Source organism: Eschrichtius robustus, chromosome 11, assembly GCF_028021215.1.
Source record: "Eschrichtius robustus isolate mEscRob2 chromosome 11, mEscRob2.pri, whole genome shotgun sequence".
Classification (NCBI taxonomy): Eukaryota; Metazoa; Chordata; class Mammalia; order Artiodactyla; family Eschrichtiidae; genus Eschrichtius; species Eschrichtius robustus.
In genome coordinates this window covers 61,672,572-61,910,463 of record NC_090834.1, presented here as the reverse complement: position 1 = coordinate 61,910,463, position 237,892 = coordinate 61,672,572, and the positions used below count along the sequence as shown (strand labels likewise).

General features: G+C 40.8%; 1 protein-coding gene and 1 non-coding gene across 3 annotated transcripts; one reads left to right on the top strand and one right to left on the bottom strand.

Moving 5' to 3' along the window:
- Positions 1 to 7,473: 7,473 nt before the first annotated feature.
- Positions 7,474 to 219,785, bottom strand: FAM168A (family with sequence similarity 168 member A). Of its 2 annotated transcripts, XM_068554505.1 has the most exons (9): positions 219,514 to 219,785; positions 72,995 to 73,082; positions 28,178 to 28,258; positions 24,106 to 24,132; positions 18,856 to 18,981; positions 12,014 to 12,156; positions 10,979 to 11,153; positions 9,534 to 9,664; positions 7,474 to 8,798 (listed from the first exon to the last, which is right to left on the bottom strand). In XM_068554505.1, the coding sequence occupies exons 2-8, from the start codon at positions 73,062 to 73,064 to the stop codon at positions 9,552 to 9,554; spliced, it is 735 nt and encodes a 244-aa protein (XP_068410606.1). In that variant the 5' UTR covers positions 73,065 to 73,082; positions 219,514 to 219,785; the 3' UTR covers positions 7,474 to 8,798; positions 9,534 to 9,551. The 2 variants fall into 2 exon arrangements, with proteins under 2 accessions (XP_068410606.1, XP_068410607.1); XM_068554506.1 differs by lacking the exon at positions 24,106 to 24,132 and having other exon boundaries at positions 219,514 to 219,783.
- Positions 143,911 to 143,983, top strand: TRNAR-UCU (transfer RNA arginine (anticodon UCU)). The gene has a single exon. It is a non-coding gene; the product is annotated as a tRNA-Arg (tRNA).
- Positions 219,786 to 237,892: the final 18,107 nt, after the last annotated feature.

The window sequence follows — 237,892 nt, the reverse complement described above, 5'->3', positions numbered from 1 at the left end:
CCTGCATGTGAAGGCCCGCGGCGCTCGAGAGACAGACCTGGGCTACGAGGATACCTGGAAGCACTCAGATGGGCATTTGCACCAGGACTGGACTGGGAGGGAGCACGTTCCAGGGAGAGAGCTCAGGGAAGGCCCAAAAAGGTGGGAAGGAAAGCAAGCAGGAGAGTGCAGCATCCTGGAAGCCAGGGAAGGACGAGAGTGTGGGGAGCAGGGTGGGTCACAAGGCCAGGCGCTGCTGCAAGGTCAGGACTAGCGTCCCCTGGCTAGCCGACACAGGGATGTGGCGAGAGCAGAGCCAAGTCCCAGTGGGCTGAGCTTCCTGCAGAAGCCTGACTGTGCCAGGTAATAGCTGGTGGGCCCTCAGGCTCCAGGGAGAGAGGGTTTTTTAGTTAATTCCAGGTTCTTTTGGTGTTTTTGGTATGGTTTTAAAAGACAGAGGGTCTTCTCTGGTGGTCCAGTGGTTAAGACTCCGCGCATCCACTGCAGGGGGAGCGGGTTCAATCCCTGGTCGAGGAACTAAGATGCCCGTGTGCTGCGTGGTGTGGCCAAAAAAGAAAAAAGAAAAAAAAAAAAAAAAAGATGGAAGGAAAGGACATATTTCAACACTAATGGGAAAGAGGCCCAAAGAGAGGCTGAAGAACCAAAAAGTGACGGTTCATGGAACTTGGGGAGGTGTGGAAAGGGACACCCTGCGGGAGGCCCAGGCTTCACACAGGGCAGAAGCCATGGCAAGGGGCCGGCCTAGCAGCTTCAGAGAAAAATCCCCGCCTGAGGGGAGGCTGAGCTTTGAGATTCGACCTCTCCCTTCCTCTCACCTCTCTTAGGGCACAGGCTTCTCTCTGGGGCTTCTCAGGTGGGCAGGAAAGGGAGGGCACCTCTGAGGACCCAGGAGGCAAAGCATCACCTGCTCTAGGAGAGGGGAGGGAAGGAGGTAGGGGACCAGTGGGCATCACCAGTGCACCCCGGGGAATGTTCCCTGGGGCCACCGTGGTGCGACTGGTGTCCCTACTTGCCAGCTGTTCAGCTGCACCTCAGGGTGTGGCTTCTCAAATTTGGCTGTCCCCTCAGCCAACCCCACTTCACCGAGGACTTGTGTGACACACTGAGATGATGAGGACGAGACAGTGCCCTGGGGGAAAGGGGTGGGAGGCTGAGCCCTCCCACTCTCTGGCCTCCTTTCCCAGGGGGAAGTTTGACTCTGGTCTCTGGATGTCCTCTTGCCTGGGGTGAGGCACATACAGATGCCAGCGATGGTGGAGGCCGAGGCTGGGTCTGGGCTTCCCAGGTTAGGTAACGCACACCCCATCTCAGTGCTGGGCCCTGGGGTAATAAGCACTGCTCCCCTCCAGACCACTCCCACCACCCCAATTTCCTGCTTGCTGGAAGGTAAGAGAAGGGATAGTCTCTTGTCCCTGGAGGATATTGAGGTGAGCTCCCAAAAGAGTGGGATGCGGAGCTGAGGGATCAGGTAGGGGTGTGTCTGATACTCTTGGCTTTTAGGGCCCCTGCCCTCACGTGGAAGCTTTCTTGGCTCTAAATCCTGCTCTTGAGCTCAAGGTAGGCCCAGGCTGTTGGCAGGGCTGGGAGCTGGAGGACACGGTGGGGCCCTGGGCCAACCACTGAGGACAGTTCTCAGAGTGCCCTCTCTCACTCCATAACCCGTCCTCCATGGGCCAGAATGGTGGGTGCTGGGGCCCTGGTCTCTGCCTTCCACCTGCTCCTGGCCCCCAGCCCTGCCACTGACCTGGAGCTGAGTCCCTGGGAAAAATCCCCTTCCTGTGCAGGGGAAGAGAGCCCAGCAATGCCCTCCCCTACCACACCCAACAGAGCTTTCTGCCATCACAAGGGAGGGAGAATGAGTTTCATGTCAGATGAGGACAGGAGAGGAAACTGGGGAAGGTGCTATGGAGGCCCAGGGTACCGTTTGGTAGAAAGGGCTGGAGAGTCAGGAGTCCTGAGTGTTAGCTACAGCCAGGTCACTTAGCCTCTTTGGGCCTCAAGTATTCTCTCCATTTGAGGAAGCTGAATACTTGGAGGCTGGGAGAGCGTGGACTGCAGGGGCCAGGCCCTAGGATGGGATGGTGGCTGTGATAACCAGGGAGAGAAGCCCAGGCCTGGACTAGGGCAGTGGCTTTGCCCAGCAGGGCAACGAGAGAGATGTTTAGGATGTAAATAAAACTGACAGCACTTGATGACCATTTGGATGGAGACCATATGACTGCCTTCAACTGTCCTTCTGGGACTACAAACCACACTAAGCCCTTCCCTTGGTTTCCCACCTGACCAATTTACCCTTGAAGTGAGTACAGGCATTGCCTCCTCCAGGGTGGGCAGGAGAACGTGGGGCGTGGGGCCTGGGGCTTGGTGCCTGGGCTTTGGAGCCAGACCAAGTGTAAGTTCCAACTCCGCCCCTCACTAGCTCTGTAACCTTGGCCGAGGTACTTACTTAACCCTCCTTAGCTGCCCCCTACCAAGGACAGGGCTAACAACAGGGCTCACCTCCCATCCTGCTGTGAGGATTATGAGTTACGAAGCGTAAAGCACAGTGCCGGCCACATGGTGGGTACTCGGTATCACACACCTCAGTCCAGGTGCCGACGGCCACTTGCCAGGCCCCTCAACTGTGAGTCCCAGGGCCGCCCCGGAGATGCAGCGTAGGTGTTACCTGACTGGTGAAAACAAGTTTAGGATCAACTGGGGAGAAGCCCAGGGGACTCTCACTGGCCCAGGAGGTGTCTGTGTCCCCCTCCCCCAAGAACCACCAGTCTGGTCATCCCAGACTTTTTTTGGAAATTTTTTTAATAGTTATTGAATGTTCTACAGCTTACAGTAAATATCATAGTTACAAATTCTTGGCTTCAATCTTTCAGAGTGATCACTATCTGATCTTCAAAACAAAACGAAACAAAAGCCCAAAAGAATCCAAAACAATAAAACAAAACCAGATTTACACTTCATACACACAAGCGAGGCCGTGGGGCTTTCCAATCTTTACACTCCAGGCTGTGTTTTGAAAACACCTATAAGTTCTTTGATCAAACTACTTGGAAGACACTGGTCAAAGGCTTATTATTATTATTTTAAATGTTTTTCTTTTTAAAATGTGAGTTCCAATAAAATTTAAAAATTAGATTCCAACCTGTAGCTTAAAATGAATTAAAAAATACAAAATCATATGCAACGCTCTCTCACAGGGATGGTACATGTCACGAGAACAAGTTTTCTCTGTCGTGTGACATGAACAGGGATGCAGATACCTTTTAGTCAGGAGATGGGAACAGGCCCTTGGGCCTTTAAAGGTCACTACAGACAACTCCACGTTGCTAGAGGCCTGGCCTTACATCCCCTTGGGTAAGGAAGAGCTGGAGTCCCACCACAGATCCAGATAATCTGGCTGACCCAAGAAGGTGGTCTTTGGGCAGTCCCACTCTTTCCCTGACTCTCAGGCATGAGGAGGAAGGCTGGAGCCTGGAGATGCTGGTCTTGCTGGGGTCAGGCCCAAAGATGACTTCACCCATTTGAGTCCTATGGGCTGGTACTTATCAGCAAAGCTGTTGTATCTGTTCTCCTCAGAAAGGAAAATACCCCCTCTACCAGGAGCTGGACTGGGTACAGGGCCTCACTGCCACAGCAAGAATACCCAGGGACTACGCATGCAGCCACAGGGAAGCAAGAGTTCTAGTTTCCCTTTCTGGCTCTGTGACAACCAACCCCAATCACCTGGCCACTGGGCTGGACTCAACAGCACGCAAGATAGAAAATACCCATTGGAGAAAGTGAGGGAGTGAGACCCAAGTCTGGCTCAGGCAAGGTTGGTTATGGAATGTTGAAACTGGCCTGTCAGGAATTTTAAAGGCTGGGCCCTAGAACCATGTAATGCCTAATTTCAGAAACAAGCTGTCTAGGAGAAGGGAACATGGACAGGTAAAGGACAAATCCTGCCACAGCCTGGCACACCCATAGTAGGCTGAGCTCTCAGAGGCTCAGCTGTGGAATTAGATGTTAGCCTGGCTGGGTCTCCTCTGCTGTGATCCTGCTTTTGGAGGTAGGTCTGGCCTGGATTCCCCTGGGGCTGGACACCAGTATGGAGCCTCCTCCTCACCTGCCCCCTCCACTGCCCAACCTGCCCCTTCCGGATTCCCAAGCTTGGCAAGCAGCGGGGGACCACATATCCCATAGTGATGTGGAATACAGGAAAAGCAGAGCTTCCACATACTTTCACTCAACAGCAATTGAGGAGAAAATGCCATGGTGACATCTAAATGACTGCTCCAACCACAGTGCTGGGACCAAGAGCACTCCAAGACCCATGCCCTCTAGGCCCTCCCTCTCTGGCCACAGAGCAGAGCTGAGGATCTGATATGCAGGGCTCCAGGCCTGACTCAGCCAGAGTCCTGTCTGTACAATGAGGACACCAGAACTTGGTGACCAGAGGATCTGCACTACTTTTATGCTCCATGTGATTCATTTCTGAAGCCTACTCAGAACAAAGCCAGCCTCTCCAAAGAAGCACTCCCAGATCTCTGGGAGTGGGATACCTCAAACTTGGAACACTTTGGGTGCGCAAGGGTAAGAGTTGGGATAAGGAGAAAGGACTGCACAGTGTCTCTCTAGATCCTGGTCCTCACCCATGGGAAAAACAAGCCCAGAAACTTGAGTCAGATGTGCTTTTGGCCATTCAGGGCTACACCACGTCCCCTGGAAGTGCCAACTCGCCAGGTCTGGACAGTGGGCAGGCTCTCCAGGGTCAGAAAGTAAGGGTACGCAGGCTTCCCAGGGACATGGGTCTTTCAACAGACAGGTGCCTGGGGCTGCCCTTGAACATGTCTTCAGTCCTGGGCCTCATGACCCCAAAATGTTTTGCTCAAGTTAGGCCTTTTCTTGCAAATTCTCATCCTCTGGGTGCTGCCATCTGGATATGCCTCTGGGTTCCCAGGGCTCCTCATAAAAATCTGCTCAGCTGGGAGGACTGAGCTCCCTAGGTTTCCGTGGGGTCTTCCTCTGTTTGGGGGCAGACAGGTAGCCCATCCCTTCTGCATGCCTGCCACCCAGACCCAGCAGGTGCCAGCAGAAAGAGCAGAGGATTTGAAGAGTTCAAATCTTGGCTCTTTCTCTTATGAGCTGTGTGACCTTTGGCAAGTCTCTTAAGCCTTCTGAGACTTAGTTTTTCCATCTACAAAATGGGGATTTTTGGCAATCAATGTTGAAGTACTTTGTACACAGACAAAAAACTCTGGACAGGTGCGAGTGTCCTTTTTCAAGATATAGGGATGGGATATGTACTTTTGGGTCACTGCCAGGAGAGAAAGAGGAACAGCAGCAACTGTCCTGTCTCATGGGGAAGAAATTAAATACATTTTTCCAAAACATGGCAGAAACATAAATTCCAGGCTCTTAACCACTTGGGGGCACTCCAGCTTCCAGACTCCAGCTTCCTAGGCCCCAGGCTAATGAGAAGGAGCCAGGTAGAAGTGGTGGAAGCCAAGAGGGTTGGCTGGTGACTGGAACCACCTGTACCCCTGACCCTGGCCACCAAGCTTGTGGTACTGGGGAGAGGCAGTGGAGTGGGGTGGAGAGAGGGCTTTGCTGGTGCCACGCTGTAGCTTGCTATGTATGTGGGCACACCCCTTGTCCTTTCTGGCTTGCTGGTCTTCCTACAATGGCAGGGCCCTTCCAGCTCTGACCTCTGTCCAGCTTGACCATTGGGCCATCCAGTATCTTTGGATAACACCCATGGTACCCTCCCAACAGACGCCTGTGATCCTACCAGGTGTACTCATCCTACCACAGGCACACTACTGCCCCTGTTCTCCTGGGCTCAGTCCCTCTGCAATGACTCCCCAAGCTTGGCCAGGCTTGTGGATCTCTGCCAAAGCAAAAGGGTGAGGCCAGCTGAACTGGGACTCCAGTGCTCAGGCTGAAAAAGGGGCGCTGGGCCTGGGCCCTTCCAGACCACAGCCTTTTCACACCTTGTTTTTGCCTTGGGGTCTGTCTTTGATCTTGAATTACATACTAGGGCTAAGAGAGGGTACTGAGCATCGATGTTTCAGTCCATGAGCCTGTGTGTGGATTCAGACTGGAGGGACAGAGGCCACAGGCTGGGATTCAAATGGCTCTGCCACTTATGAGCAAGTCACTTTGCTTTTCCAAGTCTCAGTTTCCTCATGGATCAAATGAGAGAATAATCTATTTCACAGGGTTAAACCAGATGATGGATATGAAACTGCTTTGTGAACTGTGAGGTACTAGATGTTAGTTTTTACTTACTGATATAGAATGAACAAAAGTAAAAAGGTCATTCCTAGATCTCCTCCCTTTTTCCTCCTCTCTGTGGTCCTACCCTAGCCCATCTGGAGGCAGCAGGGTTCAGGGAAGCTTGTCAGGATACCAGCATTCTGCTCACTTTGGGCAAGTTCCCTTTCCTTCTAGAACCAGTTTCCTCATTTGTCAAATGGGTGTAATAACTCTGACCCTTTCTCTCAGGGCCAGTAAATTAAAGGCTGTGAAGTGCTCTGAAGTCTATGAGGCACCTGACAAATGCAAAGGTTTCCTATTATTATTATAATCATTATTATTATTTTGGCATTTTCTAAACATGTATGACATAATCTAAAACAACCTTCACCCACCCTTAGAAAACCAGAGACTAGGAGGAGGTATTTGCAAAAAATGGATTAACACTGGAAAACTTTCTATTGTTTTAAGATGAAACCTCTTCAGCACCCCAGAACAGACCATTTAGGACAGCTGGGCTTCTCCTTACTGGTGCTGCATTTCCCAGGAAAGCCAAGAAGGTGGGCCCCTAACTCCTGGCTCTGGGTTGAGGATGCTGCTGGGCTTTGCCCTCCTGGGAACAGCCAGATAGCCTCTGAGGTCCTTCTGGCCCAAGGGCTTCCTGATTTTCTCCCCTTTAGGGAGACATGGGAGGTAGGGGTAGGGATTACGTCCAAGTATGCATGAATTTAAAATGAAGAGAGTTATTTAAAAGTTATAAATGTTATCAATGATCCCATTCTGTACAGTAAAATGTTCCTCTCCCCGCATCCCCAAAGGGGCTGCTGGCCCAGCCAAGTGCTGGGTGCAGGGGGACAGTGCTAGACAACCGGGCTCCTGGCTGAGACCAGTGCGTCCCTCTTCTCCCAGGAGAGCCCATGTCTCCTTCTCCTCTCCTCTCAGGATGAGGGGCTACTGTCTTAAAAGCATGGACTCCTTTTCAGCCATCCCTAGGGCTGGAGTCAGGTATAGGATGAGAGTTCCACATGTCTTCACAGAATTTCCAAATGCTATTTCTTCATTTGCAATTTCTGTTCCTGCCATCTGCCCACATGTGACCTCTGCCCAGTCTTCAATCCCCGCCTTTGGAATCCATGGAGGGAAAGAGCAGAAACAAAAGCCCAGAGACTGTTCCCGAGCTCACCAGGTGTGGGCACTGCTGACTTCATTTTTACAAAACCAAGCCAATCCATCCCTAGGTAAATTTTCATGGGCAACATGCCCCAGGCAGGAAAGCTGCATTTAATGCTAATTTACGGCAAGGTCTAGGGAAGTCCTTTCCGCTTCACTGGGCCTCAGCTTCCTCATCTGTCAAACAGGGGAATGGATGAGATGGTTGCTAAGGTCCCTTCAGTTCCATGAGTCTATGAAATGTTTATTGCTATTGCTTTTCCTTCACTAGCCTGACCTTCAGAGCCGCCAGCACCCGCCTGGAATGTGGTTCCTTCACTGTGGCCGTGAATGGCACAAGGTAACCAAGAACTTGGCCTGTCTGCCAGCGCCATGGACAGACAGGTGAGCCCTGGCAGTGGGAAGGGCAAAGGGAAGGGAGAGAAATGCCATAGGTTTCCACTCTAATCAGGAGCAAGCTCCTCATCAGAGTGGATCCATGAGGGCCCAGGGGCCAAGGTCTGGATTACACAGGGCACCTGGCCTTCCAAGGCTTTGGGAGGCTGGGATCCCACCACCCTGCAGCTGCTTGGTAGGTCTGAGGTCAAAATCACCTTCTGAGGAAGTGCCAGGTCAGTTAACATCACTGTGCAAGTTAGAGGGTCCAGGCCCAGACAATTTGGCCAGAGACCTTACCGACCAAAGCCAGCAGGCAAGCGCCTCTCGACCCTCTTCCCTCTTCCTTTCCATAGTGCCCTCCCTCCCCCCACCCTCCCCCAAGTTCTCCCAAAGAAAGAATCTGGTTTTCCCAGGTTCTGATCTGGGGTATTATTAAGCTGCTATGAACACTCCTACCTAATCAGGTGGTTTTGTTCTTGGTCTGTTGCGATGGTTCTCAGAAGAGATTTCATGTGTGTCAGGACATGGTAATGTCTTAAACTAATCCTGCTTGAGGAAAATCAAAAAAGAAACAATCCCCCAGAGATGTGGCCTGCTCAACAGCTCTGAGTTCCTACCCTGGACCTGAGGATCACATCTCTTATGCTCTTCAAAGGAAATTGCGCCTTCAGCTGAACCACTGCAACAGACCCCACTCTCTGCCTGCTGCTAGACTAGGCTCCCGGGACTGGATTCTTGGGGAAGAAAAGAAGAGCAGAGAGGATGTGCCTGGTCAGGTAGGAGGAGGGCTAGAGCTGGAAGGGCAGTGGCTAAAAGGGGGACAGTGGGGAGAGGCAGGAGATTAGAAAAAGCAGCTTTTACAAAAACCGAAAATAAAAACCAAAACCGTTAAAGATGCATAAAGTGACCCTTGCACTTCCGTTGTCTCTTCTTGCAAATAGAGGTGGTGCTGCTAGGGAGCTGCTCCAGCACCTGTGTAAGACTTGAGTAGTTGCATACAATGTGTGACTCCAGATCTGCGGGAGGAAGGGGAAGGCCGTTAGTGACAGTGATATCCCTGAGGCCACTTCAGGAAGCTCCTGGACCCCCTCCCCTCACGCTGGGAGCCCTAAATGGAGCCCTCTGTGCCTTCCCAGTGGAGCTGCCTGTTTCCCGTCCAGTGCCAAGAGCTCCTGGAGGAGGAGGGCGGGGGAGATGAGGAAGTAGGGCAGAGGATTTTCAAAGTGACATCCCTGGAGCCCTGCAGTTCACTGGCACTGCCTCAGCAGCTGCGGAGGGCAGCAAGGAATCTGGTGGTGGGGATGGCCCAGGGTTTCTGCCTGGCCCCAGTCAGAGCCAACGTCTGACTGAGGTAAAAGTTCATTGGAAGAATGGGGCCCACAGGTAGAAGACGTCTGAAGACTGTATGGTAAAGAGCACAGAATTTACTACTAGAGGATTGGAGTTCAAGTCCCAGCTTAGTTTTTACTGGTTAAGTGATGTTGGACTATGTATTTACCTGTAAAATAGAGCTAATGATCCTTATTTCACAGAGCTACTGTGAGGATCATGAGAGAGCATACGTTCAGTATCTAGAATATATATAAAGTGACAGCTATTATTAAGAGCGATATTACTGAACCTGGAGCAGGAAAGTAACTGGTAACTGTCACCTGCCCCTTGCTGACACCTGTGCTTCAGACCAAGACAGGGGCTTTGAAACAATTCTGCTTTGTGACCCTCCTACCTCTCCCACCCTGGGCCCCACTCACTTGGATGGGCTGCAGGCTTTACCAGTGCGGGGGCACATAGCTGTACGTAGGGGTCCCTTGGGCCCTGTATGCTGGCATGGAGACAGGGTGTGCCCCGATCGCGGTGTGCTGGGGTGCAGTCAGCAGGGTACCTGAGCATCCAGAGAGAGAAGAGTAAACTTGATGAGGCCGTCCCAGAGCGCTGGGATGAAGAGGATGAAGCCACAGTCTTTCACACAGCTGCTGCCCACCCTTCCGCATCTTGCCAGGGGAAGCTTTCCTCATGCTCCGGGACAGTCACTCACTCATCTTCAGTGGCCTTTCACCCTTCTTTGTATGCTCCTCTCATTGCACTAACATCACACTGAGTGGTGATCGCTGGTTCACGTCGTTGTGTTCCCACTAACCTAGCTGTTCCTACGGGTAGGGTTCTGGTCTGATCTATCAGTATTTGGTCCCCAGGACCCAACCAGCAAGGCTGGCACCCAGCAGACATTCAATAGCTTGCTGACCTGATCTGGGGAGTGAGAGGCCTCAACGACGCCTACATTAGGGGGCAGAATAAAATCCCAACTCCCACCTCCTGCCCACTCAACCCCTCGTACTCTCTTCCCCCAGAAGGTGACCTAGCTGATTCTTTGAAAGTTGGATCTCTAAAGGTTATTCAGAGCCCTCTTTTCTTCTCATGCCTTTCTTTATAATGCCAGTTCATCCAAAGACTTCCCTAAACCTGCTCTTCCTCTGGCATCTCTCCCTGCCCCCATTCTCAAGGTTCCTGAGGGGCAGGGTTTCTGGAGTAAGCCAGAAATGAAGAAGGGGTCCTCTTGGACTCCTGCTTCTCCTAAGCCTCACAATTAATTATTGGACAGGTCCTTAAGCTCCTGCCTGCTAAATAACATTGCCCTATGCCCTCCTTTCTGGAACCCTGCTGCTACCAGAGTCCTAGCATCATCATGTCTCCTCTAAACCAGAGCTTCCCCCTGGCTAAGCCTGCCTCCACCTTGCAGCCAGAGAGAATGATTAAACCAAATTCCATCTCTCCTCTACTTAAACCCCTTTTCTATCTCCCCATTACCTAAAGGTATTCAAGACACTCCACCACTTTATCTCTGACAACTATTCCAGCCACCCTTCCAACTCCATGCCCCTATTTTCTAAGTGATTTAGACCATTTCCATTCTGTGAATGTGCTTTACCCATGTTTTTTTACCCCTGGACTGCCCTTCCCTTTTTTGTCTCTCTGGTTAGCCTCTGTTCACCCTTTAAGGCCTAGCTCAATATGTCCTCCTTGGTGAAATCTTCCCCATCCCTGTGGACAGAGTTAGAGGGTCCTCTTCTGTGTTCCTAGAACCCACAGGCACAGAATTTTTCATGCTATGCTACAATCGATTCCATGACTGTGTTCTCCACTCTGTCATGAGTTCCTGGAGGAAGGGAATGGACACCGACACAGATGCTGCCCTTACCTGCTGACATCGCCATGGTGGTGCCGGCCACCATGCCCATGGCCACGCCATTGGTCCTGGGAGCAGCGACAGGCGCCGGGTAGATGGCAGAGGGAATGCTGTTGGGCTGGACGACCGTGGTGTGGTGGATGACATGGGGCTGGGCAGCATACACCGGCTGTGTGTAGTAGGCTCCCTGGGGGAAAAGAGGCTGAGGTCACACAGGCTTCTGGAGAGGAGGGGAGAGGGGAGGGGAGCCTGTCCCAAACCCTAAGGGATGGGGTCAGAGAAGCTCTGGCCCAGGGACACAAGGTCTGGGGCTCTGCTTCTGTCTTCTACATGGCTGTGGACAGTTCAGTGCTGGGCTCAGCTTCTGGTCTGAAAAATAAGGCTTGAACCCTGTCCTACCTCGCTCCTAGAGCTGCTATGATGATCTACTATGTTTATCTTATTGCAATGTGCTTCTTCTTAGACTGCTTAAAATATAAAGGTAGGGACCACGATCAATGAGTGAAGAGGGCTGTGGACGAGGCTGGTGAACTTCGGAGCACTGTGCATGTGTACACATGAGGGATTACTGGTGGGAGTATCATACTGGTGTGAATGCTGCCATTTTACATACTGGAAAAATGTCATAAATGCAGAGCACTTCCCCAAATGTCTCTTACTATCTATTTCCCTCTAGGCAAAAAGGCTGAGGATGGAGACAATGGTCTGAGGTGACATCCCACTGCCTGGATCACATGACTGCTTTGTGCTGTCACAGCCCACAGGTCTGCTGACCTTTGGGCAGAGTAGACAGGGCATCCTGGATCATCTTAATCCAGAGCTTCTCAAATGTTTTTGCTAAATAATAACAAGAGCCTCAGCCTGTGGATTGAGGTAGACTGGGGGAGTGTGTAGACTGCAAGGTTATTGTTTGAATGACACAACAGCGACAGCTGATCAGAGCCACAAACTCTCTTTTCCTCTCTTCTTCACCTGCCTCCACCCCACCCAGGTTGGTGGCTCCTTTACCTGCAGAAGAAGTGGGCCCGGGCTTCTACATGTACCTACCTGGGCATACAGATTCTGCTGGGGGTAGGCACTTCTGATGGGATACATGGCCGTCTGATAGGGGTTGGGTGATGGGGAGTAGGGGGGCGGAGCAGTATTACTCTGGGTCGGTGGGACCTTGTATGGTGTCCCCGCAGTATATCCTGTACCAAGGCAATAAGAGAGACTTTCAATTAGCTGGCAGAACAGCATTGCTGGAAGGCAGCAGGTCCCAGTCACGACTCCCCAGACAAACATGGGCTGAATCCAGGCTGGAAACACAGATGAGAACAGACAGAGAACAGGGCTCCACCCAGAGAGCCCTGGCCCCAGAGGCAGCTCCCTCAGTGGCTGCATGTGTGGCATCTTTTATTTCTCTGTCTCAGGGCTCTGATCTATAAAATAAGAGGCTGGGACCACATGATCTCTTAAGGGACAGTCTGCAGCTCAGACAGTCTGGGACTCTGAGCCATGTGCCATGAGACAGGCAGGTGTGCACGGACGGGAGACCCTCAACCTGCTCGCTCTATACTGCACTCTCTTCTCGCTTTTCTGTCTCCGTACTCAGCACCTCAGGGCATCCTCTGCTGCTGCTTCTGTCTTGCTTTCTCCTGTACTCTCTCTTTTTCTCCTTGTATCTCTCTCCCTTTTTGGACTGCCCTCCACCATGTTCCCCTTCTTCCCTGCCAAGTTTTAAGGTGGAAACCCCACTGAAAACCCCATTCAGAGACCCTCATCTTCTGGGATGCTGAAAAACTTTGCTCTACACAGCTGGCCTTGCCTCCCCTCCTGGGGTTTGGGGGAGGGCCACCGCTGTCTGAAAAACTGAAGTCAGGGATCAAAAAGGTTCACATCGACCTGGAACCCAGGCCATGTGGGGTCAGCAGGGTGGACTGAAGCTGGGGTAGGGGCTGAGAAGTCAGGCCCCAGGAAGCTCACAATCAGCCATTCAAACAAATTGTGCTGCCTTTGAATTTTCTGGAAAAGAGAGTCAGATCCTAAGTTCGCAGGAAAAACCTGAAATATGAATCACTCAGGAACAAGACTGTGTTCTTAGAGAATCACAAAATGGAATGATTCTTTGGAACCCAAGTGATCATCAAGTAGCCCCCACTCTCTTACTCTGTACTAGGGGATCCTGGGGTTCAGAAAGAGCAAGTCTTTTTAGGAACATCACCTTCTTTCTGAGTTGAAGGGACAATGCCAAGGGACCCTGGCTTTGGATCTCCAATGGGGTGCCGCTGGGGCTTCTTCCCTGTCCCCATCCTGGCTTGGTCTGGCTGACACATCATTGAACCTCTCTTGGCCTCAGGTCTTTCGCCTACAAGATGCTCACCGAGGACCCTTTCAGTAACATGGAGCTGTTTTTACAAGAAGGGACTGGGGCCAGAGTGAAAAGCGTGCTTTACTGGAAGAGAAGAGGTCCAGGCTTCAGGTCAGGATTTCCTCCAATTTGCTGTGACCACTGGCAAGTCTCTAGGCCTTAGTTTCCTATTTTGTAAAATTAGAAGGCTAAAAATGAAGATCTCTTCCTGAACTAAAATCCCATTTTTCTAAAGACGCTGGGTCTCTTCTACCCTAACCCCAAGTTAAAGCAAGCTGCCACACAGTCACAAATCTCTCTCAAGTCACACCACAGCTTTGGCATGGCGACCCCCTGCCCCTGATGAGGTACTCAGGATATGAGAGCTGCTATTTAGTCACCACCCAAGGTACCACCGAAAAGCTGTCCTGCCCTCTCCCCTGGAATCATGTCATTTATCTTTCCACCTGCAGACCCATAGTTTGTTCCATGAGAAACTGGAGAAACTGATTTTGTGGTCAAATATGCTTGGGAAATAAGTAGGAATGGGGCTGGAAAAATACATTAATGAGAAGGTAGCACTGATAAGAACTAGAAACTAACTGGAAGTGGAGGTACGAGTCAGTTGAGAAAGAAGTCTAGAGCAGGTTCCTCCAAGTTTCTAGATTGTGCAGCTAATTATGAAATTTGGTCACAGGAGGAGAAGCAGATACTGTGGGGAAGACAGGGAGTCTAGGTTTGCAGACATCTAGAAGGAGCCATTTGAGGTGTACTTCACCTTGGAAAAACAGTTTACTTGTCTGTAAAACAAAGGGGATTCTCAAGATGGGCATGTCCCAAGAGTATACAATGGACTATGATGCCAAGGGATCCTGTTATTTTGCCATCCCCCCCAAAAAAACATAAGGACAAGGAGAAGGTGGGAGGGAAGGGGGAAGAGGGGGAGAAGGAGGAGAAATATAAAATAAGAGAGAAATAGGTTTTATTCCATGACACTGAGAAGTTTTAAAATGATAGGATGAACTGTGAATCTCCAAGATAGGGATATGCAGGAGACTATTTCCCAATTTGTTTTACCACAGGATCTTTTATTCATCCTGTTCACATTTAAAACATGCAAACTACAATTTTTTGTGTGTGACTGTAGCTTGTTTTGGTAAATCAAGTTTTACTGTAACACAGCCATGCCCATTCATTTACATACTGACTATGGCTGCTTTACTGGTAGAATGGTAGTTATGGCAGAGATCATAAGGCCCAAAAAGCCTAAGATATTTATTATCTGGCCCTTTACAGGAAAAGCCTGCTAACTCCTGATTTAAAGGAATAAAACAGGGTATGAGGAGTCCTGCCAGAGTGGAGAGCACCTCTCTTCCATGCAGGAGGGCAGGACACCCCTGAATCCTAAGATGCCTGTCTCTGAAAGCTACATAGCACAGGGTTGTGATTATGAGTAGTCTGGAGCCAGACTGACTGCCTGGGTCCAAACCCTAGCCCTCCTACTTAACAGCTGTAGAATACATCCGTCTCCTCATCTATAAAATGGGGATAATAATATCACTTACTTCATAGGGTTACTGTGATGAATACATTAACTAATAAGTGCAAAACCCTTAAAAGAATGCCTGACACATTAAAAGCAGTTCATAAAGGTTAGCTATTATTCTTTTCTCTCTCACTGTATAGAGAGATAGTAAGCTTCCTGTTCTAGGGGGTATACAAGCAGAGGCTGGTCTGAAAGATGACAGTACATAGGAGGTTAAACTATTATGACTTCTATGGTGTGATCCAGCTTGGAACACAGACTCCAGGATTCTAAGATTCTAAAATTTTATTAAACTATTAAACTATTAATATTAAGTTAGTAGTTAATATTAATATTAAATTATTAATATTAAGTTAAACTATTAAGGTTAAACTATTATGACTTTCATGGTGATCCAGCTTGGAACATAGACTCCAGGATTCTAAGATTCTAAAATTTTATTCTAAAATTTTAAAATGCCATGATTTTAAGATTCTTCAAAGTTAACAGGCCAACAGTGCTGGTGACTTTCCTTTATGCTCCCGGAGAATGTGTGCTGAAGTTTTATCCCCTGAGGAAGCCTGCACTAACCCTCTCTGTCACAAGGACAACCATCTTACAAAGTGTTAAGATTATCCCTCTGAGGAAAATCAAAAGGTTCCAAGAGACTGCAGTAGAATTTGGTTTCCACATCCAAGAATAACCTTGTCTACAAATGTATCCTTTCTTCATGTTATGAAATGAGACACACACAAACTCAAAATACAAATCAGTAGCCAAAACACACTTGGTGGCCGAAAAGATGATGCTGGAGAAGAAGGCCTTGCCTATTTGTCCAGACAGGTTGAGAAGGGAGAAGCAGAACTGCAGAGCTAGAAAAGACCTTAGAGATCATCAAGATCAACACAAACGTTTCACAGATGAGATGAGAGCAAGTGAGCGACGGCTCACGAGGACCCAGGACTCAGTGCTCCCTCCTCTGACTACAGTGGTCCCAGTCCTGGGCTCTGTCAGTGATTCAGGTCAATTCTTCTCTCAAGGAATACCTTCACTGGACTAGATAATATCAGAGGACCTTTCTAGTGCTGATATTCTAAGTTCTGAGTATTTCAGTGGGACTTTTATTAGAAAATCATTGCAGAGGACACTCCACAACTGACTGATGGTCCTGTCCATACCCTTAAGGATCACTGGAAATTCCCCTGGGGCTGTAGCCTGGGCTACCTTGGGTATCACAAAATTCAGGGTTTATTACTTTATGCACCTAAGTTAAAAAAAAAAAAAAAAAGCCGTTGGATTTGATGGAAACAAAACCAAGTCAAAACAGAAACTCACTGATTTTGCTCAAATGAACCTAGATTCAACTCACTCACTCAGGGCCTGGGTCTCCTGAAAAGAGTTCTACCTCAGTCTGAAGGTTACAGAATTAGGACTTTGGAATGCTATACCTTAAGGACATTAGAGACTTGAATTCAATCCTCTCCAATTCAGATGAAGAACCTAGAGCCCAGGGGAGCAGCAACTTTCCCAAAACTGCACAGCAAATCAGTGCAGGGCTGGGCCCAGAGTTCAGGGCTTACCATGCCCTGGGCAGAGCTCCTTTCTGAAATTATACGTCTCTGCAGTCCAATCTTGGACATTTGGTATATTGGCCTTTGTGTCCTCATTTCATTAAAGGCAATATTGTGAGAGAAAAAAGGAATTTGATCACTAGCAGTCCCAGCCCTGACTTATGAAAGAGGCTTTGTTTATGGTACCCTATTCTTTCTCTCAGGTTGCTAACCATAATTTTAGACTCCATCAAATAGGGTAATAAAGAGAGTGTGTACATTAGCAAGATAAAACTTTTTCAGCCCTCTCTTCAATCCTTCTGCACTGTCATAAATCTTTTTCAGTTGTAGAGCCCCTACCACCTTCAAACACATTGATCCTCACATCAAGGATGCCTTTTAGACTGATCAGTTTATTGACTATCAGATTTATATGTCTGGACAAAGCTCTATGTATGATTCTTGCCTTGACCCCCCAGTCTCCTTGTTGGCAGCTGAACAAGAGAGTGCTGAATAAGTAGGAGGGAGACCTAACTACAAACAGGCTTAGCAAGTGTTAGTGAAATTAAATTGAATTTGTCAAAGTGCCCTGAGTTTTCTGTGGTATTAGAAGCCACAAAATCTGTGTGCTGGGAGGAACTCTGGTGGGACATGGGGGGACCAGTCAATCCCACCTCTACTTACGGATTATAAGAAAGAGGGTACATCTTGGCCCTTTCTAGGGACTGTGATAGCCTGTGAGAGGACAGTGGGATATAGCTACTGGACTTTTCAGTGGAACTTCAGGAAGATGTCAACATAGTGGAAGGCAAGGCCTTCTAATACTCAGACTTTCTCATTGTGGAAAGGGTTGCTTCTGGAGGGAATGAATACTCCATACCTGGAGATGTGTGAGCAAAGGCTAGTTGGCCAACTACTGGTCTGGGCAGCTAGAGAGGAGGCCCCTGAAAGAGTGGAGGATATTGGGTATACAGCACCAAGGTGATAGAATCAGGAGCCTAATAGCTAGAGAGAACCTTAAAGATGACCTAGTCCAACCCACTCATTTTACATTTGGAAAAAACAAGGTCCAAAGCACAGACATGAATTATCCAAGGTTACACAGAACCAAGTCTAGAATCCAACTCTTTTGGTTTTCCACTCCAGGCTTCTTTCTGCTACACTACAGCAGGTGTGTCTATATGCACCTACCTCCATATGTGCAGATATAAGACAGAATATGCATGTATATGCCCATTTACATATATAATATCATAGGTACCTAGAAAAATTCCCTACTGCTATCATCCCTCTCTTAAATAACAGTAAAATTAATCTCAAGAAAAAAAGTCAGTAATAGAAACTTAACTTGGGTGATACACTTTTCTAGTTGTGCTGCTTACCAGTTGGATGGCATTGGGCATATTACCTTTCTGAGCCTCAGCTTTCAAACTGGAATAAAAATCCACCCAAATAGGACTATAGTGTAGATTAAATGAGAGGGTGATCATGAAAACATATTCTGCAAAAGGTGAGAGTTATGCTGTATAAACATAAGTTGATGTTGACCTGAAGGGGCAATGATAGCTAAGGAGAAAATAACATTTTAAAGAAAAAATTTAAATACAATGTATTCTTCTAATTTACTTACTTAATAGATTAACACTTCACTGAACCCCAGACCATCGGGCCTAATCTGCAACATCCCTCCGAGGGCCTGTGCAGCCCTTGCTGGCACAACTTAAGAGACTGGCGCTCACCACATCCAAAGCCAGCCACTCCTCTTTTGGACAACTGCAACACGGCACAAAGCTCTTCCTCATACAGAGTCAAAATGCCACTCAGTCATTTCTAAACACTGGTCCTCATTTTACCCAGTGGAGCCATTTTGTCTTAAAAATCAGATGTGAAGGTGAAACCATCAGTCACTCTACTGAGCCTCAAGTGAACGTGACCAATCTGACGGGCCAGATGGTTTCCAACCTTCACGAGGACTTCCTGCACATACCTTGCTCTCACAGTGTAGCCTTCACGAGGGCAGTGTTTCTCAAGCAGGGGGCAATTTTGCCCCCGGGGATATGCACAGGACAGTGCTCCCCCCCCCAACCAAGAATTATCTGCTCCCAATGTCCACAGTGCTGAGGTTGAAAAACCCTGTGCTAGCTGGAGGAGCCCCCTCTGTCCAAAAGTCCACAAGACTTTAAAGTGCCCTCTGTCCTTCCCTTGAAATGCAGTAACAGTCCTTCCCTCATCAAACTCATTGGCCAGGTGAGTACTTCCTTCTCTCTCCCTCACTGCTTTGTGTCTCCTCAAAGCAGGGTGTGTGATCAAAGAGGATGACCGTTTCTATAGGAGGAGGGCCAATTTTTTGGTGGGTAGGAGAGAGAACCTCTTAAAACAGTGTCCTATAAATGTCAGTTTTAAAAGTTCCCTTTCCTTTCTTCCTAAGAGACAAATCAGTCCCAACCAAGGGGAACAAGGAAAGGAGGAGACAGGCTGTATTTACTGAAAGCCGCAGAGGATGCTTGGTAAGTTCGGTTCTCGGTCCCGGTGTCCACTGGGAGGTGGAAGGTGCCTTCAGTGCCACAGGAAGACGAGTTCTGTGGCCAGGCCTGTTTCATCAGCAGAGTTGCTTAAGGGAAGACACAAGAATGGCATTAGGCAGAAATAAGAAGTGGGCACCACCAATCACAGACACAAAGCAAGGATCTTGTGCTGGACGGAAACATATAACCCAAGGGGCCCTGTTCAGACACACAGGATGGTTCAGCTTTCTGAGATGGGTGAGTGGTTGGGAGGAGTGCTGAAGTGACCTTCTAAACGATTTGAAATTGAGGAAACCTAACCTTATACTAACTAGGAGAGTCAGGATTTTCTACCCACTACCAAACCCATGAAAATGCTTATGAATACTGCCTTCTACTGCCTGACATTCTAGCCTAAGACTCTGGGATACTCCTTAGCCACCTGCTCGTTAACGTGTAGCAACTCGGAGCCTTTGACTATGACTGGGCCAGATCAACTGAGTACCCCTTTTTATGCCTGAAATCTGGAGGTGTATTTAACAAATTGTTTTCAAAGAGTGAGCCCAAAATACTAATAACCACATGACATGAACCTTGCTGGACTGCCATCTCCTCTAAAGGGACTGAGCTTTGGTGACTTAGAAGGCAAATGCTGTCCAGCGGGACACTCCCTGCAAACTTCTTCTCCTGTAGACCTAGCCAGGGCCAGACAAACCTCTTGCACACCTTTTATGTCTCCTGCTGAGGTGCTACTGGCACTCCACCTGAGATATCGCCTCATGATAATTAGAGATGATCTTTTGGGCCACTAAGAAAGCAAATGTCAAACTTGGGGTAGGTGTGAAATAGAGATGAGGCTCAGTTTGAAAGAAATCTGCAGAGACTTCCCAGGCTGACTCAAAGCTCAGCTTGAGAAATTTGAAGGATGATGCTTCCTATGGAATAGAAGTGGGGAGTGACTCAAAAAACTTACCTTCATGTGTCCTGTAGGGAAGGAGAGAGGAAATAGGGTTTCAAAGGGGGGGAGGGGAGGGATTGCCTAACATTTTAGGTATCTCCCTTGATATATTTTCAAACAATAGATGGAAAAAAAAATGTTTTTTTTTGGCCACACCGCGTGGCTTTTGGGATCCAAGTTCCCCGACCAGGGATTGACACGGGCCCTCGGCAGTGAAAGCGGGGAGTCCTAACCACAGGACCGCCAGGGAATTCCCGAGGAGAAATATTCTTGACCCAAATTTCTACTTATGGCTAAAGAATGATTTTAACAGTATCTTTTCCATTCAAATAAGGTCTTGGGAGACATGGATATGGGGTGTTTTAAAGTATATTAGCATTGGCAACAGTTGGATATACGTGAAACATTTTAACAAGGGGCTAGGTAAGACAGGGTGGTATGAGAAGCAAGTTTGCCTGTACCCTCTCATTCCATCAGGACAAGGATAGTCCACCTCCAGAGAGATCTCCATAAACCCCTCTGCCTGTCCAGGTAACAGGAAATGCCTCTGGTTCCTTCAGTCATGGAAGTACTGGGGTCAGAGGAGGAGGTTAAAGACTCTACTGTTTTTGCTGAACCAAGGATAGAAGTATAGCTGTTCTGGGCTGACTCTGCGCTTGCAACAATGGCTCGCAATATATACAGCGGATGCTGAGAAATGAGAAGGAAATCATGGGCAGGGAAGTGACACTAAAAGGAGAATTCTGGTAGAAGAAAATGGAGATCCAGCAGAATTCCAATGCAGAGTCCAGGGCCTTTGCTGGACATTACAACATGACTCTGCAGACAACACAGGAGGAGGGCAGTCAATTTAAACAATTATCATGGGTTTCTTTTCCTGGGGGGCGGGGATGGGTGGAGTGGTGGGAATTAATAAAGGACCCAATTAGTGTTGAAAAATCTTATTAAGATAGCTCCAAATTTAGAATCTGCCACTCCACGTGGCTGGAAAGCCCTGGCCACCTAAAACAACTCCCTAAAAAGTGAAACATGTAGCTCTGAGAAGTCAGATAGAGCAAGCCCAGGCCCTCAAGACCCCACAGGAATCCACCAGGGAGCAGGAGGCCTAAATTTGGCTGCTGAGAATTTGGAGGACCTGTTCTGGTCCAGTTTTTAACCCAAGTGGTGCATCTTTCCCATAATTTTAATCATAAGCCAAAAGTCTGACATTAGCCTAAAGGACCGTGTGACAATTAAAGTAAGTAAATCAAAATTAACCAAAGAGTGACTGAGGCCTACACCGCACTCAGCACTGAGGGGAGCGCCACGGTGGACAGGAGCACACGTGGGTCATGGTCACCGCACACCAGGTATTTATGGTCTCGCTGGGGATGCAACACAGCCACACGCCAACCAGAGAGTGAACAAGACAGCATTACACACAGTAAAATAATGTTCCAGATTAACCAGGAAAGAAGCAAGTGTGACTGTGCGTTTGATTATGTGTTTCCCAACTGAGCAAGTGAACCAACCTATACATGTTACTGAAGAAGTGGGTATTTTCTTCTGGTTTCATTATAAAGAAAACAAATACTAATATTTTCTATATTTTTCTGTATATATGAATACATAATAATTTAAATAACTGGATAAATATGAAGACTGAAAACAAAAAACAACAAATAACAGCTGTCGACTTGACTTCCTCATTAGTTAGCTATACGTCCATATACAATTCTAAAGAAACCCATTCTGCTGCTGGTAGTGATTCAGAGCTCAGCTCTGGGATGAAGACAATCCAACTGAAGCTTTTAGAGGCATGGTAATAGAGGACGCTGCTCTGACAGGTATGCCTGTTCTTGGGTGCCATGAAAGGTACCAACTCCTAGAAATGGTCTATATTTTGAATAAATACAAGTGTGTATACGTCAAATATTATTGAGGTGTACGTTTGAGACTACGTACTTTTGCACTTTATGTAGTACTATATATGTACTATTCCTCAATTTAAAAAAAGAGAGAGAGAGAACCCATGGCAGTGAAGGGCCACGGCCCAGTCACAGCATGCGGCCCACGTCCAAGTGCTGGGTTGTTCACATCCCTGGACACGGGGCCCTCACGCCCTCTGACACTTGAACAATTTGTTAAGCACACTTACAAGGAGGAGAGGCAGCAAGGGACCATCATCCTGAACAATGTATTAAGTCAGGAAATCTGAGTTCTAGCCTGGGCTGTGCCACTTATTAGCTGTGGGACCTTGGGCAAGTCACTATACCTTTCTAAACTTCAGGTCTGTTGTCTCATAAAATGGCAATAATAACCACTCCTTGATTGCTTCATAGTATTGACTGTGAGGATCAAAAATCAAGTGTCAGCCAGTCTTACAGTTTTTAATTCTGGTGTCTGTTCACTCTTCCATCCCCACAGGTGTGGACAGCTACAATGGAAGCTCTCATCACCTCTTACCTGAATTATTGCAACTGCTTCCTCACTGTTCTGTTTGTTTTTAAACCTGCCAACTCCAATCTCCAAGTTGCAGTCAGAGTGATATTTCTAAGACCTAAACCTAATCACAAGAACTTCTTTCTTAAAAACATTCCATGGTTCTCCATTACCTAACTCCTTGTGTGGCACTCAAGGCCCCTTGTGATCTACTCCTATGATCTCTCTAGACTCACTGTTCTCACTCTCAAACCCTACCCGACAGCCACACAAACTGTTCACCATTCTTGACTATGCCAAGAAGCATCGCTTCTCTGTATTTTTGCTCACACTGCTCACTCTTCCTGGCATGTCCTTCCCCAAATGCCACCTGGTAGACATTTATTAATCCATCAACCAGGAGCTGAAGACTCACCTCTACTATGAAGTCCTTTCTTTTCCCCACTTCTTGATCACAGCCCCCTCATGTATCCCACTTGGTTCACTATCCCAGTTCCTGTGATTCTTAGAAGCCCCTGTACTTGCTAGTTTGTCCATCTCCCCCGCTAAATTTTGAGCTCCTTGAAAACAGGAACCCTGTCTTACTGAACTTTGTATCTTCAAAGGGCCAGCTTAGGGTCTGGGACAGACCATTTTGTGAAGAGAAGAGCTCCATACATACACTTTAGTATTTCTATTTCAGATGCTATAACAGGAGGGGTGAGGAAGCAGGAGAGCTTCCCTCACTTTTTATGGAGTCTTCTGTTCAAGTTCATATATCCTGAGGCAAACAAACACGACTCCTCATAAACAATAAGAGAAACGGGTCTGTGACTAGCAAAATTGAAAGAATAAGATAATAAGAGGGCAAGCTGTTAGCATTTAAAGGGACCTCAGAGATCATCTGGAATAAAACACTTTATCTATGGCCTGGAGACATTAGCAAATTGCCCAAGATCACGCAGCCCACAGCAGCAGCAAGAAGAGATTTTCACAGCTCATCTCCTAAAAGACGTGCCACACACAAATTCAATTTTCAACATCCAAATAATTCAAGGTTAAAAGTTGAGAAAGTGTGCAGAGACTTTACAAAAACATTGTCCTGAGCAGCCCAGGTGAGGGTGGTGAAAGCAGCAAGTCCCTCCTATGGTCCCTTCCTGTCTATGACAAAAAAGGACCTAGTCAAGTTACACTGCTGGGACCCTCACAGGTGCCCAGAAGTTCCCGTGGTGCCTTGGGCCTGGAGTCCACACTGCCCAGAGAATCCAGCTCTGGACCCTGGCTTATTAGCACACTTGACCCTCACCTCTCACCATCCAGGAAAATGCCCCCAAAATGAGCCAGAGCTCAAGATCTGGGCTAAGGGAATAGATTGTATCTAAAGTTAACCAGGTCTTCAAACATGTGAGACTGCCAATGGAGATGGAAAATCTGATCGTGGGGCAGACTGGTGTTTGGCATTCTTACAGGCATAATCCAGGTACTCCTCCGCAGGGGCTGCCATAAAGCCAACAGAGGAGCCATAGAGACCCAGGAATTTTTGTTCACTTGTTTGTTTGAATTCAGCAGCCATGTGAGGGTAAAGGTTTCCGACCTAGGTCAGATGGGACCCAGAGGTGAGGAAGGGGAGAGACGCCTTTTAGTGCCATGATCCTTCACTGCTGCCCTAGGGGACGGTTCATGTGTGTCTCCAACCCATGATTTTGCACCATCAGACATGTTCCTGCATGCTTCAGGAACTGCTGCTGAGCCACCTGGGGGAGCCCAAGCCTAGGGGATGGGATTTGGGGAGGGAAGGAGAGGGGATCTACCGTTGTTACGAGATAACACATTCATAGGCCATAATACAGATGAGGAAAAATAGCTCTCCTACCATAAGCTGAATGCAGGAACTGAAACTCTGTTGGATAGAAATGTTAGTTGAAATTACCACTAAGAATCTGTGCAAAGTAGTACATATTGCAGTTACAAAAACAAACTTTGTCTTAAAAAAGCAGTTTCCCCCAGGCTACACAAGAAACAGTGAACGCAGAGGGTGCAAAGTACCTCTACCCTGGAGAGGGTGGCAGACTTGCCATCAGGAAAGCCCATTCATTGAGGAAGGGTACGTCCTTGGATGCCATGACATCTTCCAGGCAGCTGACCCAGAAGCTGCCTGGAAGTATGTCAGTCCAAGTTCCTGCTCTTTGCTTGTCCATGCTAAGAATAAATTTCAAGTCTCCCAAGCATTGCAAAGGGACTTCACACATGACAGAGGCTTTATGTGCTAGAGGAGGTAAAGGTTCAGGGACAAAACCATCATCTTTGGCCTCTGAAGAGCTCTGTTTAAAGTCCTAGAGGGCCAGGACCAATGCAGAGGCACTTAATTCCCTGAGACCTCTGGGAGAGCATGGTGCTGTACAAGGGGCACAGACTGTGGGCAGACAGCTTGGCTTTGAATCTGAGCTCCACTGCTTTTTAGCTGTGCAACTTTGGACACGTTATTTAACCTCTCTGAGCAAAACTGAAGGCAAGAAGCTCTAACTCACAAGATTACAGGAAAAAAATTAACATTTGTGACAAGACTTGCATAGTGTCTGGAACACGGCAGGTGTTCAGAAAACTCAAATTCCTTTTCCCTCCCCTTCCCCAGGTTCATCATATGCAAAATGGGAGTAATTGTGCTTTACAATGCTGCTATGAAATCAAGTGAGACAACAGATGACAATGACTGATAAACAGATTTTTTTTGTGAGGAGGTATTTCATTTTTATCTATATTAGTTATCCTGTTTATCCTTTCCCTTCATTTTCAAGTCAGATTACCATTAATATGACCCATCCTTTGGTCTCCAGATTTTGAAAACAAGTCTCTATTGGCTCTGCCTCCTGTGGGGCCAAACAGTTCTTAAGTAAGATCCCTGAAGTCGCTAAGAGCTTGGAAGAAAGCTTCAAGTACCCACATTGCTTTCAGAACCAATAAAGGAGTGAAATATTTCCCTGCATCCTGGATAGAGGACATCTTTGGGTATTCAGAGCTGCTAAAAAGAGCTCTTTCTGAAGCAACTTCTTGGTCTTCTTGAAAAAGCTGAGAGGAATTTAAACCTGAGAGCCTGGCTCTTTTGCAGGCTTCTATCCCGCAGGCATCTCTCAGCATCACAAACGGCCAGCTCTGGCAGGAAGCTGAGAGTACGTACACTGTCCTCTCTGACCTTGAGTCAGGTCCTCCACTGCAGTCAGGAGACCTGGTAAAAGCAGAGGCCAGCCTCCCAACATATGACACAGACCAGCTGTGTGTATGTGTAACTCCAAAGGGAAAAGGATCTGCCCAAAGTCACATCAAAATCAGTAGCAGAGTTAGTGCTATAACTCCGGTCTTCCAACTCCCAGTTCGGGGCTTTCTGACACAATGTGCTAATACCACCCTGTCTAGTGGACTGTGTGAGAAAATGGTCTGGGTTGGTTTAGCCACAGCTTAGAAATATGTTGACTTTTCAAAATGTAAAATTGGGGAAAATCAAGTTAGATGTGGGTTGATATTTTGTGTGCTTTAAAATTAAAACTTAATCAGTACTTTACACATGCCAGGAGCTTTCCAATCTCTCCCTTCCCCGTGTCCCCACAATCTCAGGATCTTCCTGTCTGCTCTCTCTTTCCTCTCTAATCTGACTGCTCTAGTCTAACACCTCAATTTCTCTCTAGCCGACTTCAACTATAATGTTGTGGTTAAGAATGCATGTGGGGGGGGCTTCCCTGGTGGCGCAGTGGTTAAGAATCCGCCTGCCAATGAAGAGGACACGGGTTCAAGCCCTGGTCTGGGAAGATCCCACATGCCGTGGAGCAACTAAGCCCGTGTGCCACAACTACTGAGCCTGCACTCTAGAGGCCATGAGACACAACTACTGAAGCCCGTGCGCCTAGAGCCCATGCTCCGCAACAAGAGAAGCCACCGCAATGGGAAGCCCGAACACCGCAACGAAGAGTAGTCCCCGCTCACTGCAACTAGAGAAAGCCTGCGTGCAGCAACAAAGACCCAACACAGCCAAAAATAAAAATAAATTAAATAAATTTTTTTAAAAAGACCCAATGCAGCCAAAAATAAATAAGTAAATAAAAAAAAAAAAAGAATGCATGCAGGGACTTCCCTGTTGGCGCAGTGGTTAAGAATCCACCTGCCGATGCAGGGGACATGGGTTCGATACCTGGTGCAGGAAGAACCCACGTGCCGTGGAGCAACTAAGCCCATGTACCACAACTACTGAGCCTGCGCTCTAGAGCCCACGAGCCACAACTACTGAGGCCACGCACCACAACTACTGTAGCCTGCACACCTAGAGCCCGTGCTCCACAACTAGAGAACCCTCCGCAATGAGAAGCACGCGCACGGCAACAAAGAGTAGCCCCCACTTGCTGCAACTACAGAAAGCCTGCGCAGCAACTAAGACCCAAAGCAGCCAAAAATAAATAAGATATAAATAAATTTATTTTAAAAAGTCACAATTGCCAAATAAAACAAATGGTATTTAAAAAAAAATTACTAAACAAGAAAATGAGGGTGTTATCATGACATTCAAGGCCTTTCCAAATCTGGCCCTCGCACATCTGTAGTCCAGATTCCTCTATTACGCTGCCACCCTAGAGCCTATGCTTCAACCATTCTCACTACTTCAAGGTTCTTCAGTGTCATTCCTCACATCTCCATGCCTTTGCCCAGGCTCTACTCTGCCTGGAATGCCCAACTCTTCCTTTGTATGTTTAAAAGAATGCCTCTTAACAGCAACAACAAAAAAACAACCAACCAAACAAAAAAGAATGCCTCTTACTTCTCCCTCAAGTCTCCACTGCTAGGTCCTCTGTGAAGCCTCCCCTACACCCTCAACCCCAGGCAGAGGTTGCTCCCTCCTCCATTTCCTCTCCTCTTGTACGTATTCCTTTTACAATATTCATCACACCGTACAGCCATGAATTTGTTCACACGTCAGCTTCCAAATGGACTGTAAGCTACTTCAGGCAAAGACAGCATCCTTCCTTTTTTCTGTTCTAGTGTGGAGGACATTCAGCAAATAAATACTTGTTGAGTAAATGAAGAGGAACTTACATAAAACCATCTACAACCATGAGGTAGGTAGCACATTTCTCAGAGAGGTGAGGTAACTTGTCTAAGGACTCACAACTAGTGAGTTGAGTAATCAGGATTCAAACCCAGGACTTACTAACTGCAGAGCCCACACTCTTTCTCCTGCCCCTTGAGTATTAAAGCACCAGCTGAGAGTGGCTTGTTTTTTTGAGCGTGGGGGTCAAGATGGTGGTAAAACCTCTGCATTGCTCCCAAACTGAAACAAACTTCGATACTTTCAAATCTATTTCAACCTCTATCCAAGGAGTGTTGGGCCTTTATTATTTTTGAAAAACAAGTTCCTCGCTGCAGCTTGAAAATGTGGCAAGTCTCTCACTCTTTTCCAAATCCACGTCCAGGAAGGGGTGGGTGGGTGGGTGGTGTGTGTGTGTGTGTATATGTGTCAATGGCAGCCTCAGGGGAAACCGAGGATGTGTGTATGTGCGTGTGTGTGTGTGTGTGTGTGTCAATGGCAGCCTCAGGGGAAACTAAGGGTGTGTGTGTGTGTGTGTGTGTGTGTGTGTCAACGGCAGCCTCAGGGGAAACCGAGCAAAAACTGAGTGTGGATACTGGGAGAGGAGAAAAGGTTCTGTGAGGAGGATACACGTCTCAGATATTCCAGCAAAAGATGGGCCAACTTTAAGTCCCAAGGAGAATGGAAGAAATTCTATTCCCGGAGGCTGAACTGTCCCAGTTCCCAGAGGGGACTCCCTGGACAATCAAGCGTGGACAGGCTGAGCCCAGAGCAATTAAGGACATGGAAAGGCCAGCAAGTGTTTAGGGCTTTTTTTTCCCAAATAGAGCCTCACCTCCCACCCCACTCACCACTGCTGTCTTCACTTTCTCCTTACCTGGAGCATAACTGGGGCTATTGGTGGGGTACAGGCTGGGATTGTAGGCAGGGGCTGCAGCTGGATAGGCTGTAGGGTAACCTATGAAGAGACAAGAAAGTTCCATTTAGTTGGGCAAGAAGAAAGCAGATTTCTGAGGAAACGGAATCCAAGTCCCAAGCTTGGCCTTCAGCCTCTTCATGGGCCACTTCAGGTAGTATATGTGACTGGTTTTAGCCTCTCAAGAAAAATCACCAATACCACAGTCCCAACATATACACATTTTTCTGTCTGTTTTTTAAAAGCAGTACAAGAAATATATGTCTATATGCTCACTGTAAAAAACCTTGAAACACTATGGAAGTATATATGGTAGAAAGTGTAAGTTTACTTTCACATTCCTGCCATAATACTACTCTCCTCCGCAGAGATAATAGCAGTTTGGCATCTATGTCTCCAGATAGTTTTCTATGCATTTTTATACACATATATTCAGTGGTGAGCTAGTAAATATTTAACGACTGGCTCAAGGGGATTGGGGTGGAGCCCTATTTGTAGCATTTGCTAAGTTCCATGGTGTAAGCACTCCCAGCCATGGCCAATTTCAAGCTACCAATATCACTGAATAAGTAGTTGAGAAGCTCACAACTGGCTCTAGAGAGCCCACACAAGCCTGATCCAGCCCACCACTGCATATTATACATAGGGATTTAAAAAAATTTTTTAAATTGTGACAAAATATATATAAGATAAAATTTGTGATTTTAACCATTTAAGTGTACAATTCAGTGGTACTAATTACATTCACAATGTTGTGCAACCATCCCCACTATGTATTTCTAAAAGTTTTTAACCACCCCAAACAGAACTCTGTACCCATTAAGCAATAACACTCCATTCCCTCTTCCCATAACCCGTCTTAACTTTTTTTTTTAAAAATATCTTTATTGGAGTATAATTGCTTTACAATGGTGTGTTAGTTTCTGCTTTATAACAAAGTGAATCAGTTCTACATATACATATATCCCCATATCTCTTTCCTCTTGCGTCTCCCTCCCTCCCACCCTCCCTATCCCACCCCTCTAGGTGGTCACAAAGCACCGAGCTGATCTCCCTGTGCTATGTGGCTGCTTCCCACTAGCTATCTATTTTACATTTGGTAGTGTATATATGTCCATGCCATTCTCTCACTTTGTCCCAGCTTACCCTTCCCCCTCCCCGTGTCCTCAAGTCCATTCTCTAGTAGGTCTGCATCTTTATTCCTGTCCTGCCCCTAGGTTCTTCATGATTAACTTCTAATCTATTTTCTGTCTCTATGAATTTGCCTATTCTAGATATTTTATGTATTCTAACACATGGAATCAAACACTATTTATCCTTTTGTGCCTGGCTTCTTAGCATAATTTTTTCAGAGTTCATTCATGTTTTAGCATGTATCAGAACTTCATTCCTTTTTATGACTAATATTCCACTGTATGTATATATATATATATATATATATATATATATATACCACATTTTGTTTATCCATTCATCTGTTGATGGACACTTGGGTTGTTTCCACCTTTTGGATATTGTGAATAATGCTGCTGTGAACACTGATATACAAGTATCAGTTTGAGTCCCTGTTTTCAATTTTGGGGGGTATATACTGAGGAGCAGAATTGCTGGGTTATATGGTAATTTTATCTTTAGCTTTTTGAGGAACCACCAAACTGTTTTTCACAGTGTATACCATTTTACACTCCCACCAGCAATGCACGAGGGTTCCAATTTTTACACATCCTCACCAACACTTGTTATTTTCTATTTTTTTAAAATTATAGCCATCCTAGCAGGTGTGAATCGGTATCTCTTTGTGGTTTTGATGCACATTTCCCTAATGATTAATGATGCTGAACGTCTTTTCATGTGCTTATTGGTCATTTGTACGTTTGTTTGGAGAAATGTCTATTCCAAACATTTGCCCATTTAAAAACTTGGGTTGTTTTGTTGTTGAATTGTAGGACTTTTTAATATATTCTGGATATTAAACCTTTATCAGATTTGTCATACTGAGTGAAGTAAGCCAGACAGAGAAAGACAAATATATGATATCACTTATATGTGGAATCTAAAAAAAAAAAAATGGTACAGAGAGCCTCCCATCAAGCCTCTTAGATAGCCTCAACCACCAGAGGGCAGACAGCAGAAGCAAGAAAAACTACAATCCTGCAGCCTGTGGACCAAAAACCACAGTTACAGAAAGATAGACAAGATGAAAAGGCAGAGGGCTATGTACCAGATGAAGGAACAAGAAAAAACCCCAGAAAAACAACTAAATGAAGTGGAGATAGGCAACCTTCCAGAAAAAGAATTCAGAATAATGATAGTGAAGATGATCCAGGACCTCGGAATAAGAATGGAGGCAAAGATTGAGAAGATGCAAGAAATGATTAACAAAGACGTAGAAGAATTAAAGAACAAACAAACAGAGATGACCAATACAATAACTGAAATGAAAACTACACTAGAAGGAATCAATAGCAGAATAACTGAGGCAGAAGAACGGATAAATGACCTGGAAGACAGAATGGTGGAATTCACTGCTGCGGAACAGACTAAAGAAAAAAGAATGAAAAGAAATGAAGACAGCTTAAGAGACCTCTGGGACAACATTAAACGCAACAACATTCGCATTATAGGGGTCCCAGAAGGTGAAGAGAGAGAGAAAGGACCAGAGAAAATATTTGAAGAGATTATAGTTGAAAACTTCCCTAACATGGGAAAGGAAATTAGCCACCCAAGTCCAGGAAGCGCAGAGAGTTCCATACAGGATAAACCCAAGGAGAAACACGCCGAGACACATAGTAATCAAAGTGGCAAAAATTAAACACAAAGAAAAATTATTGAAAGCAGCAAGGGAAAAACGACAAATAACATACAAGGGAACTCCCATAAGGTTAACAGCTGATTTTTCAGCAGAAACTCTGCAAGCCAGAAGGGAGTGGCATGATATACTTAAAGTGATGGAAGGGAAGAACCTACAACCAAGATTACTCTACCGGCAAGGATCTCATTTAGATTTGATGGAGAAATCAAAAGCTTTACAGACAAGCAAAAGCTAAGAGAATTCAGCACCACCAAACCAGCTCTACAACAAATGCTAAAGGAACTTCTCTAAGTGGGAAACACAAGAGAAGTAAAGGACCTACAAAAACAAACCCAAAACAATTAAGAAAATGGTCATAGGAACATACATATCGATAATTACCTTAAACGTGAATGGATTAAATGCCCCAACCAAAAGACATAGACTGGCTGAATGGATACAAAAACAAGACCCATATATATGCTGTCTACAAGAGACCCACTTTAGACCTAGGGACACATACAGACTGAAAGTGAGGGGATGGAAAAAGATATTCCATGCAAATGGAAATCAAAAGAAAGCTGGAGTAGCTATACTCATATCAGATGAAATAGACTTTAAAATAAAGAATGTTACAAGAGACAAGGAAGGACACTACATAATGATCAAGGGATCAATCCAAGAAGAAGATACAACAATTATAAATATATATGCACCCAACATAGGAGCACCTCAATACATAAGGCAACTGCTAACAGCTATAAAAGAGGAAATTGACAGTAACACAATCATAGTGGGGGACTTTAACACCTCACTTACACCAATGGACAGATCATCCAAAATGAAAATAAATAAGGAAACAGAAGCTTTAAATGACACAATAGACCAGATAGATTTAATTGATATATATAGGACATTCCATCCAAAAACAGCAGATTACACGTTCTTCTCAAGTGCGTACGGAACATTCTCCAGGATAGATCACATCTTGGGTCACAAATCAAGCCTCAGTAAATTTAAGAAAATTGAAATCATATCAAGCATCTTTTCTGACCACAATGCTATGAGATTAGAAATGAATTACAGGGAAAAGAACGTAAAAAAGACAAACACATGGAGGCTAAACAATACGTTACTAAATAACCAAGAGATCACTGAAGAAATCAAAGAGGAAATAAAAAAATACCTAGAGACAAATGACAATGAAAACACGATGACCCAAAACCTATGGGATGCAGCGAAAGCAGTTCTAAGAGGGAAGTTTATAGCTATACAAGCCTACCTAAAGAAACAAGAAAAATCTCAAATAAACAATCTAACCTTACACCTAAAGAAACTAGAGAAAGAAGAACAAACAAAACCCAAAGTTAGCAGAAGGAAAGAAATCATAAAGATCAGAGCAGAAATAAATGAAATAGAAACAAAGAAAACAATAGCAAAGATCAATAAAACTAAAAGTTGGTTATTTGAGAAGATAAACAAAATTGATAAGCCATTAGCCAGACTCATCAAGAAAAAGAGGGAGAGGACTCAAATCAATAAAATCAGAAATGAAAAAGGAGAAGTTACAACAGACACTGCAGAAATACAGAGCATCCTAAGAGACTACTACAGCAACTTTATGCCAATAAAATGGACAACCTGGAAGAAATGGACAAATTTTTAGAAAGGTATAACCTTCCAAGACTGAACCAGGAAGAAACAGAAAATATGAACAGACCAATCACAAGTAATGAAATTGAAACTGTGATTAAAAATCTTCCAACAAACAAAAGTCCAGGACCAGATGGCTTCACAGGTGAATTCTATCAAACATTTAGAGAAGAGCTAACACCTATCCTTCTCAAACTCTTCCAAAAAATTGCAGAGGAAAGAACACTCCCAAACTCATTCTATGAGGCCACCATCACCCTGATACCAAAACCAGACAAAGACACTACAAAAAAAGAAAATTACAGACCAATATCACTGATGAATATAGATGCAAAAATCCTCAACAAAATACTAGCAAACAGAATCCAACAACACATTAAAAGGATCATACACCACGATCAAGTGGGATTTATCCCAGGGATTCAAGGATTCTTCAATATACGCAAATCAATCAATGTGATACACCATATTAACAAATTGAAGAATAAAAACCATATGATCATCTCAATAGATGCAGAAAAAGCTTTCGACAAAATTCAACACCCATTCATGATAAAAACTCTCCAGAAAGTGGGCATAGAGGGAACCTACCTCAACATAATAAAGGCCATATATGACCAGCCCACAGCAAACATCATTCTCAAAGGTGAAAAACTGAAAGCATTTCCTCTAAGATCAGGAACGAGACAAGGATGTCCACTCTCACCACTATTATTCAACATAGTTCTGGAAGTCCTAGCCACGGCAATCAGAGAAGAAAAAGAAATAAAAGGAATACAAATTGGAAAAGAAGAAGTAAAACTGTCACTGTTTGCGGATGACATGATACTATACATAGAGAATCCTAAAAATGTCACCAGAAAACTGCTAGAGCTAATTAATGAATATGGTAAAGTTGCAGGATACAAAATTAATGCACAGAAATCTCTTGCATTCCTATACACTAATGATGAAAAATCTGAAAGAGAAATTATGGAAACACTCCCATTTACCATTGCAACAAAAAGAATAAAATACCTAGGAATAAACCTACCTAGGGAGACAAAAGACCTGTATGCAGAAAACTATAAGACACTGATGAAAGAAATTAAAGATGATACCAACAGATGGAGAGATATACCATGTTCTTGGATTGGAAGAATCAACATTGTGAAAATGAGTATACTACCCAAAGCAATCTACAGATTCAATGCAATCCCTATCAAATTACCAATGGCATTTTTTACGGAGCTAGAACAAATCATCTTAAAATTTGTATGGAGACACAAAAGACCCCGAATAGCCAAAGCAGTCTTGAGGCAAAAAAATGGAGCTGGAGGAATCAGACTCCCTGACTTCAGACTCTACTACAAAGCTACAGTAATCAAGACAATATGGTACTGGCACAAAAACAGAAACATAGATCAATGGAACAAGATAGAAAGCCCAGAGATTAACCCACGCACCTATGGTCAACTAATCTATGACAAAGGAGGCAAAGATATACAATGGAGAAAAGACAGTCTCTTCAATAAGTGGTGCTGGGAAAACTGGATAGCTACATGTAAAAGAATGAAATTAGAATACTCCCTAACACCATACACAAAAATAAACTCAAAATGGATTAGAGACAAAAAAAAAAAAAAATGGTACAAATGAACTTATTTACAAAACAGATATAGAGTCACAGATGTAGAAAACAAACTTATGGCTACTGGGGGGGAAAGTGGGGGGAGGGGGATAAATTGGGAGATTGGGATTGACATATACAACACTACTATATATAAAATAGATAACTAATAAGGACCTACTGTATAGCATAGGTCAGTTCTCTGTAATGAACTATATGGAAGAAGAATCTAAAAATGAGTGGATATATGTATATGTATAACTGATTCACTTTGCTGTTCAGCAGAAACTAACAACATTGTAAATCAACTATACTCCATTAAAAACTAAAAAAAAAAACTATCAGATTTAATTTTGATGAAGTCCAATTTATCTGTTTTTCCTTTGTTGCTCATGTTTTTGGTGTCATATCTTAAAATACACTTGCCAAATCCAAGGTCATGAAGATTTACCCTATATTTTCTTCTAAGAGTTGTAAGGCTTTGACACTCATATTTATATCATTGATCCTTTTTTTTTGGCTGTGCTGCACGGCTTGTGGTGATCTTAGTTCCCTGACCAGGGACTGAACCCGGGCCCTCGGCAGTGAAAGCACGAAGTCCTAACCACTGGACTGCTAGGGAATTCCCATCATTAATTCATTTTTGTATATGGTGTGAGATAAGGGTAAATGTTGTTTTAAATTCTATTTTTTAACTTTAACATTATAAGCATTTTCCCACATAATTTTCTTCAAAACATTTTTTAATATCTTGATAATATTCCATTATGTAGATATATCAAATTATTTAACCATAACTCTGTTTTTATAGGTTTAGGTTGTTTGCAAATTTTCATTATTATAAATAAAGGTATGAGAACAATCCAAATAAATCTTTGGCTGCATTTCTGATTATTTTTTCAGGAATGAGTTCTAGAAGTGAGCTTTCTAGGTCAAAAGATAGTGCTATTTTTAAAGCCCATTCATTCAACAAACATTTCAGTATCTACTCTGTGCCAGACACTGTGATCCCTGCCCTTGTGGAGCTTATATTTTAAGAGGGTTGGAGAAGGCAGTGGATAAATAGTAAATATTAAAAAAACAGTCTTAAGTGCTATGGAAAAGAGAAAAAGGGCAGGGTAAAGGGCATCAAGACGTGCCACGGTGTTGGGACTGCACTATTAAATAGGGTAACCAGTATAAGACACACTGAGAAAGTAAGGTTTCCACAAAGACTTGAAGGAAATAGAGTTAACCAAGCAAGATGGCTGAAGGAAGAGCATTTCACAGGAAGGAAACAGTCAGTTCAAAGGCCCTAAGTTGGGAGTATATGATATGGGACATGTCTGAGGAATAGCAAAGAGGCCAGTGTAGCTGAAGTGGAACAAGCGAGGGGGAAAGTAGTAGTAGAGCAGTCAGAGAGATAAAAGGCTGGTCAGTTCATGTAGGGCCTTCAGGCTACTGTAAGTACTTCAACTTTTACTCTGAGTGAAATGAGAAGCCATGATGGGGTCTTGAGCAGAATAATAACATGGTCTGACTTATGTTTGAAAAGAGTCACTCTGATTGCTGTGTGGAAAACAGACTATAATGGGGGAAGAGTAGAGAAGCGGAGAGACCAGTTAGGAGGCTACTGCAAACTCCTTGCAATAGATGATGGGGCTCAGATCAGGGAAGTAGCAGCAGAAATGATGAGAAGTGACATGCTAAGAGTCTTCACATACTTTGCCACACTGCTTTCTAGTAAGACTATCAATTTGTACTCACACTAGCAGTGTGTAAATGCCTGTCTCATTGCTCCCTGCAGTTTTTAAATGCTCATTGGTATTTTGACTGACAATGGAAAGCTGATTTTAAAAGTCAAAGATTAAATCCCTAAATCCCTAAAAGCTTCTTTGGGATTTATAAATATTGAGCTTTAATAGTGTATCTTTGTTAATATACCTTTCCCTAAATCCTTTCCAATTCCAAAGAAAATTCATCTCTCTTTACTCCCAATCATTTTCTGATTTCAGAACCAAGGCAGCCAACTTGTTGTCACTTAATTAGCAATATGGAGGTCTGCCACTTCTCAAGCAGAAAGTCAAGGGTTTAATCTGGGAAGCGAAGTGACCTGGTCTCATGGCTGAAATCTGTATTCAGCTTCATGTGAGAGATTGTACAGCCAAGGGTAATCATACCCCTATTATGTCATTTCAGATGTCTTTTACTTTAGGGGCAATTACAGGATCTTCCTTCAGTGTTTCTAAGTAGAATTATTTTTCATTCACTTGAATTTGGCAGGTATCAAAGAATGGAAGCATTAGAAAGAGCCCTCTTCATTTCTAGGTGACATCCTTAGGCTGAGAAAAAGGAAGGGATTAGGGTCACAGATTGCAGAGGTTAGAAGCACCTTCAAGGCCATTGGAGGCTAGGGCTACTCTGCAACACACTCACACATCATTCATCCCAGCTCTTACGCCTCTACTGACCATAATAAACTCTGTCCTTTCCTGAGACTCGGCAGCCCCCTCCACTGTGCAACTGCTCTGACTGTCTGAAAGGGACTTCTCATACTTCACCAAACTCTATCTGTACCTTCTACCCTGTAGAACAGAACAAATTTGAAGACACGTGCATCCCCAATGACAGAACTTTTCACAATGTACTTCAATGGTTTGTTTACATTTCCTGTCCTCCCCCTACCCCCATTCCCCAATCTGTAAGCTTCTTGAAGGCATAGCTATGTCTCATTTGCCTGTACACAACAGCTCTTGATCAGTTCCTATTTTCTACTCCCTGAACACACCACCACCTCCTCTTCCCCTCAGCCTGGACAGCAAGCATCCAAGCTTCTCAAACACAGGGTGGTGATGAATAGTCTGTGTGGCCAGTAGAGAGTATCGCTTCCTGACCATCAACTTCCCCTGTCCAAAAAGGGTATCATATGAAAGCTGGGCTTCCTTCCTACAACTTTTCTGGGTTTGTTTTATTTTGTTTCCTTGTCCCCAACTGATATTACTCATCCTGCTGCCTCTGTTGATGATGCTGGCATCTCTAGTGCCTAGCACAGATAACTGCAGAGAATAGGTACTCAATAAAGAGATTACCCAGGGCATTGTATTCTGGAGCTATGAAAGGTTTAAAAACAAAAGAAACAAATCCAAGAGGGTCCCTGGCTTAGAGAGTGTCACCAAGTAATGAGGGAGAAAAACAGTTGAGTGGACAGTTAGAATGCAGCCCTAAAAGTGCCATGACAAGGATGTAAAGTGAGCAGAGAAGGGGCCTTCATCAACCAACATTTATTTAGTACCTATTGTCTGCCAGGGATTATACTGGGCACTAGGTGTCCCTTGATGTGGACAAAAAAAGGGCAGGAAGAACATTCCAGGCAGAAGGATGAAGGGTAGCATTTTGGGGACATCCATAAGTGGCTTGGCTTGTATCTTCCTTGGCTCTACAAAGCAGGACTGATGGGTTAACCACACCTAAAAGGGTGGGTTGCCTTTTAGGTCTTGATCTCATCATTTTGTCTTCTTGTGACCATAGCTCCCTTTACAGTCATTGACCCTAACTTACCTTTTCAGTTTCATCTGTCCACTACCTATGCCCAAGTTTCATATTGCTAGACTGGACTGCTGTCCTGAACTCCAGACTCACAGTATCTAACTACCTACTTAACATCTCCACTTGGATGTTTGCTAGACATCAAGGCTATATGGGTAGAGGGGCTAAGAGTATGGTCTCTGGAGCTAGATCTAAGCTTAGGTTTGAATTCCAGCAACACCACTAATTATTTGTGTGACCTTGGGCCGCTTACTTAACCTCTCTGTGCTTTAGTTTTCCCATTTGTAAAGTGGGAATAATAATATTATTTACTTAATAGGTTGCTATAAGTATTAAATTAGTTAAGACCTCAAAGTATTAGGAGCCAGGCAAACAGTTAAGACTTCAAAAAGTTAGCTATTATTATTTTAAACTTATGACATTCAAAATTAAATATTTACTTTTATCTTCCCAGTCCCTTCCAAATCTGTTCTCTAAGCTTTTTCTCCACACCAGTAAATGACAACTCATTCTTCTAGCTCCTCAGGCCAAAAATCATCCTTGACTCTACTCTTTTTCTCCTATCCACATCTAATCCATCAGCAAATCCTTTCAGTTCCACCTTTAGAATATATTTAAAATCTGACCATATCTCATTGCCTACATACTTTCTATCCTAGTCCAAGTCATCATTATTTCTCACCTAGATTACTGCAATAGCTTCTTAATGGGTCTATTCTTCTACCTTTGATCCTATGCAGTCTATTTACCACAGCAGCCAGAACAGATCCATTAAAACATTAAATCAGATCATGACACTCCTCTCTTTAAGCCCCACAGTAGCTTCCCAAGACAATTATGGTGAAATCCTTTCAGTGACCCACCTGGACTTCAGCTACCTCTCTAACTTCCTCTCCTACTACTTGCCCCCATGCTAATCTACTCCAGCCACAATGACCTCCTTGCTGTTCTTCAAATGTGTCAAGCACTTTCCCATCTCAGAGCCTTTACCCTGTCTCTTTCTTCCCTTCTGGAACTCTGTTCAAAGGTTACCTTACATTCTTTCTAAAATACTACCTTCAACTTTCATTACTCTCTGTGCTCCTAATCATGCTTTGTTTTCCTTCACAGCAGTTAACAACCTGATATACTATATGTTTATGTATTTATGGGAGACTGCCTATCTCCCACTACTAGAATGTAAGCTTCAGGTCATAGTAACACTTGCTAGACTGTGGCTGTTACCTGCTGAAGTCTCCTCTCAGCACACTCCCAAGACTCTGGATAGGCTCTGCCCCACTAAAGTGAGTGGAGCGCACTCCAAGTCCCAGTTCCCCAAGACTGCCTGGATCTGTTGAAGTGCATTGGGGGTAAAGACATGGAGTTCAAATAATACACCATGGATATTTCACCCACCACTCAGACAAAAGATATTTTCATACATGCTATGTCATTCAAGCCTTAAAACAACACTAATGTTATTTTGCCCATTTTGTAGATAAGGAAATCAAGGCTCACAGAGGTAAAGTGATATTTTGGCTGAGATTATTCAGTAAATCAGTGGTGGGAACTGGCCTTTTCCACACTTACCAAATAACTATGACTTGCTCCTTGGAAACAAGTGTGCCCCTCCTGTATTTATATTCTTTGGAGGTCAAGAGTGAAGAGAATAAATGGACACAAATGAGCTTTTCTCCTCTGTACCTCAAAGGCTAGAGTAGTGATCAGGTTTCCTGGGATTCTGATGCATACACTTTAACTGCTTTACAGATGTTAATACAATCTAATCCCTTTTACTTGTTGTTACTAGGATTAGGACTGAAGAAATGTAAAGCTATTTTTTTGATTAATATGGAAATTAGAAATTACTTTCAAGAGAAATCAGAAACTATTTCTGAAACTACTTGATCTTTAGGAAGTAAAAATAGCAGAGTACCAAAAAGGTAGTGGAAGACTAACTCCTTGGGCCAGGAAGACAAAGAGGATTATTCCTTTGTGAGCAGGGGGAACACTTATGCAATGAAGACACTTTAGTTCTGAAGCTCACAATTAAAATGAAGAAAACTGTCCCCCAACCCTGGGGGTGACCAAAAAAACCAAACAAGCAAAACAAAAATATTTGGGGTTTCCCTGGTGGCACAGTGGTTGAGAGTCTGCCTGCCAATGCAGGGGACGCGGGTTCGAGCCCTGGTCTGGGAGGATCCCACATGCCGCGGAGCAACTAGGCCCGTGAGCCACAACTACTGAGCCTGCGTGTCTGGAGCCTGTGCTCCGCAACAAGAGAGGCCGCGATAGTGAGAGGCCCGCGCACCGCAATGAAGAGTGGCCCCCGCTCACCACAACCAGAGAAAGCCCTCGCACAGAAACACAGCCAAAAATAAATAAATGAATAAATAAATAAATAATTTTAAAAAAATCTTTAATTCTCTCAAAATAAAAAAGAAGAGGGCAAGAGGAAGGATATAGTTTTGAATCTGTAACGCGTTCTGAGCACTGTGCCAGGCACTTCTTTATCTGACTTAATTTTTACCCTAACTCCATGAAATACATTATTAGTCCCATTTTATAGATGAGGATATTGAAGCTTAGACTTATCTTACACAACTACTAAAAAGAGAGTGGAGACAGAACTGGGCCTGCTGAATGAGACAAAGTCCATTCTAACAACCTCCCTCAAAACATGAGTCTACTTCACGTAAACCTCTGGATTTGGCTGCCGTTTTCTTTGCCAACATTCTTTTATTTCAGATTCAAAACCTGAGATAACAGGAAATTACTCAGGAGAATCGATTTGGTCAAAGATGGTTCAGTTATTTTAAAAAAAAAAAAAAAAGCTATTCTGTTCCCACTCAGTATCCTAATATAGGTCATGCTCACGTTACTGAAAAGCATCACACAGGCACTGAATTACACAGCTAGAAGAGGAATTAGAGATGATTGAGTCTAATTTGACACTCAGCACTGTAATATCTTCTATAGTGGTCCACATGGCTGGCCACATGGCCTCTGCCAGCACACCTTCTAATGATGGTGTGTTCAGAATCTCTTGAGGCAGTCAAAGCTCCTGTTGGAGAGCTCTGGAGGTTAAGAAATTCTTTACTCTGTGCTAAAAATCAACCTTGTAAGGAATCTAACCCTGAACAGCTTCTAAACTACTGGTCCTAGTTCCACCCTCACAGAACATGTCTGTTTCCTCTGCTCCAGCACAACTGTCCACAGATATGAAGATATCAGTTATTCTTCCTGAATTTTCTCTTGCTCAAATCCAGACTCAATTCCTTCAACTCTTCCCCATCCTGACTGTCCACCTTTGGTCAGACTTCAATTTACAAACCATCTTCCCTTAAAATAATTCCATTTTCTTCCTGCCTTGCTCACTCTTCTTCTTTTCCCTTGATTTAAAAAAAAAAAAAAAAAAAAAGAACTGAATTGACACAACAAGACTGGTAATAAGTGGTCAATGAAGGCCTAAAGTGACTTAATCCAGATTTCTTCATCATTATCCATCAGCATAGTTAGCATCTAGCAGATGCTTACTGTGCCAAGCATCGTGCTAGGTTCTCTACATAGAGCTTACGGTCTAACAGGGAAGTAACATAGGTTATTTATATTAATCTATAGGCAATATATATGATATATAATCAGAGAATGTTGGGGTATTCTTGAAATGCTGAGGAAGGAGTGAAGAACAGGTCTGGGACAGTTGGGAATAGCTTTTCAGAAGAAGAAAGATTTTAGCTGGCCTTGAACAATGAATAAGAGGAGTTTGTCAGAGGTGTGTGAGGGTGGGGACAAAGAAATATATATTCATTTCATGCATGAAGGCATGAAAATGTATTCCATATCAGGCAAATGGCAAATAGTTCAGTGTGGTTGGAGGTTACAGTGAGTAGGGAAGAGTGGCAGGAAATGAAGGTTTAAAAAATACACTGGGGACAGATTGTAAAGAGATCTGAATGCCAGGCTAAGGCATGGAATTTAAGAATCCATTGGAGGATTTTAAACTGGGGAGTTTCAAATTTGTGTTTTATAAAAACGACTACAGTAGCAATGTAGAAAGGGGTTCAGAGTGGGTGAGATCAGAGAAGGAGGGACCAGATGGGAAGTTGGTTCAACAGCCCAAAGGCAAAGCTAAAACAGTAACAATGGGATAAAGAGAGTGGAACTACAAAGATGTTTAGGAGACAGAGCTCACAAAACTTCATCCTGATAGCAAAATCATTTTTATTGCACTGAGCTGAAAGGCTAAAAGTAAAGATGGGAAACATTCTAACGGCAAGGTTTGTGGGCTTTTTTCCCCCTTTTCTTTAAATAGGCAGAAGGAAAGAAAATAAATTAAATGGACCCTTGAATGTGTTCGCTCCAGATAAAAAGCCTAAATCTGAATTCCTCTTACTAGTTGGGAGGCCTGGCTGCTAAGAGTGCTATACTGGTGGGAATGTAGGTCAGCGGAGGCAGGCAGCAGTTCTGCAGTTCTGGCTCTGGACCAGCCCACCAGACCTGAATCTGAGGAAGCCTGTACACTGGATTCAAGGCCCACCCCCCCAGCCTCCCACTAGTGAGCCCCAGGGAAATATAAGGGTGTAAGTGAAGCATTGTTCTTAGTTGGGGCAAGGCAACTCCCCCTGAGGTAACAAGAAAGGGGGCACTATCCTGTAATCAACTGTGCTCTGAGTTATGTTGTTCCATCTTCTGGGAGAACTCATCCATTAGGTGAAAGGCCACCAACCTGCAGGTCATTCACCTTGGCTGGGCCCTAGAAGAGAAAGGCTGCTAAAACCAGAGCAGGCCTAGCTTGGTATGTCTTCAGTGTAAAAACAATATCACAACAAAAAAAGATAAGAAAATAGGCTATGTTAAAGCTGGTAATAAAATTGCTAAGTAAGTGTGTTCTATTCCTCAGGGGGAAACATTAAGGTAAGTGTGTTCTATTCCTCAGGGGGAAACATTCTTTTACAAATCTAAAAATATCGCGAAAGTTCCCTATTTGCCAAAATGGGAGAAATTTTAATGGAAAGCACATGGCCTATTCTGTCTCAATCACCACTCCAGGAGTGTGCTGCTGCTACCCCTCCCGCCCTGCCCCCAGCCCCCCCCCCCATCTATAAGACAGATGGGAGGTACTCAGCACTTTACAGACTGTTCGGTGAATGATTCCTGCCCTCCCTGCATTTATCTTTTGAAAGAGATAAAAAAGCAAGATGAAATTTTGCAAATTGATGATTTGGTCCATGAATCCCTTTCCCTCCCGGATCAATTCACTCTTTCATTTCATTATTCTGTTTAACAAGATTTGGTAAAGGAGAGAATCTTACTCAGATTCAATAAAATATACTGGGATACTTGGTTTTTCATGTGAAGAAAAAAAATTAGATTCCCACCTCTCACTTCTCCAATTCCAGAAAGACCAAAGACCTAAACTAAACAAAGAAACAAAAACTTTAAAACTATTAGAAAAAAAAAAAAAAAGGAGAATATCAGTTTGACCTTGGGATTAGAAAGTATCAATATTTCTTAGATGAGACCAAAAGGTTGATAAATTTAACTTATCAAAATTTAAATCTGTATGACAAGATGCTATAAACAGAGTTAAAAAGCAAGCCCAGAGTAAGAAAAGATATTTATCACACATTTAAAAAAGAACTAGTATCCAGAATAAAGAACTCATATTAATCAGTAAGAAAATGAAAATAAGGCAAGAGAATCTAATCATGCAATTCATGGAAGAAAAAACTCAAATGACTCGGGAGATGGAGGAGAAAAGAAAAAGATGTTCAACGACACTAGTAATCAGCAAAATGCAAGTAGATGGAATACAATATCATTTCACACCTATCAGACTGACAAATATTTTGAAGTCTGACAATATCAAGTGTTAGGAAGGATCTGAAACAATGGGAGTTAGTAAAAGCATTCTGAAAGGCTATTTTGTAATACCAAATAAAGACATACAACCTAGCAGAATCTGTTTCTAAGTATATAAGCTTGGGGAACTGGAATTTGAGCTGGGCCTTGTGGAATAGGCAGGATTCTGACAGGCAAAGATCAAAGAACTGGCATTCCCAAATAAAAAGAACAGTATAAGCAAGGCCATAGACAGGAAACCATTTGAGGAATAGCCAGACTCTTTTCCAAAGTGGCTATACCATTTTTACACTCCTAGCATCAGTATATAAGAGTTTTAATTTCTCCATATCCTTGCCAACACTTGTTATTACCTGCCTTTTTAAATTATAGCCATTCTAAGGGTGTTAAATAGAACCTTACTGTGGTTTTGATCTGCATTTCCCTGATGACTAATTACGTTGAACACCTTCTCATGTGTTTATTAGCCATTTGTATATTTTCTTTGGAGAACTGTCTATTCAGATTTTTTGCATATTTCTTAATTGGGTTGTCTTTTTATTATTGACTTGTAAGAGTTCTTGACATATAAATATTGGTACAAGTCCCTTATCTGCCAGATGATTTGCAAATATTTTATCCCAAATATGTGGGCTGTCTTTTTGTTTTCTTGACGGTGTCCTTTGAAGTACAAAGGTTTTAAATTTTGATTAAGTCCAATTTACCTATTTTTTTTCTTTGGCTTCTTGTGCTACTGGTATCATATGTAAGAAACCCTTGCCAAATCTAAGGTCACACAAAGATTTACCTCCAAGTTTTCTTAAGAGTTTTATAGTTCTAGGTCTTATATTTAGGTCTTTGAACCATTTTGAGTTAATTTTTGCATATGATGTGAAAGAGGGGTCCTATTTCATTCTTTCACATGTAGATATCTAGTTGTCCCAGCACCATATGTTGAAAAGACTGTTCTTTCCCCCAATGAATTGTTTTTGGTACCCTTGTTGAAAATCACTGACTGTAAATACGAGGGTTTATTTCTGGACACTCAATACTATTCCAGTGATCCATATGTCTACCCTTATGCCAAAAACACACTGTCTTGATTCCGTGTAGCTTTCTAATAAGTTTTGGGAAATTGGGAAGTGTGGGTCCTCTGAATTGTTCCTGTTCAAGATTGTTTCGGCTAATATGGGTCCTTTGAATTTCCATGTGAAGTTCAGGAACAGCTTGTCAAAATATGCAAACAAGTCAGCTGGGATTCTGATAGGGACTGTGTTGAATCTGTAGATCAATTTGGGGAGTATTACTATCTTAAAAATATTAAATCTTTCAATCCATGAACATGGGATATTTTTCTAATTATTTGGATCTTTAATTTCTTTCAAGAATGTTTTGTAGTTTTCAGAGTGTATGTTTTATGCTTCTTTTGTTAAATTTATTCTTATTTTTTTGTTTTGATGCTATTGTAAACAGAATTGTTTTCATAATTTCATTTTTGGATTATTTATTACAACTGTACAGAAATATGATTGATTTTTATATATTGATCTTATATCCTGCAACCTTGCTGAACTCATTTACTAGTTCTAATAGTTTCTGCATGGATTCCTCAGAATTTTCTATATGCAAGATCGTGTCATCTGCAAAGACAGATAGTTTACTTCTTCCATTCCAATCTGGATGACTTTTATTTCATTTTCTTGCCCAACTGCCCTGGTTAGAACAGAACCTCCAGCACAATGTTCAATAGAAGTGGTGAGACCTGAAATCCTTGCCTGTTCACAATGTTATGGGAAAAGCATTTAGTCTTTTTCTATTAAGTATGATGACAGCCATGGGTTTTTCATAAATGTCCTTTATCAGGTTGAGGAAGTTCCTTCTATTCCTAGTTTGTTGGAGTTTTTGTTCATTTCTTTGTTTTTATAAATCATGAAAGGGTATTAAAGTTTGTCAAAAGCTTTTTCTGTGTCTATTGAGATGATTATGTGAGTTCTGTCCTTTAATGTTTTAATATGGTGTGTTGCATTGATTGATTTTCCTGTGTTGAATGGATCTTCCCCCCTGGGATAAATCCCACTTGGTCATAGTGTATAATATAATCCTTTCTATACGTTATTGCTCATTTTGCTACTATTTTGTTGAGGACTTTTGCATTTATATTCAAGTGGGATATTAGTCTACAGTTTTCTTATGATGTCTTTGTCTGATTTTGGTATCAGGACAATATTTGCCTTATAGAATAAGTTAGAGAGTATTCCCCCCTCCTCTATTTTTTGGAAGAGTCTGTGGAAGGTGAGTGTTAATTCTTATTTAAATATTTGTTAGAACTCACCAATGAAGCTGTCTGTCCTGGGCTTTTCTTTGTAGAAAGTTTGTTTGTTTTTTTACTAATTCTGTATGTTATAGGTCTATTCAGATTTTCTACTTTCACACCATTGCAAAGTTGAAAAATCCTAAGTTGAATCATCATAAGTTGCGTATCATCTGTAGTTCATCCACTTCGCCTAGATATCTGATTTGTTGGCATACAATTGTTCATAATATGCCCTTATAATCCTTTTTATTTCTGTAAAATCAGTAATAATACCCCCTGTATCATTCCTGATTTTAGTAATTTAAGTCTTCTCTCTTTTATTCTTAATCAGTCTAAATAAAAGTTTGTTAATTTTGTTGCTCTTTTCAAAGAACCAACTTTTGATTTATTGATCTTCTCTATTGTTCTTCTGTTTGTTAATTTCATTGATTTCTACTCTAATCTTTATTATTTCCTTCCCTTTACTTGTTTTAGGTTTAGTTTACTCTTTTTTTCCCCCAGTGTGTTAAGGTGAAAGGTTAGGATACTGAGTTGAGATCATTCTTCATTTTTTATTTTTATTTATTTTTTTATTTTTTATTTATTTTTATTTTTGGCTGCGTTGGATCTTCGTTGCTGCTCCTGGGCTTTCTCTAGTTGCGGCAAGCAGGGGCTATTTATTGCAGTGGCTTCTCTTGCTGTGGAGCACGGGCTCTAGGCGTGCGGGCTTCAGTAGTTGTGGATCGCGGGCTCTAGACTGCAGGCTCAGCAGTTGTGGCGCACGGGCTTAGTTGCTCCGTGGCATGTGGGATCATCCCAGACCAGGGCTTGAACCCATGTCGCCTGCATTGGCAGGTGGATTCTTAACCACTGCACCACCAGGGAAGCCCCATTCTTCATTTTTAATGTTGGCATTTATAGCTATAAATTTCCTTCTAAGTATACTTCAGCTACATCCCATAAATTTTGGTATGGTGTGTTTTACTCATCTCCAAGTATTTTCTAATTTCCCTTGTGATTTCTTCTTTGACCCATTGATTATTCAGGAGTGTGTTATTTAATTTTAACTAAATTGTAAATTTCTCAAATTTCTTTTTATTATTAATTTATAATTTCATTCCATTGTGACTGGAGAACATACTCTGTATGACTTCAATCCTTTAAATGTACTGAGAGTTGTTTTATGGTCCAGCATATTGACTATCCTGGAGAATGTTTCATGTGTACTGGAGAAAACTAAATTCTGTTGTTGGCATGTCCTACAGATATCCCTTAGGTATAGCTGGTATACAGTGCTGTTTAAGTCTTCTGTTCCTTTGCTGATCTTCTGCCTAGTTGTCCAATCCATTATTGAAAGAGGTAATGAAGTCTCCAACTACTACTGTTGAACTGTGTCTTTTGCCCTTCATTTCTGTCAGTTTTTGTTTCACGTATTTTGGGATTCTATTGCTAGGTGTATATATGTTTATAATTGTTATACCTTCATGAATGATTGACTCTTTTATTATTATTATAAAATGTCCCTCTTTAACTCTAGCAACTTTTGTTGTTGTTTTAAAGTCTATTCTGTCTGATAAGAGCATAGCCACCCTAGCTTTCTTAAGGTTGCTGTTACATGATCTTTTCCCATCCTTTTACTTTCAACCTTTTTTAACTTTTATTTTAATTAATTAATTAATTTATTTATTTATTTATTTATTTTGATTTGTATTTGGCTGCTTTGGATCTTCGTTGCTGTGTGCGGGCTTTCTCTACTTGTGGCAAGCAGGGGCTACTCCTCGTTGCAACCTTTTTGTATCTCTGAATCTAAACTGTATCTCCTGTTGATAGTATATAGTTGGATCTTTTTTTAAAAATTGAGCATGACAATATCTGCCTTTTAACTTGATACGGAGCAGATTTAATGAAGGGACTGGAACAGCAGGCTGTGTTAAAACATGAGTAAAAATGTTGATACTAAGGGACTTCCCTGGTGGTGCAGTGGTTAAGAATCCGCCTGCCAACGCAGGGGACACGGGTTTGATCCCTGGTCCAGGAAGATCCCACATGCCGTTCAGCAACTAAACCCGTGCACCACAACTACTGAGCCTGCGCTCTAGAGCCCACAAGCCACAACTACTGAGCCCGCGTGCCACAACTACTGAAGCCTGCGCGCCTAGAGCCCATGCTCCGCAACAAGAGAAGCCACCACAATGAGAAGCCCGCATGCAGCAACGAAGACCCAATGCAGCCAAAAATAAATAAATAAATAAAATTTTTAAAAATGTTGATAGTAAAGGAAAAGAGTGGCTAAGACAGCTTGAGGAAGTAGGAGGATCCAGAGGAATGTTTTTTTTTAAACAACTTTATTGGAGTATAACTGCTTTACAATGGTGTGTTAGTTTCTGCTTTATAACAAAGTGAATCAGTTATACATATACATATGTTCCCAAATCTCTTCCCTCTTGCATCTCCCTCCCTTCCACCCTCCCTATCCCACCCCTCTAGGTGGTCACAAACCACCGAGCTGATCTCCCTGTGCTATGCGGCTGCTTCCAACTAGCTATCTATTTTACGTTTGGTAGTGTATATATGTCCATGCCACTCTCTCACTTTGTCTCAGCTTACCCTTCCCCCTCCCCATATCCTCAAGTCCATTCTCTAGTAGGTCTGTGTCTTTATTCCCGTCTTGCCACTACGTTCTTCATGACCTTTTTTTTTTTTCTTAGATTCCATATATATGTGTTAGCATACGGTATTTGTTTTTCTCTTTCTGACTTACTTCACTCTGTATGACAGACTCTAGGTCCATCCACCTCACTACAAATACCTCCATTTCGTTTCTTTCTATGGCTGAGTCATATTCCATTGTATATATGTGCCACATCTTCTTTATCCATTCATCCGATGATGGACACTTAGGTTGCTTCCATGTCCTGGCTATTGTAAATAGAGCTGCAATGAACATTGTGGTACATGACTCTTTTTGAATTATGGTTTTCTCAGGGTATATGCCCAGTAGTGGGACTGCTGGGTCGTATGGTAGTTCTATTTTTAGTTTTTTAAGGAACCTCCATACTGTTCTCCATAGTGGCTGTATCAATTTACATTCCCACCAACAGTGCAAGAGTGTTCCCTTTTCTCCACACCCTCTCCAGCATTTATTGTTTCTAGATTTTTTGATGAAGGCCATTCTGACTGGTGTGAGATGATATCTCATTGTAGTTTTGATTTGCATTTCTCTAATGATTAATGACGTTGAGCATTCTTTCATGTGATTGTTGGCAATCTGTATATCGTCTTTGAAGAAATGTCTATTTAGGTCTTCTGCCCATTTTTGGATTGGGTTGTTTGTTTTTTTGATATTGAGCTGCATGAACTGCTTATAAATTTTGGAGATTAATCCTTTGTCAGTTGCTTCATTTGCAAATATTTTCTCCCATTCTGAGCGTTGTCTTTTGTTCTTGTTTATGGTTTCCTTTGCTGTGCAAAAGCTTTTAAGTTTCATTAGGTCCCATTTGCTTATTTTTGTTTTTATTTCCATTTCTCTAGGAGGTGGGTCAAAAAGGATCTTGCTGTGATTTATGTCATAGAGTGTCCTGCCTATGTTTTCCTCTAAGAGTTTTATAGTGTCTGGTCTTACATTTAGGTCTTTAATCCATTTTGAGTTTATTTTTGTGTATGGTGTTAGGGAGTGTTCTAATTTCATAGTTTTACATGTACCTGTCCAATTTTCCCAGCATCACTTATTGAACAGTCTGTCTTTTCTCTACTGTATATTCTTGCCTCCTTTATCAAAGATAAGGTGACCATATGTGTGTGGGTTTATCTCTGGGCTTTCTATCCTGTTCCATTGATCTATATTTCTGTTTTTGTGCCAGTACCATACTGTCTTGATTACTGTAGCTTTGTAGGATAGTCTGAAGTCAGGGAGCCTGATTCCTCCAGCTCCATTTTTCGTTTTCAAGATTGCTTTGGCTATTCGGGGTCTTTTGTGTTTCCATACAAGTTGTGAAATTGTTTGTTCTAGTTCTGTGAAAAATGTCAGTGGTAGTTTGATAGGGATTGCACTGAATCTGTAGATTCCTTTGGGTAGTAGAGTCATTTTCACAATGTTGATTCTTCCAATCCAAGAACATGGTATATCTCTCCATCTGTTTGTATCATCTTTAATTTCTTTCATCAGTGTCTTATAATCTTCTGTATACAGGTCTTTTGTTTCCTTAGGTAGCTTTATTCCTAGATATTTTATTCTTTTTGTTGCAATGGTAAATGGGAGTGTTTTCTTTTTTTCTTTCTTTCTTTTTTTTTAATTAATTAATTTATTTATTTTTGGCTGCGTGGGTCTTTGTTGCTGCATGCGGGCTTTCTCTAGTTGTGGCGAGCGGGGGCTACTCTTCGTTGTGGTGTGCGGGCTTCTCATTGTGGTGGCTTCTCTTGTTGCAGAGCATGGGCTCTAGGTGCGCAGGATTCAGTAGTTGTGGCACGTGGGCTCAGTAGTTGTGGCTCAAGGGCTCTAGAGCACAGGTTCAGTAGTTGTGGCGCACGGGCTTAGTTGCTCTGTTGTATGTGGGATCTTCCCAGACCAGGGCTCGAACCCCACAGCCAACAATAAATAAATAAATAAATTTTTTAAAAATGTTGATAGTAAAGGAAAGGAGTGGCTATGACAGCTTGAGGAACTAGGACGATCCAGAGGAATTTTTTGTTTTGAATGAAGGAAAGACATTTTTTTCCCCTTAAAAATGAAGGAAATTAGGGGCATTGATCTAAATGCATCTTTATTTATGCTCAGGCAGTTAACACTCTTACACTCATTTATTTTACCATTCTGAAGCCTGCATCCTTTTAGCCTTTCTCAGCTAGCCCTTCCCCAGTGCTAGAATTAGTTGTGGGCTGGAAGGCCAGAAATTCAACCTTTCTAGAACTGTGTATATATTAAAAATTAATACCTGAGTGACTGTCTTCAAAAGTGAGCTAATACACAAATGGTGGTCAATTCAATTAAATAAATATTTACTTGAACACTTAATATGTTCTAGGTGCTATAATAAATGCAAAATGAAAACACATAATCTTTGCTCTCTATAAATTCACCATCTAATGGGAAAGACAAACAAACACATAAGTAACCCTGGTATTAGGCATCCTGGAACAAAGGCTGTCAAAGAGGGAAATACAAAGTGCTAATAGAACAGGGAAGAAGGACAAAAAGAATTTTAGCATCTAACTGGCTCCCTCTCCCTCCAATCCGGTCTGGCTTCCGGATTATAGAGGCTGCTGCAACTCCAAGTTAGTTACAAGAGAGACTTTAAGTAGAGTGTTACTTTTGCTCAGGCCATGTACCTTCCCCTACTGTTGATTCAAACAAGTAACACTGTTGTCGACATTTAGAGCAGGTGTCAAACTGAGACAAACTGTACAGTGTTATAGAAACAGCAGGAGCTTCATTTACAGGCAGACCTAGATTCAAATCCCAGCTCTTTTACTTCTTAGCTCTGTGACTTTGGGCAAATTTCTTCAACTCTCAGAGCCTCAGTTTTGATGTATTTTTAAAAAATAGACACAATAATTAATTTACTTGTTTGACATATATTTTCTGAGTACCTACTCTATGTCGGGACCAGTGCCTATTTTTCCTTCTCCTGTGTCTGCACATAGGCTGGCTAGGGAAGAAAGCAGGGCAGTCATGAACTTGCTTTGTAGACACCCATCTAAATATTCCTACTGACAGTCAGGAGGAGGAGTTTCCTGCTCTGGCCATCCTATGGGAGCCATCATAGTTCAGTAGGGAGAACAGGGGTTCTGAAGGAGGCAAGTGTGGATTCAAAAGTCAGATGTACAACATACCAGATGTGAAATCTTAGGCAAGTCCCTTTACCTGAGCCTCAGGAGCACAGGAATATCCTACACTATAGATTAGAAAATTAAAGGAGGTAGCATGCAAAATACCTAGCATAAATACTTGGCACAGAGTAGTAAGTGTTTTAATAAATGTTAGTCCCCCACCCCTACCCCTTTCATTAAAAGTTCTCTTTTGGAAATGGTTGTGTTTGCCCATGGATTTTAAGATTATTAAATGAGAATCTTAAATCTTAATTTTAAATCTTTAATCATATCCCTTACTCCTGCTTTTCCCTTCTCCTTACATGGCTCCAGGTGATTAAGCCTATTGCTATTTGGCCAAGCAGAGGCTGGACAAAAGCAATCTCATAGTCAGTGTGGCTTTTTGTAGAAACATCGAACCAGTAATTATGCTTTGAATACAGGTAATTTCTTGTGTACTGTTGTGTGTATAATGTGTATTTACAACCTTTTGTGCATTTAAAAGCATTTTTTGTCCTTTCAAAAATGTGTAAATATCAGTGTCCCACACTTTTGCATTTTTATTTCTCAATCATTTTCAGTCTATTATTTTTGTTTTGTGCTACTCGTTAATAGTGAATGTTAAAGCAACCTCAATGTCTACTAACAGGGCATTATCTGAAACAAATCTAAATGACACAACTCATAATTCCTTAAACAAATTGAAGCGTTAGAGGACAGCACATAGCATATAATCTCATTTTAAAGGATCTAGAAAAAAACAGATACCAAAGTGTTAATAGTGTATTGTCTCTGGATCAGGATTGGGTTTTCAAATAAACTAAAATATAGAACATGTCTTAGGTCAAAGAGCCCCAGAGAATGCTTCCATTTCAACACATTTTTTTTTGACTGCAGTGGGTCTTCGCTGCTGCGCACGGGCTTTCTCTAGTTGCAGCGAGTGGGAGCTACTCTTCGTTGCGGTGCGCGGGCTTCTCACTGTAGTGGCTTCTCTTGTTGAGGAGCACAGGCTCTAGGCGCGCGGGCTTTCAGTAGCTGTAGCACGCGGGCTTGGTAGTTGTGGCTCGGGGGCTCTAGAGCACAGGCTCAGCAGTGTGGCACATGGGCTTAGTTGCTCCGCAGCATGTGGGGTCTTCCTGGACCAGGCCTTGAGAACCCATGTCCCCTGCATCGGCAGGCAGATTCTTAACCACTGCGCCACCAGGGAAGTCCTCTCAACACATTTTTTGTTTAGAGCTGCCACTAAGTTACTATGTGACCTGGGCAAGACCCTTATAATCCTTATCAAATTCTGAATCTCTTATTGCATATGCAAAATAATAATAACAGCAACTATTAAATGAACATCTCCCATATTTTTACAGGTGAGAAAACTGAGGTTCTACAAAAATAACTGATTTGCTCATGGTAATGTTAGTGACAGTGAAGACTGAAACCAGATCTGATAAAGAAGAATAAGGTGGACTCTTTCTATGAGTTATTTTATTTTTTCCTCTTAACACTAAGGAGGCATCAGTAGAACTTTCTTTTTATAATGCAAATGATACTGTACAGTCTATTGGACTGAATTAGAAGGTGCACTGAATTATGATTAACTCATGGCCTCATTGTAACAGCTGAGTAACTAGATCAATCTAATCTTTTAAAATGCTATGGCTTGTTTTATTTTTATTTATTTATTTATTTATTTTTGGCTGCACTGGGTCTTCATTGCTGTGCGTGGGCTTTCTCTAGTTGCGGCGAGTGGAGGCTATTCTTCGTTGCGTGCACGGGCTTCTCATTGCGGTGGTTTCTCTTGTTGCGGAGCACGGGCTCTAGGCATGCAGTCTTCAGTAGTTGTGGCACGTGGCTCAGTAGTTGTGGCTCGTGGGCTCTAGAGCGCAGGCTCAGTAGTTGTGGTGCACAGTCTTAGTTGCTCTGCGGCATGTGGGATCTTCCCGGACCAGGGCTCAAACCCGTGTCCTCTGCACTGGCAGGCGGATTCTTAACTACTGCACCACCAGGGAAGTCCAAGTTATTTTATTACGGCCTATAATCAGTTGAAATTACAACGGGAAGTTCAAGAGCCTTACATGCTGTAGAGGAAAGAACATCTCCTAACTCTGAGTAGCTGAATGATCCCAGGCAAGTTAATTAACTACTCTGCACCTCAGTTTCCAAATCTGTAAAATGGGAATAGCATTATATCGCCACATAATCGCCAAGCTGTATTAAATTTAGAAATCCTAGCACTAAAAAAAAAAGTGGATTCCTCAAGTGTTATGAGAAAATTATCTGAGAAACATCTAAAAGGAAAGCTCCCTGACACACACTGGCCTCAGTACTCCCAAGAACTCAGTGAAAAAGGCATAACCATGCAACCTGTCATGTAAGCCAGAGGAAGCCTGAGATAAGTTCAGATTCCTCCTTCTCCCTTACTCCCCAAATCCAACATGCAGTCCTAACTTACTCATTCATATTCCACAAATACTGAATGTCTACTGAATGTCAGACACTGTTCTCTCTAAAAATGTCTCAAAGATGTTCTCTCCTCTCCATCCCAAATACCACTCCTTGTTCACATCTCTTGACTGAATTATTTTAAGGACCTCCTAACTTATCTTCTGACCTCCTTTTTCTCTCTCTCCAATCCATCCTCCTCCATCCAGAGAGACCTTTCAAAATTGCCACTCTGGTGGCCAAGGATAAAGTGCCAAACAAGTATCCAAACAAGGATAAAGATTATTGCCAAGGAGTAAGTTCCAAATTTCTTAGCGCGACATAAGGACCCTCTGTGTCTGGCTCCCATCCATCTGGATGTCCTATTATTTCCTCTTTTGCCAATCCTGGCCTGGCACTTTACACTACACCAATACCAAACACACAGCTATTCTAGCATACTCCATTCAACTGTTCTGTTTCCATGTCACTGTTCAGGCTATCCCTAATGCTTGGATTGTTCTTCCCTTGCCCTTCACTCATTCCCTTCTTCAGAAAGTTGCCCTTGACCTTACTCTCTCCAGGCCTGATTAGGGGGTCCCTTCTGGCTACTCTTATAACAGGCTATTCTTACAGTTTTTACCAAATTATATTTCCATTTTTCCCAAGCACTCATCCTCAATATGGTGGATCCTAGTATCAGTCCAGTGATGACCCACCCCTTCAGTCATGTTCCTCTTTGTCCTTATATGGCCTGGCCAGGGCTTCTGCTTGTACTCTCACTGTCCAGACCTACTCTTTTCAGTCTCCTTCCCTGCCTAATCACCCAGCCTACGGCTGATGCCATGGGTCTGGCCAACACAGACTCACCAGCTAACCACCATTTCTCTGCTGACTCAACTCCCACTGCAGAAAAAGGAGAATGGACTTTAGGTTCAGATATGGGCTCTAAGCTCAGTTTTGCCATTTCAGAGTATGTGAATTCAGGCAAACTTTTATCTCCACTCACTGAGCTTTGGCTTCCTCTTATGTAAAATGGAATAATAACTTTGCAGAGTTGAGATGATAATGCTAGCAATAAAGACAATATTACTACTTATTATGCATCAAGTATTATGCTAAGTACTTTACATTGATCTCATTTAATCCTCACAACCCGTTCATGAGGTAGGTTCTACTATTATCTTTATTTTATAGATGAGGAATCAACTAGAGAAGCTAATTTACTCACCCAGGTCATTTTGGTAGACCATGGACTGCCTAACCCAATGCTCATTTCCATCCCCCTCTGAGCTGCTGAGGCTGGAAAAGTTAAATACTCGCTTTCTCAGCCTTCCTAGTACTTAGGACTAGCCAGGTGGCCCAGTTCTGACCAATGAAATATACAAAGAAATCTCCTGGGGGAATTTTGGGAAAGCCTTTGCTTTCCTAGTAAAAGGACAAATATTACCGATGTTCCCCCACACCCCCTTTTTCCTTTCTTGATCACAGACGTGATGCCTACAGCTGTAGCAGTCATCTTAGATCAAGCAGGAAAAGCCAAAAGAGTCAGGGGATACTGGTCTTGAAATCACAGACCTAATAAATCAATGCCACCTGCCACTGACCTCCAGACTTCTTTTTTATATGAGAAAAATACACCTCCTATTTGTTTAAACTACCATTAATCAAGCCTTCCAGTAGCATCTTCAGGCATTTATAATTGATACAGAGTAATCAAATGATACAGCTAATAAGATTCAAAATTAAGCAGTCTTAACCGCTAAGCTATATGAGAAACACCCAGCACTGGACTTGGTAGGGAATGGGTACCCAAATGATGAAAATGATTATAATAATATCAATCACTCAGCCTTCCTCCTCAAGGCTCCATGTTCCTCTGGAAACTCAGGATTGTCAGTAACCTAAATCACAACGGAGCTGCTCAGGAATACGCCAACCCTATCGGACACTGCCCAGCCCTCTTGTCTGCACTTCTGAATTCAGTTCTCCCAGCTCAGGGGCCACCCTAAGGAGGGAAAAGGGAAGGAAGGTCTGGAGTCAGGTCTTGGCTGCTCACCCCTGCCTATCTCATGGTACCACAAAGATTCCAGTCCTCCTGCCATGCAGACATAAGACGAAAGAGTTCAAGGAACTCAGCATAAACTTACAATCGTAGCAGCACTTGTCGTGACAGTGATGGCTCAAGCTTCTCTCTCTGGCAGGCAGAGGCCTTTGGAGGTAACAAGAAGTGTGGTTCTGTAGCTTAAACAAGACCAAGGACTACTGATTTTTCTGTCTCTTTTCCTGCTGAGAGCAGTACTGGCAAAAATCTGATTTAGACCCTTAAATTCAAGTACCTTCCCCAACAACTAAGCAATTTTCAAGCAATCACACTTTTGACCTTACCCAACATGAGTCCTTTTAAAGCCAATTTTTTGGGCCAATTATTTAGTTTTCCTAAGATGTAGAGGGAAAAAGGTAGGATTGTTGGCTATCTTCCTAAAAACTGTAGCTTCTACTCCTCTGTCCAGGGTTTAGAACTGCCTGGTCACAGACCTCCCAATCTGTCTGAGAAGGGGCCAGCCACTCCTCTGTCACAGCTGACACGTCTCCAAGCTAACACATGGCCTCTGTTTCTAAAGCCGTTCTGAATCCAAAAGGTATTTCTCAGAGGAATTATGACATTTATGATGGCAAGATTCCTAGACAAGCTCACTGAATTGGGAAAGAAGAAAAACCCTATTTATTGAACATTTATTAAATGGAAGATATGAGCATCAGAATCACCTGGGGAGCTTGTGAAAACACAGATTGCTGGGGAACCACCTCTGGAGTTTGTAATTCAGTAGATCTGGGGTAGGGCCCAAGAATTTGCATTTCTAACAAATTCCTAGGCCTGGGGACTACCCTTAGAAGCCACTGCTATAAGGTATAAATCAATCAGTCATAGAGACTTTGGAAACTCACAATTGGCCACCTTCAGATGTTGGAAAAGTCTCTCCAAGCCTAAGAAGAGATTCACTGTATCAGGATATTCATCTTGCTTATAGCTCCCCACTTCTTTTAAGCAAAAATAAAACAATCCTCCCCACCCCACCCCTAAATCCCCCTAAAAGCAAATACTAACAGGCTTCTACAGGTTTCTCTTTAACTAAGGACCAGATTCCAAATGCTTCAGAACACTGGGCAATGCCTGTGGGTTTTTAGAAGAGAAATTCCTCTAGGAGCTCCAAGCAATACACTCTGGAAGAAAGGATAAGTCAGCAGTGGAGGTTCACCAATCTCCCAAAATATGCACAGACTACTCACTACCAGCTGCTATTAAGACAACAACAATAATTTTAAGACAATGACTCTCAAGCTTTGTCCATAACACACCTGTGCTTGATAGTAATGATCAGGGGTGGATGGGTACATAGAAGGAGAAGAGAGAGACTGTGTGTGTGTGTGTGTGTGTGTGTGTGTGTGTGAGAGAGAGAGAGAGAGAGAGAGAGAGAGAGAGAGAGGGTGTATGGGGGCAGGGGGAGATAAGGAAACAAACAAAAAAACCACATAATTCTGAGATATCCTTCATGGTGGCTTAGGAGCTGTCAGTGAGATACAGGTGAACTGAGGTACCAATTCCTTAAGCTCTGTAGGAATGTCTGGGAAGGAGCTCCTGGGCAACCTTGTTTATCTAGCATTCTCTACAAATATTATTTTCTGTGTAGAAGCATTGGCTTAGCGTTAACTGTGAATCACTGCTTTAGAAGAGAGTCTCAGAACAAAAACACTTATTCCAAACTCTGAGGTCAATCTGCCAGAGACTTATGGATCTCTGAATAGGTTTCATATTGGGACTTGATTAGTCATTTTAGTCATTTATTCATTCAATCAATCAGTATTCACTGAGAGTTTACTTGGTTAGGCACTGTGTTTAACACTGAGGACAGAGTGATTGACTGCAAGAGCAATGAGTGTTACAGAAATATAAACAAGTATAAGGCAGTAAATAATATAGCTCAGTGGTTAAGAGCATGGAGCATCCAAACTTAGACTTGATTCTGGCTCTACCACTTTATGGCTCTGTGACAGGGACAAGTCTTTCCATCTTTCTTGACTTGTATCTACATCTATTAAAACTTAGATAATAAGGATTAAGTAAAATAATGACATAGCTCTCAAACTGGATAAAGGAGCCCCTGTGGGTACCCAACAATACGCTAGAGGGTACATGAAAGCACTGAATAAATCGGATGCACTTTCTTGGAATGTTAATTTTACCAAATACAAAAAAAATACCAAACAATTTAAAGTATTTATTTTAAAGAAAACAAGTATGACTATATAAAGGTGACAAGGTAAAATTCATATGAATTTTGAAGATAAACTTCAAACAGACTTCAAATAAAGTTTAACCTTGGAGTACCTGCTCTGGGTTATCTCCAGGCTGAATTTGCTCCCCTCTGATGTCAGGTACATTAGGAAAGTTTCCAAACACTGTGCGTGGTGGATAATGGCTGCGCAACAAACAGCAACCATTACTGTTAATAAGAGATAGCTGTTATTACTAACCCACCCACAGGAGAAACAACTTAGCTCTATAGTGTTTGAGGCATAAGAGGGTGTCATCTCTACCCAGGTATCTTTTTTCCTAAGCTCTGGACTTCCTCCATTCCTACCCCCAAACCTTATGATTATTTGAGAAGTACAAGTCTGGGAATTAGGCCAATTGTGACCCCAAATGCCAGGGAGCTATCTTCAAAACACACACAAAAGAATGTTTCAGCACTAGTAAAGTTGCTAATCTCATCAATCTCCTGACCTCTCCTGAGGCCTCAGCCTGCCCAAGCAGTTAACCTCCAGGATAAGAACAGTCAGTGCACTCACTGACCCAGCTCCACTCCTGACTAGCTGTCTCCTCATTTGAAAAGTTCTTAGAGATTAATTATCTCCTTAAAGTCTCACAAACAAGTGACAGATAAGGTAGGCGTTATTTTTCCTACTTTACAGAGGAGGAAACTGAGGCCCTCGAAGTAAAATGAGTTGCAGTTTTTAGTTACAGACAGAGCCAGGATTCAAATTCAAGCCTTCTGACTTCAAACAGGGACTCTCCCCACTATATTAAGCAACAGAAATCATTCCAATGAGAATCTATACAGCATAGGAAAAAGTTCTTCCAGTCCTTTATCAAAGTCCACCCATTTTCAGTTGTATTCAGGGTTAATTATAATTTAAGATAAATACTATACTAAATACCATTCAGGGTTAAGTATAATTCAGTATAAGTACTAAATTATATTTCCATTAACTAAGAATCATAACTAATAGAAAATTAAATTAAATTGCATGAGCTTATTTAGCAGGAAAAGGGAACACACTCACTCGAGGTGGCTATGGCTTATCCCTAACTTTTCATAGGAGGATCCTTGTGAAAAGGTTTTCCATGGTTTCCTATTGATCTTGCCCAAGAATATCAGGAGCCCTAGGGCAAGAAGACCTGGGCTGACAGAAGCTACTGTCACTGTAGGAGAGGGTTCTGAATAAGGGTACTGAGTTCACCTCACCTTCCTTGTTTCTGAACTTTTCATCAATACCAGGGGTTCCAAGAAGGGGCACAGAAAATTGTGTTCAAGAAGAGGCAAAAGAAATAGATTAAGGGAATGAGTTAGCCAGTAGTTTTATAATGAAAGAAATCTAATGAAAATGTATAGATTAATGCCCAGAATGTTAGAGCTGGAAGGGAAATTGCTAAATAACTCACGTAAGTCCCTCATAGCCTGGATGGGAAGTGAAGGCAAGACTTGCCCAGTGTCTTGCAGTTATTAGTAGCAGAACCAGACCTGGAACTGAGAACTCCACCTCATGCTTCAAGACCTAGTTCCATGCTTGACTTCTCAGAACCCTTTCCTGATAACAACCTCTGACAGAGTTATGGCCCCTCCCCTACGCCCACTTTGTTTCCACAGCAATGTGTACATCTATTTATTATGTTAGGCTCTTGGAATATAGTGGCACATCCCTCTGAGACAGCATGTCTCACTGTACTGTAACTGTCTCCTTACATGTCTGTGTCTTTCCCCTTCTTACAGATCTGTGCTGGTTAAGGTAGCGAGTCCACGGAGAGGCAACATACACAAAGGACACAGAGTCATTGCATGTATGTGTCTTCACAAAATTGATAATCTTACAATTTGAAGAATAGAGGATATAAGAAACTGGAAGGTGAGAGCTCATCCTGACCAGTTCATTTAGCTCCCCCTTCCTGTGGCAAGAGAACCCTCTTGTCAAACAAAATCTCACCTGGAAGTTTACATATAAAATCGGCCTGAGCAGACATCTACTGGAGGGGAAGGGAGCACCTATGTTGCTTAACCCCGCCCTTTAATAGCTCCTAAGGCATCTTGAGGAGCAACCTCCTCATTTTTAAAAAATTTATTTATTATTCTTTTATTGAAGTATAGTTGGTGTACAATATTATATGTTACAAGTGTACAATATAGTGAGTCATAATTTTTAAAGGTTATAGTCCATTTATAGTTATTATAAAATATTGGTTATATTCCCCATGTTGTATAATATATCCCTAACCTCCTCATTTTTTGAATGAGCAAGCTGAGCCAAAATAAAGGAACCTTTAATTTCTAGGCCTTCCCCTCATTCAGAATGGTATAGAAATCAGAGTAGAGTCTTTGGAGCCCAGCAAAACTGTACTGAAATCCTCTTTGACCTTGGAAAAGTCATTTAACCTCCCTGCATCAGTTTTTTCATCTATAAAACTGAATAATAGCATCTATCTTGTGGAATGTTAGGAAGATTAAATGAGATGAACTATATAAAGCACCCAGCTCATATCTGGTATAACTTCTTACTCAATGAATAGTCACTATAGAACTAATATTATTAGATTCAGGGCTGGAACCTGGTGTTCCCCAGTGCTCTGTTCAGCAAACCTGCTGCCTATCCAAGAAAGTATTTCCAGAGGAAAGACATGAGGGCTAGCACCCTGGAGGGTGGCAAAGCAAGTCTGAAATACCTTAAAGCAAAAAACCTTAAATGAAATCTCTTCAGGCATAAAAGCACCTAAATCTTGATTCAAAGCTCTCAGCATGCTAATGAATAAAGATTTTTTTTCACCAGGGTAGAAGACAGGAAACAAAGTGAGCTATAGGACAGTATTTCCATCATTTAATGGAAATATGCCAATGACTGAATACACTGTTGTTACTTCAGCTAATTCTGAAAATCTGTCTGTCACTGTGAACAAATACATGGAAAGCACATGTTTCCTACCATCAAGCAGGATGATAGCTATTCTTTATTTGCAAAAAATATTGGATGTATTAAAACCTTACCTGGAAAAGAAAAAAAAATCCTTGCATTATATTTTCTTTTATGCAATGGTAACAAACCTTTATTTTATATGACACCATTTTTGTTTGTTTGTTTGTTTTTAGGATACCTATACTGGGAGTGATGTCCTGGAAGATGTCAGAATAGGAAGCTCCAAAAATCCGTCTCTCCACCAAACCCGAACTGGCAGAAACTGTCTGAAGTAACTATTTCAGAACAGGAGTCTAGTCAAAAAACATGCAGCATCCAGAGGGAGCTTGATGTAGAGGCTGGTAAATCTCAGTTAATTTCAGTCTTTTGCCCAGCAGCTACCATGCCCCTTCCCACAGGCAGGCAGCAGTCGGGGTGAAGGCCTGAGTTGCTGGCATGGCCTGCTGGAGCTAGAGCTGGCCATAATGACCTTGTCCTCTAAATACTGGGTTTGTTTATGTGTTTGATTGCTGATTGCTGCTTTTGCTGGCTGAGGGACCAGCACAGAGGCTAACAGCCACGGTTCAACCTCAAAGAGCTAAAGTTTATTCTAGGGGATTTAAGGAGACAAATGTTGAATGGATAAACAAAATGTGGCATAAATGGAATATTAACCAGCCATAAAAAGGAATGAATTTTTATATATGCTACAACATGGATGAAACTTGAAAACATTATGCTAAGTGAAATAAGCCAAATAAAAGGCAAATTGTATGATTCCACTCATGTGAGATATCTAAAGTAGGCAAATTCATAGAGGCAGAAAGTAGATTAGAGGTTACCAGGGGCTGGACGGAGGGGAAATGGAGAATTATTATTTCATGGATACAGAATTTCTGTTTGGGGTGATGAAAAAGTTCTGGAAATAATGAGTATGTTTATACAACATTGTGGTGTACTTAATGCCACTAAATTATACACTTAAAAATGGTTAAAATGGTAAATTTTATGTATATTTTACCACAATAAATAAAGTAAAAAAAAATTTTTTACATATACTTATTTTCCACTTAAGGTAACACAAGCTATAAGACCTTGGGAAAGTTACTTAACATAGTTGAACCTTATTCCCTCATATGTAATAGCTCTTCCTTTGACAGTTATCATGAGAATTCACAACAATGTTTATAAAGTGCCTGGCACTCCATTTGACAGTCATTAATGGTAGTTATTACTATAAAATAATTACCTACAGCAACAGTAATTTATAATTAATATAAATATAATGATAATAACTTAATTCAATGAATATTTAATGAGTAACTAACTGCCTGCTCTCTTCCAGGCACAGGAGGTTCCTGACTTTTATACTTAAGGAGCTCACAGTCTAGAAAGACATGAAATTAATGAACAACTTCTTCAGAGAACAGGAACCAAGAGGAGCAGGGGCATAATAACCCAATGCCAACACTTCTTTCTTTGGGGGAAAACACTGCTTTCTTTCCTACCAAAGTGGGAAATCATTTTGTGATCCAGGCAAGTAAATCAGTCACAAGCAAAGAGCAAATCAGTTTAATGTGCCTGATTCTTGCCCAGACAAGATTTAACCCATTTGCTTTCTGTACTGACATCACACATAATGTATCAGAGGCAGACACACTGCTTGTGTTCCCTTTAAAACCCAGAGAGGCCTTGCCTGACAGCCTGGTGTAGTGGGAAGTACACTGGAATCGGATTTAGATTCCAGTAAACCTAAGCTCTAGTCTTGGCTTTGCCACTTACAAGCAGTAAAAACTTGTACACACTTTTGACCTTTCTTAGTCTTTCTTCATCTGTAAAATGAGTATTTTAATAAAAATTTCTACCTCATACAACTGTTATAAGGATTCAATGAAATTACAAATGGTAAAGTTATAAAGTATTTTACTTCTTATCTATTATTACATGGGGTTCTGCGGACCCTTGTTTTCTAAAGCTTCAGAGAAAATTTGGTATAGGCGAGTCAAATTTTTTTCTTCCGGTTTTATTGAGATATAATTGACATACAGCACTGTATAAGTTTAAGGTGTACAGCATAATGATTTGACTTACATACATCATGAAATGGTTATCACAATAAGTTTAGTGAACATCCATAATCTCATATAGATACAAAATTAAAGAAATAGAAAAAAGTATTTTTTATTTGTGATGAGAACGCAGGATTTTCTCTTAATAAATTTCATATATAAAATACAGCAGTGTTAATTATATTTATCACGTCGTACATTACAGCCCTAGTACTTATTTAACTTGTAACTGAAAGTTAATTTTGTTTTTAGAAGTCAAATCTGGCTTTGTTAGCAAAGAAGCTGAGACCCAAAGTAAGCCAGTCCAAAGCTGACTACATAGGTAATGTAGGAGGTTTGAGGATACCTCTTCCTTTCTAAGAAGCTCGAAGGAATTGTTAGACTTCAACTATCATTGTCCTAAAAAAGAAAATTTGCTATAAACCAAGTAGGCAAGGGGAGAAGATCCCTTTTGTTTTCTCTGAGGATCTCTGTTGTCTCTTCATAACTTATAAGGAGAAAAATCCCCCTGTTCCATCTGGTCCATCCAAAGGGTTGACCAGTCACAACAGATCATCCAAATTAAATTCTCTGAGCCTCTCAGTTCATTCACCCACAAAGCAAGAACAATCTCTCCTGCACTGGCAACCTGTCCCAGACTCTTCCTGCCATGGCAGAGGGCTACTCATTAGAAAGGGCAGCCAGATCAAATGAGTCTTTCCCTCAACCCCATCTTATAATTCTCTGATGTGACCCCGTCCCCTCCCCTCCTCTTCTCTCTCCCTCCCTCCCTCTCTCCTTTCCTTCCTTCCTTTCTTTCTCTTCTCCTTCACTTCTCCCTTTGAAATTTACCGAGAATCTACTCTGTACCCATCTTTGTGCTAGGCTCTGGGGATATAATGATGACTAATAAAACAATGGCTACTAATGTTTTAGTACCTAATGAGAGCCTAACTACATACCAGATGTTTATATATATATATTCATTCTTGGAAATAAAGAAGCAGCATAAAGTAAGTAGAAAGAGAACTAGATTGGCTGCCAAAGTTTTGGTTTCTACTTCCAACTTTGATATTTGTCCATCCATCTATTTACCTAAAAAATATTTATAGACAATATTCATGGTATGCCAGGGGCAAGCTGGGTACTAGTAAATCAGATACTGAATTCACTGTGAACTGTAATAAGTTCTTTCCTTAGGCACTTGTAAGACCTCAGATTCCTCATCTGAGAATAAGATTGTACTTGAGGACCTCTAATGAAATTATAGCTCTAAATGAAAACATAATGACAGCCACCATCTGGACTGAGAATATAGATAGATAAGATGAGCAGAAGACGGGCTGGAGAGATCTGAATGGTCAGGTCATAAAAATCTCCTACTGCAAGCTAAGAAGTTTCGACTTTATCCAAAGGACAGTGAAGAATCATTAAAGGGTTTTAAGCACTTGAGTGATGTGGTCAAATTTTCAAGTTAGAAAAATGATTTTAGTTGATTTGTAAAGAATGCACTGGGGAGAAGGTATGTGATAGGAGTCAGAAGGACCAGTTAGGGGGCAGTGTAAATAATCCAAGAAAGAGTAATAATGGCCTGAATGATAAAGGGTAGGAAGGATGGGGAAGAAAGATCTAATCTGAGAAACATAAAGGTATGTATGTATGTATGTATGTATTTATTTATTTATTCTGAAAGGGAAAACTTGACTATTTAGTACTTTTTTTTTTGGCTGCATTGGGTCTTCGTCGCTGCGTGTGGGCTTTCTCTAGTTGCAGTGAGCGGGGGCTACTCTTCATTGCAGTTGACAGGCTTCTCATTGCGGTGGCTTCTCTTGTTGCGGAGCACGGGCTCTAGGCACGTGGGCTTCAGCAGTTGTGGCACACAGGCTCAGTAGTAGCATAACCTTGGGAAAGCTCATCCCCAGTCATTTTATCTGGAAAATAAGGGCTATCTCCCCAGACTTGTTATAAGAAATAAATAGGGAAAAAACCCACAAAAGTTCTTTGCTAAGAACAAAGTACAAATGTCAGTTAGTCTTAAAACCTCCACCAGGTGTTCCTTAACAGAGAAGGGTGAAAGGTACAGGGCCTGGGTCACTGCAGAGATTTTTTTTTTAAAACTTACTGATATATCAGATTATTCATTGTACTTGCAGGCTGTCAGCTTAATTATTAAGGTCCTCTAGCTGATAAACTGCCGTGTCAAATACAAATCTGCTTTTTTTTAACTTTTTTTTTTAAATTTATTTTTGGCTGCATTGGGTCTTCGTTGCTGCGCGAGGGCTTTCTCTAGTTGTGGCAAGTGGGGGCTACTCTTTGTTGTGGTGCATGGGCTTCTCATTGTGGTGGCTTCTCTTGTTGTGGCGCACGGGCTTCGGTAGTTACAGCACATGGGCTCAGTAGTTGCGGCACACGGGCTCAGTAGTTGCGGCATGTGGGCCCTAGAGCACATGGGCTTCAGTAGTTGTGGTGTGTGGGCTCAGCAGTTGTGGCTCGCAGGCTCAGTAGTTGTGGCGCACGGGCTTAGCTGCTCCGCAGCACGTGGCATCTTCCTGGGCCAGGGATGAAACCTGTGTCCCCTGCATTGGCAGGCGGATTCTTAACCACTGTGCCACCAGGGAAGTCCCCAAATCTGCTTCTTAAATTGACTTTATTTTTTTAAGTAAAGAAAGCATTCTAGGGGAAAACAAACTGGTGAAAAACGCTAGTGAAGTATTTGAACAGATCGATTTCCTAGCTTTGCAAACTTGAGGGTCATGTCTTTTGTGGGGGGTATATGAAGTATTTAACATGTTTGCTGCATGCTGAAGCAAGGAAATGCATTTAGGGCTCAAAACAGGAGTGGGGAGAGCATGTGAGCTGGTCTGGGCCAGCAGAAGATTGGGAAGTGGCCAGGACAGGATGTTGACAAGCAAGGTTTTCAAGGATAAAACCTTGGTTGTTACTTTGTGGTAGAGAGACAATGAATATACCGACCCAGAATGGGAAGACCTCCATACAAGACCTAGCTCCAACACTTTCCTCAAACACTTCTCCATCTTCTCACCTATAAAATGATGGGTTAGTGTAAGGGGGTCCATCTGTTCTCACATTTCAGAATTCTTTTCTAATTGGGTTTTTGAAACTTCACTACAAGTCAATGGTTGGCCCTGTTACATTTATTACTCTCAGCTGTCTTGTAAAGAAGGCATTCCTAGTCCTTTTTCTTTTTGCAAAGGATATACCAAGGCCCAGAAAGTTTAATAATTTATCTGATGTCACATAGTTTTTAAGGGGCAGAATCAGGTCTGTAATCTAAGTCACTAACTCCATATCCCATACTCTTTTCCCTACAGAGGTATACTCATTGCTGTGCATTGTGATAACCATTAACTGAGTGTCAACTATGAGCCTGCTGCCAGAGACTTTATAAACATGGACCCATGAACCAACCATCTGTATAGATCATCATCCCATTTCACAGTTGAGGAAACTGAGATTCAGAAAGGTTAAATAACTCACTCAAGCTCAAGCAGCTAATCAGTGGCAGAGCCTAGATTCTACTCCAGATCTGATAGGTTCCAAAACCTGTCCTCTCTTCAGCACATATACCAGACCTCTGGTGATCCTTGGACACTCTCATTATTAGAATATTTTAAGAAAAGAAGAGAAAAAGAAAGTAAAGAAAAATAGAGAATGTTTTGGTCTTGACTTCATTTCAAACTTCTAGCAGAGAAACATTTCTGAAGCCTTTCAGAAAAAGAAATGTCCAGTCTGTAAAAAGCCCATTGTCATGGTGAATCTATGTGACGCATATTCAAGTGTTCACTGTACTTACTATCTTTATTGTTGTTCACTGTACTTACTATCTTTATTGTCAGCTGGAGCTGCCACAACAAAATACCATAGACTGGGTGGCTTAAACAACAGAAATTTCTTTCTCACAATTCTGGAGGCTGGAAGTATGCGATCCGGGTGCCAGCCTGGTTGAGTTATAGTGAGGGCTCTCTCTTCCTGGTTTGCTGATGGCAGCCTTCTTGCTGTGTCCTCCCACGGCAGAGAGAGAGCTGTGGTGTCTCTTCCTCTTCTTATAAGCATACTAATCCCACTATGAAGGCCCCACCCTCATGATCTCATCTAAACCTAATTATCTCCCGAAGGCCCCGTCTCCAAATACTATGACATTGCGGGTTAGAGCTTCAACATATGAATCTGGGGGGACATAAACATTCAGTCTACAACACTATCTACACGTTCAGTATTTGAAAGTATATGAACAGATTATATTCTCTAAATTCACTTTTCCAAGGTGTTCAAGGAGCTAGTTATAACCACTTCATAGGATTACTGCAAGTATAAAAATAGTCTGTAAAACACTGAGCTCAATTTTTGGCACACAGTAAGTGCTCAGTAAAAGAGCTTTTAAAAGGAGGGAGACAGAGAGAGAGAGAGAGAGAACACTGTCAATTGGCTAGAAGACAGCTGTTCACTGGAATACATTGTATTGCTGTGATATTGTGACATAATAAGTATATATTTGGTTTTCATCCCTGTTCTTGGCACAGGGTTCCTAAAAACCCTTGAAATTTCCTAAGTGATAACAGCAATAAAGATGTCTTTTTGTTGTTGTTTTTTGTCCACGCTGCATGGCATGCAGGATCCTATGGCCTGACCGGGGATCAAACCCCTGCCCCTGCATTGGAAGTGCAGAGTCCTAACCACTGGACTGCCAGGGGATTCCCAAAGGACGTCTTGATATTCATGACAAACCCCTTTCAACCACACCGGAGTTTATGTTAATAAGGTAACTTTTGGAAAGCACCTAAGGATGGGGGCTAGTTGCCAAGGAAACCAAGCATGTTATTGAAGATTTGAAACTTTCAGTCCCACCTCTCCTCTTGACCTCTGGGGAGAGGAGAGGGGCTGCAGGTTGAATGAATCAGCAATGGCCAATCATACCTATGTACTGAAGCCAACATAAACACCAAGAAGGACGAGAGCTTTCTAGGTTGGTGAACATGTGGAGGTGCTGGGAGAGTGGCACCCTCTAGAGCAGCAGTCCCCAACCTTTTTGGCATGAGGGACAAGTTTCCTGGAAGACAATTTTTCCACAGACGGGGGGTGGGGTGCTCAGGCGGTAATGCGAGCTATGGGGAGCGACAGATGAAGCTTTCGCTCGCTGGCCTGCAACTCACCTCCTGCTGTGCGGCCTGGTTCCTAACAGGCCTGGACCTGTAGTTGTCCATGGCCCGGGGGTTGGAGACCCCTGCTCTAGAGGATCCACATTCCTTTCTGCATACATTGCCCTATGCATCTCTTCCATCTGCCTGTTCCTGAGCTATATCCTTTTATAATAAACCAATAATCTAGTGAGTAAACTGGCTTCCTAAGTTCTGTGAGCTGCTCTGGCAAATTAATTGAACCCAAGGAGGGGGGCTATGGGAACCTCTGATTTATAGCCAATCAGTCAGAAGCACAGGTCACAACCTGGACTTGTGATTGGCATCCGAAATGAGGACAGTTTTGCGGGGCAGAGCTCTCAACCTCTGAAATGACATTATCTCCAGGTAGACAGTGTCAGAATTGAGTTGAACTGTAGGACACCCAGCTGGTGTCAAAGAACAGCTTGGTGTGGGGAAAGAACCCGCACACTGGAATTAGTGTCAGAATTATAACTGCAAAGCTGTATTTTATTTCCCTCTTACATTTCAGAGAGAATTTCAAATCAGGAATTTTCCCAACTTCTCTATTCCCTGTGTCCACCACCCCATTACCCCTGAAGCAGATGATAGCACAATGGACTTGACCCTCCACTTCTACTGCCCCCTTCCCAGTCTACCCCAAATTGCCGGCCAGGAGCAGGCTCCTAGCTCCTCAAAGGTGAGGCTCCCTAGTCCTAGAAACTGAAAAGACAACCCTCTCCCCTAGCTTATCACTGGAAGCAGTGAAAGAAGCACATATTTTAAGACAAATCACCTTGCTATAACAGAAAGCATATCACTTTAATATCATAAAGATCCAAGTTCAAATCTTTCCTCATCCTTCAGAAGCTACATATACTGGCCAAGTAATACAACCTGAATTAAACTACCAGTTACTTTGCTAAAAGAAGAGTACTATGGGGTTTATGATTAATAAGATTATAATTAATATATATAAAGTACCTAGTATGTGCTTGCCAAATGGTAATTAACACTCTTTAACATAACCATTATTGTTACTAACAATAATAACAAATGTTTACTCTAAAGCATTGTATTTGGCATTTGTTTACAGATTATCTCACTTGGGTCTTTATTTCTTGCAATGTGGAGGAAAAGATAACCTGAAAATCTGCCTACTCCGTAACACTTAGAAAAGCTGGATAAAAAGTAAAACAAACAGTTTATGTTATATAACAGACACACGCAGACTTGAGATTTTAGGAAAGAAAAAAATCTCCAGGGTCAAAAAATGAAATGAAAAATCAGGAACTCTCACAGTGAGCTGATATTGGGATGCTCTGGGAAGGTTTTTTGGTCTGGGCAATCAAAGGGCTTGCTTTTCATAGCTATGGCGGGGATGGGAGATGAGGCTCTGGGCCTCGGAGAAACCAAGAGCTGGAACTCAAATTCCCCTGCATAAAGCTGAGAATTTAGAGAAGTCATAAGTCAGTTTAAAAGAAAAAAAAATTGTCTGAAAAGTAGAGAGACAACAGGAAGCTACGGGTAAAAAAGAAAGTTTCCCGAAGAATTTGAAACCTTGGCCTGTGTGAAGTTTGAATTTATTCTACTTATGTGGAGTTTATACTATCTGTGTAGTCTTAGAATCCCAGCAGAAAAATTAAATTAAAACATAGTTCCAGGGACTTCCCTGGTGGCACAGTGGTTAAAAATGTGCCTGCCAATGCAGGGGACACAGGTTCAATCCCTGGTCTGGGAAGATCCCACATGCAGCAGAGCAACTAAGCCCGCGAGCCACAACTACTGAGCCCACGTGCTGCAACTACTGAAGGCCGCGCACCTAGAGTCCATACTCCACAACAAGAGAAGCCACTGCAATGAGAAGCCCATGCACCACAACCAAGAGTAGTTCCCGCTCGCCGCAACTAGAGAAAGCCTGAGCGTAGCAACGAAGACCCAACTCAGCCAAAAAACCCCATAGTTCCAGGCTGATAATGATCTTCAGTGATTAGTAGAAACAAAGACAATCCTCCCTCTCTCCCTATGGAGTACTAATTATCTCATTTAATTCTTACAACTATCCTGTGAAATAGATAATATTATCTCAATTTATAAAATAAATTTAAATTTAGGGAGGTTAAGCAACTTGTCCAAAGTCATCTAGCTATTATCTGAAAGAGCTGAGATTTGAACTTGATTGTTGTTCATTCAGTTGAAACACATTTATCAATATATCATACTGCCTAATCTTCTTTGTGCAAATCAATAGATAAATGCAACTGTTTCTTCTCAGGTTTAACAACTCAGTAAGAATGAATGCAGCCAGAATCACAGGAAACCTGAAGGATTCCCCTGGGCTCTGTCTGCCAAAGCAGCTCAGTCTCCTCTGGCAAAGGAACTTAGATTGCTGGATACTCTGAACCAGGAAGAGAAAAAGCAACGGGCTCCCTGAGCTAGTGGGGCATAGGATACTGCCCATGGATCCTGGTTAGTAAAATTAATTGTATTAGAATAAACATATAAACATACAATAGAAGTCCAAAGAGAACATATTTACTATTAGGGTTAAATCAGGACAATAAAGCTGTTGTGATAAACACAAACATATGAAATTGAAAATCAGTGATGACAGCGTAGTCATATCAGGCTCAATCTCCAATATATTTCTGAATGTTATTTGGGTTGCATAGCATTGAGAAAATCCTGATTTACAAGCATAAGTAGCTGCAAATGTTAGCAGTTTTTTTTTTAATAAACACACATTCTTAGAAGCTTAAGCTAACACACTGATCATCTTATGTGTATGCATGCTTTATAAAAATAGTTCTAAATATTTTTCAAAAATCAAATCAAATATTTGAGGATGTTCTGAAGCCACACACCTCCCCCCCCATGCCCCCCAGCCAGTGTTCCTACAGAACAAAATTTGGAACAACCAGACAAAAAGTTCTCTGAGATCCCTCCATTCTCAGTCTAGGAGGCTATTCAGCATACATGGTAAAGAGCAAATTTATAGAAAGGAACCAGTACATTCCACCCCCTGCTCTCTTCCAGGGTGAAACTCTCAACCCCTCCCACCTCTAATCCTGCCACCAAGACCATTACTCTACTTTTTGAGCTCCAATTCCCATTTTTCCCCTTTTTCTACTCTTTACTCCAGCTGTACTGACTGTACCCTGACCATACCTTCTTACCTCCATGTGTTCATTCATACTGTTATCTTCACCTCGGATTTATATTTATTACATTTTTGAAGGCTCATGATACGCTAAACACCATGCTAGACAATTTACATACATTTTCTCACTACCTTCCATTATGATACATCCTACCCATCTTTATTTATTTGTAAATAATAACCATTAAGTACTTACTTTATGCCATATATTATATGATGAGTGCCTTACACTAGCTCATTTAATCCTTGCAGCAGCCCATGAAACAGGGTAATACTATTGCCCTCATTTTATAATGAGAACACCGAGGCTCTGGAAGGTTAAAAAGCTTGGCCAAGGACTTCCCTGGTAATGCAGTGGTTAAGAATCCGCCTGTCAATGCAGGGGACAGGATTGAGCCCTGGTCCGGGAAGATCCCACATGCCCCATAGCAACTAAGTCCATGCGCCACAACTACTGAGCCTGCGCTCTAGAGCCCACAAGCCACAACTACTGAGCCCGCGTGCCTAGAGCCTGTGCTCCGCAACAAGAGAAGCCACCGAATGAGAAGCCTGCGCACCGCAACGAAGAGTAGCGCCCGCTCGCCGCACCTAGAGAAAGCCCGCACGCAGCAACGAAGACCCAACGCAGCCAAAAATCAATCAATCAATAAATTAATTAATTAAAAAAAAAACCTTGCCCAAGGCCAAGTAACGGAGAGAATTCTCCCTGGAAAAGTGCTGCCTGAGCTCAGAGCCGAGATCTTAAAGGATAAGGTGAAGTTGTCAGGGGACAGTGGCATTCTAGACAGAGGGACAACATACACAAAGGCAGTGCAGTAGTAAACAGCACGGTATGCAGTCAGGAAAAAGATCAGCCTTCAGAATCAGCAGACCTGGGTTCAAATACCTATTTTTGTTTGTGGCCTCTTACTGCAACTGTTGTTTCTCATCTGTGCAATGGTGATAATAAACCACACCCTGTACAACTACTTCTAAGATTAAAGTTAAACATGATATGTAAAAGTGCCCAGCGCAGGGCTAGGCCCATGGTAGGTACTCAATAATAAATAAATGTTACCTCCCTTCCTTTCCCCTAGTTGGCAATTCAATAGACCATGATCTTAAGAATGTCATTTTCATCTGCACTAGACCCCAGACATGTCTCCCTTCTACAAGTTCCCAAGCTTTACTAGGGCTTTTGGAGGCGCAGTATACCAAAAGTCATTCACAATGTTATGAGATAACATCCTTAACCACCACTTCTCAAAATGAGAGCCATTCCCACACCACTCACCTGTGTAGGCCATGTTCTTAGGGTTGCCATAAGGAGCCCCAGGCTGCACGGGGCTATAAACAGGGTTCATTGTGGACAACTGAGAATCCTACGGAGACACAAACAAACAAACAAAAAAAACAGCGTTGATTAATGATTGCTCATTCTCCCTGACATCAACTTCCGATCTATAATCTTCAGGTTACACTCATAGAGAAGCAACACGGTATAGTAGAAAAGAGGACTACAAAAAAGGCATTTGTTTGTATTTGGCCCTATGCTAGACACTTTTCCCACTGTACACATGAAGATACTGAGAGGCAAAGAGGTGACACAATTTGCCTAATGTCAACCCCGGCCTTTTGATTCTCAGTTCAGTACTAGTCCCACTATCCCACAGATGCCTCTACCATGAGTGTACTGTGTGGCATTGGCCAAGTCCCGTCCCCTCTCTGGGCTTCAGTGTCCTGATGTAAAATCAATTACTTTAGGCTCTCTGAGGCCCTTTCTAATTCTAAGGATGCTAGCCTAGGAGCTGGGAAAGGATGCAATTCTACTCTTCACCAGGGGAGCCCGAGTACCTGGTGATAAACACACAGACTGCTGGAAGAGCAGCAAGTTTGTCACCCACCTTTTGCACTTACAGAGGACAGGATACTAGTTACTAGCAGTTTTGGGAAAAAATGGGAATTTACCGCCATTGATCATTTTAATGCAAGCAAGGAAACACAGCCAAGATCTCTTTCAAAGCTTATTCAAGGGAAAGAAACTTGGAAATTTGTGTGCAATAAGTATCACCTGCACAAGTGATCTGTTAATTATCTTAACGAAGCACATCCTCCATTCTGATTAATGGAAAATCTGTCATTAAGCTCTATTACCCAGCCAATTTGTCCCACCTTGTTTAGGGAACCAACTCTGACACACAGGCCAACACATGTTTGAAAATGTCTCCAAATATATTATTTACACTTCATAAAAATCAAACAATTCCCTCCTAACTAGGCTCACATGATAGATGGGCAATTTTTTAGGTCATTAACTTCTCCCATAGCACCTCAGGATAGGAAACAAGTCAAATGTTGAAGACAGGCAGCTGGCTTGATGACGATTGCTCTGAGATTAATTACTCTGTCCAGGGTTCTGGAATGAGAGGTGGAAGAAAGATGGGTTCCCAAAGAGAGGAAGGTGGGGCAGTCAAACAGGCAAAAAAGGAAATGACGTTGGTCAAATTCAGAGGATAGAACTTGAAATGTACCCAATGCGCAGCCCTGCCAAATCACCCCAGGGCAAGAGGCTAGATTAAACTACCACCAGTTGACAAACTGAAACTAGAGCAATTTGAGAATAAAAGTTACAGGAGATATACACATTCCAGCACAATTTAAGGAAAAAACACGCAACCAGAGTTGTCCAAGAATACAGCCAAGTACACTCTCTCTAAATATAAGCACTCTCCTGGCAAGGTGCTAAGAAAATTAAGAGAGTTCACAGATGTTAAAATATACTGCAAACTATAAAGTGGCATGCAGATGTAAATGATGACGGTGATTGCCTCGGATCTCTCTTCTACCCGATCGGTTCTCTGCTAAATAAGCCAGAGTAAGGAAGACTGTGCCAAGCAGCACAACGGGCCCTGTAAACATCTGAGCACTCTCCTACGGAGAAGGTACTCTGTGCTGCTGATTGGACAAAGTTAGAAATTGCTTTTCATAACCAAAGAAGCTCATCAGTTTTGAAACTGGTCTCCTGCTGCTCCAAAATGAGGGCCACAGTCTCAGGAGACCATGCCTGAGTAGCACTTCACAACAGCATGGATTCCAGTCTCAACTAATGACTGGCAGAAATGAGATCTGCCAGGGGTTCAGAATTTGGAATAAGAATAAGACAGCCACTTCTGGGGAGTGGCTCACAGGCAGACAGGGTTCCTGGCTTTCACGGGAAGGTCAGCCTTTTACAACAGAATCCACACACTGTTAATAGTTTCAGGGACAGGCTAAAAATGAGTAGGAAGATCACAAGCTCTACAATCAGGCAGATTTAGGTTAAAATCCTAGAACTGCCACATACCGAATGTGGGACCATAGGCAAGTCCACTAACTTTCCTGAGTATCAGTTTCCTCTAGCCTCAAAATGGAAAAGAATAACACATTCTTTGTAGAGTTGTTGTAAGGCTTTTGTGGTTTTTTTTTTAAAGCTAGGTTTACTGAGGCATAATATACATACAGTAAGATTTACTCCTTTTAGGTATACAGTTCTATGAGCCCTGAAAAATGTATATAGTTGTACAAACATCACCACAATTAAGATACAAAGTATCTTCACCACCCCCAAAAGTTCTCTCATCTTTGTGGTCAATACCCTGCCCACAACTCCCAGCTGTGGCAACCACTGATCTGTTTTGTGTTGTTGTTTTGTGTACTCACATATAAACTTTTATTTTAACAGATGAAAAAAGTGAGGCTGAAAAAAGGCAAATGAACAGTCCAAGGTCACAAAGTAAGTAAGGGACAAGGCCAAGACTAGCACCCCAAATGGATCAAAGACCTAAATGAGAGAGCTAAAAACATAAAACTCTTAGAAGAAAGAAGAAAAGATAGCCTAAACCTTTGTGACCTCAGATTTGGCAATGGTAATTATGATATCAAGAGCACAAACAACAAAAGGAAAAAAATAGATAAAATGGACTCATCAAAACTAAAAACTTTTGGGACTTCCCTGGTGGCGCAGTGGTTAAGAATCCACCTGCCAATGCAGGGAACATGGGTTTGAGCCCTGGTCCGGGAAGATCCCACATGCCGTGGTGCAACTAAGCCCGTGCGCCACAACTACTGATCCTGCACTCTAGAGCCCGAGAGCCACAACTACTGAAGCCACGCACCTAGAGCCCATGCTCCGCAACAAGAGAAATGCACCGCAACGAAGATTAGCCCCCGTTCTCCGCAACTAGAGAAAGCCTGCGTGCAGCAACGAAGACCCAACACAGCCAAAAATAAATACATAAATAGATAAATGTATTAAAAAAAACGGCAAGGACAACTAAAAGCTTTCATGTATTAAAGGACACCATCGAGAAAGTGAAAGACAACCCACAGAATGACAGAAGATTTTTGCAGATCATTTACATAAGGGATTTGTATTTAAAATACATAAGGAACTCTTAGCTCAATAATAAAAAGGCCAATAACCCAACTTAAAAAATGGGAAAAGAATCTCAACATACATTTCTTCAAGGAAGTTATATACATGGCCAATAAGCACATGAAAAGATGCAAATTGAAACCACAAGATACCACTTCACATACACTAGGATGGCTATAATCAAAAAGATAATAAAACGTGTTGGCAAGGATGTGGAGAAATCTAGACCCTTATACAAGGCTGGTGGGAATGTAAAACGATATGGCCACTTTGGGAAAACGTCTGACAGTTCCTCAAATAGTTAAACACAGAGTTACCACATGACCCAGCAATGCTGCTTCTAGATATATACCAAAAGAAATGAAAATGTATGAATACAAATGTTCATAGCAGCATTATCCATAATAGTCAAAAGGTGGAAACAATCCAAATGTTCATCTGATGAATGGATAAATGAAATGTGGTATATCCATACAATGGAATATTTGGCAATAAAAAGGAATGAAGTATTGATACATACTACAACATGGATGAACCTTGAAAACATATTAAGTGAAAGAAACCCCTCACAAAAGGCCACATATTCTGTGATTCCATTTTTATGAAATGTCCAGAATAGGCAAATCTACAGAGACAGAAAATAGATTTGTAGTTGTCTAGATTAGTCCATGATATATGAAATTCACATCTCTCTTAAAATAATTATTATAATGCAGTACTCACCCACATCTACTTTCACGCATACCTACTTCCTGAACGTTTCTTCCTGATAACTCCATAAGCAATTCAAACTCACAACGTTTAAAAGTAAACTCAACATTCTTCCCCAAGCCCATTCTTCCATCCAGTATTGGCCGTCTCACAGTTACTGACAATCCATCCACCTGGCACTTTAAGCGAGAAACCCTGAAAGTCATCCTAAATTCCTCCCACTCTTTCACACCCAATCAATCACCAAGTCCTCATAAACTTACCTTTCTCATTGCTACTGCTGTCTGGTTCAAATTTCAATATCTCTTGTCTGAAATATTAAACAGTCCTAAGAGGACTCTTTTCCCCCATTCTAACCAACTCTAATTAATTCTTGATATTCTTTATTAAAGCATAGGTTGGATAAGGGCATTATTCCCCTCAAAAGCCTTGGGAATAAAATCCCTACTTCTTCACACGGTATAGAAGATCCTCTATGCTCTATCTGGCATGGGGCTCAGGAATCTATGTATTTGTGTTTCCAAGGATATTTTGATGCCCAGTTTGAAGACACTGCTTGAGACTTTCTATGTCAAATGCCATTTGTCTTACATAAGCTTGATAGAGGAATTGAGATACAGCAGTGAACGAGACTAATAAAAATTCCTGCTTACATTCCAGTTGGGAGGGGGGAGGAAGACACAAAATTTTTTTAAAAAGTAAAATATACTGTATATCAGATGGCAGTAAATGCTAGAGAAATCCTCTGAAGGTGGATAGGGAGTACCAAGGGGAGGAGGTACAATTTTAAATAAGATGGTTAGAGAAAGTGTTATTGAGTGACATCTAAGCAGAGACCTGAAAAAGCTAAAGGAGCAAGCCATGCAGGTCTCTTGAGGGGAAACCGTCCAAGTAGAGAAAACAGCAAAGGCAAATGCCCTTAAGTGGAACCATGTCTGAGAAATAGCATGAAGGCCAGTTTAGCTGGAGCACACACAGTGAATGAAAGAGAAAAGAGTAGGCAGTGAGATCAGACAGGTGATGAAGGCCAAATCATGTACAGCCTTGTAGGCCAGTATAAGGATGTTGTTTTTTATTCTAAATGAGATTAGGAGTGTTTCAAGCAGAAGAGTGACTTGATTTGACTTCATTTTAAGAAGATTACTTTGACTGTTGAGCTGAGATCAGAGAGCAGGAAGGCAAGAGGAGAATCAGGGAGATGAGTTAGGATGCTATTAAAATGATCCACATGAAAGGTAATGGTGGCTTGAAATAGGGTGGTAGCAGTGGTGGTGGTGGTGGGAAGTAGTCATATTTTGGGTATAATCTGAAGATCAAGCTGATGGGAATTACTAACAGATTGACTATAGAGTATGAGAGGAAGAAAGACATCAAGGATGACTCCAAAGTTAACTTGAGAAACTGGAATAATAAAAATGCCACTTACTGGGATGAGAACTATGAAAGGAGTATGTTTTGGTGTGAAGGACAGAAATTTGGATTTGGACTTAAATTTGAGATGCCTAAGAATTCTGCTTAAAACAATGGTTGGTATACAATGAGCATTCTGTAAAGGTAAACAACCATTACTATTATAAATATTACCTCTACTACCAGCAGCTACTATTTATTGAAGATCTACCAGGTGACAAGTACTGTGCTAGCGACTTACCTTATTAGTCCCTATAAGTCTTATAAGATCACAATGATCTTGCAAAATAGGTATTATTTTCACTGTACTATAGGTGGATAAACTTAAGTCCAGAGAAATGAAGCAACTTGCCCAAAGTCTCATAACTAAGAATTGAGAGAATAACCAGTTCTGATTCCAATGCCCAAGCTACTTCCACTGTGCTAGATGAGTTTGAGTTTCCCAGTCTCCCTGGTCTCCCAACCCAGCACTGGTTTCTCCTCTGGAATAGCAGGCCCCTCCCTAACCCTCCTTTAACTCGGGGCCCCTTGTACTCTGTTTGGACCCTGATAGATCCCACCATGGAGGCAGTTCAAATCTACCTACTGGGTCCCTGCTGGACACACACAGGCAGTTATGAGAGAATAAAAGCACTGTCTGCCTGACTTCTATTCCTGCCAGCTGCCTAGGATCTTAGCTGTCATATGCTCCCGATCCAACCTGATTTTACTTCTTAAGTAAGACAAGTAAGATAAGTGCCTGCTGTGCAAGTCCCGTCTAGCTCCCTCTCCAGAGCCAAGTATGGAATTTCCCCTGTTCCCTGGGGTTGAACCACAGTAAGTCTACATTACTTGTGTCAGCAAACACAACTCTGCAGTAGCTTCCCATCTTATTCAGAATAAAATCCAAAGTCCTTATAAAGGTCTACAGGACCTTATATGATCTGGTCTCACATGCCCACCTCTCTAGTTGCAACTCCTACCACTATCCCTTGCTTTCTCCACTCCACTCACAATGACCTCCTTGTTCCCTGAACACACATGTATGCTTATGCCTCAGGGTCTTTGCACTTGAGCTTTCCCACACCTAAAATGCCCTTCCCCCAGATATTCAAATGGCATACTCCCTCACTTCATTCAGGTCTCTGCACAAATTTCACCTTGCCAGAAATTACTTCCTTAACCAACCTATCTAAAAATAACTCCTACTGTTATTCTCTGTCCCCAATTCCTGCTTTACTTTTCCTATTGACACCAATCACTAACTGATGTATTTTCTTGCATATTTGTTTATTCTTTCCCCCATTAGAGTTATAAGTTCCATGAGAACAAGGATTCTGTTTATTTTGTCTCGTATCCCCAATACCCAGAATATTACCAGCATATAATGGGCACTAAATGCATAGTTGAATAAATAACAAACCATCCCTCATGCTACTCCAAAAAACAACTCTGGAAAAAGTTTCAAGGTGCTTGGCACTTCTTGGCATATCTCAGTCAACTACTTGGCTTCACATCTCTACAGCTTTTACTTCCAATATTCAGAGAAGCCTCTACCGATAGCTCATCTTGGGCAGAACAAGCAATGGTGAGCCAGGTGGTGGCATGATGACTGAGGAAAACAGAGGTGCTAAAGACCTCCCTCCTAGTGGAGCTGGCTTTCATTCCCAGACCGTTTTGCAAATAGCCTGCTGCTGCCCTCAAAACCTCCTGAACTATTTCTTTCAAATCAACAGCAAAATCTATGAGCACAAAATGAGAAGAAAAAAGTTCCAGGGTTGAAGGATGAACACTTGGAAGTACCATATGCACAACAGGTTGCAGTGTTTAAAATTAGTGTTGTAGTGTACAAACTACTTAAAAATTTTTAAAGAACTTTACCATTTACAAAGCTTATACAGATGGTCCCCAAATCAGGATGGTTCGCTTAAGATTTCTCAACTTTACAATGGTATCAAAGCAATACGCATTCAGTAGGAACATACTTTGAATTCTGAATTTTGTTCTTTTCCTGAGCTAGTGGTATGCAGCACAAAACTCTCTTGTGATGCTGGGCAGCAGCAGCAGCAGTGAGCTGCAGCTCCAAGTCAGCCATGTGATCGAGGGTAACGAACGAACCGATTTACACTTGCAACCATTCTGTAAAAATATAACCATCCTGTTTTTCACTTAAAATATAGTATTCAATAAATTACATGAGATAGTCAACGTTACAAACTAGACTTTGTGTTAGACGATTTTGCCCAACTGTAGGCTGCTGTGTTCTGAGCATGTTTAAAGTAGGCTAGGCTAAACCATGATGTTTGGTAGGTTAGGTGTATTAAATGCATTTTCAATTCACAATGGGTTTATTGGGATGTAACCCCACTGTAAGTTGAGGAAGATCTGTAGTTTACAATGAGATTTTAGCCACTATTTCACCTGATCCTTTGAAGTAAAGCAACACAAGGATTATTAATTTCATCAGACAAAGAAATTAAAGTTTAAAGTTTTAATGCATATGAGGATGGACACTGTAGGGAAAAGATATAGATAGTGTCTGCCCAAAGGAGGTTATGGTCTAGCTAGGGAATTTTAAAAGTTAATAAAAATAAAGATGCCATAAGTAACACAAGGAGGTGGAACTTCTGGAATACCTAAACTGCTTAGCAAACTCTTCCCTAAAAGCAACAATAAAACTGAACAAGATTGTCAAAAATAACCATTTCGGGCCTCTGAAAATTAACCAAAGGCATACATCAAGTTGAGAAATGTTTATTCAAGAAGAATTACTGAACCATATTAAGAACAGTGAGAATCTGTGGCATTTTAGCCTGAAGCTGCTCCTACCCCACAACTCCCAGCTCTCTGGGGGTAATTCCATCAGGCCAGGCCAAGAGGATGACTCTTGCCAGAGTGGGCTGATTTAATTTGAAGCTGAGTGTAGAAAATTTGCTCTGGATACTGCCCAGAGTCATTGTCAAAAACAATAGAGGGACAATCTGGGGAACAATAGTAAGCTATCCAGGAAGGCCACTACTACAGCTGGCCTAAGGTCATAATGCTAGTTAGGGCAGGCAACAGGCCTGCAGATAAGCCAGAAATTTTAAAGGGAGTGCTGGGGAACAAAAGATAAGACCCACTATGGGATCCCTGGTGATCTATAAGGTTTCATACCTGCTAAAGAGAAACTGGAGAGGTCCTAGCTATCTACTGATCCTATGTGAATGCAAGGTCTTGAACACACTGAAAGTAAAGGTTGGAGCAGAACTGCAAATTGCCTGGACTTTGAATGCATTCCCTGATCAACAAACAAATCCATCAACAAAGGGTAGAAGATTTCCTGGCCTAGGACTGAAGCCAGTCATTGTTGATCACTAATCTATGCTGACCCAGGGGTGACCTTTAAGAAGCCAAGTTTAAAAATTAAAACAATAATTTAAAAAATATGACCAGAATAAACTTGCATGTTAAATAAATAATTAAATAAATATGCATGGTTAAAAAGAGAGACATCAGCAGTCACACACTACAAAGGAGACAGATACTACAGAATTGTCTGAACAAGTCACTGAATAAACCAAAAAAAAAAAAAAAAACACAAAAAACCCCCAGCAACAACCCTCCCATCCGCTAGTGGTGGAAGAATCTGAATCAAGAGTTGCTATATTATCTAAAACATAGTTTTTCAACAAAAAAAATCATAAAACATGCAAAGAAAGAGGGAAGTGTGACCCATTTACCGGGGCGGGGGGGGGGGGAAGAAAGGAGACTACATATAGATATTGTCTCTATGGGGGCCCAGATGTTGGAATCAGCAGATAAATATTTCAAAGCAGCTATTATAAGTACTTTAAAGAACTAAAGGAAGCCATATTTAAAGAATTAAATGAAAGTATGATGATAATTACTCATCAAATAGAGAATGTCAATAAATAGAAATTATAAAAAGAACCAAATGGAAATTGTTTGTTTTGTTTTGTTTTTTCACTTTTGGCCATGCTGCATGGCATGTTGGAACTTAGTTCCCTGACTAGGGATCGAACCCATGCCCCCTGTAGTGGAAGTGCAGAGTCTTAAATGCTGGACCACCAGGGAAGTCCCTGGAAGTTGTATTCTGAAATGAAACATTCAAGAGGACTCAAAAACAAATCTGAGCTGGCAGAACAAAGAATCATCAAACTCAAAGAGAGATCAACATAGATAATGCAATCTAAAAAACAAAATGAAAAATGAAGTCAGAGACCTGTGGGAAACTCTGGAGCAAACCAACATACAAGTAATGGGAGTTCTAGCAAGAAGAAAGAAAGGAGTAGAAAAAATATCTGAAGATATAGTCATCAAAAGCTTCCCAAATTTGATTTTAAAAACAAACAAACAAACATTAAACTACACCCAAGACAGACAGTGAACTCCAAGTGGGCTAAACACAAAAAGAGCCACACCTGTACACATCATTAACTGTTGAAAGCCAAAGAGAAAATTTTGAAAGTGGCAAGAGAAAAAAACTTATCAGATAAAAGGGATCAACAATAAGATTAACAGCTCAATTCTCATTAGAAACAATGGAGGCCAGCAGCAGTGGAAATAATAAATGTGCTGAAAGAAAGAAAAAAAAGTACCAACCATGATTTCTGACCCCAGTAAAACTATCATTCAAAATTAAAGGTAAGGGACTTCCCTGGTGGCACAGTGGTTAAGAATCTGCCTGCCAGTGCAGGGGACACGGGTTCAAGCCCTGGTCCGGGAAGATCCCACATGCCACGGAGCAACTAAGCCCGTGAGCCACAACTATTGAGCCTGTGCTCTAGAGCCCACAAGTCACAACTACTGAGCCCACATGCCACAACTACTGAAGCCTGCATGCCTAGAGCCTGTGCTCTGCAACGAGAAGCCACCGCAATGAGAAGCCCACGCACCACAACGAAGAGTAGCCCCCACTCTCCTCAACTAGAGAAAGCCCGTGGGGAGCCATGAAAACTCAATGCAGCCAAAAATTAAAATAAATAAATAAATTAATTTTTTTAAAAATCCAAAATTAAAGGCATAAAGACATTCTCAAATAGATAACAACTGAGATGATTCATTGCTAGCAACCTGCCTTTCAAAAACCCTAAAGACATACTAAAGCCTTCTGGCTGAAAGGAAATGGCACTACAGAGCAATTCAAATCCACATGAAAAGATAAAGAGCACCAGTAAAGGCGACTACATAGGTAAATATAAAGATAGTAAAAATATTTTTCTCTTAATACACTTAAAAGACAGTTATATACAATAACTTTAAAACTATATTGTTGGGTATATGAACATATAAAGATTTAATTTACAGAAAAACAAGGGCACAAAGTAAAAGACAGGGAAAATGGAGCTACACCTGAAAAAAGTTTCTAAATTTTATTCAAATTAAGTTAGTTTATATTTGAAGTAGATTGTATATGAAGTAGATTATAATCAATATGTAACTTGTAAAAAATGAAGATATATATTTAATCCCCAAAGCAACCACTAAGAAAACAACTTTTAAAATTTAACAAAAATATCAATGATATCAACAATAAAAAGGAACAAACCACTGATAAATATCACAGCATGAATTAACCTTGAAAACATTGGGCTAAGTTTAAGAAGCCAGAGCAAAAGACAACACATTGTGTGATTCCATTTATACAAAATGTTCAGAAAGGGCAAATCTATAGAAGCAGATAGATAAGAAGCAAGAAGAACTACAATCCTGCAGCCTCTGGAATGAAAACCACATTCACAGACAGCAAAATGAAAAGGCAGAGGACTATGTACCACATGAAGGAACAAGATAAAACCCCAGAAAAACAATTAAATGAAGTGGAGATGGGCAATCTTCCAGAAAAAGAATCCAGAATAATGACAGTGAGATGATCCAAGACCTCGGAAAAAGAATGGAGGCAAAGATTGAGACGATACAAGAAATGTTTAACAAAGACCTAGAAGAATTAAAGAACAAACAAACAGAGATGAACAATACAATAACTGAAAAGAAAAATATACTAGAAGGAATCAATAGCAGAATAACTGAGGCAGAAGAATTGATAAGTGACCTGAAAGACAGAACGGTGGAATTAACTGCCACAGAAAAGAATAAGGAAAAAAGAATGAAAAGAAATGAAGACAGCCTAAGAGACCTCTGGGACAACATTAAACGCAACAACATTCGCATTATAGGGGTCCCTGAAGGAGAAGAGAGAGAGAAAGAACCCAAGAAAATATTTGAAGAGATTATAGTCGAAAACTTCCCTAACATGGGAAAGGAAATGGGCACCCAAGTCCAAGAAGCGCAGAGAGTCCCAGGCAGGATAAACCCAAGGAGAAACACACCGAGACACACAGTAATCAAACTGGCAAAAATTAAAGACAAAGAAAATTTATTGAAAGCAGCAAGGGAAAAACGACAAATAACATACAAGGGAACTCCCATAAGGTTAACAGCTGATTTTTCAGCAGAAACTCTACAAGCCAGAAGGGAGTGGCACAATATATTTAAAGTGATGAAAGGGAAGAAACTACAACCAAGATTACTCTACCCAGCAAGGATCTCATTCAGATTCATGGAGAAATCAAAAGCTTTACAGACAAGCAAAAGCTAAGAGAATTCAGCACCACCAAACCAGCTCTATAGAAAATGCTAAAGGAACTTCTCTAAGTGGGAAACACAAGAGAAGAAAAGGACCTACAAAAACAAACCCATAACAATTAAGAAAATGGTAATAGGAACATACATATCGATAATTACCTGAAACGTGAATGGATTAAATGCTCCAACCAAAAGACACAGGCTCACTGAATGGATACAAAAACAAGACCCATATATATGCTGTCTACAAGAGACCTACTTCAGACCTAGGGACACATACAGACTGAAAGTGAGGGGATGAAAAAAGATATTCCACGCAAATGGAAATCAAAAGAAAGGTGGAGTAGCAATACTCATATCAGATAAAATAAACTTTAAAATAAAGAATGTTACAAGAGACAAGGAAGGACACTACATAATGATCAAGGGATCAATCCAAGAAGAAGATATAACAATTATAAATATATATGCACCCAATATAGGAGCACTTCAATACATAAGGAAACTGCTAACAGGTATAAAAGAGGAAATCGACAGTAACACAATAATAGTGGGGGACTTCAACACCTCACTTACACCAACGGACAGATCATCCAGACAGAAAACTAATAACGAAACACAAGCTTTAAATGCCACAACAGACCAGATAGATTTAATTGATATTTATAGGACATTCCATCCCAAAACAGCAGATTACACTTTCTTCTCAAGTGCACATGGAACATTCTCCAGGACAGATCACATCTTGGGTCACAAATCAAGCCTCGGGAAACTGAAGAAAACTGAAATCATATCAAGAATCTTTTCCGACCACAATGCTATGAGATTAGAAATCAACTACAGGGAAAACAACACATGGAGGCTAAACAATATGTTACTAAATAACCAAGAGATCACTGAAGAAATCAAAGAGGAAATCAAAAAATGCCTAGAGACAAATGACAATGAAAACACAACGATCCAAAACCTACGGAATACAGCAAAAGCAGTTTTAAGAGGGAAGTTTATAGCAATACAATCCTACCTCAAGAAACAAGAAAAATCTCAAATAAACAATCTAACCTTACACCTAAAGAAACTAGAGAAAGAAGAACAAACAAAACCCAAAGTTAGCAGAAGGAAAGAAATCATAAAGATCAGAGCAGAAATAAATGAAATAGAAACAAAGAAAACAATAGCAAAGATTAATAAAACTAAAAGCTTGTTCTTTGAGAAGATCAAAAAATTGATAAACCATTAGCCAGACTCATCAAGAAAAAGAGGGAGAGGACTCAAATCAATAAAATCAGAAATGAAAAAGGAGAAGTTACAACAGACACTGCAGAAATACAGAGCATCCTAAGAGACTACTACAGCAACTTTATGCCAATAAAATGGACAACCTGGAAGAAATGGACAAATTTTTAGAAAGGTATAACCTTCCAAGACTGAACCAGGAAGAAACAGAAAATATGAACAGACCAATCACAAGTAATGAAATTGAAACTGTGATTAAAAATCTTCCAACAAACAAAAGTCCAGGACCAGATGGCTTCACAGGTGAATTCTATCAAACATTTAGAGAAGAGCTAACACCCATCCTTCCCAAACTCTTCCAAAAAATTGCAGAGGAAGGAACACTCCCAAACTTATTCTACAAGGCCACCATCACCCTGATACCAAAACCAGACAGAGATACTACAAAAAAAGAAAATTACAGACCAAAATCACTGATGAATATAGATGCAAAAATCCTCAACAAAATACTAGCAAACAGAATCCAACAACACATTAAAAGGATCATACACCATGATCAAGTGGGATTTATCCCAGGGATGAAAGGATTCTTCAATATATGCAAATCAATCAATGTGATACAGCATATTAACAAATTGAAGAATAAAAACCATATGATCATCTCAATAGATGCAGAAATGGTGAAAAACTGAAAGCATTTCCTCTAAGATCAAGAACAAGACAAGGATGTCCACTCTCGCCACTATTATTCAACATAGTTTTGGAAGTCCTAGCCAAGGCAATCAGAGAAAAAAAAGAAATAAAAGGAATACAAATTGGAAAAGAAAAAGTAAAACTGTCACTGTTTGCAGATGACATACTACTATACATAGAGAATCCTAAAGACGCCACCAGAAAACTACTAGAGCTAATCAATGAATCTGGTAAAGTTGCAGCATACAAAATGAATGCACAGAAATCTCTTGTATTCCTGTACACTAACAATGAAAGATCAGAAACAGAAATTAAGGAAACAATCCCATTCACCATTGCAACAAAAAGAATAAAATACCTAGGAATAAACCTACCTAAGGAGGTAAAAGACCTGTACTCAGAAAACTATAAGACATTGTTGAAAGAAATCAAAGATGATACAAACAGATGGAGAGATATACCATGTTCTTGAATTGGAAGAATCAATATTGTGAAAATGACTATACTACCCAATGCAATCTACAGATTCAATGCAATCCCTATCACATTATCAGTGGCATTTTTTACAGAACTAGAACAAAAAATCTTAAAATTTGTATGGAGACACAAAAGACCCCAAAGAGCCAAAGCAGTCTTGAGGGAAAAAAATGGAGCTGGAGGATCAGACTCCCTGACTTCAGATTATACTACAAAGCTACAGTAATCAAGACAATATGGTACTGGCATAGAAACAGAAATATAGATCAATGGAAGAGGATAGAAAGCCCAGAGATAAACCCATGCACCTATGTCAACTAATCTATGACAAGGGAGGCAAGGATATATAATGGAGAAAAGACAGTCTCTTCAATAAGTGATGCTGGGAAAACTGGACAGCTACATGTAAAAGAATGAAATTAGAACACTCCCTAACACCATATACAAAAATAAACTTAAAATGGATTAAAGACCTAAATGTAAGACCAGACACTATAAAACTCTTAGAGGAAAACATAGGCAGAATACTCTTTGACATAAATCACAGCAAGATCCTTTTTGACCCACCTCCTAGAGTAATGGAAATAAAAACAAAAATAAACAAATGGGGCCTAATGAAACTTAAAAACTGTTGCACAGCAAAGGAAACTATAAGCAAAACGAAAAGATAACCCTCAGAATGGGAGAAAATATTTGCAAATGAATCAACGGACAAAAGATTAATCTCCAAAATATATGAACTCATGCAGCTCAATATTAGAAAAACAAACAACCCAATCAAAAAATGGGCAGAAGACCTAAATAGACATCTCTCCAAAGAAGACATACAGATGGCCAAGAGGCACATGAAAAGCTGCTCAACATCACTAATCATTAGAGAAATGCAAATCAAAACTGCAATGAGGTAGTTCATTCACCTCACACCAGTTAGAATGGGCATCATCAGAAAATCTACAAACAACAAATGCTGGAGAGGGTGTGGAGAAAAGGGAACCCTCTTGAACTGTTGGTGGGAATGTAAATTGATACAGCCACTAAGAAGAACAGTATGGAGGTTCCTTAAAGAACTAAAAATAGAATTATCATATGACCCAGCAATCCCACTACTGGACATATATCCAGAGAAAACCATAATTCAAAAAGTGCTGCATGTTCATTGCAGCACTATTTGTACAACAGCCAGGTCATGGAAGCAACCTAAATGCCCATCGACAGAGGAATGGATAAAGAAGATGTGGTACATACATACAATGAAATACTACTCAGCCATACAAAGGAACAAAATTGGGTCATTTGTAGAGACGTAGATGGACCTAGAGACTTTCATACAGAGTGAAGTAAGTCAGAAAGAGAAAAACAAATATTGTATATTAACGCATATATATGGAATCTAGAAAAATAGTACAGATGAACCAGTTTGCAAGACAGAAATAGAAACACAGATGTAGAGAACAAACATATGGACACCAAGGGGGGAAAGTTGGGGGGCGGGATGAATTGGGAGATTGGGATTGACATGTATACACTAATATGTATAAAACAGATAACTAATAAGAACCTACTGTATAAAAACTAAATAAATAAAATAAATAAAGGCAAAAAAAAGAAAAGAAAAAGGAGCAGATAGATATTTGGTTACCTGGGACCTGGAGAGGGAATGGGGATTGACATCACATGAGAGCAAGAGATCTCTTTGGGGTAACTAAAAATGGTCTAAAACTGGATTTTGGTGATAGTTGCACAACTCTGTAAATTCACTAAAAAGCACTGAATTGTACACTTAAAATGGTTGAGTTTCATCAAATATAAGTTATACCTCAATAAAGCTATTTAAAATAATACAAATTGGTAATTTTTGAATCAGCAAAGAAAAAATACAGATTTTTAAAAATAAGCTGAAAGGAATTAAGTTATTTAATTCATTACCCTCATTTTATACAGGTGAACTGAAACCTCTTGTGCCAAGCTCTGAGCAAAGTGTTACTAAGTCAGATATAACAGGACATGATTTCTGTCCCTGGGGTGTTTATATGAGGGAGACAGACATGGTGAACTGAAACCTCTTGTGCCATTTTATACAGGTGAACTGAAACCTCTTGTGCCAAGCTCTGAGCAAAGTGTTACTAAGTCAGATATAACAGGACATGATTTCTGTCCCTGGGGTGTTTATATGAGGGAGACAGACATGGACTGAGAATTAATAGCAAAATTGTACTGTTATTATACTGAGTGCTAGAATTTAAAGAAAGAACAACTAATTTAAGGGGCAGGGGGAGAAATGCTCTAACTACCACTAGATGGCAATATGCTCAGTTAAAGGATTCTATTTCCCACTCTCTCTTGTAGTTAAGTGTGGCTATGTGGTTAGTTCTGCTCAACGAGATATAACTGAAATATAGTATAGGACGTATGCTTAAACCCTGCTTAAAGGGAACAGTGTTAGCTGGGGGAGGTGCCCTTCCTTCTCCCCTTACTCGTTCCTGCTATCTAGAATTAGGACATAATGACTGGAGCTCATCAGCCTTTTCCGTGAAGCGACCTTGAGAATGGAAGTCTCAAACCAAGGACGGCAGAAGGAGCCTGGATCCTTGATCATTTGAGCCCTGGACTACCTCTGTACTCTTTAACATGAGAAAATAAAACCCTATGTTTTTAAACCACTGTTATTTTAGATTTGTTATATGTAGCTGAACCTAATCCTATTTAATTGGGGAGAGATATATATACGATTTCAAAAGAATGTGTCATTTGATCTATGTTTTGAAGGATGACAGGAATTCTACAGGGAGAAGGGGAAGGAAAAGCCATTCGTGAAATTATACCATGAGAGAGCAAGGCACATTCAGAGAATACTGAATAGTTCTGAAAGGCTGGAACACAGAATCTGAGGGAAAACATGGCAGGAATATTATCATCCTGTCCCCATTTCTCAATTGTGTCCTCTCAGCTCTTATGAAGTATCTCAGAGAATTCCCTGGCGGTCCAGTGATTAGAACTCTGCACTTTCACTGCCAAGGGTGCAGGTTCAATCCCTGGTCAGGGAACTAAGATCCAGCAAGCCGTGCAGCACAGCGGAAAAAAAAAAAAAGGATCTCAGAAAGCCAGATTGGGCATGGCGACAGGCCATTTTATGATCCCAGAGCTCTCTGAACTTGTCTGTTATAAATACTTGTTGCAGCTGTAATTTGCTTGCCCAATTCTTTTCTTCCTGCTACATTTTAAGCAACATAAGGTCAAGGGACCATATCTGTTTTATTCACTACTGAATTTCTAGTAAAGGGCCTGCTATAAAGCAGGGTGTTCAGTAAACATTTTTGACTAGATCAATGAAGTAACTAATGAGTAAGTTAAAAGAAAGCTTTATTGGAATTCAATAGTTTAATATCACATTAACTTCTTACCAAATTTAAGAAAACACAGTTTCGGCATTTTTTCCTCTTAATTCTATACACAAGGAAGCCCAGTTGTTTGTTTGTTTGTTTGTTTTAATAGATCTTTATTGGAGTATAATTGCTTCACAATACTGTTATTTTCTGTTGTACAACAAAGTGAATCAGCCATATGCATACATATGTCCTCATATCCCCTCCCTCTTGAGGCTCCCTCCCATCCTCCCTATCCCACCCCTCTAGGTGGTCGCAAAGCACCAAGCTGATCTCCCTGTGCTATGCGGCTGAAGGAAGCCCAGTTCTTATAGCAGCTATCTACTTCTTCATACTGTCTGCCAAATGTAATCAGACTGCACATTATATTTCTGCATTTTACAGTTCTGTATATATCATTTCGTCTCAGAAAATATTTCAATTTAAAGATGAAGTGGAGGAGAACTCTGATTTCTAGGAATCTGCCAAGAGGATCTCAATATCAAAAAGGCTCCCACAGTTAACAGATCTTTCCATCTAAAGGCTCAATACCACCTCTTGTGCCTAACTGTAAATAAAATGCTTATCTGCAAAATGTCACATTCTAACGACTAAAGCATTCAGCCCATTGAAATAGCTTTAAGAAAATGGCTTTTTCCTAGTCAAAAACACAACAAAATTGTCTTTCAAGCCAAATGCTTGCAAATAATACAAAATTTCTTCTCAAGGTTTTTGTTTTGTTTTGTTTTGCTTTGTGTTTAAGGGCAAACAAATTTCAGAGAAAATCTCCCTTAATATAGAATCCAATTATTCATTAAACCTCACAAGTACTTGGGACTTAGTATGTGTCATTTCTCTGTCCTTAAAATAATTCATCTTTTAGTTGGGAAACAGTTTTGTAAAATAATGACTACAAGAAAAGCGTTATATTAAAACAAAGTGCTTAAAACAGAGAGAAGTCATTTTGTTTGGCAGAAGGGTCAAGGAAGGCTTTCATAGTGCAGCACTTTTATAGCTTATAAGGATGGCGCAAGAGTTAACAATTATCACTTCACAGATAAAGAAACAGAATCCGAAAAGATAAATGATTTAGTTCAAGATTCCAGAGGTGGTTAGTGGAAAGCCAGGGACTATAACCTAGGTCTTTAGATTCCAAGTCCTGTGCCCTTCCATGACATCACGCTGTTTAGGTATCATGCACAATCCAGGCATGATACCTAAAATGGCTGTAATTTCAAAATAACATTTTCTTGCCTTCACACTTTAGAATCCAGCAGATTTGATCTTCTCTGAGTTCCCCTGAACTCTTCTCTCTTGCCTCTGAGTCTTTACACATGCTATTCTCCCTGTCTGAAATACCACCCTTCTCAATCACAGGTGTTTCTTCCTCAGTCTCCCTATCTTTTAGTCTGGACAGTTCCTACTCTTCTTTTCAGGGCTCAATTAAATGCTACTTTCATTGAGAAGCTTCTGTAGTATTTACCACATTACACAGTTGACTCTCAAACAATGCAGGGATTAGGGGTGCAAACCAACTATGCAGTCGAAAATCCAAGTATAACTTTTATAGTCAGCCCTCTGTATCCATGGTTCAGCATCTGTGGATTCAACCTCCCATGGATTGTGTAGTACTGTAGTACGTATTTATTGCAAAAAATCCATGTGTAAGTGGAACCACGCAGCTCAATCTGTGTTGTTCAAGAATCAACTGTAGGGACTTCCCCAGTGGCGCCGTGGTTAAGAATCCGCCTGCCAATGCAGGGGACACAGGTTCGAGCCCTGGTTCGGGAAGATCCCACAGGCTGCGGGGCAACTAAGCCTGTGCACCACAACTACTGAGCCTGCGCTCTGGAGCCCGCGAGCCACAACTACCAAAGCCCGCATGCCTAGAGCCCGTGCTCTGCAACAAGAGAAGCCACTGCAATGAGAAGCCTGCGCACCTCAATGAAGAGCAGCCCCCGCTCGCCACAACTAGAAAAAGTCCGCGCGCAGCAATGAAGACCCAAGGCAGCCAAAAATAAATAAATTAATTAATTAATTAATTAATTTAAAAAGAGTCAACTGTAATGTAATTGTATCACACTCCTGCTTGTAAAGCACATGACAGCAGGGATCCCTGACACCTAGAACAAAGTCAGGCACAAAGTATGTGCTTTGAAAATATTTGCTGAAAAAACACAGTTTCACAACCACATAATACAATGACTGTAAATTATCACACAACTCTAAAGCAAAGTTATAATTTGCTGGAAATGGGTTGCTGCGGCCACACTTGCTATAACATCCCAAACTACAAGAAACAGTGAGTAATCAGGCATTTCTAGAGACTATGAATCAGCAATCCTGAGAGTCCCTCTTTAATGGTTACACACAAGAGGCTAGATTTGCAATGCAAAGATATAAACCATATTTTATCTTTTTAGATAAGGCCTGTGACACAGTATAAAAATAATGGTGCTCCTTTTGAAAAGTACAAGTGCCATATTATCCATCACATTCTAGCTGCAGAGAGCTAGTTGGAAGAGGACTATGGTCATGACACCCAATAGCTTTACTTATTTTTATTTAGAAGCGAAAACTGAAGCACAGAGAAGGGAAAGGACTACCGTAAAAATACATGGCAAGTCAGGGTTGTGGACAGTGCCCTGAACAAAACCCAGTTCTCCTGCCCTTAGACCGGAGGCTTTCCACTGTATCACCTTGCTACCATCCTCTGGGTGGAAAGATGATCAAACAATTAAGTGGAAAGAGAAATGAACAAATAAGCTGTATGACAATACAGTTCCAGGAATGCCCCTCTGCCCTTTTGCTGGTCCTGTGTCTTTCTTGGCATTTCATTTTTTAAATATTTATTTATTTATTTGGCTGCACTGCATCTTAGTTGCGGCATGTGGGATCTAGTTCCCTGACCAGGGATCGAATCCGGGCCCCCTGCATTGGGAGCACGGAGTCTTAACCACTGGACCACCAGGTGAGTCCCTTTCTTGGCATTTTAGATCCATCTGTCATGAGACATAGGATACTAAGGGAATACAAAGAAATGCAGGTATTTGTTTGAAGAACCCATTCAGTCAAAGTGTAACCAGAATATGTTAGTTCCCTGAAGCAAACCCACGAAGCCCACTATATTGGGACTTCTCAACAGTAAGTTTATAGCACCCAAAGTCATCACCTTTCCTGGGGAAGTAACATGTGCAAAGTGCTGCCTAGCAATTTCATATAATGAATGGTTAAGAACATAGGTTGTTTTTTTTTGTTTTTTTTTTTTATAAATTTATTTATTTTTGGCTGTGTTGGGTCTTCATTTCTGTGCGAGGGCTTTCTCTAGTTGCGGCGAGCGGGGGCCACTCTTCATCGCGGTGCGCAGGCCTCTCACTATCGTGGCCTCTCTTGTTGCGGAGCACAGGCTCCAGACGCGCAGGCTCAGTAGTTGTGGCTCACGGGCCCAGTTGCTCCGCTGCATGTGGGATCTTCCCAGACCAGGGCTCGAACCCGTGTCCCCTGCATTGGCAGGCAGATTCTCAACCACTGCATCACCAGGGAAGCCCAAGAACATAGGTTTTTAAGTCACCGCAGCTGTGAGGCCTTGGATAGCTTACTTAATTTCAGTTTCCTCTTCTGTATAGTGGAAATACCAGGGGTAACTACATCCTAGGATTGTTGAGACGATTAAATGAGACAATATATGTTTTGCCAGAGGACATGTAAACACTTTACAAATGGTGGCTTTATCATTATTTCATCTGGGGAAGCATCCTCATCACATATGATTTCAATGGCCTGGGACCCGCAATGTCCATAGTGACACCCAGGACTGTGGACTATCCTCTTCCCAGGTCTATGGCTTTAGAAGGGTAATTAGAAAGCCTCAAAAGAGTAAGAGGGGTACTAGTCACCTTGAGGCTATCTGCTATAGGAAGGCAATTATCTCATCTATAAAATGGAAACACTACCATTTAATCCAAAGAATTGCTATGAAGATGAACAGGGAGCCATGAAGGATTAAAGTAACAAGGTGCCATAAACATATCTGTGTTTTAGAACAATATTTCATGAGAAGATGGAGGATGGTCTGGCAGGAGAGAAACAGAAGGTCTTAACTAAAAAAAAGGCAAAACAGAAAAGAAGGAAAGAATATAGGAAATATTTTGGAGTCAGAACTGACAGGATTTAGAAACTCTCTATATGCAGGGCTTGATGAGGGGAAAGTAAGGGGTTTCTAGGGTAAGCACTGAAAGATAGTGTTCATTTTTGAACAAGCAGAGGCAGAGATGTCCAATGAACAACTGGGAATCTGGAAATACTGATCTGAGAGACTACGACTGTTGCGAACTAACTACCCACCAACCATTATGTTCATTTGCTTAGAGGTTAGCAGAAGTGGTCCAGGGAATTCTCTGGCTGTCCAATGGTTAGGACTCGGCGCTTTCACTGGCATGGCCCGGGTTCAATCCCTGGTCAGGGAACTAAGATCCTACAAGCCACATTGCGCGGCTGAAAAAAAAAAAAGTAGTAGTCCAGTAAGCGTATAAAAGCAGTAAGGAATGAAGAAACATGGAAGAAGAATAACAGCACAGGAGAATATGTTGTCAGATGTAATTCAGAGCCGAGTAGGGCTCCCTTAAAGCATGTCTTTAGAACTTTCTCAGTCACTAAAGAAGCAAGCCTGCTTGGCTCCCAATATGCTTGCTTGCTTCCTTCTTTCAGTCAATAAACCTCACTAGGTCTTTATTTTATACCAGGCCCAGTACCAGCATTAGGGATATGAAGATGAATAAGTTATGGAACATGCCCTTAAGGACCTTGGTGCTAGTAAAGAAGGGAAACAGCTAAAGAGTCAAACAAGGACACCCATGTGCTGTGGTAGAGATGAGCATGGAGGTCTAGAGAACCTAACTCCATGCACCCCTTCTCCAGGATGTCTTCCCTGAATATTATATTAGCTAACATTTATGAAATGTTTAGCTAGGAGAGGAATTTTTCTTAGATATTTACACGTTACCTCCTTTAATTTTCACATCTACCTTATGAAGTACTATTTATTATTCCCAACTTACCAATGGGAAAACTGGACAGTTGGCCTACAAAGAACTCTCCTCTGAGCTCTCATTGTCCTCCCAAAGCATTTTATATCATCACACACTACTTTGTATCCTTGGTTTTTTAAAAATACCCCTTGAGGATAAAGCCGTAATTTATTCATGTCTTTATCTCCTACAGGACCAAATACACCAAAGGTATTCGGTATTTGCTGAACATCAAAATGACTGTTATGAAGTCACTTCTTTGTCCAAGTTTTACATCAGATCCTTAAAAAGCAATCATTTCTTATTCATTCAGTAGATCCATAGTAAGTATTCAGTCTAAGCCAATTACTGGTGCCAGGTATAGGCTAAACAGAAATAAACCAGACATAGACTCTACCATCAAGTTTATTGTGGCAACCACTAATGTCGTCTATTGTTTAAGATGAGCTCTATTTTCTTCAGATATTACACCCAGAGATCAGTGTGTATGTCTTCTGACTATTCAAACACTTAAAAGGAATAAACTATCAGTTGAAAGAATAAATGAATAAATGCTGGATACTGTGAACCTTGGACCAGGCCTTGCTCTGGCCACTAGGAAGCTCAGGGTTGAACCAAACCTTAGCAATAAACAAGAACTTCTGGATTCACTTACACTGTTTTCCTTATTTCCTCCTTCACTGTGAAACTCTTTATTTACTTTTGATCCTACTACATTATGCATATTTTAAAAACTAATTTCCTCTAGGGAAAAAACAAGTTGGGTATATAGTATTTAGTCAATCAAGCTTTGATGTGATGATGTGATATGATCATTCTCCTTTGCCCAGATGCTTTGCTGAAGGTCTGGAGACAAACCAGGCCCCATGTGCAAGTCAGCAGCATAGAGCTCTACTGCCTCTGAGCTCTAATAAAGGAAGCCTTTGCTGGAGGAACTATATTGCTTCAAAGACGCCAAGGCTCTACTCTTGAAAAGCTCCCACTTTAAGTTTTCAGCCCCTGCATTTATGTATAGGGCGGTTCTGGAACTAGACAGACCATATTGGTCTAGACACTTATCTCTGTCCCTGACCTACAAATCTCTTAGAATCCCTTATCTATTCCTATCTACCTACTTCTTGTGGCCGTTCTGAAGATCCAAAGGGAAAGCAGGTAAGAAGACAGTTCCTAAACTGTAAAGTATTACACTAACGTAAGGTGTTGAAGAAAAAGGGGTTTATTATTTGTAATATGATGCAAGTACAGTTGACCAAAATTTGGCAAGCAGTCTTGTAGGCACTGGACACTTAAAATACTGGAAGTTTTTTTTGGTTTGTGGTGGTAAATACATACCATAAAATTTACCATTTTAACCATTTTTAAGTATACAATTCTGTGGCATTAAGTACATTTACACTGGTGTGCAAATCACCACCATCTATTTCCAGAACATTTCCATCCCTCCCATCTGAAACTTTGTACCCATTAAACACTAACTCCTCATTCTCTCCTCTCCCTAGCAACCATCATGCTACTTTCCATTTCAGTTAGCATAATGTTTTCAAGGTTTATCCATATTGTAGCATGAAAACATTAGTTCTTAAAACATTCCAGGGAACTCCCTGGCGGTCCAGTGGTTAGAACTCAGTGCTTTCACTGCCAGGGCCCGGGTTCAATCCCTGGTGGGGGAACTAAGATTCTGCAAGACGTGGCACAGCAAAAAAAAAAAAAAAAAAAAAACCCAAAACCAAAAAAAATTCCAGACTTTCAATTTCAGATAAAGTTGATCACAAACTATAAGGCTGACCACCATTTACTTAGCTTTTCAAGATAAAATCAAAAGCTCACTGTAGGATTTTTTTTCCTTCTGGTTCTATTGAGATTTCCAAATTGATTTGCAATCTTGCACATCTATTTCCAACTATAGATCATTCAGATGGAGTAAACTGCTACTCTGAAAATAAATTCCAACGTGTTCATTAGGAAGCAAAATAACCCTCAATAAAAAAGACAATATGGTATCAGTGTTTGAATAAAGAAGGTTAATGTTTAGAAGAAGATACTGATCTGCTTTGATATTACCAAACATTTTCTTGGAGGAGGACAAGTATGTATCTGTCTGGTTTTCATAATACACCTATAAATGTTTCCTATTCCAAAGTAGCATGTTTTTAACATTTGCAAACAAATTTCTATTATCCACACTGATTTATATTATCCACATGGATTATTTTTTAACCAGCAAATCATATCTTTCCAAATGGCACTGGAAGACCAATGTGGATAATCTTACTACAAGCAATTAGAAAAGACCTCCTCCTTCTCTGTTGGGAGTGTCATTTGTTCTGCACCCCACCTGCCCCCTGCCCCTGCCCTCAGGACACCCAGGCCATCCCTCATTTCCCAGACTTTAATCCTATGTGCCTCTATACATTACATGTTCTGATTCTCATCTCTCTCCCCTCTTCAACTCCTGACATTTTTTTTCCACTGTAACCTCTGGACCTCAAGGTTAGCTAAATTTCTGTATGTATCTTCAACCTCTTCTGTGAATGCCCCCTTCACCTTCCTGCTCTAAGTAAAACCTGGCAGTCCCTTATAATATTTTCTCTGCACCCCTCTCAAAGGGTGGCTGGTTTTCTCTCACTCCCTATCTACCAGTGGGCCTTGAACCTCATTGTCCTTTCCAGACCCTCCTGTATGTAAACAACCAGTTTTGAATCTGACATTATCAGATTCAACATCACTCTTCCTTGCAGCCACTTACCACCCCCAAGTTACTCCCTTTTAATGCTTAAAGACTGTGGCTCCCAGCAATCCACTCCAACACCATTCTTGTCATAATTCTTGGTAATTTTAATAACTATATAAATAATGGTTACAACATACTGCCCTCCCAGTTACTTGACTGCCTCTCCTCTGTTGATCTTGACTTCCACTCTATTTCAGCCTCTCATTCCTCTGGTTATACTCTTGACTTTGTTGTTACCAAGAACTGCCAATCTTCTATAATCATAATCCCAAAGATTTCATTCTCCAACCACTATCTCTTATTTTTCCAGTTTTCTCACTGTAGTACCCCACCTCTAATAATCCTTTAGCCTATCAGGACATTTAATCTATTGATCCTACCTACCTATCCATCAGCTTCCTTACTCCTAACTCTGGCAGGTTTAAATTCCTCAGTCGATTTTTTTTTTTAATATAAATTTATTTATTTATTTATTTTTGTCTGCATTGGGTCTTCGTTGCTGCAAGTGGGCTTTCTCTAGTTGTGGTGAGAGGGGGCTACTCTTTGTTGTGGTGCACGGGTTTCTCATTGTGGTGGCTTCTCTTGTTGCGCAGCACAGGCTCTAGGTGCACGGGCTTCAGTAGTTGCAGCACGCGGGCTTCAGTAGTTGTGGGTCGCAGGCTCTAGAGCGCGGGCTCAGTAGTTGTGGCGCACGGGCTTAGTTGCTCCGCTGCATGTGGGATCTTCCCGGACCAGGGCTCGAACCCGTGTCCCCTGCATTGGCAGGCGGATTCTTAAACCACTGCGCCACCAGGGAAGTCCCTCAGTCGATTTTTAAAATCACTCCCTTGGCCCTCTATCACCTGTATTAACACTAGCTTGATTAAACCAACAACCCTGGTTAAATCTAATTCACCATCTACTCTCTGCCTACATTGGCACAGGTCTTGGGAGGAGGAAAACATATACAACTATACTCACTAAAGTTAAACTTTAAATTCATGGCACTATTTTCATGTGGACTCTAAATGCAACCTGACAGTCATTCTATATTTGCCAAGACCATTTACTTTCCTAGACAATTTCATGCTTTCTCTGCTCCTAATCTCACTTTCACCTAGTGATTTAGCTTATTTGTCTACATAAAATCAATCATCCAGAAGAGCACTTTCACAAGTCCCCATCCTTTTACCTATCAAACTGCATCTGAGCACATTAACTAACTTCTCTCCTATTACTATGGATAACAGTCCATGTCCAACCCTTCACTGATACACTAGATTACATCCCTTCATCAAACGAGAGGCATTTCCCCCCCCTTTTCCTCCCACGTCTTCAGGATTTTCCTTTTCTGCAGAATTATTCCTATTAACATACTGCTACTTGTCTTGTCTAAAAAATAAATAAGATAAACAAATAAAAACTCTTTCTTTATTCCATCTAACACATCAGCTACCAATCCATTTCTCTCCTTCCCTTCACGTCAAAGCTTCTAGAAAGAGCCATATATATATATTTGCTTTCTCTCATCTTTCCTCCCATTCTTCTGAACTCACTCCAACCAGACTTTCATTCCCACTATACCACCACAACTGTTCTTATCAAAGTCACCAATGACCTCTCCACCATGCTACAATTAGTGATCTATTTTCAGCTCTCATTTTCCTGGATATGTCACAGCAGCATGTCACCCAGTTGACCACTCTCTCCTTCTTTTAAATACTTCTTTCATTTGGTTTCCAGACACTACAGTGAGTTTGGGGAGGGGGGAGTGTTTTGTTTTCCCCCCATTATTCTGACAGCTTATTCTCAATTTCTAAACTTTATGGTGACCTAGGCTCAAATCTTGAGTCTCTTTTCTATCGTCATGCACTCCCAAGGTCACCTCATCTAATCTCATGATCTAAATACCACCATATTTTTATATTCACTCATCCCCTCCCCTGAAATCTGTTTCTCCTGTCTTTTCCCAGTTCAGCCAATGACAACTCCATCCTTTCAATTGCACAGGTCAAAATTTTGGTGTCAGTCTTGACTTCTCTTTTTCTTATACCTCACAACTAGTCCATCAGCAAATCTTTTTCAGTTCTACCTTTAAAATCAATTCTCATTACCCCCAATTCCACCATCTTAACCTAAGCCACCATCATCTCTTACCAGGATTAATGCAATTGCTTCCTAACTAGTCTCCTGCTTTTGCATTTACCACTTCTTCTATTCTCAACACAGCAGTCAAAATGATTCTATGAAAACGTATGGAAAAGTCACTCTTCTGACCAAAATCCTCAATGACTTCCCATCTCACTCAACAGAAAAGCCAAGTTACTAGAATCTAGAAGACCCAAAAAGATGTGCTCCCATCACAATCTTCCGCTCTCTTCTATTGATCTCCCCTCTGACCACTTCACTTCAGCCATCCTTGTCTTCTGCCGTTCCTTGAAACATACCAGGTCTGGCTTCAGAGCCTTGGCACTTGCTGTTCCCTCTGCCTGGAATGTTTCTCCTCTAGTACATTCTCTCACCTTCTTCAGGTCTTAATCAAAGGTCACCTTCTCCAGTGAGGCCTTCCTTGGCTCCTTATTTAAAAGTTAAGTCTTCACCACCCCCCCCATCACCCCATGGTCCTCCCTTCCTTGTTTTATTTTTCTTCTTTCCCACTTATCCACCATACTAAATATTTTACTTTTTACTTTGTTAATTATGTGTCTTTCTCAAAATTATAAGTCCCATGATGGTAGGGATTTTCAACTATTTTGTTCACTGTTGTACCCTTAGCACCTAGACCAAGACCCAGAACATGGCAGTTAATTTGAGAGGCTGCCCTTGTTCTGTGACTTGGATGACACACAGATCATGGATAATGAAAGCTCCCATTAGTCACTGCCTACTGTGTATCAGATGATAATCCCAGCTGACCTCACTGGGATATTATTATATTTACTCCTTATAATAATCCAGAGCTTTCAGGGGCCAGCTGATCATAAAGAAAACACACACGCATGCACACACACACACACCCAGAGAGCTAGGCTAAGAGAAAGGATCTCAAACAGAAAGGAGATATGATGGGACATTACTTATGGTAATACCATTCCAGTGGGAAGCAGCCCTATAAACAACCATCCGTGGTGGAAGTCTTCATGTTTACAAAGCACTTACAATCAAAGGATGCTCTCACGTGGTTTCTGTTTCACACTCTAAATGGCACAATTCTTCCCACAGACAGAGTTCCTGGGAGACTATCCTTTCACTCTCGCAACTTCAGAATCCAGCTAGCAGAGTAGACTCCCATAAATGTTTGTTAAATTTGAGGCATTTATTCTCCATTTTTACTCATGATGAAGCTGAGCTTTCAGCAACATTACATGACACACTCAAGGATGCATATCCTCTAGGTGACAGACCAGAGATTTAAACTCAATTTCCCTATTCTTTTTCCTGTGCCACATTGTTATTGTTATACAAAACTAACTGATTGAACACTGACCCTCTCTCCAACTTCAGCTATACTCTGAGAAAAGATATCATAGATGGGATCTTCACAAGGCAAGCCAAGTGCCCAAACTGAACCCCATAAGCTGGCAAGTCCCACATTCAAGCATCTCCCCAATTATTTTCCCCTTTGTTCACTCCCTTGATTCCTTTGTGTTCATACCTACCTGTCCAATTAGTGTGTAAAGTCCTTGGAGGGCAAAGGCCATATCTGATTCTTCCTTCTACCCCTCTAGCACAGGACTTAGCACATAATATGTACTTTGTGAATGTCTGTTAAATTAAAAATGCCCAAAAAGCCAAAGAAATAAAAAGATTGATTTTTGACTTTCCGAAGCATTTCTGTAGCCATCCAACAACTCAATGGGGAATCAGGGCTGAGATCTACTTTACAGATGAGAAAAGCCTCAAAGAAGAGAAGCAACTTGCCCATATTTTACCCTGACTCTTCACACTCCAAGCCCAGTGTTCCTTCCAACATGTCATGATGTTCACTATACTTCTTAGAGCCAAGAAGATGGTTAAGGCAAGAAAGAAGGATCAAGAGTGACAAAAAGACTGTTACATGTTATAAATTAATCACTTAACAACATAAAAAGCACATCCTGAATAAATATGCAAATATGACATCCATATCAGAGCGAAGAGACTTGGTTTAAAATAAACAAACCTACATTTAATGACACTCTACTATGTAAATCACTTGGAAGAGGCATAGATGATGAGAGATTAAGATATACTGTTTGCCCTTATGGAGCTCACAATCTAGTAGCAAAAATGAGACCCAATTACTCAGAGCTGAAACTACTGGTAGCAAACAAAATGAGAGAAGCAGCTTGAACTCAGAGTTCCAAACAAGAAAAGAAAGGCAAGACAATAATAGTTAAAGGAATTTTACAGGTAACCTATAAACTATTGCAGGAGTTTGGAGAAAGGAGGAGAGGATTTCTGTGACTGTGTGTCTTTAGTTTTTAGGTTTTTTGTTTTGTTTTGTTTTAGGCTTTTTGTTAGTTTTTGTTTTTTAAGGAGGAACATGATTTACCATGAAAACTGTGACAGAGTTTAGGAAGGGAATGGGCTTGGCTATTCATATGAGATGGGAGAAGAAAGAACAACAGAAGAGATGAAGACAAGACCAAAGGCTCAAACACTCCAACCTACATAAAGCTTCACATATCCTTCCAACTGGAACTAATCACTCTGTTCCAAACACACTTGGTGATAGCCCCATTCTAGACTTGCTTCAAGTCAGACCAGGTTGTTTACATGACTACTTCTCTCCTGGGCTATGAGCTCTGTGAAAGCAGAGGTTATCTTGTTAACCTATGGAGTTCCTCACTGGCTAATACAGAGCCAAGCACACTATTAAGTAACTGAAATGAACCAGAGAAGTTAGAGCTTGGTAGGATCTCAAAGATCATTTAATTCAAGCCTTTCATTTTGCAACAGAGAAAACAGAGACCCAGTAACTTGCTCAGTCACAGAGCAAGTCAGTAACAGATCCAGGACTGGACCTCAGGCCTCCAGACTCCCAGCCAGAACAGTGGCAATGAGACCACTTTTCTACCCAAAGCACAAGAGATCTTCTCTGCTTACTGGTTAGTTCAAAGCCTACTGGGCCCTTGCAATGGGAGGTCTAAGACCGATCAGGAGCTTCTGCATTCCAAACAGTTGAGACTCTAAATATGAGGCCAAATCTTTTGTCTCAGGACAAAAAGGCTCAGAAAAACCTGGCAGAACCACCCTTGTTAGATGCAAAGACCCCAGGATGCTCTGGGCTACAGGCCTGGGCACAGGATCAGGAAGAGTTTTACTGTGATGAAGCTGAAGAAAAACTGAAAAAAAAGCGGGGGGGGTGGGATGGGAGCAAAGGAGAGTTAGATTCCTGCCCAAAAGCACCAACACTAAGAAAGCACTCTTGATGAAAAGGAAAGAGATTGTATTAGAAGAGGCTAAAAGCTCAGAAAATGGAAGAGAGGGTAATTTCAGGACATGGTAAAGACTCCCCAGGGAAGCACCTGCCTAATTTGAACCTTAATGGTATAGACATCACACACAAAAAAATCAAACTGGAGACCACATGTGATGCCAAGAATAACCTAGTCAAGAATAATGCAGCTTGAGCGATCCAAGCCTCCTCACTCTCCAACACAGCTGCTGGCCCACTCACCACCACCCTCCATCAGAATCACCTGGGGTTCTTATTTACAACAGAGTTTTACAAATAACTTGATTTAAAATGGGCAAAGAACATCAACAGACATTTCTCCAGAGAAGACATGCGAATGGCCAACACACATATGAAAAGATGTTCAACATCACTAATCATCAGGGAAATGCAAATCAAATACCATCTCAAATCTGTGAGGATAGCCACTATTAAAAAAACAAAACAAACAAACAAAAAAAACAGAAAATAACAAGTGTTAGCATGGATGCAGAAAAACTGGAACCTTTGTGGACTATTTGTGGGAATGTAAAATGGTGCAGCCACTATGGAAAACCGTATGGAGGTTCCTCCAAAAAAGTAAAAATATAATTAGTATATGATCCAGCAATCCCACTTCTGGGTCTAGATTCAAAAGAATTGAAAATAGGATCTTGAAGAGATATGTGCACACCCATGTTCACTGCAGGATTATTCACAATATCCAAGAGGTGGAAGAAAATTAAATGTCCACTGACAGATGAATGGATAAAGAAAATGTGGTGTATATATACAAAATAATATTATTAAGCCTTAACAAAGAAGAAAATCCTGTCATATGCTACACTGTGAATAAGTGTATAATAGGCGAAATAAACCAGTCACAAAAAGACAAATACTACATGATTACACTTATATGAGGTATCTAAAGCAGACAAACCCTGAGAAACAGAAAAAATGGTGGTTGCCAGGGGCTGTTGGGGGATGGGGAATTGTTGTTTAATGGGTACAGTTTCAGTTTTGCCAGAGGAAAGTACTAGAAATCTGCTGAACAACAAGGTGCATATAGTTAATACTACTGTACTGCACACTTAAAAATGGTTAGGATGGGGACTTCCCTCGTGGTCCAGTGGTTAAGAATCTGCCTTCCAATGCAGGGGACGCTGGTTCGATCCCTGGTCGGGGAACTAAGATCCCACATGCTGCGGGGCAACTAAGCCCACGCACCACAACTACTGAGCCTGCACACTCTAGAGCCTGCGTGCCACAACTAGAGAGCCTGCACGCTGCAACAAAAGATCCCGCATGCTGCAACAAAGATCCCACATGTCACAACTAAGACCCAATGCAGCCAAATAAATTTAAAAAAAAAAAAGACCACCTGGGAGTCAGAATTTTAGACAAGCTTCCCCAGGTTTTTCTACTATGTGGCCAAATTCAGGAACCACGGGCTTCAAAATAAAGTCCAAACTTTATGTTAGCATCCAAAGCCCTCCATGAGCCCATCCCTCTCTATCTCTCCATTCTCACCACTTGCTCCTCCCTCAGGCCTCACTTTACTTGCCCTCTGGCTGATCCAAACAGAACTTTCTACAGTGATACAAATGTTCTACATCTGTGCTGTTCAATATAGAAGCTATTAGCCACATGTGGCTACTGAGCACCTGAAATGTGGCTACTGGCTACTGTACTGAACAGCACAGGACTAGAGCAATAGTTAGGACCCCAGAAGATAAAGAGTGGCCATTTAACTTTTTTTCCCTCACATATTATCACTACACATTCATTCATTCATTCATTCAACAAATATTCATTGCTTACTATGTGCCAAGTACTATTCTAGGTCCTGGGGAAACAACAGTAAACCAAAAGACAAACATCCCTGCTCTCAGACTTCCCTGGTGGCGCAGTGGTTAAGAATCCGCCTGCCAATGCAGGGGACACAGGTTCCAGCCCTGGGCTGGTAAGATTCCACATGCTGCAGAGCAACTAAGCCCGTGTGCCACAACTACTGAGCCTGCGCATCACACCTACTGAAGCCCATGCGCCTAGAGCCCATGCTCTGCAACAAGAGAAGCCACGGCGATAAGCCCGCGGACCACAACAAAGAGTAGCCCCCGCTCGCTGCAACTGGAGAAGAGTTCGCGCAAAACAATGAAGACCAAATGTAGTCCCAAACAAACAAACAAACAAACAAACAAACAAAACCCTGTTCTTAAAAAGCTTATGTTCTCGGGCTTCCCTGGTGGCGCAGTGGTTAAGAATCTGCCTGTTGGGGCTTCCCTGGTGGCACAGTGGTTGAGAATCTGCCTGCATGGGATCTGGGAAGATCCCATATGCCACGGAGCAACTAGGCCCGTGAGCCACAACTACTGAGCCTGCGCGTCTGGAGCCTGTGCTCCGCAACAAGAGAGGCCACGATAGTGAGAGGCCCGCGCACCGTGATGAAGAGTGGCCCCCGCTTGCCACAACTAGAGAAAGCCCTCGCACAGAAACGAAGACCCAACACAGCCAAAAATAAATATAAAAATAAATAAATAAATAAAAGATTACTATAAAAAAAAAAAAAGAATCTGCCTGTCAATGTAGGGGACACGGGTTCGAGTCCTGGTCTGGGAAGATCCCACATGCCGCGGAGCAACTAGGCCTGTGAGTCACAACTACTGAAGCCTGCGCACCTAGAGCCCGTGCTCAGCAACAAGAGAAGCCACGACAATGAGAGGCCCGCGCACCGCAACAAAGAGTAGCCCCCGCTCACTGCAACTAGAGAAAGCCTGCGCACAGCAACGAAGACCCAACACAGCCAAAAATAAATAAATAAATAAATAAATTTATATTAAAAAAAAAAGAAGCAGCAGCTTATGTTCTAATGAGGCAGTATAGGATAGTGGTCAAAGTAAGGACTTTGGAGCCAGAGAGCTTAGGTTCAGAGTCTGGCTCCACTGCTAACTACCTGTGTGCTCTCTGAAAATTACTTAACTTTTCCATGCCTCAGTTTTTCAATCTATCAAATGGGGATAATAATAGTACTGCCTAATAGGGTTTCTATAAGGATTAAATTAGTTAACATATGTAAAGTGCTTAGAACAGTGCCCCAAATATAAGAACTAGCTGTTACTATTATTACTGTATTTTGTTATTGTTATTAGTGGGAGCAAAGACAATCAACAAATAGTAACAAAAAATATGGCCTATTTAGAAATAGGTGATGCTTCTCTCTTTCAGAATTATGACTTAATCTAATAAAATGGCATAGTGAAATTTAAAAAAAAAATAAATATATGGCCATTTAGTGATATGGCAGAAAAATAAAGCAGGGTAAGGGAACAGGCAGTGCCAGGATAGGGACTGCAATTTTTAAGAGGATAGTTAGGGAAACCTTCACTGAGAAGGTGATACTTGAGAAAAGGTCCAAAAAGAGCAGTAAAGGAGCAAGCCACACAGATATCTGGGGAAGAACTGAATCGTCTCTGAGGTACTTGATATTACTAACACCATTTTATAGATGGGAGACCTGAGGTTCAGACTAAGGAACCTGTCCAAGGTCACACGGCTTATAAATGACTGAGCTTAGAGTCAAATCTGGGACTACTGACTCCAATTTCTTCTCCACTTCTGGACCCTGTTTGACCTCCATTCCTTTCTTCAGTGAAACAAGACCAATGAATCCTTTTCACATCAGTTTCCCATTCTGGCACTGAGATTTACAGATTCACTATGATTAGACAAGTTCTCTGGATTAATGGATTAACCAAAGGAGTTAAAGGCCCAGGCTGCCTTTAACTGCCCACTCTCACATGCACTCTCACCCACCACTTCCTAAGCAGCTCCACACCAGGACCCCATGTTAACTGCATGTTGTGCATAGAAAACAGGTATTTATCAAGACCAACAAGCCTCAAACACCAGGAAGGAGAGGTAAATTATACATCAGAAATAAAGGCCACTGCTTCCAACCAGGCCTTTGAGGGGAAAAGCTCTGCTATATTTGCACTGCCGGAGAACTATGATCAAGTTAGGTTCAACCTACTGAAACTTTCTAATCTAAACTTGGTACACAAGATCTACAGAAATAAGAAGAAAAGAACAAATCGCTATATCCTCACTTTATCTGTAAAGAAGTCAGTGAATCAAAATACTTTCAACAATATTTACTCTATACATTTTACCTGTGTTCATGAAACCTCTGTGAAAATATTGGCAATCTATTCCAGAAAACCATTAGTGCTGCCAGGAGCAGTGGATTCTAGTCCTCCTTTACAACTTATTAGAAAAGTCAGTTCCACTCCCTGGGTCCCACTTCTCTCATCAGTTAGAAGTAGAAGCTAGACTAGGTATTCTTTAAAGGTTCCATCCTCAACCCTTTATAGCACATTGTATTATAATAATGGCACAGTACCCTCGCACCTTCAGAGTCAGACCCAAAATTCATTCATTCAATAAACATTTGTGTAAGCTAGGCACTGAAAACACAAATATACTAAATGATAAATTCATGAAAGTTTCACATATATTGCCTTTCCTATTCACAGAAACATTTCAGAGCTGTGTTCCTACTAAAAACAAAATGTGGCTCCAATTTTTTTTTTTTCCCCTAATCACACTTAAAGAGAGTTTTGGGTCTTTTATTATTATATACTATACTTCACCTCCCCCCCCCAAAAAAACCCTCTCCCTATTAAATCACAGCTCACACTTGTATTTCCCTTCTTTAAATCACTCATAGTCCAAACTACTCAGTTAGGGTTTTTTCCCCACTTAATACATAGTGGGAGCACCTCTAATTCTGTACCTGTCTTTTTCTTTCTTTTTTAATGTTTTTTTTGTTTGTTTCTTTTTCTCTTTTAATTTTTCTTTATTTTTTTTCTTTTTAAATTTTTTTTTTTTTACTTTTTTTTATGAGCCTGGCAGAGTTCATTTCTGAGATTTAATTTCCTCATACATAATTTAATTTCCTTATACATAATTTAATTTCCTCATACATAAAATGGGTACAAAAATAGTACCCACCTAATAGGATTCCTTGAGTACTAAATACTACAATCCATATAGCTAGAACTAAAAAAGTCACTTTAATTAGTTATTATTATTACTATATGCCAAGCTCCCTGCTACATCCTCTACTCCTATAACTTCATTTTTTAAAATTTTTAAAATTTTATATTAGAGTATAGCCGATTAACAACTGTGATAGTTTCAGGTGCACAGCAAAGGGACTCAGCCATACATATGCATGTATCCATTCTCCCCCAAACACCCCTCCCATCCAGCCTGCCACGTAACATTGAGCGGAGTTCCCTGTGCTATATAGTAGGTCCTTGTTGGTTATCCATTTTAAATATAGCAGTGTGTACATATCAATCCCAAACTCCCTGACTATCCCTTCCCCCCATCCTTCCCCTGCAACCCTGTAACCATAAGTTCTTTCTCTAAGTCTGTGAGTCTGTTTTGTAAATAGGTTCATTTGTATCATTTATATTTCTCTTTCTCTGTCTGACTTACTTCACTCAGTATGACAATCTCTAGGTCCATCCTTGTTGCTACAAATGGCATTATTTAATTCTTTCTAATGGCTGAGTAATATGCCATTGTGTGTGTGTATGTATACATATATATTTTAAAAATATTTATTTACTTATTTATTTATGTGTGTGCATTTCTTTTTCTTACAACCAACTATTAGTTCCTTGAAAACATCTTATTTTTCTTTGCATCCCAAGTAAGACCTTTTTATAATTTATTTATAATCCATACCAAGACTAATTCAAAAGGATATTAAGTAGTTCATCTCATTAAGATATAAAAATAAGACAGTTAAAAATGAAAACAAATAAAAACCAGGGGCACAGATTTAAATCAAATGATCAAAATTCAGGTCCTATATCTACCATATACATGCCACATGATTATTAGCAAGTTATAACCTCTCTAGTAAGCAAGATACAACGCCACACTTCACAGTCTGTAAAACTCAGAAGTTAACAGAACCAGCAGCTGTGAAGCCAGGCACTGTTGGTTGGATTCAAATCATAACTCCATCACATATTAACTGTGTGAATTTGGGCACCTTACTTAACCCCTTTGGTTCCTAGTGTCTTCATCTGTTTCAATGGTGATAATACCACTTTTACAGCTGATATAAAAGTTAAATTAAATAATACATGTTAAGCACTCAGCACAGTGTCAGGCACATAGTAAGCACTCAATAAAAAGTAACTATAGGGCTTCCCTGGTGGCGCAGTGGTTGAGAATCTGCCTGCCAATGCAGGGGACGCGGGTTCGAGCCCTGGTCTGGGAAGATCCCACATGCCGTGGAGCAACTCGGCCCGTGAGCCACAATTACTGAGCCTGCGCGTCTGGAGCCTGTGCTCGGCAACGAGAGGCCGCGATAGTGAGAGGCCCGCGCACCGCGATGAAGAGTGGCCCCCGCTTGCCACAACTAGAGAAAGCCCTCGCACAGAAACGAAGACCCAACACAGCCATACATACATACATACATACATAAAAAGAATGTAAGCAGACAAGAATAGCATTAAAAAATATATAAAAAATTAAAAAAAAAAAAAAAGTAACTATAGTTACTTATACTCATACTGTAGTAACTATAGTATGTATGCATCATCTCCCGGTTGTTTATAAAGATGTGTTAGATAAGGAGAAAAAAGGTTCTGAAGTTTAAAGTGCTATGAAATGTTTGGAATACTTATTACTATTACTCGTATTCAAAACTATGCAGGAAATTAATAAAAATGAGGAAAAAACATGTCCAAAGACAGTTGTCTTAAACAACATTTTTCTAAATATAGTTCCATATAGCTAGCTCCCTCTTTTGCATTTCTGGCCTCCTTCCAAACATCTTTAATACTGCAGTAAAGCAGTAGTGGAAATGCAAGCTATGGAAACTGCAAATGTACTTGCAACTGACATGAAAGGTGAGGCTTGGGGTTTTACCACCAAGTTGGGACAAAACTGTCATCTCCTCCTTCTAGCCCTGCAGGCTGCTTGTGCAGGAATTGATAATCTGTAGCTGCCAGGAAGGCCAGCTTAAATTGAAGCAGCTGGTTGTGTTTCTCTGTTGTTTGCTTTTCTGATACTATTAGAACACAGTGGTGTCTGGGTCTGGGTCTGGCCTGCTCTACGGGATGACAGAAGGTACAGCCAGAACATGAAGGCAGCAGAGGACATAAAAAGGACAGGACACAATAAAAATACTCAAAAAGTCAGTGTAGCATGATCACCAATGGGAACTGTTTCATAAGCATTGTGCTGAATAAGCCAATATGTGTGTAGTCACTGTGATACAAATACGTTTTAATGCATTATGATCTGTGTACATGAAGAATGTCAAAGAAAAGGCTGATCTGCATCTCATATACAGAGTCCTAAAACAGCAGAACCAGAAGAGCCTTTAGAGATTATCCAGCACAGTATCATTGTTATTATGGATATAAGAACTAAGGGAAAGAGGCTTATCAGTGGTCACACAGACAAGGAGTAGAGCTGAGATCAGAACCCAGGACTCGGCCAATTGTGGACTTGAGTATAAAGTATGTAGGAAGGGAATATATTAAAAACCTTATCATTTGTGAACAAATCCCCAGAGATGGCTTAAGAATCCGCAAATTTAGAAATGCCATTAACTGTAAGTGGGAGCCATTCCTTAGCTAAGTAAATCACTCTCATCCACCACTGCCTCATCAAATACTTTTCAAATGCTCACCTCAGGAAAGTGGGAAATTATGACATGTCATGGACCCCTGAGGCCGCTCAAGAATAGCCAGAGCTACATACGGTAAGTTCATCAAAGTGAAATGTCTAAAACAAAGTCCTGATCTGTACATGGTAAAAAGGCAGAGAGTGCATTACTCAGCTGCCATCCAGTGTTCCCACAACTCATCTTTAAAGAATGAGTAAGCACATACAGTGATATTAATGGAAATAAAAGTAAAATCCTCACACCTAAAATTCTAGGCTTTTAAAAACCTAGCCCCAACCTCTACTCTCCGGCATCCTTCACTTGTCAACAATGCTCTAGGCAAATTAGACCAGTGTTTGGTTTTTTTTTTTTTTTTAATTAATTAATTTATTTATTTATTTATTTTTAGCTGTGTTGGGTCTTCGTTTCTGTGTGAGGGCTTTCTCTAGTTGCGGCGAGCGGGGCCCACTCTTCATCGCGGTGCGCGGGCCTCTCACTATCGTGGCCTCTCTTGTTGCGGAGCACAGGCTCCAGACGCGCAGGCTCAGCAGTTGTGGCACACGGGCTTCGTTGCTCCGCGGCATGTGGGATCTTCCCGGACCAGAGCTCAAACCCATGTCCCCTGCATTGGCAGGCAGATTCTCAACCACTGCGCCACCAGGGAAGCCCAGTGCTTGGCTTTTTAACTTTGTTTACAGAGGAATAGAAATGTGTGCTCTCAAACCTTGCACCATCCCTGTAAATTCAAATCCTAACCATCCTTCAGGCCCAGCTCAAGGCTCCCAACTCCAGGAGGCTTCCTCTGAAAAGCCCACATTAAAGGGATCTGTCCTCTTTGGCTCTGAATCTTTTTTACCTCATTTCTCATTGCCTTCCCCTCATCTCCCTCCACTTAATTCAACCTGTGCCCTGGCCACATCAGTTTAAATGCTTCTCTCCAAATGCAACGAACACTTACTGTCTCTGGAGCTTGGCTCTGTCTGGACTGTTCTTCCACTGTCAAAAATCACACCAATCCAGTTATAATTTACTAGAAAGAAAACTGGACAACCTGGACTTGGAATATGCGAGTTGGAACCCCAGCTCCAATAATTCCTAGCCAAGATCCCCACCCACAACTACCTAGCTCCTTCGACTAGGCAACATATTCACCATATGTAAAATTAGATAATAACAAATCTCAGAGGTTATTAGGCATACCCAATAACTTAGGCTCTCTGAGGGATATAAAGGTACACAAGGAATGATCTGTGCCCTCTAAGAGCTTATGATGTTATGTAAGTTGGGGAGAAGGAGGTAGCAGAGCCTGGTAAGGGGAAAATTGGCTAGAGTCAAGGCATCACGGTCCTGGTCTTACCTCTATCACAGAACCTGTGGGATTGGATAAATACCTTCCCTTTATTAGGTCTCAGTTTTCTTCCCCTGTGAAATGAGCAGGGGTTAGGTCAGGGATTTTTTTTGGGGGGGGGGGGGGCGGCGCACCATGCAGTTTGCAGGATCTTAGTTCCCCGACCAGGGATTAAACTTGGGCCCCTGGCATTGAATGCACTGAGTCCTAGCCACTGGACCACCAGGGAATTCCCTAGGTCAGGGATTTTTAAGGGCCCTGTCAGCTTTGATATTCTGTGGAAAATAACCATAGTACTAGACCATTCATGAGGTGAGCCAAAAGTGCAATACAGATAATGCCTAATGTAACCAGGCTGCTGAATTCAATGGAAGCTGCTCTGTGCCGGGCAGATCCAATGGAACTTCAAATGGGGGATGGGAAAGTTGAAGCCAAATGATGAATGCATCTGCTGCTAGGAGGTCATGGCTAATCACACGAACACTTCTCACAGGAAGCTCTGCACAAACACTCCACTGAGGTCCCAAAGTCCCTGCCCGTACAAAGGAGCCTCGTTGACCAGAGAAAGAGAGGGACCAGTCAGGAGCCTGGCAGGAGAGACAAAGGACAAAGCCAAATGAAACATAGCCCATCCTGCCCAGAGCTGAGGCCACATCTTGGGCCTTCTCAGTCCTCAGTTTTTTTGTGTGTTTTGTTTTTGTTTTTTTTTCTTGCCAGAACAGGTAAAGGGAGGAAAAGAACAGCAGGGCTCCACTGGTTGAATTTTTTAAAAACATGTGCTGGGCTTCCCTGGTGGCGCAGTGGTTCAGAATCTGCCTGCCAATGCAGGGGACACGGGTTCGAGCCCTGGTCTGGGAAGATCCCACATGCGCGGAGCAACTAGGCCCGTGAGCCACAATTACTGAGCCTGCGCGTCTGGAGCCTGTGCTCCGCAACAAGAGAGGCCGCAATAGTGAGAGGCCCGCGCACCGCGATGAAGAGTGGCCCACTTGCCGCAACTGGAGAAAGCCCTCGCACAGAAACGAAAACCCAACACAGCAATCAATCAGTCAATCAATCAATAAATAAATATTAAAAAAAAAAAAAAAAACATGTGCTGATGGGACTTCCCTGGTGGCGCAGTGGTTAAGAATCCGCCTGCCAATGCAGGGGACACAGGTTCGAGCCCTGGTCCGGGAAGATCCCACATGCCGTGGAGCAACTAAGCCCGTGAGCCACAATACTGAGCCTGTGCTCTAGAGCTCGTGCACCACAACTACTGAAGCCTGCACCCGCGCACCGCGACTACTGAAGCCTGCGTGCCTAAAGCCCGTGCTCTGCAACGAGAAGCCACCACAATGAGAAGGCCACGCACCGCAACGAAGAGTAGCCCCTGCTCGCCGCAACTAGAGAAAGCCCGCGCGCAGCAACAGAGACACAATGCAGCCAAAAATAAATAAATAAATAAATTTATAAAATAAAATAAACTTATTAAAAAAAAAAGAGTGGATTTTATGGTATATTATACCTTAATAAAGCTGTTTAAAAACAACACTTGGGAATTCCCTGGAGGTCTGGTGGTTAGGGCTCCATGCTTTCACTGCCAAGGGCCCAGGTTCAATCCCTGGTCAAGGAACTAAAATCCCACAAGCCACACGATGTGGCCAAAACAAACAAACAAACAAACAACTTGCCGAGGATCAGAGAGTTAGGAAGTGACAGACCCAGAATTCTAATTCTCAAAATCAATGCTTCCCTGGTGGCGCAGTGGTTGAGAATCTGCCTGCCAATGCAGGGGACACGGGTTCGAGCCCTGGTCTGGGAAGATCCCACATGCCGCGGAGCAACTGGGCCCGTGAGCCACAATTACTGAGCCTGCGCTTCTGGAGCCTGTGCTCCGCAACAAGAGAGGCCGCGATAGTGAGAGGCGCGCGCACCGCGATGAAGAGTGGCCCCTGCTTGCCACAACTAGAGAAAGCCCTCGTACAGAAACGAAGAACCAACACAGCCATAAATAAATTAAAAAAAAAAAATCAGTGCTTTTAACCATTATTCTATAGTGTCCTCAAGGAACTTAAAATCTAGAGCTATCTAGTTACTATTATTTACCTATAATATAGATAGACAGATAGATATAGGCTATAGATTTTGGAAAGAAAACAAAGCCTGAAACTGCAGGTGTTCAATAATGTTTAATTGAATTGAACTTAAAAATTATCGAATTTATTAATTTAATTCCTGACCTTGAGGCACTCACAGTATAAAATGAGGCTCAGACATGTTAAACTATCCCTAACTTGCAAGCTAGAAGGAAACATGTTCTATGTAAAAATAATTCCCTTGGGAAACATCTGGGTGAAGTGGTCTGGCCGGCCCCCACAGTTCCCAGACCTCTTGCAGTTAGTTAGCACTAATGATCTGTGAACGAAGGTGACATGTCTCACTTTCAGGAAGAAGTATTCAAAATCTGATATATGACCCTACAGCTCTGACATGCACTTCCTCCCTCCCTCCCTGCCTCCCTTTCTCTCTATTCTGCAAAGACATCTTGGAAGTCTTATGTTGAGATGGTGGCATCATAAGACAAAAGCAGCATAAATGCGCTAGTCATCACTTCCTGGAGGACAACTGCCCTCCAGGGTCACCTGGCCTGCAGTGGAATTCATATGAGCAAGAATTCAACAAATCTTTGTCATGTTAAGCCACTGAAATCTTGTGGCCAATTTGATACCACAGCATAATTCTGCATGTCCTAATATAAATGTTAACAAGAAACAAACGCAGAATATATGAATTCAGATCTATACTCTACCTCTTACTATTTTGGCTAAGTTATTTGAACTCACTGGTCCTTGATTTACTCAACTTTAAATGGAGGTAGTTAACACCATCCTCTCAGAGTTATTATGATAATTAAGTGAAATATACAAAAACAGCTTGCATAATGCAATTGCTTTTGGGGGAAAAAATGCTACATTGAACCATCAAAAATGTGACACTGAACCTGATGGTTGACTGAGAAATTCTAATGGGAGTCTATGCTGTCAAAAGCAAGAAAAAACATACTGTTTGGGAGAAGAACTGTGCTTTAACTAGTTCAGAAAGAGCAGTTATTAATTTTCGAGGGGGGTAAGAAACTATACTCCTGTCTGTATGGTACTTTATATGTCCAAATGACCTCTTATACACTGCTACATTTGATCTTCACGAGAATCCGGTAAAGATTCTTATTAAAGAAAGATTAATACAAGCCCCCAGAGCTTAATCTACACCTATCTAAGGATCAGTAGGAAAAGACAAGTGTTCTTTTAAAGTAACAGAATGAAAAAGTACTTCCCTGTCAGCAGCTTCCTCATCACTACCTCCAGGTGTGAAGGAAAGGTACCATAATTCACTCTGCCTCAAAAGAGCTTCCTCTGGCCAATTATAGTGCCTTCTATAAGATATTTATTCCAGGAAGGGGTAACACTTCAACAGTTATGTTACTTCTTATAAACCAAAGAAAACAACTATCTAATAAATAAAAGAAGGAAAAGAAAAAGTGCCACTCTCAATCTATTTAAATAACAAAAGAATTCTAGTGAAGGTATGAAAAACTATAACCATTCATGATATACAAATTATAAAAGCCCATGAACTAATACAGGGGCTCAATGAACATGTGCTGATTAATACAAAAATATCCAGAACAACTGTCTTGCCCTCAAGAGGACTATAAGTAGGAGAAATGATAAAAACTGGGCACACATAGCTAAAGTTAAAAAGTAAAAATGCCACAGAATATTAATAAATGGGAAATGAGGCTGAAGAAATCACTTCTCACAGGAAAGGCATCATGAAAGATGGCATTTTGGCTGAGTTCTAAGAATCAGAATCTTAGAAAACTCCTCAAAAGCACTAGGAACTCTGGCCCTTTGAGGGAACATTACAGAACTCTAGAAAATGAGCCTATAATAACAAGAGCTCTGAACTTGTTGCCATTAGTTCTCTGAAAGTACACTCCTAAACGCAAAAGTAAATATTTCTGTCCCTCAAGGAGATCAGGGGAAAACATCTCACAAGCGTCTTTTATACTGCACACCTTGGTCTTGACTCAGGGATACCAATCACTTTTTGAAATACCTGATATGACCCTGGGTGTTATTTTAACATGAAGGCAGATACTGTACCTTTTCAACATAAGATGGGAAGCATAAGCCATTCAAGTTGGGGTCAATTACACAAGCAGAAGATTTGGAACCATTCCTTTCAGCATGGGTCGCAACTTGATAGTAAATGCCTATGAAAAATGGCAGTGGGCCTTAGGAAACTAGAAAAAGAAGAGCAAATTAAATCCAAAATAAGCAGAAGAAAAAAACAATAAGAATTAGAGTAGAAATCACTAAAACTGAAAACAAAATCAATAGAGAAAAATCAACAAAACCAAAAGATCAATAAAATCAGTAAGCCTCTAACTAGGCTAAGAAAAAAAGAGAGAAGACACAAATAACTAATATCAGAAATGAAAAAGGGACATCACTACAGACCCCCTTGGAAATTAAAAGGATAATGAAGGAATATTATGAATAACTCTACATGATATAGACCAATTCATTGAAAGACTATCTGCCAAAACACACAAAAAGAAACAATCTGAATAGACCAATATCTATTAAAGAAATTGAATCAATAATTAATAATCTTCTAAAAGAGAAAGCACCAGGCCCAGGTGGGTTCACTGGTAAATTCTACCACATATTTAAGGAAGAAATTATACCAATTCTCTACAATTTCTTTCAGAGTACAGAAGCAGAGGGAATATTTCCTAACTCAATTCTATGAGTCCAGCATTACCCTAATACCGAAACCAGACAAAGACATTACAAGAAAAAAAAAATATTGGCCGATATCTCTCAAGAGCATAGATGCGAAAATCCTCAACAAAATATTAGCACATTGAATCTAAAAAAATATAAAAAGAATTATATACCATGAGCAAGCGGGATTTATCCCAGCTATGCAAGGCTGGTTCAACATTCAACATCAATTAATGTAATCCATCACAATAGACGAAAAAAAAAGAAAAATCACATAATCATATTAATAGATGCAGGAAAAAGCATTTGACAAAATCTAACATGCATTCATGATAAAAATTCTTAGTACACTAGAAAGAGAGGAGAACTTTCTTAACTTGATAATGACTACAAGAAACCTACAGCTAGCATCATACTTAATGGTGAGAAACTCAAACTGTTCCCCACTAAGATCCCATACAAAGCAAGGAGGTCCCCTCTTACCACTCCTTTCAACACCATACTGGAAGTCCTTGCTAATGCAGTAAGGCAAGAAAAGGAAATAAAAGGTACACAGGTTGGGAAGGAAGACGTAAAACTGTATTTGTTCACAAATGAAATAATCGTCTACATAGAAAATTCAAAAGAATTGACAAAAAACTCCTAGAATTAATAAGCGATTATAGCAAGGTTGCAGGCTAAAAGGTTAATTATAAAAGTCAACTGCTTTTCTATATATTAACAATGAACAGGTTAATGTGAAATTAAAAACACAATACCATTTACAATAGCATCAAAGAAAATTAAATACTTCGGTATAAATCTAATGAAATATTATAAGATCTATATAAGGAAAAGTACAAAACTCTGATGAATGAAATAAAAGAAGAACTAAATAAAATGGAAAGATATTCCATGTTTAGGGATAGAAAGACTCAATATTGTTAAGATGGCAGTTGTTCCCAACTTGATCTATGGATTCAATGCAATCCCAATAAAAATCCCAACAAATTATTTTATGGATATTGACAAGCTGATTCTAAAGTTTATATGGAGAGGAAAAAGACCCAGAATAGCCAACACAATATTGAAGGAAAAGAACAAAGTTGGAGGACTGATGCTACCAACTTCAAGACTTACAGCAATCAAGACCAAAGACCTTAACAGACATCTGACCAAAGAAGATATACAGATGGAAAACAGCATATAAAAAGATGCTCCATATCACATGTCATAAGGGAGATGCACATTAAAACAACAGAAGATGCCACTACACATCTATTAGAATGACCAAAATCTGGAATACTGACAACACCAAATGCTGGTGAGGATGTGGAGCAACAGGACACTTGTACATTGCTGGTGGGAATGCAAAATGGTACAGCCACTCTGGAAGACAGTCTGTTGGTTTCTTACAAAACTAAACGTATTCTTACCACATGAACCAGCAATCACACTCCTTGTTATTCATGTCCACACAAAAACCAGCACAAAGATATTTATAATAGCTTTATTCATAATTGTGAAAACTTTGAAGCAACCAAGATGTCCTTCAGCAGGTGAAAGTATAAATAAACTGTAGTACACCCAATGGAATATTATTCAGTTCTAAAAAGAAATAAGCTATCAAGCCATGAAAATACATGGAGAAAACTTAAATGTATATTACTAAATATATAATCTTAAAAGGCTACATATGTATGATTCCAACTATACGACACTCTGGAAAAGGCAAAAACTATGGAGATGGAATCTTTAAAAATGATATAAATGAACTTATTTACAAAACAGAAATAGACTCACAGACATAGAAAACAAATTTATGGTTACCAAACGGGATAATGGGGGCGGGCAGGAAGGAAGATAAATTAGGAGGTTAGGATTAACATATACACACTGCTATATATAAAATAGGTAAAAGACAAGGACCTACTGTATAGCACAGGGAACTATACTCAATATCTTATAATAACCTATAATGGAAAAGAATCTGAAAAAAAATATATATATATAAAACTGAATCACTCTGCTGTACTTGAAACTAACACAACGTTGTAAATTAACTATACTTCAATTTAAAAAGCTTTTAAAAAACTATGGAGACAATAAAAAGATCAGTGGTTGGTGGGGGTGCAGAGGGGAGAGTAGGATGAATAGACAGAAGATTTTCAGGGTAGTGAAATATTCTGTATGATATTATAATGATGTATATATGTCATTAAATATATGTCCAAACCCATAGGATGTATAACACCAGGAGTGAACCCTGAGGTAAACTATGGACTTCGGGTAATCTTGATGTGTCAATGTAAGCTAATCCTTGGTAAAAAATATATCATTCTGATGAGTGATATTGATAATGGGGGAGACTATGCACATGTGGGGGGGAGAGGTATATGGGAAATCTCTGTACCTCCCTCTCAATTTTGCTGTAAACCTAAAACTGCTCTAAGAAAATGGAGTCTTTTTATTATTTATTTATTTATTTTAATAGAGTCTTTTTTTAAAAAGAGGCAGTGGAGTTTAGGGGAAAGAGTGGGGAGTTCCAGTGATTCCATTTATTGACTGTGTGCTTTGAGGATAGTAGTAAAGGCTGTCTGGCTCACTACTGCATTCTCAGTGTCTAACACAATGTCCGAGTCTTGGCACACAGTACTCAAAATACACTTATTGAAAGCCTGAATGAATGAAGGAACCACTTACATTTTTTGATAGGTTTTTCTTTCTCTATCACTAGTAAGTGACAGAATCATGATCTGAACCTCTGCCTCTCTATACTCCAGGGGTGTCTGTCTAGGGATATCAGAGTAGTATAAATGCCTATAATAGAGCTACATCCATTTCTTAGAGGTGATATCCAGTACCCAGCTTGGAATAATCTCTTGTGACAGATTGTATTTTCCAAAGATTGCCACAATCCCATGAAGAGGTAGAGCCTAACTCTCCTCCCAGTGAATCTGAGCTGGACTAGCCCGATCAATAGGATGCAGAGGAAGTAATGCTGTGTGACTTCCAAAGCTAAGTCAAAAATGAGCCATAAATATAGTCAACTATAGGCCATTCAGTTTTTGCCTGGTTCTTTTGGATGCTCCCCCAAAAGAAAGGGCTCCTTCATTCATTCAAGCTTTCAACAAATATTTGTTACAAATTCCTACTATGTGTCAGGCCCTAGACATTGTCTTAGGCACTGAGAATGCAATAGTAAACCACTCAGCCACTGTCCCTGTCCTCACAGTTTATACTCTAGAGCAAGAAAAAGATGAAGAGCAAATGAGAAAAACTAATATATCCTATAATTATAACATGTAAGAGATACTCATAAAGAAGCAAACACAGAGATTTTTTCAAGAATGACAAGTCAAGAAAGAACATTCCAAGGTGGTAACATTTAAATAAGCCATAACAGATGAGTAGTTAGTCATGTTGGAGGGAGGAGCAGGGAAACATTTCAGGAAAAGGAATAGCATGGGCAAAGGCACTGAAGCAGAAAAGAACTCGACATGCTTTTGGAGGAACTAAGAGACAATGAATATGGGCAGAACAGAGTGAACAAGGTGGAGAGTAGCAAAAGGACCAGAGAAGAGATTTTTGAAGCAACACTGTTCGGTTAATCATAGATCAGTGAGTGTAGCATATCAGTAGATTCACCTCTCAAAATTCTAATTTAAATATTATTTTAAAGCCAGGTTTACATAAGTTCAGATATAAAACAAAAGAACTCAAGTAGTAAGTGCTGATACTGATAATGTATGACTAGCTGTAGTCACATAACAAGCACATTATTCAAAAATGGGAATGTTTCCAAGACAAAGGACCATATGGTTTGAAGGACTTCCTGTAATTAACCTCTTCAGAATTTCAGGACACAGAAAGACAAAATTGACTTTCTCATTGCCTCGTTAATGGTACATTTCATAAATCATACCTGATTTGACCTAGTTTTCTTCAGCAGTCATTTCAAAATGTTTCACTGAAACCACAATCCTCTAATGGGGAGGATGATCAAGCCTGTCACCAAAGGATGCCCTGTCTAAAAAGAAACAGCTCCTTTATAGAATTCAGAACATCAAAGCAGCTCCCTAATAACCTGCCCAAAGGCTTACTCCGCCCAAAGCCTTTGTCCTCTTATCATGTGTCAAGCCCACGGGAGAAAAAAAAAAAGAATGGTTTACACATTATTTCACACTACTGTCAAACATCTATCCCTGCACCCAAAGACAACTGAAATCATCAGCTGAAAAAATATTACTGTCAATTGTTCCCAGAAAACCAATTCACGGGCCCGGGACCTCCCAGCAAATGCTACTTTATAGCAAGGTCCTTTGGTCTAGAAGCCTATCTCTAACATTAGTTAAAACCAGCAAGTACCAAGTTATAAATGAGATGATAAAATTTTATTATAGAATAGTAGTTTCAGGAAATATATGTGCTATTATTTTAATAATGAGATTGATTTTAGAGTTATAATTTGAAAGGACTGATGGCTTTTCTCTGCATGTGCAACCTAGCCTATGAATGTTTATTGTGGCTCTCAAGTTAAGAGCCATAAAAGGAGCCCTTTGGCCCACTCTCCAGGACAGTCTGAATAACAGCACTCTACACTCTTGTCTGTACTGTTACTGCAACACCTGTGGAACCCTCCAAAGGGATCGCTCTTTGGGATAAGAGAGCTGAGACACACCTACCCCTACCCACCTTCTGGTCAAGAGCACTTGACCAGGCTAAGGGCCCCCCTCTTCCTCTCCACTGAGCCCAGGGGTGGCAGGTGATAAAAATGAAGCTCTGCTCTTGGTTGTGCTCATACCTGGTCATGACATTTTGCTCTGGTGGTGAATAACAGCTCTTATTTTCATCTTCACAATTAGGAAATTAGTCTTCAGCTGGATAAAACCACCACAGAGCAGCCTCATCAGTAAGCAAAGAAAACCAAGGGAGCTCGCGGCTAATGCCTGTGGACAAGAATGCTATAATGGTGACAACAGTTGTGAAGGGGATAACCTAATATTTGAAGTAAACCACTAGGGCGCTGGCTCATTCTGAAGCCTTCCCTCTGGGCTTGAATCTTATAGTTGGCACATGCAAGCAAAGAATGATTCTCCAGCACTAGACAATGGGGTTCCTCACTGAAAATAAAATTCTCGTGCATGATGGATGAGCAATAAATCATTTGCAGAAGTGACCCAAAGAACTATCAGGGGCACAGGAAATCTGGGAACACTAGAGTTAAACAAAGATGTCAAGGAGGGAATTCTCAAGGAAGCTGAAACTGTAGCTTAGAAAAGAAGGAATCCAACCTTGCTAAAGGAGAAACAAACACACACACACACACACACACACACACACACACACACACACACACACACACACACACACCACCAAAAAAAGCAAAGAGATTAGTGGAGCAGTAGATTGCATTCAAGTTCTCTGACTCCTAAGCCTAGGCTGTGACTTCCCTCTCTCATGACAGGGGTATTTTGTCAGGGGCCAGCAACCGATTTTCAAGCAAAAAACAAAACAAAACCAAAAAATGGGTCCATACAATTCCTATAAAAGAGCCATCCTTAGTTCATCAAAAGAAATGAAAATGGACATGGCTGTCAAGTTGGCCCTTCAAAAAGCAGTTTTATGGTAATTTGTTACCCCAGCATCAGCTACTTAGGAACTGAGTCATTAGGACTCTTGTTTGCTATGTCAGGTACTTTGCAGTGTCCCAAATGCAGAGGCTGTAACAACCAATATAAAAAATATTGAGAGAGCTCTGTTGGGAGCACAAGCTTTCACTCATATAAACATCAGCAAACATTCCAAGGCAGGGAGAGGCAGAAAGGGCACTGGTGAGAGTCAGAGAGCCTGAGCTGTAGGCTCAGCTTCTCTAGTTATACATTCTAAAACTTTGGGCCCCTAAGTCTCTGGGCCTTATTTTTAAGTATGGTAATAGTTGACTTCAGATGTATAACAAAAAGCAGCAGTCCCCTACCTCACTCTGAATTTCTGCTTCTCAAAGGCAATCACTTTCAACTTTTAGCTCTTTCTCTTAGTATTTATCTCTTTATTTCCAAAAAACAGGCTTATATTGGCACTTCTGGGGTCAATTTTAGTCACTATTTATCATCTTTCTGTTTTGAAGATCTGCTCTTTCATATCATGATCATCACCCCCATGACCACCCATACATACACATGTACACACACTTCCCCTTCCACCAACATAGTCACATCACAATTTTTAGTTAAATTAATATTTAGGATATGCCCATTCCATGGAATACTACTCAGCAATCAAAAAGAATGAACTATTGATATACAACCACTTGTATGGGTCTCAAGTGCATTATGCTGAGTGAAAAAAAGGTCACATACTGTATGATTCCATTTATATATTTATCTTGAAATAACAAAATTATACAAATGTTAAATAAACTAGTGGTTTCCAGGAGTTAGGGATGGGGGTAGGGGGTGTTGTGCTGTGAATATAAAGGGGTAGAGTGAGGAAAATCTTTATAGTAATGGAACATTCTGCATCATGATTACAGTGGTGGTTACACAAATCTACACATGTGATTAAATGGCACAGAACCATATATACACATTGCACCAATGTCATTTTCATGGTTTTGATACTGTACTACAGTTACACAAGATCTAACCATTGGAGGAAACTGGGTAAAAGATATACAGGGCCTCTCTGTTTATCTTTGCAACTTCCCGTCAATCTATAATTATTTCAAAATAAAATGTTTTCAAAATTAATATTCATAAATCAACTATACCCCAATAAAAATTAAGTAAAACATTAATATCAAGGTCTATATTATTTTCAGGGGGAATCACAACATATTTATTTAGAGGGAATACAATTCAACCTACAACAGGTTGATTTCAAATTTTAGCTATTATAAACATTGTTTTTATGAAAATTTATACAAAAGCCTTTATGTGGCTATCTGCTTTCATTTCTCTTGGGAATACACCAAGGCGTGATTACCAAAGCTTTTTAATGTATTGTTATCTGGAGGAACAAGTATTCCAACACTTTCTTGTTTTTTTCAAGAATATTTGGGGTCTGTACAATGATTTTCACAGCTAAACCACATAGTGTATTATGACCACATTGCCTTTCTTGGATAACTAGAATTCTGATTTTTCCTAGAATTAATAGTTGTCTCGTTTTTAATTTGCTTGGTTTTAATGTCCTTTTCCCCAATTCATCTCCAAATTCTCCAAAATAACTTTAAGGTTCTTTTTTAAATGGTCAAACATGTCAGATAATTTACTGATGTTGTTTTGTATTTTCTTTAAAGTGGGGTTCCCAACCCCCACGCCCTGGACCGCACAGCAGGAGGTAAGTGGCGAGCGAGGGAAGCTTCATCTGCTGCTCCCCATCGCTTGCATTACCGCCTGAACCATCCTCTCCCCCCACCCCCACCCCGTGTGTGGAAAAATTGTCTTCCAGGAAACCAGTCCCTGGTGCCAAAAAGGTTGGGGACTGCTGCTTTAAAGCATCTCTCATGGAATCTCCAACTTCTCGTTCAAATCTGATAACTCTCCCTAGTCTGTAGGTCTCCTGCATAGCTGTGGTCCTGGAATACCCCTTAATCATCATTCTGAGACTTATACTCACTTTTCTCTTCTATATTAGATTCCCTTGATTCCTGGGTCCATGCCTTCCTATTTCTTTCCTATCTCATTATGGTATATCAAACTACCAAGTTGCCTGAGATAGCATACATGGGAAATAAATCTTTTTGAGATGTCTGAAAATGTCTTTTTTCCCCCTACTTTCATATTTGATTGTTAGTTTTAACTGGGTATAGAATGCTAGGTTGGAAATGATTTCTTCTCAGAATGTAAGGCAATTCCTCCACTTTCTTCTAGCTGCCAATATTGCTTTTGAGAAGTCCAATGCCTTTGTATGCAACTTGTTAATTCTCTCTGGCAGCTTTTATGATATTCTCACTCTACTCAGTGTTCTGAAATTTCATGACGATGTGTTTCTTTTTTAAAATTCATTGTACTGAGTGCTTAATGGGGTTTTTTCAATATAAACATATGTGTACTTAAGTTCTGGGAAATTGCTATATTATTTCTTTGATGATTTCTTTCACTCTATGACCCCACATCTGACTATTAGGAGATCCAGAGATCTAAAGGAGAAAAACTCGAGGAATTGGAGAGAATAAAATCATCAAAAATAATTATATCAATTCTCTTAAATTTAAATAACTTTTATATTTAAATAAATCTTAAAACTGATCCTCTTATTTATTTTCTACTTCTTTGTTTTAAATTCTTTGATATATTTTTTAAGTGTCCAAAACTTCTTTCTTGTTCTCTATTCCTTTTTTTTTTTTTTAACAGAACCCTATTCTTGTTTCACTGAGCCAGCATCTTCTCTGATCTGAGTTTTCTTCAAATTTTCTTTTGCTCCCTACATTGTCTCTTGTGCTCTGTCTCTACCCACTGCTCTCTTTTGGAGGTATGGGGTCCTTATATCTGTCTGTTTTCATTTGTTATTCATGTTAGAGGTTTTTCTCAAACATCAGGTGATCTTTGCCTTTTCTTTCATACTTAAGAGTAAGGCACACAGAGAAACATTGTATGAGCAGCAGGGCATGTTAACTTCTAGGCTTCAATGTAACAAGAGAAAATGTCAAGCTGGTTTTTTACTGGGGAGGTCCCCAGATGTCTCTGAGTCAGTTTCTCAGTGAGGAATCCTCTAATCTCCTACCTGAGGAAAATAAACCTGACTACCTATTTCTGGGAGATAAGAACTAGATGGAGCCCTTCACTTAATCCCTGTTTTTAGAATGGCACCTCTCTTTTACTCCCAGCTAAATTTGGTATTCCCAAAGCCAGGGCCTCTCTGATTTTATTTCTCTGGAGGATAAACCTCCAATGTTCTGCTGAAACAGAGAAAAGATGTGATGGTTTAACTGTTCCTTATATACCTCTGAACTCCTGTTTTCAGCTCCACCTCTCATCCTAATATTCAAGATGCCAAGAACCTCCAATACCTAGGGCTTTCTAGAGTTCTGAATGACAAAATGCCTTTATACAGATTCACATCCCCTCTGTAGCTTTAGCTTTCTGCTTTCCCTGATCCACTAAATCATTCATTATCTGTGCCTCTTTCCCATCTTGTCTATTCTCTTAGTCTTTGTGAGTTAATACTAGTTTTACACCATTTCAATGGGGTTTTTAAAAGGAGATAAGGTAAGACGTACATGTTCAATCCAATTTACTTTAATCATAAGCCCCCTCATGAAGTTATTGAAAGGACAAAATACAGAATATGAAAGTTCTGGGGAAACTTATAAAGTAAAAGTTCAGTAATGCTGTTAGTGGTAGCAGTAGTATTCTATTTTTTTCTTTTTTTATCTTTTTTATTTGTTTGTTTTTATTTTGGTATGCTATTTTTTTAAAATAGCTATTCCAATATAAAGGATTTTTCTCTTTGGGGGCTCTAGGGAAGCACCAAGTTCCATAAATAAAACATCAAAAATATTTACAGCATATATATCAAAAGGTGAATACCCTTAATATACAAAGAGCCTCCCCACCCTGCAAAATTGATAAGAGACAAAGAACCTAGCAGAGAGGGAGCTTCAAGCTGGTGGAAGAGTAAGACGTGGAGATCACCTTTCTCCCCACAAATACATCAGAAATACATCTACACGTGGAATAACTCCTACAGAACACCTACTGAACGCTGGCAGAAGACCTCAGACCTCCCAAAAGGCAATAAACTCCCCATGTACCTGGGTAGGGCAAAAGAAAAAAGAAAAAAGAGACAAAAGAATAGGGACGGGACCTGCATCAGTGGGAGGGAGCTGTGAAGGAGGAAAGGTTTCCACACACTAGAAAGGCTCTTCTCGGGCGGAGACTGCGGGTGGCGGAGGGGGGATGCTTCCGAGCCACGGAGGAGAGCACAGCAACAGGGGTGCGAAGGGCAAAGCGGAGAGATTCCCGCACAGAGGATCGGTGCTGACCAGCACTCACCAGCCCGAGAGGCCTGTCTGCTCACCGGCCGGGACGGGTGGGGTCTGGGAGCTGAGGCTCGGGCTTCGGTCGGATCCCAGGGAGAGGACTCGGGTTGGCTGTGTTAACACAGCCTGAAGGGGGCTAGTGCGCCACAGCTACCCGGGAGGGTGTCCGGGAAAAAGTCTGGAGCTGCCGAAGAGGCAAGAGACTTTTTCTTGCCTCTTTGTTTCCTGGTGCGTGAGGAGAGGGGATTAAGAGCGCCGCTTAAAGGAGCTCCAGAGATGGGCGCGAGCCACGGCTATCAGCGTGGACCCCAGAGACGGGCATGAGACACTAAGGCTGCTGCTGCAGCAGCCACTAAGAAGCCTGTGTGCGAGCACAGGTCACTCTCCACACCGCCCCTCCCAGGAACCTGTGCAGCCCGCCACTGCCAGGGTCCCGTGATCCAGGGACAACTTCCCCAGGAGAACACACAGCGCACCTCAGGCTACTGCAATGTCACGCTGGGCTCTGCCGCCACAGGCTCGCCCCGCCACCTCTGTACCCCTCCCTCCCCCCGGCCTGAGTGAGCCAGAGCCCCCGAAGCAGCTGCTCCTTTAACCCCGTCAAGTCTGAGCAAAGAACAGATGCCCTCAGGCGACCTACAGGCAGAGGCGGGGCCAAATCCAAAGCTGAACCCCAGGAGCTGTGCAAACAAAGACGAGAAAGGGAAATCTCTCCCAGCAGCCTCAGAAGCAGCGGATTAAATCTCCACAATCAACTTGATGTACCCTGCATCTGTGGAATACCTGAATAGACAACGAATCATCCCAAATTGAGGTGGTGGACTATGGGAGCAATGATATATATATTTTTTTCACTTTTTCTCTTTTTGTGAGTGTGTATGTGTATGCTTCTGTGTGTGATTTTGTCTGTATAGCTTTGCTTTTACCATTTGTCCTAGGGTTCTGTCTGTCCGTTGTTTTTCTTTTTTTTTTTTGTATAGTTTTTAGTGCTTGTTATCATTGGTGGATTTGTTTTTTGGTTTGGTTGCTCTCTTCTTTCTTTCTTTCTTTTTCTTTTTTTAATTACTTTTAAAAAAATTTTTTTAATAATTATTTTTTACTTTTTATTTTAATAACTTTATTTTATCTTCTTCTTTCTTTCTTTTCTCCCTTTTATTCTGAGCCGTGTGGATGACAGGCTCTTGGTGCTCCAGCCAGGTGTCAGGGCCGTGCCTCTGAGACGGGAGAGCCAAGTTCAGGACATTGGTCCACAAGACACCTCCCAGCTCCACGTATTATCAAATGGCGAAACTCTCCCAGAGATCTCCATCTCAACGCCAAGACCCAGCTCCACTCAACGACCAGCAAGCTACAGGGCTGGACACCCTATGCCAAACAACTAGCAAGACAGGAACACAACCCCACCCATTAGCAGAGAGGCTGCCTAAAATCATAATAAGGCCACAGACACCCCAAAACACACCATCAGACGTGGACCTGCCCACCAGAAGGACAAGATCCAGCCTCATCCACCAGAACACAAGCACTAGTCGCCTCCACCAGGAAGCCCACAATCCACTGAACCAACCTTAGCCACTGGGGGCAGACACCAAAAACATCGGGAACTATGAACCTGCAGCCTGCGAAAAGGAGACCCCAAACACAGTAAGTTAAGCAAAATCAGAAGACAGAAAAACACACAGCAGATGAAGGAGCAAGGCAAAAACCCACCAGACCTAACAAATGAAAAGGAAATAGGCAGTCTACCTGAAAAACAATTCAGAATATTGATAGTAAAGATGACCCAAAATCTTGGAAATAAAATGCAGAAAACACAAGAAACATTTAACAAGGACCTAGAAGAACTAAAGAGCAAACAAACAGTGATGAACAACACAATAAATGAAATTAAAAATTCTCTAGAAGGGATCAATAGCAGAATAACTGAGGCAGAAGAACGGATACATGACGTGGAAGATAAAATACTGGAAATAACTACTGCAGAGCAGAATAAAGAAAAAAGAATGAAAGAATTGAGGACAGTCTCAGAGACCTCTGGGACAACGTTAAACACACCAACATTCAGATTATAGGGGTCCCAGAAGAAGAAGAGAAAAAGAAAGGGACTGAGAAAATATTTGAAGAGATTATAGTTGAAAACTTCCCTAATATGGCAAAGGAAATAGTTAATTAAGTCCAGGAAGCACAGAGAGTCCCATACAGGATAAATCCAAGGAGAAACACACCAAGACACATATTAATCAAACTATCAAAAATTAAACACAAAGAAAAACTATTAAAAGCAGCAAGGAAAAAACAACAAATAACATACAAGGGAATCCCCATAAGGTTAACATCTGATCTTTCAGCAGAAACTCTGCAAGCCAGAAGCGAGTGGCAGGACATATTTAAAGTGATGAAGGAGAAAAACCTACAACCAAGATTACTCTACCCAGCAAGGATCTCATTCAGATTTGACGGAGAAATTAAAACCTTTACAGACAAGCAAAAGCTAAGAGAATTCAGCACCACCAAACCAGCTTTACAACAAATGCTAAAGGAACTTCTCTAGGCAGGAAACACAAGAGAAGGAAAAGACCTACAATAAAAAACCCAAAACAATTAAGAAAATGGTCATAGGAACATACATATCAATAATTACCTTAAATGTAAATGGATTAAATGCTCCAACCAAAAGACACAGACTGGCTGAATGGATACAAAAACAAGACCCATATATATGCTGTCTACAAGAGATCCACTTCAGACCTAGGGACACATACAGACTGAAAGCGAGGGTATGGAAAATGATATCCCATGCAAATGGAAATCAAAAGAAAGCTGGAGTAGCAATTCTCATATCAGACAAAATAGACTTTAAAACAAAGACTATTACAAGAGACAAAGAAGGACACTACATAATGATCAAGGGATCAATCCAAGAAGAAGATATAACAATTGTAAATATTTATGCACCCAACATAGGAGCACCTCAATACATAAGGCAAATGCTAACAGCCATAAAAGGGGAAATCTACAGTAACACAATCATAGTAGGGGACTTTAACACCCCACTTTCACCAATGGACAGATCATCCAAAATGAAAATAAATAAGGAAACACAAGCTTTAAATGACACATTAAACAAGATGGACTTAATTGATATTTATAGGACATGCCATGCAAAAACAACAGAATACACTTCTTCTCAAGTGCTCCTGGAACATTCTCCAGGATACATCATATCTTGGGTCACAAATCAAGCCTTGGTAAAGTTAAGAAAATTGAAATCGTATCAAGTATCTTTTCCGACCTCAACGCTATGAGACTAGATGTCAATTACAGGAAAAAATCTGTAAAAAATACAAACACATGGAGGCTAAACAATACACTACTTAATAACCAAGAGATCACTAAAGAAATCAAAGAGGAAATCAAAAAATACCTAGAAACAATTGACAATGAAAACACGACGACCCAAAACCTATGGGATGCAGCGAAAGCAGTTCTAAGAGGGAAGTTTATAGCAATAGAATCCTACCTTAAGAAACAAAAAACATCTCAAATAAACAACCTAACCTTACACCTAAAGCAATTAGAGAAAGAAGAACAAAAAAACCCCAAAGTTAGCAGAAGGAAAGATATCATAAAGATCAGATCAGAAATAAATGAAAAAGAAATGAAGGAAATAGCAAAGATCAATAAAACTAAAAGCTGGTTCTTTGAGAAGATAAACAAAATTGATAAACCATTAGCCAGATTCATCAAGAAAAAAAAAGGAGAAGACTCGAATCAATAGAATTAGAAATGAAAAAGAAGAAGTAACAACTGACACTGCAGAAATACAAAGGATCATGAGAGATTACTATAAGCAACTATATGCCAATAAAATGGACAACCTGGAAGAAATGGACAAATTTTTAGAAATGCACAACCATCCGAAAGTGAACCAGGAAGAAATAGAAAATATGAACAGAACAATCACAAGCACTGAAATTGAAACTGTGATTAAAAATCTTCCTACAAACAAAAGCCCAGGACCAGATGGTTTCACAGGTGAATTCTATCAAACATTTAGAGAAGAGCTAACATCTATCCTTCTCAAACTCTTCCAAAATATAGCAGAGGGAGGAACACTCCCAAACTCAGTCTACGAGGCCACCATCACCCTGATACCGAAACCAGACAAAGATGTCACAAAGAAAGAAAACTACAGGCCAATATCACTGATGAACACAGATGCAAAAATCCTCAACAAAATACTAGCAAACAGAATCCAACAGCACATTAAAAGGATCATACACCATGATCTAGTGGGGTTTATCCCAGGAATGCAAGGATTCTTCAATATATGCAAATCAGTCAATGTGAAACACCCTATTAAGAAATTGAAGGAGAAAAACCATACGATCATCTCAATAGATGCAGAGAAGGCTTTCGACAAAATTCAACACCCATTTATGATAGAAACCCTGCAGAAAGTAAGCATAGAGGCAACTTACCTCAACATAATAAAGGCCATACATGACAAACCCACAGCCAACATCATCCTCAATGGTGAAAAACTGAAACCATTTCCACTAAGATCAGGAACAAGACAAGGTTGCACACTCTCACCACTATTATTCAACATAGTTTTGGAAGTTTTAGCCACAGCAATCAGAGAAGAAAAAGAAATAAAAGGAATCCAAATCAGAAAAGAAGAAGTAAAGCTGTCGCTGTTTGTAGATGACATGATAGTACACACAGAAAAGCCTAAAGATGCTACCAGAAAACTACTAGAGCTAATCAATGAATTTGGTAAAGTAGCAGGATACAAAATTAATGCACAGAAATCTCTTGCATTCCTATACACTAATGATGAAAAATCTGAAAGTGAAGTTAAGAAAACACTCCCAAGACTTCCCTTGTGGCGCAGTGGTTAAGAATCCGCCTGCCAATGCAGGGGACACGAGTTCGAGCCCTGGTCTGGGAAGATCTCACATACCATGGAGCCACTAAGCCCTTGCGCCACAACTACTGAGCCTGTGCTCTAGAGCCCATGAGCCACAATTACTGAGCCCGCATGCCACAACTACTGAATCCTGCGTGCCTAGAGCCCATGCTCCGCAACAGGAGAAGCCACTACAATGAGAAGCCCGCACACCACAATGAAGAGTAGCCCCCGCTCGCCACAACTAGAGAAAGCCCACATGCAGCAACAAAGACCCAACACAGCCAAAAATAAATAAATTAATTAATTTAAAAAAAAAAAGTAAGAAAGAAAAAAAAAAGAAAACACTCCCATTTACCATTGCAACAAAAAGAATAAAATATCTAGGAATAAAAGCTACCTAAGGAGACAAAAGACCTGTATACAGAAGATTATAAGACACTGATGAGGGCTTCCCTGGTGGCGCAGTGGTTGAGAATCTGCCTGCCAATGCAGGAGACACGGGTTCGAGCCCTGGTCTGGGAAGATCCCACATGCCGCAGAGCAAATGGGCCCGTGAGCCACAACGACTAAGCCTGCGCATTTGGAGCTTGTGCTCCGCAACAAGAGAGGCCGCAATAGTGAGAGGCCCGCGCACCGCGATGAAGAGTGGCCCCCGCTTGCCACAACTAGAGAAAGCCCTCGCACAGAAACGAAGATCCAACACAGCCATAAATAAATAAATTAATTAATTAATTTTAAAAAAAAGACACTGATGAAAGAAATTAAAGATGATACAAACAGATGGAGAGATATACCATGTTCTTGGATTGGAAGAATCAACATTGTGAAAATGACTCTACTACCCAAAGCAATCTACAGATTCAATGCAATCCCTATCAAACTACCACTGGCATTTTTCACAGTACTAGAACAAACAATTTCACAATTTGTATGGAAACACAAAAGACCCCGAATAGCCAAAGCAATCTTGAGAAAGAAAAACGAAGCTGGAGGAACCAGGCTCCCTGACTTCAGACTATACTACAAAGCTACAGTCATCAAGACAGTATGGTACTGGCACAAAAACAGAAATACAGATCAATGGAACAGGATAGAAAACCCAGAAATAAACCCACACACATATGGTCACCTTACCTTTGATAAAGGAGGCAAGTATATATAGTGGGGAAAATACAGCCTCTTCAATAAGTCATGCTGGGAAAACTGGACAGCTACATGTAAAAGAACGAAATCAGAACACTCCCTAACACCACACACAAAAATAAACTCAAAATGGATTAAAGACCTAAATGTAAGGCCAGACACTATCAAACTCTTAGGGGAAAACATAGGCAGAACACTCTATGACATAAATCACAGCAAGATCCTTTTTGACCCACCTCCTAGAGAAATGGAAATAAAAACAAAAATAAACAAATGGGACCTAATGAAACTTAAAAGTTTTTGTACAGCAAAGGAAACCATAAACAAGAACAAAAGACAATGCTCAGAATGGGAGAAAATATTTGCAAATGAAGCAACTGACAAAGAATTAATCTCCAAAATTTATAAGCAGCTCATGCAGCTCAATAACAAAAAAACAAACAACCCAATCCAAAAATGGGCAGAAGACCTAAATAGACATTTCTCCAAAGACGATATACAGATTGCCAACAATCACATGAAAGAATGCTCAACGTCATTAATCATTAGAGAAATGCAAATCAAAACTACAATGAGATATCATCTCACACTGGTCAGAATGGCCATCATCAAAAAATCTACAAACAATAAATGCTGGAGAGGGTGTGGAGAAAAGGGAACACTCTTGCACTGTTGGTGGGAATGTAAATTGATACAGCCACTATGGAGAACAGTATGGAGGTTCCTTAAAAAACTAAAAATAGAACTACCATACGACCCAGCAATCCCACTACTAGGCATATACCCTGAGAAAACCATAATTCAAAAAGAGTCATGTACCACAATGTTCATTGCAGCTCTATTTACAATAGCCAGGACATGGAAGCAACCTAAGTGTCCATCAACAGATGAATGGATAAAGAAGATGTGGCACATATATACAATGGAATATTACTCAGCCATAAAAAGAAACGAAATTGAGTTATTTGTAGTGAGGTCGATGGACCTAGAGTCTGTCATACGGAGTGAAGTAAGTCAGAAGGAGAAAAACAAAAGCATATGCTAACACATATATATGGAATCTAAAAAAAAAAAAAAAAATGGTCATGAAGAACCTAGGGGCAAGACGGGAATAAAGACGCAGACCTACTAGAGAATGGACTTGAGGATATGGGGAGGGGGAAGGGTAAGCTGGGACAAAGTGAGAGAGTGGCATGGACATATATACACTACCAAATGTAAAATAGATAGCTAGTGGGAAGCAGCCGCATAGCACAGGGAGATCAGCTCGGTGCTTTGTGACCACCTAGAGGGGTGGGATGGGGGAGTGGGAGGGAGGGAGACGCAAGAGGAAAGAGATATGGGGATATATGTATATGTAGAACTGATTCACTTTGTTATAAAGCAGAAACTAACACACCATTGTAAAGCAATTATACTCCAATAAAGATGTTAAAAAAAAAAAGAACCTAGCAGAAAATGTGCAATAAATGACATAAAATTCACAGAACAACTACAAATGGCCAATAAACATGAAAAAATATCTAACTTCACTAGGGAGATGAAAATTAAAATTAAAAGGTATTTTTCTCTCAACAGACATCCAAAAATTGTAGAGAGTAATAATATCCAGTGATGACAAGGTATGACAATGTTCCCAGGGATAATCAAAAACCTAAAAATAAAATGGCCTTCTTGCTAATACTAACCCTACCATTCACTCACTGTGTGACTCTGAACAAGTCACCTCCCCTCTCTGGGCCTCAATTTTCTCATCAGTTTAAAAAAAAAAAAAAAAAGAAGAAGAAAAACTCAAATCATTAAGACTATTTGACTTGCTTATGGCACAAAGGTGTGTAAAGAAAAGCAACACTGGCCATGAAAGAAACCTGTAAACTTTACAGCTCAATACAATCCTGTAGCATTCATAAGAAGGAAAATCAGAGTATTCTCAAAAATAACCTGCTTACTGTTGGCTAGACATTCTATGAAATAAACCGCTAATTTTCAAAAAAACTACAGGAAGAGAGTTAAAAGGAAGAAATCTAGGTTCTGGTTTTACCACATGACTTAAGCCCTCTAATCTCTGTGTTTCAGCTTCTGAAGATCTCTAAGGATTCTATAATTCTGTGACAAAAAGAGAAATGAAACCCTGTACTAACACAGTTGGAATTTACACTCGCCAGAGTCTCTTGCCTGAAGAGGTTAAGTAGATCACAGGCCAGCTTTACACAGATATCTAGTTTACTGGTCCATAAAACATTTTTTTACTGGCCAGCCCTCCTTCTTGGTATATACCAAAGAAATAGCAAAATAACAGCATGATCACATCTCCTTAAAGACCTCTGACAATCCCGCCTCGATCTTATATACAAAACACTGACCCAGAAATACACACTACTAGGTTTTGAACCACAACTCAGACTTTGTACCCCACTTTCTCTATAGAGAGCAACTTGGAACAACAAAATCAGGACTATAGCTTGGGAAGGAAACTCTCAGGGGAAACAACTCCATAGCTCTGTCTGGAGAAATGACGGTAGGAGAAAGAACACCAGCCGATCAAGTAAAACTGTCCTTAAAGGAAATGACAAGAGCTCCCTACTGAAAGAATTAATCAATGAATATTTATTAAGCCCTGACCCATCCCACAGGAACTATGCTACCCTCAGGAATCTTTTCCTTCATATCTCCTAAGAACAGTCATAGCCATTTATTTAGCACTTAGCTTTCACAAATACTATGTGCCAGGCACTCCACTAGACACTTCCATTTAGGTTAGCCAGTTTCTTTCTCAAACCAAACCTATTACTGAGGAATTACTGCCTCCGTTTTACAGATAAATAAATAGAGGTTCACAGAAATTCACTTACCCAAAATTGTGGATCACTATTATTGTTGTTATTATGTATTACTATTCTCATTTTAATGATAAGGAAACTGAGGCTCAGACAGTATAAATAACTATTAAGTTATTAAGTAGCAGAATAGGGTTTTGCCAGGTGGTTCTGCTATTAAAGCCCATACTAGTTCTACTACATCCCCTTTCTTGTTTGATACTAAACCACAAAATGAAAGTAAGACTTCAACTCCAATGAGTATGCAGTTAAAAATAAATGACATGTATAGACTCCTTCTTCAGCTCCTTCCAAAGTATAAATGTCATCATTTTGGAAAAGCAGTTAAGCAGCAGCATTTACTCCCAGGAAAGTCAAAGGGGAAGGTGACTATCCTAAGATTCCCTAGTCTATGGTAGTACAAAAGAAACCAAGGATAGATGACATTGGTCCAAGGGCTTTTCACTTTCATGATGAAATCACACTCCCACATTAGCCAATCGCAGTGGGCATCCCAATGGATAATCACAAAATAACCAGATGAATAATTCGATTAGCAAATCCTGACATCACCAGCCTCTTCCAGTGCTTTTAATGGAAAGTTTTTCTTGTAACAGTATCTCTCCCAGGCCATTTGCAATATTCTGACCCTTCAAGCAATGAGACAGGCATCAGGGTCCCCAACTCTGCCTGGCTGATGACCTGAGAAAGGAACAACTGACACTCAACCCTAAATAACTTACTTAAAGGCTTTGTGTGTGCTGACCCAGAAGCAAGAAACACTACCAGCCTCATAAATTTTGCTTCCTAATAATAATTAAGCGGTCTATCTAGTTTCAGGCCCCAGAAAAGGGAAGAAACCTGGAAGAGCAAGAGAAAAGAAGCTTAATGTTGCAAGGAATGCATCAGAACTCTTTTGTGAGCTGCTAGTGTGGGATTTAAAAAAAAAAAAAAGAGGAAGAAGAAGAATACCCTGCTGCCAGATAACAACTGCTTCACAAATCAGGTGTCTGAAGCACAGGCTCAAACTGGCTTTTTAAAAGGCCAATTACTAGCAAACACTATGATTGCAGCCTTGCAAGTGCTGCTATTTCGTTCTGTTGTTACTTGCTCAGCCCCAAACAGCCAGAAACAGAAATCAATTCCACAGGTTTCTATTGCCATCAGCTAACAAGAACTCTGTGCTTGCCCTCGTAAGCTGGGGAAAAGAGAGAGAGTACCACCCTGTTCAAATTTTAAAACAGTCAAGCCTGGACTAGCTTTGCCACTTACTAGCTGTATAACTTTGGTCAAGTCCCTCAGCATCAGTTTCTTTTTTTTTTTTTTAATTAATTAATTTATTTATTTATTTATTTTTGGCTGTGTTGGGTCTTCGTTGCTGTGCGCGGGCTTTCTCTAGTTGTGGCGAGCGGGGGCTACTCTTCATAGCGGTGCACGGGCTTCTCATTGTCGTGGCTTCTCTTGTTGCGGAGCATGGGCTCAAGGTGCGCAGGCTTCGGTAGTTGTGGCACGTGGGCTCAGTAGTTGTGGCTTGCGAGCTCTAGAGCTAAGGCTCAGTAGTTGTGATGCATGGGCTTAGTTGCTCCACGGCATGTGGGATCTTCCTTGGCCAGGGCTTGAACCCATGTCCCTTGCATTGGCAGGCAGATTCTTAACCACTGCGCCACCAGGGAAGCCCAGCATCAGTTTCTCTCTCTGTATATGAGGATTTTTTTTTTTTTTGGCCTCACGGCACATGGGATCTTAGTTCCCTGACCAGGGATCAAACCTGCACCCCCTGCAGTGGAAGCGCAGAGTCTTAACCACCGGACCACCAGGGAAATCCCTCTGTCTGTAAAATGGGCATAATACAATGGGCTGTAGGGATGAAATGGACTAAATTGTACATGACTCTCTTAGTCTCCTTGCCCTTCTGAGGAATACACTTAGGTGCAAAGTACCTAACTTAGATTTCAGATTGTTACCCTTTAGAAAAGGGAATATGTTTAATTTCATAGAATATACGAATATTAACTGCAGAATGTTTTCACTGTCCTTACTCTAGAATCTAATGCAACTATGCACATGATAGGCCCAAGACAATAGCATTCAATAAGGTTTTAACTGCTGAGGAGGATGCCTAGCCCCAATCCCTTTCAAGATAATAAGACTTAAGCCAACCTAGAGGAACACCTAATTTTCCCTATCTTACAGAGACTTTCCTTCATTCAAACAGTATTTACTGAGCAACTCTGAGGTGCCAGGCCCATTCTGGGTCAATGCAGAGACAAATATGACAACATTCCAGCCACTACCGAGCTCATGATGCAATGAGGAAGACAAATATCGAAACAGATTATTACAGTATAGAAATTGTTAATTTTTGCCTTACAGCTCCAAACCAGTTCTTCATTGCCCTACTCTGACTGAATTCTGCAGACTACATTTCTCCTTCCCCAGATGGTTCACATCAGGTTATGCCAATAGAAGGTACTGGAAGGAGACTACAAGGCTAAGGGAGAAAGAAAGGACTTTTTCCAGTGTTTGGTTTTTCTATAAGGCAGCAAGCAGATCAGCCCACAGGGGGACATGGTAGATTTCAAGACAGTGGCTCTCCAGGTTCTGACGCAAGTGCCCTCTAGGCAGTTTCTTTACCACAGCAATAAGCAGCACATTCCTATGAGTGTATTCCATGCACTCTCCTCAGAATCTGGGCTTGTGGAGCTCTCTTTTCTTAAGCTTGTAAGTTCCTTCCTTGTTTGCTTTTCCCTCAGCCTTAGGGATAGTAGTCATTTTCTGCAGTCACCACCTCTATTATACCTTAGAGTTCTCTTTTTATCTCTCTTAGTAGTTAACTACTTTTTACCTAGTTAACAATTCTTTATATTAAATTTTACCTGTTTCAAATTAATGGTGTGACTTCTATCACTTCAACTGGACCCTGACTGCTATAAGTAGGATAAATGCTATGATACTGCCCATGGAGTCCAGCCTCCGTATTTTACAGATAAGAAAACTGCAGTTTCAAAGATTGAAAGTAATCTGCTCAAGGTCACACACTTGTAGAACTGAAACTATATAACTCCTATATCCTGACTCTCAATAAATAATAAACATGTATCAAACACTTGATAATAAACATGTATAATAATAATTAATAATTAAACATGTATAATAATAATTAATAATTAAACATGTATCAAACACACTTCTTCTGTGTCCAGGTTCTATGTTGGCTGTTGAAAACACAAGAGATGAACTATAATAAATCCCTGCTCTCAGATGGTCCACTATCTAGACGGGAAGACAGACACTAAAAAAAAGAGAAAGTTCTAGGGAGGGGTGACAAACACCAAGACAAAAAGAAATTACTAGTTCTTTGAGGCTAGTAAGAGATGCTTCCTAGGTGGTCTCATTTTACCACACTTTACTCTCTAAGCTGAAGGATTCCTGAGTTGAATAGAAGGTTAACTTGAAAATAAATCTATAACCAAGGCTCAAGAAATGCAAGTAACCAAACAATAAACCTCCACTCTGGGCATAATCAGAAATATCACTAATGGAAAATCCTTCTAGAATAGGAAGCGACACAGAAACAAATTATGGATGAACACTTGTTGGTACTAACTTAGGAGGGAATTGCATTGGCTTCAAAGGGCAACAGGAGTTTGGAGAAGAGAGGTAATTATACTAAATAAGCTCTGAAGAAAGGCAAGCAAGAATAGAGAAGAGATGCAGGCTGCTTCAGAGAACACTTGCATATTAGGAAGGATACGCCTATGGTGAGCAGATGCTGGCACAACATGATAGAAAGGGACCCTGGAGCCCTAGACCAGAGAAGAGGCCTGGTTTACCTTACTCTCTAGTTCTAGCTGAATCAAGCTGCCCACTGCTTCCCTCAAAACAACAAGCTCCTTCATCTTTCTGGGATTTTGCACATACTGTTCCCTCTGCCTACAATGCCCTTCATTTCTTATCTATCTAAAGATCTGACCCTTCTTGCAAAGCACAAATCAATCATCATCTTCACTGTAAAGTTTTCTCCAATCATTCCCTGTACCCTTGATCTGGGCAAAATGAATCATCCTCTGTTCAGCACTTGTTGTATATCTCTCAATTATAGTACTTTCTTTTGCCTTGGTTGGTTGATTGGTTGGTTGGTTGGTTGGTTATTTATTTATTCATTTATGTATTTATTTATTTATTTATTTATGGCTGTGTTGGGTCTTCGTTTCTGTGCAAGGGCTTTCTCTAGTTGCGGCAAGTGGGGGCCACTCTTCATCGCGGTGCGTGGGCCTCTCACTATCGTGGCCTCTCTTGTTGCGGAGCACAGGCTCCAGACGCGCAGGCTCAGTAGTTGTGGCTCACGGGCCTAGTTGCTCCATGGCATGTGGGATCCTCCCAGACCAGGGCTCGAACCCGTGTCCCCTGCATTAGCAGGCAGACTCTCAACCACTGCGCCACCAGGGAAGCCCCTCAATTATAGTACTTTCTTACACTTAATTTCTTACAAATAATGTAATTATTTGTTTGTGTGTCCCTTCCCAACTGGACCATGAGATTCCTAAGCAAGATATTTCCCAGTGTCTATTATTGCTCCTAGTAAGCAGGAGCTCAAAAAGGTATACAGAATTATTCTACTGAATTGTGTAGACAAACTCAGCCTTCAATCCCAAGAATGAATGGATCTTAGAGCCTTAACGTTCCCGGATTCACGATGAATCCCTCCTGGAGTCCAGAACATTTAAGCTGTACTAGAAACTCTGTTATTTCTACTTGAGAGCTTAAGTATTTCCTTGTGCCAAACTGGCAATGCAACTGTGTATCTTTAGTGCTTCCACTAAAGAAATTAAAGTTTGTTGCAAGTCCGAACACAACAGTTCTTTATCCTCCTCCTTTACATAAATTGGAAAAACAGACTGAGAACTCTAATCAGCTGAAATCTTCCCAGGGAAGAGGACTTGGCTGTTCACTAACAGTTCAAACTACTGCTGTCTAATACCCATGTGGCTGGCATATTTTCTCTTTTGGCAGCCCATTCATATTGAGGGAGGAAGTATCATGCACTGCAATCAGAGAGTAGGATTTCGAGTCAAAGGAAGAGAATGAGTCCCAGCTCTGCCACTCTTTATTTTGCCAAGTGACCTTGGACAAGTCATTTAATCTCAGTGAGCTTCAATTTCCCTGGGGGCGGAAATAGGAAAAATATTACCTGTCCCACTGGGCTACCATAAGGATCAAATGAGGACTATTCCTTATTGCACTGAACTCTCATCTTAGGAATTAGCCTTGTCTTTCTGGAACACACAGAGAACTAGGAAGTAAGTAAAAAAAGCATCTTCAAAACCAAAATAACTGCCTCTAATTCTTCACACTTTACTACCAGTAGAGTCCCTGGGGCCTCACTCTTCCTTTAAAAACATATCTAATAAACTCATAATGTGGGAGCACCACAGTTGAAGGCAGGGTTACTATACTGAAAATAATAGTGTTAAGTGAACTGAACATTGAGGGCCTCCCCACAGCCTTCCCCTGCAGCGCCCCCCACCCCCCAGCTTCCAGACCACTGGCAGCCAGGCCTATAACCTCTAGGAAGGAGACTAGAAGATCCTTCAAGAGAATCTGACCAGCCCTAGTAAAAAGACCTAAAGATACTGACATTGCAGTTGCCCCACAAATAGCCCAGGCAGATCACCATTACAGTTGAGGTCCATAATCAGTAGGCTCCACCCAAGTACTTAAAATTTCCAATCAGCTTTTTAGTATCCCATTTTAAAATACGAACAATCAAGGATTACCAGACATCTGGGGAAAGCTCCAGCATGAAAAGCAGAATTCAGATCCTATTTATATCAGAAGAAATTTGAGGATGCAAGTGAAAAGTTACTTGAAAGAAAGCATAAGTATAATAATTATGCTTATCTTGGCCAAAGTTTACCAATGATTAAAAAATCAGATCAGGAATGGAACAGGACAGAAAGCCCAGAGATAAACCCACGCACATTTGGTCACCTTATTTTTGATAAAGGAGGCAAGAATATACAATGGAGAAAAGACAGCCTCTTCAATAAGTCGTGCTGGGAAAACTGGACAGCTACATGTAAAAGAACGAAATCAGAACACTCCCTAACACCATACACAAAAATAAACTCAAAATGGATTAAAGACCTAAATGTAAGGCCAGACACTATCAAACTCTTAGAGGAAAACATAGGCAGAACACTCTATGACATAAATCACAGCAAGATCCTTTTTGACCCACCTCCTAGAGAAATGGAAACAAAAACAAAAATAAACAAATGGGACCTAATGAAACTTAAAAGCTTTTGCACAGCAAAGGAAACCATAAACAAGAACAAAAGACAACCCTCAGAATGGGAGAAAATATTTGCAAACGAAGCAACTGACAAAGGATTAATCTCTAAAATTTACAAGCAGCTCATACAGCTCAATATCAAAAAAACAAACAACCCAATCCAAAAATGGGCAGAAGACCTAAATAGACATTTCTCCAAAGAAGATATACAGATTGCCAACAAACACATGAAAGAATGTTCAACATCATTAATCATTAGAAAAATGCAAATCAAAACTACAATGAGGTAACACCTCACACCAGTCAGAATGGCATCATCAAAAAATCTACAAACAATAAATGCTGGAGAGGGTATGGAGAAAAGGGAACCCTCTTGCATTGTTGGTGGGAATGTAAATTGATACAGCCACTATGGAGAACAGTATGGAGGTTCCTTAAAAAACTAAAAATAGAACTACCATACAACCCAGCAATCCCACTACTAGGCATATACCCCGAGAAAACCATAACTCAAAAAGAGTTATGTACCATAATGTTCATTGCAGCTCTATTTACAATAGCCAGGACATGGAAGCAACCTAAGTGTCCATCGACAGATGAATGGATAAAGAAGATGTGGCACATATATACAATGGAATATTACTCAGCCATAAAAAGAAATGAAATTGAGTTATTTGTAGTGAGGTGGATGGACCTAAAGACTGTCATACAGAGTGAAGTAAGTCAGAAAGAGAAAAATAAATACCATATGCTAACACATATATGGACTCTAAAAAAAAAAAATGGTTCTGAAGAACCTAGGGGCAGGACAGGAATAAAAATTCAGACATAAAGAATGGACTTGAGGACACAGGGAGGGGGAAGGGTAAGCTGGGATGAAGTGAGAGAGTGGCATGGACTTATATATACCACCAAATGTAAAATAGATAGTGGGAAGCAGCCGCATAGCACAGGGAGATCAGCTCGGTGCTTTGTGACCACCTAGAGGGGTGGGATGGGGAGGGTGGGAGGGAGACACAAGAGGGAGGAGATATGGGGATATATGTATATGTACAGCTGATTCACTTTGTTATAAAGCAGAAACTAACACACCATTGTACAGCAATTATACTCCAATAAAGATGTTTAAAAAAATAATAAAAATAAAATAAAATAAAAAGGTGGAGCAATCAAAAAAAAATAAAATAAAATATACAATAGTCTATTTTTTTAAAAAAATCAGATCAGGGAATTCCCTGGCAGTCCAGTGGTTAGGACTCTGCACTTCTACTGCAGGGGGCCCGGGTTTGATCCCTGGTCGGGGAACTAAGATCCCGCAAGCTGCGCAGCATGGCCAAAAAAAAAAAAAAAATCAGATCAGATGGACTTATGCCATCAACCTGATAATAAATAGCTCCTCCAAACTTAATGGTTCATTTTACTGATGGCTATTCACTTCATCAGGGGTAAGAGGCATATAATAAAATAGAGTTTGCTAAGTCTGGCAAGGAGCTATATTGTATCTGCATTTATTTTTCTAATTCTAAAGATATCTGTTGTGTATAGATCTACATAGGGATGGATTGAGTGTCCCACTGAAGGCACTAAAATAAAGAAACCAATGGGTCATAAAAGCATTAAGAGACATCACTGTGCCTACTAATCACTGATGCTACATGTAGTTAGACATCTGTATGTACAAAATTCTAGATGAACCTAGAGAAGGGAAGTCTCTCATCCCATGGCACCTCACCTTCAGAAGTCAGGGAAGACTTCACAGAAAACACAGTAGTTGAGAAGAGTTTTAAAGAAAGAGTAGAGATTGTCAAGTAAAACAGAAGAACAGGAAAGAGTACAGCACAGCAGAAAGACTATCATGGGCCACAACGTACATGAGGATGGAGAGGTTAAGAAGCTGCAAATAATGCAGTGTCACTAGAGCACAGGCAAGAGCAGTAGGAGATGAGCAGAAATCAGATCAAGGAAGACCTTGTATGTTATACAAGGAATTTAGACTCTAACCTGAAGGCAACTTGGAGCCAATGAAGAGTTTTAAAAAGCAAATAAAGATGATTAGATTTGAATCTAGGAAAGATCATTCTGATGATGATATAACAGATTTTGGGGGTGGGAAAGGGAAGGTTGGTGGCTACAACCTTCCAAGCTATGTACTAACTGTTCCTAAAAGGCAATTCTCACACTTACAAATGCTCAGCTTACTGTGAAGCAGATTATTCTACCCCTAAGAGACCAGTAGCTACCAGAGACACTCTAACGATCCCCCTGAGGAAAGTAGCATCCCAAGGCCTCCACCACCAGGTTCTTTCTTTTTCTCCCCTAAGGTCTTCTTTAAAGGCACAAAGATTGTTTTATGTTACCTTGTATCAGAGTATGTCTCTCAGCCTGGTTTTAAGGAAGATATGCATCAACCCCAAGCCCTCACCTCCCAATTCCCAAGCCCTCACCTCCCAATTCCCAAGCCCTCACCTCCCAATTCCCAATGACTATGGCAATTTTCTGCCATTTCTCAGAGCTATATTAAACTAACACATAGATACATGTGAACACACACACACTCATACACACTCATTTGTATACATGTCTGATTTTCCCATGTACACTCCTTAAGGAGATGGGAGGAAAGATGGAAAGGAATATTTAACAAGCACCAACTTAATGCTTGATTATTTCCTCATTTCTCTCATTTAATCTCTCATTTAATCCTCTCCACAACCTTGAACAAAGCAGATATTTATATTCCCATTTTTAGAGATGAAGAAACTATGTCTCAAAGAGAACAAATGATTTACCCAAGATCACAGAGCAGGTATAAGGCAAAGCTGAGATTTGAAGCCACATGTCTATGGGTTTACCAATGCTTTTCTACTACACCTCACACTAGGTTTCCCTGTACCTTATTTTAGTCATTACTAAATCTCCACTTAGTCATTGAATTGCATTATACTGAGCCACTCACTGAACAGATCAACAACCTAGAAAAACAACCAAACAGAAGAACCAGGTGCAAATGGAAAACTTGGACAATAGACACAGGTAGCAAAAAGACAGAAAAGAAAAAAGAAAAGATGAGAAGAGGAAAAGGAAAAGGAAAAGGAAAAAGAAAATAAGCAGAAGCATCAACATCGACTCCAACAAGCTCTTTGGAGCCCTAGCTGATACTGGCAAGTACAGAAATAGCCGAAACTCATGTTGACAGATCTCCATTTCTAAATCTCGTCTCCTCCTCAGCCAGCCCCAGCAGAGTGCCTGGTAAAATACTGCCTAGTCGGGCACACATTACAAATGAATTCCATTAAGCAGATGCAACCTCTCCCTGAGGCCTTCCCACTCTTACAGAACCACCAGGAACTGGAGAAAGCTTTTGTTCTCCATCTGAACTACTGTCTACAAGCCCTTGATGGTAAAGGGAAATTGGATTTGAGAAGCAGATGGCTTGTCAAAGAGCCTAAAACCTAAGGTGGAAAAGGAAGCAATTCACTAAAACCAAGCATTCCGAAAGACAAACTTTCTCTGAGGTGACAAAGAGTGCTGTCATAGTTATGACTTGCCCTCTAAACACAGGGTCCCCAAAGCACCTTGTAGGAGGGGCTGAAGCCAAGACTCATAGACTAGCTCTAGCTGCACAGATATCATCACAGGTTCATACTAACACTCTAGATTTTTCTAAAAGCAAGAATCACTTGTTTGCAACAACTGTGCTCGGTTACGGAGATTTCACTATAGAAGGATTTTGTTATGGAAAAAGAGTACTATTGTATCAATTAGACCCTAAATATTATAAGGGGAGAAAGAAAGGAACCTGAAGGTTAAATAAGATAATGTGGGACTTCCCTGGTGGAGCAGTGGTTAAGAATCGCCTGCCAATGCAGGGGACAAGGGTTCAAGCCCTGGTCCAGGAGGATCCCACATGCCACACAGCAACTAGGCTCGTGTGCCACAACTACTGAGCCTGCACTCTAGAGCCCTCAAGCCACAGCTACTGAGCCCACGTGCCACAACTACTGAAGCCCGCACGCCTACAGCCTGTTCTCCGCAACAAGAGAAGCCACCGCAATGAGAAGCCCGTGCACCGCAACGAAGATTAGCCCCCGCTTGCCGCAGCTAGAGAAAGCCTGTGCTCAGCAAAGAAGACCCCACGCAGCCAAACATAAATAAATAAATTTATTTTTAAAAAAAGAAAAAAATAATGTAAGTAAAGAGTCTAGAAACTGAGCTGGCACAAAGTAGATGTTTAACCAGTGTCTGCTCAAGTGAACTGAAAAAGAGAAATTAGCATTTGTTTAGTATCTGCTGATTAATAAAAATGACCTAAACAGCTTTTGTATACTTTACCTTGCTTAATCCATAAAATAATTCAGAACAAGTGTTAATTATCCTCATTTTATATATAAGAAGAGAGGTTCAAAAAAATTAGCAACTCACTTGGTCATTTAGTTATTAAGGGACAAAAGTTGTGATTTGTTCACAGTATCAGAAAGTTATAAACTGAGCAAAAAAATAATAATGCCATCTCATATTTGCTTTAAAGTTTTTCACTGCACAGTGAAACATGTGGAGGTAAACAGTGGGCTGGGAATTGGAATACCTGAGTTCTAGACTTAACTGTGCCAAACTGGTATGCAGCTTAAATTAAGTCTCTTCCCCTTTCTGGATTTTAATTTTCTCACCTAACTCAACAGCGGTACAACATTTAACTTAAAGATGAGTTAAATTATCTTGAAATTCCAGGAATATTGTATATACAATCCAGACTCTTTACTGGACAAGAAATGCTCCCTTATTGCCCAGTGTTTACTCTACTCTCCCTGGCCACACGTTCAGGACTAACAGCTTACCTCTACCTGTCCATCAGCCATTAGTAAGCCAGAAGCATCCTTTATGGTACAGCTCCCCACCTGTGCTGGATGCTTCATTAAGTGTAAAGCTGATACTATAGTTTGCTGGAAGCCTGGTGCACAAATGTTACCTGGAGATGAATAAATCATTCCAGTTGTGTTGGGTTGCAATTGTAAGGGTAGCAGCTGTGGCTCTGAAAACAGATGGTCTTATAAGGATGGAGGACTTGGCTCCTATCTGATTTTCCTAAGGCAAGCAGGTTTGGGTCAGCAGGAAGCCTGGCTGGGAAGTGCCAGAGTAGAGCTAGCATTCAGTGATGAGGAAAGATGACAGAAATGCACATGCAGTTTCTTTCCATAATAAATGAATATATCAGAGGCTGCAATTACCAGAATCCCAAGCCCTTACTTTTGTACCTACTCATCAACTTCTAAATCATTTTCTTTTCAGTCCAACACTTTCTTCCTTGATTTTTCAATACAAAGGTGAGTTCAGGGAGAATGCCTAGCAGAGCCCAGGCACAAGAATAGAACTTTAAGATCTGCTGACTAGAACAACTTGAAAAAACAGAGTAAAACAACTTGAAAAAACAGAGAAAAACAAACTGAATTTACCAGATGATAGTGGAATGAGTGTCTAATGACACAGCTGATAATAGTAGATGTGCAGTAAACATATATTTAATAAAGTAATGTGCCAGGCAACATTCTAGGTGTTGTACATATATTGTCTCTTTTAATTCTCAAGACAGCCTTTCTTTTATCTCCATTTTGTATATAAGGAAATTAAAACTCAGAAAAGTCAGGTACTCTGCCCAGTCACACAGCAAATTAAGTGACAGGAGTCAGAAATGACCCCCCAGGGCTAAATGATTCCAAAGCTCTATGCATTGTTTGTCAACCTCCTGTCCAACCAATAATGGCCTTCTTGCGGTTCCTCAAACACAGCTAGCAGATTCCTACCTATGGACCTTTCTGCTTGCTATTTCCTCTACCTTCACATCTTCTCAATGTTTTCTACTTTAGATCATTCAGGGCTCTGCTCAAACACCATCTCTTCAGAGAAGCTTTTCTTGATCATCCCCCCAACATATACTGTTCCCTTACTTTGCTTTATTTTTTTATTATGACACTAACATTGTATTATTTATTAGTTTATTTGTTTGTTTACTGTCAGTCTCTCCCACTAGAATGAAAGATTTTTGAGGACAAGGACTTTTTCTTGGTCACAACTGTATCCCCTGTGCTTAGAACAGTGACTAGTACATTGCAGGTGCTCAACAAATATTCAATGAATCCATGAATGAATTCTGTGATCAAAATCACAGAGCTCTAGAATATTAGTGTAAAAAAGTACTTGTTACATAGCATAAGGAGCACAGGCTTTGCAATCAGGCAGATGTGGGTTCAAGTCTCTAACTGACTATGACTGTGTGACTTTGGACAAGTCTCTAAACTTCTTTAATTTTATCTGTAAAGTGGGTTTAAAAAAATAAGGCCCATAGATCTATTATGATGATTAAATGCAATAAACACATGAAAATGTTTTGTGCAAACTATAATATGTTATATAAACATATGATGAGAAATTATGACAATGAGAAAAAGTTTAGAGACAGTCTAGTCACGGCTTTCACTTTAGAGATCACTCTAAGGCCCAAAAAGGTAAGTGAACTGTCCAATGTCCCACAGTTATTTAGAACCAAACAATAATTAGACTCTAGGTCTCCAGGCAACCAAGCTGGGACACCTGCCATTACCCCCACAAACTAGTTGACCTCTGGTACTCCACTTTCTCTTGATTCTTCTTGTACTTCACTGGCTGCTCCTTTGATCTTCTCAACCCCACCCCCGCCCCACCACCACCTAGGTCAGCGTGTCCAGAGCTCAAATGTCAGATCTCTTCTCTGCTCTATCTATACACATTTCTTGGGTGATCACATCTACTCCATGACTTTACATATACTAATGATTTCCATTTCTGACCTGGACTTCTCTGAATTCCAGACTTGTATATCCAACTGCCTACCCAACATCTCCTTTTGGTTGTCTTACAGCCATCTGAAATGTAATATGTCTAAAATCAAACACTTGACACCCCCCTAAAAACCTGCACCTGCCAGTCTTTCCCATCTCTGTAAACAGCAACTCCAATCTTATAGTCACTCAAGTCAAAAACCTTGCACTGACTTTTCTTAATCTCATAATCCTCAATCTATCAGCAAATTCTGTCAGCTCTACTTTCAAAACATATCCTGATTCCAACAATTTCTTACCACCTCTACTGCTACCACACTGTCTCAAGCTTCCTTTATCTCATTCCCTAACTCTTGTTACAGCTTCCTATCTGATTCCCCTGCTTTTGCCCTTGCCCTATTCATCCCCTATCCCTCTCTCTTCAGAAGCCAAAATGATCCTTTTAAATTCAATTAGAGCATGTCACTCTACTCTGTTCGAAATCCTGCAATGGTTTCTCATCTCAACCAGAATAAAATAAAGGTTATTACCATGGGCTACAAGACACCATGTAATCTGGATCCATTCTACCTATCTGATCTTACCCACTACCACTGTCCTCTTTGCTCATTACACTTCAGCCACACTGCAGTAAAATTACATTTTAACACCAACATTCATGTTGTTTGGGAACCACTCTGAAGTGGCCAAAAGCAAAGACCAAGAATATGCAAGCCTTGGACTCCTTAATGTGAACAGCAGGAACATTCTTTCCCTCCTTGTTGTTCATTGATAAAACTGAGCACAACCCCACCTCAGGGATTTAATGCTTACAGTTCTCTCTGCCTAAAGCATTCTTCCCTCAAACTATTAATATGACGTGTTCCTTTATTTCATAACATCTCTTCTCAAACTTCACCTCACCAAAAAGGCCTAGGTCAACCAATCATATCTAAAAAAGACCCCTCCTGGGAACTCCCTGGCGGTTCAGTGGTTAGGACTTGGCACTCTTATTGCCAGAGGCCCAGGTTCAATCCTGGTTGGGAAACTAAAATCCTGCAAGCTGTGCAGCGCAGCCAAAAATAAAATAAAATAATAAAAGTAAAACAGACTCCTTTTCAATAACTCCCTTTCCCCATACATTGCCTAATTTTTCATATCTCTGCCCACTAGAGTGCCATTGAAATCAGGGACTTTAACTTATTCACTGCTATATCCCCAGTGCCAAGATTGTATGTGCTCTATAATCCATAACAGTAATCAATTTAGCCATTCATTATTTTGTAATTACTATCTTATGTCCTCAATCTAGTCTTCCCCTAAACAGACTAAATATTACTTTCAAATGAAACTCTCTCAATTCTGGATATCCTCTCTGAGAACTTTCAATTCAACTAGTGATAATGTGGAAGTAATTAAAAAAGGAGAGAATGGTAAAATGAAGCCATATTTTTCTTCTTCTGGGATCCTCTTATAATCAGCCAACAAATCAGTAAGTATTAATAAGCACCTTTAGGTACAGAGCACCATCTTATTAAAGAAGGATATTACCTAGCTAGGTAGTAAAACATAGAGAGGCACATAAAAATAGTAATAAGATGGATAATAAACACATGAGAAGATACTCAGCATCATTAGCCATCAAGGAAATACAAACCAAATCACAGTGAAATACCATTCAATTCACATTCACTAGGATGACCAAAATAAAAAAGACAAGTGGTGGAGAGGATGTGGAGAAACCAGAACCGTCATACACTGCTGGGGGGAATAAAATGGTGCAGCCACTACAGAAAACAGTCTGGAGTTCCTCAAAGGGTTAAACATAAAGTTACCATGTGATCCAGCAATTTCACTCCTAGAACTCATTTCCTCTATCTAAGGGAAATGAAAACATATAACACATATCCACACAAAAACATCATATACAAATGCTCACATCAGCATTATTCATAATAGCTAAAAAGCAGAAACTACCCAAATGTCTATTAACTGATGAATAGATAAATAAATGTGGTATATCCATACAATGGAATATTTTGCAGTAAAAAGGAATGAAGTATTGATACATGCTACAACATAGATGAACCTTGAAAACATTATACTAAATGAAAGAAGTCTGGTCATAAAAAGCCAACTACTGTATGATAACTTTTATATGAAATATCCAGAATAGGCAAACCTACTGTAGAAGATAGATTAGTGGACTTCCCTGGTGGCACAGTGGTTAAGAATCCCCCTGCCGGGCTTCCCTGGTGGCTCAGTGGTTGAGAATCTGCCTGCCAATGCAGGGGACACGGGTTCAAGCCCTGGTCTGGGAGGATCCCACATGCCGCGGAGCGACTAGGCCCGTGAGCCACAATTGCTGAGCCTGCGCGTCTGGAGCCTGTGCTCCGCAACAAGAGAGGCCGCTACAGTCAGAGGCCCGCTCACCGCGATGAAGCGTGGCCCCCACTTGCCGCAATTAGAGAAAGCCCTCGCACAGGAACGAAGACCCAACACAGCCTTAAATGAATGAATAAATAAATAAATGAATAAATAAAAATTAAAAAAAAAAAAAAGAATCCCCCTGCCAATGCAGGGGACACAGGTTTGAGCCCTAGTCCAGGAAGATCCCACATGCCGCGGAGCAACTAAGCCCATGTGCCACAACTACTGAGCCTGCGCTCTAAATCCCGCAAGCCACAACTACTGAGCCCACGTGACACAACTGCTGAAGCCTGTGTGCCCAGAGCCCGTGCTCCACAACAAGAGAAGCCACCGCAATGAGAAGCCCACGCACCACAACGAAGAATAGCCCTCACTCGCCGCAACTAGAGAGAGCCTGCGCGCAGCAACAAATACCCAACACAGCCATAAATAAATAAATAAATAAATCTATTTATTTTTGAAAAGAAGAAGATAGATTACTGGTTGCCTAGGGCTGGTGGAGATGAGAGAAGTATGGGGTGGAATAAATAAATAAACAAATTTATTTTTAAAAAAAGGAAGATAGATTACTGGTTGCCTAGGGCTAGTGGAGATGGGAGAAGTTATGGGTGGCTGCTAAAGGGCACATGTTTCTTTTTGGGGTAATGAAAATGTTCTAAAATTGATTGTGACAATGGCTGCACAATTCCGTGAATAAAAAAGCACTGAACTGTACGCTTTAAATGGGCAAAGTGTATGGTACGTGGATTATAGCTCAATAAAGCTGTTATTAAAAAAAAAAAAACTTTAAAAATGTAATCTGGAGGTGCCCGGTGCAGCCATCTTGAACTGGGGTGCCCCAAGCAGCTCTTCGGCACAGGGTCCACGGAGGTGGGGTGTCGATGTGGTAGTTCTGCCCTGTGAGCTCTAGTCTGACGTGTTAGGTATAAGGCCTCTGCACATGGCTCCCTAGAGGTACCCAGTGTTCTGCCTATGCCTCTGGATGGTCTCAAGCTCAGCAGTGCATCTCCTCATTCAGTTGTCTGACTATCCCCATTGGTGTTCAAGTGCATTTGTGGATTCTGTGGAGAAACCTCATAGCTGCCGTGTGGATGAAAGGCTCTTGGTGCTCCAGCCAGGCATCAGGGCCGTGCCTCTGAGGTGGGAGAGCCAACTTCAGGACACTGGTCCACAAGAGACCTCCCAGCTCCACGTAATACCAAACGGCAAAAATCTCTCAGAGATCTCCATCTCAACATCAAGACCCAGCTTCACTCAACGACCAGCAAGCTACAGTGCTGGACACCCTATGCCAAACAACTAGCAAGACAGGAACACAGCCCCATCCATTAGCAGAGAGGCTGCCTAAAATCATAATAAGGCCACAGACACCCCAAAATACACCACCAGACGTGGATGTGCCCACCAGAAAGACAAGATCCAGCCTCATCCACCAGAACTCAGGCACTAGTTCCCTCCACCAGGAAGCCTACACAACCCACTGAACCAACCTTAGCCACTGGGGACAGATACCAAAAACAACGGGAACTACGAACCTGCAGCCTGTGAAAAGGAGACCCCAAACACAGTAAGATAAGCAAAATGAGATGACAGAAAAACACACAGCAGATGAAGGAGCACGGTCAAAACACACCTGACCTAACAAATGAAGAGGAAATAGGTAGTCTACCTGAAAAAGAATTCAGAATAATGATAGTAAGGATGATCCAAAATCTTGGAAATAGAATAGACAAAATGCAGGAAACATTTAACAAGGACGTAGAAGAACTAAAGAGGAACCAAGCAACGATGAAAAACACAATAAATGAAATTAAAAATACTCTAGATGGGATCAATAGCAGAATAACTGAGGCAGAAGAAAGGATAAGTGACCTGGAAGATAAAATGGTGGAAATAACTACTGCAGAGCAGGATAAAGAAAAAAGAATGAAAAGAACTGAGGACAGTCTCAGAGACCTCTGGGACAACATTAAACGCACCAACATTCGAATTATAGGGGTCCCAGAAGAAGAAGAGAAAAAGAAAGGGACTGAGAAAATATTTGAAGAGATTATAGTTGAAAACTTCCCTAATATGGGAAAGGAAATAGTTAATCAAGTCCTGGAAGCACAGAGAGTCCCATACAGGATAAACCCAAGGAGAAACACGCCAAGACACATATTAATCAAACTGTCAAAAATTAAATATAAAGAAAACATATTAAAAGCAGCAAGGGAAAAACAACAAATAACACACAAGAGAATCCCCATAAGGTTAACGTCTGATCTTTCAGCAGAAACTCTGCAAGCCAGAAGGGAGTGGCAGGATATACTTAAAGTGATGAAGGAGAAAAACCTACAACCAAGATTACTCTACCCAGCAAGGATCTCATTCAGATGTGACGGAGAAATTAAAACCTTTACAGACAAGCAAAAACTGAGAGAGTTCAGCACCACCAAACCAGCTTTACAACAAATGCTAAAGGAACTTCTCTAGGCAAGAAACACAAGAGAAGGAAAACACCTACAATAACAAACCCAAAACATTTAAGAAAATGGGAATAGGAACATACATATCGATAATTACCTTGAATGTAAATGGATTAAATGCTCCCACCAAAAGACACAGACTGGCTGAATGGATACAAAAACAAGACCCATATATATGCTGTCTACAAGAGACCCACTTCAGACCTAGAGACACATACAGACTGAAAGTGAGGGGACGGAAAAAGATATTCCATGCAAATGGAAATCAAAAGAAAGCTGGAGTAGCAATTCTCATATCAGACAAAATAGACTTTAAAATAAAGAATATTACAAGAGACAAAGAAGGACACTATATAATGATCAAGGGATCGATCCAAGAGGAAGGTATAACAATTGTAAATATTTATGCACCCAACATAGGAGCACCTCAATACATAAGGCAAATGCTAACAGCCATAAAAGGGGAAATTGACAGCAACACAATCATAGTAGGGGACTTTAACACCCCACTTTCACCAATGGACAGATCATCCAAAATGAAAATAAATAAGGAAACACAAGCTTTAAATGATACATTAAACAAGATGGACTTAATTGATATTTATAGGACATTCCACCCAAAAACAACAGAATACACATTTTTCTCAAGTGCTCATGGAACATTCGCCAGGATAGATCATATCTTGGGTCACAAATCAAGCCTTGGTAAATTTAAGAAAATTGAAATCGTATCAAGTATCTTTTCCGACCACAACGTTATGAGACTAGATATCAATTACAGGAAAAGATGTGTAAAAAATACAAACACATGGAGGCTACACAATACACTACTTAATAACGAAGTGATCACTGAAGAAATCAAAGGGGAAATCAAAAAATACCTAGAAACAAATGACAATGGAGACACGACGACCCAAAACCTATGGGATGCAGCAAAAGCAGTTCTAAGAGGGAAGTTTATAGCAATACAAGCCTACCTCAAGAAACAGGAAACATCTCGAATAAACAACCTAACCTTGCACCTAAAGCAATTAGAGAAAGAAGAACAAAAAACCCCCAAAGCTAGCAGAAGGAAAGAAATCATAAAGATCAGGTCAGAAATAAATGAAAAAGAAATGAAGGAAACAATAGCAAAAATCAATGAAACTAAAAGCTGGTTCTTTGAGAAGATAAACAAAATTGATAAACCATTAGCCAGACTCATCAAGAGAAAAAGGGAGAAGACTCAAATCAATAGAATTAGAAATGAAAAAGGAGAAGTAACCACTGACACTGCAGAAATACAAAAGATCATGAGAGATTACTACAAGCAACTCTATGCCAATAAAATGGACAACCTGGAAGAAATGGACAGATTCTTAGAAATGCACAAACTGCCGAGACTGAACCAGGAAGAAATAGAAAATATGAACAGACCAATCACAAGCACTGAAATTGAAACTGTGATTAAAAACCTTCCAACAAACAAAAGCCCAGGACCAGATGGCTTCACAGACGAATTCTATCAAACATTTAGAGAAGAGCTAACATCTATCCTTCTCAAACTCTTCCAAAATATTGCAGAGGGAGGAACACTCCCAAACTCATTCTACGAGGCCACCATCACCCTGATACCAAAACCAGACAAAGATGTCACAAAGAAAGAAAACTACAGGCCAATATCACTGATGAACATAGATGCAAAAATCCTCAACAAAATACTAGCAAACAGAATCCAACAGCACATTAAAAGGATCATACACCATGATCAAGTGGGGTTTATCCCAGGAATGCAAGGATTCTTCAATATACGCAAATCAATCAATGTGATACACCATATTAACAAATTGAAGGAGAAAAACCATATGATCATCTCAATAGATGCAGAGAAAGCTTTCGACAAAATTCAACACCCATTTATGATAAAAGCCCTGCAGAAAGTAGGCATAGAGGGAACTTTCCTCAACATAATAAAGGCCATATATGACAAACCCACAGCCAACATTGTCCTCAATGGTGAAAAACTGAAACCATTTCCACTAAGATCAGGAACAAGACAAGGTTGCCCACTCTCACCACTATTATTCAACATAGTTTTGGAAGTGTTAGCCACAGCAATCAGAGAAGAAAAAGAAATAAAAGGAATCCAAATCGGAAAAGAAGAAGTAAAGCTGTCACTGTTTGCAGATGACATGATACTATACATAAAGAATCCTAAAGATGCTACCAGAAAACTCCTAGAGCTAATCAATGAATTTGGTAAAGTAGCAGGATACAAAATTAATGCACAGAAATCTCTTGCATTTCTATACACTAATGACGAAAAATCTGAAAGTGAAATTAAGAAAACACTCCCGTTTACCATTGCAACAAAAAGAATAAAATATCTAGGAATAAACCTACCTATGGAGACAAAAGACCTGTATGCAGAAAATTATAAGACACTGATGAAAGAAATTAAAGATGATACAAATAGATGGAGGGATATACCATGTTCCTGGATTGGAAGAATCAACATTGTGAAAATGACTCTACTACCCAAAGCAATCTACAAATTCAATGCAATCCCTATCAAACTACCATTGGCATTTTTCACAGAACCAGAACAAAAAATTTCACAATTTGTATGGAGACACAAAAGACCCCGAATAGTCAAAGCAATCTTGAGAACGAAAAATGGAGCTGGGGGAATCAGGCTCCCTGACTTCAGACTATATTACAAAGCTACAGTAATCAAGACAGTTTGGTACTGGCACAATAACAGAAATATAGATCAATGGAACAGGATAGAAAGCCCAGAGATAAACCCACGCACATATGGCCACCTTATCTTTGATAAAGGAGGCAAGCATATACAGTGGAGAAAAGACAGCCTCTTCAATAAGTGGTGCTGGGAAAATTGGACAGATACATGTAAAAGTATGAAATTAGAACACTCCCTGACACCATGCACAAAAATAAACTCAAAATGGATTAAAGACCTAAGTGTAAGGCCAGACACTATCAAACTCTTAGAGGAAAACATAGGCAGAACACTCTATGACATACATCACAGCAAGATTCTTTTTGACCCAGCTCCTAGAGAAATGGAAATAAGAACACAAATAAACAAATGGGACCTAATGAAACTTAAAAGCTTTTGCACAACAAAGGAAACCATAAACAAGACCAAAAGACAACCATCAGAACGGGAGAAAATATTTGCAAATGAAGCAACTGACAAAGGATTAATCTCCAAGATTTACAAGCAGCTCATGCAGCTCAATAACAAAAAAACGAACAACCCAATCCAAAAATGGGCAGAAGACCTAAATAGACATTTCTCCAAAGAAGATATACAGATTGCCAACAGACACATGAAAGAATGCTCAACATCATTAATCATTAGAGAAATGCAAATCAAAACTACAATGAGATATCATCTCACACCGGTCAGAATGGCCATCATCAAAAAATCTAGAAACAATAAATGCTGGAGAGGGTGTGGAGGAAAGGGAACACTCTTGCACTGTTGGTGGGAATGTAAATTGATACAGCCACTATGGAGAACAGTATGGAGGTTCCTTAAAAAACTACAAATAGAACTACCATACGACCCAGCAATCCCAATACTGGGCATATACCCTGAGAAAACCATAGGTCAAAAAGAGTCATGTACCAAAATGTTCATTGCAGCTCTATTTACAATAGCCAGGACATGGAAGCAACCTAAATGTCCATCGACAGATGAATGGATAAAGAAGATGTGGCACATATATACAATGGAATATTACTCAGCCATAAAAAGAAATGAAATGGAGGTATTTGTAATGAGGTGGATGGAGTTAGAGTCTGTCCTACAGAGTGAAGTAAGTCAGAAAGAGAAAAACAAATACAGTATGCTAACACATATATACGGAATCTAAGGAAAAAAAAAAAAAAAGGCCATGAAGAACCTAGTGGCAAGACGGGAATAAAGACACAGACCTACTAGAGAATGGACTTGAGGATATGGGGAGGGGGTGGGGTGAGAGGTGACAGGGTGAGAGAGTGTCATGGACATATATACACTACCAAATGTAAAATAGATAGCTAGTGGGAAGCAGCCGCATAGCACAGGGAGATCAGCTCAGTGCTTTGCGACCACCTAGGGGGTGGGATGGGGAGGGTGGGAGGGAGGGAGATGCAAGAGGGAAGAGATATGGGAACATATTGTATATGTATAACTGATTCACTTTGTTATAAAGCAGAAGCTAACACACCATTGTAAGGCAATTATACTTCAGTAAAGATGTTTAAAAAAAAAATGTAATCTGGGGTTTATTTCAGGTTCCATTTATCAACATTCTTACCATTCACATTCAAATTAACATTTATTCAGGGTAGGATTTTCATCTCACAGCAGCCGCTATCAAATTGCTCACCAGAGCTCATCTTCAGACAGACTTTGAACAGGTCCTTGGCATTAGAAGATAAAATAAGAGCTTATAAAAGCCAAGCACAGATGAGACTGGCCTTGGCTGTGGTTGCCAAATATATGGAATTTCTAAAAATTAAAATAGTTTTTGTAAAACAGTAAAAAAAAAAAATGTTTAAGGAAAAAGAAAAGTTAACATTTATTGAAGGCTAGATAACCCTCACTTTATTTTACTCAATACAACCAAAAAGGCTGTGAGACAGGGGTTATCAACTCATCCATTTTGCAGGTAAGAAATCCATAGCTCATAAAAGTTAAATGATTTAGGGACTTCCCTGATGGTCCCGTGGTAAAGACTCCACACTCCCAATGCAGGGGGCACAGGTTCAATCCCTGGTCGGGGAACTAAGATCCCGCATGCCGCATGGTGTGGCCAAATAAATAAATGATTTCAGACCTATAGTAAATTATCAGAGCCAGGAGTTGGTCCTGCATTCACTATCTCCAAATCTAGGGCTCTTTCTCACCGCTCATCCCCAACTTCTTGCTAGTAAGCATAATTAAGACCTAGCTGTAGCACTTATTCATAAAAGTAAGTACTAAGAACTAAGAGATCATAAGAACACATATTTATAATCACAGATTAACAGAATGATGATCAAAACTGTATAACACAAAATCCAATATCCCTGCGTTTAACTACTGGGTCAGCAGTGCTATGCTACATGAAAAGAGAGTTGGCTGGATCTGATTCCCAAGGTCACCTATGTGCGGGAAAAAAAGAAAGAGGGAAAGACAAAAAAAGTCCACAGCATTCCCCAGCAAACCAATCAAGAACCATACACACTTTGGACGGGTTTGTAACTGACCTTGGTAATTCCTGAAACAAGACATCTTAATGATACCACCAAAAGCACTTATTAAAAAGCTAGGCTGTGACAAGGAAGTTTTTTGGGGTGATGGAACTATTCTGTACCTTGACTATGGTAGTGATTACACAAATCTATGCATTATTAAATTCTGACACAAAAAGGTCAACTCTATTGTTAACTTAAAAGTAAAATTTAAGGGGCTTCCTTGGTGGCGCAGGGGTTAAGAATCTGCCTGCCAATGCAGGGGACAAGGGTTTGAACCCTGGTCCGGGAAGATCCCACGTGCCGCGGAGCAACTAAGCCCGTGCGCCATCAACTACTGAGCCTGCACTCTAGAGCCCGCGAGCCACAACTACTGAGCCCGGCTGCCACAATTACTGAAGCCCGCGCACCTATAGCCCATGCTCTGCAACAAGAGAAGCCACCGCAATGAGAAGCCGGCACGCCACAACGAAGAGTAGCCCCCGCTCATCGCAACTAGAGAAAGCCCACATGCAGCAACGAAGACCCAACGCAGCCAAAAATAAATAAATAAATGTATAAAAAATAAAAGTAAAATTTAAGAAAACCTGCATACATATTAAAAAGTAAGCTGTTGTGCATCAAAAGACATTATCAACAGAGTAAAAAGGCAACCCATAGAATGGAAGAAAATATTTGCAAATCATACATTGATAAGGGATTAATATCCAGAATATATAGGTAACTCCTAAAACTCACAATAACAACAACAAAAACCTGATTCAAAAATGGGCAAAGGACCTGAACAGACATTTCTCCAAAGAAGATATACAAATGCTCAATAAGCACTGAAATGATGCTCAATATCACTAATCATTAAAGAAACACAAATTAAAACCACAATGAGACACCACCTCACACTCATTAGGACGGCTATTATCAAAAAAAAAAAAGAAAACCAGAAAATAACAAGTGTTGGTGAGGATGTGGAGAAACTGGAATCCTTGTGCACCACTGGTGGGAATGTAAAATGGTATTGCTGCTGTGGAAAACACTATAGTGTTTCCTCAAAAAATTAAACAAAGAATAACCATATGATCTAGCAGTTCCATTTCTGGGCATATACTCAAAAAACTAAAAGCAGGGTCTCAAAGAGATGTTTGTACACCTGTGTTCATAGCAGCATTATTCACAATAGCTAAAATGTGGAAGCAACCTAAGTATCCATTAACAGTGAAGGGATAAGCAAAATCTGGTGTATATATACAATTATTCAGCCTTAAAAAGGAAGGAAATTCTGTCATATGCTACAACATGGATGAACCTTGAGGACATTATGCTAAGTGAAATAAGCCAGTCACAAAAGACAAATACTGGATGCTTCCACTTATATGAGGTACTTCGAGTAGTCAAAATCACAGGGACAGGAAGTAGAATGGTGGTTGCCAGGAGTTGGGGGAGGGGACAATGGGGGGTGGTTGTTCAATGGGTGCAGTTTTACTTCTGCAAGATGAAGAGAGTTCTGGAGATGGATGGTGGGAAGGTTGCACAAGAATATTAATGTGCTTAATATCACTGAACTGTATAGTTAAAAAAACGGTAAATTTTATGAGCCACAATTTATTTATTTATTTATTTATGAATAAATAAATAAATAAATAAGCTAGGCATATGTGGTAATGTTACTTCAAGTAAAATTATAATAATAGCTAATGTTTATGAGTGTTTACTATGAGCGAGCACATTATTTCACTTGACCCTGACCATAACCCCAACTATTAGACCTCTCTTTCACAAATGAGAAGGCTGAGCCTAGTAAGGCCAACCCACTTGCTCAAGATCACATAGCTAGTTAACTCAGACTGAATTCAAACTCAGGCAGTCTGACTCTATAGCCCAGGCCCTTAAACACTATACTACAACATAAAATACTATATTAAATATTGCAGATAGAAGTTGACAAAGATAACTACTCCGGCTAGTCCTGACGACCTAAGCTTTCAACCGAACAGAACCACATTAGAAGCAGACATACTATACAACCAATATAGCAGATTAAAAGCATTGTGGAAACATCAAGAGCATTCTTGTAAAAAAAAGTACATAATTAAATGTAGCTGGCTCCACAGTCACTCCCTTCGGAACCATGCCCCAATGCAGCCCATAAAAGAAAAAGCAAAATAATGACGGTTCTAGATCATCACAGGCAGGAAACACACACACACACAATCTACTAAGACCCCCTCTGCCCGAGACTCCAGCATCCCAATTTCAATACTGCCCTCCAATACTGTCAGATTCAAAGCGCCACCATCCTACTTTGCGGCACTTTGTACTTTTGAGTAGTTTTTATATTTGCTCTGGGCAAAGGACTGTCCCCTTTAGCCCAAGGCTCTGCAGAACAAACATCACACTCTGTATCCCCATCCCACAAATGGATGCTATAACTTAACTCCATGCCCAACACTAAGCAAATATCCCTTGTTTCTACTTAAGTTCTTTATTCCCTCATACCTCATAGTTTATGGCTTATGTGTCAGTGCTTATTTATCTGAAAAGCAGAAACTTTAAAAAAGAAAAAAAAAGCAGCACAATCAGCCAAACTAAAGTGCCAACAGCATGAACGGGGACCTAAGGAGGAGCTTGATAATGGAAGAGAGAGTACGTGGAACTAACTTTCTAACTTTCTGCATAATCAGACCTTATTATTCAAGGAAGGTCAGTGAAGCCTCCTCAGCACATGAGTTCCTTTCTCTCCTGTTGCTTCTATCAAATAAACATAATACACCAAATAATAAATATACCTGTTAGCTGTATTTATTAAACCCTAGACTGCATTTAATTCTCCATGTTTCTTTGTAAAAACATCTTAGTCCTTCTAGGAATTTTAGTCTGTTCCTTAAAAGGAATCACTGATTAAACGAAGTGTCAAGAGGTTCACATTCAACCAAACTTAATTGAGCACCTATTATGTTTCTGAATTAGACTTTTTCAGAGGAGGTTTTTCATTTAATCCTAAAAAAGAATCCTTTGACTTAAGTATTACTGGCTGCCACCCTTCCTTTTTTTTTTTTAACCACCAAGTAAAGTGAGAATCAGGCAGTTAAGTAACTTGCAAAGATCTCACAGCTAAAAAGCAAAGGGAAAGAGGTAAAGGAGCCAGGATTCAAACTCAGACCTTCTATTTCACCTCTCTAAACTTTAATTTTCTCATCAGCAAGAAATATTACCTATCTTCAAGAGTTGACGTAGGGGGGCTTCCCTGGTGGCGCAGTGGTTAAGAATCCGCCTGCCAATGCAGGGGACACGGGTTCGAGCCCTGGTCCGGGAAGATCCCACATGCCGCAGAGCAACTAAGCCCATGAGCCACAACTACTGAGCCTGTGCCCTAGAGCCCACGAGCCACAACTACTGAAGCCTGCACGCTCTAGAGCCCATGCTCTGCAACAAGAGAAGCCACCACAATGAGAAGCCCGCGCACGGCAACGAAGACCTAACGCAGCCAATAAATAAATAAATAAATAAATAAATAAAATTGTTTTAAAAAAAAGAGTTGATGTAGGAATTACATGCAAAGCACTTAGATCAGGGGCTGCTCCTCAATAAATGTTATTAGCTTTATTCCTTTTTTCCTTCATGCTTGAAATGTCTGGTTTGTTGGCTTATTCCAAACAAATAGCAATTTTTTAAGTTTACACTTTGTTTTTCTTAGCTATCTTATTAACTGGTTTTGTCTTGGTCCTCACAAGGACGTTCGTAATCCTGGGATATCTTGGGAGCACTTCTGGCTCACCTAGCAGCTGGGATGCTTGCAGCAAAGCTCTTTTTGCTCAGAAACTTGCATAGAGACTACTTCCTCTCCTCTATTCTCCCTTAGACAAACAGACACATACGCAGGTGGAAAATTTTTTTAAGCCACAATTAGCTTAATTAACATAAAGTGACAGAAATAGAAAAAGCCACAGTGTTCTAGCCAGGCAGCAGGCTGCAGGGGAAGCAAGAATTCTCTGGCTGGCAAAGTGAGAGGAGAAATAAGCATCTATGGGGGAGGAAAAGGAGTCACTGCCATGTGGTGGGAACTAGGGAATATCTAAAATGGATGGTCAGCACCACACACTGGGGCCCTCATCCCTAGTCCTCAGGATGGGTCAGATGCCCCTGATTTATCAAACAAAAACTCACGCCAGACGAAAATGTGATTATGAGCTCCTTGAGGGCAGAAATTATAACTTACATCTAGATCCCCAGCACAGAACCTGGCACAGAGAAGCACTCGTATTTGAATATATAAATGATTGCGTAAATGATTAAAGTCAGATTAAAAGAAAGAGCTTATCCATCTTTTCCAGTGTACTAGTACTACACAAGGAGGGTTCCTATAAGCAACCATGATGCAATCCATAATTCCTCATAAATACCCACACACACAAAAGTATGGTGCATCTGCAGGCCATCTCCCCAAGAGTTCTAGATAACCCACAACTGCTTCTGGAAAAAAAAAAATGACAGCAAATCCCTAATAAAACCTACCAGCAGCTCCCCACTACCTTCAGAATAAACTCTATACACCTTAATTAGCATGTAAGGTCCTTTTGTAAACAGGCTCTTGCCTTTCTTTCCAGATACACCTTTTCAAGAACTCTGAGCACCTGCCAAACATGAAGCCCTCTGCCCCTCAAGTACGCCCTGAAAACCTGCTTCAGCACCTTTGTTGCTGCAGTTCCCATAAGACTCATCACCACCAAAATTTGGTTTACCTAAGTTCAATTCACCTTTCATGAAACAACTCAGTTCCCAACCATTTTTACAAAATCTGTTATAATTGTCCCAGACCATAGTGTTCATCTCCTTTCCTGACTTAAGGTAGTACTATCCATAGCTCTCATCCCATATTCAACAATACTATGTTGTTATCTTTACATAGAGGACATATATCCACACATAGATCAATACAAGGGTATGGGGACTTCCCTGGTGGTCCAGTGGTAAAGAATCCACCTTACAATGCAGGGGACACGGGTTCGATCCCTGGTCAGGGAACTAAGATCCCATATGCCATGGGGCAATCAAGCCTGCACGCCACAATTACCGAGCTCGTGTGCCTCAACTAGAGAGCCCACGTGCCGCGAACTACAGAGCCCACGCACTCTGGAACCCACGTGCCACAACTACAGAGCTCACGTGCCCTGGAGCCTGTGTGCCACAACTAGAGAGAGAAAACCCGCATGCCACAACTAGAGAGATGCCTGTGTACCACAACAAAAGATCCCACATGCCTCAATGAAGATCCCGTGTGCCGCAACTAAGATCCTACACAGCCAAAAAAAAAAAAAATTAATTAAAAAAAATACAAGGGTATGGTGTGCTCCTCCGACCAGTAACTCTCATAATAGCAAGAACATACCTGTGTTACTCTATTGCCAGTGGCTAGAAAACTAGCCTCTCTAGTAAATGCTGTTTGTTCATGCAAAAATTGAATACTTTTTTCCATTTTAAAGTGCAAGTGCCAACTAATATAAGTTATTATATTATTATATAATAAAGGGATTACCAATTTACCAGCTTTCTCATCAATTTTATACAATAAATGCTCTAATAATAATGATCTATCTCCAAATTTCTTTTTGAATCAAAGATAAGATTACATTGTGTACAGCGAGGTTTCAAGAGTAACTATGTTTTACTATGTCTTGATTCTTGGAAAACTAGCAACCTGTGAATGCTCTAAGACAGTGGTTACTGTTCAAGCTAGCATGTGACAATCAGGTATACCCATTCATCTTTTAAGACTCATAAAGGTATGAAACTTTTCTTAAATCCCTCTCTCCACTGCCAGAATTGACTAATTTACTTCTTCCTTTGGGTTCCACTTTACCCCAGATATTATCTGACCGAACCCTAGATATATTTCTATCATAGCACCTATTACATACACTTAATTATACTTCCTTATTTACATGTCTGTCTACCTACCGATTTGCCCTTCTGGATGTTTGCTTTCCCATACATTAGCCACACGTACCTTCTTAAATTCAAATTTATGTTAACTAAAACTAAATAAAATTTAAAATTCAGTTCCTCAGCCTCACTAGCTATATTTCAAGCACTCAACAGCCACATATGGCTGGTGACTACCACACTGGACAACCCAGATATAGAATATTTTCATCACTGCAGAAAATTCAATTGGCCAGGGCTGTGTCTAGATTGTGTATGTTTTCTGAGGAACACAGTCTAGTGGGCAGTTTGGCAGGAGCTATGCCTGATTCACTTCTGTATCGCAGCACCTAGCACTTACTAAATTCCCAGTAAATGTCTCTTAGGAATGACACTGGGTAACAGAGAGCTTGTTCCACCTTTCGTATTATCACAGACCACCAGAGTCTCTGCTCCATAAGTTCAATGTTCCTTACAGGCTAGAATCAGTATAATTACCCACCAACATCCCAACTTGTGGAAAGAGGTAGGAACCACGATAGCTAGAGGTAATCAGAAAGCCTTTGTTCAGTCCCCCTCCCCAAACCAAGGCTCCACTATTTAATGTAAGACTTGATGAAGAAGAAGCTTATTTCTTGTTTCAAGTTTGGCATGTAATTAAACTGCAGTTGATTCTAAAAGGAATTTCTTTCAAATACTGGAACAATCTTACAACTCGGCAGAAATAAAAACAGAGACACTGTTCAAAATTTATCACACTTTTGGGGACTCAAATTAATATATCCTCTCTATATAAAAAATATAAAGTACGCTCTTTATATTAAAAAATAGTCATTTGGCACATTTTCCGAACATCTATAAGGGCTAGGGGCTAAAGAAAGAGAAATAAATAAGTTCTAGTTTAGGCAAATAGAAATTTAAATTGGAATAATACAAAGCGCTAAGTGCTCTATGATAAGGGGAAATACCAGAAACTATGAAGAACACAAAGGACAGGCTCAGAATCCAGTGGTGTAATGTGGCAAAGGGTGGGGGAACCACAAGGGAAGCTGCTTAGAAATGAACCCAAGCTACATTTTGAAAGGAAATTAAAAGGTTGGGAGATGAAGAAAGGGCGAGAGGGTGTCACAAATAGCGACAACGTCATTGATGAAGGTACAGGAATTTGACTTGACAGTAAATGTCAAGTAGTTCAGGTTGGCTGGAACAACATGAGAAAGACAATTTGAGGCTAATGAGGCAAGCAGAGGCCGAATCATGAAAAAGATCTGCAAGCTAAACTAAGGAGTTTGAATGTTATCCTCAAAGCTATGGGAAACCTCCGAAAGTTTTAAAGCAGGAAAGAGGAGTGAAAGCTACATTAAAGCTCACAGAGCAGCAGTACAGAGGATGATTTGGGGGAGGTGAAACAGAAGCAGGGAGACCAGTCAGGAAGTTGCTGCAAAAAGTGAAGAGGCAGTATATTTTACCACAATTTTTTTTCAAAAATGGAAAAAAAAAAAAAAAAAGTGATGAGACAGGGCCCATCTGATGCAAATAGTTTTAAAAACAACCTATTTTAAATGGGTCTCTCTCCATTAGTCTATGCCACCCAAAGCTGTAACACCATGATTCAATTATATAGCACAACTACAAAAGCAACTATTAAAGTCAGTTACATAAACCCTAAAAAATTACACTCACTCTTTTTATTCAATAGCCATTCTGGACTTCAGACTAAAACTGTACATTTTTCTCTTTTTCACCGCACACAATCTTGGAAAACCACATCAGCCAGCTGAGCGCATCTGTGCAGTGTGCAACAAGTGTGAACAATTTAACAGGAGTTTAACGAAACATTGCCTATTCTTTATTGGAGAAAAAAACAATTTAATTCTAACATGGCAACATCAGGTTGCAAATTGACATTTTTTAATTAGCTTTAAAAAATATGAACATGTCAATTTAAAATCCCATCCGGTTACATGGTGCAGCTGTCCTGAATGAATATAACATTTTCAGTTATTAGGCACTTGGCTAAAGCATTCAGAACTGCCATGTGCCATCAACAAACAGCAAGAACCACAAGTACAGTACTTTAAAACTACCTACATGCTCACACTGGTATGAGAGGATTAGTTAGCCTGTCCTGGAAAGGTGGGTATATATGGGGAAATGGGAGGCACAATCTCAAAATTTTAAGAAAGTATCTTTCAGTTTACCTCCAATTCTCTTAAAAGGCAATGGACTCTGATATCTTTGATCCCAGAATTCCTTAGCCTAGAGAGCTTTACCTACCCTCCTGCCTTGAACCAATAAAATCTTAAGAACCAAGGCTTTGGAACTGGACTAAAGTGGGTTCAATTCCAACTCTACCTCTTACACACTGTATGAACTTAACACATTTCTTAATCTTCCTGAGACTCTACTCTCTCAGGTGTAAAATGATAATACCTAAACCTGCAGAGTTGTGGTGAGGATGAAAGAAAATGTACATAAACTATCTATAGAATATTTGGCTCATGTGGGCATTCACTAAACGGTTAACTATTTTTACATTCTCCTTTGTACCTTACTATAATTTGTATAGAACAGTAATTATGCATGTACCTTAAAAGTTTATTGTGACAATTAAATGAATTAATATAGGTAAAGGGCTTAGAATAGTGCCCGGCACATAGTAGGCAATCATTAACTGTTAGTTGCTGTTGTTGTTACTACCAACACTGAATTACAACTTATTTGCTGTCTTCCTCCCCACCTAATATTTAGCATAAAACCTCAATAAACATCTGCTGACCAGCTGAATAAATAATGGATGACTGGTTGAATGAATGAACTGAAGATATCATAGTTCTGTGACAAGAGGAACACCTCTCTGAATTTATCACACAATCTTCACACGGCAGCCATTCAATAAGAATGTATTGTGAAAAAAAAAATTAGAAGTTAACTTGTATAAAACGAATCAAGAGAGATGATTTTTTTCTGTCCAGTAAATAAGTGTAGAAATAAAAATCAACACTGATACATTCCTTTAAAAAAAAAAAGAATGTATTGTGAATTGATTAATCACACCAAGAACTGGTTAATCCAACCAAGCCTATGTGGTAAATAGGGAAAGTATTCTTGTAGGTTTGTCTCACAGATAAGAAACAGTCCTAGAGTGAGTAAAGGTTAAGATCACTCAGCTAGGACAGAAACAAGAATCCCCTTTGGTCTCTCAGAAACTAGTACTAGATTTTCTTCTACTAGGGCTTACTCTCTTTCCGTATTTTAAACATTACCTATGAGACTGGTCAAGTTTTTCCATACTCCGTGGTTACAGGAAGAGACCGCTGAGTCAGAAGATACTACCAATGAATGATGGAAGGGTGAAGAAGGAACATGACCAAATAAGGAGAAAGTCAGTGTCTCTTCTTTGAGAGAGGAGGAGCAAAGACCTGATTTTACGTGACCTCAAAATAGACAAAGCAACTAAATCTGAAACTAACAAGAGAATAAAGCCCTAACTATGAACAAATAAGGACAGAGGGTGCTTATAGGGTCAAATATGAAAGGCAGTATGAGGGTTACAGGTACTCATTCCCTCCTGTTGAAAGCATGACTAGGTACAGTCTTTTGGGGGAGTATTTATTCTTTCCTTTAACAAATATTATATTTATTGAGTCCCTGCAATGAACTAGGAGAACAACCTGACAGTATGTAGCAAGAGCCTTAAAAATAGTATACCTTTATCACAATTATTGTATTCCTAAATTTTTATCTGAATAAAGCTAACAAAACATACAGACCAAAATTTACAAACAAAGATGCTTATCACAGTATTATAATATCCAAAAATAGAAAGTAACCTAGATGTCCAACAATAAGGTTATGAGTAAATAAATCACATCATGCAATGCATAGTCATAGATGCTGAACAAAAAAATTTGACACTGAAAAATGCTTATAATCTAATATTAAATTAAAAAGCACTCCACAAACAGTATATATAAGATGATCTTTATATAAAATAGGAAAAAAACTTTTAAAAATGCTGAAAATTTTAAAAGTTTATTTCTGCATGGTAGGATATAGGAAGAATAGGCTATAGGCAGATGTTGCCAAGTTTTCTAATTTTCCATAATAAGCATTTTTCAAAAAACCACAGGGTGGAGGAGATTTACAGAAGAAAAGTAAGAATATTAAATGCCATCAGGATTGATCAAGATCTTTGGACTCTCTGCCAGGTGAGAAGAATATAAAAGGCATATTATTTCTATACAGAAGGATTACATTAATCCTAGTGAGAACTGACAAAACTACAAGAGTGAAACACAATGGGAGAGCAATAAGAAGGAAATCCATGACTTTTTTTTTTTTTAATTTTATTTATTTATTCATTTATGGCTGTGTTGGGTCTTCGTTTCTGTGTGAGGGCTTTCTCTAGTTGCGGCAAGCGGGGGCCACGCTTCATCACGGTGAGCGGGCCTCTGACTGTAGCGGCCTCTCTTGTTGCGGAACACAGGCTCCAGACGCGCAGGCTCAGCAATTGTGGCTCACGGGCCTAGTCGCTCCGCGGCATGTGGGATCCTCCCAGACCAGGGCTCGAACCCGTGTCCCCTGCATTGGCAGGCAGATTCTCAACCACTGCGCCACCAGGGAAGCCCCATGACTCTTTCTGAATTATGGTTTTCTCAGGGTATATGCCCAGTAGTGGGACTGCTGGGTCGTATGGTAGTTCTATTTTTAGTTTTTTAAGGAACCTCCATACTGTTCTCCATAGTGGCTGTATCAATTTACATTCCCACCAACAGTGCAAGAGTGTTCCCTTTTCTCCACACCCTCTCCAACATTTATTGTTTGTAGATTTTTTTTTTATAATTTTTTTTAATAGCTACATTATTTATTTATTTATTTATTTATTTTTAGCTGTGTTGGGTCTTCGTTTCGTGCGAGGGCTTTCTCTAGTTGTGGCAAGCGGGGGCCACTCTTCATCGCGGTGCAGGGACCACTCTTCATCACGGTGCGCGGGCCTCTCACTATCGCGGCCTCTCTTGTTGCGGGGCACAGGCTCCAGACGCGCAGGCTCAGCAGTTGTGGCTCACGGGCCCAGTTGCTCCGCGGCATGTGGGATCTTCCCAGACCAGGGCTCGAACCCGTGTCCCCTGCATTAGCAGGCAGATTCTCAACCACTGCGCCACCAGGGAAGCCCTGTTTGTAGATATTTTGATGATGGCCATTCTGACCAGTGTGAGATGATATCTCATTGTAGTTTTGATTTGCATTTCTCTAATGATTCATGATGTTGAGCATTCTTTCATGTGTTTGTTGGCAATCTGTATATCTTCTTTGGAGAAATGTCTATTTAGGTCTTCTGCCCATTTTTGGATTGGGTTGTTTGTTTTTTTGTTATTGAGCTGCATGAGCTGCTTGTAAATTTTGGAGATTAATCTTTTCTCAGTTGCTTCATTTGCAAATATTTTCTCCTATTCTGAGGGTTGTCTTTTGGTCTTGTTTATGGTTTCCTTTGTTGTGCAAAAGCTTTTAAGTTTCATTAGGTCCCATTTGTTTATTTTTGTTTTTATTTCCATTTCTCTAGGAGGTGGGTCAAAAAGGATCTTGCTGTGATTTATGTCATAGAGTGTTCTGCCTATGTTTTCCTCTAAGAGTTTGATAGTGTCTGGCCTTACATTTAGGTCTTTAATCCATTTTGAGTTTATTTTTGTGTATGGTGTTAGGGAGTGTTCTAATTTCATACTTTTACATGTACCTGTCCAGTTTTCCCAGCACCACTTATTGAAGAGGGAAGCAGCCGCATAGCACAAGGAGATCAGCTCGGTGCTTTGTGATCACCTAGATGGGTGGGATAGGGAGGGTGGGAGGGAGGGAGATGCAAGAGGGAAGAGATATGGGAACATATGTATATGTATAACTGATTCACTTTGTTATAAAGCAGAAACTAACACACCATTGTAAAGCAATTATACTCCAACAAAGATGTTAAAAAAAAAAAAAAAAAGAAGGAAATCCAATCAGATTCCCAGGAGGTCACTTTCATTCCAGAATGTCTGTCAACAGCAAAGTCAAGTTCAATGAGTGAGGTGAGGGCTGAAGCTTGATGACTGGAAGAAGATGGCAGAAATCCAGCTAATACCTAGTGCTAAAATCTGTGAGTTCCTTGATGGCATGAAACCAGTCAATTACCATACAGTGTTTTAAAGACCATGACAGAAGCCAGCAACAAGAATGTGGCAAAATAGTCTAGAGAGGGTCCACAAAGGCTTTCTGAAAGACGACTCATTTAAAGGAAAAAGGCGTGAACCTGAAGAAGGGGAGAAGGGCATTCTAGGAAAAAGGCACAGTCCAGAGAATAGAAACAATTTAACAATTTATCTGGGGAAATGACATTCATTTCAGTGTTGCTAGAGTACAAAGTGCAAGGCGGGCAGTGGTGAAAGACATGGTTGCAGAAGTCATCAGGGGCCTGTCCCAAAGGACCTGAATGCCTGATGTACTATAGCCAAGCAGCTGCACATGAACCAATCAACAAGGGTGCCAGTCCAGTAGGAGATAACTCCAGCAGAAGAGACAGTTAGGTAGCATTATGGTAAAGATAAGTGAAAGGTGGTTAGCACAGAGTACGAGCAAACAATTCAGCCTGGGGACTCATATAAGGCCTCTGAGAGAAGGTGCCAAAGTTGAGACACAAAGGAAAAATGGGTCTAAGGGCACCAACATTCAAGATGGTAGCACACTATTGATACAAACTCTGGCCTGACACAAACTCTGCAAATCAGAGCACCAGCCCCTCCAAGACTTCCAAAGGGGGACCCATTCTCATCAGCAGAATGTAAGCTCCAAACACTCTGTCTTGTTCACTGCCATGTCTCCAATACTAAAAACAGTGAGCATGAAAAAGGTGCTCTATAAATATTTGTGAAGAAAAAGAAAAAGAGAGAGGGGGACTTGCTGTTATATTAAAAAGCAATGAGGGGACTTCCCTGGTGGCGCAGTGGTTAAGAATCTGCCTGCCAATGCAGGGGACACGGGTTCGAGCCCTGGTCCGGGAAGATCCCACGTGCCACGGAGCAACTCAACCCGTGCGCCACAACTACTGAGCCTGCACTCTAGAGCCCGCGAGTCACAACTACTGAGCCTGCACGCTGCAACTACTGAAGCCTGCACACCTAGAGCCCATGCTCCACAACAAGAGAAGCCACTGCAATGAGAAGCCCGCACGCCACACCTAGAGAAAGCCCGCGCGCAGCAGCAAAGACCCAACACAGCCACAAAAAAAAAAAAAAAAAAAAAAGCAATGGGGGTACTTCCCTGGTGGCGCAGTGGTTAAGAATCCACCTGCCAATGCAGGGCGCATTGGTTCAATCCCTGGTCTGGGAAGATCCCACATGCTACGGAGCAACTAAGCCCGTGTGCCACAACTACTGAGCCCACATGCCACAACTACTGAAGCCTGCTCTCCTAGAGCCCGTGCTCCACAACAAGAGAAGCCACTGCAATGAGAAGCCCACACACCACACTGAAGAGGAGTCCCCACTCGCCGCAACTAGAGAAAGCCCATGTGCAGCAACAAAGACCCCATGCAGCCGAAAACAGATAGATAGATAAATAAATAAGCAGGCAAGCAATGGGAAATTCACAATAGTCAAAAGGTAGAGGCAATCTAAGTGTTCACTGACAGATGAATAGATTTTTTTTAATGGTATATACCATATAATGGAATATTATTCAGCCCTAAAAAGGAAGGAAATTCTGACACATGATACAACATGGATGAACCTTGAAGACATTATGCTAAGTGAAAGCCACTCATAAAATGACAGAAACTGTATGATTCCACAGTGACAGAAAGTAGAATAGTTGTTGCTGAGGGCTGGAAGGAGAGGAAAATGGGGAGTTACTGTTTAATGAGTTTCAGTTGTGCAACAGGAAAAATGTTCTGGAGATAGATGGTAGGATGGTTGCATAACAATGTGAAAGTACTTACATGTCACTGAATTGTACACTTTAAAATGGTTAAAACGGTAAATTTTACATGTGTATATAAATATTTCACCACAATTTTTCAAAAATTACAAAATGCAAAAAAAAGTTACTTAAGGATAAAATATGGGGAAAATAAAAGAAATGGAAAAAAGGATAAAGAAGTAAAACTCTGAAGACTAAGGCCAACCCTTAGGAGCTTGGAGCCAAAGGAAAACAGCAATGTCTCCCCCATCCCTCCCTTCAATTGCCATTTCCATCCACATCCAATTTAGTAATTTTACATGCAATTGAGTCCTAATTAAAACAAATACTAAGCATAGAACCCCCAAGGGGCCACAAACAAGCAAATCCATGGGTAATCTGAGAGATGTGTTAATGAAAGCAGTCTCATTGACTTAACCTTGTTAATTGTTAGTAACAGGAAAACAACTATCATTTACTTGAACACCTAATATGCATGGGGCCCTATGGTTGGAGCTTTATAAACATTATCTCTAATCATAACAGTAACCCTGAAAGGTAAACGTTACAATTTTGTTTTCATACTGACTTGTCTAGGATGATATAAATGGTAAAGATGCAATTTCAATCTAGGTCAATCCGATTCCAAAACCCTTGAGGAGTGATCAACTGTTGTCTCAAAAAAAAAAAAAAAAAAAAACCAAACAACAACAACAACAACAAAAACATTACCTTCTTCCCAAGCAGGTACCTCTCCTGTGTTAGAACCGGGGCCTAGGCCCCTGACCTGTCCTCCCCTCCAGCTCTGCTAGAAGTTACCAGCTAGGAGTACCTAGATTGAGTCATTACCAAGTACTTTTCTAGGTAATCCCCAGTGGCCAGAGATGGGGATGCTCTCAACACTGAGCCACTATAGGAGAAAAGAGGAGTGGCTCACCACAGGTCTTTCAGACCCCAAACTGACCAAGCAGGACAAAGACACTTAGGACATTTATTTACAGTGTTTCCTCCAGGAGAACAAAAACACTCCACTGGCACTGCCCAAGATATTGCTACTGCTTAACAATGCTTCACTGATTAATAACCCTCACTCCCTTTCCTCCCCAAAACCAGCCCTAGAAATCATTACCAGTTCCAGTCTCCTTCTGGCCGGTTTCCCTCATCCTCTCCCACTCCCAGCACCACCAAGTTCAAGGGTAATTTAAATAAGATCTTTTATTCCTCCATATACTTTAAAAACATTCCAATCCTGTGGCCCATTCCTCTACCTAGCTTTACTGGGTGATCTACAATACTATCCAATGAACAAACAGTTCTCAGAGATTTCCAAATGCATTAAATAATTTACTCCTACAGCAACTCTGAGAGATAAGTATTAATATCTCCATTTGACCAGGACTTCCCTGGTAGCACAGTGGTTAAGAATCTGCCTTCCAATGCAGGGGACATGGGTTCCATCCCTCGTCAGGGAACTAGATCCCACATGCATGCCGCGACTAACAGTTTGCATGCCACAACTAAGGAGCTCACAAGCTGCAAATAAGGAGCCTACCGGCCGCAACTAAGGAGCCCACCAGCCGCAAATAAGGAGCCAACATGCCAAAACTAAGCAGCTGGCGAGCCGCAACTAAGGAGCCCACGAGCTGCAACTATGATCCGGCGCAACCAAAATAAATAAATAAAATAAAAGAATTTTTAAATTCACTTAAAAAAAAAATCTCCATTTGACCGAACTGACTCAGTTTATTCTAAAAAATTAAGTAGCAGAAAATATCCACCAGAAAAAAAGGTCACATTTCAGGTATCTTTTTCTGTTTGTTTTTTTTAAGCCAAGAACCTTTCTCAAAAGTTTCTAGTAGCATTCCTGTCATGTCTCCCTGGCCAGACTTTGGGCACATACTCGTTCCTAAGTCATTCACTGGCAAGAGGCAAGGGATTACCATGACCACTTGACAAATTAATTCTTTGAGTTGTAATGAAAGTTGGCAAACACACAACCACCACAGTGCCCATCACCTCAAGGACACAAATATGAAACAATGAGGGAAGCAGGCTGCCTCCAGACCCCTCTTAGTACGTTTTCTTCATGTCACAGGGACCCTGAAGACTCAAGGGGTCAGAACTGCTGGCCTGGGGAAAAGAGAACAGACATTCCGCTAGAGTCCAGAGTCTGTGGAGCATGCTCTGGAAGAGGATCTAGAGTCTCTAGTTTTAGTAAAAGTACTATACTAATACTAGTTCTAAACTTAAAGGGACTACCTCTCCCCAACCCTCAGTTTCCCCTTTAGTAATAAGAGACCACCTAGATAAGTGTTTTCAAACTGGTCTTCAGAGAATTAAGGGTTATGAAAAGGTATCCAGGACCAGAAGTAAATAGAAGGGGGATACAAAGGAGTAGTGTTTTAAATCCCACTTAAACTAGAATAGCTCTCATTCGATCTCTTTGTATTGAACCTCATGTAATAATTGGTAGAAAAAGGGTTCTAGAGCTCAAAAAAAAATTTTTTTTTTAATTCACTATACTAGATGACCTTCCTTCTAGGTTAACATTCTATTTTTCAATGAAACAGGTTATTAGCTAAACAATCCCCCATTAATCACTTCACCATATTTCACTGAAGTTATGAATGACCTTCACACTGATAAATCCAATGAACAGTCCTTATTTTTATTTGATTTCTCAGCATCATTTAGCACTGTTGTTCATTTCCTCCTAATTGAAACCCTTGGCTTCTGAACATTACATTCTCCTAATTTTCCTCCCACCTCTCTATCTGCCCCATCTCTGCCTGCTTTCCAAGGTTATCCTCTTCTGCCCAGTGGTTAAATGTTAAAGACTATACTATTCTCTATTCTTTTCTCACTCTATTCTCTCTCCCTAGACAATCTAATCCACGTCCATGGCTTTACTTACCATCTAACTGCCAAACATACAACCAATTTTCCTCTGGCCCTTACCCTTCTCTAAGTTCCAGGCACATTTATCTAGCTGCCTATTCAACATCATCCCTTGGATGTCTTAAAGTCACCTCAAATTCAACATGTCCAAAACTGAATTCATAATACTCCATTCCCAAGCCAGTCCCTTTCCAGTGTCCTCATTTCAGTGAAAGGTACTACCATCTACCTCCTAGTGATTAAGCCAGGCACTGGGAGCCATCCTTATCACTTCCTTCTCCTTTATCCCCAATATATAATCCATCACACAGTTCTAGCAATTCAACCTACTAAATACATCTCTTACATTTCTCCTCATCTCTGCCTACCATCCTCCTCATCCAACCTACCATCTGGTCTCTTACATGGACCATATCTGTGCAAGAGCATCCCTGCACTGACTGATACTCCTCTATAATCTTTTCTCTACATCTCAGTCATAGTGCTGTTTTCCAAGTTCAGATCTTGCAATTCTCCCTTGCATAAAACCCTTTAATGTGAAGATCTAGACACAGCCACCAGACAAGAAAAATAATAAAAGGAATCCAAATTGGAAAGGAAGGAGTAAAACTGTCACTGCCTGCAGATGACATGATACCATACATAGAAAATATCCCAAAGACAGCACCAAAAAACTACTAGAGTGCATCAACAAATTTGGTAAAGTTGCAGGATACAAAACTAATATACAACAATGAATTATCAGAAAGAGAAATTAAAGTAACAATCCCATTTACCTTCACATCAAAAAGAATAAAATACTTATAAATAAATCTCACTAAGGAGGTAAAAGACCTGTACTCGGAAAACTATAAGACACAGATGAAAGAAACTGAAGACAACACAAAGAAAGAAACCGTGTTCATGGATTGGAAGAATTAATATTGTTAAAATGACCATACTATCCAAGGCACTCTACAGATTCAATGAAATCCCTATCAAAATACCAATGGCATTATTCACAGAACTAGAAAAAATAATTCAAAAATTCATATGGAAACATAAAAGATTCCGAATAGCCAAAGCAATCTTGAGAAAGAAGAAGAGAGGTGGAAGTATCACACGCTCCAGCTTCAGACTATACTATAAAGCTACAGTCATCAAAACAGTACAGTACTGGTACAAAAAAAGACACATAGCTCAAAGGAACAGAATAGAGAACCCAGAAATAAACCAACACACTATGGTCAACTAATCTATGACAAAGGAGGCAAGAATATACAATGGGGGAAAGACAGTCTCTTCAATAAGTGGTGCTGGGAAAATTGACAGCTACATGTAAAAGAATAAAATTAGGACATTTTCTCACACTATGTATTTACAAAAATAAACTCAAAATGGATTAAAGACCTAAATGTAAGGCCAGAAGACTCCTAGAAGAAAACATAGGCAGAACACTCTTTGACATAAATTGGAGAAATATTTTTTTGGATCTGCCTCCTAAGGCAAAGGAAACAAAGCAAAAAAACCTTAATGTGACCTAATTAAACTTAAAAGCTTTTGCACAGCAAAGGGAACCATCAACAAAATGAAAAGACAACCTACTGAATGGGAGAAAATATTTGCAAATGATATAAACAATAAGGGGTTAGTATCCAAAATATATAAACAGCTGATAACAATTCAATATCAGAAAAAAAACCTGACTTAAAAATGGGCAAAAGAACTGAACAGACATGAAAAGATGCTCAGCATCGCTAATCATTAGAGAAATGCAATCAAAACCACAGTGAGATATCACCTCACATCTATCAGAATAGCTATCATAAAAAGACCACAAACAACAAACGTTGGCAAGGATGTGGAGAAAGGGGAACGCTGGTACACTGTTCGTGGGAATGTAAATTGGTGCAGCCACTGTGGAAAACAGTATGGAGGTTCCTCCAAAAACTAAAAATAGAAGTACCATGTGATCCAGCAATTCCACTCCTGGGTATATATCTGAAAAAACAGAAACACTAATTTGATAAGATTCATGCACTCCAACGTTCACAGCAGCATTATCTACAACTGCCAAAATATGAAAGCAACCTAAGTGTCCATCAATAGAGGAATGGATAAAGAAGATGTGAGATATAGATATATATATATATATATATATATATATACATACACACACACATACATATACACACAATGGAATACTACTCAGCCATAAAAAAGAATTATGCCATTTGCAGCAACATGGATGGATGTGAAAGGCATTATGCTTAGTGAAATAAGTCAGACAGAGAAAGACAAATACTGAATGTTATCACTTATATGTGGGATCTAAAAAATAAAACAAACAACTGAATATAACAAAACAGAAACAGACTCACAGATATAGAGAACAAACTAGTGGTTACCACTGGGGAGACAGAAACGGGGAGGGGTAAGATAAGAGTAGGGGATTGAGAGGTACAAACTACTATGTATAAAATAAATAAGCTACAAGGATGTATTGTACAGCACATGGAATATAGCCAATATTTTATAATAACTTTTTTAAAAACACCCTTTAATGGCTTCCACTTATTCTTAGTATAAAGAAGAACATCAGGGACTTCCCTGGCGGTCCAGTGGTTAAGATGCTGCACTTCCACTGCAGGAGGCATGGGTTCAATCCCTGGTCAGGGAACTAAGATCCTGCATGCTGCGTGGCGCAGCCAAAACCAAAAACCAAACAAACACAAAAAAACAAAGAAAAACATCAGGTCCTGTATGTTTTTTATTTATGTCCCCCCTCTAGCTCTATACTTTGTAGATAGGCAATCCTTATTTCATTTTCTCAAATACACCAAGCTCTTTTCTGTCACAGAGGCTTTATATATGCTGTTCCCTTTACCTAGAAGACTCTACTCACCATCCCCACCTTGTTTTTTCCTAAAAAACTCCAACTCATCCTTCAGACTTCACATCCAATATCACTTCCTTAGAGAAGTCTTCACAGAACTTCCAGACTAGGTCAGATTCCCATATGATATTTACCCAGAGCAACACAAAGCACTAATTGGTAGTACTTACCTCAGTTATAGTTTTATACATTGTGTGTGTATGATCATTTGATCAATGTCTCATCCACTAGACTGTAAGCTCCATAAGTTTATGGGAACTATAATCTATTTTTGCTCACCACAGTATCTGTACTGCACAATGTTATACAATCTGAGCCAAGATTGGAGCCCAGATCTATCTGATTACAAAATTCAAGGTATTTCCAGTATATGCCACTGAGGATAGTGAACCACTAAGATTATTAGATTAAGCAGTTTTAACTAAAAACTAAGAAGGGGTATGAACTTGATGCTTCATGAATGTCTGTAAATCTCCAAGACTCCAAAAAGTGGATTTTCCACATTATTAAAGAAGGTGGATTCTTCTTTCAAAACGTGATTCACAGGGGAGGCTGGAAAAGTGAAGACCTTAAAATTGAGTTATTACTGAAAAGACATCCCATGTTCACGGACTGGAAGACTTAACACTGTTAAGATGTCAATATTACCCAAAGAGATTTACAAATTCAATGCAATCTCTATCAAAATTCCAAAAGCCTTGGGACTTCCCTGGCAATCCAGTGGTTAAGACTCCATGCTTCCAATGCAGGGGACGTGGGTTCTATCCCTGGTCAGGGAACTATAAGATCCCACATGCTGCGCAGCGTGGCCAAAAAATTTTTTTTTAATTATTTAAAAAAAAAAAATTAAAAACAAAATTTCAACAGCCTTTTTTTGTAGAAATGGAAGAGCCAATGCTCAAATTCATAAGGAATTACAAGGAGCTCCAAATAGCCAAAACAATCTTGAAAAGGAAGAAGAAAGTTGGAGAACTCTAAGTCTCAATTTCAAAATTGACTATAAAACTACAGTAAGCAAAACAGCATGGTACTGGTGTAAGGGGAAACATATAGATCAATGGAATAGAATTGAGTCCAGAAGTAAACCCATACATCTATGGCCACCTGATTTTTGGCAAGCGTGTCAAGATCAATCAATGGAGAAAGACTAGTGTCTTCAACAAATGGTGCCAGGACAACTGCATATTTACATGCAAATGAATAAAGCTAGACCCTTACCTCATACCATATATAAAAATTAATTCAAAATAGATCAGTGACCTAATATAAGAGCCAAAACCATAAAACTCTTAGAAGAAAACACAGGGGTAAATCTTCATGACCCTAGATTTGGCAATGGATCTTAGATATGACACCAAAAGCATGAGCAACAAAAGAAATGGATAAACTGGACTTCATTAAATTTAAAAACTTTTGTGCAAAAAAGGATATGATCAAGAAAGTGGGGCTTCCCTGGTGGCGCAGTGGTTGAGAGTCTGCCTGCCAATGCAGGGGACACGGGTTCGAGCCCTGGTCTGGGAGGATCCCACATGCCGCGGAGCAACTGGGCCCGTGAGCCACAACTGCTGAGCCTGCGTGTCTGGAGCCTGTGCTCCGCAACAAGAGAGGCCGCGATGGTGAGAGGCCCGCGCACCGTGATGAAGAGTGGCTCCCGCTTGCCGCAACTAGAGAAAGCCCTCGCACAGAAACGAAGACCCAACACAGCCATAGATAAATAAATAAATAAATAAAATTTAAAAAAAAAAAAAAGTGAAATGACAACCTACAGAATGGGAGAAAATATTTGGAAATCATATATCTGACAAAGATCTGGTATCCAGAATATATAAAGAATGCTTACAATTCAACAACCAAAATGCAAACCCAATTTAAAAATGGATTAAGAACTTGAATAGTTATTTCTCTAAAGATATATAAATGGCCAACAAGCACATGAAAAGATGCTTAACATCATTAGTCAATAAGAAAATGCAGGACTTCCCTGGCAGTCCAGTGGTTAAGACTCCATGCTTCCACTGTATGGGGCACAGATTCGATCCCTGGTTGGGGAACTAAGATCCCGCATGCCGCATAGCCCGGCCAAAAAAAAAGAAAAAAGAAAAAAACCTAATAAGAAAATACAAATTAAAACCATGAGATACCACGTCACACCCACTAAAATGGTCATTAAAAAAAAAAAAAGGAGAATATAAAATGTGTTGGCAAGGATGTGGAAAAATCTAAACCCTCATACATTGCTGGTGGGAATGTTAAATGGTGCAACTGTTAGGAAAAACAGTTTGGCAGCTCAACAACTTAAGAAATTATTGTATGACCCAGCAATTCTACTCCTAGATATAGACCCCAAAGAATTGAAAATAGGTACTCAAACAATACATGTACCCACATGTTCACAGCAGTACTACTCACAATAATCAAAAGGTAGAACCAACCTAAATGTCCATCAACAGGAGAATGGATAAACAAAATGTGACATATCCATTCAGTGTAACATTATTCAACTATAAAAAGGAATGAAGCACTGATACATGCTACAATGTGGATGAACCTCAAAAACACTATCTTAAGTGAAAGAAGCCAGACACAAAAGGCCACATATGGTATGATTTCATTTACATGAAGTATCCAGAATAGGTAAATCCACTGAGACAGAATTGGACTGGTGGTTGCCAGCGGCTGGGGGAAGGGAAGGATGGGGAATGACTACTTAATGGGTACAGGATTTCTGTTTGAGGTGATGAAAATGTTTTGGAACTAGACAGATATAGTTGTCAACATTGTGAATGTACTAAATGCCACTGGATTGTTCACTTTAAAATGGTTAATTTCATGTTATGTGAATTTCACTTCAGTCAGTCAATAAGAGAACCCTCCCCTTACAAACACATCCCCAAAACTGAGTTATTGCCTTTTCTTCCCATGGCCAAATTATAGCAACAGACAGAAGGCATTTCTTGATTCTCATCAGGAAAGAAAACAAGATCTCTAGGGAGCTGCCGCAAATGAGAATATAAACAAAATTCTCAATTGCACTACACTAACATTAAATAAGTCCAGGTGGCTGTATCCATAGAATTAGTCTCACTCAGGAAAGCCCAGCAGAGGCACTTTTGCTAATACTCTTGTTGCTGGGATCCAGGATACAGGTAGAGACAAAGAGAAAACTAAAATACTGGAAAAAGTTTTAAATAGCCTTGTAGGCCTACATTTTTTAAAAAATGTAAAGCATTGGGAATTCCCTGGCTGTCCAGTGGTTAGGACTCCAAGCTTCCACTGCAGGGGGCCTGGGTTCAATCCCTGGATCCCGCAAGCCGCGACGCATGGCCAAAAAAAAAAGTAAAGTACATTTAAAAAAAAAAAAAAAATTAAGTGCAATGGGTACAAACAGCAAATCTGAAAAGCTAGTCTTAAGGCTATCAACCCACCATGTGCTAAAGACAAATGTATCTTTAATCAAAGAAAAACTGAAAGAAGTACTGCATATCTATTAAAATAGCTGAAATAAAACACAATGATAATACTAAATGCTGGCAAGGATGCAGAGAAACTGGGTTTCTCATACACTGCTGGTGGGAATGTAAAATTGCACAGCCACCGTAGAAAACAGTTTGGCAGTTTCTTATAAAACAAAACATGCACTTACTCTACAACCCAGCAATCGCACTCTTCGGCATTTATCCCAGAGAAATAAAAACACAAAAGCCTGTATACAAATGCTCACAACAGCTTTATTTGTAATAGCAAAAGCCTGGAAACAACCCAAATGTCCTTCAACAGGTGAATGGTTAAATAAAAGCCGGTACATCCATACAATGGAATTCTATTCAGCAAAAAAGGACAATATAATATGATACACAAAACAATCTAGATGACTCTCAAGGGCATTATGATTACTGATGTCAATCTCATAAGGTTATACACTATATGATTCCATTTATATATCATTCTCAAAATTACAAAACTAGTTTACAGATGAAGAACACATTAGTGGTTGCCAGAGGACAGCAATAGGAATAGGCTGGGGGAGAGAAGGAGGTTTGTGCGCAAATATAAAGGGGGCAGTACGAGGAGTTCCTTTCCGGTGATAGAACAGCTCTGTATCTTGACTGCGGCAGCTGTTACACAAGTCTATACATGAGATAGACCTATACACACACACACAAACACACAAAGCAATGCATGTAAAAAAAATGGTAAAATGAATGAATGAGGTCTGTAGTCTAGTAAATATATTGCATCAATGTCAATTACCTGGTTTTGACATTCTCTTCATTATATAAGATGTCACCACCGGGGAAAGTTGGAAGGTTACACAGGACTCTGTCTAGTTTTGTAACTTCCAGCTAGTCTACATTTATTTCAAAATAAAAAGTTTTTTGTTTTTTGTGTTTTTTTTTTTAAGTAATACAATTCAACAAACATTTACTGGGCTTCCCTGGTGGCGCAGTGGTTAAGAATCCGCCTGCCAATGCAGGGCACTGGGGTTTGAGCCCTGGTCCGGGAAGATCCCACATGCCACGGAGCAACTAAGCCCGTGCGCCACAACTACTGAACCTGCGCTCTAGAGCCCGTGAGCCACAACTACTGAGCCTGCGTGCCACAACTACTGAAGCCCGTGCGCCTAGAGCCCGTGCTCTGCAACAAGAGAAGCCACTGCAATGAAAGGCCAGCGCACTGCAACCAAGAGTAGCCCCCGCTCACCACTATTAGAGAAAGCCCGTGCACAGCAATGAAGACCCACCCAATGCAGCCAAAAACGAAAATTTAAAAAAAAAATTTACTGAATATCTACAATATGTCAGGTACTAAGTAAAGACATTCTGTAATGTAATGTAATTCATCAAAAAACTTATCTAGTATGATGTTGTCTAAAACCAAATTTTTTTCAATTTTGATATCCCTGGTTTATCCACTTTAAAATTAAGGTACTTTTTGCTGAGACTAATCTATTGATTTTCTTTAATATGGAAACTTCCTAACCTTAATTTATTATTAACATACTTAAGAAGTATGTTATTACCTCTACATGCCAAAGCACTTTTTTTTACACCATTAACAAATATATCAGGAGCTCACAAATGTATCACCAGCTCTCCTTTTTCCAGTGAGAAGGGCCTGAAACATGCAAAAAACATGTAAGCTGGGGAAAAAGTCATTTCAGGAAAAAAAAAAAAAAAGAAAGAAGAGCAAGCATGTTTGAACATATAGGAGGTAAAAGTAGCTTCTTCGAGTATATCTATCCTGGGAAACGGGGGTAAACCAGACCACAAAGGAGGGCCTTGGCAGAAGATGCAACTGGTATAGAGAAATGAGGAGCCTCTGAGTCCTGAAAAGGGGGAAGAGGTTGAAACCTATCCTGCAACAGGAGTGTCTGAATACCTATGTGTTTGGATGGCCTGGGCTCCTACACGAAGTCCCCATCCCAGCCAGACACGTCTACCTGCTGGACTCCCAACATACCCACTGCTCTGCTGAGAAGTCTTTCCTGGTTACCCCAGCCAAAAGTGGCCTCCCCCTCCTCGGAGCTCCTATAATCACAGAAGTGCAGATTAATCCCACCTCTGGGAACTTACCCTATACTACTTTAAACTATAGCTTGCACATTTATATATATATATATAAACACATATTATATATACATATACACATATACATAAACATATATAAACGTGTGTGTGTGTGTGTGTATATATATGTGTATATATATATATATACATATATATACATATATATATATATATTTTTTTTTTTTTTTTTTTTGTCCGCTCCGTGCAGCTTGAGGGATCTTAGTTCCCCAACCAGGGATCGAACCCGGGCCCACCGCAATGAAAGCGCCGAGTCCTAACCACTGGACCTCCAGGGAACTCCCTTGTTTTCTCCTTTTAAAAGTCATCCTTCTCTCCTAGGTTTCTAGGAAATTCCGAAGTAAATTTGTAGCTCACCTACAGCAAGTAGAAAGTCATATATTATTCCATTTTCATTAGTACTGAATAACTTTCTTTTTTATATTATTTTATTAAGTTACTATTGTAAACTATTCTAAATTCTTTGTCGAATGAATACACCAAAGACCACACCAATTTGGTAATAATATATCCCTAATAAGGATATTAAAATTATGGCATATAAGACCGGAAATGGCAGAGCCATACACTTAAAAGAAAAATCCATAAACCAAGGTCTTTATCAGGCCTCCTTCCATTACTGAAATGACTTTATTTTCATATCCATATAATTTAACCAAGGGGGAAAAAGTGACACTTTCACTAATATGTATAAAGTAGATAACTGATGAGAACCTGCCATATAGCACAGGGAACTCCACTTTGCTGTACAGTAGAAACTAACACAACATTGTAAAACAACTAGGCCCCAATTTTAAAAAAAAGTGACACTTCACTCACTTTGGACAATAAAAATACTTTTTTTATGATAATTTAAGTATCCTCTTCTCTTTTGTGATTCTTGCTTTGAGGTTCAATGCTGCAATCCTGGGAAGGACTATGATTCAAAACACTAAAGGGGGGCTTCCCTGGTGGCGCAGTGGTTGAGAATCTGCCTGCCAATGCAGGGGACACGGGTTCGAGCCCTGGTCTGGGAAGATCCCACATGCCACGGAGCAACTGGGCCCGTGAGCCACAACTACTGAGCCTGCGCGTCTGGAGCCTGTGCTCCGCAACGAGAGGCCGCGATAGTGAGAGGCCTGCGCACCGCGATGAAGAGTGGCCCCTGCTTGCCGCAACTAGAGAAAGCCCTCGCACAGAAACAAAGACCCAACACAGCCAAAAATAAATATTAAAAAAAAAAGACCTAAAGAAGAAATACATGGCAAATATCTTTCTTCTCAGAAAAAAAAAAAAAAAAAAAAAAACCACTAAAGGGGAATATTTACAGCTGTATGACCTCTATTCACCTCTGACCCTCATCACAAATGCGGATAGTAATACTTACCCTGAAGGGGTCTTTTGGAGATTACATAAGGCAATATATGCAAATCATCTAGCAGGTCCTCAATAAATAGCATCATATGATTCAGACCCTGGTCTATCATTTAAATGGCTTGCTTCAAGGTGACAGTATTTTCAGTCATAGAATGAAGTCTATAATGCTGAACTTTTTCCATCTGATGTCTTGCTTAATCTGGTTTCTGACTTTAAAGCTCATTAAAGGGACTTCCCTGGCAGTCCAGTGGTTAAGACTCTGCGCTCCTAAGGCAGAGGGCACAGGTTCGATCCCTGGTCAGGGAACTAAGATCCCACATGCTGTGTGACGCGGCCAATAAATAAATAAATTGTATTTATGAAAAAAAAAAAGCTCATTAAAAACTAAAGGTTTCAGGGGCTTCCCTGGTGGTGCCGTGGTTAAGAATCCTCCTGCCAACGCAAGGGACACGGGTTCGAGCCCCGGTCTGGGAAGATCCCACATGCCACGGAGCAACTAAGCCCATGTGCCACAACTACTGAGCCTGCGCTCTAGAGCCCACGAGCCACAACTACTGAGCCCGCATGCCACAACTACTGAAGCCTGCGCGCCTAGAGCCCATGCTCCGCAACAAGAGAAGCCACCGCAATGAGAAGCCTGCGCACTGCAACAAAGAGTAGCCCCCGCTCAATGCAAATAGAGAAAAGCCCACGCACAGCAATAAAGACCCAATGCAGGGCTTCCCTGGTGGCGCAGTGGTTGAGAATCTGCCTGCCAATGCAGGGGACACGGGTTCGAGCCCTGGTCTGGGAAGATCCCACATGCCGCGGAGCAACTAGGCCCGTGAGCCACAACTACTGAGCCTGCGCGTCCGGAGCCTGTGCCCCACAACGAGAGGCCGCGATAGTGAGAGGCCCGCGCACCGCAATGAGGAGTGGCCCCCGCTCGCCGCAACTGGAGAAAGCCCTCGCACAGAAACTAAGACCCAACACAGCCATAAATAAATAAATAAATAAGTAAATTTATTTAAAAAAAAAAAAAAAAGACCCAATGCAGCCAAAAATAAATAAATAAATAAGTCTATTAAAAAAAAAGGAATCCACCTGCCAATGCAGGGGACATGGATTTGAGCCCTGGTGCGGGAAGACCCCACATGCCACAGAGCAACTAAGCCCGTGTGCCACAACTACTGAGCCTGTGCTCTAGAGCCCATGAGCCACAACTACTGAGCCCATGTGCCACAACTACTGAAGCCCACGCGCCTAGAGCCCATGCTCCGCAACAAGAGAAGCCACTGCAATGAGAAGCCTGAGCACCGCAACGAAGAGTAGCCCCCACTCACCGCAGCTAGAGAAAGCCCACAAGCAGCAACGAAGACCCAATGTGGCCAAAAATAAACAATAAAATAAAATAATAAATAAATTTTTAAAAAACCAAAAAACAATTAAAGGTTTCAGGACTTCCCTGGTGGTGCAGTGGATAAGACTCCGCGCTCCCAATGCAGGGGGCCCAGGTTCAATCCCTGGTCAGGAAACTAGATCCCACACACATGCTGCAACTAAGAGTTCACATGCCACAACTAAGGAGCCTGCATGCCGCAACTAAGGAGCCCGTCTGTCACAACTAAGAGCCAGCACAACCAAATAAAATAATATTAAAAAAAAAAAACACACTAAAGGTTTCACAATTAAGACCCGATGCAGCCAAATAAATAAATATTAAAAAAAACAAAAACCAAAAAAAATTAAAGGTTACCTACTAGCAAAGTAGTTCTGCCAGAACCTGAGCAAAACATTCCCTGGGCACCAGTTAAGCCCATTTGCTAAGGCATTAATTCACAAAGGACCCAGGAAGCGGGCATTTACTGAGCTATTCAATGGGGCATCACCACCATACTATACACTACACTCACAACCGGAATTGCCAATGTCTCTACTCTCTATATCTTACATTATTTAATACTGATAAAATTGGGGAAATCAATGAAATTATGCCAAGAAGAGACTCGACGGTGGCTTCTGAAGCAATTCCAGGCCTGTCAGGTATTTACTTGATGTTCATCTCTATCGTTCAACTATGCCAGACCCCTCAAACATTCCTAGTATATGCTCTGGAAGGCTCAGTCACATTTATTTCCCATCATAGCTCAACCAACAATTTGAGCTTTCTCACTTGTTAACTATATGACCTAACTTCTGAAGACAACACTACGTACCTAATAGCTACCTAACAGGTAGTGCTATTAACTAAGTAACTTTTAAAGGTAATTTACGTAGAATCTCTACATAATGTCTGGCCTAAAGAAAGTGTGTGGGGACTTCCCTGGTGGCGCAGTGGTTAAGACTCTGTGCTCCCACTGCAGGGGGCCCGGGTTCCATCCCTGGTCAGGGAACTAGATCCCACATGCATGCCGCAACTAAGAGTTCACATGCCACAACTAAGGAGCCCATGTGCTGCAACTAAGGAGCCAGTGAGCCACAACTAAGGAGCCTGCCTGCCACAACTAAGACCCAGCACAATCAAATAAATAAATATTTTAAAAAAGAAAGTATACAATAAATTATAGCTGTTATTGCCATCATTAATAAGCATTCATGAATGCCCACTATTCTCCTAACATTGTGCTGAGCACTAGAGTGAAACAATAGGTATAGATGCAGTCCCACTTTTAGAGGGTCTCTCAACAATCTAGTTGAGAGAAAACAAGTTAACCATTATATATAATTATATAATTAAATGGTAAATTGTTTGGCATAGACTAAGTGCTGAAGGAGACTAGAAAGCTTCTCCTTCTATTAATTCACAAAAACTCTTTGAATCACACAGGCAGAAATTATTATTCTCATTTTATTAAAAAAAAAAAGAAACAGACTGAGAAAGAAAAAATTCCTGTTCATGTTCATAGAGATCATTTATGCATGTAACAAATTCTAGGCCATGAACTATGCTAGGTGCAGAAGAGAAATAGATCAGTTAAAACTCTTTCCATTGTAAATGACAGAAAATTTAATCAAAACTAGTTTAAGCAAAAGGTCTAATTACTGGCTTAATTAAGTGAAGCCCAGGATTAGGGAAGACTAGGTAAGAGCCTCTAATTCAGAGCTCAAGTCATCATCTCCATCTCTTTAGCCTTGCTTCCTCAATGTTGGTTCTATCATGAGCCAGAGTCCCCTCTTATGGTGGCCAAACAGCTTAGCACCTTCTAGTCCTTCTAGAAGCTAGCACCATTCTAGTTCAGCAGGATTGAGAGAGGGTTTTCTATAGTATCTCCCACAAAAGTCTTGAACATCCAGTTTATAGAGGTTTAGAACATATTTTTATCCCTAAATCAATCACTGTGGCTAGAGGAATGTGATGTGCTGGTTAGCTTGGGCCTAGTTCAGGTACACCAGGGCTAAGAAGTTCCTACCCAAACCACAAAATAATGGGGAGGTTGGGTTGCTAAAACCAACATCTGAGGCCATTATCAAGCTAAAGAAGCAAATTACAAATGTCCTCCACAAGGAACCCTGTGACTGCGCTCTCAAGGAATTTAGAATTTAGGGCAATGATTCATAAGTGCAAATGTCTGGTAGAAAAATGCGTTAGAGTTATGGTTCCAATGGAAAAGAAAGAAACATAACTGCAGTACAAAGCAGTAAGTGCTACAGCAGCTAAGTGTCACAGGATACAGAAACAAAAGGCATTAAGGCCACCAAGGGACTCAGGGAAGTCTTCATAAAGGTGGTACTAACCAAACTTAGTCCAGGTCAGGTAGCAAATCACTCAGCTACAAGAGTAGAACAAAGGTTTCCTGATTCCCTGTCAAGAGCTCCTTCCACTACTAGGTCCTAATGGTAGGAGAGGAAGATGGGTACTGGGTTATCAACGGAGGTGACTGCCACAGAAGCTCACTTAAATTAGCTGTCAAAACTGCTCAGCACTTAAATATACTGCAAAAACCTTGTCCACATAAGCAGCTGGACTGCAAAGACCATGCCAACCCTACAGAAAGATGTTTCCGCTAGATACAGTCATGGTCCAAACATGGAACTAAACAATCCATCATTTCCCAGCATTTTAGCTTCCTTACCTACTACCACGCTGCCTCTTTCCACTATATGTATAAGGGTTGAAAGCTCAAAGAGAAAAGTACAAAACACACTAAGCTGAGACCACATTATCATATGACAAAACAGAATTAAAATTAAAACCCACAAAACTGACACTTCCACACATGCACTTTATGCTCATTGAGACAGCATGAGGTACCAAAAGGGAGGTAGGATTTGGGGTCTACAACAGTCCCCACCAGTTACTAATTGTGTAACATCAGGCAAGTCACTTTTCTGACCCTCAGTTTCCTCACCTGTAAAATGGGAAACATGAGTATATTCTTTCTTCATGAAGCTGTTATAGGAAAAAAACAACACAGAGCAAGGGAAAGCACATGATCAAATTGTAAACCATCGTGTAAACATTAGTTATTATGTTTTTTAACTCTTTGTGGAAAGATGTTTCAAAGTATTATATCACTTCTATAAAGACCAGAATCCTCAATGCTTCAAAATATAGGGACTACATTTCCTTCTGGACTTGAAGATCAAAACTGTTTCCAGGAAAGGCTTATAAAAACAATACCACGTTAAACACTGGTGATTTGTTTTAAGAGCTGGTATGCAATTAAGAGGATTCCACTGTTTCACCAGGCTCTAGTGGCATCCAATTAAGTAATAATATGAGAGAGGAGCTTTAATTACAGAGGAAAACTTCCACAAGCCAGTGACAGGTGTGCAGGGCTCAAGCTGAGATCAAAATAGTTGATTACAGCATTAATTCCTCCCTTTCCTTTTTCCCAAAGACACTTAAGTTTGCATGCAATTAGTTGAAAAGTAAACCAGACCAAATGACTACCATCTTTCAAGCTTTATTACCCTTTATCATGTTAACATCCACCAATTGAGTTTTAAAGGATTAACACCAAAACAGATGGTTTCAATCCACAATAAGTAAGCTTCAGTGATCAGAAATGATAATGACCAAGTTGAATTTACACTCATCGCTAAGATGTTACCATGTTTCCCTAAATTGTGCCTATTGTAAATTGAAGTTATTTATTTTTCATTTTCATTTACTTTGTAAATAACCTCAAGAATAAAACCACATTTAAGGGGATGCATTTTTTTCTAACTTGTCTACTCTTCCTCCAAAATGTATAGCAAACCTCTTTTGTCCCTTGATTTAATCAATAAAAATTAAGCCCAAACATCCAACATTTATTTTGCAGGTCACGGACAATCGTTATTAGCAGCACCTGCATTAAAAGCCAAATAAACAAAACCCAAAAATGGAAAAATAATTTTCCCACAAGTTTGATTATTCTAAGGTCCTTTCGAAGAGATGGACTCTTACAAGTTAAACTGTTTATGTGAACTCTAAACATGTGACAGGGCAATGATGATACCACAATGGCACCTATTTGTTGAAATAGCCCTGTTCAAGCAGAGTTTGCTCCTGACTGCCAAAGAAAAGAGCTCCCAGAAGGTCAGAGCTCCAGATTCAGTGCTGGGAAGCAATTCCCGAGAAATATGCACACACTCACGTAAGATGAGTCATGATGATAAGAAAAACACAGAATTTGGATTTAAGTACCTGTCATATACTCCATTCATTCAAGCAATTAGTAAGTGTTGATGGTTCAAGGAAGACACATAAATGAATACAACAAAGTATTACAGGTTCTATGACAGGCATCAACACAGGAGAAACATGAAGAAAAACAGTCAATTCTACCTGGAAAAGAAAGCAACAGCTTTATAGAGGAAGTGACATTGGTGCTAGATTTTTAAAAATACAACAAGGCTGTGTGTTGCCAGGGTAAGAAGAGAAGGACCACTTGAACAGAAGTAACAACATGAGTAATGGTTTGACAGTATAACAGCATATGGTAAATCCCAGGGATTGCAAGTAATTTGGCAAGGTCAGGCTGAGAAGGGTGGGGGGCCACTGGAGGTGACCCTGGCAGCAAAGGGAAGAATGGAAGCTACTGTCTGGACAAGAGATACTGAGAGTCTGAGCTGAGGCAACAGATATGGGGAGGAGAGAAAGGCATAGATTTGGGAAATATCAAGGTTATAATATCCATACAGTTTAGGGCTTCCCTGGTGGCACAGTGGTTAAGAATCCGCCTGCCAATGCAGGGAACACGGGTTAGAGCTCTGGTCCAGGAAGATCCCACATGCCGCGGAGCAACTAAGCCCGTGCGCCACAACTACTGAGCCTGCGCTCTAGAGCCCACGAGCCACAACTACTGAAGTCTGTGCACCTAGAGCCCGTGCTCCGCAACAAGAGAAGCCATCGAATGAGAAGCCCGCGAACCACAATGAAGAGTAGCCGCCACTCGCCGCAACTAGAGAAAGCCCAGGTGCAGCAATGAAGACCCAATGCAGCCAAAAATAAATAAATAAAATAAATTTAAACTAATAATAATAATATCCATATAGCTTAGTGACTGCAGGAGTATGGGAAGATAAGGAAATCCCAAATTTCCAGCTTGAGTGACTGAGAGAATGGTGGTGGCATTAGTTAAGACAAGAAACACTAGAGAAGAAGGTTTGGGGAAGAAGATAATGGGTTCAGGTTTTGAGCCAACCATGTGATTTTAAATCAGTCACTTAATACCTCAAAATCAGTTTCCTAGTTAGCAAAATGGTTATAATACCACTTACCTCAAAGGTTATGGTGAGTACTGAAGAGAATAATGGATGGGGGAAGGGCTACATTATTATTACCCTCTACCTATGACTCTGTGGAAGAAGCTGCTAAGAGTATCCATTTTCCCTTTCTTCCTTTTAGTATAGACACTCCCCTATCCGCACTCTCTGCCAAGATTTAACTGAGGCACATGCAACCCAGCTGTAAGAGATAAATGTCTCTTGTTTGAGCCACTGACTTTTTGAGTGTCTGTTGCAGCAGCTACCCTGTACTCTAATTATATACCCTCTAAACTTGTAAAACCTGCAAGGAACTATGCAAGACAAATCTCAGGGCCCTACTATATATTGGTAATACCTTTAAGATTTGAGGGGAACATTCATGATGTATGCACGTGTGCACTCACAGACATAAAATGAGAAACCAGCTGGATTGATGTATGCCAAGTGACAGAGTAGGACCAGGACTGTAGCCAAGTAATCAAGATTGAAAATTCAAATTTTTTGATCTCATACAGTTTCCACAATAAAACAACTAACTCTTAAAAGATAAAGTAATATGTAGAATACTACCTGACACTCAAATCTACAATCTGGAACAAAGGAATCAATTATGACATTCCTAGGTAAGGGGTAATTTACATGAACATAACAACCATGTCAGACTAAAATAAGAGGGGCTTAGGAATCCTCAAACATGTTGCACTATAATCATACACAAAAAATAATGCAGGGAAAAAAAATAATAATAATGCAGGGAAACGTACCCAGAAAATCAAGTAGCCAGGCTATGTCATGACCATATTTGAATGTGATATTGCCTAGAAGCTAAATGAAACAAAACCAGCTTCTTCTCAAAGACCTGGAAGAAGGCTATTAATGGAACTTGCTCCTTGATGTTTGTTGCTACCAGGATGTTCCTATCAAAAGCCACACAATCTATCTATATTTATCTATTTACTTATTTACAGGACAGATGAACCAAAACTCTTGAGCTTGTGATTTTGGCCATATGATGTCACCTTAAAGGCAATATTTGGCTTCGAAATTGCCAAAGTAAGAAAATAGTTTTCAAAGGAAAAAAAGTGTGGAAAAAACAGAGAAACTTAGGTTCTAGTCCCAGGTTATCCATTTTCAAACTGTACGACCTTGGACAAATAACTGATTTTCCTGGGCTTCCAGTCCTCATTTGAAATGTAGGACAGTGTGAGGGTGGAGCAGATGATGATCTCATCCAGCTCTACGAAGTTCCAAAGTTCATAAATATTCTAAGGATATACTACTGAGTTAGCCTTCTATTATTTTAATATTAATATTTCAATGTAAAAAAAGGAAGTCACAATAGAGCATTACTTCAATTTATTTAAAATGCATATTTAAGCAAAAAAAAAAACTGGAAAACTAATTTGCCACTGTCATATCTTCTTCATAGAAATACAAAAAGAAAATCTGACAAGGCAATCAGAAAGAGTTCAGTACAATTAAGTTCCCCTAGACATTAGAAAAATTGCTTCTTCAAGTATTACAAATGCATAACAGCAATCCCTCTCTCATATGAAGGCTCTCTTATAGATAGTGACCATATCCTGGCTCAAATATATATTAAATGCCATTATAATTAGTGTTACTGTAATTTTCAAACATAATCAGTGACCAAGAATGAAGCAATCAGGAGAAAGCAGAGGATATAAAAGTAATCTAGCAATTTTAGCATCATCACTCTTTAATAGTACTAGACTTAGCATGAACTCTTTCAATCATGCAGTCCGTCAGCAACCTTTCTTCACAGAAAACATACTCCATGTCAGGTACTAGGAAAATAGAGATCCTCTCTCTCTCTCTCTCTCTCTCTCTCTCTCTCTCCCCCCCTCTCTCTCACTCTCTCTCTCTCTCACACACACACACACACACACACACACACACACTCACACAGCTGTCCTATCTACTCTCAAGGAGCTTTCATAGTCTATCTACCGGGGAATTTTGTCCCTTGGATTTGAAAAAGAAGGGAGTACAGAAAGATTCTTTAAACCTGCCTCTTATCTCCAGATAGTCTAGATAAAGAAATTTATTTCCATACCTAAAAAGATTATTCCTAAAATAGATGTATAGCTCTAACCAATGGCTATAGTAATGATAGAGGGGAAAAAATATGGGAGTTGGAGTCCGGAAGCCAGGGAGTTGGACTCCAGATTCTGCCACTCAACAAATGCATAACTTTGTATAATTAACTTACTTCACTTTTCCTCATCTATAAAGTGGATACAGCATATCTGCTTCACAGAGTTTTAAGGTGCAAATAAGATACATTTTATATATACCTATATATGCTTACAAGCAGTTTCTGAGAAAATATAGGGTAGAGGTTAAGTACGTAAGCTCTGAAGTCAGACTGCTTGGGTTCTTTTTTGGGGGGGGGGGAAGGGGTGCCCCACACCCCCCTGACCAAGGATCGAACCCGTGCCCCCTGCAGTGGGAAGCTTGGAGTCTCAACCACCGGACCGCCAGGGAAGTCCCAGACTACTTGGGTTCTAATCACAGCTGCATCCCTTCGTTATATGTGAGACTGAGCAAGTTACTTCCTTTCTCCAAGTCTCAGTTTTTTCTTCTATAAAATGGGGATAATGAGGATTGAAACAAATATTGCCCTTGGAACAATGTCAGACATATAGTACAGTGCAGCTAGCATCATCATTATTAGATCTGTGCTGAATACAGTGAATACAAAGATGAAGAAATACATGGTCCTGCCCCAAAAGAGCTACCAATTTAGTGCAAGAAACAGGTCAGAAGAAAGAAAAAATTTCAATAATACCTACCTAAAAAAATTATGCAAATATCAGTTGACATTATTATATAAGAGTTAATATGATAAAATAACTCAGACTGGTTCTGAGTGGAGTCTATAGAAATCCATCTCCTACCTAATCACTGCAACACCTTCAAACTAATAGACAAGGGAGGTAGAAGACAGAAGTCTAAATGTGTTCTGATAATCAAATAAAATGGAGACTTTGAAACTATCCTATACAACAACTATTCTACCTCAATACTCAAAAGAGAAGGCAATGATGCAGAAAGCATAATGCAGGCACTTGTAGTAAAGAAAAAAACAACATCCCCCTGAGAGAAAAATGAAAAAACTGGTGTAGTACCAAACTTCAGAGCCAGAAGGCTTTCTTCATATGAAAAAATCTTTATCTTAACCAATACACTGCACCATTCAGACACATCAATAATTAAACACATTAAAAATTTTGGTTGATGTTCCACTTAGGAAAAATACCATCTGCATTACTGAAATGCTGTAAACAGAACCAATTTTCAGGGAAGCGATAACCTGAATAAGACTGCATAAAATTAAGCTTTCTAGTCTGTAAAAGCAGATCCCTCACTTGCCAGCCACCTGCACCTCTTTAAATGAAAATATGCCAATGTGCCCACCTGAGAGCCACCAAGTGATTCATGCACAATAAGCACAAGCTTCACTTGGAACGTCCCCCCCACAAAATGGACACACAGCTGTTGTGGGGTAGGAGGAGCTGGGAATGAAACAAAATCTATTTTACTTCTGTACGTATTCCTAGAAGACTTAAAACTGGGATTTCAACTTGAGTGTCCTCATGAGAGACGCTAAAACTGTTAGCTTCTCTCATCCCTACTCTTTCAACCATCCCTACTCTTTCAACCAGTTCTCCACACACTGCTGTGTTCTAAGATTTTCTAATCAAGGAGCCTCCCTCTTCTTTGCTCTATGGATCAAGACTAGACCAAGATCCAAACTTCATGGCTTAACTATTCTCTAAATTCCCTTGGCCTGCCTCACAGCTGTACTCCCACCCCACCCCATTCTCACCTCTACCATCCAATTACAGTCACTCAATACCTTCTCTACCCAGGACCTCATTCTGGCCTGTTCTCTTCAGCTGTCCCCAAGAGCTAACATAAAACTCATCAAAATGTTTCCTTTATACAGTTCAAGTGAAATTTAAAATTTCTCTCTTAAAACAGTAGTGGATTCTCACTAAGCCCCACCTGGTCTAACTATGAAAGTCACATAATGATTACTATCTCACCTAGCATTTTTCAATTTAAAAGGCATCTTCACATCCATTCTCATTTGATCCTCACAACAAAACAGGTCAGTTATTATTATTCCTCCTCCAAGTCTCAGCTAGAGAAAGTCAGTTGTCCCAAGCAACTCAGCTAGTAAGCAGTAAAGTTAGAACTTTAACCAAGTTTGTATAATCACAAATCCAATGCACTTTCCATATATGCACTCACTCTCCTAACTAAGAGAGTATAAACAATGAACCAGATGTCTAAATGTCCCTTAAACAAATTACCTAGTTTGGGCAGCAAGTTCCTAGAGAAAAATGAACTCTATCAGTTTAACAGCATCAACATGAAATGTAACAAAATAGCACTAGAAGTTGGCCATCTTTTATAAATCCTGTGGCCAATGATGAAAGCATCAAATTATCCCAATAGTTCAGTAATAGAGTAAGTCAAGAAGGAAGGAAGCCAGCACTTATTGAGCCCCTACTATGTTACAGGCTTATACTAGGCACTAACCCTAAAATCCTTTTAATGTGGGTATCATATCCCTATTCTGCAGATGAGCAAAACGAGGCTTATGCAAGGAGTAACGGTTAGCCAATGATGGTTAAAAGGTTTATCCAAAACCATCCAATAAGTGGCAGTGCCCAGATTTTAAAACCCAGTTCCCAAACTACAAGTCTGAGGTTATTTCCAGTGACTATATCATGTTTTGGCACATGATATAGTGCCAAAATTTTAAAGAATTCCTAAAACAGAGTATGTCTGGAAGGCCTTTAATTTTGGTAAGATAATCAAAATACTCCATGAACCTTAACTGCTGTAATAATATAAGATTAGATGACACATATAACACTACTATATATAAAATAGATAACCAACAAGGACCTACAGTATAGCACAGAGAACTTTACTCAATACTCTGTAATAACCTATATGGGAAAAGAATCTGAAAAAGAATGGATGTATGTGTATGTACAACTGAATTACTTTGCTGTACACCTGAAACTAACACAACATTGTAAATCAACTATACTCCAATATAAAATAAAAATTAGGGCTTCCCTGGTGGCACAGTGGTTGAAAATCCGCCTGCCAATGCAGGGGACACGGGTTCGAGCCCTGGTCTGGGAAGATCCCACATGCCGCGGAGCGGCTGGGCCCGTGAGCCACAACTACTGAGCCTGCGCATCTGGAGCCTGTGCTCCGCAACATGAGAGGCCGCGATAGTGAGAGGCCCGCACACCGCGATGAAGAGTGGCCCCCACTTGCCGCAACTAGAGAAAGCCCTCGCACAGAAACAAAGACCCAACAGAGCCAAAAATAAATAAATAAATAAATAAATAAATTTTAAAAAATAATAATAAAAATAAAAATTAAATTTTAAAAAATTAGATGACAGGAAGAACAATCAGATATACATCTGATGACAGGTACTAATTCATGTACAATATATTACTGAGCCAATCACTGTAATATCTAAGAGCTGAAGAGAAACTTTAATGTATCTTCAGAATATCTTATGCTATAATTGAAAACCTAACATGAGGTTTGAGTCCGGTAAACTGCCCACCACTTATTAACTGAGATACCTTAATTTGGTTACTTAAATTCTCTGAATTTAGGTTTCTGCATATGTAAAATGGAAGAAACAATACCTACCTCTCAGGGTTCCAATTAAGATTTAGAGATAATGTGTGTATCACCTAGGACAATGTCTAGCACATGGTAGCTAGTCTCATCCTTTGCCCTCTGTGAATACTCCCAGAAAAAAACATGTAGATGAAAATTAAAAACTCAACTATATGATTTTCCAAACAGAATGGGATGTTTGGTACCATGGAAAGTAAATATTCAGGTGATTGAAAAAAAAATTTTTTTTCTTTCAGATATTTTGCCGTTGTATAGACAAAACCTTAAAAAAAAAATTCCATATGACAATCAAAAACAAACTCAGCTTTTTTGCCTTGAATCCCTAAGCAGAATTTCTTGCCTGTTCAGAAGATCCTCTAGTTACCTAGTAACCACCTGCCAGCCTCAAACTAAAGAAAATTGGCTCTGCACTGGTCTAATTACCCAACCAGCCTGAACAATCTAAAACGAAGTGTGGAATAAAGAGAATTGTCAGCCAGAATGTTAGTGAAATTATCCACAACAGGAGACCTGAGAATCCAAATACCACCGGGCAGTATTTCCATGAGAATAAAATCACAATTTATGAGCCCCGCAAATTATACCATTATTAAAACAAACATGCCATTGAGGCTACAGCTATCAGATAAATGGCTTTATTGTCCCCATTGTTTCATCTACTGCAGCAAAGAGGTGCAAACTGAATGAGCGGTTACCAGAAGCTGCAATTTCTAGGAAATTACAATGCAGACCTCCATCTTAAAGCTCCCTTTGTGTTGGGCTGTAAACGCTCTGGAGGGGAAGAGGGGAACGGAGAAACAACTCTTCTCCACTGCCCCCAAACAAAAAGTTGCTGACAACTTTACAAGCAGAACTCACCAATTACCCCCACATTTTCCTATTTGTTTTTCCCCCCACTAGGTCGTTCCTGGGCTCACCCAGGAAGGAAGAATCTGAACTTAGCAATCTACTTTATTCACTAAGAAGCCTTTAGACAATTCTCCAACCCAAATAAACACAGACAGAAGAGACAAGGAAAATGGACACCGGTTTCCCTGGCTCCCACAATACAAAGTACCTTCAGCTACAGCAATGAGAATTAATGAGAAAGTACAAAAACATGGCATCAGTTCCTCCATTAGGAAAAAGAAAATCCCTTTACAATAACTGCTGGCATCATAAACCTCGAGCTGCATTTTCAGACTTAAATGGGAAATCTGAGACACCACCTAATGGCTATCCTGGGCCAAACTGTATCATGGAATGGGGAAGACAAAAGTAATCCCTTCAGTAATAGTTCACTGAACTCCACAAATCTACCAATTTTGGAAATGGAAGGAAAGAAACTAGCATCACTGGCTATCTGCTATTTGCCAACCACTGTACACACATTATTTCTAATCCTCACAACAACCCTCAGAGGAAGACCAGATATCCCTTATTGACAGGTGAGAATTTAAGGCTCAGAGAAAATAAATAACTTGCCCAAGGTCACACAGCTACTAAACCAAAATTTGAATTAACGTTTCTCTGACTTTAAATTCTAAGCACTTTTAACCTTTGGTTTTTGCTTTTTTGTGCTACCTATTAGTAAAACCTAATAAAATATACTTTAAAAAAAACACAAACAAACCTCTAGGATATCAAATTTAAATGCTACCTGAACCTTTCACAAAGTTCTAACACAGCAAGGCAGTCACGGGACAATGCAGATGAACTATGACGTCATCATACAATTCATTTTCAAAATTCTCCTTTAATCCTCCCAACAAATTTGTGTGGTATGATCCGCCCCAACTTTACTTTTATTTATTTATTTATTTATTTATTGTCTGTGTTGGGTCTTTGCTGCTGCATGCGGGCTTTCCCTAGTTGGGGTGAGCAGGGGTTACCCTTTGTTGTGGTGCGGTGGCTTCTCTTGTTGCGGAGCACGGGCTCTAGAGCGCAGGCTCAGTAGTTGTGCTGCACGGGCTTAGCTGCTCCGTGGCATGTGGGATCTTCCTGGACCAGGGCTCAAACCCGTGTCCCCTGCATTGGCAGGCGGATTCTTAACCACTGTGCCACCAGGGAAGCCCAGCCCCAGCTTTATATCTGAGAAAACTGAGGCTCAGAAAGATTTTACAATTTGCCCAAGGCAGCATGGAAACTAAAACCCAGAACTTTGACTACAAGCTCATTGCTCATGCAGCTTTATCACAATGCCAGACTTAAACATAGGCATAAAGAACTCAAAAATCTGTGGTGGAGTTCTTTGCTTATTTATGAAGAACATCTGTTCATAATTAATAGCATGTGGAACATTGGGCATGGAGGAGGGAAGGAAGGAGTATCGGAAAGCCCTTTAGGTCCTCAAGCTGCCTAATCTAAACTTTCCTATTTCAAGAAAGCTCATTCAGTAAGAGGGAACACAAGGTCTAGGTGATAGAAAAGCATTTTGGAGCTCTGACTCCTAAATGTACTCTGGGCCGGCGACTTCCAGGGACTGAAGGCCAGCTATGAGTCAGGCACCACGCTAGGCTCTTTCTACACACTGTTCCTCATGGTCCTTTGGGCCGGTGATAGAAATCCCTATTTTACATGTGAGTAAACCAGTTTGAGAGATAAAATGACTTCTCCAAAGTCACCCAACTAACACAGTGGCAGACTGGGGATCTAAGTCCTGATTGCTCTGACTTCAAAACCATTGTCTAATCTATAATAATAATAGAAGTAAAAAGTTATAAAAGGCAGACCAATGTTTGCTTGGATGAGGGATCAGAGAGAGCAGGAAGAAGGGACTGCATAGGGGTACCAGGAAACTTTTGGGAGGCGATAGATATATTCACTACTTGAATTGCAGTGATGGTTTCACAGATGTACACACATGCTAAAACTTAGCAAACTACATTAAATTTGTGTCATTTACTGTTTGTCAGTTTTACCTCAATAAACCTGTTCAGGAAGGAAAAAACACATTGTTCTTTTTACTAATCACTGACCATGACCCCAGAATATCTGCCCTTAAATTGTGTCTAATCACAAAAAAACCAGGCCAAAGAGTTCTTTCCCTAACCAATTTAGTTGAGTTTATATAAACTATTAGTAAAACATCACAGAAAGGAAGTTTTAAATACCTAATAGTAATAGATTATTTCCAAACACACTCTACAGCACTTCAGAATACGTATCCAAACAAATAAAATGTTAATTACAAAATGCAGCCTGGTAAAAGGATAAAGAGTAATGGCATTGCACAAAGCTGGATTGAATCCCAGGTTTCAAGTGAATCTATTCAGGGTGCTAAATCTGTATCCAGTTCCTCATTTATAAAATGAAAGTGATAATAACAATGCTACCATTTATTGAAATCGTACCATGTGCCAAACACCAATCTAAGCACTTTATGTAATTATCTCATTTAATCCTCCCAACAACTATACATTGTAAATACCACTATATCCCCATCTCATAGATGGATAAAATAAGTTACAGAAAGATTAAGTAACTTTGAGGTCATACAGCCAGTGAGTGCAAGAGCTGGGATTTAAACTCACCTTGCAAAATTATTCTGAGGAATGAATTTGAAGAAAGAAGTAAAATACTGTAAGTCTTAGTATAGTACAAATGATAGAAAGTCCCCTCTATTCTTTAAGCAAGTTTCTCTAAAAGAAGTCTCTTGTATTGAAAGAGGAGAAAATTTGTTTTAAAATTCTACAAATTAAACTTTTAACTGATTATGGCTAATAGTATGCACTTTACCCATTTTATCCCTAATTCTCAGTCTGCAAATTACTATTATTTTTCTCTGTTTTATTGATGGGAAAAATGCAATTCTGAAATGTTAAATAACCTTTAATAGTGGCACAGATATAAGTCTCCTGACAAGAAATGGAGCTCTTTCCAGTTTGGCTTATTGCCATCCAAGTCACTCAGAACCACACTCAGTACTTTTTCAGAGACCACTCCTTAAGCATCTTAAGCAGTATCTTCCATAGCAGCACAGAACCAAAGTTTCATGGATTCTGGACTTTAAAAACTCTTTGCTCTAAATCATGATGTTTATACAGTGTTAATGCTTTATAAATGACATCTATACACTAACATACCCAATCTTTTTCTTTTTCTCATTTCTGGTTTGAGTAAGAAAACTTATGCTCCAATCTGTCAAAATACTATTATCAATGAATAAATAAAACACAAAAACCAGGATATAGGGACTTCCCTAGTGGCGCAGTGGTTAAGAATCCACCCGCCAATGAAGGGGACACAGGTTTGAGCCCTGGTCTGGGAAGATCCTACATGCAGTGGAGCAACTAAGCCCGTGTGCCACAACTACTGAGCCTGCACTCTAGAGCCCGCAAGCCACAACTACTGAGCCTCTGTGCCACAACTACCGAAGCCCATGCACCTAGAGCCCGTGCTCCACAACAAAGAGAAGCCACCGCAATCAGAAGCCCGCGCACCACAACGAAGAGTATCCCCCGCTCACCACAACTAGAGAAAGCCCGCGCGCAGCAATGAAGACCCAACGCAGCCAAAAATAAATAAATAAATAAATAAATTTATTAAAAAAGGAAAACAAGCAGGATATAATATTTGTTGCGCACATTTATGAAATTCTTTCACATATATTAAATCCTCACAACTTTCAAAAGCAGATACAGACATGGTCATCCTCACTTTACAGGGGAAAAAAACTGAGATTCAGAGTGCTTAAACAACTTGCGCCAAGTCAGACAGCTAGTAAGTGGCAGAGCTGGGGTTCAAATCCAGATTTTATGACCATATATCCAGAATCTTCCACACACAAGACCTAATGTTCTTTCAGAAATAAGCTCAGGTGTCTATTCCTCCAAGAACTCTTCCCTGAAAAAGTCATTAACACCTCCCTCTCTGCTACTTATTCTACAGCATGTACCATACACTGAACTGTAATGTATTTATTTATAGCTTCTCCCTTGCACCTGGGAGTTCCTTGGAGACAGAGACCACATCTTACTCATCTCTGTGTATCATCAGAACCTACCTAGCACAGAGCCTGATATCCATGTTAACTAAATGAATGCAAGCATAAATGATTATTTCTGCCTGCTACTAAGACTCTAATCAACAAAATTTTTTCTGGAAGCCATAATTTAAATCACGTCTCAGGAACTATGAAGGGCTTAATAAGGCTTAAAAACCCTACATTTCTTAAAGTCTCAGTCATCCCACCACCATAAAAGTCAAATCCTATATTTAGGCTCAAAAAAATCAAATGCATAAGCAGAGTACCTGTGGTTTGGTTTCATAACACTCATTTTATGTTACCTAAAAGTCAAAATTGACAAAGAAATTAATAAAGAGGAAACTTGGAAGCGGAGAAAAGAACTAAGAGTTAGAAAAGCAATCATAACGTCCCAACTTCTCCATTTACCAATGTGATTTCATTCATTCCAAGTGAGATTCCAGGATCTGTCACAAATCAAGTTCTTTATGAAGATATACATGTCTAGTGTGTACACCATTCTACTGACCCAGCTATGGGCAAAGAATAGAGGATGAGTGTGAGCTGAAGTATAGTGGACACAGCACAAGGGGAGGCAGGGGAAGGTGCAATGGCCACAAAAGAAAAGTCATTCTACTAAAACTCAGCCTAGAACAACATGGTTGGGAAGTTACAGTGCTAACAGACCAGGCTGAAACTATGGATTCACTCAACAAGACCTTACTGGTGCCTATTCTGTGTAAGGTCCAAAAATGAGCTCTTGAGGATAAAAGGATGATTAGATGCAATCCCTGCTCACTGCAAGTAGAGGAGACCAATAAATAATAAATGGATAATTACAACCCAGAGATAGGGCAACCCAGAGACGGGGCACCCAATCCCAACCCGGAGAAGTCAAGGAAAGCTTTCTGGAAAAGGTTAACTCCTAGGCTGAGTCTTAAAGGCTGAGTAGGAGTTAGACAAGTTAAAAGTTAAAAGGAGATGTCCAGGCCCAGAGAGGAGCATGTGCAAAGACATTAAAGCAAGAAGCTTGGCACGTCTGGAGAACTGCAAACACCAAACAATATACACATCATTAGTACTAAAGGTAAAACATGCAAGCTGGGAGGAGAGGCAAACAATGAATGACACTGGAGAGAGTTTGGGAGAGAACACTGAGCTAACTGTCTTACTAAAAACCATACTAGGGAACCCCATCTAGGAGACAGTGACACTTGATTGAAGGGCAGGCAGGCTTTCAGATATGCTCATTTAGAATGGATAGTTGGTTTTCTCCTCCATAACTCCACAGCCTGATCAAAATGTACTGTCAACTATACTTCAAAAAAAAAAAAAGTTCTGTCAAAGCCATAAACCTCAAAAGTATGGATAAAATTACCACCAACAAAAATAAATGCAGAAAAATTCAAAAAACACCCTCCTCCTTTGGTTCTGGGGCAGAGTACTATGGAGAAATATTTGATCCCCTCAGTAATGAGTGGTATAGTTAGAAAAAAAATTTAGAAAGGGGCATTTCTCACATTCACTGACATTTTTAATTTAGAAAGAACTATCAACATCAGTGAACTCTCCAAAACAATTCAAACTGTTTCAACTAGACTAAAAAGTTTAAAAAGTTGATGGAGAGCCAAAAGCCATACTATACCTGCATTGGTTCACCAACAAACCCAGGCAAACAGCCAAAATTATAGACCTTCGCTGCCAGGAAGACCAAGTAAACTACACTCAGAAAACAAATTCCAAAAAAAAAAACCCAATAAATTCAGTGCTTTATTTCTCTAATAAAAATGCTTTAAAAGCCAAAATACTGTTCCTTCTTCACATGCTAAAAGTCACACTAAATCCATGCTTCATTCTAGAAGAATAATATGAATAACAGCTCCCATTTATTGACAGTAATATATACCAAGCACTGTGCTAAGTTCTCTATATGAATTGTCTCATTCAATCCTCACAACTACCTAGGAATTATGTACTATTATTGCTGTCCTTCCCTTTTTAAAGATTAAAAAAATGAGGTACAGTAAAGTAACTTGCCCAAGGTCTCACAGCTAATATGGGGGAAAACAAGGGCAGCATAGATATATTACCTATTTCTGAAGAGATTATTGACAATCTAAGGAAAATTCATCCCATTAGATCTCTTCAATTCCTAAATATCCAAATTATTTAAATAGTTTCACAGAGTCTATCATTAAGAAGACTGACCCTTTCCCCACAACAACAAATGGTGACCAGACCCTACCATGCACCAATCTACACAGTAGCCCAGGGGTGTTAGGTTACATCCTACTCTGTAAAAACTGGTTCACTCATTTAGCACCAACTCAATTATTCAACAAAAATGTACTAAACCCTACTAGGTTCCAGGTATCAAGGATACAGAAATAATCAGTGACACACTGTCCTTGGAAGATAGCACAGAATATAGGAAAGACCATTCATAGGCTATGGAGGTAGCAAAGTCTGCGAATAAATCCCACTCTAGTCACTTACTGGCTGGTGGGCCTGAGTAGGCTCTACATCTCTGAGCCTAAACTTTCTCATGTGTAAAATAAAATAATTATGGCCACCCTACAGTCTAATGGTGAGCTTAAATAAGTTACCACACATAAAGGGCCTAGCACAATGCAGGCACACAATGAATGTTAATTCTCCTCCCCCTAGAACTAAGGTTCCAGGCTGTATAGGGGTGTTGGCTGAAAGGTAAAACAATGCTCATTATTATGACTTATTTAGCCAACCTCCTCCATCCCCCTCTGCCCAATCATAGTGAAAAACCAAAGTCATTACACAACAAGATCACCTGGCTGTGGCTTCATCTGCATCTTTTTCTTTTTCTACTGCAAATGCTCCAGGTTAAGGGTAGGAAGACACAGAATCACTTTTATACACAGCTATGCACAGTTCCCTAAAGACCACTTCATGCCTTTCTTTCAACACAAGTGGTGGGACTTCCCTGGTGGTCCAGTGGGTAAGACTCCGTGCTCCCAATACAGGGGGCCCGGATTCGATCCCTGATAGGGGAACTAGATCCCGCATGCATGCCGCAACTAAAGATCCCGCACACCACAACAAAGGATCCCGCATGCTGCAACTAAGACCCGGCACAGACAAAATAAATAAATAAATATTAAAACACGCGCGCGCGCACGTGCACACACAAGTGGTAAAGAATAAGCATCAAGCCCAATGATTTTTTTCTTTTTTTTTTTTGATGTGGACCATTTTTAAAGTCTTTATTGAATTTGTTACAACACTGCTTCTGTTTTATGTTTTGGTTTTTTGGCCACAAGGCATGTGGGATCTTAGTTCCCCAACCAGGGATCGAAACCGCACGCCCTGCACTGGAAGGCGAAGTCTTAACCACTGGACCGCCAGGGAAGTCCCAAGCCCAATGATTTTCTAACATCCTGACAAAGCTGTAAAACTGCTCAACTCTAAAGTTCTACTAAGTGAAAGACCAACTGCATTCATGCTAGCTTTCAAAGCAGTACTTTTAGTAAAGTTTTAACAAATCCACCTATTCCTTCAATAAGAAATCAGTAAAGCCTGGAAACATAATTATACTAATAAATAAAACTATATCATCTTGTATTGAATTAAGGCAGTGACATCAAACTGTAATAGTGTCATTGCATTCTACATAGCCAGGCCAAAAAAAAAAGAACTATTTTGAGGTCTTGCTGAAGCCACAAAAATCTCAGTCCTTAACTACACATTTTTCTGCATAGCAAAGTAAAAGAGTTATCTCAAGGAAAAGCACTAAGGCACTTGTGCAATTAAGTTGCAAGCTGAACTACCTGCTTTTTTTCATGAAACACCATTTTTACTTGAAAGAACAACTGCCAGACAAACTGATTATTCAGACTTGGATGTTTGGCAGACATTTTTTCAAAAATGAACAATGTGAGACTGTCACTTCAAGGAAAACAACTGTCAGTATTTGTTGCCAATGATAGAATTTAGGCTTTCAAGCAAAAACTACAGAAGACTTGTCTGATGAAATGGGTAGAGATATTAACAAATGTGATTTTTTGATACTGTATAATAAAATACGTCAACATTTTAGAAGATCTGCATAACTCAATGAACCAATGTTTTCAAAATGACCAAAGCATGATGACACAAAATTATGCATGAGTAGAAAATCCATTCAAAGTACACAACAGACCAATGGACTTTAGTGTAACAGAGTATGAAAGGCTCACTGATATGGTTTCAGATTCCACAAGATAATGGACCTCTAAAGAAACTACCAACTGACAAGTTTTGGTGTAGTATCTAAAAAAAGAATATCCATAGTTATCTAAAAAGTCAGTCAAGGGAATTCCCTGGCAGCCCAGTGGTTAGGACTCTGTGCTTCCACTGCCGGGAGCCTGGGTTCGATCCCTGGTAGGGGAACTAGGATCCCATAAGCCTCTCGGTGCAGCCAAAAAAAAAAAAGCCAATTAAAACATTCCTCCTGGAACTTCCCTGGTGGCAAAGTGGTTAAGAATCTGCCTGTCAGGGCTTCCCTGGTGGCACAGTGGTTAAGAATCCGCCTGCCAATGCAGGGGACACGGGTTCGAGCCCCGGTCCAGGAAGATCCCACAAGCCGCGGAGCAACTAAGCCCATGTGCCACAACTACTGAGCCTGCACTCTAGAGCCCTCGTACCACAAATACTAAAGCCTGCACGCCTAGAGCCGGTGCTCTGCAGCAAGAGAAGCCACCGCAATGAGAAGCCCGCGCACTGCAACGAAGAGTAGCCTCCGCTCGCCGCAACTAGAGAAAGCCCGCACACAGCAACGAAGACCCAACACAGCCATAAATAAATAAATAAATAGATAGATAGATAGATAGATTTATTTATTAAAAAAAAAATTCCTCCCTTTTCTAGCCACATATATGTGGGACTGGATTTTCTTTATATACCACCAACAAAACAACCAGTTGCAGCAAACTGAATGTATCCAGTCAGACAGTGAAGAGATTTGGAAAAATTTTAAATATTATTCTTCTATTTTGGTGGAATATAGCTATTTTCATTAAAATATGTTAACATTTAATAAGTTTATTATTTTTAAATGCACAGGTTTAATTTTTAACACAGTAAATACTGGTAGACACAACCCACAAACAAAAGCTCTTTGGGGTCTTTAATAGGAAAAGTGAAGACGCCAAAATGTTTGAGAACTATTGCTATATAGCAATGAGAAGGATAAACTATTGCTACATACAAGAACATAAATGAACCTCACAAACAAAGTTGAGTGCAAAACCCAGTCATACCTTATAAAAGTTCATAAGTAGGCAAAAACAATCTATGGTATTGGAAGGCAGCATATTCGTTACCCAACCAGGGACTGAATCCAGGCCACAGCAGTGAAAGCACCGAGTCCCAACCACTGGACTGCCAGGGAATTCCCAACGTTCCCTTTCTTGATCTGAGTGCTGGTTACACTTTCTGTGCACTTTTTCTTGTATATATACCTCAATACAATTTCTTTTTAATCTATATTTTCTAAACAAAAATACACCCATACACACACCTGCTTTAGGCTCATGTGAAGAAATTTTGTTAGCACTGGTCAGGGTAGAAGTAGGGTATTTTTTTTTTTAGACAGGTTTTCAGGTGATTCTAATGTGTAGCCAAGCTACTGCTCACCTAAGTAGGTTGAAAAATACTGATCTAAGAATTTAAAACCAGGGAACTTTTACATACAACACAGTAAAAAGAACAAGGAGTTTGGAGCAAGGTAGATCAGGTTTTTAATACAAGCTTCTCTTCTTTTACTATGTAACCAAATGCAAGCAAGCTACTTAATCCCTATAGGCCTCAGTTGCTTCAGCTTCCTCTTCTGTAAAATGGGCACAATACCCTAAACAGGGTAAATGTGAGGATTAAATTATATAAGGGAGAGAAAGCACCCAGCATATTGCCTACCACAGATATTCAAATATTAAGTCCTTTCTGTCTTTCCATCTTCATCTCCTACTAGTCCTAAGGCCAAAAATAAATTACCCTCTTGACTCTTGATTTCTTCATCCTTAAAATGAAAATAATGCTACATGACCAACCTATGCACTGTAGATCAAATAAAATAGTATAATTATATTTGCAGAAGTATAAATAGTGTAGCTATATTTACAGACAGGGATTTCTGCTACCAACTCAAAATAAAAGAGAGAGGACAACACATTAGAAAACTAAGATAGGGAGTTCCTTGGTGGCCTAGTGGTTAGGATTCTGGGCTTTCACTCCCATGGTCTGGATTCAATCCCTGGTCAGGGAGCTGAGATCCCACAAACCGCGTGGTGCGGCCAAAAAAAACAAAAACAAAAACACAATGCTTGAAAAAAAAAAAAAAGAAAACTAGGATATGTATATAAAGCTATAAAACAGAAGCTAGAAAATATGAGCATCAGCAGAAACTATCAAGCCTGAAGGACATGATCAGAAGCCAAATCAAGATTATAATCTCTAGTCAGCCAGGGATTGAAGCTTACTGTGAAAAATATATCAGCCCAGGGTTCCTTCAGAATGTCTGTATCTAAGAAAAAGCACAATCTATAACATCATAAAAATAGGCATATTCTGAAAGTACCCAGACACCTGCCTAACAGGAAAAAGGCAGGGGAGCTGTATTGGAGCTTTATAAACCAAGGTGTTTCCATAGCATCTTTATACAGAAATCCATGGCCTAGGGACTTCCCTGGTGGTGCAGTGGTTAAGACTCCACGCTCCCAATGCAGGGGGCCCAGGTTCAATCCCTGGTCAAGGAACTAGATTCCACATGCATGCCACAACAGAGGAGTCAGCGAGCCACAACTGAGGAGCCTGCCTGCCGCAACTAAGACCCAGCACAACCAAATAAATAAATAAATAAATATTTAAAAAAAAAGAAAAGAAATCGATGGCCTATTTAACAAAATAAACTTTTAGATAAACAGAGTAGTTTGACAAAAAAGATTCTCTACAATTATTTTCAGTACTAAAGATGTGCATTATTTCCTAAGGAACTAAATTTTATAATAAACAAAACAAGAAAAATGAATTTGCTTTAGCCTCTTTGCTCTTCACTAGGCTACAACTTTAAGGGACTTCCCTGGCAGTTCAGTGGTTAAGATGCAGTGCTTCCACTGCAGGGGGCTCGGTTCAGGGAACTAAGATCCGCAGGCCTCGCGGCAGAGGGGGGTGGGGGGGGACGACAAAAAAAGTCTACAACTTTAAGTCTGATTTCTGATAACATACCAGTGATTGTCAAGCTATGGCACACCCATGGCCTGTTTTTGTATGGCTTGTGAGCTAAGAATGAAACATAGGAGGAGGGAAGAAGGGAGAAGATGGGGAGGGGAAAGAGAAGGAGAAAAAAATAATAGAGACTGTATGTGACCCACAAATCCTAATATATTTTTTTTACAGAAAGCATTTGCCAACCCCTGAGCACACCATCTTGCTGTCTTCTACTTTTGAACCTTGTGCTATACACCATCATCATCAAAGCCTTTATCGATCCAATTAAATTCTAAATTCCATTCTAAATAAATAAAAACCTACATCTGGAAAAACACCTATCACCTTACTCCTCGTTAGAATATCATACTACTGGTTTGTCATCTCTCCTTACTATGTTCAGTTCAAAAATTAATCATTCACTACCTGCAAGGCACCCTCCAGGACCTAGGACTTTATAAGATGACTAGAACACAGCCCCTGCCCCCAAGAAACTTACAGTTAAGTGAAGGAGCAGACAGAAACAGTCAATTTTCCTAAAACAGGGCAAGTATCAATATTATGACAGAGGCACACACTGGATACTCCCTGTGAACAAAATGGGGGCACTTATGACAACCTTAAGGATTCTGTAAGGTTCCTTAGGGCAGATGCACTTAACCCAGGGGGATGAATAAAAGGAGAAACAGCATGAGCAAAGGTGTGAAACTGTAAAATATCTGTAGAAACTACATGCTACTCAGTATTACCAGTGATGGGAGATCAGGCAGAAGGAGTACATAAGGACAGGTCACAGAAGGCCTAATATGTCATGCTAAGGAGCTTAAGACTTTAGAGCCAATGAAGGGATTTAAGCAAGGGAGTGATGTGGACATACACACCACTGGGTAGATGTTCTGGCTGCTGGGTGGAAGACAGGTTTACTACATGGGTGATATACAAACTAGTTAGAGGAGGCTACTGCTCTTGTCTAGGTAAGATTAGGGCCTGAACTAAGGGGATAACAGTAGGAAAGGGGAGATGAGTTTCAGAAATATTTAGAAGGATTTATTTTTGGCTATAGAGATAAGGGAGAAGAAAAGACTAAGAGCACAGATTCATATCTTGAATGACTGGATGAACAGCAGTGCCTTTAAGTTAGGACAAAACTACAGGAAGAGATGATTTTAACTTTTGGGGGAGATACAAAAGGGGAGAGGTCAGAAGAAGGAGATGGGGAAAATGAGTTGTTCTGGACCTACTGAATTTAAGGACCATCAAAATGGATGTATGCAGGTTGCCAGTAGACAGTGAGATATACAAGTCTAGAGCTCAGGAAAGAGGTCTGAGCTGGAGATAGAGATTTTGAGAGTCATCACCATACAGCAGCAGTTAAAGCCAACAGAGTGGGCAAGACTACTCAAAGAAAGAATCTTAAAAAGTCCAGTGAGTCAAGGAGCCAACACTAAGGAATATCAACATTTACTGAGAAAGCAGAAACAATAAAGATCTCTTCTTAAATATCAGGTAGTTTCAAAAACTTCAAAAATCTCTTCCTGGGCTTCCCTGGTGGCACAGCGGTTGAGAGTCTGCCTGCCAATGCAGGGGACACAGGTTCGAGCCCTGGTCTGGGAAGATCCCACATGCCGCAGAGCAACTAGGCCCGTGAGCCACAACTACTGAGCCTGTGCGTCTGGAGCCTGTGCTCCGCAACGAGAGGCCACGACAGTGAGAGGCCCGCGCACCACGATGAAGAGTGGCCCCCGCTCACCGCGACTAGAGAAAGCCCACGCACAGAAACGAAGACCCAACACAGCCAAAAATAAATAAGTAAATAAATTTATTAAAAAATATATATATATCCCTCTTCTAAAAAAAAAAAAAATCTCTTCCTGCTAAACAACAGACTGGAAAGAACAACCATGAAATACATTCATTAGTACAGCTCATCTAATGGACAAAGTAAAGATTAAGGAACTCAGTAGGGGGAGGGCTTTCCAGGTGGAAGGCACAACATATGGAAAGAATAAGGGCATAATAGTACAGCATGCCTGGGAATTTGCTTATTTGGTTTGTTTTTTTTTTAAAGGGAGGGGAGAATCTCTCCCCTTATTTTTTTCTTTTTAATTCATTTATTTTATTTATTTATTTTTGGCTGCACTGGGTCTTTGTTGCTATGCACGGGCTTTCTCTAGTTGCGGCGAGCAGGGACTACTCTTCGTTGTGGTGCCTGGGCTTCTCATTGCAGTGGCTTCTCTTGTTGCAGAGCACGGGCTCTAGGCGTGCGGGCTTCAGTAGTTGTGGCACACGGCTCAGTAGTTGTGGCTCACGGGCTCTAGAGCGCAGGCTCAGTAGTTGTGGCGCACAGGCTTAGCTGCTCCGCAACATGTGGGATCTTCCCAGACCAGGACTCAAACCCGTGTCCCCTGCATTGGCAGGTGGATTCTTAACCACTGCGCCACCAGCGGTTAAGCCCCTGTTTATTTGGTTTTACAGTAGGCATACATGCTAGAAAGCCCGTAAAAAGAGGTACAAAGTAAGGCCTGCAAGAACACTGGGAGGGAAAAATCAAGGAAGATTGTGCTGTTGACATCATGAAACATTCGTAACCTCTACTTCCCCAGTACATCCACATATCCTTCAGGTCTCAGCTCAAGCATTAACTCCCCCAAGCATCTCTCTCTTCCTTGCTCCCTCAGGCAGGTCAGGCCATGTCAACCTCCATCCTCCCCACGGCCCTTGCCCAGGTCCCCACCGTAGCAATTATTCCATTATGCTACAGTTATGTGTGACATGTCTGTCTCCACACTAGATTAACTATAAGCTCCTTAAGAGGAGGGAATTTTAATTTTTGTATCCCATACTCCCAGCACTCCCTGACTGTCATCTAATAACCACTCAATAGATACTTGTTGAACAGATGTCTTAAACATATCTGTCACACACCCAACTACTAGCTCCTTGGCCTTGGAATTCGTTGAGGATTTACATCCTTTGTTTTGCTTTACTTATGATAATTTTAAAATAAATTTATATTCCAAATGTAAAATGAGTGAGGGGAGATAACAGCAGCAGGAAAAGACTGAATAATAAAAGAATAGCCTGGAGGAAAAGTTAGCTCTAAACAATTCATAAGTAAAATAAAAATAACAACAGTAGTGTTTACCATATTAAGCACCAACTACGTATGTGCCATTCAGTGTTCCGGGTTCTTTGTCCTTCTTATCTCATATAATCCATTAACAACCCAACAATTGAGTATTATCTCTCTTTTACATATGCATAAATAATCCATCTCACTGTACTACTCTACCCTGTAATATGTTACAGGTAGAAAACTAAGAGGGTAATGACTGTATTTGTCAGGATAGTGAAGAGCAAACGTTGTATACTGCATTCTCCACTTCAAAAAGCGTCAATTGTTTCATTTTGAGCAAGCCAGCACAGTCAATGTAGAACCAGGTCCCATAAACTCACTAGGAGAAAGTCCTCTAGCACCCTCTCTGTCCCACTATATCCAACAATCTTCAAGTTTTAAGGGAGAAACTGTGAACTGATCTTCATGTATTCCTCCTCCACTGGGAGAAGAACCCTTTGGAAAGGCAATAAACCAAATATGACAAGCTTTTCACCTCTGTGTGGGGTGCCCTGATTTCATTTTTGTAAACTAGAGAGGAAAAAACAAAAAACAAAAAAAACCCCAACTTTTATATAGTCCTTTACAGTTTAAAGAGTATTTTCACATTTATTACCTCATTTGAGCCCCACTTTACAGGAGAGTAAACTGAAACTCCAACAGATTATTAATGCATTTGGATTTCACATCTCTTAGACAAAAAATTCTTGGGGTTTAGGCTGCTAAGCTTCTGATATGCATAACTAATGATTTCCTATTCATGGTACACTCTGTACATCAGAGAACAGACCCTCCTGTACAATCAGGTCAGGACCAATGTACCAGGCTGCCTTTATGCAAAAAGAAAGATGCACAGAAATTCTGATCAGAAGAGTTAAGTGACTTGCCAAAACATGACATGAAGCTGTAAGCTGGTATTACAAAGAATCAGTATCTAGTAAATAAAAAATCCGCCAATAAGAAAAAACTCTTAAGATGCTGTTCTTTCACAGCTCACAAAGGCTGCTACTACCCTCTCCCATTCCTATTTCCAAGTATGATTGATCCACATCTGGATAATCTGATCATCCATAAATGCAAACTGGCTTCCTCTTGCCATCTAGAATACCCATATATGTATGTACATGCATACTTACAGACATATACTAAAGAATATATTTTTATATGTGTATATATAATATACATACAAATAAGAAGTGCTGCTGAGTAATGGGACTATAGACAATAATATTGCTTCCTTTTATTTTTCTGTAATTTTCAATTTCTGCTATGAGCATGTTATTTTAATTAATGGTGGAAGAAATAAAGCTCTTTTAAAATTAAAAAATAAGGATAATAAATAAGAAAAAAGCAAGTCACAGAAAAATACTTACACTATGATCCTATGTATATAAAGTTATAAAGGTACAAAATATATTGTTTAGGATACATACTTGTTTGGTAAAACTATTTTTAAAAGCAAGGGAATGATTCACACAAAATTCAGGAAAGTGGTTACTTCTGAGGGAGAAGGACAGAGATTCAATCAGGTGGGGAATCACAAGAAGCTTTAAAGGTACTAAAAATCTCCTTTTTGTTAAACTGGGTAGCAAAAACATAGGCCTTCAATTTGCTATCATTCTTTAAATTGAAGATCTATATTATATGCACTTTTATACATATGGTTTATCTCACAATTTAAAAAGAAGATATAAACAGGGTTGAAGAATCAGAATTTCAGGGCTGTAACCCAAACTCTTCCACTCACTGTGTAATCTTAAGCAAGTCATTTTACCTCTCAGCAGTTTTTCTTCTTATTTTATAGATGAGGAAACTAACAGCTAATATATGTTTAGTACTTTACTGTTTGAAGTTCCTAGACTAGGGACTTCCCTGGTGGCGCAGTGGTTAAGACTCTGCGCTCCCAATGCAGGGGGCCTGGGTTGATCCCTGGTCAGGGAACTAGATCCCACATGCATGCCGCAACTAAGAGTTCGCATGCCTCAATTAAGGCGCATGGGCTTAGTTGCAAGCTGCAACTAAGACCCGGCACAACCAAATAAATAAATAAATAAATATTTTTTTTAAAAGTTCCTAGACTATAGTACCAACATACAAATATGCAGATAAACTGTGAGATAATAATACAAAGTAATACCTCCTTACTAAATAATAGATCATAATACTAAGAACTCAATGGTAGGACACACAAGGCTATTCACATTCTAGTCTCTTCTATCTAATAGTAATATCTAATATTTTTTAATGTGTACTATGTAACACACTGTATTAAATGCTTACCATGGATTCTTTTGTTTAATCCTCAAAACAACCCTATGAGATTAGTTCTCTTATGCCCATTTTACAGATGAGACCATTCTGCCCAAGGTCACATAGCTAGTAGTAAATGGTGGACAGACTTCAGAACCCACACTCCTGACCACTACGTTAGTTTTGCCTCACTTTTCTCACGACATTTAAATCATCTATCTCTCCCATGACACTGAAAGCTCCTTGACAACTGTTTTTTGTTCATTTTTTTACAATTTTAACTGTATTTAATCGTACAATTTAGTGCAAGTAAGTACATTCACAATGTTATGCAACCATTACCACTAAGTATGAAAGGTTTTTAATGACTTTACTAAAATCACTAGGTTATCAAGTGGTAGAAAGGGGATTTGAACTCAGGACTCTCAACCTCTAAATTAACAAGCTATTCATTCTACCAAGGTACCTGTCTACCAATACCTCCACTGCTCTCCCCTTGTCACCAGAATACTGGAAGAATCTAATGAGGTGAAGATACTAAAACACTTTATATACATTTCTACTGCACAGGTGAACACAGCTGTGAGGGGGAAAAAGAAAATCCACCAAGACATTTCTCCCAAGCGATTACTTTTCATTCTGAGCTCTCAAAAGCTAGGGCTTTTATATAAATATCCCACCTCTAGATCAAGCCTGTAGATCCACAAAAGCAACGTCTGGACCCCGGAGTAAAGTTATGAGGAGAAATGCTTGCATTAGTTAGATTACTCTCTCATCAAATTATGGGTAACTGCTCACACCGGATTTTTATTGCAATACAGAAAGCTTCCTCATAACAAAACACTTTCAATTCCAAGGATAAGTCCAACCTTCAATCATTCTGCCCATTTTGGAGCTACAAAAAAAAAAAAAAGATTCTTAATATTGGGTATTTTCATGTGTTCAATTGTGAAAGCCAAGGAAAATGGTTTGTTTACAAGCTGAACCCTGAAGCTTGAACAAAAAAAGAATTATTTTGATCCCGTTGGTGCCTTACATCCCTCTTTACATCCCTCCCCATTTTTTCCCCAGTCTAAGCTCTAATCAACAGCCACTTCATGTTTAACATATCACAGTTAATGCAATTAAGTCCAGAAAACTATTTTCCTAAAGATGTTTCCTCCATCAACACCCTTCTCTACCTTCCAGCATCACTCTTCTGCCATGAGAATGAGCATATCATTAAGCTTTAAATAAAATTTCTGATGAATAGATGGAGGTATTGTTTTTGTAGTTAATGGAATACGCTTACATCTCCTAAAAAAAATAAAATAAAAATGATTCTTTATGTTTTTATCCACATCTGACAGAATTCTAACCACCTGAATTCCTTTAGAAGAAAATTCAATCTACAGAAATATAGTCCAATTATTTTAAATCTTATCAGGTAATGTCAAAAGAGAATCAAATGAAAATACCAAACTATCTCACCAATGAATATTTATGACATTTCCATATTTTCTGTCTTCTCTCTGTTTACATAAAACGGTGGTACCCAGATTCATCTCTGGATTATTAGCCTGCAATACAATGATGGGCCTAATTGCCTTGAAAACCAGGACACCAATAAATGGAGTCTTCAAGCAATCAATTTTAAGAGGAGGGGGAAAAAAAGGCCTAAGCTCTTTCTGAATACATGCACGTTGCCTGACTGGGAAATAAATTCAGCCTTGTATTTTTCAGTCTCATTCATCAGTTCTCAAGCAAGGAATGCTCCCTTAACCACCTCAAGCTCATCAAATCTATTTAATACCAAATTCCAGGACTAATTTTTAAATGCACCTGGAGGAGAGAGGAAAGGAGAAGGCAGAGACATCAAACAGAAAGACATCTATCACATTCCAGTTTCATCTTCTTCACCTTTAGTTACTGGAGTGGGTTTTTCTCCCCCAACTTTCTTTTTATAATACATGAATAACAGAAGATACTTTCTCCTCCTCAAAAAAAAAGAAGATACTTTCCCCTCCTCTATTCTACCTTAACTGAAGCCCCTCTCAACTTTACCCTTTGTGTTGGTTTACTTCCAAATATGATACTAATACAAGTGAAACAAACAAAAACTAACAGCTTAAGAAGTCCTCTAGAAAAGTCTTTTATGTACCTTCTCTCTCCCCAACCACAGCCTCCAAAGCTGTCCATTTAAGTCCAACCCCCAACCCTCTTGTGTCTCTTGGAGGCCATTTCAATCCTTCTTCTCCAGAAACATCCAATCCGCCTCTTCCCAGCACTGCTCACTGCCCCTCTCCATCCTCCCTGCCCCCTCCATACTAACAAGCCCAGGTTTCCCACTCCTTAATTAGCCCCATCTGCTACCTCACTATCAGCAACCACCTCTCCAGTCCTACCAGTTCATCTCAGACATTCTTTCTCCAAAACTCCCTCTGCCACCTTGGCCAAGGGACATTTTCTTCAAGATACCATCCCCCAACCTTGCTCACCACCAGCCACTATTCTTTCAGTGAGTCCAGCCCAGAAGCATCTTCTGTGCCCTCTGCCTTCACCCTGTACCCAGGGAGCCACCAGTGGTTCTAAGATCACTCTAAATCCCATCCCACTGTGCTCCCCCCGCTTCCCCTCCCCGCCCAATTTCAATCCTTGTCCGCCCATTTTGGGCCTAACTTCTACTTTACCCCCTCCTGCCAGCTCACCCTCACACTCCCCTCATTCAAAGTCCCACCCCCACCAGCTCCTATTCCAACCTCCATGAGCACTCCCCAGGAAAACCCCGAATTCTACCTCCTCTGCTCTCCTAACCCACGCTATTCCATAAAATCTCAACAAATTCCACCACCCCCAGATGGCAAGCGCCCACTTCAAGCTCAGGTCTCAGCCCATGCCAAGCCCCTCCTCACCCCCGGCTCCTACCACCTCTATCAGCCTGCCCTAGGTCCACCCCAAATTCCACCCTCCTGAATTAGTCACCCCCCAGGGTCCTATCCAACTCTGCAGTCGCACTCTCTGTTACAATCAACCCCTTATCCCGCAACCCGGCCCAGATCCCAAGCTGTCAATAGCTCCAGGCCAACCCCAAATCCACCACCCTCAGTCAGTCCCCTCCCCCATTAAAAGCCATCCCACTCCTGTCTCAACATCCATTTCGCCCAAAACCATCCAAATTCCACCCCAACCCTACAGCCCCACACTCCTGTCCCAGGTCGTTCCCATTAAAAGTCCCCTTCCCTTGTCTCTCCCCCCCCAACCTGCTTGTGTCCCACCCTCACCCCACCCCCAGCCCGCGCCTGGACAAGTCTCCCCAGCCAGCCCGCCGTTCCATCGCGACCTCAACCCCCTTCCCCCAACCCGCGAAGGGGCTCCGCAGCCCCCACTCTCATTCTCCCCAGTACCACCGGCCCAGGCTCAGGGAGAGCGGACCGGGGTAGGGTTGGGGGGGGTGGTGATCTCCTCACCGGCGAGCCGCTGCAGGCGAAAACGGCGGCGGCGGCAGCTGAAGCGGCGATGCCCTTGTCTTCTCTGAAGGCTACAGAGGCGACGCTCTCGCTCCCTCACCCGTGTCCAGTAAGGTGGCGGATGGCGCGCAGGGACTGGGAGCCTCCTCCTCCTCAGCGACTCGGGCTCTGAATCCTCTGCAGTAGCCGCCGAGGAGCCCGACGGGTGGGGGGAGGGGACGCTGGGCTGCGGGCGAGGAAGGAGGAGGCTGAGGGAAGCGGCGGCGGACCGCTGAGAAGGGCTGGGAAGGAGGAGCCAGCGCAGCGCCGCGACACGTCCCACAGCCTCAGCCCGCCGGGACCACAACTCCCGGCATGCCCCACTCCGGCCCGCGCGCAGCCTGCGCCTCCCGGCGCGCGCCCGATGCGGAGGGACCATTCCCTCCTTGGTCTCAGACAATGGGATAAAGCCAACCATCCGCGGGTGGCTTTTGTAGACTCAAAGACCACATAGGAGGCAAGTTAGGCACCACAGCGGCCCCATCCCCCAAGGGACAGTGATAGCGGCGTCTCCGACTTCTTTACGCGCGCGCACACACACCCACACGGAGCCCCGCCACCACCTCCCGCTGGACTACATTTCCCAGCATGCCCACAGATCTCGCCCTCCTTCCGGACCCTTCTCAGACCCGGTACTACAGTTCCCAGGGAGTGTGGTCCTTGCGAAATGCTGGGAGATGCAGTTCTCAGTTCTTCCTCCATGTTAAGAAAAAGAAGTGAAAGAGAGGAAAAAAGGAAGGAAATATGTCAACCCACCGAGAACAGGCCTAGATTGGCTAGATCACCTGGAAGTCTGTACTTTCTTCGCAATACCCGTTGCCACTGTCTCGCACCAGAACTAATGCAGCAGCCTCCTTCTGCTCTCCCTGCAAAACTGTAGACGATTTGGCAGCTTGAACCCAAATATAAAAAGAGCGTACTTCTTGACCCAGCTCCGCTACTTTTAAGAATTTACCTTAGAAAGATAATCAAACAATTTGCAAAAGATGAATGGACAAGGTTGTTATCTGAGATTGTTGATTATAGTGAGGTAAACGTAAATGTCCTTCAACAGGAGCTGGTTAAATTATATATACAAACAATGCATTACTAAGCAGCCGTTTAAAATAATGATATGGATCTTTTTCTTGACATCAAAAGCTATTCACAATTTATTCTCGAGGGAAAAAAATTGATAATAGAATAGCAAGTTTAGAATGATCTAATTTATATGGAGCTTGAGACAATGTTCTATAAGCATAGAAAGATTTCAGGAAAGAGGTTCCCCAAAATAACATCTGTGATTATCTTGGAGTAAAGAGTGTCAGATTTCAAGTAACTTTCATTTTCATATTGCCTGAATTGTTTAAAAAGAGCACATAACTTTTTAAGCTATAAAAGTATTTTCAAAAAATATAATTTTCAAATCCAACAACAACCTGTCTTTGCTACCTAGAAGCTTTTCATGGCTTTCTATTGCCCTCAGTGGTGCTCCAAAACGAGGTCTGTCTGGTTTTCCTGGGAGCTCAACATTTCCACTAATTAAAACAAATAATGGTGGGGACTTCCCTGGTGGTCCAGTGGCTAAGACTCCAAACTTCCAATGATGGGGGCCTGGGTTCAATCCCTGGTCAGGAAACTAGAGCCCGCATGCGGAAACTAAAAGATCCTGCATGCTGCAATTAAAAGTCTTGCGCTCAGCAACAAAGATCCCACGTGCCACAACTAAGACCCGGCACAGCCAAATAAATAAATAAATAAATATTTTAAAAATAAATAAGTAAAACAAATAATGGTGGTCACTTAACAATTCACAAAAGAACATTAAGTTAGTAGGGAGGATTTTCTCAATTTTCATTCTCTTCTCAAATTTTTCCTTCTTCTGGTCTTTCCACACCCATTTCCTCCTTTTCTCCTACTCATTCTTGAAACTCAAGCCAAAGTCCTACCTTCCCTAGAACATATATTTTAGGCATACTGATTTTCCTTGTGTCTGAATTCTTCTAGCAATGGTTTCTAATCTGTGAGCCAGAGATCACTGTGGGGAAGAGGAATGAAGAGGGAGAAATAAAGTTATTGTAAAGGGTCTACAAAGCAATATTTAAACGAAGCATTGTCTATAGACTGAAGAAATAAGTCTTACACTTAAAAATTGTTTCCATCTGGGACTTCCCTGGAGGCCCAGTGGTTAAGACCCCACGCTTCCACTGCACAAGGCACAGGTTCCATCCCTGGTGGGGGAACTAAGATCCCACATGGCACGGGGAAAAAAAAAAAAAAAGAAAATTTGTTTCCTTCTGTGTCCAGCTCTTCTAGAATATAGAATATAGTATCAGATGATCTGTGACTTAACATAAATCTGGTATTCAATTACAATATTTTAGATTTTATGTAATTATTCCTCACCGTTCTGCAAGAAAACACCAGAACATTCGAGCTCCACTAGCCAGCCTGCTGGAGAAGCACAGGCCTATCAGAGAAAGCCCAGATTGCCTGAATCAAAGGTTAACTTGGTCCATAGTCCTGCTGCAATCTCTTCAGCAGCTTCACCCCACCTAAATCTAATTACACTCCTATGCCTTATGACTCATTTTCCCCAAATACATCAGGCACTGTCTTTTTCAGACTACCTCATTTTTCATCCTATTCTCCCAGCCTTAAAATTCCAGGTCCCCTCCCCCCCCAAAAAAGTCCTATATCCTCTGCTCCCTTCTCTGAGAATAATGAGAAATGTGCCTATGAAATGTGGGCTATGTCCCTTCCCCTCTCTGAGTGTTGCACTGACCATCCCATCTTCTAAACCCACTTCACTCCTTCTCCTCCTCCTTTTCTCCACTTCTCCAACTGGCAGACAGTGGGAGATGGGCAATCAAAATTAAAAGGGACGGATCTGTCCAGCAAGGAAAGCATATCTGAGCTAGGGGAATAGGTATGAGGAAGCTTACCAGACTAGGGATCTGGTAATCAGATCCTAAATTAGACCTTGCCATGAACATGCTGGGTGACCTTTAGTAAGTCCCTTAATTTTTTTTTTTTTTCTGAACCTCATGTTTACGTCTGTAAAATGAAAGGATGATTCCTGGCATGTCACCTCATAACGTTATTAGGAGAGTCCAATAAAACAGTGGATATGAAAGTGCTTTGAAGACTGCAAATTGCCACTTACAATCCAACCCTTCATCTAATTTGAGAATTCTCTCTCCAAATCCCTGCATCTAATTCTTGGCATGTAAACTTTTTACTCAGAATTACATTATTATTAATGAATTTATTAAAGTATTTAAGGAATTTGCTCTATTAAGCCAATTCAATTTCTTGATAAATTTTCTATATAGCACAGTTAAACAATTTCTGACTTTCCTAGATTTTTTTCTAAATTGAAATTGCATAAGATATATCCTTTTCTCTATCAGTTTTATAAGAAGATTTGATTCATCTGTTATCTTTTATCTTTATCGATTTTTACTGATTATTGCTTCAGCTGTCATGAAATTTCTAGTCATTATTTCCACAAAGTCCACCTTTTCTTGGAAGCAATTTGAGCCATTGGCAGTTTTATTTTGTGTTGATTATTTCTACCAAGTGGAATTTTCCCAGGGGTCAACTTTGCAATGTTCAATGTTACCAACAAAGATGGGATCATTCAGTTTGCTTTTCCATCCATAAGAAATTTTTACCACGTGTAGTTTTAGCCATTGTCAGTTTTATTTTGTGTTATTTCTACCCGTCCAATTTTTTTTCTGCAACCCAACAAAAACAAACTCAGGGACAAAATGACAGTGTCAAAACACTATCCTTTGCCTGTTACTATCTGATTGACTCAGACTGTGAAATGGTTTTGTCCCAGCTATGTTAATGAGCTGGCTTTGAGCTCTCTCTTTCTCTCAAAGCACCTCTTTAGGAGCCTTGGCACACAAGTGTGGGCTGGAGTATTACTTTAAGAATGCCTCAGAATTGCAGGAAGATGGATGTTAGAGACCATGTTAGGAGAACCAATCTTTAATCAGCCAGGTGCTGTGCTGGTGTCTAAGATCCATTATCTCATTTAATCCCACAGCCTAAATTTCCTTCACATGGCCATTTTATGGTAGAGGAAATTAAGACCCAGAGAAGGAGATATTGGCCACGTTAGGAACAGAAACCAGGCCCTGGTTTAATTCTCAGTGCAATTTGAATGATTATAATTTCCAAAATTATCTAATTTAATTTTAAAACTTTTGCACTTCTCCTGTTGTTTGTTTGTTTGTTTTTTGGCTGAGCCACACGGCATTTGGGATCTTAGTTCCCCAACTAGGGATCAGATCTGTGCCCCTTGCATTGGGAGTGCAGAGTCTTAACCCCTGGACCACCTGGGAAGTCCCTGCACTTCATCTTGTTGGAAAATTAAAATTTTTGAGTTTGACTCAATCCTTGAGTTGAGGATACAAAGCAAGAGGAATATGTGGATATAAACAAAGCATTCTCAAAGAGCTTTTTGTGACAGCAAATGAGACCAGGAGTGTGAAAATGTTTTGTAAATGACCCAACATTGGGCAAATGGATGTTTCTGCCATTTGTGATGAAGGCTGATATATAAACCTGTTATGCCAGCTTGGAAGAGTGCTAGAAAACTAATAGCACACTCCTGACATTCAGTAGATGAATGTCAAATGCCCATCCTAATATTTAATTCTAAGAGCCAATAGTAAAGGCATAACATTGCATTCTGCCTATCCTTTAAGACCTAATTCAGACATCAGGAAGCCTCTTCTGACCCCCCAGTTAGGTTAGGAGCCCACTCAGCTCCCACAGCCAGCTCACACTGGATGTTCATTGTCAATTTACTGCCCTCAAGGACAAGGACCAAGGTGGGCCCATTCATCTCTGTGGCACAGAGCTCAGTTCAGCCTGAAGCTTCTCACAGGGTAAGGCTTCTGTAAATGGTGGTTGAATTAATGAATGAATCAATCAATTAACATGACGTATATAGACGCTATAGATAATCAATTAAAATGACAAGGGAAGTACCTCGATAAAGCTGAAAAAAATTACTGACAATGGAAAAGTGCACGTTAAATAAAATTTAGGGCACAAGTAAATCACAAATGAATCGGCAAGGACTGATTACAGCTACCAAAGCTCCAGCGCAGCAGCAGCAGTGAAGAAAGAGCCTTGACATCCTGGGTTCAAATGCCGCTTCAGCCAGGATTGGGTGTCCTCAAGTTCCCTCCCCTCCTGCACCTATTTCCATATCCGGAAAATGGCTGACCTTGCAGAACCCCCAGGGTAGATAAAAGAGTTAATTAAGGCACCAGATGCTTTACAAGCTATGAAGAGCTGACCAAGGTGAGGGTTGTTAGTGATAAAGGTTAGAAGAGAATTTGGAGGAAAGTTTACACTTAGGAGAATCTTTTACATAAAGCTGCTCATGTTGATAAACTTAACCCCCAAAAAAGCATACCAATTATAGTGCATTGAGTCGTGAACTGCATCTCCCAAAAAAGATATGTCCAAGTCCTAACCCCCATACCTGCATACTTGTGAATGTGGCCTCATTTGGTAGGAAGGTCTTGGCAGTTAAGAAGGCAGGATGAAATCAGTTCTGGATTTAGGTGGACCCTAAACCCAATGAGTGATGTCTTTATAAGAGAAAGGAGAGGAGATCTGAAACACAGAAACACCAAGGGGAAGGTTATGTGAGGACAGAGGCAGAGATTAGGCATGTGGCCCCAAGGAAGGCAGCCACCAGAGGCTAGGAGAAAGGCATGGAGGGATTCTCCTTCAGAGCCTCCAGATGGAACCAGCGCTGCCAACACCTTGATTTCAGACTTCTGGCCTCCACAACTGTAAGAGAATAAATTCTGTTGTTTTAAGCCACCCAGTTTGTAGCAACTTGTTAAGACAGCAGGGAGGAAACTAATACACCAATTAAACTGGAAACCCACATAATCAAGTAATTAGCAAATATCTTAAGTCCCCCAAATAGATTCAGAGGAGCCTATTTCGGGAAATGTTTCTCAGTTTCACTTAATCTATCATCTCTAACAGCAGCTATGGAAAACTGGTGTTAACATCCATTGTCTTTGAATCCGTGCCTTTTCTCTTCTTAATCCTTCTTGCACTCTTAGTTCTTTCCCTGCCTCCTGGGATGGCTCATACTTCAAATCAGTGTGAAGAACTCTGGTGTCATACAAAATGTACAGATATGAGGAGGCCAGACCTGGGTTCATAACCCAGCTCCGTCACTTAGAGGCTATGACATTGGGAAAATCATTTCTCCTTACTGGACCTCAAAGTCCTCAATTGTAAGATGTGGCTAAAATTATCTCCCTATAGGGTGAAATGAGTTAATTCATGGAAAACTCAGTGCCTGACCTAGGACTTTTATAACTTTGTCCAGAGAGCAAGAGAGATCCTTCCTCCCTTCCTTCTTTCTTCCTTCCTTCTTTCTTCCTTCCTTCCTTTCTTTTTCCTTTCCCCTTGTTCCTTCCTTCCTTTTTTTTTTTTTTTTTTTGAGTTATGTATGGATGATGGGGAAGGGGGAGGGAGGGAGCCACCAATTTTCATTTCAACTAGAAGGTGGGTAAGCCTTCCATAAAAAGGGTAAGAACAAAGGGCTTCTATTCCCAGAAGAGCTGAGGTTCCTCCAGCTGGGGTCTGTGGACCCCTGTGGAAGAAGATGGACCATGTTGGATATTTATTCATCATTCATTCAGCTTAAGGTATTGACCCCAGATCCTTTGCTGGTGCTAGGGCCCCAGGGTTAATTGAACATGGCCTTGTCCCCAAGGAGCTCACAGTCTAGGGGAATCTGCTGACAGACAGTTACATCCCAATGTGATCAGTGTCATGGTGGAAGAAAGTGAGGGACTGTGGGAGCCCAGAGGGAACACCTAACCCAGGCCAAGAGGTCAAGTATAAGGATAGTGTTGCCACCTGCAGATTCTTCTCAAGACACTATAAGTTTCATGAGCGCCAGGATGTTTGTCTGTTTTGTTTACTGCTGTATCCCCAACACAGTAACAGTGCCAGGCCCATATTAATCACTCAGTAACATTTTTCAAGTGAATGAATATAAATTAAGTCACATTGCACAGGAACTTGTTCCCCTACAAAGCCCCTCCAACCCCCACTCCCACAGGTATAATGTCCATGCATTTATTCATTCATCAAGCTTTTCCTGAATACCTACCATTTGCCAGATACTATACTGGATTCTGGGTTCTGAGTTGTGAGCCAAAACAAACAAGATTTAATGAACTTCATGGTCTAGGGAAACAAAAAATTCCCTGTGTAAATCCCATGCTCCTTCAACCCTGGCCCAGCTCCCCTGTGCCCTGTGCTGACGTCCCCTTAGCTCAGCCTAAGGTTCCAGGAGACCACCAGATACCATTCAGAAGAGGAGAGATGGGTCGTCTCCCCAGCTCTGTGCTGTGCAGTCACCTGGGCCCCAAGGCAGTCAGGGCTCTTGTAGTTGGAGCTTCAGCAGGCCTCCTTCCAGCTTCTGACTTGGCCTTGCTAACCTATTCCATCAAAGATCACCAGCAAAGCAAGCTCCTTGCATTGCCAGAGAAATAGGCTGCCCTGCACAGACACTCCTGCAATGGCTGCTCAAGGACGGGAATGGGAAGGGGGCAAGACAGGGGTCACTGGCACTCTAGTCATCAAATTCCATTCTGGACTGAGGTCCCTTGGGAAAGTTTACTCACATACACCTCACAAGGCTGTTCTGAGAGTCTAACGTAAATTTCTCTTTAACCCTTAAGCTCTGTACAGAGACAAGTATTTTGCCTTCTGTTTTGTTTTGTTTGCTTACAACTGTATTCTTTTTGCTCTTTATGAAGGAGGAAAGCTCCAGAAAGATTCACAAAAGTCACTTGTGGATGACTGGATGCATGGAGCAGAGTGGCAAGGTCAGGCGAGGAGAAGTTGTCTCAGGATGGAGCAATCTTAGCACTTCTCAGAGAATACACTTTAGTTAAACAAAACAGTGCAGAGAGAGCAGGATGGAGACAGGACAACCTCCAGGAGGGAAAAGCCTGGAAACCAGGACACCCCTCAAAGGCTGGGGCTTGGCCCAAATATGTAGGGCCTGCTACATTAATGAAGTCCAAGAGATGGAAAAGATCTGAGGACAGAATAGCAACCACCTGTGTACCCACCAGTCTGCTCTCATTGTGGTCTTAAGGGGGGTGGTTCTTTTTTTCTCTAATTTTAGAAAGTCTTTATATATTGTGGATGACCATCCTTTGTCCATCAAGACTGATTTCAAAGAGAATGAGAAATCTGTACTCCCAGACCAACTCCATCCTTTCCAGCTCTCATATTTTCTTCTAGGCATTTTGCTTTCTCCTAAACTTCCCTTGAAATACTCCAGTCCTTAAATAGATAAATTAAGGGGAAGAGAAATTTGTCTGCTTCTCACCCAAGACAGTCTGGGAGGCTGTTTTCTGGAAAGGCCATGAAATGATTATGCTGGCAGTGGGCGGGGGGTGGGGTATGTTGAGGGGTGGAGGAAAGAAGGCCAGTGCCTTTGAAGGCAGTGAAAGAGAGGAGATTCCTAGAACCAGGAAGGTCTGGGGCTTGGACACGTGTGTGGCCTGTTCTCTGGAGATGGCATGGTAGACAGAAGTCTATTGGTATCCACTAAGCATGGGAAGGAGACCCCCCAAATATTTTTCTTGCCTAACACCCCAGATCTTTGTAAGGGAAGGAACCCAAATAATGACCAGGACTTAATTTGATTTAAATTGAATAAAATAATGTCATTTCTTACTCCCCTAAGTTTGTGGAGTAAGATTTGTACCCACTACGTAATCAAGAGAAAAAAATAACACTGACAGCAGCTAAATTGCACACAGAGAAATTACTTATTGACTAAAACTTGAAGGAAAAATCAAATAAATCTTCTTGACAAAATGTAGATTGGCAAATGTGTCCCAGGAAAAGTAGACCTGATAGAACATAGAAATAATGACCACAGAAGATACCTTACGATGGCAGAAGCTATAATTATTAAACTGTGATATGGATTTTTTTAATTGACTAACTCATATCATCATTATAAAATTTATACAAAAAATTGTTTTTCAGATGAAGATAATTGTAGCTTAGTTTAAGTGAATATGGATAAGTTGGAAATAGATTTAATAGGCTGTGTAGAAAAATCAAAAGTATTGAACTGACCTAATGGCATTTGTTCTGGGGAATATTATCTCAGACAAAATTAATCAATATGATATAATTCCATCTAAAAATCTGCATTTATAAACACAAGACAAAAACATCCTTAGGGTCCAAACAGTGGGCCAAATTCCTGACCTCTCTGCTGAAGCTCCTAGAGAGAAAATAGAAATGGAGATAGGACTTGGCTGGTCTGCATTTTATCAAGATTTCTGTGATTCTTCCAACAACTTTTCATCAATAAAACATCTCACTGTATGGGATTTCACTGTTGTTTTATTTTTTCTACTGATTGTGTAGTGGCCAGTGTCCATAGTGAAGGCCCCTGCCTTGGGGCCCATTACTTAACATTCTCATGGTCCATCTATTGCTCCATCTGTCCACTCAGCAGTTATTCACCAAACACCTACTCTGTGCCAGGCCCTGGCAGAGGAATCAGACCAAGCCCTCAAATGATGACAGTTTTACCTTTTTTCCCCCCTAATCTGATAAGTTTTCTTGTTATTTTATTGGGAGAATCTCTACTACAATGTTGAATAGAAATTGTGATAGTGGGCACCCTGTTCTCATCCCCATCTCAGGGGGAAAGATTTTTATATTTCCCCAAAAAGCATGATGTTTGCTGTAGGTTGTTTGTGCCTACTCTTTATCAGATAAAGGAAGTTCCCTTCCATTCTTAGTTTGAAAAGGATTTTATCATAAATGGGCAGTGACTTTTATCAAGTGTTATTTTTCTACATCTCTTGAGATGATCTGCGATTTTTTTAACTTTATTCTGTTAATGGGGTGAATTATGTTAATTTTCAAATGTCAAACCAACCTTGTATTCCTGGAATAAACAAAATTTCGTTGTGTAATATCTTTTCTTTAATATATAAATTTATTTATTTATTTATTTTTGGCTGCGTTGGGTCTTTGTTGCTTCACTCGGGCTTTCTCTAGTTGAGGCGAGCAGGGGCTTCTCGTTGCAGAGCACAGGCTCTAGGCGAGCGGGCTTCAGTAGTTGTGGCATGCAGGCTCAGTAGTTGTGGCTCTTGGGCTTAGTTGCTCCACGCATGTGGGATCTTCCCAGACCAGGGAATGAATCCGTGTTCTCTGCATTGGCAGGCAGATTCTTAACCACTGTGCCACCAGGGAAGTCCCATATTATCTTATTTATAGATCTTGGTTTAGTTTTGCTGATATTTTGTTTAGAATTTTTGCATCTCCGTTTGACCTGTAATTTTCCTTCCTCACAATGTTCTTGTTAGGTTTGTGTACCTAGGTAGTGCTGATCACATAAAATATGTTGAAAAGTACTTCCACTTTTTCTATTCTCTGGAAATATCTGGACCTGGAGTTTTCTTTGTGGGAAGATTTTTTTTTTAATTCAATTTCTTTATTAGAAACAGGACTGCTCAATTTTCCTATTTCTTCTTGTGTCAATTTTAGTAGGCTTTGTTTTTCTAGGAATTTATCCATTTCGTCTGAATTTTCAAGTTTGTTGGGATATAGTTATTCATAATATCTTTGCTGCGCGGCTTGTGGGATCTTAGTTCTCTGACCAGGGATTGAACCCGGGCACTCAGCAGTGAAAGCGCAGAGTCCTAACCACTGGACCACTAGGGAATTCCCCTCTTGTTATCTTTTTGATGAATGTAGAATTGGTAATGATGACACACTCTTTTCATTTCTAAAGTGATAGTTGGGTATCCTCTATTTTTCATTCATCAGTCTTGACAGAAATATATCAGTTTTAGGAGTCTTATCAGAGAACTAACATTTGGTTCTTTTGATGCTCTCTTTCATGTTTTCTATTTTATTAACTCTTCTATCATCTTTATTATTTTCTTCCTACTTTATTTGGATTTAATTTCTGGGTGCTTTTCCTACCTATTTGAGGTAGATATATATATAATTAATTTTCGGCTATATTTTTCTTTCCACTACATACATTTAAAACATAAATTTCACTTTAAGTACTGCTTTGGCTGCATTCCACAAGTTTTTAAATATTTTGTAATTTCTATTGTGGTTTATTTGCTGACCTATAGATTATTTGGTAGTATACTGTTCAATTTCCAAACATTTTGGGATTTTCTAGTTTTCTTTTCCTTTTTTTTTAATTAAAAAAGTTTTTTATTACTACCGTAATCCAACTCTGATCATGGAGCATACTTTACATGATTTCAGTTCTTTGAAATTTGGTAAACTTATGTAATGGCCTAGCGTATCAATAAATATTCCATATACACTTGAAAGGAATTTGTATTCTATAGTTATTGGATCCAGTGTTCTCTATGTATGTCAATTAGGTCAAAATTTTTAAACATCTTATTCAAATCTTCTTTATCCTTATTGATTTTTCAATTTGCATATTCTAACAGTTACTGAGAGAGTTGTGTGAAAATCTACCATATTTATGGATTTGTCATTTCTCCTTGAGAAAGAGGTCCTGTCCTAGAGGCTCTCACAGTTGGGTGTGAGGGCTGATGTATAACTAGACAATAATTGTGAGTATATATTTAGACATTCTAGCAGAAAGAAACCCAGGAAACACCAAATGTTTTGGCCACTCTGAACTCCTAGTTTCCTGAATGCAGATTTTATTTTTTCATATAAGACCTTTGTCTATACCATGTGTCACAAATTCAAATGCCTACATTTGAAAGAGACAGAGATGATATAAGATGAAAGAAGGCTTTAGACTCCTAAACTTGTACAAATAAGAAATTGGCTGAAAAAAACTACTTAGCTACAAAAACAGGCTAACTTTCATGGAAAAAAAAAAAAAAAAGATGATTCAGAGACCCACAGTGTATTATCAGGTTGGGTCTGAATCATGGAACTTCTTGATTTCAGAATCAATGTGCCTTGCTTGATTTCAGAATTGCTATGGAGCAGTGACTCCTTTGTGCCTCCTATTTCCTCCCTTTTTGAGTAGGAGAGTCCATAGCAGTTGTTCTAGACCTGTCCCATCATTGTATGTTGGGTGGGTAGAGAGCAGATAAGTTGTCTCTCTCTTGCTAGTGTTTGAATAAAGCAGAACTGTACTTGATAAGAATACTTAAGGAATTACTCCCAAGGAGCCTCATTTGCAGCTGAACTTGACTAAAATAACAAAATTCTGGATTTCACGTTGATGCTGTAATGGGATGAGTCTTTTGAGGGAGTTGGAGGAGGATGAGAGTATGTTACATGTAGGAGAGCTATAAATCACTGGGGTTAAGGGGAATTCTCAGGCGGTCCGGTGGTTAAGACTCCGTGCTTTCACTGCCAAGGGCCCGGGTTCAATCCCTGGCTGGGGACCTAAGAGCCCACAAGCTGCATGGTGTGGCCAAAAATAAACAAATAAATAAATAAATAAATCACTGGAGTTAAGAAGGCAGATTACATAAACCAGCCTCCAAGATGGCCTCCAATAATCCTTACCTCCAGGTATTCACATCCCTGCAGAGTATGACTTCTGAGACTAAAAAAAAGCTTTGTGGCTTCTGTCTCACTTTTTCTTGGATCACTTGCTCTGGCAGAAGCCAGCTGCTGTATCATGAGAGCAGATCCACATTATGAGGAAATGAGACCTCCCACCAACACCCAAGCTTCTTGTTAAGCTTCAGATGCTACAGCCCTGTCTGATGTCTTGACTGCAACCTCATGAGAACCTTGAGCCAGAATCACCTAGTTAAGCCACTTCCAAATTCTTGACCACAGAAAATACATGAGACAATAAATCTCTACTGTTTTAAGCCACTAAGTTTTGGGGTAATTTCTTATGAAGAAATAGGTAATTTATACTCCTACTTGGACTGCTTACCTTGAACTGTTAAAGATGATCTGTTTAGGGCTTCCCTGGTGGTGCAGTGCTTGAGAATCTGCCTGCCAATGCAGGGGACACGGGTTCAAGCCCTGGTCTGGGAAGATCCCACGTGCCGCGGAGCAACTGGGCCCGTGAGCCACAAGTACTGAGCCTGCGCGTTTGGAGCCTGTGCTCCGCAACAAGAGAGGCCGCGACAGTGAGAGGCCCGCGCACCGCAATGAAGAGTGGCCCCCACTCGCCGCAACTAGAGAAAGCCCACGCACAGAAACGAAGACCCAACACAGCCAAAAATAAATAAATAAATAAAGTGTAAAAATTTTTTAAAAAAAGATGATCTGTTTATGTCCCATAGGATCACTGTTACAGCAGTTGAACTTATATCACCACTAATACAAAGCTGTTCCTCTGACTGAGACCTTCCTTGAGCACCACCACACTCCCTGCCCTGTCACCTGGCTATCTCCCATTCATCCTCCAGGTCTTACCTCAGCTGTCTCCATCTCTAAGAAGCTTCCTGTTCCCAGGGACAGAGAGCCCCTGCGTTTTCCTCTGCAGTAGCACTGGTCACTCTGAGCAGTGACCAACTATGTCCACATCTGCCTTCTGTAGCAGATGATGATCTCCTTGAAGGTGGAACCCCAGGAACAGAGCCAGACAAGGGACAGGTAAGGAGAGTCAGTGAGTGTTTACTGAATGATTGAATGAGTTAGGAAACAGCTTCTCATCCCTGAAGGCCTTGGTGAATTTGGAGCGTCTCCGTGGAATGAAACTTCTGTACCCATGGGATCTTCAGTGACCTTAGTGAGGACTCAAAGGACCCTTAGAGAACCCCTTTCTTAGGCCCACAACCAACTCAGAAGACAGACACCTCTCAAGGAGACCTTCAGGAACATTTTTGGGATTCACAATTGTAAGCAACAAAAACATGACAAAAATTTCTGGCCCTTAAGAGAAGAAATTTATCTAAAAATATGGGAATAAGCACATGAAAAGATGCTCAACATCATTAGCCATTAGAGAAATGCAAGTCAAAACCACAATGAGATACTCATTAAACTCACTAAGATGGCTAATAAGTAAAAAGACGGATAACAACAAGTGTTGGCAAGGATATGAAGAAATTGGAAACCCCATACATTGTTGGTAGGAATGAAAATGGTGTAGCTGCTTTGGAAAACAATCAGGCAGGTCTTCATAAAATTAAACATAGAGTTACCATATGACCCAACAATTTCACTCCTAGGTATATACCCAAGAGAAATTAAAACATATGTCCACGCAAAAATGTGTACATGAATATTCAGAGTGCTATTCATAATAGCCAAAGAGTGGAAACAACCCAAATGCCCATCAACTAATGAATAAATAAACAAAATGTGATATATCCATACAATGGAATGTTATTTGGAATAAAAAGTAATGGAGTAGTGATACAACATGCCACAACATGGATGCACCTTGAAAATATTATGCTATGTGAGAGAAACTAGTCACAAAATACTATACATTGTATAATAACACTTATATTGAGGCAGGAGATAGATGGGCCCCAGGCTGAGCAGCTGGAATCTGTCCCCTGTGGACAGATACTCCAAGATAAAGATAATGGCAGGAGCAAGGAGGAGCTGAGTCCTGCTCAGATAAGAGATAAAGAGACCACGTATTTCTCATTCTTGAGGTCAAGGAGATCTCCCTGACTACACATGTTCAGAAAGCCTCCTTGGGGGTCAAAAAGGGAGGGGGCACAACCCCATAATAGGTGGTATCAAGCTTCCCATAGGCCTCTGCACTGAAATTCATCTTGGCTAAGAGATGTGCACATGCACAGGGGAGGACCCTGAGTTAAACCAAATGTGGACTCAGAGCCAGGCAAAGTAAGATGATTGGCCAGAGGAAACCCAGAAGAACTGCCCCATATAAATGATTTAAACAACCACAAAGATGTGACTCTCTCTCTCTCAGCCCACCCATGTGTGTCTATCCACATGTACCTTTTTTTTCCTTCTAATAAACACTTTACTTGTTTCACTACTTTCCATCTCTTTGTTGAAATTCACTTCTCCAAAGCAGACAAGCCAGGGCCTTGTCACTAGCCACTGGCCCTTGTGGTCTAGTGGTTACGATTCAGCACTTGCTCTGCCGTGGCCTGGCTTCAGTCTCTGGTCAGGGAACTCCAATCTTGCTTCAAGCCACTGCAGGCTGAGGCCACCCAAGATCAATATGAAATGTCCAGAGTAAGTAAATCCATAAATACAGACAGTGGATTAGTTGTTGCCTAGGGATGAGAGGTTGTAGTCGAATTGTCCCCCACAGAGATATGTTAAAGTTTTAACCCCTGGTACAGGAAGTCCCCTACCTACAAACCTTCAAGTTGCGAACTTTCAAAGATGCAAACGTGCCCCTGTAGGCCAGCTGTTGTACTGTACTACTGTACTTTTCAAGGTACTGTACTGTAAGATTAAAAATGTTTTATTTTTTGTGTTTGTTTGTTTTTTATGTACTATTTGTGTGGAAAGTATTATAAACCTATTACAGTACAGTACTATATAGCCGATTGTGTTAGCTGGGTACCTAGGCTAACTTTGTTGGACTTATGAACAAATTGGACTTACGAATGCGCTCTCGGAACGGAACTCATTCGTATGTAGGGGACTTACTGTACCTGTGAATGTGACCTTATTTGGAAACAGGGTCTTTGCAGATATAATTAAGATGTAAATTAAGATAAGGTCACACTAGAGTAGGGTGGGTTCTTAATCTATTATGACTGATGTCTTTATAAGAAGAGAATAGACACACAAAGAGACACACAGAGAAAGAATGCCATGTGAAAACACAAGACACAGGGAGAATGTCATGTGACAATGGAGGCAGCAGTTGGAGCGATGCACCTACAAGCCAAGGAACACCAAGGATCACCGACAACATGAGAAACTATGAGAAAAGCATGAAACAGACGCTCACCTAGAGCCTGCAGAGAGCACGTGCTACTGCCAGTACCTTGATTTGGACTCCTAGCGTCCAGAACTGTGAGAGAATAAATTTCTGGTGCTTTAAGCCACCCAGTTTATGGTACTTTGTTATGGCAGCCTTAGCAAACTAATACAGGGGACTAGGGGGAAATGATGAGGGACTGCTAAAGAATCCAGGCTTTCTTTTTGGGGTGGTGAAAGTTCTAAAATTGATTGTGGTGGTGGCTGAACAACTCTGTGAATATACTGAAAAGCATTGAATCGTTTATTGAGACATATCTCAATAAACCTGTTATAGTCAAAAAACAAAAAATGCTATCAGGGAGCTCACAGAATCACCAAGAGGCCTACGGAACCAGGTATGGAGGCAGAAATATCACCCCAAATCATATAACACTGGTCTGGGGAGAACCCCACAGTTGCTTTCTCAAACGCTAGCCACTACAGACTTTTTTAAATGATTATTAAATGAAGCAGGTCCTTTTTTAAAAAATATCAACTTAATGTATAATTCACATACAATAAACTGCACCCATTTAAAAGATGTAGTTTGGGCTTCCCCGGTGGTGCAGTGGTTAAGAATCCGCCTGCCAAGGCAGGGGACATGGGTTTGAGCCCTGGTCAGGGAAGATCCCACATGTTGCAGAGTGGCTAAGCCCATGCGCCACAACTACTGAGCCTGCGCTCTAGAGCCCGCGAGCCACAGCTACTGAGCCCACGTGCTGCAACTACTGAAGCCCATGCGCCTAGAGCCGGTCCTCCACAACAAGAGAAGCCACCGCAATAAGAAGCCCGCGCACCGCTACGAAGAGTAGCCCCCGCTCGCCTTGAAAGCCTGCACACAGCAACGAACACCCAACAAAGGCAAAAATAAATAAATAAATAAATTTATTTTAAAAAATAAATAAAAATAAAATGAAATATGTAGTTTGATGAACTTTGACAAATGCATATATCCTGTGTAACCATTGCCGTAATCAAGATACAAAATATTTCCATCACTGCCCAAAGTTTCCTTGCACCCCTTTACAGGGAATTCCTCCTCCATCTCTAGCCTCGGGCCACTACCTGATCTGCATCCTGTCTGCTTCCTGAGCCTGGTTCTCCAGCTTTCCCATCAATTCTATGAACTACCTAACACCCTTCCAACAAATTCCCTTCCTTTAAGTGAGCTGGGAATGGTGTCTGTGTTCATAACCAAGCATCCTGACTGATAAAACAGGGAGAGAGCAAGTTAGGAGGAAGCAGGAGAAAAGTAGCTCAGAAAAAGCATATCCACTCTGAATCCACTTGTACAAAGTTCAAAAACAGAAGAAAACAACTGATATAAATGTATTATATATTATGTAATATTATATATATTGTATTATAAATAATATAATTTAGAGATACATCCCTATTCGGTAAAACCATGAAGAAAACAAAAGGCATGATTGTGATAGTCTGGATTATGGTTTAGCAAATGTTCACTGTACTTCCCCACCTCACTGAGGTTGGGTTTAGCCATGTGACTTGCTTTGGCCAGTGGGCTGTTAGTAGATATGACATGAGGAGTGCCTTGTGCTTGTGCCATTGGATGTGGCTCTCATGCTTCAATGAGCTGCCAAAAGAAGTATAGGCCCCAGGTAGACTCTGATCCAAGTAAGATGAGACACGTAGAGCAGACTGGATCCAAATCCAGCTGACCCACAACCTGAAGCAGAACCACCCAGCCTAGATTAGTGCAAAGAAGTTAACCTGTGGACCATGAGAGTGAGACAAATGCTCATTGAATTTTGAGGCAATACTTGGCATTTTGTGGCAACAGTCGACCAATATAAGCAAATTCAGGAAGGGAGAGGAAGGGATGTGATCAGGGCTTTAAGGTATTAGTGATGCTTTAGTTTTCAAGCCAAGTGTTCATTACATCGTTATTCTTTAAACCATATACATCCATTATACATAACCTGGGGTTTTTTTTTACAGTAAAAAAAAAAAAAATAGTGAGCGACAAGTTCAGGGCCATGGCTTACAACAACATTTTGTGTGCCTAAGAGTGGGTGGGCAGATTTCTGGGCTGGCGCAAAATGAGGATGGAGGGGGCTGGGAGGAGTGGAGTGCAGAGAGGGATAAAACCAGTGCAAAATGGATAAGGCGGTGGTTGGATTTGGGTGGTAGAATATTAGGAGGTTTTCTTCTTTATCCTTCTCTGGATTTCCCAAATTTTCTGCAATGATTATATACGACTTTTGTAATGAGAGACGAGAACAAAAAACATAATGGCCGACACAGGCAGTCACTTCCCAACAGGCCTTCTCTCTTTCTCCCCATTGATAGGATGAATCATGACTGGTCCAAACCAGCCTCTGTCCCCTGCAGTTGGTTTAGTGGAGTCTGTATGCACCACTTCTGACCAGTGGGATGAAAGGGGAGGTCTCCTGGTGGGAGGTGG

Coding starts and splice junctions, on each gene's coding strand:
- FAM168A (XM_068554505.1), bottom strand. CDS start 73,064: ATGAACCCTGTTTATAGCCCCGTGCAGCCTGGGGCTCCTTATGGCAAC. Junction 12,157..18,855: donor AGCATCCTCTGCGGCTTTCA/GTAAATACAGCC, acceptor GCCTTGGTACAG/GATATACTGCGGGGACACCA. Junction 9,665..10,978: donor CACCATGGCGATGTCAGCAG/GTAAGGGCAGCA, acceptor CTGGATGCTCAG/GTACCCTGCTGACTGCACCC.